General features: G+C 39.0%; 7 protein-coding genes, 1 long non-coding RNA gene and 1 other non-coding gene across 35 annotated transcripts in view; 8 read left to right on the plus strand and 1 right to left on the minus strand.

The window, feature by feature from the left end:
- LOC127440767 (gastrula zinc finger protein XlCGF57.1-like) overlaps window positions 1-56,552 on the plus strand; it is a 75,224-nt gene extending 18,672 nt beyond the window's left edge. Inside the window, exons 1-3 of one of the 2 annotated variants that reach the window (XM_051697620.1) lie at window positions 10,084-10,311; window positions 13,242-13,376; window positions 21,652-37,770. In XM_051697620.1, coding sequence (XP_051553580.1) covers window positions 10,227-10,311; window positions 13,242-13,376; window positions 21,652-23,018 — 1,587 coding nt within the window. In that variant the 5' untranslated portion in view covers window positions 10,084-10,226 and the 3' untranslated portion in view covers window positions 23,019-37,770. Of the gene's footprint in view, window positions 1-10,083; window positions 10,312-13,241; window positions 13,377-21,651; window positions 37,771-55,269 lie in introns of those variants that run through there. The other variant, XM_051697621.1, reaches the window with a different exon arrangement.
- Window positions 38,242-52,592, plus strand: LOC127440846 (gastrula zinc finger protein XlCGF8.2DB-like). Its single transcript, XM_051697825.1, has 2 exons — window positions 38,242-38,493; window positions 45,097-52,592. The coding sequence occupies exons 1-2, from the start codon at window positions 38,409-38,411 to the stop codon at window positions 46,041-46,043; spliced, it is 1,032 nt and encodes a 343-aa protein (XP_051553785.1). The 5' UTR covers window positions 38,242-38,408; the 3' UTR covers window positions 46,044-52,592.
- A 1,694-nt stretch (window positions 56,553-58,246) lies between the features above and the next one.
- LOC127440898 (gastrula zinc finger protein XlCGF49.1-like) lies at window positions 58,247-71,425 on the plus strand. Of its 5 annotated transcripts, none has more exons than XM_051697990.1 (5): window positions 58,247-58,401; window positions 58,854-59,191; window positions 59,394-59,566; window positions 59,929-60,183; window positions 70,510-71,425. In XM_051697990.1, the coding sequence occupies exons 4-5, from the start codon at window positions 60,099-60,101 to the stop codon at window positions 71,193-71,195; spliced, it is 771 nt and encodes a 256-aa protein (XP_051553950.1). In that variant the 5' UTR covers window positions 58,247-58,401; window positions 58,854-59,191; window positions 59,394-59,566; window positions 59,929-60,098; the 3' UTR covers window positions 71,196-71,425. The 5 variants fall into 5 exon arrangements, with proteins under 5 accessions (XP_051553950.1, XP_051553953.1, XP_051553954.1 ...); XM_051697993.1 differs by having other exon boundaries at window positions 58,854-58,994; XM_051697992.1 differs by having other exon boundaries at window positions 58,259-58,301.
- A 4,056-nt stretch (window positions 71,426-75,481) lies between these two features.
- LOC127440881 (gastrula zinc finger protein XlCGF7.1-like) lies at window positions 75,482-184,162 on the plus strand. Of its 17 annotated transcripts, none has more exons than XM_051697947.1 (4): window positions 75,499-75,526; window positions 77,657-77,787; window positions 86,386-86,631; window positions 179,348-184,162. In XM_051697947.1, exons 3-4 carry the CDS (start codon window positions 86,547-86,549, stop codon window positions 180,130-180,132), a joined length of 870 nt encoding a protein of 289 aa, XP_051553907.1. In that variant the 5' UTR covers window positions 75,499-75,526; window positions 77,657-77,787; window positions 86,386-86,546; the 3' UTR covers window positions 180,133-184,162. The 17 variants fall into 17 exon arrangements, 16 of the variants coding, with proteins under 16 accessions (XP_051553910.1, XP_051553907.1, XP_051553916.1 ...); XM_051697956.1 differs by lacking the exon at window positions 179,348-184,162 and adding an exon at window positions 132,890-137,557; XM_051697953.1 differs by lacking the exons at window positions 86,386-86,631; window positions 179,348-184,162 and adding exons at window positions 120,426-120,671; window positions 132,890-137,557.
- LOC127440927 (uncharacterized) lies at window positions 139,285-140,753 on the plus strand. The gene is made up of 3 exons (XR_007897237.1): window positions 139,285-139,607; window positions 139,807-140,453; window positions 140,558-140,753. It is a non-coding gene; the product is annotated as an uncharacterized LOC127440927 (long non-coding RNA).
- LOC127440796 (gastrula zinc finger protein XlCGF52.1-like) lies at window positions 156,216-167,576 on the minus strand. Its single transcript, XM_051697705.1, has 2 exons — window positions 167,397-167,576; window positions 156,216-162,123 (listed from the first exon to the last, which is right to left on the minus strand). Exons 1-2 carry the CDS (start codon window positions 167,443-167,445, stop codon window positions 160,850-160,852), a joined length of 1,323 nt encoding a protein of 440 aa, XP_051553665.1. The 5' UTR covers window positions 167,446-167,576; the 3' UTR covers window positions 156,216-160,849.
- A 5,654-nt stretch (window positions 184,163-189,816) lies between the features above and the next one.
- On the plus strand, window positions 189,817-202,687 carry LOC127440862 (oocyte zinc finger protein XlCOF26-like). Of its 6 annotated transcripts, none has more exons than XM_051697890.1 (5): window positions 189,820-189,883; window positions 198,560-198,602; window positions 199,158-199,219; window positions 201,158-201,356; window positions 201,642-202,687. In XM_051697890.1, exons 4-5 carry the CDS (start codon window positions 201,272-201,274, stop codon window positions 202,547-202,549), a joined length of 993 nt encoding a protein of 330 aa, XP_051553850.1. In that variant the 5' UTR covers window positions 189,820-189,883; window positions 198,560-198,602; window positions 199,158-199,219; window positions 201,158-201,271; the 3' UTR covers window positions 202,550-202,687. The 6 variants fall into 6 exon arrangements, with proteins under 6 accessions (XP_051553849.1, XP_051553850.1, XP_051553852.1 ...); XM_051697892.1 differs by lacking the exon at window positions 198,560-198,602 and adding an exon at window positions 193,930-193,973 and having other exon boundaries at window positions 189,844-189,883; XM_051697891.1 differs by lacking the exon at window positions 189,820-189,883 and adding an exon at window positions 193,955-193,973.
- Window positions 202,688-212,046: 9,359 nt separating this feature from the next.
- LOC127441720 (U5 spliceosomal RNA) lies at window positions 212,047-212,160 on the plus strand. The gene has a single exon (XR_007897384.1). It is a non-coding gene; the product is annotated as a U5 spliceosomal RNA (small nuclear RNA).
- Window positions 212,161-228,157: 15,997 nt separating this feature from the next.
- On the plus strand, window positions 228,158-229,923 carry LOC127440913 (zinc finger protein 134-like). Its single transcript, XM_051698013.1, has 2 exons — window positions 228,158-228,340; window positions 228,501-229,923. Exons 1-2 carry the CDS (start codon window positions 228,235-228,237, stop codon window positions 228,827-228,829), a joined length of 435 nt encoding a protein of 144 aa, XP_051553973.1. The 5' UTR covers window positions 228,158-228,234; the 3' UTR covers window positions 228,830-229,923.
- Window positions 229,924-231,852: the final 1,929 nt, after the last annotated feature.

Consider the following 231,852-nt stretch of genomic DNA (forward strand, 5'->3'; position numbering starts at 1 on the left):
TAACACAAGTAAACACAAAATGCAGTTTTTAAATGAAGGTTGTTATTATTAAGGGAAAACAAAATCCAAACCTGGCCCTGTGTGAAAAAGTGTTTGCCCCACCTGTTAAAACATAACTGTGGTTTATCACACCTGAGTTCAGTTTCTCTAGCCACACCCAGGCCTGATTACTGCCACATCTGTTCTCAATCAAGAAATCACTGAAATAGGACCTGCCTGACAAAGTGAAGTAGACCAAAAGATCTTCAAAAGCTAGACATTATGCCGAGATCCAAAGAAATTCAGGAACAAATGAGAAAGAAAGTAATTGAGATCTGTCAGTCTGGAAAAGGTTATAAAGCCATTTCTAAAGCTTTGGGACTCCAGAGAACCACAGTGAGAGCCATTACCCACAAATGGCGAAAACATGGAACAGTGGTGAACCTTCCCAGGAGTGGCCGGCTGACCAAAATTACCCCAAGAGCGCAGCAACGACTCATCCAAGAGGTCACAAAAGACCCCACAACAACATCCAAAGAACTGCAGGCCTCACTTGCCTCAGTTAAGGTCAGTGTTCATGACTCCACCATAAGAAAGAGCCCGGGCAAAAATGGCCTGCATGGCAGAGTTCCAAGACGAAAACCACTGCTGAGCAAAAAGAACATTAAGGCTTGTCTCATTTTTGCCAGAAAACATCTTGATGATCCCCAAGACTTTTGGGAAAATACTCTGTGGACTGACGAGACAAAAGTTGAACTTTTTGGAAGGTGTGTGTACCAACAGTAAAATATGGTGGTGGTAGTGTGATGGTCTGGGGCTGTTTTGCTGCTTCAGGACCTGGAAGACTTGCTTTGATAAATGGAACCATGAATTCTGCTGTCTACCAAAAAATCCTGAAGGAGAATGTCCGGCCATCTGTTCGTGACCTCAAGCTGAAGCGAACTTGGGTTTTGCAGCAGGACAATGATCCAAAACACACCAGCGAGTCCACCTCTGAATGGCAGAAGAAAAACAAAATGAAGACTTTGGAGTGGCCTAGTCAAAGTCCTGACCTGAATCCTATTGAGATGCTGTGGCATGACCTTAAAAAGGCAGTTCATGCTCGAAAACCCTCCAATGTGGCTGAATTACAACAATTCTGCAAAGATAAGTGGGCCAAAATTCCTCCACAGCGCTGTAAAAGACTCATTGCAAGTTATCGCAAACGCTTGATTGCAGTTGTTGCTGCTAAGGGTGGCCCAACCTTTTTCACACAGGGCCATGTAGGTTTGGATTTTGTTTTCCCTTAATAATAACAACCTTCATTTAAAAACTGCATTTTGTGTTTACTTGTGTTATCTTTGTCTAATATTTAAACTTGTTTGATCTGAAACATTTAAGTGTGACAAACATGCAAAAAAATAAGAAATCAGGAGGGGGCAAACACTTTTTCACACCACTGTGTGTGTGTGTGTGTGTGTGTGTGTGTGTGTGTGTGTGTGTGTGTGTGTGTGTGTGTGTGTATTTTTACACTACAGTCTTCAAAGACAAAGGACAACTGGCTCTAACAAGGACAGAAAGAGATGTGGAAGGCTAGATGTACAACTAAACAAGAGGATAAGTACATCAGAGAACTCTTTGTAGTAGTGTAAGAAGTTCTGAATTTAAAAAAAAAAATTGTAATAATTTTTTTCATGTTATTAATGACTTGACTATACACTGTAATCAGTTTCAAAAACTGCAATTAATCGTGATTAACTATGAAAAATCATGCAATTAACCGAGATTAAATATTTTAATCATTTTGTGCAGAACATTTTATACTTTACACAATCACTGCTTCATTCACCAGGTGTGAATTTAATTAGAAATTTTTCTATGGGTCTGTAAAAAATCCTCCGAATGACAAGCATGTATGAATATAACAAGGTTCACTGTGTTACCAGTATTGTGGAGTGCAAAATAAGGAGACCTCAACTGCACTCAACTTGGACAGTTCCCAATTAAGTGCAGGTCTGCTCTGCTCCCAAAATTGATCAGCCTGTTCACACAGTAAAATCGGAAAGATTAGGTCGAAATTTCTTTAGCAAAAGTCGGTATATGCTTATCGAAATTTAAAACACTGCCCCCAGTGACCAAAGCGTTAAGTGTTGTAGGGCGTATAGCCATTTATGTCCTGGAGAGGTCACCAAAAGCTAGTCCCCAACTTAAACCTAACCATCAGTGGAGTAAAAATTAAATGTTAGGGGGAAAAGTGCAACCTTTGAATCATGCTCGTTACTGTTTGAGTGAACGCAATTACTTCCTGGTTTCAACCTGGATATGAACCCCCCTAGGTCTCTCATGCTGCTGACGCATCGTGCTGCTGGTTGAGCCACGTGGGAAGGTAAACACTCTGAAACCAATGCAAAAATGTCTGGTGGGAAATGCTGCATCTCAGTGAGTCGGCATACTTTTGGAAACAGCATGCCGACTTCCTGTGTGATCATGCTGAATTGATAATGGTGACAGCAATGCCACACAACGTGGTGCAGCCGTGACTGCCTTGGGTATTAGTGAGGAAAAGGAAACCTGGATGGCGAGACAATAAATTGACAGTTTTCATGCATGGCAGCAAGTCATTGCTGCATTTGTTTTTTTCTTCACTCCCTCTGATTTTAATTTATACAGTTGTCTGCACAATCATGCCACCACTTTTTGCATAAGTCTGTCTCCTTAATGCTCTTAGCGCTCTACAATTTCTCCAGAGCACTCGTAAATTTACAGCCATTTATTATTATGTTATTTTTCAGTCTACTTAGGTTTACGATGCTTTTGGGAAAAGTATTCCAGACCTTCAAATCGTGATAATTCCTCTCTAGCTAATTTGGTTCTTCAAATGCATGCGTAGATTTGGTAGCTATGGATTGAGTTGTCTCAGATAATTGCACATTCTAGTGTTTTTTGAAAAGAGTAAATTAATTGATACTTGAAACCATGATTAGCAATGCAGCGATTTGTTGCCGACACAACAGACCAAATGTCATGATGTCATAAACTTTAGTAAAAATATGGCTATAATATAAATAATATGCATTTGTATATTTCTGTATAAATTAACTTGTACAGATATTTAGCAAGAGCCAACAACATTAAAAGCCCAGACTAAAGTAATTTTAAAGGAAACACCACCAAAGTGGGCAAAATAAAGAGAAAAGTTGTGAATAAATTACTGTATATTAGGGCTGGATAATAGGAGGATGTCATCGGATATTGATGATGTCTTACAAAGATCCCGATGCTGATTGCGAACAGACGATGATTGACAATATTGGGAAATATTGGCAAAACCATGGATCTGGTAAGTCGGCAAATATATTAAACAGTGGCCAGAGTGTGAAACTAGCACCCGGCATACGCAAAATGCGACAAGGCTGAATCCAGTTCGCAAGCTCCTCATCCAAATACAGGTATTTCATGCGCTGGTAATTTTTCTCATCTACCCACAACAGGCGACTTCTCAGAGTGACACATGATAAAAAAATGCTTTTAGTCACAAAGATGCACTTGAAGAAACACACTTTATTTTATTTTTAAGAACAGAAAAAAAAAAAAAAAAGCCGTCACTGCTCGTGTCTAATTCGCTGTTTGTGCAGAGGCATGCAGCACAAGCCTGTCATGTGGAATACACGCATGTTGGCATGCAGCGCAAGCCTGTCTTGTGGAACAAGCGCATGTAAAGAGTTTTCACTCTTTTTTCTCTGCTTCATTCGTTTGAAAACTGTTTGCAAGAATAGTTCCATCTATGAGAATGCTGCAAATTATCTCTGATCATCTCGGGAGGTGCTGTGAGTTTAGTTCGCTTTATTTCCACATGGTTGGGATGCATTGTGAAAGCAACTCTGCAGGTTCAGTAATATATATCTTTGTATTAAAGAAATAATGACATTCTGTATTATTTTCTTTAGGCAGCATTAACTGTATTACCAAAACGCAATACAAACACAAATTCGATAAGAACACATATTTGGCAGCATTATTTTGGGAACACAAGGAAATTTATTAGGCTTATTTAATTTGATTATTATTATCTTTACATTTATGATTGTCTTTAGTTCTTAATCTGTAGGCTATTTGTAATTTTCCACCTGGTGTCATTGACGTATGCTTGTGTGATTGCAAATGGAGCTGTTGTAGACAGTAAATGTTTAAATAAGGTGGTTAAATAAGATTTTTTGATCACTCGTTATTCGTTATTTAAAGTGCAATTTGAATTTAGAAATGTCTTTTGTTTATGTTTTTCATGTTTCAATAAATAAATACATTTTTTAAGGCAAAATCAATAAAGCAAAAAAAATTCACCAACCGTCGGCAGGGGAGTTGACGATGTTATCAGATATCGCAATGTTTTTTTATTGATTAAAAAAAAAAAAAAAGATTATTGATAAAATAATTTGCACATATCGCCCAGCCCTACTGTATATGCGTAACTGCTAACATTTTTTAAATCGCATTATGCCTTTGTATTGATATGTGCTTATGCATACTGTTGACACCATTAGAGGGCAGTATAATATAACAGGCAGAGCTAGTAACCAGTCAGGTGATAAGATGACTGGTGGAAATAAAGACATTCTGACCAGAGTACTTGGTTTTTGAGCTTTGTCAATACATGGTACCAAGAGAAATCACAATAGAAAAAGAAAAGGAAAGAAAAGAAAAACGAAGATGAATTACGTCCGTGCACCAGACGAGTTAAAGTTGATGGGTAATGTCAATGAGAACTGGAAAGCTTTCAAACAAAGATTCAAGCTTTATGTACTCACTATCGGGCTGGAAGACAATGACCGACGGAAAATAGCATTGCTGCTAACAGTGGCAGGTCGCAGCGCACTGGATGTATATACCATGTTTGTCTTCACAGAAGAAGAAAAAGACAAGTATGAGGCAGTGATAGCAAAGTTTGAACAATACTGCACACCAAGGAAAATTAGACCTACGAAAGGAATAGACTTCGGAAAGAGTCAGAATCGATTGAACAAAATGTCACAGATTTAAGATTGAAAAGTCAGTCGTGCAACTTTGGGACACTATGTGATTCCCTGATTCGAAATCAAATAGTAATTGGAGTACAAGACAAAAGAGTGAGGATGCAATTATTGAAAGAGACTGACCTCATACTAGAAAAGGCAGTTAAAATTTGCCAAGTGTCAGAAAGCACAAAGGCACAATTAAAGACTCTTAGTGATGAGAAAGAGACCACAGAGGTGGACGCAGTGCGGCGTGCCAAAGAGTGGGCGACATCAAGGATGAAAAAGCCGAAGCCAAGTCAAGTGAGCTGGGGCTGCGGAAGGTGTGGCCACACGCACGCACCAAAACAGTGCCCAGCTTTTGGAAAAGACTGCAGGAAATGTGGAGGAAAGAATCATTTTGCTAAATGCTGTTTCTCCAAGAAAAAAGCTAGTGCAGCTAGTGGAAAAGCTAAGCGACAGCGAGGATGAAGAGGCACCAATCTTTGTGGACTCAGTTGAAGAAAGACAGAGCGTTCCAGAGGACAAGTGGATAGCACGCATGGATGTGAACGGCACAGATGTCTCACTAAAACTGGACACAGGGGCGCAGGTAAACATCCTGCCCATGAAAGACTTTCAAAGACTAAGAAGAAAGCTCAAGGTACGTGACAAAAAGTTAATTCTGAGGACATATGATAACAAGCCCATACCCACAAAGGAAGTGTGTAGAGTTGGCCTGTCTTGTAATGGAAAAGTTGGATGATCTTTTTGTACTTGTTGAGGGAAATAAACAAACTATACTGGGGCTGAAAACCTGCTTACGGCTAGGTCTAATAAAAAGAGTCCATGTCATTAATAAAGAGAAAGTGATATCTCATGGAAAAATAAAAGAGAATAAGGAGGCCACTCCAAAGGGAGCTACACATAGTGACTGGGTTAAAGAATACAAGGAGGTGTTCAGAGGAATAGGCCGCTTACCAGGCGAATATAAGATAAAGCTGAAGGAAAATGCAGAACCAGTCATTCACTTGGCAAGAAAGGTGCCAGTTGCAATAAAAAAGAGATTGAGAGAGAAACTAGATTCTGTAATAAAGGAAGGAGTCATCAGGAAGATAGTAGAGCCTACAGAATGTGTCTCCCTGGTCATATTAGAGAAACCCGTTGGAGATCTGAGACTGGTATAGATCCAAAAGACTTAAACAAAGGGATCCTATGCGAGCACTATAGACTACAGCTGTCAGTGTTAGATTGAGTTCTGCTAAAAGGCACAAAGATTGTCATACCTACCTCCATGTTGTGGCTAGAGCATGAGGGACACTTGGGGATAGAAAAATATGAAATACGTACATGAGATGTACTATACTGGCCGTGCATGTACAGAGACATTGTGTCATTGGTGCAGCGTTGTGAGATTTGCCAACGCCACAGATACCAGCAACCCAAAGAGCCAATGAAACCATATGACAAACCAAAGGAACCATGGAGGAAGGTTGGAATGGACCTGTTTCAGCTGAAAGACAAAGACTACTTGTGACTCATGGACTATCATTCCAATTACCCAGAATTTGTGCTGTTGTCAGGCACAACAACAGAACAAGTAATCGCACACACAAAAGCAATATTCGCACGTCATGGGATTCCAATGACTGTAATAAGCGACAATGGACCGCAATTCAGAAGTCAGTGCTTTAAAGACTTTTCAAAAAATTATGGGTTTGAGCATATAACATCAAGTCCTCTTTACCCACAAACCAATGGATTAGCGTGAAAAGGAGTGCAAATCATGAAACGCCTTCTGAAGAAAGCCACAGAAACCGGGGAAGATCCATACCTGGGTATTCTCAACTACAGGGCATCGCCAATGGAGAATGAGTCTTTCACCAGTGGAAATGCTCATGAATCGGAAACTACGGACAAGACAATGGCAATTCCTAAGCAAAGTGAACAACCAGAAATGACAGACATACATACGTTACCAGAGACTGTTAAAGACAAGGATGATGGCGTAGCACAGGTAGAACGTACTAAGAGACAAATAGTGAGACCAAAAATACTGACTGAAGAAATGTGAAAGTGTATAGGGGTATACAGACTTAAGATGGAGAATGATTTTAGTTAAAGTTGGAAATATCTGTGGAAATCATTACTTTGGAAAGATAAAGAGGAAATTTATTTTGAATTACCTTATAAGAAAGGGCCGATACTTAAGTTATTATGTAACAACAACTTTAAGTTCAGAATTTTGGCAAGCAGTTTCTTTATTTAAAAACAAAACAAAAGGGAGATGTAATGATATGTGCTTATGCATACTGTTGACACCACTAGAGGGCAGTATAATATAACAGGACAGAGTTAGTAACCAGTCATGTGATAAGATGACAGGTGGAAATAAAAACATTCTGACCAGAGTACTTGGTGTGTGAGCTTCATCAATACAAGCTTGAATTTTCATTTTCAACTGTTTATTTTTTCATAGATGTTAATCCTGCTTAGATGATTGTGAGAGGGTTAATGTTTTCTTTAAATGTCTGTGTTGTTATGTGGTTGAGAAACAATGAAAATATTTCTATTTATGTAAGGGGGCTATGTGTGTGTGTGTGTGTGTGTGTGTGTTTTGGCATTTCTTGAGCTGTAAAGGGCGCAAAGAACCATAGCCAATGCAGACTTTCGGCATTGTAGTTAATACACAGATAAAAAATGTATCAAATACGAGACTCATACAAATGTATAAGGTACATTTCTCGATATCTAAAATTTGAATTATTATGTTTATTATTTTAATTGTGTATTATTTATATCAAATTATCTTTATTTGGGAGCCTTTTTTCAGCAAATATTGATGTGTGATTAATTGAGAATAATTTGATTAACTGATCATCACGCACGTTATGTAATTAATTCGATCAAAAACTTTAAGTGATTGACAACCCTTGTATTTATTATTTGCCATGACAAAGTAGATGAAACATGCGAACTGCCAGACACATTATCGGAGGTGAGCTTCCCTCCTTCCAGGAAATATATACAAGGCGGTGTGTGAAAAAAGCTCGGAGGATCATCAGAGACTCCAGCCACCCGAGCCATGGGCTGTTCTCACTGCTACCATCAGGTAGGCGGTATCGCAGCATCAGGACCCGCACCAGCCGACTCCATGACAGCTTCTTCCCTCAAGCAATCAGACTTTTGAACTCTTGATCTCCCACGATCAAATACATCAGCACTGCACTTTATTACCCTTACTCTTATATCTCATACCTTTCTGTCATAAATTATATTATTATTATGTTATATTCTCTCTTAACAACTGACTATCAACCGACAGCCTGAATGTCAATACAGTACAATACTGTACATTCTATATATATATATATATATATATATATATATATATATATATATATATATATATTTTTAAATATTTTTATTTTTTATTTTTATTGAATAATGTGTATCTATATAGTGCGTATTGTATACTGTACAGTGTATGTTATTATTTGTATATTGTTGAGTGTAATTATGTGTACAACAGATGTTTAAATTGTGTTGTGTTAATTTGATGTTATTGTAAATTGGTATATGTCTCATCACTGTCACGACTGCTATGTTGATCGGAACTGCACCCAAGAATTTCACACACCATTACACTTGTGTATATGGCTGTGTGACAATAAAGTGATTTGATTTGATTTTGAAAAAAAAAAAAATATTCTATAAGTTGTCAAATTTAGTTATAGTGAGTGTAAATGCTGGTATCAGGCTGAAATAAATACTAATTAAGCTGATTATGGTCCACTATTTATATTAATTTATTTCCTTATTTGCCATTCTGTATTTTGTGCAATGAGAGCTACTTTTACCTGTGATCAGTGTTGGTGTTCCAAACAGTGGACACACAAAAGATACACTATTAGCCATGCAATGTATGTCACAAAAACAGATTGAATAGTTAAAATGATATAATTCACTCCTGTTATCAGCTGTTTAATCTCTTCATCTTTTATTTTTATTATTTTTTTAAATGTAATTAACTTTTTTTTTTTTTTGACAGCCCAAGCATATAAAAAAATAAATAAATGACAATATATTAATGTATAGTTTGCTATAAGAATCCTTTGTTTAAGGAACGTTGGGCAGACAGCACCGATGTTCTAAACCGCACTAGCAAGGGACAGTTCACCCAAAAATGTCAATTAACTCATCATTTGCTCACCCTCATGCCATCCCAGACTTTCTTTCATCTGCTGAACTCAAATGAAGATTTTTAGAAGATTATTTCAGCTCTGTTTCATACAATGCAAATCAATGGTGACCAGAGCTTTGAAGCTTCAAAAATCACATAAACGTAACCCATAAGACTCCAGTGGTTTGAAGCGATCCAATCGATTTTGTATGAGAACAGACTAAAAAGTAACTCCTTTTTCACTATAAATCTTGATCTATACTCAAGCTTGAAATCATGATTGTGCCTAGAGACTGCAATGGCAAGATGGACACCATAAAATGACTTAAATATTGATCTGTTTCTCACCCACACCTATCATATCACTTCTGAAGACATGGATTAAACCACTGGAGTTGTCTGGATTACTTTTATGATGCATTTATGTGCTTTTTGGAGCTTAGAAGTGCTGATCACCATTAATTTGCATTTTATGGACCTACAGAGCTGAAATATTTTTCTAAAAACCTTTATTTGTGTTCTGCAGAAGAAAGAAAGTCATACACATCTGGGATGGCATGAGGGTGAGTAAATGATGAGAGAATTTTCATTTTTGGGCGAACTGTCCCTTTAAATGGATATTTTAACATAATTAAATTATTCATATTAAAACATACATATACTCTATAATGGTAATGAGAAGTCTGCATCATTTTTATTACATCAATTGCCGTTAGCAGCACATTCTTAACTTACTAAAACTACAGGAACATTCTGGTACATTTCTAGTTGTTTCTGTAAGGGGTATATTTAATAGTCTCATGCTCTTGTTTACTTTTATTAAAAATGATTTCAAAGATGTAAGTACCTCACACACTGAATTGATCATGAAGTAACTATTTTCACTCTTGTCCAGTAAGTGGCGGTAATGCACTAAAAGGTGGTTTGCCAACCGTCATTAAACTTCAGAAGAAGGAAAAGCTTTGAACGCATTGTGCTTGTTTTCTTGCTTATTACAAACTGCACGAACTTCGTATTAAAGTAAACGAAAATGCCGCAGCTGTTCTCCTCATCATAAACGCGTTTCCAAACAATCAGTGTGACACATTGTTGTAAAGATGGAGTTTATTAAAGAAGAGAATGAAGACATCAGTATTACACAATCATGCAGAATAAAAAGTGAAGAGACGGAGGAACAAATAGGTTGGTGTTTGTTTTTGAATCTTCATAAAGACTGCTGAGGAACATGAAGTTTAAAGGAATATTCTGGGTTCAGTTCAAGTTAAACTCAATCAACAGCATTTGTAGCATAATGTTCATTACCACAAACATTTTATTAGACTCTTCCCTCCTTTTAAAAAAAATTAATAAAAATAAAGTATAAATCTGGGTAACACTTACAATGGAAGTGAATGCGGCCAATTTTTGGAGGGTTTAAACAGAAATGTGAAGTTAATAATTTTATAAAAGTTCTTACATTAATTCTTCTGTTAAAACTCATGTATTATTTGAGCTGTAAAGTTGTTTAAATCGTTATTTTTACAGTCGTTTTAGGATTTTAGCTTTTGTTGACATTACATTGTCATGGCAATGAAGATGTAAAATTGGCTATAACTTTACACAGAAAAGGTTAGTAAATTATTTTATCACACTAAAATCATGTTAACACACATGTTGTCAATGTTTAGTGGCTACTTTTAAAACAATAGTATTTTAACATTCAAAAATTGTCCCCATTCACTTCCACTGTAACCTCAATTTTTGATTTTTTTAAAGAAAAAGATCAAAAATAAATTTTGGTGGTAATGAACATCACGCCAGAATTGCTGTTGATTGAGTTTAACTTGTATTGAACCTGGAATATTCCTTTAAGTACTTAATTTGTGCAATCATAAACAATTTAAAGCAGGGCTACAATTCATTGTGGGTCATTGAAAAATAAGGTTTTCCGAGTCATAAAAAATTTGAAAGGAAGGCTAAAAAATATATATGAATGTGTGTGCAAGTATATATATATATACAATGGCGGCCAAAAGTTTGGAATAATGTACAGGTTTTGCTTTTTCGGAAGGAAATTGGTACTTTAAGGGTGTGTTCACACTTTGTAGTTCGGTTCTCTTGGTTCACGTGGTCCGGACCAAAAAAGAAAATGATACATTTAGTCCTGGTTCGCTTAGCGTTCACACTGGCATTTTTAAATCCGAACCTAAAGATACAAAACAAAAGGCATAAGGATAATATCACAACCTGATTGGACAGCTTTTATGATGTAATATTTTGTGACAGAACTTGCCGAACATCCAAAACAATGCTGACTGCTGGGCTAAATGCGCTCGTTGATATGGTGGTGTTTTTACCAGCTGAGAACAAGCAAAGAGCAAATAAAATGTGTAAAGGAGTCAAAACAGCGCCAGGAATTCCTCCGTTGCACACACAAACGAAGATATGCTGCAAGGAGACGGCGGTTCCGATGCCTGTACCGAACTGTAATGGGTAACATAGCTCCTATGATGAGAAGAGTCAGGTATGCTTAAGGTCAGTATTAAAGGCAAATTACTATCTGTTTTTGGTCCGTTTAGACGTCTTTGGTCCATGCTGCTTTCATATATCAATCGAACCGCACCAGAGTTCATTTGGAAGCAGACCGAGACCCACTTTTCAGGGGGTCTCTGTCCGCTTGTTTGGTGCGCACCAAGGTTCGGATGGCAGCGTTCACACTTGTTTAAATGAACCGCACTTACAGAGCAATCGCACTAGAGGTTGTTTTAATCTAACCAAACCTGCCAAGTGTGAACACACCCTAATTCACCAAAGTGGCATTCAACTGATCACAAAGTATAGTCAGGACATTACTGATGTAAAAAAACAGCACCATCACTATTTGAAAAAAGTCATTTTTGATCAAATCTAGACAGGCCCCATTTCTTCAACACCTTAATCTTGAGTAATCATGCTAAATTGCTAATTTGGTACTAGAAAATCACTTGCCATTATATCAAAGTTGAAAACTATTTGGTTCATTAAATGAAGTTTAAAGGTGCTATATGTAAGATTGACAACAAGCGTTTGAAATGGGTACTGCAGTCCAAATTCAAAATATTGGAGAGTTGTATGCCCCGCCCCAGACTCGAAGCTCATGCGGGTTGCCAGAATGTTGACACTTAAATTAGCCAACTCAGCATCCGTTTTAAGCTGTCTCCATCTTACAAAGGCATCTCCAATAGGGTGACCATATGTCCACTGTTTCGGACCTTAAAAAAGCGCCCCGGCCGGGATTTCTAAATTTGCGAAAATGTCTGGGATTCGGCTTTAGTTGCATTATGATGTGCATCTGGCCTAATACTTCATTGTGTATGCCCGCGTATTTGCATTGCTTTAACCCCTCTTTGTAAGTCCCGCCTTCTCGCACACCAATTGGTCGATTTATAAGAGGCTTGCAGCAATTATTGGCCAAATTCCTGCCTGTCAATCTCTCCGCGAACGCGCGAAGCGCTGTTGTGTTCGGCATCAAACAGTTGCTTGACAGTAGAAGCAAATGACAGCTGAGTGGAAACAATGTCCAAACGAAAGTGCAAATGTACAGAAGATTTGCACAAAAAATCCCCATGCTTTCATCCAGGTCGAGATCCGTGGGAAGCAGAATGTATGACATGTAAAGCTGGCACTTATGTGTCAGTTGCTAATAAAGATGCAAGTGATTTAGAAGCACACATTAGCTCTGTGAAGCAAAAAGGGTCAGCAAAAGGTGAAAGTTCATCAGGTAAATTATCAGACTACTTTTTGCGACCAGGTAAATTTGTTATCACATTGCTTCATTTTGCATGGCCATTCAAAATAATAGTAATAGTAAATGAAGGTACACTCATGGCATCAAATATTTTATTTTAGTACATGGACATTCAAAAGAATGTTGGAAATTTGTATTTATTTATATACATGTATGTTATGCTAATAGAGTGTCTTTTTCACTGTATTAATGTTTGCATTCATAGTAACACTGTTTTGAACGCTATTATTCCACCCCACCCCGGCGAAAAAAAAGGTGTCCTCTTTTTGGAAAACCAGAATATGGTCACCCTAATCTCCAATATTTATCCTTGTTTTACTACGCCTCTGGTCATGGTGGTTTTTAGATGGATGGCGAGGCTTTTTATGTCGGGTGGAATCTGTTATCTCTGATCCAGTTCGTTTGCTGTCTTCCATGGCTGCAGCACGCAGTGTTGTTTACCTGCAAAATCTGGCAACCCGGTGGTGTCGAAATACTATTGGTGAGTGGGCAGTGGGCTGGATCACACAGGCCAAAACATAAACAGAAATTCTGGCCTGGAATGGAAACTTTAATGTAGAATACAGGTGCATCTCAATAAATTAGAATGTCGTGGAAAAGTTCATTTATTTCAGTAATTCAACTCAAATTGTGAAACTTGTGTATTAAATAAATTCAATGCACACAGACTGAAGTAGTTTAAGTCTTTTGTTCTTTTAATTGTGATGATTTTGGTTCACATTTAACAAAAACCCACCAATTCACTATCTCAAAAAATTAGAATATGGTGACATGCCAATCAGCTAATCAACTCAAAACACCTGCAAAGGTTTCCTGAGCCTTCAAAATGGTCTCTCAGTTTGGTTCACTAGGCTACACAATCATGGGGAAGACTGCTGATCTGACAGTTGTCCAGAAGACAATCATTGACACCCTTCACAAGGAGGGTAAGCCACAAACATTCATTGCCAAATAAGCTGGCTGTTCACAGAGTGCTGTATCCAAGCATGTTAACAGAAAGTTGAGTGGAAGGAAAAAGTGTGGAAGAAAAAGATGCACAACCAACCGAGAGAACCGCAGCCTTATGATTGTCAAGCAAAATCGATTCAAGAATTTGGGTGAACTTCACAAGGAATGGACCGAGGCTGGGGTCAAGGCATCAAGAGCCACCACACACAGACGTGTCAAGGAATTTGGCTACAGTTGTCGTATTCCTCTTGTTAAGCCACTCCTGAACCACAGACAACGTCAGAGGCGTCTTACCTGGGCTAAGGAGAAGAAGAACTGGACTGTTGCCCAGTGTTCCAAAGTCCTCTTTTCAGATGAGAGCAAGTTTTGTATTTCATTTGGAAACCAAGGTCCTAGAGTCTGGAGGAAGGGTGGAGAAGCTCATAGCCCAAGTTGCTTGAAGTCCAGTGTTAAGTTTCCACAGTCTGTGATGATTTGGGGTGCAATGTCATCTGCTGGTGTTGGTCCATTGTGTTTTTTGAAAACCAAAGTCACTGCACCCATTTACCAAGAAATTTTGGAGCACTTCATGCTTCCTTCTGCTGACCAGCTTTTTAAAGATGCTGATTTCATTTTCCAGCAGGATTTGGCACCTGCCCACACTGCCAAAAGCACCAAAAGTTGGTTAAATGACCATGGTGTTGGTGTGCTTGACTGGCCAGCAAACTCGCCAGACCTGAACCCCATAGAGAATCTATGGGGTATTGTCAAGAGGAAAATGAGAAACAAGAGACCAAAAAATGCAGATGAGCTGAAGGCCACTGTCAAAGAAACCTGGGCTTCCATACCACCTCAGCAGTGCCACAAACTGATCACCTCCATGCCACGCTGAATTGAGGCAGTAATTAAAGCAAAAGGAGCCCCTACCAAGTACTGAGTACATATACAGTAAATGAACATACTTTCCAGAAGACCAACAATTCACTAAAAATGTTTTTTTTTATTGGTCTTATGATGTATTCTAATTTTTTGAGATAGTGAATTGCTGGGTTTTTGTTAAATGTGAGCCAAAATCATCACAATTAAAAGAATCAAAGACTTAAACTACTTCAGTCTGTGTGCTTTGAATTTATTTAATACACGAGTTTCACAATTTGAGTTGAATTACTGAAATAAATGAACTTTTCCACGACATTCTAATTTATTGAGATGCACCTGTATACTGGCCGTAGCATTGTTATCGGAGATGCCAGTATTTTAACTTTGCATGTTTCCTAATTTTCTAAGGACATATTATGGTCATTTTATGATTTTGTACAGTAAAAAAATATTACATATAGCACCATTAACAATGTCTTTGTGTTTGTTTTTGAGCTGCCACAGTATGCAATAGACTGGCATGTCTTAAGGTCAATATTAGGTCAAAAATGGCAAAAAAGAAACAGCTTTCTCTAGAAACTCATCAGTCAATAATTGTTTTGAGGAAGGAAGCTATACAATGCTTTAAATTGCCAAAAAGAAAAAAAGATTTCATACAAAGGTGTACACTACAGTCTTCAAAGACAAAGGACAACTGGCTCTAACAAGGACAGAAAGAGATGTGGAAGGCCAGATGTACAACTAAACAAGAGGATAAGTACATCAGAGTCTCTAGTTTGAGAAATAGAAACACCTCACATGTCCTCAGCTGATAGCTTCATTGAATTCTACCTGCTCAATACCAGTTTCATGTACAACCGTTAAGAGAAGACTCGGGGGTGCAGGCCTTATGGGAAGAATTGCAAAGAAAAAGCCACTTTTGAAACAGAAAAACAAAAAGAAAATGTTAGAGTGGGCAAAGCAACACAGACATTGGACAACAGATAATTGGAAAAGGTGTTATGGATCTTAACCCCATTGAGCTTTTGTGGGATCAGCTAGACTGTAAGGTGAGTGAGAAGTGCCCATCAAGACAGCCACATCTATGGCAAGTGCTATAGGAAGCGTGGGATGAAATGTATCTAGTAAATGTATCTGGACAAACTGACAGCTAGAATGCCAAGGATCTGCAAAGCTGTCATTGCTGCACGTGGAGTGAGAACTCTTTGAAGTAGTTTAAGAAGATCTGAATGTTTTTTTTTTTTCAAATTGTAATAGTAATTGTTCATGTTATTAATGACCTGACTATACATAGTGATCAGTTGAATGCCACTTTGGTGAATAAAAGTACCAATTTATTTCCATAAGAGCAAAATCTGTACATTATTCCAAACTTTTGGCTGCCAGTGTATATACAGTTGTGCTCAAAAGTTTGCATACTCTTGGAGAATTGGTCATGTATACCATTTTTAAAGAAAACATGAGTGAGCAGGCAAAACACATTTATTTCTTATGGGATTCATATTCAACTGTAGGTTATAACAGAATGGCACAATCATAAAAGAAAACATGGCAACAAAGGAAAAAAATTAGTCTGCATACCCTTAGTTCTTAATACTGTGTATTGCCCCCTTTAGCATCAATGACAGCATGCAGTCTTTTGTAATAGTTGTCTATGAAGTCCCAAATTCTTGCAGGTGGTATAGCTGCCAATTCGTCTTGGCAAAATGCCTCCAGGTCATGCAAAGTCTTTGGTCTTCTTGCATGAACCACACGTTTGAGATCTCCCCAGAGTGGCTCAATGATATTAAGATCAGGAGACTGTGATGGCCACTCCAGAACCTTCACCTTTTTCTGCTGTAACCACTGGAGGGTTAACTTGGCCTTGTGCTTAGGGTCATTGTTGTGCTGGAAAGTCCAAGAGCGTCCCATGCGCAGCTTTCATGCAGAAGAATGCAAATTGTCTGCCAGTGTTATGCTGCATTCATCTTGCCATCAATTTTCACAAGATTCCCCGTGCCTTTAGAGCTCACACCCCCCCCCAAAACATCAGTGAGCCACCACCATGCTTCACAGTGGGGATGGTATTCTTTTCACTATAGGCTGTGACCATAAAGCTCTATTTTGGTCTCGTCACTCCAAATTACAGTGTGCCAGAAGCTGTGAGGCATGTCATGGTGTTGTCGGGCATATTGTAACAGGGCTTTTTTGTGGCATTGGCGCAGTAAAGGCTTCTTTCTGGCAACTCGACCATGCAGCTAATTTTTGTTCAAGTGTCGTCGTATTGTGCTCCTTGAAACAACCACACCATCTTTTTCCAGAGCAGCCTGTATTTCTCCTGAGGTTACCTGAGGGTTTTTCTTTGTATCCCGAAAAATTCTTCTGGCAGTTGTGGCTGAAATCTTTCTTGGTCTACCTGACCTTGGCTTGGTATCAAGAGATCCCTGAATTTTCCACTTCTTAATAAGTGATTGAACAGTAATGACTGGCATTTACAAGGCTTTGGACATCTTTTTATATCCTTTTCCATCTTTATAAAGTTCCATTACCTTGTTACGCAGGTCTTTTGACAGTTCTTTTCTGCTCCCCATGGATCAGTATCTAGCCTGCTCAGTGCATCCATGTGAGAGCTAACAAACTCATTGACTATTTATACACAGAGACTAATTGCAATTTAAAAAGCCACAGGTGTGGGAAATTAACCTTTAATTGCCCTTTAAACCTGTGTGTGTCACCTTGTGTGTCTGTAACAAGGCCAAACATTCAAGGGTATGTAAACTTTTGATCAGGGCCATTTGGGTGATTTCTGTTATCATTATGATTTAAAAAGGAGCCAAACAACTATGTGATGATAAATGGCTTCATATGATCACTATCTTAAATAAAAGAGTTTTTTTTTGCATGATCAGTCATATTTTCAAAATCAATGCCAAAATTTCACAATTTCTGCCAGGGTATGCAAACTTTTGAGCACAACTGTGTGTGTGTGTGTATATATATATATATATAGCTCTGGAAAAAAAATAAGATTTATTAAGTTTCTCTGGATTTACTATTTATAGGTATGTGTTTGAATAAAATGAACATTTTTGTTTTATTCTATAAAGTAAAGTCATGTAGAGCATTTATTTGCAGAAAATGACAACTGGTCAAAATAACAAAAAAGAAGCAGTGTTTTCAGACCTCGAGTAATGCAAAGAAAACAAGTTCATATTCATTTTTAAACAACACAATACTAATGTTTTTACTTAGGAAGAGTTCAGAAATCAATATTTGATTATCAATAACCTGATTTTCAATCACAGCTTTCATGCATCTTGTCATGCTCTCCACCAGTCTTTCACATTGTTGTTGGGTGACTTTATGCCACTCCTGGCACACAAATTCAAGCAGCTCGGCTTTGTTGAATGGCTTGTGGTCATCCATCTTCCTCTTGATCACATTCCAGAGGTTTTCAATGGGGTTCAGGTCTGGAGATTGGGCTGGCCATGACAGGGTCTTGATCCCATGGTCCTCTTTCCACACCTTGATTGACCTGGACCTCTGCTGCTTCCTCTCTGACCTCATCATCCTCTTCAAGAACTGACACTTTCTAAATACTTCAGATGAATATGATGTTATTTAATATATTCTGTGATTAATATTTAGGACCTTACAGCAGTAATGTGGCCGAACCATGGTTCAATGATGGGGTCAAGATAGCAATACCATGGTTCTGAATAGTTACCATGGAAGCCTACATCTCCAAAAACTGGTAATACCATGGTACTTTTTGAAAGTGATTCATCTAAAGCAGGGGGGGTCCCTAAACTTTTGCTGCCAAAGCCAGATCACTCTGTTGTGTTTTCAAGGGGTGCCAGAGTAAGCCTATGGCATTTTTGTCACAGAGATTATTCTTCTGCTTTTATTACATGGATTAATTTTACAATTAAAATCCATTCACAGATTTTAATATGATATTTTCATGTTAATCCAAGGTACTGCAAAAAATACAATAGTTTTACTATGGCACGTCAAAAACATAGCATTACCATTGAGCACCATTGATATTCAAGCGGCTCAACTTCCCTGGGGCTGCGGCATACGATGGGAATGGCTCCAGCCCGTCGCCCGTGATGCACACTCCAATCCCCAGCATCGCATCACGCTATGTTCCTGGACCTCCGATGATGACCATGTGCACGCAAGGAGATAGAAGCCGGCTCTCTGAGGACAATTGCAACATTTTTATGGAAGCAGCAATGAGGCTATACTCAGATCATGTGTGCCCCATCATGCGTTGCCCAAGCGAGACTTATTAAATTGTGCCTCTGCTTTGTCCTGCCCACTCCCGTTGTGAGCCTGGCTGAAGGACAGCCCACAGACGCGGGGCGACGATGACAATAGGGAGGAGTGGGTCGTTCTGCCACACATGGTACTACTATTTGTAAGAAAGATAACAGAATAGGTTATTTGTGATGAAGGAAATAATGTAAATTAGGATGTTTATATAATAAATCAAAACGCTTAATGTTAAAGCAAAGAAATTAGATGTTTGTTTCATTAAAGCATGAAAACCAGTATAAGCGTCACTCCATGTCAAGTTTTCTCAGGTATATTGTCTTATTCTCTGGTGTTAACTCATCATTATGTTTCTGCTGTAACTGCTGTTGTGATGATATGATGATCCATTTATTCTTGAATCCGATCTGATGTTTCTCAACTACTCTAAACCACGCTTCCAGCATATGGTCAACTGCAGCCACAGCGCTCTCCTGTGGGCTTCTATTTTTGTGGACTGGCAGGTGGTAAAAATTAAGTTTTTGGTTTTTTGAGTTTGTCTGAAGTGGTAAAGTCTACACAACAACTTTATGTAATGTTTTTCGTTGTTAACTAGCCAAATATATGGGTCATTTATACTCTTTTGCATCATAGGAATGATTAACTGTAGTAGCAGAGCTTCACATTCCCTCATGCTAAACCATGTCCAGATTGCATGACGCGCTGCCAACTGTACCATTATTGCCCATGTTAAAAAATGATTGCCCCCTTTAACTTAATAGCTGTTTTTGCCACAAAATTGGAAGAAATCAGGATGGGGCAAAGACTTTATTTAAAAAAAACTCTTTTTTTAAAACTAAGAAAAACACATCTCAATATCCCTGCTTTCGGAATTACGCTCTGTCCAGGTGTGTTTGATCGCAAGAACGCATTCTCATCTAGTGTCAAGCAAGCATGTGTGGTTTGTTGTCTGTACAGCTGCGCGCTGCCTATACAGCTGGAAATTCACTTACTAACCCCTGCTGAAAACGCTGAAATGTCCTGGGATTAATTGTGTAATTGTTATTAATCACTTTGAATTAATGCGTAATATCGATAGCCCTACTTATAACTAGATTACCTTTTACTTGAACTTTGCTCCAAAAGAGTTTTTAAAAACATGGCAACATAAGTAAAACACATAAGTATTAAATTATGTGCTTGCCTTGGTCACTTCCTGTGTATTCCTCACAGCCAATTTGGAATGCCCAATTCCCAATGTACTCTAAGTCCTCGTGGTGGCGTAGCACTCAATCTGTGTGGTGGAGGATGAATCTGAGATTGTCAATCTGTGTGTCTTATCATGTGGCTTGTTGAGCGCGTTACCGCGGAGACGTAGGACGTGTGGAGGCTTCACGCTATTCTCCATGGCATCCACGGACTACTCACCATGTGCCCCTCCGAGAGTGGATTCGAACTCGTGACTCCAGGGGTGGTAGTCAGCGTCTTTACTCGCTGAGCTACCCAGGCCCCCTAAAAGCAGACTTCAGACCTGTTTACATTTGTCCTGTGGTGTTGCATAAATCAAAAGCATTTTTATTTTATTTTTTATTCATACAGTTTCACAGTTGTTTCTCCATTGATCTCCATTGTTGTCATAAATGTGGCCAGTGTGAGGAAAAAAATGGCAATATGTTGCAGTACCAGACATAAATTTGTAATTTTCTATATTTTAAAGTTTTGTATTTGTTATTTTGGGATAATTTACAAAGGGTTTAATTTATATTCCATGTTTACTGAAGCACCCCCACCACATACAACACTGTTCCCCATACCTACTCGTTAAAGTTTAAAGGTAATCTAATAATTTGTAAAAATAAATAAATTGTAAAACAGGAAAAAGTACTCATCTATAATGGATCTTGCTTTGCTGTACACCTGCTATACCAGACTGATCTCACAGTGAAACTGGAAACAGTAGGTTGATTTTCTTTAGCTAAAATTGGTCTTTGCTAACCGAAATTTGAATCACTGTCCCCTCTTGCATTGTTGGGCGTATGGGCACGTGTGAGCTCCAGTTTCTGGGTAAAATGTCCACTGGGGGCGCCAAATGCGAGTTGTTTTCAGCTGTACAGGCTATATTACAGTGAAAAGGATTACATAGTTTAGAAACTGTACCTCCCAACCCAAACCTAAACCTAACCATCAGTGGGGTAAAAATGAAATGTAAACGAGGGAAATGCAACCTCTGAATCACGCTTATCACTGTTTATGGGAACACAATTACTTCCTGGTTTTGCTACCGGTCGTGGCACTGGGGAAGGTAAACACGCTGGAGCCGATGCAAATATGTCTGATAGGAGATGCCATTGTCAGTAAGTTGGCATAATGTGGCCGTTCCTAGGCTACTGGAAGTATCAGAAACAACATGCCGACCTCCCGTGTGAACAGGTTTGCTATAAAGTCTTTGCTTTCTGCAAGTACACTGAGGAAAGAACACTGTTGCATAAATCTTCTTCTGTTTGTCTTTATAGCCAAATGTGCACATGTATTTTATTAACAAGTATATTCCAAAAAGAAATGTTGAACCCAGTCCTTTCTTCTTTTTTTCTTAAAAGGGAACTGAACTGTATGTGTTAACAACAATAAAACATCATGATACATTAATATCCATTCATTTCATGCTTGTCACTCTTGAAATTAATTTTGACAATTTGTTGTTTTCACTTTAGACCTGAAGGTGAAAGAGGAAAGTCAAGAACTGAATGAAGAGGACATGAAATGTAACGCAGAATCAACTGAACGAAAAAAAGTCAAAAAGCCCTTCACCTGCTCTCAATGTGGAAACTGTTTCATAGCCAAAAAAAGTCTTAAGTGTCACATGAGAATTCACACCGGAGAGAGGCCCTACACGTGCCAAGAGTGTGGGAAGAGTTTTGTTTATAGTGGAAGCTTTGCTGTGCACAAGCGAATTCACAAAAAAGAGAAGCTTTTCACATGCCATCAGTGTGGAAGGGGTTTCACAGTGAAAGAAAATCTTAAAATGCACATGAGAATTCACACTGGAGAAAAGCCTTTTACATGCCAAGAGTGTGGAAAGAGTTTTGCACTAAAAACAGGTCTTAAGGTTCACTTGAGAATGCACACTGGAGAGAACCCTTTTACATGCCAAGAGTGTGGGAAGAGTTTTACACAAAAAATAAACCTACAGACTCACATGAGATTTCACACTGGAGAGAGGCCATACACGTGCCAAGAGTGTGGGAAGAGTTTTGTTTATAGTGGAAGCCTTGATGTGCACAAGCGAATTCACACTAAAGACAAGCTTTTCACGTGCCGTCAGTGTGGAAGGGGGTTCACAGTGAAAGGAAACCTTAATATTCACATGAGAATTCACACTGGAGAGAAGCCTTTCACATGCCAACAATGTGGAAAGAGTTTTGTACAAAAAACCGGTCTTAAGACACACATGAGAAAGCACACTGGAGAGAACCCTTTTACATGCCAAGAGTGTGGGAAGAGTTTCACACGAAAAATAAACCTACAGACTCACATGAGAATTCACACTGGAGAGAGGCCCTATGTATGCCAAGAGTGTGGAAAGAGTTTTAATAATAATGGAAGCTTTTTTGCACACAAGCGAATTCACGCTAAAGAGACACTTTTCACATGCCATCAGTGTGGAAAAAGATTCACATATAAAGGAAACCTTAAAATGCACATGAGAATTCACACTGGAGAGAGGCCTTTCACATGCCAAGAGTGTGGAAAGAGTTTTATTTGTAATGGAAGCCTTATTGTGCACAAGCGGGTTCACACTAAAGAGAAGCTCTTCACGTGCCATCGGTGTGGAAGGGCTTTTGCAAGGAAAGGAACCCTTAAAATGCACATGAGAATTCACACTGGAGAGAAGCCTTTCACATGCCAAGAATGTGGAAAGAGTTTTGCACGTAGAGAAGCACATCGTTTGCACATGCGAATTCACACTGGTGAGAGACCGTTTACATGCCATCAGTGTGGAAAGGGTTTCATACAGGCAAAGAGACTCAAAATTCATCTGTGCTCACACCTGAAAATTCATGCAAAAGGGAAGCCTTAAGCTGTGCCTGTGGCGTGCACAGAAGGGGGGCAGCAGGGGCGCGAGTCCCTTTCATTCACAAATCTAAAGGTGCACTTTCGGTCGTTCAGAAAAAGGGGAGAATTTTTAATAATTAAATTAAAATAGTTAAAACAAAATTAAAATCTCATAATAATATCACAATAACAGTAATAATGTGTTATTATGAGATTTCTTTGTTAAAGAAAATGAAGCGGAGGTGCCTTTAACAGCGCACGCAACAACAGATCGGAGGTGGATTCCAATCATAAGTGATCCTCTTTATGCCCTACTCTCTCCAAAGTGCAGAGCCTTTGCAGTGGGTGCTTTTGCTAACATGGAAGGGCCCTTCGAGAAAAGACTAATTTTCTCTCATTCGTTTTGAATGAGCTTTCGAGAGGCGTCCCCTCCCGCAGCATTGCCCTTCAAGGGAGTAATAACGCAGTTTGGAATTCGCCCAGAACATCAAAGTGCTGTTACCTCAGATGAGTAACAGGTCAGATAAAAAGCCCACTCCATGTATTGTGTTGTAAGTTCATCAAAATAATAAAACATGATTGCTACCGCATTTTCGACATCGCACACTTGCAGTGTATACAGATATATTAATTATAATAGGAGTATAGAACACAATCATAAACTGAAGATGCTGTCTGGTTCAGCCAAAGCTAGTTTGGTTTTTGTTTAAACTAATAAATCATAAGACTAATCACTTAATAAAATACCATGGTATTCCCATTTTTTGGACATGTAGTCTATCATGATAACCATTCAAAACCATAGTACCATCTTGACATCATTTTACCATGGTTCTGCCATATTATTGCTGTAAGGTCCTATATATTTATAAATATTAATGATAGAATACAGTAAAATAACATGAATATTAAAACTAATGAAGAGAAAGTAATATAAGAAGTGTCAGTTACAAAAAGAAGATGATGAGGTCCGAGTGGAAGCAGCAGAGACGAGAGAAAGTGAAAAGAGTTATTAGACAAGAAAAACATGAGAGCCCTAACCAAAAAGCTCTGTGCCATTACCAGGGTAATAACATGATACTGAATGATTATTACATTCATATGTCATGATACTGTCATGGTACTCCAAGCAAGGTACCTTAAAAAATACCATGGTTTTACTATGACACATGTCAAAAACATGGGGTTCCTTTTCGATTCAGTTCACTTGACATTGGGAGAAATTGCTTTGGGGATTCCTTCTCCGACTACCTAGTTGAAGCCATTGTACAATAATGCCAATTGTGTGATTGCCAATGGTGTTTGAACCCAGCCCCTTTAGGTGCTCAGTTGGCCTATAATAGCGGGTACAAAACCTTCATTTCTTCAAGATTTGTCTTCCTTCAAGACAGCGACATTATCTCTCGTCTTGGAAGCCCTCTCTGCTTCACCGTCGAGATACACTTCTTCAGCGGACAGGAAGACTCATCACCTGTACTACTCAGCACCTGCAGCAAGAAGACTCACTGCTCCCCTGAAGTGTTCCAGCGAAGATTCTCTCCGCCTCGCCGCCAAAGACGCCTCTTTGTGAACAGGTTCTTTGCTTCAGACGCTCGCCTTTAAACAACACAGCACTTCAGCGAGACACCACCTGCTTCCTGCAGTGTTCCGGCAGGAGATATTGTATCCTTTATACTGTGTATGTATGTATATATATATATACAGTTGTGCTCAAAAGTTTGCATACCCTGGTAGAAATTGTGAAATTTTGGCATTGATTTTGAAAATATGACTGATCATGCAAAAAACTTGAAACAACCAGACCATCTTTTTCCAGAGCAGCCTGTATTTCTCCTGAGGTTACCTGTTGGTTTTTCTTTGTATCCCGAACAATTCTTCTGGCAGTTGTGGCTGAAATCTTTCTTGGTCTGCCTGACCTTGGCTTGGTATCAAGAGACACTTCTTAATAAGTGATTGAACAGTACTGACTGGCATTTTCAAGGCTTTGGATATCTTTTTATATCCTTTTCCATCTTTATAAAGTTCCATTACCTTGTTATGCAGGTCTTTTGACAGTTCTTTTCTGCTCCCCATGGCTCAGTATCTAAATTTCACAATTTCTGCCAGGGTATGCAAACTTTTGAGCACAACTGTATATGTATGTATATATGTAATATATATATATATATATATATATATATATATATATATATATATATATATATATATATGTGTGTGTGTGTGTGTGTGTGTGTGTTAATATATCATAAAAAGAGCTGCTTGTGTGCATCGCGTTTTGAGGGATGATCCTACCCTCCCACCCGCCTCCTCTGTGTTAGATCCTGAGGGACCACACGAGGACGACGGCGGGGCCGCGAGGTAGAGATGGATGAATTCGAGGAGGATCTCATACCAGCACAAGCCCTGCGAGCCCCCCCGATCATCCGATGTAGTGTCCTCGCCAGTACAGTATATACGTGATGAGCTCCAGCCCTCTATCAGAGTGCATGACCTTATTACATTTGGCTGTTCTGACATTGGGGATGTTACCATGTCCTTGCAGCATTAGAAATGGGTGAGTGGGCGGAGGTTGTTGCTGTCCCTTCCCCCAGTGAGGGTGTGGAGCATGCACATGCCACTGAGGTTGTGGCAAGAGTTTAAAGAGCTCGGTTTACAGTAGTCCCCTCCAGTCTCGCTTAAACGAATGGTTCCTGAAGGCTGAGCCTTCGGTGAAGCCAGGCACACATAAATTCACGCTGTTCATTTCCCCTCCCCTCCAGAGTTGCCGGGAGGCTACACATATATGTTGTTTCTGTGTGTTGTGTCCATAGAAACAATGTTCACTCTCCTTTCCCACCAGAGTTTGCCAGGAGGTTACACAAGTTGTTTCTGTGTGCTGTGTTTACATAGATAGTTTTCTCACAAAAAAAAAAACAGAAATGTGCTCGCCACACCTGCTCGAGACGCACAAACACATTCACATGCTGCTCACTCCCCGCCGCAGTTCGCCGGGAGGTTGCACATATATTGCTTCTGTGTGTTGTGTTCACATAATATTCTCACAGACAGAAAGCAGGAATGCGTTTTAGATGCACACTCATTTATAGGCTGTTCACTCCTACGTCCCCGCCGGGAGATTATTCATACTGTATGTGTTTCTGTGTGTTGTGTTCACATAAACGATAAAAAGGTGCTGAGACGCACACACAAATTCACACACTGCTCATACCCTGCCAGAGCTCGCCGAGGTGTTACACAAATATGTTCCTGTGTGTTGTGTTCACATAAAGAATGATTCTCACAAAAAAGAGTAAAGAGAAAATGTTTTCGTGTGCAGTTTTCAAATGATGTTCTCTCACACACTCTCGAAGGACTCTTCTCCCCTTCATGCTTCTCTTTCTCCACACTCTGTTCAGACCATTCTTCAGTGTCTGTCTCAGTTCAAACGTTCCACTGAAGTCATTTAAAAAATGCTGGGGTTTATAGTGGCAGCATCCGCCATCATGCCGTAAGGTCTTTTACACACAAGGCCTCTCCAAAGTGGAAGTCGACCTATTTGCCTCTGCAGAAAATGCCCACCGTCCTCTCTGGTACTCCATGTCCCAAGCCCCACTGGGGGTGGACACCTTGGCACACAGATAGCCTGTGAAACGCAAGTAAGCTCTTCCCCCGGTACGCCTCTTCCATTCTGTCATCTGCAGAGTCCGAGAGAACAAGAAACCGGTTCTGTTGGTTGCGCCGAATTGGCCCAATCAGTCCTGGTTTCAGTAGATTATGGAGATACTGGACGGTCCTCTGAGGAGGGACCTCTCTCAAGCACAGGGCACGATCTGGCATCCCCAGCCAGAGCTGTGGAATCTACACGTGTGGCCCCTGAACTGAGCACGTCGAACGAGCCAGAATCAGCTCAGTCGGTAATTAACACCATCTTGCAGGCTAGAGCTTTAGCCACGAGATGCCTCTATGCACTGAAATGGCATATATTTGCAAATTGGTGCTCTTTGAGTGGCAAAGACCCAGTGAATTGCTCCATAGCTAAGATCCTTACATTCCTTCAAGAGCAGTTGGTCATAGGTCGTACCCCGTCAACACTTAAGATTTATGTAGCGACTATGTCGGCATATCACGCCCCAGATGCTGGCTCCTCTATAGGCAGACATGACCTAGTCATAAAGTTTCTTAGGGGAGCGAAACGCTTAACACCACTCACCCTGCTACAGGCCTAATTTGGGATTTAAATCTGGTGCTGAATACACTCACGAGCCCCCCGTTCGAAACATAAGAATCTGTTGAGTTGCATGTCCTTTCTCTAAAGACCGCACTCTTGTTGGCTCTGGCCTCAGTTAAACGGGTGGGTGATACTATATGTAGGCGCTGTTGGTTGACAGCTCCTGACTGGAATTTGGGCTGGGTCTTTCAAAAGCCACCATCAAACCCGGAAAAGGCTATGCGCCTAAGGTTCGATCCATACCCTTCAGAGCTCAGGTGGTCCGCCTACAAGCCTTCTTTCCCCCACCGTTTAATTCGGATGAGGTGCAGTCAATGTATTTGCTATGCCCTGTGCGGGCAGTACACACATACGTGGAGTGCACCCGCTAGTTTAGGCTGTCGGATCAGCTCTTTGGTTGTTATGGAGGATGCTCAAAATGCATGTCTGTTTCCAAGCAAAGGCTCTCTCACTGGCTCATTTATGCAATCGCCCTCGCTTATGAATCACATGGCGTGAGAAGCCCTATTGGTGTGCATTCAACTAGTGGTATGGCCACTTCATGGGCATGGACAAACCGTGTGTCCTCGCAGGACATCTGTTTTGCAGCAGGTTGGTCTTCACAAAGCACGTTCGCTAGGTTTTACAACCTAGACGTGGCTCCATCTCTTCACAAGTCCTCTCTGTCTAGAGTGCTTAATGTTCCAACACTCAGCAGGTGAGCCCAAACCCTTTTATTATGGGCAGGCTACCTGATATATGTACAGCTCTGGGGAAAATTAAGAGACCACTCTAAAATTATCAGTTTCTCTGGATTTACTACTTATAGGTGTTTGAGTAAAATTTAAAAAATTTTGTTTTTTTGTTTTATAAAGTACTAACAACATTTCTCCCAAATTCCAAATAAAAACATTTATTTGCAGAATATGACAACTGGTCAAAATAACAAAAAAGATGCAGTGTTTTCAGATCTCGAATAATGCAAAGAAAACAAATACATATTCATTTTTAAACAACACAATACTAATGTTTTAACTTAGGAAGAGTTCAGAAATCAGTATTTAGGGGAATAACCCTGATGTTCAATCACAGCTTTCATGCATCTTGGCATGCTCTCTACCAGTCTTTCACAGAGCTGTTGGGTGACTTTATGCCACTCCTGGTGCAAAAATTCAAGCAGCTCGGCTTTGTTTGATGGCTTGGAGATGGAGTGAACTGAATCGAAAGGGAACGTCTCTGGTTACACATTTAACCTCGGTTCCCTATGATTAAGGGAACGAGACATTGCGAAAGCTAGCCGCACTACTACTTCAGAGTTTCAAGGTACGAGCGATGATGCACTGTTGTCCCTCGGTCAGAAAATTCTGAAGAAATGGTGATTTTGCGCCCGCTTATATAGACCAACTGCGTGCCTAAAGGGCCTGAGCTCAAACACCATTGCCAATCACAGGATTGGCATTATTGTACAAGGGCTTCAACTAGGTAGTCGGAGAAGGAATCCCCAAAGCGATTTCTCGCAATGTCTCATTCCCTTCTTCTCAGGGAAACGAGATTACATGTGCAACCGGAGACGTTATCTGACCATGTCTGAAAATAAATAAATAAACAAGTGTAATACCATGGTGCTTTTTTGAGAAATGTAACAGAATTGGCTGTTATTTATGGTAAAAAAATAAATAAAATAAAATAAAAAAAAAAATTATACATTATTTACTACAATAAAAATGCTTCAATACTCAAAAAGCAAAGAAATTTGTCAAGAATATATAATTGCTACACGTACAAAAAAAACAAAAAACAAATCAGTGCCCATTTTCATTCTTCCGCCCCTGTCCCTGCTATGGTCTGTGCACGTTACTGAGCCGTGCCCTCACTACATGACTGTCAGACTACCAGAAACTCTGCACTGCTTACATTACACAAGATTTCTTGTTTTACTTCTGACAATGGGATAGCCCTAACTACTTCCATGGTTATCAATATTATTAAAAGATAATATAATTATTGAACTTGTATATTCACTTTGAATGTAATTAGGATGAAGTTGATTAAACAAAGAAACTTAGACATTAAGCTCATTTAACGACTTGTATTGGTTTAAGTTATGAACCTTAAACAACTTTTCCTTTTAAGTTGACTCAACTTAAAATTGTAAGGCATGAAAAACACTTAGTTTTCTATGTTGAAACAACACGATTTTTAAACACATCTGTACAAATTTGAAGAGAAGTCTGAAGTTGTGTAGTTGGGACTGGAACATTCTTTGATCCAGGTGAAAGGCCAACATCTCATGTTTTCATGTCCTCACGAACTGGAGCTCCTGCAATAAAACCAAAACAATTCAAGCATCAGCAATGATTATTATATACAGTAAATATAACGTGAGGCTAAAAACACTCACTGTGCAGAACATGCTGCATATTTGAAATTTATTTGGGGCTATGTCCACACTAATACGTTTTCGTTTGAAAACGCATCTTTTTCTCTACGTTTTGGCCTTCCGTCCACACTGGGTTTTTTTTGACAGCAGAAATGGAGCTTGTAGAGAACGCTCTCCGAAGTCGATAAATTTGAAAATGCTGTCTTTGCGTTGTATTGTGGACAGGGAAAAGAGAACAATCTGAAAACAGTTTTTAAATGTATCTGGATTAATGTGGACGTAGCCTGAGAATGTCTCTGTGGTGCATTCATCTTCCACAGGTTCAAGTGAGTGTCATAGATCAAGCGCGAGCGGCAGTCAACGTCTAAAATGAACAAACACTTCATTACAGTTTAAGTTTATAAAATATGAAAGTGATTATTGTGAAGGTGGTTGTGTTTAAATACTCAAACAATATAATGAATAATCACCATTTATTTAAGTAAATGTCTGGCAGGTGTTAAATGGCCCTTTTGCTGGCAGAGATTTACCACATTTGACATAGAGGCTAGTGACATGGTATCCAAATGGAACATGTCTCAAAGATAGTAAAATTATCACACAAGTTATCTGGAAAGCAGGGTATTACGTTGCCACAATGTTTTCCATGGGATTTATTAGTGACAGTTTTTGAGACATGGCCACAATGTTTCTGGAACGTTAGCCAAGATAAAAAAAAAAAATTGGAACTATACCAAGACGTCGTCACAACATTGTCATAAAGTAATGTCACACTGACAAAAGGATGACTAACTGGCGACGTCATCAGAACGTACTGTGTTTGCTGGGAATAGCCTAAAAGCACTATTAAAAGATCATATTCAGAATGACTCGTGCTGCATTCAAAGTCCTCCGCAGTCACACAATAGCTCCGTGTGAGGAACAAAATCAAATTTAAGGTTTTAGTCACTCAAAATCTTTGTAAAGGCATTTAAATCTCATTTAAAATGTACATCCAAACAAACATTTATTCTTAGAATAAGTTGTAGTTGCCCAAAGGTTGTTGGGTGGGGCATCCAGGGAGCATCCAGCCACCGAACAACATGATCTACATTTGAATAATGGCGTTTTATGACAATCATGTTAACGTTATTAATGTTAATCATGTTAAAGTCACTATGAATGAAGCGCCTCCCACTGTTGTTTTGAATGAGGATGAAAACTAGCAGAAAATGTTCAAGAGACAAAGACGTCACTTCCTTAAACTGACGAACAGTCTTTGAAATGGTATGTAGAGTTACAACCTAATTTTACTCCCAAGGTGTCAAATACTGATGCTTGTGAAAGACTCTCCTGCGTCAATAAGTGGACGCAAAATCAGCATTCTGTGTCTGTTTCCGACACATCCGGTAAGCACGTTGCTTTCAATGAGAAACCTTCGCAAAGAGCATTCGAATTTTATCATCGTGAAATTAGATGTTTGGGTACAATTTTGTCATTGTGACATGATATGTTGGGCTTTGGTTTTACTTTCATTTATAGTGGTTAAAGTTTATTCAGCAACATTTATTAGTTCATAGTGGTTAATGTTTAATCCGTTGTTTTCTGTATGCATTCTGCTCTGCTGAAGTGACCTGTTTCGTTCTGTGTGTTCCTAGACTTCTGTTCACTTTACGTAAAGAACAGATCCAAATGTAAGTCATTATTAAACAATCACAGTCGTTTTAAGATGCAAAAATTGCCCCGTCAAGACGCATTACGTCACAGGTTTGACTGATGTCATTGGTGCCATTGATGTGCATGTCTCGATTTCGGCAAACTCAAGTTCAGGGGCTGGTCGCATAAATCTGCTTTAGACTAGTCTTACAAGTTAGTTGTCTAAAACGTTTATTTAAGACTAGTCTTAACTTTTATAGTCAGTTGCAAAAAAACTTAAATCGGCCTAATTTAAGGCCAGAATGTAACACTGCTTACCCCTAGGCTAACCCAGTCCCTAACAGCAAGGAGGACACCATTGAAGAAGAGCTGCGCTGGTCTGCCACCACTGCTTTAGTGTAGAGTTAGTATGGTGTTGTCAGCTGAGTTTATAATGAGAAGAAATGATCCTCACTAAATAGAAAAATAAAACAATGGTTCATTCAGACTTTTAACATGTTCTTTTTTTTCTCTCTCTCTCTCTCTGTGCCCCCGTTCAGTATCTTTCCTCAACCACAAGGCCTCTAATGCCCCATACATTATTGAAATGTTGAATTACAGGATAGTGTCTGAATAATATCTTTAAATGTACTTATGTGCTCAATCAGCTTCAAAACCAACAGATGATCTTTTAATATTTGTATCAAAGCAGAATTCATTAATAAACTCAAATGACTCCACTACTTTGACTGTGTCTGTGGTCCCCCAGTGTCCTCTCATAGTTAAGGCCCTTCTTAATGGTATAAATACTGGACAAGCAGTTTTGAAGAGACAATTGTGACTATTAAGGATTTTATTATTTCTATGTTTTGCAAAGTTTCATTTAACAGCCATACAAGCCGTATTGACTAATGAATCTATGTACCGGTAGGTTCTGAAAGAAACTTTAATTGAAAATATCTGGTATATATTTTGCTACTGAATAATTCATGTACCATGGTATTTACATTGTACTCCAAGATGCTTTAAAGAATACTATGGTATGGTGTGTAAAACAACAGGCTAATATCATGGTCGTATATACTATATGACCCACCTTAAATCTTTGATCAGGTGCCAGGCCTGACGTGCATCACTTTATTCTGGGGTTACCAACTCACGCACATACTTCCAGAGTACTGAAAGTATTCAACAGACAGGTTGGATTGCCATCTTGTTCCCATAATACATTTCAATTTACAATTTCCACCACAACAAACAATTTTGCCACTAATAAAGTTCTGCATTTTCTAACTCCTTCATTGTGAATAGATTGTTATCCCTGTCTGACCATGAAAGTAAACTTTGCTTGTTGTAATTGATTGATTTGTCTACTTAAAAGTAACATTATAAGATGCTAGATCAATAAAGAAATACAAAACATATATCAAGAAAAATCAGGCACTACGCATGCAAGATGGTCAACGGGGAATTATTGTTACAATGTGTTACAACTCTACCAGAATAAGAAACATGGTAGTGCGTGCAAATTGCATTCAGCACAGATTTTGAGGGCGCAGATCTTTTAGTGAATCAGTCGCTAAATCAGCAGCATTTACCAGCCGCAATTAATTCGTAGTGAATTCCGCCCTGTAGGTCCCTCCTTGAAAGTCCATTACTGTTGGAACTTATTTTTATTTTGTTGGAACTCAACATTTTTCACCATTTACAGAATTTCAGAAACATTGATGGATAATTCTAAATGCAATGCTCATGCATCAGTACTTGCCATTAGTCTTTACTTTCCCTGTTATGGACCAATTTTTAAAGCACTTTTAAGTTGATTTTATGTTTTGTCATGTTTTTTTAAAGGAATATTCTGGGTTCAATACAAGTTAAGCTCAGTTGACAGCATTTGAGGTATAATGTTGATTACCACAAAAATTTATTTCGACTCATTCCTCCTTTAAAACAAAAGGCCAAATTCTGGGTTACATTGAGACAATACAAGTTAAGTAAATGGGGCCAATCCATAAACGTTAAAGTACTCAGTTTCACAAGTATAGCCATTAACCACAAGATGTAAACAATATGAGTGTTAACATGATTTTAGTGTGATAAAATCAATTACTAATATTTTCTGTGTAAAGCTATAGCCAATTTACCAATACACACTCGGAGAAAGATTTTAAACGTGAGAAAAGACTTGTTCAGTGGTAAACCCTTTTGTTTTTTGTGTTAGTTTATTAGAGAGTATGTTAATATTCTGGGTTTAATTGACATTATATTAATGTCTGAATGTTTGTACTCATTTAAAGATGAAACAACCCGGAGGCGTGTGGAGCGTGGGTGATGCGGCCTAATTGTAAAAAAAAAAAAAAAAAAAAATGGGTGATCACTTTAGACCTGATGAAAAGCACAATAAAGCCCATGTCTAATGGAAATTGAAGCTGCACTATGTAAGATTGTTTTTGTTAGAAATGAACAAAATGTAATTAATGAGCAAGTACACCAACAATCCGTCTTCCAAACCATGTTTTTGCCTTACCCTGATTCACTATGGTAAGCCTAAAATAATGATTTATATTTTAGAACTGTCGGACGGATTTGGGGGGAAATTGCATACTCCCGTCAGTCGTCCTTGCGTGTTTACGTAATATCCATAAATAAAGAAAAGAAGGTCCGGCTAATACAGCGTGTGTATGGCCAAGTACACGCTACAAAGTTTTGGACATGACAGCCGTATTTAAATGCGGGTGTGAATCCCCTAAATCATCGTTCCATGTGTGTACGGAATACAGGACTGACTCCCGCAATTGCGATGATTGACGAGTGTAGTCATAGCAAAGCTGCAGCGTCCCGCGCCTGTGAAACATGAATGCTACCAGTTTAACTTGCTTTGTGCTCGCTGTTTTTAAGCAAATAGATTATCCACCACAGATGTTTTATCATCCGACAATGTTTAGTTAGCTGCCGTTGACAGAATCGCTGTGTTTTGTTTATGCGTGTATAAATGGCAGTTGTTTAACAGCACGTGTGCTCTGGACTGTAATGTATGGGTTATCCTGAGACTGCAGGGCTGAGAGAAACTACAGCAGAGAGAAAAAGACTGGAATATACTGTATAAATAAATGAAGACATACCTCTATAAGTGTGATTTACACCAGGTTGTCATCTGAATTTTTCGGGCGTTAATTCGGTTGTAGAAAGCGATTGTCGCTTCCATATTTTAAAGACTTGTGTGTGTACAGAACAGGATTAAGCACTAAATGTTGAACTGACAACCAAATTAAGACACTCAGAGTCACATAGCAGTGGAGTCCGACACCAAGCAGGAACGGAGCTGGATCTGGCCGGCTCTGGTAGTAGTTTGAAGCTGAAAGCTTGTAGCCACAACAAATGAGCAACATTGACGATGGATCATTCAAAAATGTAACCCTCTGGGGAATCTCCCGTTTTCAAAATAAAGAAACCTTAAACCGAAAAGAATCTGCAAGCAAACAGGGAAAGCGACAGAGCCCATAATAAAACACGAAACAACATCGGCCAAACCCCAACTGACGTAATTACCAAAACAATGTTCTTCCACGTGTAACTTGCAGTTCTATGCTTCAACCGCTAGAGGGCCAAAAGTTATGTAGTGTAGCTTTAAAATGAAATACTCTTTTCATTTAGTTGTTTTAAATTTTTTTGACAGCCCAAGAATTTAAAACAAAATAAATTACAATATAGTAGTGTATTCTGTAACTTTAAATGGGTATTTTGACATAATTAAATTATTCATATTGAAACATACAGTATACTGTATAACGGTAATAAGAAGTCTGCTTAATTTTATTATATCAATTGCAGTTTTAGCTATAGACTAATTGTGTTTAAGCTACTGTCTTTTTTCTTCAATAAAAAATACAGAGCTTGACAGGCCATCCATAGTCTTAATGTTTTTATTACTGCTATTATATTATTACGTATCTGGCATAGGGTACAACAGGGCTAAAGGCACCCCTTATGGAAATTATGCTTTTAGGTTAAAATATATATATTTATTTATTGAATATTGATGGAGCAACAAAAGTTTTGTGAAAATAAATAATAATGGAAGGTTGTTTAATTTAAAATTCAGTTTTTAAATAAAGGTGGTGAGGGAACCTTTTACCCCACACCTGGGGTAAAAGTTATAGTGCAAATTGGTTAACTAATGCAAACAATTTTGTAGACACCAAAAAGTAAGATGGTGCTTACTCAAAATAACTACTTCAGAAAAAGTCAACCATTTCCTGTTTATTTCAAACACATTTGGCATTTTTTTACATCTCAAGTATTCTATAAACAAACTAATATCTATTATGATTGGAACTAAGCTCTTAAAAGAGGTATTCCATTTAATCTCAGAACCTCCTCTTAATACTAACTCCTCGCTATCCTTAGGACATGTCCCAAGAAACTTTAAAATGGCAGTTATCAAACCACTTATTAAGAAGCCACAGCTTGATCCTGGAGAATTGGCTAATTATAGACCGATTTCAAATCTCCCATTTATGTAGAAATTACTAGATAAGGTTGTGTTCTCCTAACCACGTTGATTTCTACAGAGAAATGGTATATATATATTTCAGTCAGGATTTAGGCCCCATCACAGTACAGAAACTGCACTTATCAGTGTTACAAATGACTTGCTGATTTGTAAGATTGGTATTAATTTTAAAATTCTGTTAACTATGTACAAAGCTTTGAATGGTCTAGATCTGCAGTACTTAAGTGACCTTCTATTACGCTATATTCCATCACGTTCATTACGATCGCAAAATTCTGGCCTGTTAATAGTTCTTAGAATATCAAAATCCACAAAAGGAGGTACATCCTTTTCCCTTTTGGCTCCTAAACTATGGAATAGTCTTCCTAACACTGTTTGGAACTCAGACACACTCTCTCAGTTTAAGTCTAGACTAAAGACTCATCTATTTAGCCAGGCATACACCTAATTTATCATTCAGCTCACAGTTAGGCTGCATTAGTTAGGTCTGCCGGAACCAGACACATTTCTCATAATCTATAACTCTATAATAAATTGAATGGCATCTACGCTAATATTATTCTATTTGTTTCCCTGTCTCAACCTTGGGATTCATATCATATCCCGAGCCGGCCAGATCCAGCTCCGTTCCTGCTTGGTGTCGGACTCCACTGCTATGTGTCTCTGAGTGATGATGACTAAATGCAGCCGGTGCCAGCCAGACCTGACTTCAGTCTATTACGATGGACTTCAAGAGATGAACTGATGCCAACTCCAACCATAAGACATTGGATACTTCATATGCCACTGCATGAACCTTGGACTTAGGATAGACCTCACCGAAATGACCTGCCGGTTGAACTGCGATGCACCTCACTGATCTCTGCCTGCATCATCTCGGTCTAATGATGGACTACACTCTTAAAATGGAATACATAGACTGTCAATTAATTGCCAGCAAAAGCTTTCATCAGCCAACCAACACAGGACAATGCATCTATGTGAACTTCTGCAGTTAATCCAGGATGGACTTCAAAGACATTAGTCATTAATGTTACAGTTCTTACAAAATCTTTGTATAAACACTGACCCTTTACACTTACTTAATTTAAACATTTTAACCATGGCTTGCACTGCACATAAATAAGTAATCTTGGCATTATATTCATGCTGTTTAGCCAGAGGTAAACTGACCCCCACAGTGAGCCTGTTACCTCCCAAGGTTTTTTTTCTGCATTAACCAACATCTTATGGAGTTTTGTGTTCCTTGCCACAGTCGCCTTCGGTTTTCTCACAGGGGTTCTAAATACAATTATTATTTAATTTTTATACACAATTTACAATGATATTTAATCAAACTACACAATGATGACTCTAAAGGCCCAAACATACTCTACACAAGTACGCAAACGCAGATGCACCTTACTAGGCAAGCTCGATTTCACGAGTTGTTGCATTGTGAAATGTGTCAGTGCTCAGTTCATAACACAACGCAAGTACGCTCTGCATTCTCAGCATTGCCACAAGGGGCGCTAGAGCAGATTTTCTGTCATGGCAGACTCGGGCAGCAATTTAAGTTGAATCTTTACGAAAAATATATATATGACTTTTTGTCCCCAGTCCATTCAAACGAACTTGTTTTTTCTCCGTGTCTCTCCCCACTCCTCAACAATCGACTCATCTACCACATCCGGGCTGCATCTGAAAACGTAGGCAGCTGTTCTGCTGCTTAATCAGGTAATGGCTTAACTGACAGCTGATTTAAATGAATGAAACTCTTAAGGAAACTGGTCTCCGAACCGTTTGAAAAGCACCTTATTTTCATCCTGCCTCTGTATACAGCCTCCGAAGGCAGCATTTTCCTGGTTTCGGAAGCATTGCCCTCTTGTGGCTTGAGGTTTGTAACCGCCAGAGCAACGCAAAAGCGCACGTAATGTATGTACAACGGGACCACGCGTTGGCCAAGCATTCGCATCTGTGTTTGGGTACTTGTGTGAAGACTTTATAGATATTGCAGTTTCATTTTCTGTTAAAGCATGATTAGCTGCTTTGAAATGATGTGTGTTGGGAAAAGTGCTATACAAATAAAAAAATGACTTGACAAACAGGTGTTTAGGAAAGTCCTGTGGTAGTTTTTGTTGCTATGTAGAGTTTTGGGAGAAAATAAAATCAATGGAGCCTTTTACCCTGTGGAGCCTTTAGCCCCGTTGCACCCTATATTACTAAAAGACACGGAAAACATAAAATCAAGGGCTGTGCCATGTGGTTTATTTTTCAAATATTCCAAGAGATGATCTGAATCATTAACAGCCCGACAAAAGGAAAACAATATCTGTTATAAGAAAACAAACATTTCCATTAGCAGCACATTTTCAACTTATTAAAACTACAGGAACATTCTGGTACATTTCTAGTTGTTTCTGTAAGGGGTATATTTAATAGTCTCATGCTCTTGTTTACTTTTATTAAAAATGATTTCAAAGATGTAAGTACCTCACACACCGAATTGATCATGAAGTAACTATTTTCACTCTTGTCCAGTAAGTGGCGGTAATGCACTAAAAGGTGGTTTGCCAACCGTCATTAAACTTCAGAAGAAGGAAAAGCTTTGAACGCATTGTGCTTGTTTTCTTGTTTATTACAAACTGCACGAACTTCGTATTAAAGTAAACGAAAATGCCGCAGCTGTTCTCCTCATTATAAACGCGTTTCCAAACAATCAGTGTGACACATTGTTGTAAAGATGGAGTTTATTAAAGAAGAGAATGAAGACATCAGTATTACACAATCATGCAGAATAAAAAGTGAAGAGACGGAGGAACAAATAGGTTGGTGTTTGTTTTTGAATCTTCATAAAGACTGCTGAGGAACATGAAGTTTAAAGGAATATTCTGGGTTCAGTTCAAGTTAAACTCAATCAACAGCATTTGTAGCATAATGTTCATTACCACAAACATTTTATTTGACTCTTCCCTCCTTTTAAAAAAAATTAATAAAAATAAAGTATAAATCTGGGTAACACTTACAATGGAAGTGAATGCGGCCACTTTTTGGAGGGTTTAAACAGAAATGTGAAGTTAATAATTTTATAAAAGTTCTTACATTAATTCTTCTGTTAAAACTCATGTATTATTTGAGCTGTAAAGTTGTTTAAATCGTTATTTTTACAGTCGTTTTAGGATTTTAGCTTTTGTTGACATTACATTGTCATGGCAATGAAGATGTAAAATTGGCTATAACTTTACACAGAAAAGGTTAGTAAATTATTTTATCACACTAAAATCATGTTAACACACATATTGTTTACATGTTGTGGCTATACTTTTGAAACAGTATTTAAAAAAAAATAAAAAATTGGCACCCATTCACTTCCATTATCAGTGCTTCACTGACTGGAACTTCGATATTTGCTTCTTTTTTTTTTTAATTTAAAGAAAAAGAGGGGTGAGTCCAAATAATTTTTTGTGGTAATCGATATTATGCTACAAATGCTGTCAATTGAGCTTAACTTGTATTGAACCCGGAATATTCCTTTAAGTACTAAATTTCTGCAATCATAAACAATTTAAAGCAGGGCTACAATATAATATATGTAATTTCTTTGCTTTAGCATTATTTAAGTGTTTTTCTATTATTATTTAAATATCCATATTTTTGCATAATTTCCTTCATCACAAATAATAACCAATTCTATTATCTTTCTTACAAAACATACAGTATTACAATGATTTTAGACATGATCAATTGTAATGCCATGTTTTGGACATGTGGCATAGTAAAACTTTTTTTTTATTTTTTTTATTTATTTTTTTTAAGTATAGTACTGTGCAAAAGTTTTAGGCACTTAAGATGTTTCACAAAAACATTTGTCTTAAAATGGTTATGTCTTCAGCTTTAGTGTGTCAATAGGAAAAATACATTTTAGACTCCCAAACATTACTTTTGCAAATAGAAAAATTAGTATAGAAGAACAGGGAGCTCTGCAAGAGATGTCATGGCCCCCACAATGCCTCCCACTGAACATCGTATCAGTCTGAGATTACATAAAGAGACAGAAGCAACTGAGACAGCCGAAATAGATAGAAGAACTGTGGTGAATTCTCCAAGAAGCTTGGAACATCCTATCTGCCAACAACCAAGAAAAACTGTGTCCAGGTGTGCCTAGGAGAATTGGTGCTGTTTTGAAGGCAAAGGTGGTCACACCGAATATTGATTGAGCTTTTTTATGTTTACTGGACTTTGTATGACATTAAGTAATAAATGAAAAATATTTATGTCATTATTTTTGAAGACATCCTCACTATGCAACATTTTTGTGTGACTAAAACTTTTGCACAGTACTTTACCTTAAAATATTATGAAATATGAATCATTTAGTACTATGGTATGGTAACTTTTCTTGTCTCATCACTCCTCACTTTCTTTCATCTCTGCTGCTTCCTCTCTGACCTCATCGTCCTCTTCAAGAACTGACACTTTCTAAATACTTCAGATGAATATGATGTTATTTAATATATTCCGTGATTAATATTTAGGACCTTACAGCAGTAATGTGGCCGAACCATGGTTCAATGATGGGGTCAAGATAGCAATACCATGGTTCTGAATAGTTACCATGGAAGCCTACATGTCCAAAAACAGGTAATACCATGGTACTTTTTGAAAGTGATTCATCTAAAGCAGGGGGGGTCCCTAAACTTTTGCTGCCAAAGCCAGATCACTCTGTTGTGTTTTCAAGGGGTGCCAGAGTAAGCCTATGGCATTTTTGTCACAGAGATTATTCTTCTGCTTTTATTACATGGATTAATTTTACAATTAAAATCCATTCACAGAACATGATTTTAATATTGATACATGATTTTAATAATAACTTTATTTTATGTATACATTTCTTAGCAACTTGCTTTAAGTTAGGCCTACTTTGTCATTACATTCATGCTATCTCTGTTCACTGACGTGTGCATGTCAAGACATGAAGATGGGGTAAGGTCCAGTCATTTCAACAGAACTTTCATTATGTTTTTCTATTGTAGGCTAACAAGAAAAAAAAATCTGTTAATTCCTACTTCATTTTACATCAGTGGATCCATCCATTGGCTCAAAGAACTTGTAATAAGTACTCTATCCAGTACTGGTAATGATTCATCTCAGTGACTCCAGTCTTTTGAATCTGTTCACCAAAAATATTCTTTCAGATTAGTTTATTGATTTGTTCATTGACCATTTCTGAAAAGTACGCTTTTGTGCCAGTAGATAGTGCCAAATGACCATCTTTTATGCTTTGAACGAGGAAATTGCACATTTATTCACAATCGGAACAAGTCTAATTATCATTTCTACAAAGAGACTTCAGCACTGCAGTGTTTAAGCATCATAAGCGTTTCTTCACAAATGACAACAAAGCACATCTATCATACTGTGAACTGCAGAGCATGACTTTTTATCAAGCTGTACAAAAAAAGACAACAATACTTATATAAAAATAATAATAAAAAAATAATTATGAGTTTCAATAAAGTCCGGAAGTAATACTAATAATGATATACTCCTTAACAGCCCGAACTCGAATGCTATTGGCTCACGCTATAGTCAGTCTTACGGTCTAAATGTGTGACAGGCATGGTGCCACGGGTCGGTCAAAACATTTAAGAGGGCCGTATTCGGCCCACAGGCTGTAGTTTGGGGACCCCTGGTCTAAAGCCCAAAGTATACTTCGGTCAGATGTGAATGCCTGGCATATGCGTACAGGATGCATGGTGCAAATTTCATCATCAGCAGAGTGCTCGAGCACTGAACGTGTGCAGCCCTATTATTCTAAAGGCCGGGTATACTTCTATTTTCTCCTTATTTATTTGCGTTCCGGATCGTACCCAGTCGGCCGCCTTTCAAAAGTATACTTTTCTGACCGCGAGTGTTACGAACGCGTTTGACGCATGCCCACTACAACTGCTTTGTGATACTCTTTTAATACAGTCACTTAATGAATTGACCACCTTTCCACTAATCTTCAACATGTTTTACACAAAACAATCGTTCTGGAATTAACTATGTGTGGAGTTTACAATATTTGCTGTTTTATCAGAGAAGTCATGGACATTTTTGCGACAGGTAGGTGTCAGATTACGGCTCTCCCCATTCATTTGTATAGTATCCGCAAATGGTGACTTACTGTTGTAAAATGCTAGTTAACCGTTACGCTATAGACAGAAAAATCCACTCTATGGATTGTACTGTAAGTTCATTAAAAAATTTTAACCCGATTACTACCACATTTGCACGCATGCAGTTTTACACATTTACACAGCTTTATTCATTATAATGGGAGTGGCCGTGTTGCTTTACATGTAGAAAGAAATTACATGTCTTTTATAGAATACTGTCAAAAACTTAAGGAGCTGTCTGATTCAGCCAAAGCCAATTTACTTTTTGTTTAAACTAATTAGGCATAAGACTTAAAATAATAATAATACTGCTAAATGTTCCAGTTTATTGACAACGAATGACTAGTGTGTTTTAACCTGACAAAGACCATGAATGAGCGCAGTCATATGGAGTATACGTTCAAAATCGAAGTATACTTTGGGCTTAGAACAACAACACATGCTTTGTCTATACACATAATTAGGCATTAAGACCATCTGAGCTTGATAGAAAGAAAAACACTCTTGAAGTAACAGAACTGAAATATAAGAAACTTTACAGAATACAAATGCCAAATACCAAGAACCATTTCATAGACAAGACCAAAAAAAAGTTAAACTTACATTAAAGAAAACAAGCAAGGTCCAGCTCTTCATTCATCCCCCTAGCTAAAGATTTCAACTCAAATAATATCTCTGTAATAATCTTTTGTCTCGTTCCCCCCCTCTCCTGTGAGTTAAGATCCTCTCAATGCCCAGGAACTGGAAATCTGAAGTAAATGATTGGCTGAAACACGTAAAATGCAGAAACAAAGGAGATATGTCATTTTGTCTCCTAACAGCAATCTTGTGTTCAATGACTCATGTGCGTAATGTTAAAATTATATGAATATGAAGTACTATAGAAAGTGTTTGCTCTATAAAGAGGATGATTGTGTAAGTGTGAAAGTAGCAGAGATGACAGGATGAAGTGAGGGAGCAGAGATTAGAGTAAGTGAAAAGTTTCAAGTTTATTTTATTTATAAAGCATATTTAAAACAACAGTCGTTGGCCAAAGTGCTGTACAGTAAAACATATAGAAACAAAAACACACACAAGGAAATCAAAGTAGGAGAATCAAAGTAGGAGCCTGCCTAACATGCAGAGGAAGGCTATTCCAGAGCCTCAGGGCTGCAACGGCAAAAGCACGGTACCCCCTATGCTTCAACCTAGCCCTGGGAACAACCATCAACATATGGTCAGCGGACCTGAGTGGCCTTGATGGAACGTGAGGTTGGATGAGATCTGAAAGATAGGTAGGAGCTAAACGATTTAATGATTTGTAGGTGAGCATCACGATTTTAAAATCAATCCTCAGACGAACCAGGAGCAGTGAAGAGAAGCCAGCACAGGCAAAACATGCTCCCGTTTGCATGTCCCTGTCAAGAGGCGAGCTGCAGCATTTTGTAACAACTGCAGATGCGAGAGGGAAGCTTGATTAACACCAACATAGAGGGCATTACAGTAGTCAAACCGGGAAGAAATAAAAACAAAGACAACTCACCAGTGGTTCTATGGAATTTGCGTCCTTACGCTTCAGAGGTAAATAAAGTTGGGTGTCATCAGCATAGCAGTGGAACGAGATGCCATATTTCCTGACAATAGATCCTAAAGGGAGCATATATAGGGAGAACAGAATCGGTCAAAGAATAGAACCCTGTGGGACCCCACAAGGAAGGGGTGCTGACGAGGTTATACATCTGCCAGAGTAGACTGAAAAGCATCTATCGGACAGATAAGATCGAGACCATTCCAGAGCAATGCCTTTAACACCAACACAACACTCTAAGCGAGAAATTAGAATATTATATATAGCCGTATCAAAGGCTGCTGTAAGGTCCAAAAGCATGAGTATAACAGTGTCATCTGAATCAGTGATTCAAAGGAGATCATTAAAGACTTTTAAAAGGGCAGTTTCAGTGCTATGATGAGCTTTAAAACCAGACTGAAGAGAATATATTTCCAGAAAATATTGTAGCTGATAAAGCACCACATTCTCCAATATTTTAGATATGTTTGGTAATGTTTGGTTTGGTTGTTAGAAGTTTGGAAATAGGTCTAAAATTGGAAAGGTCGGAAATGTCCAAATTGGGTTTTTTAATCAATGGTTGCACTTGAGCATTTTTAAACTCTGAAGGCACAACACCTGTAGCAAGACTGCTATTTATAATTAATTAGATCATCGGTCCAGTAGTTTCAAAAGTCTTTTTAAAAAAGCGAGGAGGAATAACATCATTTGGGCAGCCTGAGGGTTTCATATGATCGACATTTTCTTTCAAGTTGGAGACAGACACCGGCTCAAACTGGTCAAAAACAGCAGAACAAGATGTAGTAACCGAAGGGTCATAAGAAGAGGGAGAAATTTGTGCTCTGATAGAGGCAATCTTCTCTGCAAAAAAGTGTAAAAACTTATCACAGGTTTCTAATGAAAAAACATTAGTTTGAGGAGCATTAAGAACAGCATCAATGGTATTAAAAAGAACACAAGGTTTATGTGAATTTCTTAAAATTATATCAGTCAAATTCTTTGTCTTTTCTGCTTTGACAGTCTTTTTGGTACATATACCAGTTTTCTTTTAGAATGTCAAAAGATACCTGTAGCTTATCCTTTTTCCACTTGCGTTCTGCTTTCCTGCACACTCGTCTGACAGCGCGAGTAGTGTCATTTAACCAAGGTTCATTTTTGGACTTCACACGCATCATTTTAAAAGGAGCAAAAGTATCTAAAATGCTACTGCAGTTGGAATAAAAATGTGATAGTAACTCCTCAGTATTAGAACAGGGGAGGGACAAAGAGTGCATGTGGACAGTATTTTGGTAAGCAGCAGCAAAATGTATAGCAGTGGAGGGATTAAAAGCTCGACAACGATGAGCAGGAACACCCGATGCCGACACATGATATGGCAGAGAAATATCAAATAAAACAGGCATGTGATCGGAAAACACTACATCATATAAAACAAAATTAAATACAGATAGTCCACAAGAAAAAATAAGATCCAATGTGTGCCCACCTTCATGCGTGGGACCTGTTACAGACTGTACCAGGTTAAAAGAGAATATACAGGGCTTCAGCTGTACGTATATTCCAAAATGATTTGTCAAACTCAATCCTTTCTTCTTTTTTTCCTAGAAGGGAACTGAACTGTATGTGTTAAGAATAAAACATCATGATACATTACTTTAATATCCATTCATTTCATGCTTGTCACTCTTGAAATTAATTTTGACAATTTGTTGTTTTCACTTTAGACCTGAAGGTGAAAGAGGAAAGTCAAGTACTAAATGAAGAGGACATGAAATGTAACGCAGAATCAACTGAACGAAAAAAAGTCAAAAAGCCCTTCACCTGCTCTCAATGTGGAAACTGTTTCATAGCCAAAAAAAGTCTTAAGTGTCACATGAGAATTCACACCGGAGAGAGGCCCTACACGTGCCAAGAGTGTGGGAAGAGTTTTGTTTATAGTGGAAGCTTTGCTGTGCACAAGCGAATTCACAAAAAAGAGAAGCTTTTCACGTGCCATCAGTGTGGAAGGGGTTTCACAGTGAAAGAAAATCTTAAAATGCACATGAGAATTCACACTGGAGAAAAGCCTTTTACATGCCAAGAGTGTGGAAAGAGTTTTGCACTAAAAACAGGTCTTAAGGTTCACTTGAGAATGCACACTGGAGAGAACCCTTTTACATGCCAAGAGTGTGGGAAGAGTTTTACACAAAAAATAAACCTACAGACTCACATGAGATTTCACACTGGAGAGAGGCCATACACGTGCCAAGAGTGTGGGAAGAGTTTTGTTTATAGTAGAAGCCTTGATGTGCACAAGCGAATTCACACTGGAGAGAGGCCTTTCACATGCCAAGAGTGTGGAAAGAGTTTTATTTGTAATGGAAGCCTTATTGTGCACAAGCGGGTTCACACTAAAGAGAAGCTCTTCACGTGCCATCAGTGTGGAAGGGCTTTTGCACGGAAAGGAACCCTTAAAATGCACATGAGAATTCACACTGGAGAGAAGCCTTTCACATGCCAAGAATGTGGAAAGAGTTTTGCACGTAGAGAAGCACATCGTTTGCACATGCGAATTCACACTGGTGAGAGACCGTTTACATGCCATCAGTGTGGAAAGGGTTTCATACAGGCAAAGAGACTCAAAATTCATCTGTGCTCACACCTGAAAATTCATGCAAAAGGGAAGCCTTAAGCTGTGCCTGTGGCGTGCACAGAAGGGGGGCAGCAGGGGCGCGAGTCCCTTTCATTCACAAATCTAAAGGTGCACTTTCGGTCGTTCAGAAAAAGGGGAGAATTTTTAATAATTAAATTAAAATAGTTAAAACAAAATTAAAATCTCATAATAATATCACAATAACAGTAATAATGTGTTATTGTGAGATTTCTTTGTTAAAGAAAATGAAGCGGAGGTGCCTTTAACAGCGCATGCAACAGCAGATCGGAGGTGGATTCCAGTCGTAAGTGATCCTCTTTATGCCCTACTCTCTCCAAAGTGCAGAGCCCTTGAAGTGGGTACTCTGGAGGAAACATGGCATTACTGTGTGAATTTGCCCTTCGCTAATGTGGAAGGACCCTTCGAGAAAAGACTAATTTTCTCACGTTCGTTTTGAATGAGCTTTCGAGAGGCGTCCCCTCCCGCAGCATTGCCCTTCAAGGGAGTAATAACGCAGTTTGGAATTCGCCCGGAACATCGAAGTGCCGTTACCTCAGATGAGTAACAGGTCAGATAAAAAGCCCACTCCATGTATTGTGTTGTAAGTTCATCAAAAGAATAAAACATGATTGCTACCGCATTTTTGACATCTCACACTTGCAGTGAACACGGATATATTAATTATAATAGGAGTATAGAACACAATCATAAACTGAAGATGCTGTCTGGTTCAGCCAAAGCTCGTTTGGTTTTTGTTTAAACTAATAAATCATAAGACTAATCACTTTAAAAAAAAAAAAAGAAAATACCATGGTATTACCATTTTCTGGACATGTAGTCTACCATGATAACCATTCAAAACCATAGTACCATCTTGACATCATTTTACCATGGTTCTGCCATATTATTGCTGTAAGGTCCTATATATTTATAAATATTAATGATAGAATACAGTAAAATAACATGAATATTAAAACTAATGAAGAGAAAGTAATATAAGAAGTGTCAGTTACATAAAGAGGATGATGAGGGACGAGTGGAAGCAGCAGAGACGAGAGAAAGTGAAAAGAGTTATTAGACAAGAAAAACATGAGAGCCCTAACCAAAAAGCTCTGTGCTGTTACCAGGGTAATAACATGGTACTGAATGATTATTACATTCATATGTCATGATACTGTCATGGTACTCCAAGCAAGGTACTTTAAAAAATACCATGGTTTTACTATGACACGTGTCAAAAACATGGGGTTCCTTTTCGATTACGTTCACTCAACACTGGGAGAAATCGCTTTGGGGATTCCTTCTCCGACTACCTAGTTGAAGCCCTTGTACAATAATGGCAATCGTGTGATTGGCAATGGTGTTTGAGCACCGGCCCTTTAGGCGCTCAGTTGGCCTATATTAGCGGCGCAAAAATCATAATTTTTTTCAGAATTTCTTCCTTCAAGACAGCGACATTATCTCTTGTCTTGGAAGCCCTCTCTGCTTCGCCATCGAGATACACTTCTTCAGCGGATGGGATCTTCTCTGCAGAAGCGGACAGGAGGACTCATCGCCTGTACAACTCAGTGCCTGCGGCAATAAGACTCACTGCCTATCCTGCAGTGTTCCAGTGAAGATTCTCTCCGCCTCGCCATCAAAGATGCTTCTGGGTGAACGGGTTCTTTGCTTCAGATGCTCGCCATTAAACAACGCGGCGCTTCAGCGAGACACCACCCTCTTCCTGCAGTGTTCCGGCAGGAGATATTATATCCTTTATACTGAGTGTATATATATATATATATATATATATATATATATATATATATATATATATATATATATATATATATATACACAGTTGTGCTCAAAAGTTTGCATACCCTTGGAGAATTGGTAATATATGTACCATTTTTAAAGAAAACATGAGTGAGCAGGCAAAACACATTTATTTTATTTCTTATGGGATTCATATTCAACTGTAGGTTATAACAGAATGGCACAATCATAAAACAAAACATGGCAACAGTGAAAAAAATGAAATGACCCCTGTTCAAAAGTCTGCTTACCCTTAGTTCTTAATACTGTGTATTGCTCCCTTTAGCATCAATGACAGCATGCAGTCTTTTGTAATAGTTGTCTATGAGGCCCCAAATTCTTGCAGGTGGTATAGCTGCAAAATGCCTCCAGGTCATGCAAAGTCTTTGGTCGTCTTGCATGAACCGCACGTTTGAGATCTCCCCAGAGTGGCTCGATGATATTAAGGTCATGAGACTGTGATGGCCACTCCAGAACCTTCACCTTTTTCTGCTGTAACCACTGGAGGGTTAACTTGGCCTTGTGCTTAGGGTCATTGTCATGCTGGAAAGTCCAAGAGCGTCCCATGCGCAGCTTTCGTGCAGAAGAATGTAAATTGTCTGCCAGTATTTTCTGTTAACATGCTGCATTCATCTTGCCATCAATTTTCACAAGATTCCCCGTGCCTTTAGAGCTCACACACCCCCAAAACATCAGTGAGCCACCACCGTGCTTCACAGTGAGGATGGTATTCTTTGCACTATAGGCCTTGTTGACCCCTCTCCAAACATAGCGCTTACGGTTGTGACCATAAAGCTCTATTTTGGTCTCGTCACTCCAAATGACAGTGTGCCAGAAGCTGTGAGGCATGTCAAGGTGTTGTTGGGTATATTGTAACCGGGATTTTTTTGTGGCATTGGTGCAGTAAAGGCTTCTTTCTGGCAACTCGACCATGCTCGACTCATTTTTGTTCAAGTATCGTCATATTGTGCTCCTTGAAACAACCACACCGTCTTTTTCCAGAGCAGCCTGTATTTCTCCTGAGGTTGTAGGTTTTTCTTTGTATCCCGAACAATTCTTCTGGCAGGTGTGGCTGAAATCTTTGTTGGTCTACCTGACCTTGGCTTGGTATCAAGGGATCCCTGAATTTTCCACTTCTTAATAAGTGATTGAACAGTAATGACTGGCATTTTTAAGGCTTTGGATATCTTTTTTATATCCTATTTATACACAGGCACTAATTGCAATTTAAAAAGACACAGGTGTGGGAAATTAAACTTTAATTGCCATTTAAACCTGTGTGTGTCACCTTGTGTGTCTGTAACAAGGCCAAACATTCAAGGGTATGTAAACTTTTGATCAGGGCCATTTGGGTGATTTCTGTTATCATTATGATTTAAAAAGGAGCCAAACAACTATGTGATAATAAATGGCTTCATATGATCACTATCCTTAAATAAAAGACAGTTTTTTTTGTATTATCAGTCATATTTTCAAAATCAATGCCAAAATTTCACAATTTCTGGTTATGCAAACTTTTGAGCACAACAGTGTATATATATATATACATGTATGTATGTATGTGTTACTATACCATAAAAAGAGCCACGTGTATGCATCGCGTTTTGAGGGACGATGCCACCCTCCCGTGCCCTCCCACCCGCCGCTTTTGTGTTAAATCCTGAGGGACCACATGAGGAGACACGGTGGGGCCGCAAGGTTGAGATGGATGAATTCGAGGAAGATCTCGCACCAGCGCAACCCCTTCGGGCCCCCCCGATCATCTTTTGTAGCATCCTCACCAGTACAGTATACACGTGATGATCTCCGGCCCTCTATCGGAGTGCATGGCCTTATTACGTTTGGCTGATCTGACATCGGGGGTGATGCCATGTCCTTGCAGCTGCTCTGACTTCGCCATAGACAGCTGAGCCTTCGGTGAAGCCAGACACACATAAATTCACGCTGTTCATTTCCCCTCCCTACCAGAGTTCGCCGGGAGGCTACACATATATGTTGTTTCTGTGTGTTGTGTCCATAGAAACAATGTTCACTCTCCCTCCCCACCGGAGTTCGCCAGGAGGTTACACAAGTTGTTTCTGTGTGCTGTGTTTACATAGACAATTTTCTCACCAAAAAAAAACAAAAACGAAATGACTCCCTAGGCTTGAAGGCTTTTCATTCCAACATAGTGAATCACCACGTTCTGATTCGTTCTGACAATATGACAGTAGTGGCGTGCATAAATCGCCAGGGTGGAACTCGTTCGCTCCCAATGATGAGCCTGGCACAGCATCTTCTCCTGTGGAGCGGGCACCATCTCTTCCTGCGAGCGACATTAATCGGGCTGCCTGAACTGCGGAGCGGATATGCAGCTGCACCAAGGAGCGATGTCAGGGGAATGGAGACTTCATCCTCATATGGTCCTGAGGTTTTGATAAGTATCTGGCAAAGTGGAAGTCGACCTATTTGCCTCTGTGGAAAATGCTGTCCCCTCTGGTACTCATGTTCCAAGCCCCATTGGGGGTGGACGCCTTGGCACACAAATGTCCTGTGAAACGCAAGTAACCTTTCCCCGGTACACCTCCTCCATTCTGTTATCTGCAGAGTCCGAGAGAACAAGGAAATGGTTCTGTTGGTTGTGCCGAAATGGCCCAATCAATCCTGGTTTCAGTAGATGATGGAGATACTGGACAGCCCTCTGAGGAAGGACCTCCTCTCTCAAGCATAGGGCATCCCCAGCCGGAACTGTGGAACATACACGTGTGGCCCCTGAACAGAGCACGTTGAACGTACCAGAATCAGCTCAGTCGGTAATTAACACCATCTTGCAGGCTAGAGCTCTGTCCACGAGACACCTCTATGCACTGAAAAGGCGTGTATTTGCAAATTGGTGCTCTTCGAGTGGCAAAGACCCAGTGAATTGCTCCATAGCTGAGATCCTTACATTCTTTCAAGAGCAGCTGATCATAGGTCTTACCCCGTCAACACTTAAGATTTATGTAGCGACTATGTCGGCATATCACACCCAGATGCTGGCTCCTCTATAGGCAGACATGACCTAGTCATAAAGTTTCTTAGGGGAGCAAAGCGCTTAAACACCCCTCACCCTGCTACAGGCCTAATTTGGGATTTAAATCTGGTGCTGAATGCACTCACGAGCCCCCCGTTCGAAACATAAGAATCTGTTGAGTTGCGTGTGCTTTCTCTAAAGACCGCACTCTTGTTGGCTCTGGCCTCAGTTAAACGGGTGGGTGATACTATATGTAGGCGCTGTTGGTTGACAGCTCCTGACTGGAATTTGGGCTGGGTCTTTCAAAAGCCACCATCAAACCCGGAAAAGGCTATGCGCCTAAGGTTCGATCCACACCCTTCAGAGCTCAGGTGGTCCGCCTACAAGCCTTCTTTCCCCCACCGTTTAATTCGGATGAGGTGCAGTCGATGTATTTGCTATGCCCTGTGCGGGCAGTACACACATACGTGGAGTGCACCCTCTAGTTTAGGCTGTCGGATCAGCTCTTTGTGGATGCTCAAAATGCATGTCTGTTTCCAAGCAAAGGCTCTCTCACTGGCTCATTTATGCAATCGCCCTCGCTTATGAATCACATGGCGAGAGATGCCCTATTGGTGTGAAAACACATTTACCTAGTGGTATGGCCTCTTCATGGGCATGGACAAATGGTGTGTCCTCGCAGGACATCTGTTTTGCAGCAGGTTGGTCTTCACAAAGCATGTTCGCTAGGTTTTACAACCTAGATGTGGTGTCCATCTCTTCACAAGTCCTCTCTGTTTAGAGCGCTTAATGTTCCAACACTCAGCAGGTGAGCCCAAGCCCTTTTATTATGGACAGGCTACCTGATATATGTACAACTCTGGAAAAAATTAAGAGACCACTGCAAAATTATCAGTTTCTACTTGTAGGTATGTGTTTGAGTAAAATTAACATTTTTGTTTTATTCTATAAAGTGCTGACTTTCCTCCCAAATTCCAAATAAAAACATTGTCATTTAGAGACTTTATTTGCAGAAAATGACAACTGGTCAAAATAATAAAAAAGATGCAGTGCTTTCAGATCTCGAATAATGCAAAGAAAGCTAATTCATATTCATTTTTAAACAACACAATACTAATGTTTTAACTTAGGAAGAGTTCAGAAATCAGTATTTAGGGGAATAACCCTGATTTTCAATCACAGCTTTCTACCAGTCTTTCACAGTGCTGTTGGGTGACTTTATGCCACTCCTGGCGCAAAAATTCAAGCAGCTGCCCGATTCCAGCCCCTGCAACGAATCTGCCTGATTCCAGCCTTGCTGAAGCACCCCAAGATCATCACCAGTCTTCCACCAAATTTCACAGTGGGTGCGAGACAATGTGGCTTGAAGTCCTCTCCAGGTCTCTGTCTAACCATTAGCCAACCAGGTGGAGGATCGATGATGATGCACTCTCGTCCCTCAGTCAGAAAATTCTGAAGAAATGGTGATTTTGTGCCTGCTTACGTAGGCCAACTGCGCGCCTAATGGGCCTGGGCTCAAACAGCATTGCCAATCACAGGATTGATGTTATTGTACAAGGGCTTCAACTAGGTCCTCGGAGGAGGAATCACCAAAGCGATTTCTCGCAATGTCTCATTCCCTTCATCTCAGGGAACCGAGGTTACATGTGTAACCGGAGACGTTATCAGACCATGTCTGAAAATAAATAAACAAGTGTAATACCATGGTGCTTTTTGTGAGAAATGTAACAGAATTGGCTGTTATTTATGGTAAAGGAGAAAAATGAAAAAAAAAATAAAATAAAATTATACATTATTTACTACAATAAAAATGCTTAAATACTCAAAAAGCAAAGAAATTACTCAAGTATATATAATTACTACTTGTTAAAAATTAAATAAATCAGTGCCCGTTTTCATTCTTCCGCCCCTGTCCCTGCTATGGTCTGTGCACGTCACTGAGCCGTGCCCTCACTACATGACTGACAGACTACCAGAAACTCTGCACTGCTTACATTACACAAGATTTCTTGCCATCTGTCTTCTTGTTGTTGTAATAGCTGAAGGGTTGGGTTTACCCCTGTCTCTTTGGCTAATTAATGTTGCATACATTCACTTGTAAGTGTTATAATCAAAAGGTATTTGCAGTCTTCTTAATTATGTTCATTTATTCTTGTTGTAATCATTAGGATGCTATGATATGTAATTTCTGGACCAATACTGATAACCAGTAATTCACAGCTCATTGTGACCAATAATAAAAATAAAAATAAATATTTCTTGATGTGTTAGATTGTCACCGTAATTGTGATTTGCGTGTGAGAAAAGCTTAAGTCTGAATATGATAGAGGGATCAGATGTTGGTCTCTGACCATCAACTGGCCATTTACCACCAAATGGCAGTTTGTTTTACTTCTGACAATGGGATAGCCCTAACTACTTCCATGGTTATCAATAATATTAAAAGATAATATAAGTATTGAACTTGTATATTCACTTTGAATGTAATTAGGATGAAGTTGATTAAACAAAGAAACTAAGATATTAAGCTCATTTAACGACTTGTATTGGTTTAAATTATGAAACTTAAACAACTTTTCCTTTTAAGTTGACTCAACTTAAAATTGTAAGGCATGAAAAACACTTCATTTTTTTATGTTGAAACAAGATTTTTAAACACATCTGTACAAATTTGAAGAGAAGTCTGATGTTGTGTAGTTGGGACTGGAACATTCTTTGATCCAGGTGAAAGGACAACATCTCATGTTTTCATGTCCTCACGAACTGAAGCTCCTGCAATAAAACCAAAACAATTCAAGCATCAGCAATGATTATTATATACAGTAAATATAACGTGAGACTAAAAACACTCACTGTGCAGAACATGCTGCATATTTGAAATTTATTTGGGGCTATGTCCACACTAATACGTTTTCGTTTGAAAACGCATCTTTTTCTCTACGTTTTGGCCTTCCGTCCACACTGGGACGTTGTTTTTGACGGCAGAAATGGAGCTTGTAGAGAACGCTCTCCGAAGTCGATAAATTTGAAAATGCTGTCTTTGCGTTGTATTGTGGACAGGGAAAAGAGAACAATCTGAAAACAGTTTTTAAATGTATCTGGATTAATGTGGACGTAGCCTGAGAATGTCTCTGTGGTGCATTCATCTTCCACAGGTTCAAGTGAGTGTCATAGATCAAGCGCGAGCGGCAGTCAACGTCTAAAATGAACAAACACTTCATTACAGTTTAAGTTTATAAAATATGAAAGTGATTATTGTGAAGGTGGTTGTGTTTAAATACTCAAACAATATAATGAATAATCACCATTTATTTAAGTAAATGTCTGGCAGGTGTTAAATGGTCCTTTTGCTGGCAGAGATTTACCACATTTGACATAGAGGCTAGTGACATGGTATCCAAATGGAACATGTCTCAACAAAGATAGTAAAATTATCGCACAAGTTATCTGGAAAGCAGGGTATTACGTTGCCACAATGTTTTCCATGGGATTTATTAGTGACAGTTTTTGAGACATGGCCACAATGTTTCTGGAACGTTAGCCAAGATAAAAAAAAAAAAATTGGAACTATACCAAGACGTCGTCACAACATTGTCATAAAGTAATGTCACGCTGACAAAAGGATGACTAACTGGCGACGTCATCAGAACGTACTGTGTTTGCTGGGAATAGCCTAAAAGCACTATTAAAAGATCATATTCAGAATGACTTGCGCTGCATTCAAAGTCCTCCGCAGTCACACAATAGCTCCGTGTGAGGAACAGAATCAAATTTAAGGTTTTAGTCACTCAAAATCTTTGTAAAGGCATTTAAATCTCATTTAAAATGTACATCCAAACAAACATTTATTCTTAGAATAAGTTGTAGTTGCCCAAAGGTTGTTGGGTGGGGCATCCAGGGAGCATCCAGCCACCGAACAACATGATCTACATTTGAATAATGGCGTTTTATGACAATCATGTTAACGTTATTAATGTTAATCATGTTAAAGTCACTATGAATGAAGCGCCTCCCACTGTTGTTTTGAATGAGGATGAAAACTAGCAGAAAATGTTCAAGAGACAAAGACGTCACTTCCTTAAACTGATGAACAGTCTTTGAAATGGTATGTAGAGTTACAACCTAATTTTACTCCCAAGGTGTCAAATACTGATGCTTGTGAAAGACTCTCCTGCGTCAATAAGTGGATGCAAAATCAGCATTCTGTGTCTGTTTCCGACGCATCCGGCAAGCACGTTGCTTTCAATGAGAAACCTTCGCAAAGAGCATTCGAATTTTATCATCGTGAAATTAGATGTTTGGGTACAATTTTGTCATTGTGACATGATATGTTGGGCTTTGGTTTTACTTTCATTTATAGTGGTTAAAGTTTATTCAGCAACATTTATTAGTTCATAGTGGTTAATGTTTAATCCGTTGTTTTCTGTATGCATTCTGCTCTGCTGGAGTGACCTGTTTCGTTCTGTGTGTTCCTAGACTTCTGTTCACTTTACGTAAAGAACAGATCCAAATGTAAGTCATTATTAAACAATCACAGTCGTTTTAAGATGCAAAAATTGCCCCGTCAAGAAGCATTATGTCACAGGTTTGACTGATGTCATTGGTGCCATTGATGTGCATGTCTCGATTTCGACAAACTCAAGTTCAGGTGCTAGTCGCATAAATCTGTTTTAGACTAGTCTTACAAGTTAGTTGTCTAAAACGTTTATTTAAGACTAGTCTTAACTTTTTCAATCAGTTGCAAAAAAACTTAAATCGGTCTAATTTAAGGCCAGAATGTAACACTGCTTACCCCTAGGCTAACCCAGTCCCTAACAGCAAGGAGGACACCATTGAAGAAGAGCTGCGCTGGTCTGCCACCACTGCTTTAGTGTAGAGTTAGTATGGTGTTGTCAGCTGAGTTTATAATGTGAAGAAATGGTCCTCACTAAATTCATTCAGACTTTTAACATGTTCTTTTTTTTCTCTCTCTCTCTCTCTGTGCCCCCGTTCAGTATCTTTCCTCAACCACAAGGCCTCTTATGCCCCATACATTATTGAAATGTTGAATTACAGGATAGTGTCTGAATAATATCTTTAAATGTACTTATGTGCTCAATCAGCTTCAAAACCAACAGATGATCTTTTAATATTTGTATCAAAGCAGAATTCATTAATAAACTCAAATGACTCCACTACTTTGACTGTGTCTGTGGTCCCCCAGTGTCCTTTCATAGTTAAGGCCCTTCTTAATGGTATAAATACTGGACAAGCAGTTTTGAAGAGACAATTGTGACTATTAAGGATTTTATTATTTCTATGTTTTGCAAAGTTTCATTTAACAGCCATACAAGCCGTATTGACTAATGAAACTATGTACCGGTAGGTTCTGAAAGAAACTTTAATTGAAAATATCTGGTATATATTTTGCTACTGAATAATTCATGTACCATGGTATTTACATTGTACTCCAAGATGCTTTAAAGAATACTATGGTATGGTGTGTAAAACAACAGGCTAATATCATGGTCGTATATACTATATGACCCACCTTAAATCTTTGATCAGGTGCCAGGCCTGACGTGCATCACTTTATTCTGGGGTTACCAACTCACGCACATACTTCCAGAGTACTGAAAGTATTCAACAGACAGGTTGGATTGCCATCTTGTTCCCATAATACATTTCAATTTACAATTTCCACCACAACAAACAATTTTGCCACTAGTAAAGTTCTGCATTTTCTAACTCCTTCATTGTGAATAGATTGTTATCCCTGTCTGACCATGAAAGTAAACTTTGCTTGTTGTAATTGATTGATTTGTCTACTTAAAAGTAACATATTCATATCCTGATCTGCATAATTTCTTCAGTGAATCGGACGCTAAACCAGCAATGACAGCGTGTGCGAATAACCGCTGCTTTTACCGGCCACAATTAATTCGTAGTGAATTCCGCCCTGTAGGTCCCTCCTTGAAAGTCCATTACTGTTGGAACTTTTTTTTTACATTTACAGAATTTCAGAAACATTGTTGGATAATTCTAAATGCAATGCTCTACCATTCAGTACTTGCCATTAGTCTTTACTTTCCCTGTTATGGACCAATTTTTAAAGCACTTTTAAGTTGATTTGATATGTTTTTATTAAAGGCTTATTCCGGGTTCAATACAAGTTACACCGATCAGCCACAACATTAAAACCACCTGCCTAATATCCTTTAGGTCCCCCTAATGCCGCCAAAACAGCGCCAACCCGCAGATGCTATTCTTCTCACCAAAATTGTACAAAAAAAAAAGCGGTTATCTGAGTTTCCGTAGACTTTGTCAGTTTGAACCAGTCTGGCCATTCTCTGTTGATCTCTCTCATCAACAAGGCATTTGTTGAACTGCTGCTCACTGGATGTTTTTTGTTTTTGGCATCATTCTGAGTAAATTCTAGAGACTGTTGTGTGTGAAAATCCCAGGAGATCAGCAGTTACAGAAATACTCAATCCAGCCCATCTGGCACCGACAATCATCCATGTGATTATCTAATCAGCCAATCATGTGGCAGCAGTGCGGTGCATAAAATCATACAGATACGGGTCAGGAGCTTCAGTTAATGTTCACATTCAACCATCAGAATGGGGAAAAATGTGATCTCAGTGATTTGGACCGTGGCATGATTGTTAGTGCCAGATTTGCTGGTTTGAGTATTTCGTATTTCTATAACTTCTGATCTCTGACGATGTAATGTCAACAAACCCTTAAACGACTGTAAAAATGAGGATTTAAACAGCTCAAATAATACACGAGTTATAACAGTAGAATGAATGTAAGTACTTTTATAAAATTATAAGTTTCACATTTCTGCCTTTAAACCCTCCAAAAAATGGCCTCATTCACTTCCATTGTAAGTGCCTCACTGTAACCTCGATTTTAGAGGGGTACGAGTCTAAATTAATTTTTGTGGTAATCAACATTATGCCACAAATGTTGCCGATTGAGCTTAACTTGTACTGAACCCGGAACATTCCTTCATTTGTATTTTTCAGAATTTCCTGCGAGGTGGTAATGTCATGCCAAAAAAAAAAAAAAAAAAACAAACAAACAAAAAAAAAGTTGAAGGCTATAAATACAGATTTTTATATATATATATTTTTTTTATATTGTGAGCAACTATAAAGGCTACTATATTGTTGAACTGTTCCCTGGAAATAAATTTGCTGTCAAAATATTCTAGCTCGACCAACATGCCCCGATTTCTGTTTATTTATTTTGTTTTATTATATATGTATCTATATTTTGTTAGTTTTTGTGTGTGTAATAGTATTTTATTATTATTATTATTATTATTATTATTATTATTATTATTATTATCCCCATTTGGACCAGTTGTTGGTGAAGATATGCAGTAGAGATAAAAAAGATCCATAATCCAGTTCATTTGGTGGCGGTAATGCACCAAACTCAAGTACACTCAAGAAGAAGAAGAAGAAGAAGAAACAGCGCCGAAAGCTTGATCACATGAGTCAAAAGCGGACATTGCGGTAGTTTACACTGAAAACAACAAACATCCAACGAAATAAAACAAAGAGTTATTGGTATTTTAGCGAGCGCGTCATCAGCTGGATTATTTATAACGCCTCGGTATGAAACTTCAATAAAACTGAGATTTTAAACATGAGAAAAGATTTGTTCAGTGGGACGCCTTTTTGTTTTCTGTATCGTAGTGTATGTTAATATTCTGGGTTTAATTGAAATTATATTATGTCTGAACGTTTGTACTCATTTAGAGATGAAACAACCCGGAGGCGTGTGGGTGATCACTTTAGATCTGATGAAAAGCACAATAAAGCTCATGTCTAATGGAAATTAAACACAAAGTATCTAATGACCGGATAAAAGCTTGAACTTAGAAGTTAAAATTCAAATTAAGCACGTGTTTCACGTAGAGAATCTGCTCGTTGAAGGTTAGAGTTCAACACAAAATGTGAACATTTAGTTTAGGCTATTTTATTTATTTTTTCATTTTTACTTGTACATTTAGCCTTCATATTCTGTCTTTTAATTCATTTTTATTTCTGTATTTTGTCTTATAGACCATTTCAAGGACTGTTCATCGGTTTAAGGAAGTGACGTCTTTGTTCCTTGAACATTTCCTGCTAGATGTCCAACTCATTCAAAACGACAGCAGGAGGCGCTTCATTCATAGTGACTTTAACACGATTAACATCACTAACGTTAACACGATTGTCATAGAATGTCATTATTAAAATGTAGATCATGTTGTTCGGTGGCTGGCTGCCTGGAACTAACGGAAATTAAAGTGTTTAGATCTCCTAAAAAGCAACGGAAAATGGACGAATGATCCACTTAAGTGAAGCGATATATGGCTGAATAGGTGCTGTACTAACAACTGTAGCACATCTTATCTCTGGTAGGTGAACAAACTTTATGCCAACTAATTGTACGTTTGATAGGTCGAGCTCTAAACGTGACTACATATCACTCCCATTATAATGAATGAAGCACTGCAAAGTCATTAACTATTACATTTAGTCATTTAGCAGACGCTTTTATCCTAAACGACTTACAAATTAGGAATACAAAAAAATAAAAAATCCTTACCTTGTCCGCAGGTCATGCAGACCCGCTTCATTGAACGACTTCATTGTTCTTAACTGGAGCGATCCAATATTCCCGATCTCTCCGCTGAGGAAATAATTGTGAGCGTCTAAACTACGATACAGTTTCATCGCCTCTCTCGCATACAGGTTCAGTATCATCAACACGTCTGGATAAGTCACTTCAGGTAAATGTTTGATGTTCTTTAAGAATATATGTTAACTCAGGGCCTTCATTTAAAAGATCTGTTAATGAACGGAAGTGCTCCCAGGCCAGTAATGTTCTTATTCCTTTGTTATTGTTTACATCCTTGAAATGGTCTGTAATGAGGGGCACCAACCAAAATATGTTCTTAAATTTAAGAAGGAAAAAAAGTACATAAATAAATGTGCATGGGGCAATGCATATGTATAGGAGTAGACGCATAAAGATGTTATCCCCTTGATCGACCCAAATAAAATTGGGGAATGTAATTGAATATAGAAGAGTAAGCAATGGCCTAAAGACAGAGATATATAATGTATGATTTTTTTAAATATTTTTTTTTAGATCTTTACCACACATGAGGATTCACATCTTCACTGACACCACTCCCACCGCTATCCACCAATAAAAGCTGTGATTATTTCCATCATCCTACTAGTGAAGAAGCCTATCCAGTCAAGCAGAAATAATTCAAGGTGTGACTTCTGAACTCTGCATGACATAATCTTGTACAGATGGAGGTTGTTGAAAAGGATAGTAAAGACATGAGTGATCCAGAACCATGCAGAATAGAAAATGAAGATCCTGAAGAACAAAGAGGTTTGTGTCCATTCTTGATTCTTCATTAGGCTGAATGATATGAAGGAAAAATGTGATGTGCAATAAACTTGTTGGATAATGTGATGGCGATATACAATGCGATAAAGATAAGAGTAATGTGTCAATACATTTTTCAGTAAATGTATAATTTCTAAGAAAATTTAAAGACAGTCTGTCAAGATAGATAGATCTGTAGTTCTGTAAAGTTCTTGTGCAAGTACATGTACATTATGCACTACTAAAATCTCCCATCGGATGGTTATTTCCTTTTAAATCTTAAACTCTTGTTTTAGCACATTGGTTGATTGTAGGGCTGCAACTAACGATTATTTTGATAATCGATACATGTTTGATTATTTCTTCGATTTATCGATTAATTAGGAAAAAAGAAATGTTATTTCCTGTATTTTATTAAAATACTTTTTTAAATACCGAAATGATAAAGGGCGCAAGGATTTGGTTCGATTTACATTACTGAATTCACGATTCTATACTCTCACAAAACGTCAAACAAAGCCTGAATCATGATAAGTTAAGTTAGAATTTATTATTATTATTATTACTTTCAGTACATATGCAAAACAGTTCCTTTCTTTACTTGTAAAACTTTGTAGAACAAAAAGTACTGTTCACTAAAGAGTAAAATGATTCATCGGGGATGGAGTGGGACAAACCATCAGCCCAGCAGAGGACTATGGTGACACCTGAAGAGGAGTATTAATAATTCTGCTCAGCTGAAAAATACATAATCATGTTAGATACATATGCTTGTACACTGTCACTGATTACATACATGAAGTCTCATTCTGGTACTCCCTGTATTACATGCGCTGACAGGGTGGGGAGAAATCATCTGAAACACTTTAAAAACCGACACAATTGGACCTCCGAGACATCAGTGTAACATTCGTGAAAGCTGCACGATTGATTACATTGAAACTGAAATCGAGGTATGATGTTGCATGAGTTTAATCAAAGTGATTGCGCTCCCTTTCTCCATCGCGATCGGTTTGATTGAAGTGGATGCGCACGCCCGCTCGCTTAGTGAAGTTCAACAGAGACTCACTTGTGGTAAAAACGAACAGTTTTGCGAAATACGCACCTGATTTTGAATTCATAACATGTACATTGTAAAACAGAAAATAGCGGTAAAATGTAAGTGAAGTGCTGGAGAGAAACAACTCTTAAAAGCGCATCAAACGGCACAAGCACTCTGTCAACACACCTGATGCAGCAACCGCTCCACATTAAACCGTGTGCTTATTATGATCTTCTTTGAAGTGTTTATAAAGTGTTCTTGTGCGCTGGGCAACTTGGTCATGTTTTTCCCACTTCAGCTTGTCTCCGTTGTTTTTCAAATAAGTTCTCATGCAACACATTTTTCACCGGGCTGTAAAGTGACATCACTGACGGAGCTTCTCTGTGCTCGTCGCATATATCCAACTAATTGATAATGAAATTCGTTGTCCATGATTTCCATTATCGATAATAATCAATTTTAGCGATTAGTTGTTTCATCCCTAGTTGATTGACAGGTGAGTAGGCGGCAATTCACTGCATTCAAACAGATGAGCGTTTACACTATGAGCCTAGTGTGGCCACATGCATTTTTGACCACATTTCGAACACCTTCAAATGTGGTCAAAGTGGACAAATCTCAAAAGTTTTGGACCCCGTTTACACCTGTCTTTAATGTTGTCCGTTTTCCAGCAGATCATACAAAAAGCATCTTAATACCAGGTGTAAGCGTGTCCATAGATAGACAGACAGGCCTATTTAAACATTCCGTCCATGTTAGTCTTTAGGATTTTTTTGAATATTTAATCGCCAGCAACAGGAAAACCTTAAGTCAGATCAGTTTGAAAAGACAGAGCACACAAGTCAGAACAGTCTGAAGGTCTGTGCCAAATTTGGTGGATGTAGCTTGAAAACTGTAAGTCTAATGTGTAGAACAGTGTATTGGCTTTTTCAAGCCAACATAATCATGGTCTGTTCATCATACAAAGTGACTGTATAACTTCAGAAGATTTGATTTATGTTGCACAAGCTGCATGGACTACTTTTATGACACTTTTTGGTTCTTTATAAAATGTATAAAGCAACTAACTATGTACTGGCATTGTAATGAATAAAAAATTCACATTTTGGCTTTTAAAAATGAACAAATCCATGTATTAAATCAATAAATAAGATATTATACTTCATATATTATTTTTTGTTACATGTTTGTTTAATTGCATAATTTGTACTGTTTACAAGTAGGGATGGGCATGAGTACTGGGACGTGGCAGCAATGACTGATCATGAAAACGATGATCGATGGTGATCATGCATGATGTGACTTCACTTAATTCGATATGCAGTGACAATTACGTGAAAACTAAACACAAACATGTCAAAGAGGGAGCTTATTTTTAATTTTGAGATTGATTATGTTGTGGTTTTAAGGGGTACATTGATTGTCAGAGACTGATATACAACACTGCAATGCTATCATTACGATCATCAAAAGAGTGTAATTAACCATGTTTTGAACACCTGTCTCTGCAAAACGCTTGCCAAAAACATTTATTATCATTTAATGTAAGAACTTCGACTCGTTAATGGATATTATTTAACAAAAGTGAATGTTTGTCACTGACTGTAAACCTCCCTGCCCTGGGTGCCGACATGTTTGCATGATGTAACACACACCTGCATCTCGACGAAATGGGAGTTGAAGATTTCCACATGAGTTTCCAAGTTAGAAGTCCATCATAAAGTGTCATTCCGTTGCACTTTCCCCAATTGAAAGGTGGAAATTCTCTGAGTTGAATGGAACGCTTCATGAATCATCACAGCAATAACAAGACGTAGCATTTCGGCTTTCCCCACAGGAGCTAACACTTGGAGAGAGACACACACACACCAGGCATGTGGCAGTGGACTCAACGTGCTGCGAGTGTTTCAAACAGCTAGACAGAGCGCAGCTAAATGGAATAGAATGCAGCATCTTCAAAACTGAACTTCAATTTGACACGCTTAATAAAAATGCAATGGTTACGGTGTCTCCTGTTTAGCCAACCGTGATTTGAAAATAGACGGTTCAGACAGTTGCTAAAAAAACTGGTGCACGCTTACTAAGATTACTACGGTAACCTGAAGAATGAACAGACAGACGCACATTGTGCACATTCTTTCATTGAGTTGGGCAGCAAATCTTCACATAATGACAAAATATGATGCATTATACACTGCTCAAACAAATTAAGGGAACACTTAAATCATACATCGGATCTCAATAAACGAAATACATTGAAGATCAAAATCTTTACTGTACATTGTGTAATTCGTTGAGAACAAAATGAAGTAACAACGGTCAATGGAAACCAAAATCACCAACCGATTGAGGGCTGGATTCAAACTCACACCGAAAATCGAAGTAAACAATTGAAATCACAGGCTGTTCTAACTTGCATGGATTTCATCACGGCAACTCATAATGTGACTCAGTAGTGTGTATGGCCCCCACGTGCCTGTATGCACTCCCGACAATGTCTGGGCATGCTCCTGATGAGACGGCGGATGGTGTCCTGGGGGATCTCCTCCAAGACCTGGATCAGGGCATCAGTGAGCTCCTGGACAGTCTGTGGCGCTATTTGGCAGAGTTGGATGCACCGATACATAATGTCCCAAAGGTTCTCAATTGGATTCAGGTCTGGGGAACCTGAGGGCCAGTCAATGGCATCAATGCCTTCGTCATCCAGGAACTGCCTACACACTCTGGCCACATGAGGCTGGGCATTGTCCTGCACCACGAGGAACCCAGGGCCCACTGCACCAGCGTAGGGTCTGACGATGGGTCTGAGGATTTCATCCCGGTACCTAACAGCAGTCAGGGTATCGTTGGCTAGCACGTGGAGGTCTGTGCGACCCTCCAAGGATAGGCCTCTGCAGACCATCGCTGACCCACTGCCAAACCGGTCATGCTGGATGATGTTGCAGGCAGCAAAACGTTCACCACGGCGTCTCCAGACTTGTCACATGTGCTTAGTGTGAACCTGCTCTCGTCTGTGAAGAGAACGGGACGCCTGCCAATTCTGGTGTTCTCTGGCGAATGCCATTCGAGCAGCACAGTGCTGGGCTGTGAGCACAGGTCCCACTAGAGGACGTCGGGCCCTCATGCCACCCTCATGGAGTCTGTTTCTGACAGTCTGGTCAGAAACATGCACACCAGTAGCCCGCTGGAGGTCATTTTGTAGGGTTTGGCAGTGCTCCTCCTGTTCCTCCTCACACAAAGGAGCAGATACCGGTCCTGCTGCTGGGTTGATCCCCTTCTACGACCCTGTCCAGCTCTCCTCGTGTAACGGCCCATCTCTTGGTATCTCCTCCATGCTCTTGAGACTGTACTGGGAGACACAGCAAACCTTCTTGCGACTGCACATCCTGGAGGAGCTGGACTACCTGTGCAACCTGAATGGGCTGCAGGAACCGCCTCATGCTACCAGTAGTGACAAGGACACTAGCAAAATGCAAAACTAGAGAAGAATCAGTCAGGAAGGATAAGGAGACACCAATTGTCTGTGGCCACCACCTGCAAAACCATTCCCTTTTTGGGGGTTGTCTTGCTATTGCCTCTCCAGTGCACCTGTTGTCACTTTAATTTGCACAAAAACAGGTGACACTGATTCACAATCGCTTAGGCTTCCTAACTAGACAGATTGATATCCCTGAAGTTTAATTGACTTGGTGTTATACTGTGATGATTACGTGTTCCCTTAATTTTTTTGAGCAGTGTATTTTGATTATGCAATCTTTTGTACAATTTGTAACAGATTATTTTATAACAGCCTATAATAATAAATAGATGAGACACTGGAACAACAAGATGCAATGCAGCAGCCAAAGATGTTTGTCAGACATGTTATTACATATACAGTTATGTACATGTCATTGCCCCATGAGTACTCGACGAATACACAAGTAATTAGAGTACTTGAGTAGACAAAATGACCAAAATGCCTATCCCTATTTACAAGTATTTACGTGCTAAAACCGGTACTGTCTCTTTAAGAAAACCGGCATTTCTGTAAAGATCGTCTGAAATGCTGCCTTTAAGTGGGCCTGGGAATCTCGTACCTCTGAGTTGGGCATTCATTACAATGACATGTCATGCATTAAAGTGTGAAACAATATACAGAAGAAGCCAAACTTAAACAAATACACAATGAATGACGGCAAATGCTCTTTTTCTGTTGTAAAAGTGAATAAACATTAATTAATACACTTGCATTACTTATTCATGACATATATGATTTATAAATGCATGGGATCTACGAAATTATTCATTAATTTGCTCAAAACAAACCGCGAAAGGTGAGTCATTAGTTGACTGTAATACATAAAACATTAATAGTATTAAAATAAAGTACAGAAGTTGAAAAATGTTTCCTGTGTCGACAGGAAATTCTTTCCTGTCGACACGCCCCTTCCAACATCCCATCTCGGCAACTCGTGTATCATCTAGAATACCAAGTTTCCCACTTGTAAGTACGAGTTTGCTTAGTAGTTCATGTGCTCGGAACTCATAATTACGATATTTCCGACTCCAATTGAAGGGCACACAGGCTCTAATGGCTTTATATCATCTCTGCTTTGTGTAATTAGAATTAAATGTTTATTTTTGTTGTTTTTGATCAAAAACAGACTGTAGTGGACAGAAAGGATATTAAAAGAGACTAGGGCAGTGCGATTTGGACAAAAAGTCATTATTTTGAAAAGAAATTTGATTGCGATTTTAACTGCGATATGATAAACAGAAAAACTTGTAAGTGATTCCTTTTGACCAAAATTTGTTAATGTTTTGCCCATGTTCTACTGGCAATAAAAAGACTTGTAAAAGAAAATTAAAAAGAAACAAACTCAGACCAAATTCACTTGTGAATTCACTGTTTCAACAGTGAAACAAAGAGTAAAAAACACTGTTCACCTGTTCAATATGTACCTGTTTTTGTCTACTTTGTGATACTGTCTTGGCCCAGTATTCATCATCATTATTTTTTGGAACCCAGTCAACTTGAATATTATGTTATTGTAATATATTATATTAATTTATTATTATTATAAAAAAATGATATATTTTGCTATGCGTTGCTGCTATGCATTCCAGTTAAACCAAAGAGTTCTCAACTGTTGAGCTTTTATTTTTGCTGACAACTGCAAAAATAGTTTCTGTGTGTAGCTGAATTCACAACCGTTGTTTAACGTGCTCCTCATTTTAACATCTTCTCCCTGCACCATGGAGTGTATTATTTGTATATTAATATGAAACAGCCAAACATATTTGAAATTATGCAAAGTGAAATTAAAGTGAATCTGGAGCGCTTAAAACTTATGGAATGAGATGTGCTTTTTTTTCATAATGTTATTATAGCAAGATCTGCCATGCTTGATATATATGTAATCAGTGTTGTATACCAAACTTTCAGTAGTTGGCAGTGAAATTTGATGATTCTCGATACCAATTTCGATACTACAACATATACTAATACTAATAACTATTTCAAGTTCTCAAGTAATTATTCAAGACAAGTAAACAGTATATATTAAAATAAATATATTATAAAATAAGAACGAAGGCACAAAATAAAAGCAATGAACAGCAGGACAAAAAATACAATTTAAGAGAACTTTTAACAGCTTTAAAAAAAAAATACCAGCAATATCAAGTATACAAATAAACGTTCAGAATGAAATGAATTGTGACGTAAAACTACTACTGGTCTTCACTTATAACACATTAATACTTTTAAAAGCTACTAAAGTTATTCAGTCAGGAGCAGTGAGTGGTTGTATCGTTTCCTCATTTCCTATATTGTTTGATTAGTGTTATAACGATAGCACCAGGTCTATTATGTTACATTTATACTTCCAAGTCCAACATTTTGATACAAACCATCTTTTTTGTTCCACTGTTTACATTAATACCTCGCCAAGACGAGCATTTTGGCAGAATTTTGAAGTGTATTTATTTGACTGTTCACACACGTATTTGCATTATCGTGAGTGCTCTCAAAGCACACGTGCATGAAAGCGTGCACACATGCAGCCTGTCAGTCAAACAGCGCATGTCTGCAGAAACAAAGAAATAAAAAGTCAGTCATTACGATTTTCTTTATTTTGTCATTTCTGTCTCTCTGTTCTCTTTCCCTTTTGTTATAAAGTTCGACCAGTGTCAGTATTGTGATCAATATAATGAGCACACCTGGCTTAAAATATCATGCGCTCAGCACACATAAGCAGGAGATGGAGTTGTGACGCACAGAACAGCTCCAGCATAATACAGACACGACAGCACATCGCACATAAACTTTGAAGTGAGCAGCACGAGCAGACAGTTTATTTATTTAAATTGAAGCCCTTTGTGGTTTAATAATCGCACAAGGTCATATCGTGATTTTGATTTTATTTCGATTAAGCGTGCAGCCATTATTCAATGACAAATGGGTCGCGTGGATCTCATCTTTGGACACACATTACACGGAACAACTTTTGCACTTAACACGCTGCATAAGGATCTCGCTGCTGAATACTCCACCATTAAACTACACAATTACTTGAGAGTGAAATATGAAAATTTACCAGCCAGTTGACAATATATAAATGTTAGTCGCATAGTGCAAAATTTGGTTGCAAATGCGAGTGATTTTCTCTCATTTTAGTGGAGGGTTGCGCATAGACTAAAAGATTCTTGGGATTTAAGAATCAATATTGAGATCGTTCAAATGAAGATCGCGATGCATCTGAAAATCGATGTTTTTACCCAGTCCCGTTAATGGGGGAGGAAATGCATCCCACATGTTTGTTAGACCTCAAGAATGAATGCAGACATAACTTGTTTGTTTATAAGCTACCTTTTAATTTAAAGTTCAAGAAGTAGAATCAGTTCAGGATTTAAACCTACATCTTTTTGATTACATTTCTGCAGTGGACGTTTGACTCCATTGAAAGACTTTGTGATGCTCCACACTCCAGCTCAGTAGGTGGCGGTAATGCACCATAAGCTGGATTGCCAACTGCCAATAAACAGCACATGAAGAAAAAGAAAGACTTGCCTGTGTCAACAAGTTAGCGAACGTGACAGCGCTTTGTATCGTGAAAAAACTAAATAGTACATAAATAAACAGCAATGGTGTTGATGTCAGTTGCTGTTGTGCTGTTGCATTGTTAGTCCTGTCTTGTTCGGTACACAATGATATATTATCTGGATAGCTAGCTAGTGGCTACCTAGCCTCATTGCTTGTTTCCACGTCAGCAGGTCTTACAGTTAAAGTCAGAAGTTTACATACACCTTAGCCAAATACATTTAAACTCAGTTTTTCACAGTTCCTGATATTTAATCGTAGAAAACATTCCCCGTCTTAGGTCAGTTAGGATCGCTATTTTAAGAATGTGAAATCTCAGAATAATAGTAGAGAATGAGAATAAGAATGATTTATTTCAGCTTTTATTTCTTTCATCACATTCCCAGTGGGTCAGAGGTTTATATACACTTTGTTAGTATTTGGTAGCATTGCCTTTAAATTGTTTAACTTGGGTCAAACATTTTGGGTAGCCTTCCACAAGCTTCTCACAATAAGTTGCTGGAATTTTGGCCCATTCCTCCAGACTGAACTGAGTCAGGTTTGTAGGCCTCCTTGCTCGCACACGCTTTTTCAGTTTTGCCCACGAGTTTTCTATCGGATTGAGGTCAGGTCTTTATGATGGCCACTCCAATACCTTGACTTTATTGTCCTTAAGCCATTTTGCCACAACTTTGGAGGTATGCTTGGGGTCATTGTCCATTTGGAAGACACGTTTGCGACTGTGCTTTAACTTCCTGGCTGATGTCTTGAGATGTTGCTTGAATTTATCCACATCATTTTCCTTCCTCATGATGCCGTCTGTTTTGTGAGGTGCACCAGTCCCTCCTGCAGCAAAGCACCCCCACAACATGATGCTGCCACCCCCATGCTTCACGGTTGGGATGGTGTTCTTCAGCTGGCAAGCCTCACCCTTTTTCCTCCAAACATAACAATGGTCATTATGGCCAAAAAGTTCAATTTTTATTTCATCGGACCAGAGAACATTTCTCCAAAAAGTAAGATCTTTGTCCCCTTGTGCACTTTTTATGGTGGTTTTGGAGCGGTGGCTTCTTTCTTGCTGAGCAGCCTTTCAGGTTATTTCGATATAGGACTTGTTTTACTGTGGATATAGATACTTGTCTACCTGTTTCCTCCAGCATCTTCACAAGGTCCTTTGATGTTGTTCTGGGATTGATTTGCACTTTTTGCACCAAACTACATTCATCTCTAGGAAACAGAATGTGTCTCCTTCCTGAGCATTATGATGGCTGCGTGGTCCCATCGTGTTTATACTTGCATACTGTTGTTTTGTACAGTTGAACATGGTACCTTCAGGTGTTTGGAAATTGCTCCCAAGGATGAACCAGACTTGTGGAGGTCCACAATTTTTTTTTTTCTGAGGTCTTGGCTGATTTCTTTTGATGCTCCCATGATGTCAAGCAAAGAGGCACTGAGTTTCAACAGGTACACCTCCAGTTGACTCCAATTAGCCTATCAGAAGCTAATTGTCTAAAGGCTTGACATCATTTTCTGGAATTTTCCTAGCTGCTTAAAGGCACAGTTAACTTAATGTATGTAAACTTCTGACCCACTGGAATTGTGATAGTCAATTAAAAGTTTGTATACAATTGTTGTAAAAATGACTCATGTCATGCACAAAGTAGATGTCCTAAACAACTTGCCAAAACTATAGTTTGCTAATATTAAATCTGTGGAGTGGTTAAAAATGAGTTTTAATGACTTAAACCTAAGTGTATGTAAACTTCTAACTTCAACTGTATGTAGCCGCTAGCCAGCTCATACTTCCTAACCGGCTGATTTCATGACTGTGATTCAGTTGGCTAGTTATGTGTATATCTTTGCTGAACTGTTCACATTTTTAGCAACGCGCACCTGATCCGATCGTCTAGAAAATTACTGGGGATATGACATTGTTTCTGTTAGAATTTTAAAAGGATGCAATGAGTTTGACCATTAGGGGCAAAGCAAAAGGGCCAGGAAAAGTTTATTCCTTTCTATTCTTCTCAAAGTTTGCCAGAATTCTTCACATATGTTTAAAAAAAAACATTGAACAACATTTATTTTATTGATTAAAAAGCACTGATATTAGAATACAGTACATTTTAGTATTGCTTGCCCAGCCCCCTTTTTCTTCCAACAAGGATTCACTTTCACATTTATCCCTCTTAAACTGAATTTTGACAATTGCATTTGTTCACTTTAGACATGATGGAAGTAAAAGAAGAAAATGAAGAGCTGAATGAAGTGGAGTGGAATCATAAACTGGACCATCAGTATCAGAAACCTCGCCATTTAATAAGTGGAGAAAAATCTACTAGTTGCTCACAGACTAAAAAGAATCTGAAGAACCAAGAAGGAACTAAGAAAACAGAAGCCAGGCCATTCACATGCCTTCAGTGTGGGAAGACTTTTAAACGGGCATCAGATGTCAAAGGTCATCTGCGCTATCACTCCGGCGAAAGGCCATTTAACTGTGATCAGTGCGGGAAAAAATTTATATTGGCATCACACTTAAAGACACACCTGACAGTTCATACAAACGAGAAGCCGTACTTGTGTTCCATTTGTGGAAAGAGCTTTTCACGGTTCAGCATTTTTAAAGATCATGAAAATATTCATACTGGTGTGAGAGATCATGTATGCTCCGAGTGTGGGAATGCCTTTATCACAGCCAACGCCTTGAAAATGCACCAAAGAACTCATACTGGAGAAAAACCCTACAAGTGCTCACACTGTGGAAGGAGTTTCTCTCATTCAGGAGCCCTGAGAAGACACGAGAGAGTGCATACTGGAGAGAGGCCTTACCACTGCCCTCTATGTGGGAGAAAATTTACCCAATCCAGTAATCTACTGACGCATGTAAAAAAGCATTGTCCAAAGTCACATTAATCATCTTCAGTTGCAATGTAAATCATGTGAAATTTGGAAAGCGAATAAGTAATACTCAGTGATAATAATTCAGTGATATCCTGTCATTGCTTTTACATTTCTGATGTTCTTGATTATATCTGACAAATATCAAATATAACATGAGTATGCATACTGATTAATTTTGATAAACTTTTGAAATAAAGTCCATATAAACAGTTGGGGTTGCACGTTAATCCACCACTTTAGTCCACAGAATGTAAATATGCTGTTTGTGTCTTTTATGTGCTTGCATATATTTGTGTCTGGGCCACTGATCTATATCTATATATATATATATATATATATATATAGATAGATAGATATATAGATAGATATAGATCAGTGGTCTGGACACATAGAAAAGTAACTACATACCTATAAAGGGCAAAAAGTGTCAGCAGAATTGAAATGATCGATGGGCAGGGGGAGAACAGTAGTGTGAGCTTTTAATTATGATTCATAGGAATCTTTTTATGTATAATTAAATTTCCCCTGAAGTCCACTTAGAATGTTAGGTTAGGGAAGGTTTTTTTTTTTTTTTTTCACTGAAAGAAGTGAAAAGTCAGAATTTGGTTTGTGTTAAACTTTCTTGAAGTCATGGTTTATTTTTCAGTTATTATTGTTATGTGCATTTACAGTTGCATTTATGATCTAATTTATATTGGTATTTTTCCACCAGTGGTTTACGGAAGCCGTGGAGTGCCAATTAAAAAGGAATGAAGAAATAAATGATCAATCTATTCATTTGAAATTAAAAATGTGAATAAATAAACCAATTTATAAATGGACAAATAAATAGACATTTAAATGTGCTTATATAATTCACGTTTAAAAAATGTCATTATATTTAACAATCGTGCATTAATGAAACATGCATTTAATTCAGGTTTAAATGCAATTAAATGTAACAATAAAGTAGCACATTAAAAAGTAATTTTAAATGCACCTTTTAAATTGCGTTTTAAAAAAGCATTTGCCAGTTGCTTTTCTTCATCCATTTGCCAGTGGCTTTTCTTTATCATTTTACTTTGGCTTTTCTTTTTCCATTTGCCAATTGCTCTTCTTTCTCATTTCACAATCCAGTTTAAAAATGTCATTGGACAGTAGACTCATGGGAGCAACCAATTAAGTTTTGACTCAGATTTAAGAAACACCCCCTCTCCCATGTGCCACTTGAAGTAGATTTAAGATGGATTAAGACCTTATTAACGCTAGCACCATCTTTGATTTTAAATTGTAATGATAATGAGGCTGTGAGGGATAGATTTACCATCTCTTCAATGGCACGAACGGTATAAAGCTGTGTAAAGCTCCTAGATACCATCTGATTTTCCACAACTCATGTTGTCTGGAGTTCTTTGTATACTGAATGTTCTTGGACAGATATTTAATCAATGTTTTGTCCGCGGAACGATCCAAAAACACTTTAAACTGCAGTACAGATCATTGAAGAGACTAAGTTTATCCCTTACAGCCTCGTTCCCATTAAAAATCAAAGATGGCGCTAGTGTGAATAAGGTCTATTGGATGGTTATTGATAGAGGTATGAGCAGTTTACGTGCACTATGAAGCCCGCATAAAAGAAATGTAAAATGGACGGGAGCCATTAACTGTGATACAGTTAACAGAACGAGCCCATGACTCTAACTGAAAACACGTGCCGCGGCTGACATTTGCTTCCCTCTTCATCGGCGCTTGAGGTACCGAGCCTCTGGAGAAAGACGCCGGACCTAAGGTCTGCGAACATATATCGGAGAAACAATAAACGTGAAAACAATCTAATCTGGCTTTGTGAAACAAGTACAATTCAACCACAAAGAACAACTTTATTGGTACATATAGCTCTTACAGCTGTATTTTTTTAAATTCAGTGCTTTGTAGGCTACGTGACGTCTCCTCAACACCCGTGGCTTTATGGAACGGTACAGTGTGCAGTGTATGTGCATTTTAGAAACTCGCAGGATGTTGTAGGTCATCTGGGAATTTCTCATCTACTTTTTTATGAGGATTTGTACACCCTGGATGATCTTTTCATCTGGAAAGCATCACAATCTATTTAACATCTGCTAAACATCTTAAAAAGATCATATTTACAAACAATATAAATCATAAATATCTCAAAGACATCTGCTGAATGTCTTATTGACATCTGAGAGGAAATGTCTTTTAGATGTATTGCAGATGAGCAAACAACGTAAAAAATACATCTTCCAGATGTAAACACACATCAAATAGATGTCTGGGTGACTTATGTGTGCTATCAGGGTTGTGTTTCACCTCTGAGCTGGCTGGTTTGGTTTATGTCTTACAACTTTATGAATTAAATCACTTATAAAATCCCTATGGGAAAATAAATGGGAAAAATACTTGCAGAACCAAGGTAGCTGAAAAAGGAGGCGGGCACTATTGTGCTTTATTGTAGGCTACTGCACTGTCATTTATTTTATCCAATATTACTGTCTTAAGACTCAATTGTGTGATTTTAAAAGTGACAATATGGATGGGCCGAGCTCTATAAGATGAATAGATTAGCATTTGCAGAAGTAAATAGTAGCCTACCTGGTACTTTAGTATTTTAATGGATGACTTGTACTTTTACTTAAGTAATAAGCCTATAAGATAAGAGTCGTCTTTAACCCCTAAAATATAATGCCAGCTACCTGTTCTATTTAAAAATAATAATAATTGATCATTTATTATAGTCTTATTTGCTATCTAAAACAAGGGGAATAATATTGGAAGCCATATTTTCATATTTCCCTCAAAACCACATGATGCAATTGAGTCATAATGATAAAGTATATATATACTGTATATCTTTTATTGACAAACAATTTTGACCATTTACATGACAATGACCACTTACATGTAAATACAGTTGAAGTCAGAAGTTAACACACTTAGGTCATTAAAACTCATTTTTTAACCACTCCACAGATTTCATATTTGCAAACTATAGTTTTGGCAAGTCGTTTAGGACATCTACTTTGCAGCAATTGTTTACAGACAGATTGTTTCACTTTTAATTGAGTATATCACAATTCCAGTGGGTCAGACGTTTACATACACTAAGTTAACTGTGCCTTTAAACAGCTTGGAAAATTCCATAAAATGATGTCAAGCCTTTAGACAATTAGCCAATTAGCTTCTGATAAGAGGTGTACTGATGTGGATGTATTTTAAGGCCTACCTTCAAACTCAGTGCCTCTTTGCTTGACATTATGGGAAAATCAAAAGAAATGAGCCAAGACCTCAGAAAAAAAAAAAATTGTGGACCTCCACAAGTCTGGTTCATCCATGGGACCATGCAGCCATCATACTGCTCAGGAAAGAGATGCATTCTGTCTCCTATAGATGAATGTAGTTTGGTGCGAAAAGTGCAAATCAATCCCAGAACAACACCAAAGGACCTTGTGAAGATGCTGGAGAAAACAGGTAGACAAGTATCTATATCCACAGTAAAACAAACCCTATATCGACATAACCTGAAAGGCTGCTCAGCAAGGAAGAAGCCAATGCTCCAAAACCACGATAAAAAAGCCAAACTACAGTTTGCAAGTGCACATGAGAACAAATAACTTACTTTTTGGAGATGGGGAAATTTTTGGCCACAGTGGAGAAATTTTTGGCCGTAATGACCATCATTATGTTTGGAGGAATAAGGTTAAGGCCAACCCTGAAGCATGGGGGTGGCAACATCATGTTGTTGGGTGCTTTGCTGCAGGAGGGACTGGTGCACTTTACAAAATAGATGGAATCATGAGGAAGGAAAGTGATGTGGATATATTCAAGCAAAATCTCAAAATATCAGCCATGAAGTTAAAGCTCAGTCGCAAATGGGTCTTCCAAATGGACACTGACCCCAAGCATACCTCCAAAGTTGTGGCAAAATGACTTATGGACAACAAAGTCAAGGTATTGGAGTGGCCATCACAAAGACCTGACCTCAATCAGATAGAAAAATTGTGGGCAGAACTGAAAAAGAGTGTGCGAGCAAGGAGGCCTACAAACTTGACTCAGTTACATCAGTTCTGTCTGGAGAAATGGCCAAAATTCCAGCAACTTATTGTGAGAAGCTTGTGGAAGGCTACCCAAAATGTTCGACCCAAGTTCTAACCAAGAAATAACTTAAAAAAGAATTCTTGATTTCCATCTTGAATGACAAAATATTGTGATCTCCTTTAGCCCATTTTTTCTTATGTATTTACTGTATTAGTATTTGCCCATTAGGACTTTTATTTGACTTAGAACCGTTGCGTTGTTGTGACGTCATAAGGCTGCACCGCGACTCATCATTCTTCTGTTTGCAGGTTTGTTTTTGAGCGCTTCCGCATTTTAGGCGAATAAAACTATTCAAAACTGATTTAAAGCTTTATATACGCGTCATAACACCGTGGCAATGTCATTGAAACCATTCTGCGTTGGTTTATGAAGTGCAGTTTTCATAAATGTGTTTTGTTTGTGTGAAGCGCAATTACAGATTTTTCTTTGTTTTTACTTTCCGTCAGTAAATGTTGCGATTACTTGAATTGATGTGTTCAGAGTGTCAGTTTAGCAGAGATCTGGTTACACATACAGAGTTACATGAACACAATTTCTCATTATATTTTATGTATGTTGTTTATCAGACTGCTGGAGGTTCATGTGAGTATAAATGACACTCGTATTTTTGTGGTAGATATTCAAACGTACAGTGTTATGAAAGATAAATGACATAAACGAAGAAATACAAATAAAAAGGAGTGTACTTAAATATTTAAAAGATTGTGAGCATTTTATGCACATGGATGAAAGATGTTACAAACAGCAGCTCTTTTGAAGAGTCAGTTATAACACTCAAGCAGCATAAAGTACAGCTCCTAACTACTTGAATGAGGAAAGAACAAAATCTTAAAAACAGTTGGTCAAGATATTGATCAAAGAACATCTTAAAAATCTGACAATGATAGCGTCATATAGAGGTCAACCGATTTTGCCGATACGATAGCTAAGGTGGAGGAAAAGGCAGATAACCGATTAGCCCTTGTGCGAAATTCGGGGCGTTTTTGTTTTCAGTTTAGTTCTTTTCAATCATTTTGGCTGTGTTAATGCCAATGGCATACATTTGGCCAAAGGTGTGTATTTTGGGGGGAATTTTGATATTTCAACATCAGTTCCTGTAATACATCTATAATACACTGTGGACACAAAATAGTTACACTCAGAACCTTCAGGACAAAAATGTTGAAACCCATTAAAACTGCAATATTTCATACCAGTGCCATTAAAGCATAACATCATGAATTCTAATATATTAGGCTTTCATTCTGGAGCCCTGGCTTCAAAATGTTAATTTTTAATATTTGCCACCTGATGGCTCCATTTTTCTCATGTTTAGCCTATGGAGCAAATACATGCTTTTTTCCTATTTTCTGTTTGCTGTATTATAGAGCACTGCAGGCCAACTGAATAAATGATGCAGCTAAAATTGTGTGGGTGTGTTGGTATGGATGTCAGAGTGTGTTTTGTATGTGTGTATTGATAAATTTGTGTGGGTGTGTAAAAAACAACAGTGGCATTATATAAACAAACTGGCATTTAAAGGGTTAAAATCCTAAAAATGAATGAATATTTGGTAGTTATGAGGAAAATAATATTAATATATAATATTTTTATGGCAGTTTTTTGGCATGGACATTTTTGGCATATAGACTGTGATAATCCCCCCCCCCAAAAAAAATCCCCTTAGCATTTAATAAATGAAAAAAAAATATATATATATATATATTTTTTTTTTTTTTTTTTTAAAAGGGTTCAAATCCAGAAAATTAATGAATATTTGGTTGTTATGATCAGGACTGATGTTGGTTAAAAAAATTAACTCACTGAAAATAATATTAATATATAATGTTATAATGGCAGTTTTTTGACGCAGACATTTTTGTCCTCTAAAGACCTCTGAGTAGCTTTTTTTAAATTGACACATGGGTTAATTGGACGATAGTTTTTAAAATTGATTTATAGAATTTAAAGAATGTTTAAAAAAATTGAAGTATTTCCATACCATGATGGGCACAGACATTGAGGCTACAAGAGTCCAAAATTAATGAAATCCCAGCTGTTCATTGTGCAACCGAAATCCCAATAATAAACAAAAAAAAAATTAAAATTTGGTGCATAACACTGGACTTTTAACTCTAAACAAGCCTGGAATTATTTTGAAATGAGGCAGACTTGGCTTCGTTACAATCCTCTATATTTAAGTATTTATCAAATTAAACTGTTTATAGTCTACATTCACTAGATTAAAACTGTTGGCAACTATCGGCATAGATTTTTGCAGATTACCGATTGATTGGTAAAACCTATGTATTGGTCTTCCTCTGGTATTTTAAATTATGCTTCATTAGCTCAGATCATGCTAAAAGATCGCTAGTTTTCAACACAGTTTTCTTTTCAAGCAAGCCCAGGCACCAAACTCCTCTCCTGAGAGTGAAGCCCAGACGAACCTCCTGAGACACAGGCAGATACCGAAGAATCCTCCTCCACATGTACTGGGCACCAACTGGTGAGAGCGACTACAAGCAGGCAGGTAACTGCACCTCTATAGACGGGCAACCAACAGATACACAAACATGCTCCAACTACACAAGAGAGAAACGTTAGATATGACAGTGAACAGTAACAATGATCCGACATCGAACATGACACACAAGGGGGTTAAAATAAGAGGAACAAACAAGGGTCAGGTGTCGCTCTCAGCTGAAGGTTGTAATGATTAGCGTTCCCATGGAAACACTGTTTCAGCACTCCAGCGGCACCTGAAACACATAAGGGCAAAACGAAAACACGCTTTGACAACAACAGACAGGGAACAATGATGCCATGGTCTTCAGGCAAAACACACAACCTGGCAAGGTGCCAGGACCATAACATAACCAGAGAGAGCAAGGTGGTCCCAAACAACCAGATCCGTGCACTCACAAAAAAGGGGTGCACAAAACACTAAGGCAGGTCGATACTGCCACGGTCCCATCAGGCAGAACCCCAACCTGACAAAGTGACCGGACCATGACAGCTATTTTTCAGGCTGGTTCAGGTAATGCACCTTCTCGAGTTGACTGACAGGCAGTGTGTGTATCTATAAGGTGATTGGCTCTTTTACCTGTAAGGCGGGACTTCCTTTCTACATCTGTTGGGTGTTCCAGTTTCTCCCATTAATTTTAATACCAGTGGTCCGCCTCTGTTAAATAGTCTTGATAGTGAGCAATGATGCTACCTTTTACGGTGCGTTGTGGGAATGTTTCAAAACCGAACACAAGTGGTCAAAAGAGATGAATAGGTTTACTTGTGATCGGAATAACCAAAACACATCTGTACGTATGGCTTCAGTCAGAGATGAATGTTCGTGTAGTCGATACTCCCAGTCGTTTAGTGTGTGCACCACCACGACCGATAACAAAAGACTGCATTTCATGTAGTGTAGCAGTCGACAATAGTGGAATTTCCAGGTATGAATAACTAAGGCAGTGGAAAATGCAGATAATTTGTTATCTATTTATATAATGATAAAAATTTCTTTGTCTTTCCTTACTGTGAAGGACACAGACAATGAAGCTACAAGAGTCTAAAATGAATAAAATCCCAAAAGCAGTTTATTGTGCAACCAAAAATCCCAATAATAACCAGAAAAATTCAGATTTGGTGCATAACATGGGACTTTGAAGTAAGGGTGGCCAATGTGCCTAAAATGTTATCACAATATGAATCACTTTACATCACGATAACGATATATATCACAATATAGTTAATTAAAAGAAAAAATGGTATATATATTAAGTAACCATATTGTAATGCCTATTTTTATTAAGAACTTTATAAATGAAACGACTTCCTCTTGTATAATTATCTCATTATTTGGAACTCGACAAACATAGTCATAAAAAAAAAAAAAAAAACTCTATTTGGTTTTAAATCAACCTTACCATAATGCTAAATTTCACTTTATGCCACATTTCAGTCTGATGTTGACCAGTATTATTATTTTTCTTATAAACTTTCCTTAAAAAACTTGACATCTTCTGAAAGCAATACAAGAAAGGGAATAATTCATAGGCAATATATATATATATATATATATATATATATATATATATATATATATATATATACAGGTGCATCTCAATAAATTAGAATGTCATGGAAAAGTTCATTTATTTCAGTAATTCAACTCAAATTGTGAAACTCGTGTATTAAATAAATTCAATGCACACAGACTGAAGTAGTTTAAGCCTTTGGTTCTTTTAATTGTGATGATTTTGGCTTACATTTAACAAAAACCCGCCAATTCACTATCTCAACAAATTAGAATACATCATAAGACTAATAAAAAAAACATTTTTAGTGAATTGTTGGCCTTCTGGAAAGTATGTTCATTTACTGTATATGTACTCAATACTTGGTAGGGGCTCCTTTTTTCTTTAATTACTGCCTCAATTCGGCGTGGCATGGAGGTGATCAGTTTGTGGCACTGCTGAGGTGGTATGGAAGCCCAGGTTTCTTTGACAGTGGCCTTCAGCTCATCTGCATTTTTTGGTCTCTTGTTTCTCATTTTCCTCTTGACAATACCCCATAGATTCTCTATGGGGTTCAGGTCTGGTGAGTTTGCTGGCCAGTCAAGCACACCAACACCATGGTCATTTAACCAACTTTTGGTGCTTTTGGCAGTGTGGGCAGGTGCCAAATCCTGCTGGAAAATGAAATCAGCATCTTTAAAAAGCTGGTCAGCAGAAGGAAGCATGAAGTGCTCCAAAATTTCTTGGTAAACGGGTGCAGTGACTTTGGTTTTCAAAAAACACAATGGACCAACACCAGCAGATGACATTGCACCCCAAATCATCACAGACTGTGGAAACTTAACACTGGACTTCAAGCAACTTGGGCTATGAGCTTCTCCACCCTTCCTCCAGACTCTAGGACCTTGGTTTCCAAATGAAATACAAAACTTGCTCTCATCTGAAAAGAGGACTTTGGAACACTGGGCAACAGTCCAGTTCTTCTTCTCCTTAGCCCAGGTAAGACGCCTCTGACGTTGTCTGTGGTTCAGGAGTGGCTTAACAAGAGGAATACGACAACTGTAGTGTCTGTGTGTGGTGGCTCTTGATGCCTTGACCCCAGCCTCAGTCCATTCCTTGTGAAGTTCACCCAAATTCTTGAATCGATTTTGCTTGACAATCATAAGGCAGAGGTTCTCTTGGTTGGTTATGCATCTTTTTCTTCCACATTTTTTCCTTCCACTCAACTTTCTGTTAACATGCTTGGATACAGCACTCTGTGAACAGCCAGCTTCTTTGGCAATGAATGTTTGTGGCTTAACCTCCTTGTGAAGGGTGTCAATGATTGTCTTCTGGACAACTGTCAGATCAGCAGTCTTCCCCATGATTGTGTAGCCTAGTGAACCAAACTGAGAGACCATTTTGAAGGCTCAGGAAACCTTTGCAGGTGTTTTGAGTTGATTAGCTGATTGGCATGTCACCATATTCTAATTTGTTGAGATAGTGAATTGTTGGGTTTTTGTTAAATGTGAGCCAAAATCATCACAATTAAAAGAACCAAATTCTTAAACTACTTCAGTCTGTGTGCATTGAATTTATTTAATACACGAGTTTCACAATTTGAGTTGAATTACTGAAATAAATGAACTTTTCCACAACATTCTAATTTATTGAGATGCACCTGTATATATATATATGAGTACTGTGCAAAAGTCTTAGGCACATAAGATGTTTCACAAAAGCATTTGTCTTAAGATGGTTATTTATGTCTTCAGCTTTAGTGTGTCAAAAGGAAATATAAATGTTAGACTCCCAAACATTATTTTGCAAATAGAAAAGATTTGAATAGAAGAACAGGGAGCTCTGCAACAGATGTCATGTCCCCCACAGAGCCCCCCACTGAACATTTAGTCAGTCTGAGATTATATAAAGAGACAGAAGCAACTGAGACAGCCGAAATAGATAGAAGAACTGTGGCGAATTCTCCAAGAAGCTTGGAACATCCTATCTGCCAACAACCAAGAAAAACTGTGTCCAGGTGTGCCTAGGAGAATTGGTGATGTTTTAAAGGCAAAGGTGGTCACACCGAATATTGATTTAGTTTTTTTTTTTAATGTTTACTGGAATTTGTATGACATTAAGTGATAAATAAAAAATATTTGTCATTATTTTTGAAGACATCCTCATTATGCACCATTTTTCACAAGTGCCTAAAACTTTTGCACAGTACTGTATGTGTATGTATATATATATATATATAAAACACTTAATTATTTAAGTTATCACTGTAAAGAATATTTGAATATCTGAAAGCAAACATGTCCAGTTTGTTTCCTAATATCTAACATCATTCGAACTGAATTTTATTAAGGGTGATGATGTGTAGTTTAAAAAATCTGCATGACAGTTGACACATAATTGTTGGCGCATGAAACATTTGCTGTTTTCCTCGTCAGTGTTGGTTAGAATTTCAGACTCTCTCTCCATTTGAGATGTTTGAATTCCTCCATAGCGCTTTAAGGTAAAAAACTCAAAACTCAGTAGAATTCAAAAGGTCACGCAAGTTTTGAACTTTGTGCCACGATAGAGAGAAACCGGATTGAGTAGCATGATCCCATTTCAGCTCTCCTGTCTGTGGAGCACAAATGGTGAAGCCTGGACTCGCTCGCACTTTCATGCTTCAGAAATAGTGTGCGCGACAATCACGTAAAACACAGCTGCGTGTGTCAGATGAGAAGCATATTTAATTAGAATGCGAGATGAATGTCATTGAATTGTCAGTAGAGCCCGACCGATATGGGATTTTTGAGACCGATACCGATTTTAGAGAGGGAAAATTCACCAATTACCGATATGGTGCCTGATATAGCTAATTTTTGAGCTGGAATGAAAACAGACCTTTTCTATGTGGATTTTGCACTGATATGACTATGCAAAGTACTCAGAAGGCTGCTTTCTTAAATATTTTTTATCAAAGAACATTTGACATTATTATTCTACATTGTCAACAAATTCTAGAAATGAACACTGAGAAAATAAAGAATAAATAAAAATACAATAAATAGCTTAATAAACATCAGTACTGTTAGTCAATTGCTGACTATTTAAATAAAGAATAAATAAAATATAAATCAGTACTGTATGTTTAGTATAAGTCAATTGCTGACCATTTAAATAAAGAATAAATAAAATATAAATCAGTACTGTATGTTTAGTATAAGTCAATTGCTGACCATTTAAATAAAGAATAAATAAAATATAAATCAGTACTGTGTGTTTAGTATCAGACAAATGCTGACCGTTTAAATAAAGAATAAAAATACAATAAATATCTTAATAAACATCAGTACTGTATGTTTAGTATCAGTCAATTGCTGACTGTTTAAATAAAGAATAAATTAAAATAAAATAAATAGCTAAATAAATATCGGGGCCGGTTGCACCAGCTATACGTACGTTACAACTTAGCCTAGTTGTGGCATAAATGGGCACTAAGTCACAATTTACACTCTACAAAATATTTGAGCGTTGCACCGTTAAATTTATGTAGGATGTAACCCTACGTATAAACTAAATATATATGAAAGCCTTCGACCAGGAGTAACTGATGGAATAAAAAAGCAGACTGATATTTAATGACATCAATGAGCTCATGTTTTGCATGACAGGCATCAGTCCTTTCGACATATATGATGGTGTTGGCATTTACACTCATTTACATTTACGAGAGAGAAAAAAAAACACTTTTATGCGGCTCTTCAGCATGAATCCGTTCTAATGGTGCTGTTTTTAGGGTGCGTCGCCCGGTGTCAAGTTTCAACACATTCAAAATATATACAGGTGCATCTCAATAAATTAGAATGTCGTGGAAAAGTTCATTTATTTCAGTAATTCAACTCAAATTGTGAAACTCGTGTATTAAATAAATTCAGTGCACACAGACTGAAGTAGTTTAAGTCTTTGGTTCTTTTAATTGTGATGATTTTGGCTCACATTTAACAAAAACCCACCAATTCACTATCTCAAAAAATTAGAATACATCATAAGACCAATAAAAAAAACATTTTTAGTGAATTGTTGGCCTTCTGGAAAGTATGTTCATTTACTGTATATGTACTCAATACTTGGTAGGTGCTCCTTTTGCTTTAATTACTGCCTCAATTCTGCGTGGCATGGAGGTGATCAGTTTGTGGCACTGCTGAGGTGGTATGGAAGCCCAGGTTTCTTTGACAGTGGCCTTCAGCTCATCTGCATTTTTTGGTCTCTTGTTTCTCATTTTCCTCTTGACAATACCCCATAGATTCTCTATGGGGTTCAGGTCTGGTGAGTTTGTTGGCCAGTCAAGCACACCAACACCATGGTCATTTAACCAGCTCTTGGTGCTTTTGGCAGTGTGGGCAAGTGCCAAATCCTGCTGGAAAATGAAATCAGCATCTTTAAAAAGCTGGTCAGCAGAAGGAAGCATGAAGTGCTTCAAAATTTCTTGGTAAACAGGTGCAGTGACTTTGGTTTTCAAAAAACACAATGGACCAACACCAGCAGATGACATTGCACCCCAAATCATCACAGACTGTGGAAACTTAACACTGGACTTCAAGCAACTTGGGCTATGAGCTTCTCCACCCTTCCTCCAGATTCTAGGACCTTGGTTTCCAAATGAAATACAAAACTTGCTCTCATCTGAAAAGAGGACTTTGGAACACTGGGCAACAGTCCAGTTCTTCTTCTCCTTAGCCCAGGTAAGACGCCTCTGACGTTGTCTGTGGTTCAGGAGTGGCTTAACAAGAGGAATACGACAACTGTAGCCAAATTCCTTGACACGTCTGTGTGTGGTGGCTCTTGATGCCTTGACCCCAGCCTCAGTCCATTCCTTGTGAAGTTCACCCAAATTCTTGAATCGATTTTGCTTGACAATCATAAGGCTGTGGTTCTCTCGGTTGGTTGTGCATCTTTTTCTTCCAAACTTTTTCCTTCCACTCAACTTTCTGTTAACATGCTTGGATACAGCACTCTGTGAACAGCCAGCTTCTTTGGCAATGAATGTTTGTGGCTTACCCTCCTTGTGAAGGGTGTCAATGATTGTCTTCTGGACAACTGTCAGATCAGCAGTCTTCCCCATGATTGTGTAGCCTAGTGAACCAAACTGAGAGACCATTTTGAAGGCTCAGGAAACCTTTGCAGGTGTTTTGAGTTGATTAGCTGATTGGCATGTCACCATATTCTAATTTTTTGAGATAGTGAATTGGCGGGTTTCTGTTAAATGTGAGCCAAAATCATCACAATTAAAAGAACCAAAGACTTAAACTTCTTCAGTCTGTGTGCACTGAATTTATTTAATACACGAGTTTCACAATTTGAGTTGAATTACTGAAATAAATGAACTTTTCCACGACATTCTAATTTATTGAGATGCACCTGTATAGGATATTAAAATGAATAGATGTCTATTTTTCCAGCCTGTTGTATTAGTATTTATCACCCCTCATTTATTTTAGATACAGTTCCTATATATTTTTATTTACACAGGGCAAATATACTATTTATTAAATCTACTTTTATTACGCATCCTATTTTAATGTCTGGAAAACCAGACTTTTAAATATTACATTTTATAAATGCAGTGACTGGAATTGTTTGGTTGAAGGGGGTACCAAACTGTGAATACATGTTTACTCATTAGCTTCTACTCAGCTGACAAGCAATGAAAGTAATAGTAAGTACGTGATTAGCTAGTTAGCTATAAGCTCGTTGTCACAGAGAGTAAAAGATGGACATTATTTACTTTCCAGCATTGTGTCTCACCAACTAGGCAACAGTGAAGCGTGAAATCAACACTCACCACACACAATCCACCACCGCACCATTGTCTGTTGAGCTGCAAAAAGATGCTCTGATGTTTACCTTTCAATCTGCAACATTACTGACTGCATTGACAAACTATAGCCGGCTAACAGCAAACAGATGTGATAAACATGAATGACATGGTTGTCAGGGACAGGGTTAATGTTATATTAGTTTTTTTAAATGATGGGGTCATTTTTTAATAACTTTCCATTATGTATTTCACAAACTAGTTAGCAATTTAACGAGAAGAGATGGCTCAAATCTGCACCGTTTAACTCCGCTCTGTCTGCAGAGCCACCCACAGCACAGCTCTGTAAACAATGGAGTCGGAGCTCACTCTGCTGGACAAACTACGCAATGACAACAATTCTAAAGCATTGTTTTCTGCATTATGTTCTGAAAAAAAAGTTTTCATATCGGCGCATATTGGTAAAATATACGCCGATACCGATATATCGGTGAAAGGCTAATATCGGCTGATAATATCGGCCGGGTGCTAATTGTCAGTAACCTGCCTGAAAAACCCTGTTTCTTCAATTCTCTCAGTCTCAGCTGAAGCTGCTCCATCTTCTTCCTCCATTTCTCAGACAGAATGTGTACCGGGTACATGTGACATGAATAGAATGAGGTGAGCATTTCTTGTCACGCGGTGCTTTTGCGTTACCGCGATACAAACGATAATCCAAAATGTCTACCGGTTTATAATGTATACCGGTATATCGCCCACCCCTAATTTGAACTATAAAAAAGCTTGAAATACACTAGGGACTTATAGTCCCTAAAAAAAGATGGAGACTTGGCTGTGTTACAATACTGCATATAAAAATACATTATTAAAGAAAAACACTATCGACATCTATCGGCATAGATTTTTTCTGATAACCGATAGTTCCAAAAAGCAATTATTAGCACCGATTAATTGGTAAAACCGATATATCTGTCTACCTCTAGTGTAGTGTGTACTTGGTTTTAGGGATAGGGACCAATAAGGTGATGGGGAGTCAGATTTCGGCACAACAAATCTTATGACGATGTGTTGACGACAAATGGAAAATTCTTTTAATATGTTACTTCCTGTGTTTTTCTCACTTATTTCTTCTTTATTTGCGATTCATAATTTCTTAAACGTATGATAATGAGGCAGCTGTCAAAGCATGTTCTCAAATGTAAAGATACAAAATACACTAGTAAATGTGACTATAAATACAGAAATGTAAAAAATAAAGCAGAAAAGCTTAAAGGTGTTAATACAGAAATGTTTAAATTCTGACATTTATTTTTAATGTTGACAGGTCTGGTCATCACTACCACACAGTGATTGTGAATCCACTCCCAAAGCAATTCACCAATAAATGCTTTGAATATTCCTGTCATCTTTGAATTGAAGAAGAGTTTCCAGAAGAGCAGGACAAACTTCAAGTGTGTCAACAGTTTCTGACATACTGCTGCAAAGATGGATTGTATTAAAGAGGAGAGAGAGGACATGGGTTATCCAGAACCACACAAAGTGAAAAATGAAGATACCGAGGAACAAATAGGTTTGTGTCCATTCTTGATTATTTATTAATAACTGATGATGTGTGATTTATCTCAGAAACATCTGGGATTTTCACTCATAAGTCTTAAGCAGCATCTTAAAATAACGACCTCTCAATTTGTATTACTTTATGCTTCATTCCTGCCCAAAAATACATTTTCACTTTCTACATTAGCTTTGACTTTTAATGTTATCATGTAGTTCTCTTCAAGGATCTGTCTACTGTAGGATCTGAGTGGGCTGGAGTTGTACACGCTACACAAAACACTAGAAGTTGACGGAGAAGTCAACGGACGCCCGTTTTCTAGTTTGATGTTCTTTACAGCTGCTCATCATCAGTAACTGTATATAACAGTGTTTCCAGCACCACTATTCACCGGCAGTGCTCCATCTACAGAACCAAGCTCAAATATTACCCGAGTTGTGCGCTTGAAGTCTGTTATTAGTTTAAAGGGCCGTGTTCTACTAAATAAAACAAAGACAACAAGCCTTTATGTTGTGTTTTGTTCGCTGGCTGCACGCAAAAACAAACATGCATCGCGGCCAGTGTTGTCTAATTCATGAGCAAATGACTCTTACTAGGGATGCACCGATATGGAATTTCTGAGCCGATAACCGATAACTCACAGTTCATTGTGTCCGATACCGATATTTATAAAAAAATAAAAAGTTTAAATTTGTCATCCTTCAACCTGGAACTGCTTGCTAATTTATTAAAAGCTTCTCATTTTAAAATAGGTGTCATTTAAAAGCTTGGAATTTGGACTGCTGTTTAAGGTTTGACGGATGTAACGTGAACTGTAAATGTGCCTATATTATAGATGTATGATGATTTAAATGAGAAATAAATAATAATTCACTTGCAAAAATTATGGTGCCCATTTATATAGGTGTTTATGGTAATCCTGATGATTCGCTCACAGAGAGAGAATAATGAACTTCCAACAGCTGTAATAATGCATTAAACCAAAATGAGACGATAAACTGCATGTAACGAATATTAAACAACAAACCACACAAAACAAAGCTAATTTCTGTATACATAGTGTATTATTAGTGCCAGCAGCCAGACTGCGAGTGCAGCGGTGGTTTGTGTGTGTTATGAACGTGCGTGCTTGTGCTTATGCGTGTTTCATTCACAGACGCTTGCTATGGCGCTTTAGAGACAGTTCCACAGTATAACTATTTGAATGTGCCATTTTAGGTTGTGCTTGGACTTGTTTTAATCACAATGCTGTGATGTAAGTAATGATGTGCTATTTCCCACATTCTGTTTATGTTTCATGAAGTAATAAGTGAAAATGATAGCCTCCAAGTAACATATGTACATGTTTGTCGCGTTTCGTTTATTGCCTCATGAAACAAACAGAATATGGGAAATGCCATCAGTACTTACAGCAGATGACTACAACCAGCCACAAAACAACGTAACAAGGTGCAGAGATGTTGAAATAATCCTCACAGAGCAACATAAGTTTGGCTCTGACTCACACAGACACGCTGCGTATGCGCACGCACACTGTGGCTTGAGAGTGCCCAAGTATCTGCCTGAAGGAAAGAAGCCGCAGGCAGTCCAAGAATTTCAGCCGCAAGTATATAAACCATAACAAATTATCGGCGAAAATATTGGCAGCAATTCAATTATTGGCGTTATAATATTTAGATTTTCCCAGTTATCGGCCAGTAATATATCGGCCGCCTAACTCTTATGCCTGTTTCACATTGCAAGCGTGAGCAGCGCATATGCGAAGCTACAGTGCAACTGCAGCGTAACTACAGCAGGAGACTTGCAAGGGCTTTCACACTGGAAGTGCTTATTTACAATGTTACAGCCGTGGCTCTATACAGAAAATAAAGTAATTTGTATCTACCTACTTTAAATATTTCCTTTGTTAATGACCACAATGTATAAACTGGTTATAAGGAGTGGAAGATTAAGAAGTATTACAAACATCATTGTCATGAAATCTAATTAACATGATGCTGATGTAACCTAATGTGCTATGTTAGAATTCTTTCATCTAGTGGCAGCAATAAGCTCTGATCCTTACAAACATCATCATTAGTAAGAAACTAGTTTTGTGCATAAGAGGGAGGGGGAGGGCGACGAGCAATAGGATGGTGATCACTCGGTTTGGCTCGACTACTCTTTATAATATAGTCAGAAATAAGTAATTATGTACAACCATTAAACAGCAGTATCTCTTTGTTCAAAGATCAGCCAAAGCTTTTAAGTGTTGAATACTTTCTTCTTTTGAATAAGGACGCACTCCCAAAAAAAAGTTAAGTTACCATCTCTACCAAAAGACGAAGCAGCTTCTATGCGTTTTTCTTTGTTATTTAGTCCTTACACAGTATGTTTTGGGTCATAGTGCACTTTGTTTCCTCACACTCTTGTGTCTTGTGTTATCCGTCATCAATACAAGAATGAGTTAAAGGTGCTTTAGGCGATTTTATCTGTTTTGGAATTTCCACCAGGCTAACTGTTAAATTAGCCATGCCACAGATGAACTTGGTGACTGTTGTATTGGAGCGATTCAGGGGCATGGGTTCCCTTGAAGCCTTGTCTATACTTTCGCCTGGCACCGCAGCACATCCTGATCGCAAAGCTCTCGGCGGCCCGAGGCATTTATACTCGACATGCACGACAGTTGCACTCTTCTCCAAACGACAGAGGGCAGTGCAGAGAATATATTAGCTAATCCAGCAAGAAACAGCAGTGAAAAAGCACTTTGCTGATCTTTGTATTTACCTAGCTAGGTATTATAATTATAATTTATGTTCACGAGGTGAACACATATGCAAGAGGTGAACAAAACGAAGAACCAGCAGTAGGATAGTCTGTCTGTGGCTAAACTCAAGCACTCAAGTTTACCATTAAGATACTAGTTTTATATTTTAGAGACTAGACAAGAATTTGACTTTTACATTTGAAATATTTGTATGAACTTTACATGTTTTTTATTTTACTTAACACAGTATAAAATAAACAAAAGGTGTTCAGTTATATATTAATGAAACCAAATGTTGGTGTATTGTTTAGACCTTGTGCACAAAAGGTAGTGGATAAATAAGCATACTTGTCTTTCTGAACAAAAACAACTGAAAGCTGCAACAGGTAATTTCACAGTGAAAACATTGCCCTTAATATATACTCTGCCTCAAAAGTACAGTTATATCTCCCCTGGATTACCCTGCTCCAATTCGTGCAATCGGACCAATGTATTACGTGCGCACCGCTCGGAAAGTTAAAAAAATTGCCATGTACACGACCGTGCGAAACGAAGCCTTGGCGACAGCCACGATGATGTCACTTTATGCACTCGAACCCTCGCGAACAAGCAGCTGCATCGAGTATAAAGCAGGCTTGAGCCATCGCCGTCTGACCAGGAGCATTTCGCGATAGCAGGATACCGTACTGGTACTTAAAAAAAGCATATAAGGGCTGCCCTTCAAACCTGCACAATGATTGACAGGCAGAAAGTCTTTTGATTTGCTAACAAACAATCTGACAGTGACCCGCTCCTGATGGAGATTGCCAAATGGATGGCTTGTTTGAGGTCCCTGGTTTAGAGTTTATAAAAAATAGTGTAAAAGACAAAAATCCAGTGAGTGGCAACACCATAATATCATAATGTTAGTAAGAAAAGTCAGAAGAGAATGGACAGACTGATTCAAGCTGACAGGAGGGCAACAGTCATTAAAATACCCATGCTACAACTGTGTAATACAGAAGAGCTTCTCTGAAGGCACAACACTGTATACCTTGAAGTAGATGAGCTACAGCAGCAGAAGACCACATTGACTTGAATAATATTGGGACAGATAAAGGAAAGATACTTAAAAAGAATTGCGCTTGTATCATCATAACCTTAAATTTATCCAACAGATTTTATGCCATCAACATGAGAATGATAGAATTACCTTTTAACCCTGATGGGCATTATCAAGTAATTTTGAAGTCGAGCAACCCATAAAAAAATTAGTAATCCACTACTCAAAAATTAAAATTTAAGTAAAAAATATCAAATATGGCATGTACGTGAAATTTATATTTTGTTTTTATTCACACATTGTACCAAGAACGGTTTCAAAATAAGCTAAATTCACGTCTCGGCTACGACTGTAACCTTGGTTCCCTGAAATGAGGGAATGAGACGTTGCATCAGTAGTTGATGCTGTGGGAACTCCTAGGAGTGACCATCTCTAACTTGTAAATTCTCTGTATCTACTGATTCACATGCACAACCACTAGGGTAGTTGAAAGGCATTGACAGTCTCCCCTTCATATTGAAAAATGCAAAGGAAAAGAGAGAACTAAATGATCACGTATGGTTTGGAAATATAAAAGTGACACTCCATACAGGAATATATACGGAAGCCTCCAACCATGGAATAAAAAAGCAGACTCATTTAATGACATCAATGAGCTCATGTTTTGCATGACAGGCATCAGTCCTTTCGACATATATGATGGTGTTGGCATTTACACTCATTTACATTTACGAGAGAGAAAATAAAACTTACTTTTAAGCGGCTCTTCAGCATGAAACCATTCTAACGTTTCCGTTTTTAGGGTGCGTCGCCCGGTGTCAAGTTTCAACACATTCAAAATATATATATAAAGGATATTAAAATGAATAAATGTCTATTTTTCCAGCCTGTTGTATTAGTATGTATCGCCCCTCATTTATTTTAGATACAGTTCCTATGTATTTTTATTTACACTGGGCAAATATACTATTTATTAAATCTACTTTTATTACTCATCCTATTTTAATGTCTGGAAAACCAGACACTGGGGTAGTTGAAAGGCATTGACAGTCTCCCCTTCATATTGAAAATGCAAAGGAAAAGAGAGAACTAAGTGATCATGTATGGTTTGTAAATATAAAAGTGACACTCCATACAGGATAGTGAAACATTGTACAGTAATACCGAGGTGGGATAAGAGTTCAGAATGGTCAGTAAACAACAGATTTATTAAAATTTTACTCTTCATATCTAGAAGAGTCAAGGAACGGCAGGTCATGAGACCAACGGCCAATTCAAAATGACATCAGACCTCAAGGCAATAGACATACAGAAATCAATTCTCCTTTAACCTGGGAAGAGAGTTAAAAACATCCAAGTTATAAAATCTGGCAAAGGTATTAGGGGAAGCCCAGCCTGCAGCCAGACAGATGTACTCTGAGGACACACCCTTTGCTGAAGTCCAATGGGAAGCAGTGCTCTTGTTCCAATAGGCCTTAATCCCCATGTGACACCTCACGCCCTGCGGATCATAGACGAGTGCAATGGCATCGACAACAATGAGAAAACCTTTGCTTGGAAACTGCCAAACCTTTATAATGGCCTCCAAAGCAGACAAAGAGCTGATCTGTAAGCCTAAATTGACTTGTACGATCAACGTACATGCATAACACTCTCACGGGACAAGGCATGTGTATTCTCTGCCCCTTGTCCGATTCAAATGGAGGAGAAGAGAAAGCTTAAAAGGTTACCACCTGAGCTCTGAAGGGAGTGGACATAACCTTGGGCACATAATCTTCTCTAGGCTCAAGAATGGCTTTTGACAAGCCGAGTCCGAATTCCAAGCAAGAATTATGGACCGACAGGGCTTGAAGTTTCCAAACACGTTTGACCAAAGCCAAAGCAAGTAACTGCGCAGTCTTCAAAGAGGGCATGGGCAAGCTTACAACGTAATTGTATGATGCACGCAGATCATCAGGGTCATACTGGACAGGCAAAGCTGCTTTAGACGGAGAAGAGGCGAGACTCAACGCCCAAGCCGGCAACAGATCATCCTCAAACTCTCCATGCTCTATATCCTGTCCTCTTGCCGTCCCTCGGGATCTGTAAAAGGAGTATGGCAGAAGGAGAGGGGAGCGGCTTCGGCTTTCAGAATGAATGCAAGCAAAGAGTGAAGTGTTTAAAGTTTCATGTGATAACGATGAACACAATCAATCTCAGCAAGCGCTGAGTCAGTGTGGGCTCAGCCCTGGCAATAACAGTGCTCGTAATGAACAAGTCAAGCTGCTTGATATAGAGGAGAGGAGGCACGCAAGGTTGGGCCAGCGACAAATCCTCAAATCTCCATGCTCTATTCCCGTCCTCACGGGAATGGTTGTGCCGTAGGAGGAGTATAGTGGAAGGATAGGTGAACGGCTTCGGCTTTCAGAATGAAAGGGAGCCAAGAGCAAAGCGTCTTGAGTTTCATGCATTCAACAAGCGCCACTTATAAGAAACAAGGCTCGTGCCCATCAGACAGGGATATTTCGCTCACAAGTTGGAAAACATTTGCGAAACAACATCTTGAAAGAGACGTCATTAAGCAAACAGCTCTTTTATGTGCTTTACACTCAATAAAACATACAAAGCACTCCTAGGATGAGTTCCTGTAGCGTCAGCTACTCACGCAGTGTCAAAGTAACCAATTTGAAAGGGGACTTTGCATTTCTGTGTAAAAATTGAAATGAACAATATGCATTAATTCAATTCTCAATGCATTAATGACTTAATTATAACTGCAAGGTTTGGTGAGGCATTCAGAAGGAATGATTCAGCGTTTAATCAACCTCTGCCATTTATACTGGGGTTTACTATAATTTTCTGTTATTTTCACATTTGTTGCTCTTTAACTTTTTTTTTTAATCTATTTAATGTGTTTCAGACTTGATGAAAGTGAAAAAGGAAAATGAAGAACTGAATGAAGTGGAGGAGAAACATCAGCATCAGAAATCTCCTAATGTCACACCTGGAGAGAGATCATTTAGTTGCTCACAGACTGAACAGAATTCCTCACAACAAACAAAGGATCATATAAGAATTAACAATGCTAAGAACGTTTACACATGCCCTCAGTGTGGAGAGAATTTCACTCGTAAAACATTTTTTACGAGTCACGCAAGGATTCACGCTAAAGATAAGCCTATCGCATGCCTCCAGTGTGGAATGAGATTCAAATTTGAAGTACACCTTAAAACTCACATGAGAATTCACAGTGGAGAGAGGCCTTTCATATGCCCTCACTGCGGAAAGGGTTTCTTTTTTTTTAAATTTCTTGAAAATCATATGCTCTGTGAGCATCCTGGAGCAAAGTCCTTAAACTGTGATGAGTGTGCTAAAAATGCTATCGTGCCATCAAATGAAAAGCCCCATTTGTGTTCCATATGCGGAAAAAGTTTTTTTTGCTTGCACCGTTTTAAAGAGCACCAGGAAATCCACAGTGGGAAAACTCATGTGTGCCCTGAGTGTGGCGATGCTTTTGCAAAAGCTGGCAATTTGAAGATGCACCAAAAAATCCATAATCCAGAAAAAACATACACCTGCTCACACTGTGGAAAGAGTTTCACTCATTCAGTAGCCCTAAAAATACATGAGAAAGAGCATACTGAAGAGAAGCCTTCAAGTGTGAAGAGTTACACCCTGTCGACTCATTTCAAAAAGCATTCTGGAAAAAAGTCACAGTGAGCAAAGGTCATCTTCAGGTCAAATGCTTTATCTAAGTCAGCGTTTCCCAACCACTGTGCCGCGGCACACTAGTGGAAAATTAGTGTGCCGTGGAAAATTATCAAATTCCACAAAATAAATAAATGCATGAAAAAAAAAATTATTTCAGGGATCCAAACTCCTCACCTTTCGGAGAAATTCGCCATTTTGAAACCATAATCGGTCACTTTTGTGATTGTGAAGAGCAATAATTAATGTGCAAAAGTGACTGATATTAAGGGTCTTTCACATGACTCGCATTAGAGCTGCAGAATACACTGAAGTCTATGAAGTGACGTCACTTTACACCAAAGTGTTTTTCACACACACGTTTTTGCTTCACCAATAATGTCTTTGAGAGTACTAAGCAACAAGAAATATTTAAAAACTGTCCAAATTTGTGAAGAGACATTGAATGTCATATAATTTCTTTTAATTAAATATTACCTTATCGTTTGCGAATATCAGAGACCCCAGATATTGAACTAATTTAAATTCACCAAGGAAACGCTTAGACCTAAACATAAACAAGTCCTTTTATTACTTTCTGCTATCAAAGCAACTGCAAGCTTTTTTCTTTCTTCCAAATACATGTTTTCAATGTTTATTGTGCACACCTCCCGCTTTTTTACATGGCAAACTCATAAAATTGCCCGTCTGTGACGTTTTCTGCAACTCTTGTCATGTGGAGGGCAATGCGCCGCTTGACACTGGCGTTGAACGGAGCGTTGACACCTCGACTCAACTCGTGAAATGTGCTTTACAATGATGAAAGAACATTATTGAAACTCAAAATGATTATTATTTGTCTATTATTGTGGTCTTTTCTGGTAAAAGCCATGCTCAGCAGTTTAAATAGGCTACTGTAGTAAAATGATACCGTAGATCTGCTTTGTGTTTATAATTCTTATACTGAAGTCAGTTGATTTGTAGCCATGCAAGTTTTAATATTGGAGAAGGTAAGGACGTTATTGAAACTCACTATTAGACTATTATTGTTGTCTTTTTGGATGAAAAATGCTCAGACTGAAGGAAGACTATAGATCTGCTTTGTTCTTTTAATGCTTAAACACTATAAAGTCTCTTGGTAAATTTCAGTCATGAACGACTCAAAATGATTCACTGACTCACTCATACTTGATGCTCATTTGTCGTCACCTAGTGACATTCCCAGAAGGGGTCACTCAACTAATCAGTTAATAAAATTGAACAAATTTGTGAAACAGAAGCAAGCCTCACCAAAATACTCTTTATTTTGCAGCTAATTCTGCACAATTGTAAACTTGAATAAACTTGAATCACTTAAATAGCTGGAATTGGTGCTTTTAGCTTATTCTTTAAAAACAATATCCCCAGAAATTTTTTTTGTGGACCAGTGATTGTCTTACCTTTTTCGCCCCTCATGAGTTTGCATCCCTGTCATTTGTTGTGGCATTGCAAGAACAAATCTACAAATTAGAAAAGAAGCAAATTTGTTGTTTTTTCAGTACCCATTTAGCGCTCTTGCCACCTGTGACCTCACACAGCGTAGCCTACCTATGTGACTTGTTTTTTTGCATAGCCGAATTTCAAACATTACAAGTAAACACGCTACTAAGATGGACAGAAAACATGGACAAGTTCTTGAAAAGGACAGATATTGACGATGGTTAGCCTATGTGGGATAGTGGTGTGCCGTAGAATTTTTTAGTCGTAAAAAGCGTGCCGTGGCAGAAAAAAGGTTGGGAAACACTGGTCTAAGTTTCTTCAAAGAGATGCTGTTCTAAAACATGATGAGTAGTAATAGTAATACAAATGTACTAATAGAAATGTCTTTTATCTGACAACTTTATAAGTTGTTATATACAGCGTTGTAAGTAATTGTCATGTATTGCTTCCAGGGTTTTCACGATCTTGGAAAATCTGAAATTAGGTTATTTAAAAATTTGTGATTTACAGGCCTGCAAAGGAAGTACAGCAAATTATTAGTCATGTTAATTTCTACATTGAGCTGCATCCAGATCGCATGCAGTTTTTTTTTTTTTTTTTTGTTTTGTCTTTTTGGAGACTTTTGTGCTCAAATACACACAGTATGTGTTTAATGTTTTTTTTTTTTTTTTTTTTTTTTTCAGTTTTGATCGTTCTGAGCAATGTTATTAGGATTTTTGACCCATATTTGTGCCCCGGTGTCAATAATAGTTACCCCACCAGTGGCCCCCCTAAATAAAACGTCAATGCATAATGAATGCATATTTTTTTGCTTTAAGTTTGATATTTGTTGAATATTTCCTACCTTTGGTGAACGATGCTGATATTTTAGCATTTATGGATTTGGCAGACACAAAATACTTTTTGAAAGTTGGCATGTGGTGTGCCATGCCATACTCCAGCTATTGCTTTTTAAATAGCGTTTTCTAATTTTTGTATAATTATTATGTATGCAGCTTTTATGTCCTCATAGTTATTGAGATGCAACACGGAATACTATTTGTATTTTTTAATATAATTTGTTACACTGCAGGACCATTTAAAATCAATATATTTAATGTTTAAAGATAAAAAGTGTACAAGACCTGTACACATCCCTTGTACTGCACACTGCATTAAATTTACTTAATCATTTAATCTCGGTTGTTATTCTAAAGAACATGGCAACATGGCTTAAAGTTTGTGGGCAAACCTCAAATGTTATGGTGTATTAACTCACCATAAAACACTTGTCATTTTCATCATTGTTACTCAATTTTGGTTGGTAAACCCCCTACAAGCACCCCCCATTTAAAAGGGTCTAGAATCGCCACTGATCTCGGCACCTTTAAAGTGAACAGCACCAAAACCATCTCAAGAGCTGGTCTGAGAACATTTCGCTTTCACCTTGGGGTCTTGTTTGCTAATATCGTGCTTTGCGAACACAAAGTGCTTCAGGCTAACTTTATTTTTTCCATTGCCAAGCATGTTTGGCCCTGACAGGTTACCGTACACAGGAAATGATAAGGTGCAGAGGAAAGATCCACTTATACTGTTTCTATGGAGATGACAGAGCGAGGAGCATATGAAAACTATGTAAACTTCACACAAAACAATCTCAAGGGTCTTTCTTTAGTGTTATGTGCAAACAAAGACTCGAGGGTTTTGCCTTGAAATGCTGCATGAAAGTTACAAAATTATGACTGAAATATACTGGATTATTGTATTCTATGAATTGATGTAGCCCAAGGCTGTCTATATATAATAAATATTAATCCTGATCAACCTTATTTTTGTTGTTAATATGCTCTTTATTCATTTTAAGGTCATTAAATGTATTTTAGAATTATTCTCATATGTTAATATGTAGAGTTTATTGCACTCTTAACATTAAATATAGCCCTAATAAGAATGAGTATCATCAATTTTATGTTTTAAAAATTGGGCCTGGGTTTCATAAAAACAACACAGTGTGAATGTAAAATGGTCTGAAACCCTGTTACAAGTAAAGTGGGTCAAATAGAGATCTGAGTCCACTTTCAAAGCCACAGACAATGTGAATGCAAAGAGAACTGGGTCCTTTTTCACTCAGTTCCCTTAAAGAGGCCTGAGTTTGGTTCTTTTAAAGAGGACAGAGGTAAAGATAGTTTAAAGTTGGATATTCAATGCATATTCATGCTGTCAAACCTCAATAGCTTTCAAGCCAGTTGAGCCACAGACTCAATTGGCAAATAAGTGTCATGATGAAAAAATTGTGCACAATGTTGCACAGGTCTTATTTTCAGGAGTCCGACATTAATTCGCTTTCCAAAGCTAATAAACGTGAAAATGTAAGCAGCATTCCATATACCTAGTTGAATTAGTTAGGGAGCGTAAACAAAGTACTAACTTTTTTACATTTGAATTTCATTAGCTCCTTGGTCATGTGATCTTCTGACGTCAACCAAGCTTCAAAATGTACACTGAATTCCCTTCTATATTGCACACCCTTTAGTTTGTCCATTTCCATCTCACATGATTTTAAATGAAAACATTTTAACTTTCCAATTTCAGTTGCTCTTTGGTCATGTGACCTTCAACCATCAAATCAGGTACAAAATGTTCTCTGACTACCCTTCTATATTGCACACCCTTGAGTTTGTCCAATTTCATCTTACACTATTTGAACTTTCAATGTTTTTCATTGTTTCAGTTTCAAAAGCTCTCTGGTCATGTGACTTACCACCCTGAAACAAGCTATAGATGGTCCACTTACTATGCTTTCATATCGCACACTCTTGTTTGTCTACTTTCATCACACTATTAGACTTAAATCCGCAAGCATGAGACACAGTAGGTGTGGACATTGCACAGTGGACACCCACACTCAGAAGTAATTTTGGGGGGGAAGTAAACTGACTGACTGTTAACTGTAACTGCAGCTATGTTTCCATCAACATTTTTTATGCACATTTTGTGATATCGCATAAAAACTGCTGGATGGAAACACCAAGATGCGGAAAAAAATTCCAAAATACGCATAAAAAATGTATACGCTCGCTTGAGGTGGATACATTTTTTTATTCCATAAGAAGAAATGCACATAAACCATGATGGAAACACCTTTACTGAATAAACTCCTATTGAATTTATTAGGAATAAAAATAAAAATAATCAAAAGGTCATGTGACTGAATAACTCGTTCATAACTGGACTAACCAGTGGGCCAATCATCGCATCTGAAATAATGCTCTGGTCATCCTGAAATAACGTGTCTAGAAAATCCAAAGCCTACAAAGAGTTTGCAGAGCAAATAAGTCGAAAACAAACTTGAACTGTACGGAAGAGAAGGTTTATTGACCCTTTTGTATAAAATATCATATAGATCTGCACAGTCATAAGGATGGATGAACGCACGTATACAGTCCTTCTACAATTTGTCTACACTCCAAGAACCATGACAGCCCTCTATCTGTAGACGCCCCAGATCCATGGCAACCAAAATTCCCATATACATAGCCTTCTTCCCAAAGACACCCGTCAGGAAGGATGGCAAAGACCCCAAGGTAGAGACCCCTGCAGAAATACTGTAATATTCCCCCCGGACATCCCCCCCCCCCCCCCCCCCCCCCACCCGACACAAACACGCATTACAGTGGTCTCTTACAATTATAGCAAAAAATTAGAAACAAACTAAAAAAAAATACTTTCAAAAAGCAAGAGTGCACATACACATCAAACTAAAAATCAAAAATCCCTCTCCACTGCCCCTCCCCAAGAACCCTCCAAAAAATCCAAATATCCACCCCACTTCCTATTAAACAAATCCCACTTTCCTAACCTTCTGAAGATTGCCTCCTCAAATGCCGCAACCTCGCTCATCTCCCCGCACCACTCCCGAAACGAGGGTGCCCCAGCCGTCTTCCACCCCCTGAGTATTATTCGCCTGGCCACCATAACTCTGGCTAGGACCCAACCTCTCAAGTGGCTATCCCCAAAATGTATGACTTCCCCATCACCCAAAATGTAGAGTCTGGGGCAAAATGAAAACCTTGTGTCCAACACATCACACATAAATCCCTGAATATTTAACCAAAATTCCTGTATTTTAACACATCCCCAAAACACGTGGGTTGTGTCCCTGTCTTCTGATTGGCATCGCCAGCAGGTGGGTGTGTCTTTAAGACCAAGTCTATACAATCTAGAGGGGGTCCAATATAATCGATTAAAAATCTTAAATTGCATCAGACGCACCCTCGAATCTCTAGATGTAGACTTGACGTTTTTTTTAATCTTAGCCCACACTCCCTCCTCCAATACCAAATTTAAATCTCTCTCCCATAATCTCTTGAGAGAAGTTGAAGCTCCATCCTCCAGACTCTGAATTAACAGGGAGTAATATACTGATGCTTCATGACCTTTTCCAAAAGCAGTAATCACCACTTCTAGAGTATCTGCCCTTTTAGGGGGGGTGTATGTTACTCCCAAAAATAGTATAAAGCAGGTAGCGCAGCTGTAAGTAACTGAAGAACTGAGATCTAGGAATCCTGAAATGTTGGACCAAATTTTCAAACGATCTCAACCCACCACTCTCATATAGGTCACCGAGTGTATTAACACCCCTCTCAATCCACTCCGACCAACAGAAAGGGGACTCACCAATACGCAACTTTGGGTTTAGCCATATGCTTGAGGTAACATTTAAATAAATGTCTGAATTAAACACTTTGGACACTTTTGTCCATAGCGCGTGCAGATGTGAGATAATGGGGTGCGACTTAACTTCTCCAATTAGTTTAATAGAAAGGCTTTGTAATAGTAAAATAGGGGCAATAACTTTCTGTTCAATTCCAAACCAGGGAGGGGCTCTCTCAGGTGGAAGTGACCAATGAGCTAAATGTCTGAGACCGAACGCATAATAATAAAACAAAATCTTGGGTAGACCTAGCCCACCTTTGTCAATCGGCCTATGTAACTTGTTGCAATGTAAACTGGGACGCTTTCCATTCCAAATGAAGGACTTCGCTATACTATCAAATTGCTTAAAATAAGAGAGGGGGAAATCTACAGGAAGAGATTGTAGTAGGTAGTTGAATTTTGGAACACAATTCATTTTAATAACATTAACCTTCCCAATCATCGATAAATGTAATGAAGCCCACCTGTCCACATCATTCGAAAAACTTTTTATTAAAGGGTCAAAATGAACTCGAACTAAATCAGACAAATTTGCTGGGAATAAAATTCCCAAATACTTAATTCCCTGTTTGGCCACTGGAAGGGGCCCGGCTGGAAAGCCGTTACTGGACAGTAGGCTGTCAAAGCCAAAGCTTCGGATTTAGACCAATTGATTCTGTATCCTGAGTACTTGGAAAATGAATTCATAATTCTGTGGAGGCAAGGCATAGATCTAGTAGGGTCAGAGACGAATAATAAAATATCATCTGCGTAAAGCAAAAGCTTATGCGCCATACCTCTCGCAATCACCCCTGGAAAATCCTCCTCCTTTCTTATCACGGCTGCTAATGGTTCCAGGGCAAGACAGAACAATAATGGGGAAAGAGGGCAACCCTGCCAGGTGCCCCTATTCAGAGTAAAATAATATGAAATTAGTCCATTTGTTTATACCGCAGCTACAGGGTGTCTATAAAGTAGCTTAATCCAACCAATAAAAGAGCCCATACATTTCCAAAATCTTAAAAAGATAATCCCATTCTACCATATCAAAGACCTTTTCAGCGTCAGGTGAGATGGCAGCGACCGGAGATTGTTCATTCGCTACTGACAACATGATATTGATGAAACGCCTAATGTTATCAGAAGAGCTACGGCCTCGAATAAATCCCACCTGATCTATATGTATAAGAGATGTCATAACTTAATCAATTAGCCAGAATTTCTGACAACATTTTTACATCTAACTGGATCAGACGGTAACTTTTACACTTGCTTGGATCTTCGTCCTTTTTAAGAATCAGACTGATCCGGGCTTGTGTCATGGTTGGTGGGAGCTTTCCATTCTTTAATGATTCAGTATAAACTTCTAACAAAAGTGGAGCCAGTTCTGTAGCATAAGATTTGAAAAACTCAGCCCCGGAGCCTTGCCTGTAGGCAGGGCCTTAATAACCTCGCCAACCTCCTCCAAGTTTATCTCAGAATCAAGATAATTTTTTTGCTCAGTTGTCAGTTTAGGGAGATCTAATGGTTCCACAAAGTTTCTAATATCTTCATCAGTAGACCAAGATGTGGAACTATAGAGATCAGAGTAGAATTCTTTAAAAGCATTATTAATATCAATGGCTGAGGTAAATATTTCACCACCAGCAGATTTCACTGAGGGAATGGAAGAAAAAGACTCTCTCTGCTTTATATATCTAGCCAAAAGTTTTCCTGCTTTGTCCCCCGACTCAAAGTATGACTGTCTTGCCCTGAATAGCCAAAACTCCACTTTCCGCCACAAAATAGTATTATATCTGTATTTCAATCGGGTCAATTCTCTGAGGCCATCAGATGACAAACGATGCTTCAGCTCTGCCTCTGCATTTTTAATATTTCCTTCCAACTCCACAAGTTCTCGTGCTTTGGATTTTTTGGTGAATGAGGAATACTGTATGATCCGACCCCTAAGAACCGCCTTAAGTGCCTCCCAAGCCACGCCCACAGAGGATACTGAGGACCAGTTGGTCTCCATATAAACATTGATTTCTGTCTTTAACATTTGTTGGAAATCAGAATTTTGCAAAAGGGACACATTAAGGCGCCAACTATATGATTTATTTTTATCTGTATATGGCAACACCTCTAAACTCACCAGGGCATGACCTGTAACTTAGATATTTCCAATTGAGCAATCAACAACAGATGAAATGAGGGATTTGGATATTTAAAAAAAATCTTTTCTAGAATAAATCTTATGGACTGATGAAAAAAATGTATAGTCCTTACCAGATGGGTTCAAAAGTCTCCAAGTATTTTACACATCCTGTGAAGCATCAGTGTTGCTCTAGGGGGTTTACACACTTTTGCTTCAATGTGATCAAGGACTGAGTCCATCAAAAGATTAAAGTCTCCTCCCAATATTATATCATGAGGGGTGCCAGCGGTTTGCAGCATCCCTTCAAGATCTATAAAAAAGCCCTGATCATCAGCGTTAGGTGCGTAAATATTAGCCAAAACAAACCTTTGCCCTTGAATTTCAGCTAAAACAATAATGACTCTCCCTAATTTATCTTTAGTCTGTTTGAGGCATTTTAATTGTAAATGTTTATTAATCAATATAATGACTCCCTTGCTCTTACTTGAGCCAGCACTAAAAAAAACATGTCCACCCCGTATCTTCCCAAATTTATCAGCTTCCTGCGGGGAGAGATGTGTTTACTGAAGCAACACTATATCATATTTCTTACGTTTAAGAAAAGTAATAATCTTCCTTCTTTTTATGGGGTGCCCCAACCCATTTACATTCCATGTGGAGAGAGATAGTACACTCATATTAACATTTGACATTTTGATATAGTAGAAAAAATAAATTGTGTGTCAAAAACAAAATTATACAGACCACATTCCCATTAGTGACACAATCAAACCCCGAACTTCCCCCCGAACAAAACAAACAGAAAAAAGAAAAACGTGCACATTAACCCCACACATGAAAGCGCCAACTGGCGACAATCCCTCTAAACTCAAAAGGTCCATAAACGCCCACGAGCCCCAAACAAATTTGTGAGGCAAAATTACATAACAGAAAATACTTTGTAAAATAAACCCCAGCCAATAGAAAGAATGAACACAAAGAATGTGTAGATTCATTCACTGAAATGTCTCAAAGGTGTGATCCTCCACCAAACAAATTCCAGCCGATATAAAACCATTCAGGTTCCTTGGACAGACAAACGAATGTTCAGTGAGCCGGTTGTTATGAGTTCAGCGGATGACGTAATCATTCCAATGTCCCGTAAAAATATTCAACAAAACAAACTCCAGCCATTAGGAGGAATAAGTACGAGGAACGAACAGATTAATCCACAGCTGTTCCAAAGGAGTGTTATTCAATAGAACAAGCTCCAGCCGCTAGGCGGAACCAATACAAAAAGAAACAAAACCGGCATCCCGGTTCCCCAGATGGTTGAGTCAATTCACTCGGAGGCCGCGTAAAAGTATATACCATGACTTACACAATCCGTCAACTTTATAAAAGGCATCCTTTGTGTGAGCATGTAGATATGTCCACTCTCACACTGGCCGGGAACTTCAGTGCAAAAGTAATCTTTCATCAATGCAAAGGTTTCTTTAAGGTAAAATGTTATTCACAAAACAAACTCCAGCCGCTCGGCAGAGCCAACGCAAAAAGAAAAAAGAAACCAAAATGATGCCCAGCTTCCTCAAAAGCCAGAGTAAGTACAGCGAGTTGACCCACTCACATGAGAAACACCCAATGGTTTACTCACCCATTGATTCAATAAAAGACATTGTCTGATTGGGACATGTAAATACTTTGCGACCATCCTTAGTTTCTATTCTCAGTTTGGCCAGAAACATCAGATCAAAAGTGACCTTTCGCTGATGTAAGTGTCGCTTACATTCCTTGAACCGATCGCATTTCTCTCTTGTCGAACTCGCAAAGTCCGTGAACAAGAAATATTATGATTCTTCCAAGAAAGCTTTCCTTTTCTCCTTGCCTGGCGCAACACAATATCTTTATCGGATGATCTCAGAAATCTGGCCAGAATCGATTGGGGCCTATCTCCCTCAGCAAATCTGTGAGCTGGGACTCTGTGAGCTCGCTCGATTTCCAGCTTGTGGCCTGTTATGTCGAGCAGACTCGGGAAAAGCTTGTCTAGGAATTTCACCATATCTCTGCCCTCCTCATGCTCAGGAATTCCAACAATTCGAATGTTAGTCCTGCGGCTTCTATTCTCAAGATCTTCAAGCTTTTCAAGGAGATGTTCCAAATCAACTTTGGTCGCAGGAAGATTACCGGTTAATTCCCTCTCCGAAAATTCCAGACAATCAATTTGTCTCTCAACATCAGTCACTCTTGTAACTAACTCAGAGAATTTCCATCGCCGTAATCGATCGACGTATTACAGCGAGATCCTCCAAGTCAGCAAGAACCTTCATCAACATCACCGACATGTTGGACAACTGACGCTGGATCACCTCTCCCGCCGCACCATCCAAATCGAGTCCCCGGTCTGTAGGCCTGTCAGGGCTTTCATCCTGAGCACATAAGTGTCTTTTAATGTCTCCAGAGCCCGAGGATTTTGACTTCTTTGCCATGTTTTGCCTCAAAGAGCAAATGTGTAACTGGGTGTATTAAATTTCACCAAATTATAACATGAAAATAATAAAAAATTTAGCAAAGTGCACAGAGCTCATCGCTCACATGTCTGCTTCTTGCATGGCGTCACGTGACCTTGCTCACTCATTTATTAATAAATTCAGTGTGTCAAAGTTTCAGATTTGCATCACTAAAAATAAAAAAATCATGTCGGCGCGCATTGGCACACGGGAGCATAAGCACAAAAATGTTTGTCCGCATGCTTGTCAGTTGACGTACGCATAAGAACATTTTCATGTCAGTTTCTGCCTTTATAGGATCAGTGATTATCTGGGGGTGCTTCAGCAAGGCTGGAATAGGGCAGATTTGTCTTTGTGAAGGACGCATGAATCAAATACAAGGTTATCCTGAAAGAAACTTGCTTCTTTCTGCTCTGACAATGTTCCCCAACTTTGAGGATTGTTTTTTCCAGCAGGACAATGCTCCATGCCACACAGCCAGGTCAGTCAAGGTGTGGATGGAGGACCACCAGATCAAGACCCTGTCATGGCAAACCCAATCTGCAGACCTGAACCCCATTGAAAACCTCTGGAATGTGATTAAGTGGAAGATGAGGAAGAAGAAGCCATCAAACAAAGCTGAGCTGATTGATATTTTTGCGTGAGGAGTGATAAAGTCACCCAAGAGCAATGTGAAAGACTGGTAGAGGGCATGCCAAGACACATGAAAGCAGTGATTGAAAATCAGCCAAATATTGATTTCTGAACTCTTCCTAAGTTAAAACATTAGTATTGTGTTGTTTAAAAATGAATATGAACTTGTTTTCTTTGCATTATTCGAGGTCTGAAAACACTGTATTTTTGTTATTTCGACCAGTTGTCATATTCTACAAATAAATGCTCTAAATGGAAAAAAAATTGTATTTGAAATTTGGGAGAAATATTGTCAGTACTTTATAGAATAAAATTTTTTATTTTATTTTACTCAAACACATATATACACCTATAAATAGTAAATCCAGAGAAACTGATAATTTTGCATTGGTCTCTTAATTTTTTCCAGAGCTGTGTGTGTGTGTGTGTGTGTGTGTGTGTGTATATATATATATATATATATATATATATATATATATATATAACCCACATCTCAGAATAGCATTCTGAGATGATATTCTTTTCACCAAAATTGTACAGAGCGTTTATCTGAGTTACCGTAGACTTTGTCAGTTCAAACCAGTCTGGTCATTCTCTGTTGACCTCTCTCATCAACAAGTCATTTCCATCAGCTGAACTGCCGCTCACTGGATGTTTTTTGTTTTTGGCACCATTCTGAGTAAATTCTAGAGACAGTTGTGTGTGAAAATCCCAGGAGATCAGCAGTTACAGAAATACTCAAACCAGCCCATCAGGCACCAACAATCATCCATGCGATTATCTAATCAGCCAATCATGTGGCAGCAGTGCAGTGCATAATATCAGGCAGATATGGGTCAGGAGCTTCAGTTAATGTTCACATCAACCATCAGAATGGGGGAAAAAATGTGATCTCAGTGATTTGGACCGTGGCATAATTGATAATTCTCTCATCATTTACTCACCTTTATGCTGTCTTTAACTTGCATATTTTTTTCTTCTGTTGAACACAAACACAGATATTTTTATAGATGTATGATAAGTTTGTCAATACAATGTAAGTCAATGAGGTCCAAAATTTTCAAGCTCTAACAAGGACATAAAGGCAGCATAAAGGTAAACCATATGACTCCAGTTGTTTAATCCATGTATTCTTAAGCCATACAATTGTTTTTTGTGAGAATCAGACACTCTGCATCAAACGCAAAGAAGTGTAATCGAGCTTCTCTCATGAATGCGGCATGTGCAAAGGTGAATGCTGATGTCAAGATTTATAATGACAAAGGAGTTACATTTTGGTCTGTTTCTCACCCAAAACTGAATCGCTTCAGAAGTCGTGGATTAAACCACTCGAGTATGGATTACCTTTATGCTGCCTTTATGTCCTATTTGGAGCTTTTGAGTGTTGGACCCCTTTGACTTGCACTGTATGCACACATTATACATCTATGAAAATACTTTAATTTGTGTTCTGTAGAAGAAAGTCATATGAGTTAGAGACGGCATAATAACATGTCCTAACCAGATGCAACGCAAAAAGATTCCAGCGACAAGCATTCTGTCTGTCCACACCAGATGCGAAACGACACTGCGATATTAATACATTTAAATTATGATAAATTAAAATTAAATCAGAAAAGTCAGGTGGAACAATCTATTTATTGAACGCAACTCGTTTTTTTCACTGTAACCACGTATGGAATAAAGTCATGAGCACTGCTTTTATAGTCCATTATAACTGAATGGAAAAGAGTAGCTTGAATATTCTGCAAAAACTATTTTTTTGTGCTCCATAGAAGAAAGTCATGAGTATTGTAAGTAACATGTGGGTGAGTAGATTGTGACTGATATGTGAAAAACTGATATCTGTAAAAGGTTTATAAATGTATAATAAACAGACTTAAAATTAATCTATCGACAAGACTGAGTAACTGCCACTCTATAAGCTTTCCACTCACAAATGCATCCATATGTTGTTCTAACTAGACATTTCGAGACATTTTAAATACACTATACTTATCTAAACTTTATTGTATGTAAAGTCTTTGGACAAACACAAAAGCACACATGCACATCAAACAAAATAGGTTTACAGTCTTGAGAAATCCAACTCATTTCCGGGAATTTCTTTGTTTGAACAGTTCGTTTGAATAAACTAGTGACTCGGTTTCTTTGAACCAGTTCGTCAGTTCTTTAACATCATCACATGTTCAGACTTAAAGTCCCGCAACGTTTCACATACTTTAAATGCATTTAATGTCAGTGTGGACAAATAGCTGTTTTTAACATTTGAGCTCCAAGGATTGTAATACTCACTGGTTTTTGACTCATTTGAGTCAGAACCAAAAGACCAAATCAGTGAATTGTTGACTCGAGAAGTGCTCTGACCAGATCAGTCCAATTCTTGTTTCAATGAAACATCTTCAGAGCTCTCGAGAGAGCCTCTCCAAACAACCCAATATTGTGACCCAGCAAGTTTAACCTAACAACTGGAAAACTGAATCTACCCAACAGTATTACAAATGTGTTAAAATAACCCAAAACAATGACCCAACAGACTCAACCCAGCATTCTGGGTTCAATAATAACCCAGCTAAATTTAGAGTGTAGCATCACTTTTATATACATTAAGACAAACCCTTCTACTGTATTTGCACACAGTTTATATTACCTGCAAATGACAATGGGCTGCCTGCACCCTTCCTCATTGGCTTGATATTAGAGTGCATTCACAACAAGCCCCCCACAGACTACTTACAAAATGCAACAATACATTATAGGGTAACTTTTTCTGTTGAAAATAGTTATTTGATGCATTAACTACTATTTATAACTTAACATAAAAATTCCAACGTCTTTTGTGTTACACCAAAATGTAGAACATTCATACCACAACTGCACGTTGATACTGTATATATTTTTCTATGCAATGTTAAACTTACATTTTGATAGCATTTTGTATTTCTAAGTGATGTAAAAGGTATTGAAATAGTGATTAATTAACTTTAATGTCATTACAGAAAACATGCAAACTATTAAGTTTATCACACATTAGAAACAGAGCATGTCATGAAACTGACAATGGGAAGGAAAATATTGATGATGGCCAAAGATTCATTCAACACTATAACAAACTTCACACAGGGAGGTAAGGAGGACACAGGAAACTTGGAACTTGAACTCAAAGGAAGGACTTTTTCTTCAGAGCACACTAGCACTTACAGCTTCATATTAATCAATAGCTGTTCAGCTTCACAATAAACTGGTAATCATTCAGCTTCACAGACGTCATTTTAGACCCAGACTGACTCTCTGTCGGTGGCGTGGTCTCCTATATCCTGCTCTCCCCAAGCTCACTGCAATTAGAAACAGGTGTTAATCATAATCTGGCTCAGGTGTATGCACCCTTACCGCTTTCTCTCCAGGCATACGCTCGACCATGCCCCCGCTGCCACAAACACCAACTCTATGATTACTCTGGAGACAGAGGGACCGAAGGTGAGGCAGAGACTCAGGACAGGAAAAATGACAGACAAGCACAAAGTGATGAAGAGTACTCCAGTGACAGAGGGACCAAAGCTCAGGCAGAGACTCAGGACAGGAAAGATGTCAGACAAGCACAAAGTGATGAAGAGTACTCTGGAGACAGAGGGACTGAAGGTGAAGCAGAGACTCAGGACAGGAAAGATGTCAGACAAGCACAAAGTGATGAAAAGTACTCTGGAGACAGAGGGACCGAAAGTGAGGCAGAGACTCAGGACAGGAAAGATGTCAGACAAGCAAAAAGTGATGAAGAGTACACAGGAAACAGAGAGACAGTGAGTGCAGCTAAAAGAATGACCAGACCAGGGGCAAAGTCATTTTCCATTTCTATTAAGATGGACAGGTGGAAAAAAAAATAAAGCCCTTACCAGGTACCTCAAATCTACAGCAACCATGGACAGATGTGCTTTATTCAGAATTTAATAAGGTAAATCCATGCTGCACCTTGGCATTCAAATATCAGCATATCAAAGCTAGTCACAGCTGGAAAAAGCCTCACCTTACTTCTGTGCCTTGGCCACCTGCACCTTTCAGTCGTGTAAAACAAAATACGTGTTTAGACGACAAAAAAGGCCTAGCAAATACAGCAAATTTGTCAATATCATGGTATTCAGATTTGGTGAGGTAACACACCAACAAAGTGAGAGAAGATGTAGGCCTGTAAGTTATAATCTCAGAGGTGCAGTAGCAAAGGCATTTCAAAAAGGTGTCCACAATTACCACTACAGACAGTTAAAAAAACACACATAATGAGGAGATTTGATGCTAGAGCTCATGCTTGAACAAAAGGGTTTGAAGGAGTGTGCCACAACTTCAGCTACTACATCGGCACACATGAAGCACCTCCAAATCGAGGCGTTTGGTGTTCACTTGTACACAGAAGAGGGTTTGAAGATTCTCTGAAAGTACAGTCTAGTGACTCTTCATCTTGATGCCACTGGTGGGGTTGTGTCTAAGATTAGCAATCTAAGTAAAAGGGTTCTGTACTATGCTCTGGTTCTGCCCAGAATGTGCAAGGATAAGCCACCCCTCACCATATCAGAGATAAGTTCTCAGCACTCCATCCCAAGCATAACCTTTTGGTTAATGGAGCAGTCCACAAGGTTTCACAAATGACAAGCTGCAAGGTGAGACAGGTGGAGACTGATTTCAGCTGGGTGCTGATTGGAAGTGTATTGTTGTCATTTAACAAAGAGAGCATCACTTCTTATCTAAACAGAGCCCACAGCATAGTTTTCTTGGAGGAAAAAGAAGATTGTGAAGACTTCACAGTGCTCCATCTGTGCTCTGCCCACATCCTTAAAGCTGTCACCCAGGAATTTGGGAAGAAAACAAATGACAAAAGGCTCAAAGAGCATGCAACATTTTACTTTGCCTTGTTGCACAACAGCACTTCTTTCTTAGAGGCACTCGATGTCTTTAGACAAATGTGTGTGCTTTTCAAATCACAACATAAAAGTCATCTTGTGGTTGATTCACAAAAGTGATCAACCACTTTTGTGGTTAGGTTAGGTGAGAGCTGAAACATTTGCAGTGTCATCTGTAGGAGACACAGAAAGGGCCTGAAAATAAGTTTTTCTGCCCTGGGATAATCAATGTTTTAATGGACACTTACATGGCCATTTTCCCCCTATGGAGTGGGATACTGCTGGGTGACCTTTTAAGATATTGTAATGAGGCTAACACAACATTGCAACCAGTGAAATCACGGGACACCAACTGCTATGTGGAACAGTGATTCTGGATCCTGAAGCATTCAATTTAGCAGAAGTAGTAGTTCTTCTGTCCAGCTGAATTCATTATGGAAATGCAGATGATGGATGGGTGGACATAAAGTGGAAAGGAGGGGAAATAACTTACACCATGCAGCAGGACACCTTCAGCTGCAGGGTCTTTGTAATGCAGGTTTGACAATTATATTTTCATTAATGAATGGTTAGCTGTTATGTGACAATTAGGTCAAGAACTCTATTTTCTTTTTTTGGTGCAGATGACCAAGGACGTCAGGTAGGTATAGCTGGAGGCTGGAGACCTCCAAATGGGGGCAGAATCTCCAAAAGAGGGCGGGTTACTCCAAAAGGGGTTGAGGTTAGGAAAAGGGTTATGTAAGGGGCTCCCTATATCTTCAATGGCATTTTGGAGCAACTGCCCCTTTTTGGAGCAATGCCTGCACCTATACCCTTCTCAAGGATGTTGCACAGAACTTCCCTAACATCCCTTCTTAAATGGATATAGAAACTTCCCAAAAACACATGGAGAAACTGTGAAAGAAATGGCTGAGGATATATACTCACAATGTCTGGTATGTAATGAAATTTCATTCAAAGTAAATGTATTTTATTTATTTTTATGTAGTTGTGTGGGACAACCATATATTCAGTTAATGCCTATGATTTCAGAGTTCAACAAAGCCAACAACTGCTCCAGGTGTGCCTCTGAAAGAACCTGGATGTGGCCCAAAGACTGACAGAGTTAGTACCTTCATTTAACATGTTTGTAATCTTTTGACAACAGTGACAGGCCGGCATGTAAGAAAATTCAGGATATAACACAATGGATGGCTAACTCGTCATACTGCATTGATATTTGTATTAATATTTACAATGTGTTACGCTTTGTTCTGTTTTAGATTGAATGTTTTGCACAGGCACTAGAAACGGTTTGAGGAATGAAAACCGAAAACAAACAGAACATTTTAGCTGAACGTAACCCAAAACCGGAACAAAGTGATTTTCAGTTGTTCCAGAGTGAAACAATTATTTTGTAATGCTGGTAACCGGTTATAACTGGTTAATTTCATTCCCATAATTTTTTCATGAAACCAAAGGCCAAAGGGTTTATCACAGTAAATTTTTGGAACTACACTTTGTGTTGACTTCGTGTTGATGTGCTTTGATCCTGAAGGACACTGCTGCATCACAAATTTCTTTGCCTAATTGCTCGTTGTGAATGTCGCATTCTGTGAATGAAGACATTTTTAATAACTATGTATAATTAGTACATACTGTATACATGCACAGATAATCCAGGTACATGGGAAACTTTATTAGAGGTAAAAAGTACTTTTCTCAGTTATTTCCAAGTCTTCACTGTATTATTGTTATATACAGTATGGTGCATTAATACTACAGATTTGATGCTGCCAAGTTTTGACTTAGAAGCAGATCTGTAATTAAAATTATACTTAATTGTTAATTAACTGCTTGTTATGATTTCTATGCTGACAAATCCACCACACAGAAAAAAACTTAATTGCTTATTTTCACTTATTTTTGGTGAGGCAAGAGGCTTATTTTGGGCTTGTTTTACTAGACCAGGTTACTTGTTCTCTTGCGAGATCTGGCAACACTGCGATGGGAAGCGCAGCTTGCGGCCAAACAGCTCCCCGCAGCCAACCTCCCCGTTTATGCTGACTTGAAGAGAGCCATTCTGCAGTGCAGGGAGGCCGGACCCCCGAACAGAGCCGACAGCACATCCACGCCCTGAAGCTTGGCAAACACCGCCACACATTCACCTTTGCACAGCAGCTCCGGGACACCTGCCGGAATTGATTGCTGGTGGGGGAACCCTGCGGCACCCAGTTCATCGTGGACATGGTGGTACTGGAGCAGTTCATCACCCAGATGCCCCGTGGGATGGCCGAGTGGGTCCAGTGCCACCGTCCGGCATTGCTGGTGGAAGCAATCCAGCTGGCCGAGGACTACATAATGCCGTTTCCGTGAAGCAGTGATCCGTAGTCTCGGTTTTATTCTCTCTCTCTCTCTCTTCCCTACCCCCAAACCTCTGCTTCCGCCCCTCCTCTTTCCGTTCTGTGCCCAGGTTTCCTCCCTGCTTAGGGGGGTCTCCCCCCTGTCTCCCCTGCTAACTCTGCCTCTCTCCGCTATCCCTCCCAGGTTGGCGAGTCCGGTCCCACAGGTGTAGGAGGGGGGCCTGAGCTGGTCTATTGGACCTGCGGAGATCCAGGGCATTTCCAGGACCGTTGCCCCATATTGGAGGTGGGTACACTGGTCCGGATTCCCGACGCTCCACTGGCCACCCCTGATCGAGCTGGGGCGTATCAGATACCGGTGAGTACACAGGGGGATACATATCAAGCTTTGGTGGATTCTGGCTGTTCTCAAACCTCCATCCACCAACGTTTGGTACAAGACGGGGCATTGGGCACAAATAGTCGGGTGAAGGTGCGGTGTGTGCATGGGGATATTCAAAGTATCTGGTGGTTACAATTGAGATAATATTCAGGGGAATAAAGCATAGAGTGGAGGCTGTGGTTAATTCCCGCCTCACCTATCTGCCAATTTTGGGGACGAATTGGCCTGATTTCAAGAATTTGTTAAGGGAAATATGTGTGGATGGGTGCTGTGAAATAATGCCTCGGTGTATGAAGTGCAATGCTATGGCTGGGGAGGAGGTGCCAGGGCCATCTACGTCTGCTCCGTGTCAAAATTACGCAAGGGAGGGAGTCCCCGCCCTCAGGGAGTTCCCTGAAGGGGATTTCCCTCTAGAGCAGTCACGTGATGAGTCCCTCAAACACGCATTTGACCAAGTGAGAGTAATCAATGGTCAACAGCTCCAACCTAACATCGCGCTCACATACCCATATTTTTAAATTATCAAAGATAGGTTGTATCGAGTGACGCAGGACACTTAATAAAAGAAAATACAACCCAGTTATTAGTCCCAAAGAGCCGTCGGGAAGCTCTCTTCCTGATGGCCCACCATAATCCAATGGCTGGCCATTTAGGACAGGAAGGTTTTTTTTGGCCGGGCATTCACGGGGCCATGAATGTCAGTTGGGGAATCCACTGGCCACCACAAAAACGCCATTGCGCCCTCTACTGTTAATCGAGGTACCCTTTGAAAGAATTGGTATGGACCTCATTGGGCCATTAGAAAGGACCACTTGCGGACATCGCTTTGCATTAGTTCTGGTGGACTATGCAACACAATATCCGGAAGCAGTACCCCTGTGCAACATCTCAGCACGTAGTGTTGTGGAGGCACTCTTCAGCATAATCTCCCAAGTGGGGATTCCAAAAAGAATCCTCACTGATCAAGGCACTACATTTATGTCACAAACACTACGCGAACTATACAAATTATTAGGATTCGCACAAGTGTTTACCACCCACAAACAGATGGGTTGCTGGAACGATTTAATAAAACCCTGAAAAATATTATTTGTAAGTTTGTACACGAGGATGCTAGAAATTGGGGTAAATTGCTTGAACCCCTGTTATTTGCAGTTCGAGAGGTCCCACAAGACTCCACAGGGTTTTCTCTATTCAAGCTGCTGTATGGGCGTTGGCCACGAGGCGTGCTTGATGTCATAAAGGAAGCTTGGGAGGAGGGGCCTTCAAACAGCAAAAGTGAAATTCAGTACATTCTTGATATTAGAGCAAAACTCCACACTTTGTGTAAACTAACACAGGGGAATTTGCTCCAAGCTCAGGAATGTCGAAGCTGACAGGAGCACTCGAATTCGCACCGGGAGATAAAGTGCTTGTATTACTGCCCACCTCAAGCTCTAAATTACTCTGCAAATGGCAAGGGCCCTTTCAGGTCAACTGCAGGTCAGAGATCTCAATTATGAGGTTAAGCGAACGGTTAGGGGCAGAGCACATCAAGTTCACCACCTCAATCTCCTAAAATCGTGGAAGGAGGCAGTGCCTGTGGTCTTAGCGACGGCAGTCCCTGAAAGGGCGAAGCTCGGGCTGGAGGTGACTCTCAAACCAAATTCATTCATCCTGGTCCCATGTGGAGACCACCTCTCACTGTCCAAGCTCACAGAAGTGGGCAAGTTGTAAGCGGAATTTGCGAACGTTTTCTCACCTCTCCCCGGTCGCACAAACCTCACAGAGCACCATATCGAGACCACCCTGGGGGTGGTGGTTCGTAGCCGCCCCATCGCCTTCCTGAACACAAAAAAAAGGGGTAGTTAAGGAAGAATTAGAGGTGATGCTTGATATGAGCGTAATAGAAGAGTTGCACAGCGATTGGGCCTGCCCAGTGGTTCTGGTACCTAAGAGAGACGGGACGGTCCGGTTATGTGTAGACTATCGAAAAGTGAACGCGGTGTCCAAATTTGATGCGTACCCAATACCCCGGATTGACGAATTTCTCGATCAGTTGGGCACGGCTCAATTTTATTCAACACTGGATTTAACGAAGGGTTATTGGCAGATCTCCTTAACTCCAATGTCCCGAGAAAAAATGGCTTTTTCCACACCATTCGTCTTACACCAATTTGTGACTCTTCCGTTCGGTTTGTCCGGGGCCCCAGCCACATTTCAGCATCTCATGGACAAAATTCCCAGTCCACATACAGGATATGCAACATCCGAGAGCTGTCCTGAGGTCGTTGCGATGGGCAGAGCTCATGGTCAACCCGAATAAGTGCGCAATTGGGCGGGTGGAAGTTCGGTATCTGGGGTCCACTTGGGTCATGGGCAAGTGCGTCCCCAAGTTAACAAAACCGCAGCGATCGCGGCCTGCCCAAGACCAAAAAGGAGGCGAGACAGTTTCTGGGGCTGGCTGGCTACTACCAAAGGTTTGTGCCTAGTTACTCTGATGTCACCAGCCCGCTGACTGATCTTACTAGAAAGGGGGCTCCCGATCCGGTCCAGTGGACGGAGCCGTGCCAACAGGCTTTTCTAAAAATAAAATCTGCACTTTGTGGGGGACCACGCTTACATGCTCCAAATTTCTCTCTCCCCTTTATTTTGCAGACGAATGCATCTGACAGAGGGCTGGGGGCAGTGCTTTCGCAGGAGGTGGAGGGGGAGGAGCGACGAGTGCTGTACATTAATCGTAAACACTCGCTGAGGGAAACTGAGTACAGCCGTGGGGAAGGAGTGTCTAGCGATCAAGTGGGCCGTCCTCACTCTCCGCTACTACCTGCTGGGGTGGGCCTTCACCCTCTGTTCAGATCACACCGCACTCCAGTGGCTCCACCACATGAAGGATACCAATGCGCGGATCACTCATTGGTACCTGGCAATTCAGCCATTCAAATTTGAGGTGATCCAAAGACCAGGGGCGCGGATGGCAGGCCGAATGTTACCCTGGCCTGAGTCAGACGGCGGGGGTATGTGGTGATGGGGGCGTGGTCGTGTGTCTGTTTGCGGGAGAGAGGGAGTGGTGTGGCTCGTCAAGCTGGTTGACATGATTTCTAAGAGCTGTTTCTCATTATAGTGATAGTGGAGAGAGCCCTTAAAACAGCTGAACACACCAGAGAAGAGAGAGAGAGAATGAATGAGTTTGCAGCGTTGCCATCAGTTTACATTGAGTGCTGAAGCTATTGAGTGTTTGTGAAGAAGTTTTTGTTTATTTTGAGAGTGTGGATTACTGAACTGAGTGAAAACATTGAAAAGAGTGCATACAATGCAAACGAAGGCCAAGAAAATAAAAGCCTTACCTGAACCATGTCACTGCTCCCCATCTCCTCATTTCCACACACGAACCCTGATGTGGTGTCACACCGTTCTTTTATTTTATTCTTACCGGTAACCTTTTGGAAAGGAGGCTGCGGAACTTCTTAACCTGAACAAAAAAATACCGGATTTGCTCAGAATTAACCGAAACCGTTGAACCGTTTTTAGTCCCTGGTTTTGCATGCCAATGGTGGTTCCATGTGCTGTGCCTAGGGATGAATGAAAAAGACTTCAACAGAGTGAAGAACACAAACTGGATTAATTACATGCTATAGCCCATCCACACTAAAGATGCTCTGAAATTTACAGTACATCAACCAGGGATAAAGAGAAGGTTAACTGTGTAATGTTTTGTAGTGATTTGAAGTAAAGTGTCTGCTGTTTTTTATGTCTAATTTGTCAATATTAAATTTTAATTATTATTAATTTATTATCTGGCCACCATTTTTGTGGTTACAAGTTCAGTATATGTTTTGCCCAGCAAACCCACTGCTGCCTACTTTACTGGCCATGCAGTTCACTCTCCAGCCCTGCTTTGGACCGTTGTTTGAGGTCAGTAGGTCACATGACCAAGGAGCTATTGAAATTAGAAAGCTTAAAAAAATAATGTAAAATAGTGTGAGTTGAAAATGGACAAACTAAAGGATATGCAATATAGAAGGGATGTCAGAGGATATTCTGACAGCAGTTTGAGGTAGGGTGACCAGATGTTTTTGGTGGCCTGTCCCTGACTGGATCTGTCCCCGGAAATGAGCCCGTTTTGCCTGAGCATTCAAGACAGTGTTCATAGTGAAAAATATTACATTGCAAGAAAGCCCGAGCAGCAAAGCCTACCGTGTGTTGTTTATTTTTACCAGCAGAGGGGGCTGCTCGCTATATCAGCTTCAATTAATTCGTCTTCCTTTACTGATTACTTGGTCACGCCAGTTTTGATATTAAGAACTGGACCAGGTAATTGAAGTGAATTATCATCATTGCTATAAGCTTCAAAGTAATGCACATACTAGCTATCTATGTTATAAAGTTATATTGTTATGTATTTTATAACAGGTTCTGAATTTGCCGTGGTATTGTATCGCACAGTGTAAAGCGTTCCAAAAGGTTTGGCCTTCATAATGCGGGAATTCCTGCACAGACCACACAAACTACAACATGCTGGTGAAAAGAAGTCAAAATAATCCCTGCAGATGAACAAATAAAATCAATAATTTTATCTTTAATCAGTGTGTGTTGTGTATATCAGCGCTTTCGGCCCACCATCCCCTCTCCCTCCATCCCGCAATATCACACACTGACTAAAGAAAGCGCCAACTCACATATTTGCTCATTTGTTGTTTTAACATATACCTGAAATAAATTAAAAATATGACATTAATAACATGGAAAATTAAATAAAAATGAATAATAAAATATCTGCAAAGAAATGTACAGTTAGTCAGTACATCACAGCATAGATTACATTGCAACTTGCAGGGAAACAAGTGACTGAAAAGGAGCACCATAATACATCTACCGTATATATAATACATAAGACTTCATCATCAAAATAAAGTTATCAAAATAAAAGGTAGTAATTAAGAAAAACTGGTCCATATGAGATACGCAAACATTTAGGTAAAACAGTATTAGAATAATAATTATTATCATTATTATACAATATTAAATATCTTTGTGTCATATGATAAAATATGTTTTAGATGCTAAATGTTTAAATTCTTCACTCTATTCCATGAAATGATGAAGATGCTCAAAGGGCAGGACCCTTATGCTCTGGAGTCAGCTGCAATAGTTCCTCATTGTTTATACATGTTTGTTTAGTTCACTTTTATGCCAAAATGTCATCTGTACAGCATAGAAAAGAATGAACTCATTAAAGATGAAACAGAAGAGCTCTAAAAATGATCAACTTTACCTCCATGTTTGAATTTCATTGAGACATAGGCTACAGTATTCAATAGCATGATATACCACACTGTAAAAAAAATATTTCCATGATTTGTTAACTTTTTATTTTTACCAGATCAACTTAGATTTACTAATTTGTTCAGATAACATAAGAATCTGTTTTTTTAATGAGTAAACTAATGACACAATGGCAATGCACTGATACAATGTAAAAAAAAAAAAAAATGTTAAGTCCACTAATTGTTAGTTTACTAGACCTTTTTATTCAAATTATTATTTATTTATTTTTTATTTTATTATAAAAAAATTTATTTTAAATGAACTCAGAATTTTAAGGCAACAGATTACTTACTTTTTTATGTTTAAACAAAATAATTTCTTATAGTGCATAGTTCAGCACATTACCACATTCACCACGGTCAAAATACATAAAATCCGATTTGTCCCCCTTTTTAATAAGTAACATGAAATTTCAATGACCTATTGACCACTGAACTAGAAATGTCCACGTTTTTCATTTCAGAAATCTGGACACCTTAGTTTGAGGTCAGTAGGTCACTTGCCCAGAGAGCTATAGAAATGCGAAACAATGAAAAATTCATGTAAAATCACCTGAGATGAAAATGTACAAACTACAGGGAGAGGATGTTCTTAAAATAGTTTGAGGGTTATAGGTCACATGACCAAGGAACTATTGACATTTTTAACATTTAAAAATTCACGTAGAATCGCACGAGATGCAGACTGACAAATAAAAGAGTGTGCAATGTGTAGGCCCACTGAGTGTACATCATGAACCTTGTTTGTGGTTTGTTGGTCACATGGCCAAGGCGCTGTTGAATTTCAACATTTTAATAAATAATTTAAAATAGAGAAAGATGTAAATCTACAAAAACAATGCGTTTGCAATATTTGTCTCTTCCATCGGGCCAGCTAGAACCAGTTTTGAAAGTTTTGGGAGCAATGGGTAAGGGGCTATTGAAATTTGAAACATTTTATTTGTCACTATGTTGATGGTCCCTAACTGCTGTAAGGAAACCTGCAGGTGAATATCTGTCGAATAACTGTACAAAAACACCCTAAATCTCATGTTAGGGAAGGCTACGCGACGTACAAATGGGAATCATGCCCAACAATCTCTATAACATGATTTTTAAAACAATTATGAAGTAATCTTTAATGACTGATGTCATGGAAGTTAATTGATCAAAACTGTGGGAACCCTGAATGTCTTATTTCCAAGTCCTCTACAGTGTAGTTGATAGTGTGCAGATTGTACATTACACTCCTTTTCGTGATGATTTCATATTCCTGTAGAAAGTTAGTCTGAGCTTTTATTCTCATTCTTCGTTATAAAATCCCATTTTTTTTTATGAAGTATTAAACCATTCCAGGTCATCAAAATATTTTAAATAACTTAAATATATATTACATTTCATAATTTATCTCTCCTAAATTCCACTTTAATATTTTGTACATTGTTTTATTATCCGTAATGCATTTTGTGATTTAAGAAATAGAGGGTGTAAAAGAGCTTTTATTTTGATTCAAACCTTTGTTGTGACGTCATAAGGCTGCACCGCGACTCATCAGTCTTCTGTTTACAGGTTTGTTTTTGAGCGCAACATTTTAGGTAAATAAAACGATTCAAACTGATTTAAAACTTTACATGCGAATCCTAACAACACGGTAATTTTATCGAAATAAATTTGTGGTAGTTTATGAAGTGCTGATTTTTTTGTGTTGTTGAAGCCCGCAGTAAACATCGTTTGCGGTGTGAAATTCAGACTTAATTTGGATATAAATCCGCTGGGCGCTGTTGTAGACAAGTAAATGGTGTTTCATGTTATTCTTCAAGATTTGTGAATTCAGGTGACATCATTCTCCGCTCCTCAATTGATGCGGAAAATATATTTAAATGTTTTAAAATTGTATAAAATTAACATGGATAAAAAAAAAAATCAGTAAAGTATAAAAAGAAAATAAGCAAATATGAGTATAAATACAGAAATGTAAAAAGTAGAAAAGCTTAAATGTGTAAATACAGAAATGTTTAAATTCTGACATTTATTTTTAATGTTGACAGGTCTGGTCATCACTACCACACAGTGATTGTGAATCCACTCCCAAAGCAATTCACCAATAAATGCTTTGAATATTCCTGTCATCTTTGAATTGAAGAAGAGTTTCCAGAAGAGCAGGACAAACTTCAAGTGTGTCAACAGTTTCTGACATACTGCTGCAAAGATGGATTTTATTAAAGAGGAGAGAGAGGACATGGGTTATCCAGAACCACACAAAGTGAAAAATGAAGATACTGAGGAGCAAATAGGTTTGTGGCGCCCTGTGATCGATATTCCGATATTATGTGCCTATTTTACACAATCAATTCAAAAAACATTCTCGCATTTTGAGGAGCGCCCGGTTGACATGTTCACACTGATCATGTCACTGGAGCTTAGGTTTTTCGGGAAGCCCGGTAGTCGCGTGCACGGATAGCAGAGCGCAATTTGGCTTCACAGACACTGCGCACATCCTTGTCCCACATGAAAAGTGTATTTAGCGCTCATAAAGTTAAATGAATTACCTGACGGAAATGCGTATGGACATGGCTGTATTTTTTATTTTATTTTTTTCCTTTTTCTCCCAATTTGGAATGCCCAATTCCCAATGTGCTCTAAGTCCTCGTGATGGTTTAGTGACTCGCCTTAATCCGGGTGGCGGAGGACGAATCTCAGCTGCCTCCGCCTCTGAGACCGTCAACCCGCGCATCTTATCACGTGGTTTGTTGAGCGCTACCGCGGAGATATAGCGCATGTGGAGGCTTCATGCCCCACCGAAAGCGAACCACATTATAGCCATTTCGTGCCCCACCGAAAGCGAACCGCATTATAGCGATCGCGAGGAGGTTACCCCGTGTGACTCTACCCTCCCTAGCAACCGGGCCAATATGGTTGCTTAGGAGACCTGGCTGGAGTCACTCAGCACGCCCTGGGATTCAAACTAGTGAACTCCAGGGGTGGTAGCCAGTGTCTCTACCACGGAGCTACCCAGGTCCCCTGAGACATGAGAGTATTAAAATAAAGGTGCATGTTAAAAAAAGTCTATATCGATATTTACGCATTGTATCGATAACATTGCATTGTTGGTTACTGGATCGATGAATCGTTAGACCCCCTCCCCCCCAAAAAATGATAGAGCAATTATTTCTTCCTAAAAATTTATGTCTACACAGCGGGACTTAGTTGTGAAACTTTAAGTGATACCAAGCTATATTTTTTGATGTGTCCAGGAGTGTTGGTTATTCATGTTTTTGAAACAATTGTAGCAAATTAGCTTAAAAGGGAATTATTTATAATTAATTATAACTGGTTATAATTAATAATAAATATTTAGATTAGATCTTAGAATTAACTGTAGCAGAATCGATATTACAATTACTTGATCTGTCCGTCCAGCGAGCAGACAATATAATTATTTATCAATTCTAGGAAAATTACTTTCCTGGCCAAGGAACAATAGCCTTCCTACTTATACAGTGCTAGCAGTAGTTTAGCATGTAGCAAGGAGCAACATTCAGTGACTTTGAATTGTGAGCGGAACACAGAGACAATCAATCGTGAATATAAGGGATTTAATAAATGAAACTATAACTAACATACAAACAAACTAAGCCAAACATACATATATAGAATGAAGGAAAGTAAGGAAAAGAGAGAGAGAAGAGCAGAGAATGGCAGTATTTCAAGGTTTTTAAAACTCTCAGTTAACCACAACCTAAATGAGAATCATCAGAGGCACAACACACCTTAAAAGGGGTTCAAACTTAAATGCGCATCTAATCAGTTGTAAATGGTTACTTAATTAATAATAATTTTCTTTATTTATCACACATTATACATTTGCACATATACAGTGAAATTCTTCTTTTTCACATATCCCAGCTAGGCAGGGGTCAGAGTGCAGGGTCAGCCATGATACGGCGCCCCTGGAGCAGATAGGGTTAATGGCCTTGCTCAAGGGCCCAACAGTGGCATCTTGGCGGTGCTGGGGCTTGAACCCCCAACCTTCTGATCAGTAACCCAGAGCCTTAACCGCTGAGCCACCACTGCCCTTGAATAAGAGTCTTGATGCGGTAGACGAGGTTCTCGACGATTTCTTTAGGAGTGAGTTGAAGAAGTCCACAGGAAATCCACAAAGTTACTTGAAGGTAAACACTGCCAGAAGGTTAAACTCAAGAGAGAGTTTTGGAGTGTGTTGGTCTCAAGAAGAAGAGTTTTGAGCGATGATTAGTCTGCGCTCTGGAGTTTTGATAGTTCATTGCCACACCCATTTTGTGGGTGGAGTGGCCAATCAGAGGCATGCATTTTGAGCGGGAGAAACATCCTTTGTCTCCATTTATGGCCCATTCGCATTTTATTGCTGATCTGGACCGCTAGTGCAGCTTTTAATTCAAAACATAGTAAGAATTGTTCGATGCATTTCACGATCACATGGTGTACATTATTGTGTGAGAAATAAAGGGAAGATCATTTTGATACCAAGAAGGTAACCTCCAGACGATATGAAAGCAGAGATACACTCATACACTTGAATATATGCGTTTAACGTCTAACTAATACAAGTAAAGGGTTTTAACCAAGTTAATATAATAGGGGAATATACATACAACACATGCATATAGCAGATACATTTATAACTGCTTACTATGGCCTAAATAGAGAAAATGTCTTTAGGTGTGTGTGTGACGTGTATTGGAATTACTGGAGACAGACAACTGCTCTGGTGCCTGGCATGGGGGTCACCCATTATGGTGTGAGAAATAAAGAGAAGATCATTTTGATACCAACAAGGTAACCTCCAGACGATATTAAAGCAGAGATACACTCATACACTTGAATATATGCGTTTAACGTCTAACTAATACAAGTAAAGGGTTTTAACCAAGTTAATATAATAGGGGAATATACATACAACACATGCACATAGCAGATACATTTATAACTGCTTACTATGGCCTAAATAGAGAAAATGTCTTTAGGTGTGTGTGTGACGTGTATTGGAATTACTGGAGACAGACAACTGCTCTGGTGCCTGGCACGGGGGGGTCACCCCCCTTTCTGTGGAATGTGTTTGAAGCTTGATGGAGACACTTCAGAGGAGACCTGTTTTAGCATCCTTTTGATAGTGATAAAGACCATCTGCAATTTAGCACCCATATAAATGTAAACGCGGAGGCCAGGTCAGTAATTTATATGCAAATGTCATAAGGCTAAAAGGTTTTTTTTTTCAAACAAAGTGTAATTAGCCATCACTGATCTTACACAGACGTTACAGACTATAGACATTACGGCTGATTTTCTATAAAGCGGAATTAATAATCTTATTAAAAGTAATGGCCAGCATCATCAAATCACGATGATTGTTTTAACATGCCAACCATGTTAAAACAAAATTTTACATTATAAAATTCTGAGTCTATGTACAGATTATAATTGTCCCATGTCTGCCAAACACATTGAGTGGTCCAAACATCATCTGTAGCCTGAAACTGAACTTCTGGTTGGATTTTAGGAGTGAATGCACTTGGCTGCATAGAAAGCCATAGGGTGCATCCTTGCTCCCTATTTAGTGAATGACTTGATCTCCAGTGTACTGTCTGTCTGCACTGGTCTGAAAACAGTTAGAATGCACCTAATTTGAATCCTAAAAGCCTTTTCACACCAAAGGCAACGTGATTGTGAGAGGCGAATGGCCCTTGCACATTGAAAGCAATGCGAATGATCGCCGTTATCACATTCACACCTTTACAATAGGTGGCACTAATTGACAAGCAGTTTTACCTTGGTACGGTAGGTGGCGCAAAGCACCTTTCAGCTGGACTACCCTCCGCCCATGACAGGTACTTGACTAGCAGATTGATAAAAGAAAACTGATATCGCTACAAGCTGCAGCAGTGAAATTGTGGTGAAGGTTCGCGTTTGGTGTGAAAAGCCCATAACTCCATATAAAGCCTCTGAAAGCAAAAATGTTCAGCTTTTGGATGAATACATTAATTCTCAATGTGAAATTGCATAGTAAATATATAGGAATGCTTTTACTAATGTTAATGAATAGACCCATATTGTACAGTGATGATAAAATAAAATATAAAATGTATATTAAAATGAAGTTAACTGACCCACAGACGTGATAATGTTGAAAAATATTCAAAATAACTAACTTTTTTTTATTTTATTTTTTTTACTTTTGATGGAATAAGGTCCCATTTTCGACATATGTGGACTTCATTTTTATCTGCACACTGACTTGCGAAAAATTAATGGATTTTTTAAAAGCAGCATATAAAAAAAACTAGAGACGCTACTCTTTAAACCCAAACAGGTTTTAATAAAAAAACGTAATAACTTACGACTTTACCAGAGGCACTTACACCAATCAGCCACAAAATTAAAACCACCTGCCTAATATCATGTAGGTCCCCCTTGTGCTGCCAAAATAGCTCTGACCCGTCGAGGCATGGACTCCACAAGACCTCTGAAGGTGTCCTGTTGTAGCTGGCACTAAGATGTTAGCAGCAGATCCTTTAAGTCCTGTAAGTTGCGAGGTGGGGCCTCCATGGATCGGATTTGTTGGTCCAGCACATCCCATAGATGCACCGTCGGATTGAGATCTGGGGGATCTGGAGGCCAAGTCAACACATTGAACTCTTTGTCATGTTCCTCAAACCATTCCTGAACAATTTTTGCAGTGTGGCAGGGCGCATTATCCTGCTGGAAAAGGCAAATGACATTAGGGGTGTACAGTTGAAGTCAGAAGTTTACATGCACTTAGGTTGAAGTCATTAAAAATCTTTTTTTTTTCTCTCTCTCTCTCTTTCTCCCCTTTTCTCCCCAATTTGGAATGTCCAATTCCCAATGCGCTCTAAGTCCTCGTGGTGGCGTAGTGACTCACCTCAATCCGGGAATCTCAGTTGCCTCCGCATCTGAGACTGTCAATCCACGCATCTTATCACGTGGCTTGTTGAGCGCGCTACCGTGGATACATAGCACATGTGGAGGCTTCAAGCTGTTCTCCGCGGCATCCACGCACAACTCACCACGCGCCCCACCGAGAGCGAGAACCATATTATAGTGACCACGAGGAGGTTACCCCATGTGACTCTACCCTCCCTAGCAACCGGGCCAGTTTGGTTGCTTAGGACACCTGGCTGGAGTCACTCAGCACGCCCTGGATTCAAACTTGTGACTCCAGGGGTGGTAGTCAGTGTCTTTACACTGAGCTACCCAGTCCCCCAAAACTAATTTTTTTAATCACTCCACAGATTTCATATTAGCAAACTATCGTTTTGGCAAGTCGTTTAGGACATCTACTTTGTGCATGACACAAGTAATGTTTTCAACAACTGTTTACAGACAGATTGTTTCACTTTTAATTGACTATTACAGTTCCAGTGGGTCAGAAGTTTACATACACTAAGTTAACTGTGCCTTTAAGCAGCTTGGAAAATTCCAGAAAACTATGTCAAGCCTTTAGGCAATTAGCCAATTAGCTTCTAATAAGCTAATTCGAGTCAACTGTAGATGTACCTGTGGATGTATTTTAAGGCCTTCAAACTCAGTACCTCTTTGCTTGACATCATGGGAAAAAAAAAAGAAATCAGCCAAGACCTCAGAAAAAATTTGTGGACCTCCACAAGTCTGGTGCATCCTTGGGAACAATTTCTAAATGCCTGAAGGTACCATGTTCATCTGTACAAACAGTAGCACACAAGTATAAACATCATGGGACCACACAGACATCATACTGCTCAGGAAGGAGACTCATCCTGTCTCCTAGAAATTAACGTAGTTTGGTGTGAAAAATGCAAATCAATCCCAGAACAACAGCAAAGGACCTTTTGAAGATGCTGGAGGAAACAGATTGACAAGTATCTATATCCACAGTAAAACGAGTCTTATAGGCTGCTCAGCAAGGAAGAAGCCACTGCTCCAAAACTGCCATAAATAAGCCAGACTACAGTTCGCAAGTGCACATGGAGACAAAGATCTTACTTTTTGGAGAAATGTCCTCTGGTCTGATGAAACAAAATGGCCATAATGACCATTGTTATATTTTGAGAAAAAAGGGTGTGGCTTGCAAGCCGAAGAACACCATCCCAACCGTAAAGCATGGGGGTGGCAGCATCATGTTGGGGGGGATTGCTTTGTTGCAGGAGGGACTGGTGCACTTCACAAAATAGATGGCATCACAAGGAAGGAAAATTATGTGGATATACTGAAGCAACATCTCAAGACATCTTGCCAGGAAGTTAAAGCTCGGTCGCAAATGGGTCTTCCAAATGGACAATGACCCCAAGCATACCTCCAAAGTTGTGGCAAAATGGCTTAAGGACAACAAAGTCAAGGTATTGGAGTGCTATCACAAATCCCTGACCTCAATCCGATAGAAAATTTGTGGGCAGAACTGAAAAAGCGTGTGCGAGCAAGGAGGCCTACAAACCTGACTCAGTTACACCAGTTCTGTCTGGAAATTCATGGAAATCGACGTCACGCTGTTGTCACATGACGCATTGCACCAGAAGTTTAACTCTTAAATGGCAGTGTAGAGTCTTGTGAACAGTATTCAGTCCGTTTTAATTCATTTAAATTATGCTTTGCATGTAGTGAAGCCAAAATACAGTGTCCACACATGTGGATGCGGGGTCGCACGAGGTTATGCAGGATTTCAAAATAAGGCCTGTGGGCTGGAGATAGTTTCAAATGACCGTATAAAAAGTAAGTTTTACTAGTTTATTCTGACCCACAAATCAATTTTCTTTTTCTGCATTAGCTTTGACTTTTGTGTTCGCTGGCTGCACGCAAAAAGAAACCTACATCATGGCCAGTGTAGTGTAATTTATGAATAAACGACTCTTTTGAGTTGGTTCTTTTGAATCGGTTAATTAAATTAGCAACGTTTTTATTATTTTGTTTGTGTTGAGTTCGTTAAATTTGTTAGTACAAGCAGTCGGTGCACGTACATTTTAAGATGGAACTAAACTGCTTAATATCAGAGATAAATGTCAATACAAAACTTCAGAAAACTGGGACTTCATTCCACTGGAGATCCAACACGCTGAGGGGACCACTGGAGTTGGCACTATCCCAACTGGAAGGCGATGTAGGTGGCATAAGGAAAAGAAACAAAAGCGGGGCAAAAGAGCCAGCCTTCAAGCAAGGCTAAAGACTAACCCACACAGACCAGCTCTGCCAAGTCTCTTCCTAACAAACTCCTGTTCACTCGTCAACAAGATGGACGAAATCACGCTAAGGATTACTTCGCACAACATACATAGCTGTATGATGATCATCACAGAGATTTGGCTCAACAGCACTGTTCTCGACGCAGCTATCGAGCTAGCAGTCTGCTCTGTATACAGAGCAGACAGGACATTAGACGTCGAAAAGAACAGAGGGGGGTTGGAGTATGTATATATGTAAACAATGACTGGTGCACAGCTACGGATATCATTGAGACACATTGCTCCCCAGACCTTGAATATTTGATGGTGAAGTGCAGACCGTTTATCATACCCAGGGAGTTTACCGTCATTATAATCACGGCTGTGTACATACCTCCACAAGCTAATGCTAAGTTAGCACTGGAAAAACTACATGATGCTATTAGCAACCAGCTTACTGTACACCCAGAGGGGGTCATGATTGTGGCAGGAGACTTAATCAAACCGATCTGAAGACAGTACTGACTAAATTACACAAAAACTACAATTTCCAACTAGAGAAAGGAACATCCTGGATCAAGTTTACACAAGCGTCCTAGGAGCGTACAAAGCCACTCCATCCCCACACCTGGGCCTATCAGATCATATTTCACTGGTGTTGACCCCATCAAGATCTGGAGCGAGGAAGCCACCTCACGATTGCAAGACTGTTTTGAGCTTACAGACTGGGCTGTATTTGCAAGGGGAGCTGACCTTGAGGAATATAGCACATCAGTCCTGGCCTACATAGACTTTTGCACTGAGACCGTTCTAACTTCTAAAACCATCAAAGTGTTCCCAAACCAGAAGCCATGGCTGGACGGGAATGTACGGTCTCTGCTCAAGGAACAGGATGCGGCTTTTAAATCAGGCAACTCGCTGGCATACAGTAATGCCAGGAGAGAGCTGAAAAAGGGCATCAGGAAGGCCAAGCACAAGTACAAGCAGCGCATTGAGGGTTATTTTGAGAACAACCTGTGCAGCATGTGAAATGGAATTAAAGCTATCACTGACTACAAAGACTGTTCTACACATATCAGTAATAACCCCTTCACTCCCTGACACCCTGAACTAGTTCTTTGCTCACTTTGATGATCAAAATAGCAAAAAGTTGGAGCTCACCCTCTACCATTTAGGGGTGAGCAGGCACTTGTCCTACAGAACCACCAGGTGAGAGCCACTCTGAGGAAAATTGACATCAGCAAAGCAGCAGGAACTGACAGGGTCTGAGGGCATGTGCTGACCAGCTAGCGGGGGTGTTCACTACCATTTTCAACCTTTCATTTCAACTCGCCACTGTCCCCACCTGTCTTAAGACCACCACCATCGTCCCTGTGCCCAAAAAGTCTACAGTGAAATGCCTCAACAACTACCACCCAGTTGCTTTAACCCCTGTCATTATGAAGTGCTTTGAGAGACTCATATTATCACACATCAAGACCATCATCCCCAAGGATCTAGACAGCCACCAGTTTGCTTAACGAGCAAACAGATCTACTGATGATGCTGTCTCATTTGCACATCACACAGCCATACACCTATGTTAGGATTCTATTAATTGATTTCAGTTCCGCCTTCAACACCATTATCCCCCACAAACTCATACAGAAAATGGGCAACCTGGGCCTAGCCACTTAACTCTGCTCATGGATTATGAACTTTCTCACCAACAGACCACAACATGCCAGCCCTGTTTACCCTTTTCACTTATGACTACACCCCAATTCACCTCTCCAATGCTATAATAAAGTTTGTTGATGACACCACCATTGTGGGCTTCATATCAGAAAATGAGGAAACGGCCTACAGAGAGGAGGTTCAACATCTTGTTGAGTGGCGTATGGACAACAACCTGGCCCTGAACAACACAAAAACCAAAGAGATGACTGTAGAAACAGTTCCTTTACTTGTAAAACTTAACAAAAAAGTGCTCATCATTCAAGAGTAAAATGATCCATAGGGCATGGATTGGGACAAAAAATCAGCCCAGCATAGGGCAATAGTGACACAAGAATAGAAATATTAATAATTCTGCCCAGCTGAAAAATACACAATCATGTTAGGTACATATGCTTGTGCAATGTCACTGATTACATACATTTTAAGTATTTTAATATTATAGTTTTTAAAATAGTATTTTCACTGATTACATGTTTCTAAACTATTCTTTTAAAAAAGAATTGTATGGCTTATCCAGTAAAATAATGTTTGCCATAGTATAAATTTACTTGTGAAATCATTACTAGACATTACATGTGGCATTATCAGGAGGATTTTCAAATATCAGGACATTGTCGATGATTTTCATTATAGATAATTATCGATTTTATTGATTAGTTGTTGCAACCCTAATATCTATCTCTCTCTCTCTCTCTCTCTCTCTCTCTCTCTCTATATATATATATATATATATACACACAGTTGTGCTCAAAAGTTTGCATACCCTGGCAGAAATTGTGAAATTTTGGCATTGATTTTGAAAATATGACTGATCATGCAAAAAAAACTCTTTTAGTTATTAAGTGATCATATGAAGCCATTTATCATCACATAGTTGTTTGGCTTCTTTTTAAATCATAATGATAATAGAAATCACCCAAATAGACCTGATCAAAAGTTTACATACGCTTGAATGTTTGGCCTTGTTACAGACACACAAGGTGACACACACAGGTTTAAATGGCAATTAAAGGTTAATTTCCCACACCTGTGGCTTTTTAAATTGCAATTAGTGTCTGTGTATAAATAGTCAATGAGTTTGTTAGCTCTCACATGGATGCACTGAGCAGGCTAGATACTGAACCATGGGGAGCAGAAAAGAACTGTCAAAAGACCTGTGTAACAAGGTAATGGAACTTTATAAAGATGGATGAAGATATCCAAAGCCTTGAAAATGCCAGTCATTACTGTTCAATCACTTATTAAGAAGTGGAAAATTTGGGGATCTCTTGATACCAAGCCAAGGTCAGGTAGACCAAGAAAGATTTCAGCCACAACTGCCAGAAGAATTGTTCGGGATACAAAGAAAAACCCACAGGTAACCTCAGGAGAAATACAGGCTGCTCAGCAAAAAGACGGTGTGGTTGTTTCAAGGAGCACAATACGACGATACTTGAACAAAAATGAGCTGCATGGTCAAGTTGCCAGAAAGAAGCCTTTACTGCGCCAATGCCACAAAAAAGCCCAGTTACAATATGCCCGACAACACCTTGACACGCCTCACAGCTTCTGGCACACTGTCATTTGGATTGACGAGACCAAAATAGAGCTTTATGGTCACAACCATTAGCGCTATGTTTGGAGAGGGGTCAACAAGGCCTATAGTGAAAAGAATACCATCCCCACTGTGAAGCATGGTGGTGGCTCACTGATGTTTTGGGGGTGTGTGAGCTCTAAAGGCACGGAGAATCTTGGGGAAATTGATGGCAAGATGAATGCAGCATGTTATCAGAAAATACTGGCAGACAATTTACATTCTTCTGCATGAAGGCTGCGCATGGGACACTCTTGGACAGCAGAAAAAGGTGAAGGTTCTGGAGTGGCCATCACAGTCTCCTGACCTTAATATCATCGAGCCACTCTGGGGAGATCTCAAACGTGTGGTTCATGCAAAACGACCAAAGACTTTGCATGACCTGGAGGCATTTTGCCAAGACAAATGGGCGGCTATACCACCTGCAAGAATTTGGGGCCTCATAGACAACTATTACAAAAGACTACATGCTGTCATTGATGCTAAAGGGGGCAATACACAGTATTAAGAACTAAGGGTATGCAGACTTTTGAACAGGGGTCATTTCATTTTTTTCATTGTTGCCATGTTTTGTTTTATGATTGTGCCATTCTGTTATAACCTACAGTTGAATATGAATCCCATAAGAAATAAAAGAAATGTGTTTTGCCTGCTCACTCATGTTTTCTTTAAAAATGGTACATATATTACCAATTCTCCAAGGGTATGCAAACTTTTGAGCACAACTGTGTGTATATATATATATATATATATATATATATATATATATATATATATATATATATATACACACACTGTATGTGTGTGTATGTATGTGTATTTATATGTATATACAGTTGAAGTCAGAAGTTTACATACACAAGGAGGCCTACAAACCTGACTCAGTTACACCAGTTCTACCTGGAGGAATCGGCCAAAATTCCAGCAACGTATTGTGAGAACCTTGTGGAAGGCTACCCGAAACGTTTTACCCAAGTTGGCAGTGCTACCAAATACTAACAAAGTGTATGTAAACTTCTGACCCACTGGGAATATGATGGAAGAAATAAAAGCTGAAATAAATAATTTTCTCTACTATTATTCTGACATTTCACATTCTTAAAATCAAGTAGTGATCCTAACTGACCTAAGACAGGGAATGTTTTCTAATATTAAATGTCAAGAATTGTGAAAAACTGAGTTTAAATGTATTTGGCTAAGGTGTATGTAAACTTCTGACTTCAACTGTATATATATTCTGAATATTAAAATATTTAAACACAAAAGCTGCACTGCTGTCATTCAGCTTCAAAACGAACTGTTGATCTTATCTTTTAATAGTCATATCCAAGTGCCCTCGACTGATGAAGTCTTGATGAAATATTTTAATCTTTTGGTAGAAGATCCCTCAGACCCCACTACTTTGCCTGTCTCTGGGCCCCCAATGTCCTCATCTCTGCCCAGTTTTGAAGAGACTATTTTGACTGTTTAGGATTTACTTTTTTTTCAAAGTACTATTGCTGCCAATATGGCAAGTTATAAAAACTATTCAAAAATATACATTATTTTTAGCCAAATGACACCGTGTAAGCTACGTATTATTATACGGACCCTTGCTGGAAAGGAAATGTAGAGACCGGACCTCTTGGAACTTTAATTGAGTACCCCTGTCGTAGACGGATACTTGCGTGATGGCAAATGGGAGGAAGTTGGAGACAGTAAATGTTTGGATTTGAAGAGGTGGTTATATAAAAAATTTTGACCACTTCGTTATTTTAATGCCATTTTTGCTTCGTTTTAATTGCAAATTCAATTTAGAAATATCTTTGATTTAAGTTTTTTGTGTTTCATTAAATGAATTAAAGTTTTAAAGCAAAATCGACTGGTGCAAGAAGTGTTCAATAATCGGCGCAGTGGGGATGATGATGTAATCGGATATTGCACTTTTTTTAATTTTTTTTTATTATGGTGAAAATATTTCTTCCATATCGCCCAGCTCTACTTCACATTTATTACTCTTTAAATGATTTTTGACTATTTAATGTGTTTGTTTTAGACCTGATGGAATCGAAAGAAGGAAATGAAGAACTGAATGAAGTGGAGGAGAAACATCAGCATCAGAAATCTCCTAATGTCACACCTGGAGAGAGATTATTTAGTTGCTCACAGACTGAACAGAATTCCTCACAACAAACAAAGGCTCGTAAAAGAAATCACACTGCTAAGAAGATTTACACATGCCCTCGGTGTGGAGAGAATTTCACTCGTAAAACTGTTTTTAAGAGACACGTAAGGAATTACACTGAAGATAAGCCCATTGCATGCCTCCAGTGTGGAAAGAGATTCAAAAATTCAGTGTACCTTAAGTCTCACATGAGAATTCACACTGGAGAGAGGCCTTTCATGTGCCCTCACTGCGGAAAGGATTTCGCATATTTAAAATGTCTTGAAAATCATGTGGACTTTCAGCACCCTGATGCAAAGTCCTTAAACTGTGTTGAGTGCGATAAAAACGTTACCGTGGCATCAAATGAAAAGCCCCATTTGTGTTCCTTATGCGGAAAAAGCTTTTCATGCTTGCACCTTTTTAAGGAGCACCAGGAAATTCATACCAGTGTGAAAACTCATGTGTGCCCTGAGTGTGGCGATGCCTTTACAAAAGCTGGCAACTTGAAGATGCACCAAAGAATCCACATTAAAGATAAACCGTACAAGTGCTCACAGTGTGGAAAGAGTTTCACTCATTCAGTAGCCCTGAAAACACATGAGAAAGTGCATACTGAAGAGAAGCCTTCAAGTGGGATGACTTGCACCTAATCAACTAATTTCCAAAAATGTCAGAGTGAGCAAAGTTTATCTTCAGGTCCAATGTTTTATCTTAGTTTCATCTAAGTTTTTCTTTTTTAGAGATGCTGTTCTGAAACACAAGTAGTAATAGTAATACAAATATACTTAGGGTGACCAAATGACCATGAAAATTGTCACAGTAAGCAGTAAATTACAAAATGATATTAAAGATGCATGATAAAATGTATTTAACTATAGCTAACAATATTAGCTTACTTTAGTTTTCAGGACATATTTCATAGTATTTATTACTAGGGACGTCTGTGATGTTTAGCTTCAGTTCACATGAGATAAGCATTGTCTGTAAAAATTGTCACATTGGGTGCATCACATTATTGATCTATCTGAAAATGTATTTAGCTGTGCTGATTAATTTAAAATATTAAACTTGAGTATATACTGGGATTATTAGTAGGCTGGGTATTGATACAGATTTCCTGATTCGATTCAGATGCACAAGCTCTCAATTCCGATATTGATTCGATAACGATTCATATGGGTTTATTTTAGTTATAATGCCCCTTTTGAATACATATAAAATAAATGATCTCCCAGCTAATGTTGTTAATTATACAGGGGACCTATTAACTAGGTTCTTTCGGAAAATATAAATTTTACTAATTATATTTTATTATTTTTCATCATTTTGGTCACATCTTGGCTTTTTAAAAATGAACAAATAAATGTGTTCAATCAAAAAATAAGATATTATATTTCATATATAAGTTGGATAAGTTTCTCTTAATTAGGTGAAAACCTTATTTCTAATTAAACAAATAACACTTTATTTGCAAGATATTTGATACACAAGTTACGTAATCTAAAGAACATTCGAAAATCATAAACTGATAGTATACAGTGCACTAATGCGAAGGTTTCTGGAGAGAAGATTGGATAGTGATGTATTTAACCTCTTCTTGATCGATCAGTGAGTTCAGTGATGGCGACGTCTTCCACTGGGGCTCAGAGCCACATTACAGTGGGGAAGGAGCTGGATTCCATTTCAACAACCTTGGACACGAAGGAGCTGTGGAATGCTGATTTCCTGGAAGCACCTAAAGGGTTTTTGCAATCTGGAACACACAGATATGCAGCCCTTATGTCAGCGCAAGCTTCTATATCTGGAATATGCAGATGCATGAAACTTGAAGAGAAGGTTTGCTCACCAGAGCTAAACCTTGTTGCTGTAGTTATCTCCATGGTATAGGGATTCCGAACTTGCCGTTGCTACAGTCTCTTGAGGTGAGACTGGGTACTTGGTCGATCTACTGTCTCTCGGACGGAGACTAAGAACGTTGGATTATCTGTTATCCTTTCTCTCATAGAGTGAGACCAGAATAGAGAAATGTTATAGAAGTGCATCCTGTTAACGACCTTCTGGACTGGGACTCAGGACCAAGGTGTTGTATTCTGTTACATCTTCTACCACTCAGTCTGGAGATTCAGAATGTTGATTATTATTCTGATATTGCTCTGAACAGCCGGAAACACAGAACAAAGGTGTCACTGATAAGGATGCTTTAAACCTTCCTGATGAGGAGGAGATTTCAGTTTTGCACTTCTTGTTTCAGGGTTGTGATTGGCTGCTGACATCGGAGGGGGCCCACACAGTGTGGCTCACTCTCTGTTCTCTGTGTGGAACATAGTTAAAACAATGTCTTTAAAGTTTCATCTATGCATTGCTCCTTTTCCAAACCTCTTCAAAAATACTATTGGCATTTTTCTGAAGATATAGAAACCAAACATGATATTGATAGTTTAAATATTACGTGCGTGCGTGCGTGTGCGTGTACCACCCTGTAGCTCAGGACTGGTTGCCTACTGAAGCTAAGCAGGGCTGAGCCTTGTCAGTACCTGGATGGGAGACCTCCTGGGGAAACTAAGGTTGCTGCTGGAAGAGGTATTAGGGAGTCCAGCAGGGGGTGGTCACCCTACAGACTGTGTAGGCCCTAATGCCCCAGTATAGTGATGGGGACACTGTACTGTAAAAAGCACCGTCCTTCGGATGAGATGTTAAACCAAGGTCCTGACACTCTGTGGTCATTAAAAATCCCAGGACACTTCTCGAAAAGAGTAGGGGTGAAACCACGGTGTCTTGGCCAAATGCCCCCATTGGCCCTTATCAATCATGGCTTCCTAATAATCACCATTCATTAATTGGCTCTATCACTCCACTCTCTCCTCTCCACCAATAGCTGGTGTGTGGTGAACGTACTGGCGTATGGCTGCCGTCGCATCATCCAGGTGGATACTGCACACTGGTGGTGGTTGAGGAGAGCCCCCTGTTCACTGTGTAAAGCGCTTTGAGTGTAGTGTCAGAAAAGTGCTATATAAATGTAACGTTCATTCATTCATTACACATGCATTAAATTATACCACCATAGTTCAGTTTGTGTGAACCATTGTGCTAATTGAACAACAGCAATTTACATAAACAGTTCTGTGAACAAACATGGAGTGGATGTGTTGCATTTGGTGTCCATGTTAGGAGTAAAGTTTGTGTGTAAAGATTTGTTTTTGTGGCTTCTTTGTTTCAGCGTTTGCCACATGATAAGTTAATGCTGCTTCGAGAGGTCTTGAAGAATTTTTATGGTCCTTCTCACCTCTGGTCGACCGGGCAAACCTTAGGATGGGGGGTTTGATAGGTTGCTAAGAAACCACTCATGGACCAATGAGAAGTCTTTCAACATGTTGGAAGGTCCGGGGCCATACTTTCTGAAGTATCTGGTAGTTGTCCAAGCAGCTTATCTGATGGCTGTGCTTGGCATTTGTTTGTGTTGGTCCTGCCACGATCCAATAAAAATGGAGCCACCCTTCTTTGCACTGACAGTTAGGGAGGGGCTCTGCCATAAACTGGCTCCTGGAATGTCATTTGGTCCGACTGTTCACCACAACCTAATACAATTTAGTATGAAAAATACACAAAAATGGAAGAAATCAGGAAGGGGGTAAAATCTTTTTCAAAGCACTGTACATTTGATTATATTATGAAGAACAGACTAAAGAAAAGCGGTCTGTGTCTGACTTGCTGTGTGTTGAGATTATCAGTGGCACTCTCCCTCTCATGAAGGCAGCATGAGCGCTTATCACAGAATGTGCATATGAGGTTTTTTCCCCTTCTCTAGGTCAGTGGCTTGAAAATAGTCCATTTTTTTTCATAACACTTATTATTAAGCACTTACTGCCCGGATTACAAGTGCATGACTGTGTAAGCAGAGAGTGTGGGTCCTAGATTGGCCTGCCTGCAGTGCTGACCTGTCTCCAATTGTGAATGTGTGGAACATTTGCTCAACTGAAAACCTGCATAATGAATGAATTGGGGAAAATGTTGCTTGCTAAATTTAACATACTTGTGTCTTCAGTGCCCAAATGCAGATAAAATTATGATGTTTTACAGTGGTAAACACTCGACTGTCCCAACTTTTTTGGAGCGTGTTGCAATCATCTGATTTGAAATTAGTGTAAATTTTCAAAAATAAATTCACAAGTTAAAACATCAAATAAAGTGTTTTCGTAGTGCTTTCAGTAAAGCACAGGGTGAATAAAACTTACAAATCACTCCTATTTGTTTTTATTAGCATTTTCCACACTGTCCCAACTTTTTCAGAATTGGGGTTGTACATGCGGACAGAGCAAGGAGCATATGAAAATTATTTAAACTTCACACAAAACAAACTGGAGGGTATTCCTTTTGTGTTCTGTGCAAATGAAGATTTGGCCACTGAATACAATCATATATTATATTAGTACACTATTAGTACATTGCACTCCGTTTAAATGCATTACTTTTCTCTTTTAATGTAAAAACAATGTATAATATGTATATATAATACTGATGTTTTATTGATGTTGAAATGAATAAAATATATTTTACTGACACCTGCACTCATGCTGTTTATTCTTTTTTAATAGCATTAAACGTATAAATTATTCTCATAAGTTAATATGTAGTGCTAATTGTAATCTACATTAAATATAGTCCTAATAATAATAATAATCACCAATATTATGTTATAAAAAGTGGGCAAAAACAACAGTGTGAATGTAAAAGACACTGTAACGGGTAAAGTGCTGCAAAAAGTGATCTGAGTCCACTTTCAAAGACATGGACAGTGTGAATGCAAAGAGAACTGGGTCCCTTTTCACTAGGTTTCCTTAAAGGGATAGTTCACCCAAAAATGAACATTCTCTCATAATATACTCACCCTCATGCCATCCCAGATGTGTATGACTTTCTTTCTTCTGCAGAACACAAATTATATTTTTAAAAGTATATCTCTGCTCTGCAAGTGAAGGGTGATCAGATGTTTGTAGATCCAAAAACTACATGAAGGCGGCATAAAAGTAATGCATATGACTCCAGTGGTTCAGTCCATATCATCAGAAGTGATAAGATAGGTTTGTGAAAACCGATCAATATTTAATTCCTTTTTGGCTACAAATTCATCTCCCTGCCCATTAGGGGGCGATATGCATGAAGAATGTGAATCACCAAAAACACAAGAAGAATGTGAAAGTTAAAGTGGAGGTTGACTGAGCAGGGAGAATTTATAGTAAAAAAAAAAAAAAAAAAAAAAAAAGTATATCATATTTCTTCTGAAGACTGATTTAACCACTGGAGTCTTATGGATTACTTTTATGCTGACTTATGTGATTTTTGGAGCTTCACAATTTTGGCACCAATTCACTTGTATTGTATGGACCTACAGAGCTGAAAAATTCTTCTAAAAATCTTTGAGTTCAGCAGATGAAAGAAAGTCACACATCTGGAATGGCGTAAGGGTGGGTAAATGATGAATTTTCATTTTTGGGTGAACTATCCCTTTAAAGAGGTCTAAGTTTGGTTCTTTTAAAGAGGACTCATGTGACAACACCCTAAATCTCTTCTTAGGGAAGGCTACATGATGTACAAATGGGAATCCTGCCCAACAATCTCTATAACATGATTTTTAAAACAATTATGAAGTAATCTTTAATGACTGATGTCATGGAAGTTAATTGATCAAAACTGTGGGAACCCTGAATGTCTTATTTCCAAGTCCTCTACAGTGTAGTTGATAGTGTGCAGATTGTACATTACATTCCTTTTCGTGATGATTTCATATTCCTGTAGAAAGTTAGTCTGAGCTGTTTAAAGGTGATGGTTTTGTGGGTTTTGGAACAGGCCCAAAGTGTCCGGCTTAATGGCTCTCTTTTCAACTCTGACCGCAACCGGCAAATCTCGCTGATCAGTAAGTTGAACACATCTTTTATCCTCATTCTTCGTCATAAAATCCCAGGTGTATTATGAAATATTAAACCACTCAAGGTCATCAAAATATTTTAAATAACACTGTATTAAATATATATTACATTGAATTATTATTAATATTTTGTACATTGTTTTGTTATTTGTTATGTATTTTGTGATTTAAGAAATAGCAAGTGTAATGGACTTTTATTTTGATTCAAACAGTTGAGTTGGGGTGCTTCTCATTTCTGAAATTGTGCATCCTCATTTCCTTTCCTTGCTCCACCCTCTTAGGAAATGAGGAAAGGATGGAAGGAAAGGAAACGAGGACAGAGAAATCAAAGCAAGACGGATTTGTAAAATGAACCCTGCGTTCCAAACGGGATAAATCTGCCTCCAAAGGGCATGGCCGCCATGTTGAAGGGTTGTTCCAATCCGAATGGGCCCATAAAATAGCTTTGAAGGGCACTTCAAAAGGGACGTTTCTGAAGGGTTCAACTGATGGACACTTCACTGCCAAGCAGACCAGAACCAGTGTTACAATATATTCAGTTCCTGAGATATTTGGTTCCAGTGGGCGGAGCATACATGAATATTCAGGAATTATCCTGACCTGCGTGTTGAAGTGGAACTGAAAAAGTAAGCACACCACCGTCATGACTCAAGTTCAACATGCCTGAAGGATTATTTCAAAAAGGTAATAAGCATTGACAAAGTTAGACTAAACTACAACAGTTTACATTTCTGTAATAGTTGATCATTTGTCAAAAGTGCTTTTGATTAGTCTGTGCGCTTTGCATTCTTGCATGAATGATTACAGCCACATTAGGATACAGGAGAGCAAGCTTAATCAACTAAACCATCCCATATCTTTTTAAATTCTAAACTGTGTGTAGAGCCGAGGAGGGAGGGGCCGGGCTGGAATGACGCACGCCTGGTCCCCAATCAGCCTGATGGGGCGGGCGAGGGATAAAGGCGGCCGGGGACAACATTTGGAGAGAGAGAGAATTACAGGCAGCTGCCCTGCATGTGTTTATGTTTGTGTGTTTTTGTTTAAGTTTATTATTAAACTATTATTTAAGTTGTCAAGCCGGTTCTGGCCTCCTCCTGTCGGGAGGGATGCCCGTCGCAGAGTCCTCGATGCTGCCATCCACCGGGGGACGGAGTAGCCCGACCACCCGGACGTGGGGAACGGCCGCCGTCCGCGAGGCGAGTGGGGACTGGACTCCCCGACCGCCTGGAACGATGGAGCTGCTGCCAGGGGCGGAGGAGTGCCCTGCCGTCCCCCAGAAACGCAGAGGGGTCGAGAGAAGACCGCCGTCCGCGAGGGGAGGAGGGAAGCGACTCCCCGACCGCCTGGAGCACTAGGGCCACTGCCAGGGGCGGAGGAGTATCCCCACGGGTTAGCCGGGAACGCGGAGGGGCGTTCTGTCCGCTGGGGGTCGGAGATCAGACTCCGGTCCGCCCGGGGAGGAGCGGCTGCCATCCGCCTGAGAGGGTGGAGAAGTGATCGAGGACCACGCGACAGCGCATCAGAGAACCGGTGAGTTTTTTTCTCTCTCTCCTCTCTCTCTCTCTCTGTCGCTATGTGTTGGCCTTTCCATCGCCAATTTTTTTTTAATTTTTTTTCCTCCTGTCTCCTCCCAGGTCGAGGAAGGCGGGGATGACCCGCCAGCAGTCGGGGCGCAAGGCACCCCCCCCCGGAGAGGAAGGGGGGATGTACGTCATGCCGGGGGCTCCCCAGCTGGGGGCTCCCCAGCCTGAGGCAACACCAGGTGGAGTGTAGAGCCGAGGAGGGCGGAAAAGTTTATTATTAAACTATTATTTAAGTTGTCAAGCCGGTTCTCGCCTCCTTCTTTCCCTCTAACTCCCTTACACTGTGTTCTTCTGTTGTACATTATTAGGTAATGTTTGCAACAATTCATAGGTTGTGTAATATTTTTTCACAAAGATGTGTTTTATTAACAATTAAGGTTTCAGTGTTACTGTAATGTTGTAAAGCTGTAAAAAGCAGTGTACTGCTGTTAGAAATCAAGAAATACAAATAAAACAAGTAATACTTCAGTGAGTCTTAACATTTAATGGAAAATTTGCTTTACAAAGGATGTTTAAATATTTATACTGGAAACATGAAACAAGTTTCTGCCTTTATCACAGTTAACAACCTGATTGCAATTCATGTGGGTCACTTATCAATATATGCCATAATATAATGTTGCAACATAAAATGTTGATTTAAGCTTTGTTCTTGTGGCACGTTTATTATTATTACTGTAGCGTGCAGAGGCATCGGTTCTCATGGGAATTGATGCCAAAAAAAAAAAAAAACAGCCCAGCAGCTACCACAAGAATATAGAGTTTAAGTCAGAAGTTTACATACACTTAGGTTGAAATCATTAAAACTCATTTTTGAACCACTCCACAGATTTAATATTATCAAACTATAGTTTTGGCAAGTTGTTTAGGACATCTACTTTGTGCATGACACGAGTAATTTCTCCAAAAATTGTTTACAGACAGATTTTTCCACTTTTAATTGACTATACCACAATTCCAGTGGGTCAGAAGTTTACATAGACTAAGTTAACTGTGCCTTTAAGCAGCTTGGAAAATTCCAGAAAATGATGTCAAGCCTTTAGGCAATTAGCCAATTTATCTTCTGTGGATGTATTTTAAGGCCTAACTTCAATCTCAGTGCCTCTTTGCTTGTGTAAGGCTGGCACCAGAATGTCTACAACCAAAAGGCGCCATTTCTGGTAAAAGTCAAAGAACTCTGCGAGAATCAACGTCATAGAACTCTCTCACAAAAGCTGAAATCAACACCTGAATATCACCACGTGTGATTAAGTGCAAATCACCTTGCTGCCCCCCCTTCTCTCCTTCAACAGCTCTGGACCAACACAAAGACATAAGATTTATATGTAAAAAATATAACAAATAACATGAAAACAAAGAATGCAACTGTATGTGTTTGATATCATTTAAGAGGTCTCTGTGCGACTGGTATAGTGGTCTCTTTCCCATGTTGATAAAACTAATGGTAACAAAGTTATAAGGTCTTTGCCAAAAACTGCATAATTCTGGAGGTGGCTCCCCCTCCTTGACCTACAGTTGAAATTATCTCCTGTATGTTAACAAGGTTAAACCCCAGGAAGTCAAGAACCCATTCACCCCCAAATCCTCATTGTTCAAAGGATAACACCATTTGGTACACAATGTTTATTCTGTCTGGATATTTAAGGAAAGTTGGCATGAAGTTCTGGGAATCTGTATACAGATCTCCCATGCTGTACCGCTGAATGTAGTTTTGTCAGGTATGTTTCTTTGACTTGTCTTTTATTTTTAGTAATGCTTGTTTATTCTGATCATGTGAAATTGGCTTTGATTTGAATTTCTGCAACAATGTTTTATATCCTACCTGACAAATAAATTGTTATTATTTGATTTATTCTGAATTCCTCTGAAATCATTACTGGAGCTTTAATATAGGAGGAAGCCATTTAAAGACTCTCAGTTTGAATTTAAACCACTCAGGACAACCAGGTAGGACAACCACCTAGGACAACCAGGTAGGACAACCACCTAGGACAGCCGGGTAGGATTTGAATTTCAATAGACCAGGGTAGACCATACTGGAGCTTTAATATAGGAGAAACCACTCAGGACAACCGGGTAAGAGAAAGCCATTTAAAGACTCTGTCACTGCTCACCGCCCGTCTTTGCAAATTGTATGTACGTGACTAAGCGGCAATATCGTCTGGTTATGAGAAAAGCCAAACCAGACGATATTAGTTAACCCTACAACCGCTGACTAAGAACGGAACTGGCTATCCATTTTCGGGAGGTTTACGTAATTTAATAACGGCCGGCGTAAGTCTCCAAAGATCAAAAGGACAATGAATAGAAGAGGATTTAGAGTAATCAATAACCTAAAAATGTTAAATTAAAAGAATGATCAGAAATTAATTAGAGCTTAAATATAAATTAGAGGTCAACTTAAAATTGGAGTCAGATTAATATAAAATTGGAGTCAGATAAAATGAATAACGGAATTAAATGTGTGAATTAACAATAATTGATTTACTTCAGCGCTCAGAAAAGACAGAACAACGCAGAGACCTTCAAGGGCAATTTATTGAAGTTCCGCTCTGGAACGGATATGAAAATTATTATTATCCAGATTCCCTTATTTTCTCTTTTTTACACTTGACATCATGGGAAAATCAAAAGAAATCAGCCAAGACCTCAGAAAAAAAAACTGTAGACCTCCACAAGTCTGGTTCATCCTTGGGAGCAATTTCCAAATGCCTGAAGGTACCATGTTCATCTGTACAAACAATAGTACGCAAGTATAAACAACATGGGACCACGCAGCCGTCATACCGCTCAAGAAGGAGACGCATTCTGTCTCCTAGAGATGAACGTAGTTTAGTGCGAAAAGTGCAAATCAATCCCAGAACAACAGCAAAGGACCTTGTGACAAGTAGACGGGTAGACAAGTATCTATATCCACAGTAAAACGAGTCCTATATCGACATAACCTGAAAGGTTGCTCAGCAAGGAAGAAGCCACTGCTCCAAAACTGCCATAAAAAAGCTAGACTACAGTTCGCAAGTGCACATGGGGACAGATCTTTCTTTTTGGAGAAATTTCCTCTGGTCTGATGAAACAAAAATTTAACTTTTTGGCCATAATGACCATCGTTATGTTTTTTAGGAAATAGGGTGAGGCTTGCAAGCCAAAGAACACCATCCAGACTTGAAGCATGGGTGTGGCGGCATCATGTTGTGGGGGTGCTTTGCTGCAGGAGGGACTGGTGCACTTCACAATATACAGGTGCATCTCAATAAATTAGAATGTCGTGGAAAAGTTCATTTATTTCAGTAATTCAACTCAAATTGTGAAACTCGTGTATTAAATAAATTCAGTGCACACAGACTGAAGTAGTTTAAGTCTTTGGTTCTTTTAATTGTGATGATTTTGGCTCACATTTAACAAAAACCCACCAATTCACTATCTCAAAAAATTAGAATATGGTGACATGCCGATCAGCTAATCAACTCAAAACACCTGCAAAGGTTTCCTGAGCCTTCAAAATGGTCTCTCAGTTTGGTTCACTAGGCTACACAATCTGCTGATCTGACAGTTGTCCAGAAGACAATCATTGACACCCTTCACAAGGAGGGTAAGCCACAAACATTCATTGCCAAAGAAGCTGGCTGTTCACAGAGTGCTGTATCCAAGCATGTTAACAGAAAGTTGAGTGGAAGGGAAAAGTGTGGAAGAAAAAGATGCACAACCAACCGAGAAAACTGAGCCTTATGATTGTCAAGCAAAATCGGTTCAAGAATTTGGGTGAACTTCACAAGGAATGGACTGAGGCTGGGGTCAAGGCATCAAGAGCCACCACACACAGACGTGTCAAGGAATTTGGCTACAGTTGTCATATTCCTCTTGTTAAGCCACTCCTGAACCACAGAGAATGTCAGAGGCGTCTTACCTGGGCTAAGGAGAAGAAGAACTGGACTGTTGCCCAGTGGTCCAAAGTCCTCTTTTCAGATGAGAGCAAGTTTTGTATTTCATTTGGAAACCAAGGTCCTAGAGTCTGGAGGAAGGGTGGAGAAGCTCATAACCCAAGTTGCTTGAAGTCCAGTGTTAAGTTTCCACAGTCTGTGATGATTTGGGGTGCAATGTCATCTGCTGGTGTTGGTCCATTGTGTTTTTTGAAAACCAAAGTCACTGCACCCGTTTACCAAGAAATTTTGGAGCACTTCATGCTTCCTTCTGCTGACCAGCTTTTTAAAAATGCTGATTTCATTTTCCAGCAGGATTTGGCACCTGCCCACACTGCCAAAAGCACCAAAAGTTGGTTAAATGACCATGGTGTTGGTGTGCTTGACTGGCCAGCAAACTCACCAGACCTGAACCCCATAGAGAATCTATGGGGTATTGTCAAGAGGAAAATGAGAAACAAGAGACCAAAAAATGCAGATGAGCTGAAGGCCACTGTCAAAGAAACCTGGGCTTCCATACCACCTCAGCAGTGCCACAAACTGATCACCTCCATGCCACGCCGAATTGAGGCAGTAATTAAAGCAAAAGGAGCCCCTACCAAGTATTGAGTACATATACAGTAAATGAACATACTTTCCAGAAGGCCAACAATTCACTAAAAATGTTTTTTTTATTGGTCTTATGATGTATTCTAATTTTTTGAGATAGTGAATTGGTGGGTTTTTGTTAAATGTGAGCCAAAATCATCACAATTAAAAGAACCAAAGACTTAAACTACTTCAGTCTGTGTGCACTGAATTTATTTAATACACGAGTTTCACAATTTGAGTTGAATTACTGAAATAAATGAACTTTTCTACGACATTCTAATTTATTGAGATGCACCTGTAGATGGCATCATGAGGATGGAAAATTATATGGATATATTGAAGCAACATCTCAAGACATCAGCCAGGAAGTTAAAGCTCGGTCGCAAATGCGTCTTCCAAATTGACAATAACCCCAAGCATACCACCAAAGTTGTTGCAAAATGGCTTAAGGACAACAAAGTTAAGGTATGGGAGTGGCCATCACAAAGCCCTGACCTCAATCCGATAGAAATTTGTGGACAGAACTGAAAAAGTGTGTGCGAGCAAGGAGGCCTACAAACCTGACTCAGTTACACCAGTTCTGTGAGTAGGAATGGGCCAAAATTCCAGCAACTTATTGTGAGAAGCTTGTGGAAGGCTACCCAAAACGTTTGATTCAAGTTAAACAATTTAAAGGCAATGCTACCAAATACTAACAAAGTGTATGTAAACTTCTGACCTACTGGGAATGTGATGAAAGAAATAAAAGCTGAAATAAATCATTCTCTCTACTATTATTCTGACATTTCACATTCTTAAAATCAAGTAGTGATCCTACGATTAATTGTCAGGAATTGTGAAAAACTGAGTTTAAATGTATTTGGCTAAGATGTATGTAAGCTTCTGACTTCAACTGTATATATATATATATACAGTTGTGCTCAAAAGTTTGCATACCCTTGGAGAATTGGTAATATATGTACCATTTTTAAAGAAAACATGAGTGAGCAGGCAAAACACATTTCTTTTATTTCTTATGGGATTCATATTCAACTGTAGGTTATAACAGAATGGCACAATCATAAAACAAAACATGGCAACAAAGAAAAAAATTAGTCTGCATACCCTTAGTTCTTAATACTGTGTATTGCCCCCTTTAGCATCAATGACAGCATGCAGTCTTTTGTAATAGTTGTTTATGAGGCCCCAAATTCTTGCAGGTGGTATAGCTGCCCATTCGTCTTGGCAAAATGCCTCCAGGTCATGCAAAGTTTTTGGTCGTCTTGCATGAACTGCACGTTTGAGATCTCCCCAGAGTGGCTCGATGATATTAAGGCCAGGAGACTGTGATGGCCACTCCAGAACCTTCACCTTTTTCTGCTGTAACCACTGAAGGGTCAACTTGGCCTTGTGCTTAGGGTCATTGTCCTGCTGGAAAGTCCAAGAGCGTCCCGTGTGCAGCCAAACAACTGTGTGATAATAAATGGCTTCATATGATCACTATCCTTAAATTAAAGACCTTTTTTTTTGCATGATCAGTCATATTTTCATAATCAACGCCAAAATTTCACAATTTCTGCCAGGGTATGCAAACCTTTGAGCACAACTGTGTGTATATATATATATATATATATATATATATATATATATATATATATATATATATATATATTATTATATATATATTATTATATATATTATTATTTTTAAATATATATTAATTGGGATGAAATAGGAAACAGTACATATGTTATCATCGCCAATATTATGAATGTTATGATTTAGTTTTGCATTTGTGATGCACTTGTTTCTACAAAAGACATAACAGATTTGTGTTTAGTATTTTGGTACAAATATCATTTCACAGAAGACACCGTGAGTGGACATTTGAGTGTGTTAGTATGAAAACTAATTTGGTATTTCAGTTTGCTTTACAAAATTCAAATGTCTATAAGCCTAACATGCTCTTGTAATAATAAATTCATACTCATGTGATGTCAATGTCATTGTCTCTTTCAGATTGAATGTGAGAGCTGCAGTGGCTGGCACCACTGGCAATATCTGAACCAGGCAAATATGGAGGCTGTTTTAATTGTCCAGTGTGCCAAGGCCATGTTTTAATAAACTATTTTCTGCACTCGCTAATCTTGTGTTTTATTTCATATAATGTTTTTGAAGCTTTCCTTATCTTTCCAAGAAGAGCCCTGCTCATTGTGACTGCTTCCTCAATTTATTAGGCTTTGGTAACATTGTTTCATGTGACTAATATTTATATAATATAAAATACAGAAGATCGGAATTGGTGCAACATGCCTTTACTGTGTCCAGCAGATGATTTTGTCATTGTACATATAGTAGGCTATACTTGAAAAATAAGAAATGAGAAGAACACCTGTGAATGAGTATTGTTCAGGATCATGTATTGAATCATTTATTTAATGCTTTATTGCTTACTAGTCGCTATCAATTCTACATCTAGTCATGCAGTCTTTTAAATGGTTGCCAGCCAACATTCTGATACAGTTTTATTCAGTAAAGTGCAGTGCTTAAATTACTATCACAGCTAGACTACTGAAGCCATTCTTTCTGTGATCACTTGTAGAAAGCATTGCCTGTAAGTGTTTCTGATCATTGCTGTATTTATTGTTTATATAGCTATATGTAATGAAATATTTAAACCCTTTAAAGGACAAAACAACAAACTTATGTTGGAGCTGTGTTGTTGGAGATTCAAGTAGGTGTATTATATTTTCAACCTTTTACTGCAGTTTCACTCTTTTTCAGCATATTCATTGTGATGTTGAATAAAATGAACATTCACCCACAAGCCTATGTGTGAAGGAGTTTACCTATTTGTCTAATTGAGGTTGTGTATATTGTCCACAGTGCAACACATTGTCAAAAGAACAGACAATAGGGACTATTTATACATACACTATATTGCCAAAAGTATTCGCTCATCTGCCTTTAGACGCATATGAACTTAAGTGACATCCCATTCTTAATCCATAGGGTTTAATATGACGTCGGCCCACCCTTTGCAGCTATAACAGCTTCAACTCTTCTGGGAAGGCTTTCCACAAGGTTTAGGAGTGTGTTTATGAGAATTTTTGACCATTCTTCCAGAAGCGCATTTGTGAGGTCAGACACTGATGTTGGACGAGAAGGCCTGGCTTGCAGTCTTTGCTCTAATTCATCCCAAAGGTGCTCTAATGGGTTGAGGTCAGGACTCTGTGCAGGCCAGTCAAGTTCTTCCACACCAAACTCGCTCATCCATGTCTTTATAGACCTTGCTTTGTGCACTGGTGCGCAGTCATGTTGGAACAGGAAGGGGCCATCCCCAAACTGTTCCCACAAAGTTGGGAGCATGGAATTGTCCAAAATCTCTTGGTATGCTGAAGCATTCAGAGTTCCTTTCACTGGAACTAAGGGGCCAAGCCCAGCTCCTGAAAAACAACCCCACATCATAATCCCCCCTCCACCAAACTTCACAGTAGGCACAATGTAGTCAGACAAGTACCGTTCTCCTGGCAACCGCCAAACCCAGACTCATCCATCAGATTGCCAGATGGAGAAGCGTGATTCGTCACTCCAGAGAACGCGTCTCCACTGCTCTAGAGTCCAGTGGCAGTGTGCTTTACACCACTGCATCCGACGCTTTGCATTGCACTTGGTGACGTATGGCTTGGATGCAGCTGCTCGGCCATGGAAACCCATTCCATGAAGCTCTCTATACACTGTTCTTGAGCTAATCTGAAGGCCACATGAACTTTGGAGGTCTGTAGCGATTGACTCTGCAGAAAGTTGGCGACCTCTGCGCATTATGCGCCTCAGCATCCACTGACCCCGCTCTGTCATTTTATGTGGCCTACCACTTCGTGGCTGAGTTGCTGTCATTCCCAATCGCTTCCACTTTGTTATAATACCACTGACAGTTGACTGTGGAATATTTAGTAGCGAGGAAATTTCACGACTGGACTTGTTGCACTGATGGCATCCTATCACAGTACCACGCTGGAATTCACTGAGCTCCTGAGAGCGGCCCATTCTTTCACAAATGTTTGTAGAAGCAGTCTGCATGCCAAGGTGCTTCATTTTATACACATGTGGCCATGGAAGTGATTGGAACACCTGAATTCAATTATTTGAATGGGTGAGCGAATATTTTTGGCAATATAGTGTAGTTGAGATCCACGCAATCCATTCTCATTGATTTAAGTCTCTTTTTATACTCTTTCTGTTATTTACAGTCAGATTAATTCTAATCACACATAGGGCAGATGTGGTAAAAAAAAAACGCTCAACTGAAACATGTTTGCCGAACAGGCGCTGTTCCTAAAGAGACAGTATACCATGTTAGCACTTGTTACACATATCAATATAAACTCAATGTAAATACTGCAAATTATGAATACGAAAAGAAAAAAAAAGCATGTAACAAAATGTGTGATAAATGTGTAAACTTGCATATAAAGGGACAATAATACATTATGAAATATTTTTACTTCATCAAAGATTTTAAATATTGAAGAATTTAACAAATAGGTTCCTACAGCATCTATGGATGGGCAGAGCCCTGCTCCATAAACCTAATGTTAACCTAGTAATAGTATTAGTATAAAATAGTAATCATCATTTTTTGACGCCCACCTGAGGTCAATCATGAAGGTCACAATGGACAGCTAAGGCTTTTTTTTTTTCATAGTACAATTTAAATGTGAGATGTATAATTCTATTTTCATTTTTAGGTTCCAATCTTGTGAATATTTTTTTGTTGAAAATCTGTAGCTGACATGAAATTTTACACAGCAAAATACCATTTGCAATTTCCTGACATCATATTAATGCTAGAAAAAAGAATTTGTACATTTTTAAAAAGCTCAAATGTGATTAAAATGATCTCCAATCATGTATCTGTAGAGGGTTGCAGTGCAGAGTACACAAAAATTTGATCATAAATGTAACAGCACCAAATAATTTAAAAATACCTGTCATAACCACTAAAATCTGATTTTATTAGATTGTATCAAAATAATTATTTTTTTAAAACTACTAATCACATTCTTTCAAATATTCACACTGCTTTCTTGCTTATGTTTAAAGGCTAGTTGATGGAACTGTATAGTACTAACTTTTTTAAGCAACATCCAACAAACTCGGCAAAGAGTTCAGGCAGTTCTGGTTCGTGCTGCTATATCTGTTCTTACTCATCTGAATTATGGGGTGTGTTCTATTCAGGAGTGATCATCCCTATACCCTTTTCCCTTCAAAGACTTCACCCTCTGGGCCTGGGTAGCTCTGTGAGTAAAGACGCTGACTACCACCACTGGAGTTGCGAGTCTGAATCCAGGGCGTGCTGAGTCACTCCAGCCAGGTCTCTTAAGCAACCGAATTGGCCCGGTTGCTAGGGAGGGTAGAGTCACATGGGGTAACCTCCTTGTGGTCGCTATAATGTGGTTCTCACTCTCCACCCTCCACCGTGAGAGCTTTGGAGAGCTAAAAGGTGTGGGGGCCAGTGTTGGGTAATTTACTCAAAAAAAGTAATTAATTACTAATTACATCATCTACAGTGTAATTAGATGAATGTACTAATTACTCTGTCTGAAAAGTAATTGCATTACTTATTACTAATTACTTTCTAAAACCTTATCAACCTCGACCAGATGAAAAATACAAGGATAGACATGTTCTTTTTATTCTTTCAAATAAATCATATAAAATCAAATAAATTATTCATGAACTGGCCAAAGAATTTAAGGGGGCAGCGTTAAATTAGAAAACGTATATTTTAACATTAGACGTTAAATTTAGATTTTAAATTTACTGTTGTTTTATATAGAATTGTTCTATAGTCTATACAATATTTAACACAATTACATTACTCTTCACTAAATTTCATGAAAAATTAAGAGTAATTCCTTATTTTACTTTTTTCAATGAAAAAGTAATTTTATTACAGTAATTACACCCAACACTGGTGGGGGCTCAAAAATAATGCTTATTTTATTTGATTAGAAAATTCTGTTTGGAACGACCCTACATTTTGGCTACTACCAAACAAGTGCCCTGCGAAGGCACAATTTTTGCTTTCAAAGTGGCCATAAATCCCTGAGACTACATTACATTGACAGAATGTTCAAATGAGTTTGTTTTGGATTTTCGTCATGCTTTTTTTCTGACAGTAAAACCTGTAAAAACAATTCTAACTTCAAGCGTTTGAAACTATTTCAGACAATGTTTTGTCAAACCAAGATTATAGTTTGTCTCAACAAACCTTACATATCTAGTTTAATCAATACATCTCCACACACTTTTGTGTGTGAAAATAAAATATTTTATTTTCCCCAACCACCTTAGCCAAGTTATTTGTTTGTTATGTAGGGCAAACATGCAGATATAGCATGTTTAGAGAACACCCTGGGACAGGGGCGGACTGGCCATCGGGAGAATCGGGACTTTTCCCGATGGGTCGGCCGTGAAACGGGGCTGAACTGGTGGAGATAAGCTGTAACGGGCTGCTGCGTTATGCCAAATGGGATGCAACTGGCTGAAGAGGGCTGTGTAAAAAAGAGGAAAAAGTCTGGAATCTGGATAATAATTTTCATATCCGTTCCGGAGCGGAACTCCAATAAATTGCCCTTGAAGGTCTCTGCGTTGTTCTGTCTTTTCTGAGCGCTGAAGTAAATCAGTTATTGTTAATTCACACATTTAATTCCGTTATTCATTTTATCTGACTCCAATTTTAAGTTGACCTCTAATTTATATTTACGCTCTAATTAATTTCTGATCATTCTTTTAATTTAACATTTTTAGGTTATTGATTACTCTAAATCCTCTTCTATTCATTGTCCTTTTGATCTTTGGAGACTTACGCCGGCCGTTATTAAATTACGTAAACCTCCCGAAAATGGATAGCCAGTTCCGTTCTTAGTCAGCGGTTGTAGGGTTAACTAATATCATCTGGTTTGGCTTTTCTCATAACCAGACGATATTGCCGCTTAGTCACGTACATACAACTTGCAAAGACGGGCGGTGAGCAGTGACAGAGTCTTTAAATGGCTTTCTCCTACCCGGTTGTCCTGAGTGGTTTCTCCTATATTAAAGCTCCAGTATGGTCTACCCTGGTCTATTGAAATTCAAATCCTACCCGGCTGTCCTAGGTGGTTGTCCTACCTGGTTGTCCTAGGTGGTTGTCCTGAGTGGTTTAAATTCAAACTGAGAGTCTTTAAATGGCTTCCTCCTATATTAAAGCTCCAGTAATTATTTCAGAGGAATTCAGAATAAATCAAATAATAACAATTTATTTGTCAGGTAGGATATAAAACATTGTTGCAGAAATTCAAATCAAAGCCAATTTCACATGATCAGAATAAACAAGCATTACTAAAAATAAAAGACAAGTCAAAGAAACATACCTGACAAAACTACATGCAGCGGTACAGCATGGGAGATCTGCATACAGATTCCCAGAGCTTCGTGCCAACTTTCCTTAAATATCTAGACAGAATAAACATTGTGTACCAAATGGTGTTATCCTTTGAACAATGAGGATTTGGGGGTGAATGGGTTCTTGACTTCCTGGGGTTTAACCTTGTTAACATACAGGAGATAATTTCAACTGTAGGTCAAGGAGGGGGAGCCACCTCCAGAATTATGCAGTATTTGGCAAAGACCTTATAACTTTGTTACCATTAGTTTTATCAACATGGGAAAGAGACCACTATACCAGTCGCACAGAGACCTCTTAAATGATATCAAACACATACAGTTGCATTCTTTGTTTTCATGTTATTTGTTATATTTTTTACATATAAATCTTATGTCTTTGTGTTGGTCCAGAGCTGTTGAAGGGGAGAAGGGGAGAGAGAAGGGGGGGCAGCAAGGTGATTTGCAATTTATCACACTGTGGTGATATTCAGGTGTAGATTTCAGCAAAAGGCGATTTGCACTTAATCACACGTGGTGATATTCAGGTGTAGATTTCAGCTTTTGTGAGAGAGTTCTATGACGTTGATTCTCGCAGAGTTCTTTGACTTTTAGATGGAAATGGCGCCTTTTGGTTGTAGACATTCTGGTGCCAGCCTTACAGCTGCAAAACGTCGTTGCAATATGCCGAAGGGGGCCGCGATATGCAGAAAAGGACAGCGACAAGTACGTTACTTCAATTCAGTAAATACTCAATTCAAAATATCAGTAGCAATTTAAACGTTATTGTTACTTTTACTCTATCAAAATCAGAAAAGATCTCACATCAAAAAGATTAGTGCATCACAACACGAAGGCAGCCATTTTGGAAATGAAATAAAGTTTTCTACTTCCAGAAGAGCATGGAAACTTTCACCAGGAGCCAGTAGACATCTAGTGCACTGCCTAAAACAGGTTTTTCAGCAAAGATTTGATCATGTTGATGATGCAGAGGCTTTATAAGTCATGTATCAAATATGATACGAGCTGCGTTAAAAAGAGATCCATATCTTCAGAATCGATATAAAAGGTGTGGGTGAGAAACAGGACAATATTTAAGTCCTTTTTTACTATAAATCTCCACATTTGACAATCCCTGACCAGTAGGTGGCTGAATGTGAAAGTGCAGATATTCAATAAAAAGGGACTTAAATATTGACCTGAAATGTTTCTCAGCCACACCAACAGTATCCCAGATAGCACACGTACATCTCCAAGATGTCTGTTTTAGATCTTTTCATCTGGAAAGCATCACATTCTAAATAACATCTTTAGTATTTTAATAGTAATATCCGTAATAAGAGCACAAATTAATTAAAACACTTTACAATAAGATTCCATATGTTATCATTAGTTAACAATATTAGTTATCATGAACTAACAATGAACACAAATTTAACAGAATTTATTAATATTAGTTCATGTTAATTTCAATATATACTAATGCAATTTTAACTTATTTCTCCACATATTTGCATTTAGATGCACGTGGAGTACTGAGATAGTGTCAACAGGATCCAACTTGACCAAAGGGGACACAGATCACTCCGATGGTGACATCACCCAAAAAAAAACAAACAAAAAAACAAAACAAAAAACTAACTATTTGCAACAAAACAACATGAATAACACTACAAAACAGCTAAAACTTCTATAAATTCTTTTTTTGGCATTGTGGGTATTCCCCATAGCCTCAGTTTGGTACTCAATCGTTAGAGTTATTACCACTTAAAGTCTTTGGTTTTTACAGAAAATATATTCAAGGAACTTAGCGATTTATGAGCCCAAAACTTGACATTTTAAGTCATGTTTAATTAAGGCCACTTTTGTCAGTAATGTCAACAGTAGGGTTTATAATGTAAATTTAACAGAAACTACTCCAACATCTCCGCTGCCTGGACCGAAACAAAGTTCACACAAGTCTTGTGTCAGATGTCCCGCACCGGCTTATTTACCAAAGTTTCAGAAGTTCATGGAAATATATTCAGAAGTTTTGTTTAACTAAATAAGGCTCTAATTTCTTTCGTGCTGTCTTTGCGATATGTATTCAGAGAGTGAAATATATAAAAATGGCCACGATGAGGAGCTCTCACTCCAGAAATACTCACGAAATTAAGTGATAAAATGTATCTTATTAATCATACAGTGATTAATAGCATTGATAATATTGTAGTACCATAATGAACATGAAACTTTCCAGCATTTTTTACATGTTCTGCCAAGAAGTTTAAATGTGGTTGGATCTTCCAGCAGGGCACCGATCCAAAAGCACACCTCAAAATCAATACAGAAATTGTTCACTGACCACAGAATCAAGGTTTGGCCATGGCCATCCCAGTCCTCTGACATAAACCCCACAAAATACCTGTGAGTTGAGCTGAAGAGAAGAGAGAACCTCAGAATCTGGAGAGATTCTGTATAAAGGAATGATCTCTAGCTATGTGCTCTCCAACCTCGTTACACATTATGAGAGCTGTTTATTTGCAAAGCGAGGATGCACAAAGTATTAAATGAAGGGGTGCCAGTAAAAAAAAATCTGTTTGATGATGACTTTATTTTTTCTTTCAGTGATTTTGCATAACTATTTTACATCCGATTATTCAAGATTAGACTTTAGTGAACATTTTGAATGAAAGACCAAGAGGATGAAAAATAGAAGATTTTTTTCCCCCACAGCCAGTTTTGCTTATATTTACCAAAGATGACACTGTAAATGCAAAATAAATTATACTTTTATACATTTATAAATTAACAAATATTCTTGTTGGCAAATGTCATATAAAAAATTTTAAATATGAAAAAACACTAAAAGAAAATGTGAGTCCCAGGATTGTGTTAAAAAGTAATGGGATGCAATTCACAATGCTAGCCTGTCTTCAGAGTCAGTTTTGACTTCCTCCCCTTAAATTGTCCATTTGTTTAAATCATGAGTTCCCTAAGTGTGGTGTCATGGGGCAGATGGCCACAAAGTCCTGCTTTGTTCTGTGGCAGTTGAAGTTATGCAGATGCAGATTAGATAATGTTAAGTTAGACATTTTGTCACCATCTCACCAGAATCTCTAGTTTATGACCTAAAAGTCCCATTGTGCGGCCTCAAGGGTCTCTTTGCACAATCCGGTTGCATTTCTCTGCCTGTAGTGTACATACCACATGAAACACATTTTTAGATTTTAAATTTTTTTTCTTCTGTTTTTGAGCATCATAGCATCTTTGTGCACAATACCATATAAATGTGGTAATCATTCAGTACTATGGTAATAGTGTCTGATAGCATATATTTATATCATAAATGAAAAAAATGCTGAAATACTGTAAAAGTAAATGTATTAATGTAATATTTTTAGTGCCTGTTTGTTATCGTTCCACCCCTGCCCCATGCTGATGTCTGTGCACGCCAATGATCTGCAGAATACAAGAACAAAACTCAAACAAATTGTAACTCAGACTTGTGTAGATAGCAGATTAATGCACCACGACATGAAAGTGGAGAGATAGGGTGATCTAACAGTACATTTTAAAACTCCTAATCATTAAATAAAAGCATCCAAGCAAACATATATACTTCACAGTGATGCATGAAGAATCAGCAGACTAAAATAAATGACTAAGAGGCAGTAAGTTTTGATAAAAGGAACGACAAATTTTAATACAAGTACTGTATAAGTGTCACATTATAAAGTATACAATTTCAAAGTAGAGTTGATTAATAAATTAAAGATAATTTTGAGACCAAAACCGAGCAAAAGAGCAGCATTGTTTGTAGCCTCAATGATCCACCTCAAATACAACACTATGAGAACGAGCAAAATGATTGACAATGAAAAGCTTCAATATCCACGGACACATTTTTGTTTGCCGTTTACAAAGTCTACAGCTGTCACAGAGACCGGTGAGATATCTCAGGACACTTATTTCCTTAATATCTTTAAGGGAGTAGGCAATTTTTTTTTTTTGCATACTTTTCCATGAAAAAAATGGCTTACAGCACCTTTAACTAAGAAAAAAAGGTTGCAGACAATCTGTCCTTAATCAAAGTCATGTAGACGTGATCTGGGTACACTTCAAACCTTGTGGTTGACCGTTATATCAGTTTTACTGATTAATCTGCGCTAAAAATCAACACAGATGGTTGATTAAAAAAATTATTTTTCTACAGAATAACAGAGGCCTCTACAGAGTACAATTACAATCACTGACTTGCCGTTTGTTGTGTCACGTGACTATGCTATTCACAGAGAGACTTAAGGACCAGGTATTCTCACAGCAAAGTTCTTTTTCGGCTGTGGTGGCTCAGCAGTTAAGGCTCTGGGTTACTGATCAGAAGGTCGGGGGTTCAAGCCCCAGCACCGCCAAGATGCCACTGTTGGGCCCTTGACCCTAACTGCTCGAGGGGCACTGTATCATGACTGACCCTGCACTCTGACCCCAGCTTAACTGGGATATGTGAAAAAAAATAATTTCACTGTATATGTACAAATGTATAATGTGGGATAAATAAATATAATAAAATAAAAATTAAACACCGTACTTGTTGCATTGTAAACTAAAACTAAATGTAAAAATTTGAAAACCTGGAAAAAAATGAAGCTAAACTAAAATAAAAAATCCATGGCTCTGAAACTAACTGGAATAAAAATAATCTTGAATAAGATTTTGTTTTCGTTGCAGTGTTTTTTAACCTTTAAACCCACCATCAGGCCTACCATCACATGAAGAGTCCAACAGACTGCGATAATAGACGGCCTAATACCGCATTGCATCAGAAACAGAGCAAGAATCACTACCATTGTAAAGAGGCAAAGCAGGTAGATAACAGTCATCACTCATTCCATTTTACCCTGTCAATCTGTGATTTTATTTAGATTTAATTTGGAACTGGTAAAGAGTTTGGTTTGAAGTTCAGCAGGGTTCGACATTAACGCTTGTCCGGGACAAGTGGATTTTTGAAGGCTCAAGTAAAAGAGAAAAGTAGCCTGAATGACAATAAGGAAAAAATAACCTGCTATTTTTGTGATAGAGCCAAGGCCTTATTACATAGTTCTTATTCTGCTGTTGAAAATAATACAGGATGCACAAATGTATTAATTTTTTTGATTTTCTCCCCAATTTGGAATGCCCAATTCCCAATGCGCTCGAAGTCCTCGTGGTGGCGTAGTGACTCGCCTAAATCCTGGTGGCGGAGGATGAATCTCAGTTGCCTCCCCGCGTCTGAGATCGTCAATCCGTGCATCTTATCACGTGACTTGTTGAGCACGTTACCGTGGAGACATAGCACATGTGGAACTCGCCACGCGCCCAACCGAGAGAGAACCACATTATAGTGACCACGAGGATGTTACCCCATGTGACTCTACCCACCCTAGCAACCGGGCCAATTTGGTTGCTTAGGAGACCTGGTTGGAGTCACTCAGCATGCCCTGGATTCGAACTGGGTACGTAATTGTATATTTCGCAAGTGATCTAGGAATAGATGCACGCTTTGACTGGACAGACGGCTTTTTGAGCGCTCACATGCACGTGTGCTCCAAGAATGCTCTAAATGCAGATACGCGCCTGAACAATCTAATATATTTAAAGATTTTGCCAAAATGCCTGTCTTGGTGAGGTATTCATGTAAACTAAGAGAGTGATGTCTAAAGTGAACGTAAACTGTGGGGAGGAAGCAGATTTGTATCAAAGTATCGGACTTGTGTGTGTTAATGTAACCTAACCGGCCTGCTGTTGTTGTTAATATTAATCAAAGAACCATAAGAAAATGAGAAAAACACACCATTCTTGACTGGATAACTTTATTAGCTTTAAAAAGTATTAATGTATTATACATTATACAGTGAAGACCAGCAGTAATTAGGCTCTATGTAGCATTTCATTCTGATCTTTACTTGAATACTTGATACTGCTGTATCAAAAAAAGAAATTGAATTATTTCTATTCATTGCTGTATTTTTATTTTATTACTGACTGTTCAGTAGTCTTGAATAATTACTTGAGTACAATTCTTACATAAATGAATTGGTGTGATTTTTTGTTGTTGTGATAAGCTAGTATCAAGTATTGTCAAATTTCACTAACAACTACAGAAATGTTGGTATTGTGACAATATACAGTGCATTCAGAAAGTATTCAGACCCCCTAATTTTTTCACATTTTATGTTGCAGCCTTATGCTAAAATGCTTTAATTTTTTTTTCACATCAATCTTCACTCCATACACCATAATGACAAAGCAAAAACCAGATTTTTGATAACTTAAATTTAATAAAAAGAAAAAAACTGAAATATCACATTGACATTAGTATTCAGACCCTTTGCCATGACACTTGAAATTTAGCTCAGGTACATCCCATTTCTCTGGATCACCTTTGAGATGTTTCTACACTTTGACTGGAGTCAACCTGTGGCTAACTCAATTGATTGGACATGATTTGGAAAGGCACACATCTGTCTATATAAGGTCTCACAGCTGAAAATGTATATCAGAGCAAAAACCAAGCCATGAGGTCAAAAGGAACTGCCTGCAGAGCTCAGAGACAGGACTGTGTCGAGGCACAGATCTGAGGAAGGCTTTAAAAATGTTTAATAAAATTAATTAGGTCTTAAATTAAAGGTTCCCAAGAGCACAGTGGCCTCCATAATTCTTAAATAGAAGTTTGGAACAACCAAGACTCTTCCGAGAGCTGGCCGCCCAGCCAAACTGAGCAATCGAGGGAGAAGGGCCTTGGTAAGAGAGGTGACCAAGAACCTGATGGTCACTCTGGTTGAGCTCCAGAGATCATGAAGAAACTTGCAGAAGGAAAACCACCCATCAATGCAACACTCCACTGATCTGGGCTTTATGGCAGAGTGGCCAGATCGAAGCCTCTCCTCAGTCCAAGACAAATGAAAGCCAGCTTGGAATTTGCAAAAAAGCACCTAAAGAACTCTCAAACTGTGAGAAACAAGATAGTCTCTGGTCTGATGAAACGTTTGAACTGTTTGGCCTCAATTCTGAGTCTTGAGGAAACCAGGCACCGCTCATCACCTTCACAATACTATCCAAAGGTGAAGCATGGTGGTGCTAGCATCATGTTTTTAGGGTGTTTTTCAACGGCAGGGACTGGGGGACTGGTCAGGGTTGAAGGAAAGCTGAACGCAGCAAAATAAAGAGATATCCTTAATGAAAACCTGTTCCAGAGCACTCAGGACCTCAGAATGGGACGAAGGTTCACCTTCCAACAGGACAATGACCCTAAGCACACAGCCAAGACAACGCAAGAGGGGCTCAATTTATTATCTCTGGAGAGACCTTAAAATGGCTGTCCACTGATGGTCCCCATCCAACCTGACAGAGCTTGAGAGGATCTGAAGAGAAGAATAGCAGAAAATCCCCAAATCCAGGTGTGCAAACTGCAAAGCTAGTCACAACATACCCCAAAAGACTTGAGGCTGTAATCGCTACGGAGTACTGAGTCAAGGGTCTGAATACTTATGTCAATGTGATATTTCAGGGTTTTTTTTCCTCTCTCCCCATTTTCTCCCCAATTTGGAATGCCCAACTATATGACCCACATTAGCCTACACAAATACCAGTTTTCCCCATTCTCCATTATCCCTTAATATAAATACTAAAACTAAAATAAAACTAAATATACTGAAAAACTAACAAATATCTAACGAACAAAAACTAAACTAAATTGGAGTGAAGCATTGAAAATGAAATAAAAAACTAAATTAAAAATGAAAAACTATTATAACCTTGGGGGAACGAAACAAACATGATGTGTTTAGCCTTGTCACTGCTGCCAAATAAACGTAGAGCGAGCCTCTTCTCGGGAAGCCGACTTCTATTCTCCATGTGCACACACTGGCGTCCTTGCTTATCCAGGAGCAGAGCAGGGAGAGTACTGGTCGAATTAGATGCGTGCCGGACCCGCACCCTCGGCCACCGGCGTGAACTAGATGCGATAACGGGGAAATGGGAGCATGCGTCGCAGCTGACGGGCATGAGTGCCGGGACCCCTCCCCTCTGCGCCTGGGAAGACAGGCTCCACAGAAGCCGCTGCCTCTTACGCCATGGACCACGGAGGGGAGTGCATGCGGCCGTCGGACCCCGCCTACGTCCTGGACCATACCGGTGGACACTACCCAGTCACAAAGCCCCCTTCACCGCAAGGACGCCAGATTCCCCTTTATTTTGAACACATCCCCCCCAACGGACACATTATTTTCCCCATTTTTTACATTTGTTTATCATATCCAATAAACGCCTCTCTGAGGCCTGACGCCATACCCACTGTATCAGTCTCTTACCCCGCCACACTCTTTAACATAAGATCATATGCTTATCCAATTCAAAATCCAACTTTTGTAAGAGAAAACAACAAAGAAAAACCAACCTTAAACATTCTCATTCATCACACAGCAATAAACCCTTTATTTCTCTTGTCAAAATGAAATCCATTTTTGGGGTTTATCTGAATTGGACCAGAAGATGAACTTTGCTCACTGTGATGAATCATGTGTTTCTTTAGAGAACTTAATGAAATGTAACTCATCTCACATAAAGAGCAGTGGTATGGCTTCTCTCCAGTGTGCAATCTTTCATGTGCTTTCAGGGTTCCTGAGTGAGTGAAACTATTTCCACAATGTGAACACTTGTAAGGTTTTTCTCCAGTGTGCACTCTTTCATGTTCTTTCAGGGTTCCTGAGTGAGTGAAACTATTTCCACAATGTGAACACTTGTAAGGTTTTTCGCCAGTATGGATTCTTTGGTGCTGTTTCAAGTGATTGGATCTATTAAAGGTTTTTCCACATTCAAAGCACATATAAACTTTTTCATGTTCATATTTAAGTGGCTTTACTCCTGAGTGAGTGCGCTGGTGAATTTGGAGATTGGCTGCCTGTGTAAAACTCTTTCCACACTGATGACATGTGAAAGGCCTTTCTCCAGTGTGAATCCTCATGTGATTCTTAAGGTATTCTTCACGAGCAAAACTCTTCCCACACAGATAGCATGTGAATGGCTTATCTCCAGAGTGAATTCTTGCGTGCCTCTGAAGGTGCTCATTACGTGTAAAACTCTTTCCACACTGAAGGCATGTGAATGGCTTCTCACCAGTGTGAATTCTCATGTGAATATGTAGGCTCTTTTTATATGTAAAACTCTTTCCACACTGATGGCATGTCAAGGTCTCCCTAGTGTGAATTCTCATGTGAACCTTTAGGCTCTTTTTATATGTAAAACTCTTTCCACACTGAAGGCATGTAAAAGGCTTCTCGCCAGTGTGAATTCTCATATGCATTTTTAGGCTTTTATTTTGTGTGAAACTCTTTCCACACTGAAGACATGTGAACGGGCTCTCTCCAGAGTGAGTTATTAAATGCCTCTGAAGGTCTTTTTTACATTTGTAACTCTTTTCACGCTGTGGGCATGTGAAAGGCCTCTCTCCAGAGTGAGTTATTAAGTGATCGTTAAGATTTCCTTGTTGTTTGAAACTCTTTCCACACTGTGGGCAGGTTAAATATGTCTTGGCTCTTGTTTTTTGTGTTGTTCTTTGTAATAAATTCCTTTCAATCTTTGGACAACATTTTTTTTTTTTTCCAGTTATGAATTTTTCTGGTTTCTGATCCTGATGTTTCTCCCCCACATAATTCATTTCTTGACTTTCTTCTTCCACTTCCATCAGGTCTAAAATTAACATAGAAATAAATCAAAGAGTGACACATTTTTGAACAAGAAATTTAAGTGAACCACAATTTAAATGAAAAAGAACAACAAAGGTGAAGTACAGGGACATGCAAAATAGGGGTTTAACAATGAACCGGTCTGGATTGATGCACTGATCAAAAACCCAACAATGCGATGTCATTGATGCATCACAAAAACTTTCTTCCTTGTCTGCCTTTAAATCTCAACTCAAAACTCACCCTTTTTGCTATGTTATGATAACCTGGGTTATTAATTGATTGTTTTTTGTTGTTGTTGATTGGCTGTTTGTTTTGCGTTATATTTTTGTTTTGTTTTTTTGTTATATGACTTCTTTTTTTTATTCTAACCCTAGGCCTGCATCACATTGGTCTAATGATGGACTACACTCATAAAATGGAATACACAGACTATCAATAAATTGCCAACAAAAGCCTTCTTCAGCCAACTAACAAATGCATCTATATGAACTTCTGCAGTTAATCCAGGACGAACTTCAAAACATTAGTCATTAATCTTACAGTTCTTTTTTTTTTCTCCCCAATTTGGAATGCCCAATTCCCAATGAGCTTTTAAGTCCTCATGGTGGCATAGTGACTCGCCTCAATCCGGGTGGCGGAGGACGAATCTCAGTTGCCTCCACGTCTGAGACAGTCAATCTGCGCATCTTATCACGTGGCTTGTTGAGCATGTTACCACGGAGACCTAGCATGTGTGGAAGCTTAACTCACCACACGCCCCACCGAGAGTGAGAACCACATTATGGCGACCACGAGGAGGTTAACCCAAAATGACACTACCCACCCTAGCAACCGAGCCAACTGATTGCTTAGGAAGCCTGACTGGAGTCACTCAGCACACCCTGGATTCAAAAATCTTAGTTCTTACAAAATCTTTGTAACACTTACTTAGTTTAATCATTTTAAACCACGACATGCACTGCACATAAATAACTAATATTGGCATTATATTCATGATGTTAGTCAGAGGGGAACTGGCCCCCACAGTGAGCCTGGTTTCTCGCAAGGTTATTTTTCTCCATCAACCAACATCTTATGGAGTTTTTTGTTCCTTGCCACAGTTGCCTTCGGCTTGCTCAATTGGTTTCTAAATACAATTATTTAATTACTTATTTTTATACACAATTCATAATCATATTTAATCAAACTACACAATGATGACTAAGACTTTGTAGATATTACGGTTTAATTTTCGGTTAATGCATGATTTTCTGTAAAGCTGCTTTGAAATAATGTGTGTCGTGAAAGGCGCTATACAAATAAAAATGACGACTTTGTAAAGTGACCTTGAGTATTGTGAAAGGCGCTATATAAATACAAATTATTATTATTATTATTGTGCTCAAGTCCGAAGAGACAGTATTTAAGTGCTTTAATGTTGTTGTTTTCACTGTTGTAAATACAGTTGTAGACACAGAGACATTTTTAACTAGTTTTATTTACATTGCATTCGGTCGCGACTCGCGAGTGGAGGCTTCCCCAGTCATCATACTCAATCCACAAGGATACAACTCCACGTTAACAACGATTAAACCAGTTATTTTCTGTAATGTGACTATGTGATGGAAAGTTTTCTTTATTTTAAAATTTTTAAATGGATCTTATGTCTACACAGAGATTATAATAAGTACATGAAAGCAATGTGATCATTAATCGCAAATACACTGTATCTTTACTCGGAATATATGTTTGGTTTTTTTGTGACTTACTGCATACCCATCTTATTTTAATGCTCTTTAATATGTAAAGGTACTCTTGTTTGTATACATTCTTGCATTCAATAAAAAAACGTATTTATACTCTGTGAGATGCATTGTACATAATATAGTGCATAATAATTCCGCACTGTAGGCACTGCTGTTGAAACGGACTCCACCCAAAGTTGTTTTACACTACTAAGCGAACGCGGAAGTGTGATAAAGGCCTATAGTTTTCAGTTACTGATGTCATTGTAGAAAATCACTAAATCACAGACCGGCAGGATTAATTTAATTCATGAATGAAAGTGTCCAATAACAGGGCAGTTACGGAGAAAATGCGAGTAACAGTCGGCTGGTCATGTGATTCTAGCATGGCAGCCCCCATTAGGGGACACTCTGGTGTAGAATAAAAAAGCTTTTATAAGGTTACTGATTTGACTGAAGTCTTCATCTCATGTGAGTGTTCATGCTTTTATACATACAGTTGAAGTCAGAAGTTTACATACACTTAGGCTGAAGTCATTAAAACACATTTTTACCACTCCACAGATTTCATATTAGCAAACTATAGATTTGGCAAGTCGTTTAATACATCTACTTTGTGCATGACACAAGTCATTTTTCCAACAATTGTTTACAGACAGACTGTTTCACTTTTCACAGTTCCAGTGGGTCAGAAGTTTACATACACTAAGTTAATTGTGCCTTTAAACAGCTTGGAAAATTCCAGAAAATGATGTCAAGCCTTTAGAAAAACAGCCAATTAACTTCTGATAGGAGGTGTACCTCTGGATGTATTTTAAGGCCTACCTTCAATCTCAGTGCCTCTTAGCTTGACATCATGGGAAACAAAAGAAATCAGCCAAGACCTCAGAAAAAAAAATTGTGGACCTCCACAAGTCTGGTTCATCCTTGGGAGCAATTTCCAAAAGCCTGAAGGTACTACATTCATCTGTACAAACAATAGTACTCAAGTATAAACACCATGGTACCACGCAGCCATCATACCGCTCAGGAAGGTGATGCATTCTGTCTCCTAGAGATGAATGCAGTTTGGTTTTAAAAGTGCAAATCAATCCCACAACAACAGCAAAGGACCTTGTGAAGATGCTGGAGGAAACAGGTAGACAAGTATCTTTATCCACAGTAAAACAAGTCCTGTATCAACATAACCTGGAAAGCTGCTCAGCAAGGAAGAAGCCAATGCTCCAAAACTGCCATAAAAATGCCAGACTACAGTTTGCAAGTGCACACTGGAACAATTATCTTACTTTTTGGAGAAATGTCCTCTGGTCTAATGAAACAAAACTTGAACTGTTTGGCCATAATGACCATTGTTATGTATGGAGGAAATAGGGTGAGGCTTGCAAGACAAAGAACATCCCAACCATAAAGTGTGGGGGTGGCAGCATCATGTTGTGGGGGTGCTTTGCTGCAGGAGGGGCATGGTGCACATAACAAAATAAATGGCATCATGAAGGAACGAAAATGTTGTGGATATATTGAAGCAACATCTCAAGACATCAGCCAGGAAGTTAAAGCTCGGTCGCAAATGGGTCCTCCAAATGGACAATGACCCCAAGCATACCTCCAAAGTTGTGGCAAAATGGCTTAAGGACAACAAAGTCAAGGTGTTGGAGTGGCCATCACAAAGCCCTGGCCTCAATCTGATAGAAGATTTGTGGGCAGAACTGAAAAAGCATGTGCGAGCAAGGAGGCCTTCAAACCTGACTCAGTTACACCAGGGGCACGTTCAGCCCTGAAAAAACGTAGCAAACGTTTATTTAAATGGAGGTGCGTTGAATATCCTGTCGTGTTATGCAAGCGTTGAAACTATGGCAGCTGAGAAGGCCATTCTTTGCGTTCTTTTCGAAGAATTTTCGGAGCCCGATGAAATCGGTTTAAATACGTGTTTAATACTAAAAAATACGCTCAATGTTACAGTCACTGCCTTTGCCGTCCAGAATAGCAGAGAAAATCCCAATCGAAAGGGATATGTGGAAACTGTGGTACCTAATTATGGTGATCCAACATTTGCCTCGCATTTCAGGATGACAAGGCAAACATTTCTTCTAATGTCTTCAATTGTTGCATACACCAAGCTGCAGTGGACACATTTGTAAAGGACTTTAGTTGGATCCATTGTGCTCACTGCCTTTTTAATACAGCAGGGTTTATATACACGTTGCTGCTGATTGGATAACTCCTCTGACACACCCACCAAACGACAGAAAACGTACCTCAAAGCCCGTTGCACACCGTTTCCAGGAAACATGTCTTTCAAACCGGAAACCATAGCAAAACGGTGCACACTGTTTTGAGATTGAACGTGCCCCAGTTCTGTCTGGAGGAATGGGCCAAAATTCCAACAACTTCATGTGAGAAGCTTGTGGAAGACTACCCAAAACCAAGTTTAACCCAAGTTAAACAATTTAAAGGTAATGTTACCAAATACTAACAACATGTATGTAAGCTTCTGACCCACTGGGAATGTGATGAAAGAAAATAATAAAAGCTGAAATAAATAATTCTCTCTACTATTATTGTGACATTTCACATTCTTAAAATAAAGTAGTGATCCTAACTGACCTAAGACAGGGAATATTTTCTACGATTAAATGTCAGGAATTGTGAAAAGTTTAAATGTATTTGGCTAAGGTGTATGTAAGCGTCTGACTTCAACTGTGTGTTTCAAAATTACATTGAACTTCTTTGGATGTAAAACTTTTTAAATAAGGGAAAAATTACTGAGTGCACCTTTAAACAAATGCACAATGAACGACGGCAAACACTCTTTGTTGTACCGGTGAATAAACATGTGAATATACCAGCATCACTTTTACACGACCTATAATTTATTAATGCGTGGTATCCAAAATGATTAGTTAATTTGTTTAAAACATAAAGCGAAGTCGTTAGCTGACTAAAGTAGAAATAATTCATGTAGACATGCCCGTTCCCAACTCGGAAACTCGGGTATCATCTAGAATTCAACTTTCCCACTCGTTAATACGACTTTGCTGGGTCATTTAAATAATTAAGTGCTCGGAACTCGTAATTACGATATTTTCGACTCCACTTGAATGGCACATTTCTCGAGAAACATGTTGAATTCAGTGTTTCTGTGTGAAAAGCTTACCATCTTTAAGCTCGTTCTCGATAAGTCCTGCATTGATACTAATAGACTTGCTGAGTAATATCTGAACTGAATAATATCTCGTGTTTTAATTGATCGCCTCTTGTATTTAGTGCGTGTGCAGATGTAACATTATCTCGATTATAAAAACGTGTTCATGAATGCACTAAAGTTTGAACACTCGAGATCTCGCGAAAGCAAAGTAGAAATCAGACTCGTTTAACATGTTCTTTGTTGCAACGCTGTTAATAAGTGTCATTTGATGATTTTTCAGAATCTAAACTTATTGCACACGTGAGAATGGGTTAAAATATCTATTTGCACATTATCATTTTAATCAGATTCACTGTGCAGCCCTGTTCAACAGTCATTTATGAAGAATCAGGAATGGATACTGACCTCTTAGTTCCTCAGTGTCTTCAGTTCTCTTCTCTTCAGCAAACTCCATCTTAACAATAGTGTCGTGTAGATTTCAGTTGATACGCCTGGATTGATTCCTCTCTCTTCACTTGTAGGTTAATCCTTCTTCTGAGATTTTACAGAGACTGTTCATCCCGAGACGAACAACTGGTATTAAAATGAATGGGAGAAACTGGAACGCCCAACGTATATAGAAACAGAAGTCCCGCCTTACAGGTAAAACAGCCAATCACCTTATAGTCACAGACATCGCCTGTCAGTCAACTCAAGAACGCGCATGCGCATTAGCTGAACCAGCCTGAAAATGAGATATCTTTTAGCGTGTTTTGAGCTGAGGAGCACAAGAAACAGTTTTCCACCCTCTTTGGAACGCGGAAGTAAACTTTTGCAGGGTAAACTTCGACAGCAGAGAATGGGAGTGAATGGGACATCATAGCAAATATTATTTTCACTTACCCATTTGCTCCAAGAACGAAAGAAAAATATCCACCATTACGTTTGAATGACTTTCCAGAAGAGGAAATAAATAGAGAGCGGTGGGTTAAGACAGTCAGATGGGAGAAGATGACAAATTTACTGTCACTCTCTCAGCAGCTGAATGTCCCTCGCAGCTGTAGTAATTCGTTTTTTAAAAACTGATTCCAGGGTAATATAACACAAAGCATAATGTAATAAACGTACACTCAGTAAAAAAAAAATTGCAAGATTTACGCTGCTAAATAAGGCGGAAGCGTGTCATCACATTCTGTGAAAAAAAGGTGATACAATTGTTGTCAGATTAAAAAGCAGATTTTAAATGTTTTATTTTTTATTTTTTTATTTTTATCCCCTTTTCTCCCAATTTGGAATGCCCAATTCCCACTACTTAGTAGGTCCTCGTGGTGGCGTGGTTACTCACCTCAATCCGGGTGGTGGAGGACAAGTCTCAGTTGCCTCCTCTTCTGAGATAGTCAATCCACGCATCTGAACACGTGGCTCGTTGCGCATGACACCGCGGAGACTCACAGCATGTGGAGGCTCATGCCACTCTCCGCGATCCACGCGCAACTTACCATGCGCCCCATTGAGAGCGAGAACCACTAATCGCGACCACAAGGAGGTTACCCCATGTGACTCTACCCTCCCTAACAACCGGGCCAATTTGGTTGCTTAGGAGACCTGGTTGGAGTCCCTCAGCACGCCCTGGATTTGAACTCGCGACTCCAGGGGTGGTAGTCAGCGTCAATACTCGCTGAGTTACCCAGTCCCCCTTAAATATGTTCTTTGATCTCAATCTTGACCAACCGTTTTAGAGATTTTGGTCTTTCTTGATTCAAGTAGATAGGAGCTGTACTTTTGTGCCACTTGTTAACATAGAAAATAGCTGCCCGGGAGCGTTCTGGCCGCCGAGTGAACTGACTTGACATGAAAGGGACTTTAGCTCTGTCTGAAAACACTCACTTGTTCACTTATTTGCTATTTCAGGCAAGCAGCAAACTTGTTATTCTTATAAAATGGTATTTACGATAAATCTTCATTCTGTTTGTCATGTTTAATATATTTTGATAATGATTAAAATATTAATAGCCTACCACTAAAAATTGGCAACAAGACTAAAAACATTTGTACAAAGCGTACATTATTGTATTTATTTTTATTATTGTTCTACCATCTTGACACACTTGAGAAGACATGTGCGCATAGCAACCTCATGTGACTGTAATACAGTACTAAAGTTATTAATAATAACATCCATTGATTATTAGATGGGTCCCAAAGAAACCCAAAATCACAGGACTCAATGACTACAGACCCACTGGTGTGCAGTCAAAACAACCTGTAGCTGAACACGCACAAAACGGTGGAGATTATTGTGGACTTTAGGAGAAACACCCCAACACTGAACCCCCTCACCATTCTAAACAGCACTGTGGCAGCAGTGGAGTCATCCAGGTCCCTGGGCACTACCATCTCACAGGACCTGAAGTGGGAGACCCACATTGACTCCATTGCAAAAAAGGCCCAGCAGAGGTTGTACTTCCTTCGCCAGTTGAGGAAGTTCAACCTGCCACAGGCGCTGCTGATACAGTTTTACTCAGCAGTCATTGAGTCTGTCCTCTGCACTTCAGTAACTGTCTGGTTTGGTTCAGCAACGAAATCGGATATCAGAAGACTACAAAGGACAATTCAGACTGCTGAGAGGATTATTGGTTGCCCCCTGCCCTCTCTTCAAGAACTATACATATAAAAATCACTCTGGACCCCACTCACCCTGCCCACTACTTTTTTGAACTGTTGCCTACTGGCCGACGCTTCAGAGCACTGAGCACCAGAACCGTCAGGCACAGGAACAGTTTTTTCATGAACAGTTAAAACTGCCCCATTGAGCAATAAGTATGTGTAATATACAGCTTAATCTATTTATATTTTTCCAACATACCATACCTCTTCTGCCATACATTCCCTTGCATCTGCATATAACAGATTTGTATTATATATATATATATATATATATATATATATATATAACACACACACACACACACACACACACACACACATATTGTCTTATTGTGTATTTCTATATATACTTTATACTACTTGTATTTATACTTTTTATTCTATTTTTTTTATTATCTTTGTCTTGTTGTTGTATTGTTTGTGCACTGGAAGCTTCTGTCACCAAGACAAATTCCTTGTGTGTGTAAGCATACTTGGCAATACAACTCATTCTGATTCTGATGAATAATTATAATGAAATAAATTATAATTTGAATAATTTATGTGTGCAATCTTCTCACTTAACAATAATATCACCTCAGTTAATTATTGAAGAAAGAAATCACTTAGCGTTTTAATGGCAAAAATAAAATAAAAATAAAATATTTAATCAATTCAAATAAATAATAAATTCGGACACTACTACAAAATGGCCGACACCGAAAATAGTGCACTATATAGTGGATAGGAGGCTATTTCGGACACACCCTTGTTGTGACGTCATAAGGCTGCACCGCGACTCATCATTCTTCTGTTTGCAGGTTTGTTTTTGAGCGCTTCTGCATTTTAGGCGAATAAAACGATTCAAAACTGATTTAAAGCTTTACATACGAATCCTGACAACACGGTAATGTTTTTAAAATAATTTTGTGGTAGTTTATGAAGTGCTGGTAGTTGATTTTTCATAAATGTGGTTTTGTGTTTGTGTGAAGCGCAGATTTACAGATTTAGCATTTCTTTTATATTCCGTTCAATTATGTTGAGATTACTTAAATTAATGTGTTCAGTGATCTGGTCACTCAGAGTTTAATATTGTTAATTTCTTTTATTTTTTACATTGATGTTTTTGCAGTTTGTAAGTTATTCAACATACAATAATAAGCAGCTGTCAAAGTATGTTCTTAAATGTAAAGAAATGTAAACATATTTAAATTCTGACATTTATTTTTAATGTTGACAGGTCTGGTCATCACTACCACACAGTGATTGTGAATCCACTCCCAAAGCAATTCACCAATAAATGCTCTGAATATTCCTGTCATCTTTGAATTGAAGAAGAGTTTCTAGAAGAGCAGGACAAACTTCAAGTGTGTCAACAGTTTCTGATATACTGCTGCAAAGATGGATTTTATTAAAGAGGAGAGAGAGGACATGGGTTATCCAGAACCACACAAAGTGAAAAATGAAGATACCGAGGAACAAATAGGTTTGTGTCCATTCTTGATTATTTATTAATAACTGCTGTAGGGCTTTACTGGCTGTTTAGATCAGTGTTACTATCAGAAATAATTAATAATTATTTCTGTAGTTATTAATTAATATTTAAATTAATCAGTTGAATTTAACTCATTAAAACATCATATGGGACTCCAGTAAATGTAGTGTGCTACGTTTAGGAGTAAGTTTGGTTATTAGCAATAATTAATAATTATCAAAGATAATTATTAATTATTAAAATCAATAGAACATTGATGAGAATCAATGTTAGCTTTTTAAAATCCTTTAAATCAACAATTATCAAAGATAATCGTAAATTGTTAACATCGATGAAACATTAATTAAAATTAACACTAGCTTATTGATCATTCAAATTCAATCAAAGATAATTATCAATTATCAAAAATCAATAGAATATTAATAAGGATTAACATTGACGTTGCACCACCCTGGAATCAGGGACTAATAACCAAATAGTAAAACAGTCTCAATATTAGATTGTCGATTTTCCTAAGAAAACATTCGAAGAATATTGATTTTCCGGAAAAAAAACAATGAATGAAGGTTTGAATCCGAGCACTGACATCCCGTCAGCATGACACAGGCGTATGCAAAACAAACCAAAACACTTCTCTTTGTAATATAAACAAAGTTTATTTATGCAGTAATATCAATTAATACAATGCAGTCAATAAACTTCCGACTTAACTACAAACTAAACAGTGATATGATTAGATATGGAAATAAAATAATCCTATAACACATAAGGTGTGTGTGTGTGTGTGTGTGTGTGTGTGTGTGTGTGGTTAGTAGAGAGAGAGAGATGATTAAGTGACAGCCCTAAAGCCGATTTCGCGATAGTGGGAGAGAAAGCAGCTGTGTTTATCACCCAGAGACGCGGTGGACGGCTCGTAAAAGTCCCGCGTTATTTGACTCTTTAATGGATGAACTCAGTTGCTGTCTCACCCGCGATGGCGAAATTGCACAACAATCCAATTTGGTTGGACCACAATACAGCAAAACAAATTTGTGATAATTAATACCCTGAGTATTAATAATGAGCGGATATGGCGATCCGTAAACTGTACAAGCAAAAACCTTGAAACACAAGAATAACACACTATAATATTCTATCTCTGCCCAGACGTAAACCTCTTACTTGAATCGCATGAAGACACAGGTAGAATGTGTTTTCCTCCGTCCTTTAACTCTGACCCGGTTCCTTGAGGCTCGGGTGATGACGGGAGGCCGTTTCCTCGCTCTGTCGGCGGGCGGTACGGTTGTTGATTCTCGGCGGGCTGGCGGAGAACTCCGAAATGTCGACTTGATTGAAGATGGAAGAGAAATCTTTAATCTCTTCACTTCTGTAGGCAAACGGATGAAGATGCGAATTGCTTGGCGGTCTCCTTCAGATCCATTAGAGTGTTCGGTTGAATATTGTATGGCTACAGTTTCAAATCGGACGTTACTTCCTTGTGCCACGAGGTTGCACCTGAGAGCAGCGAAGAGCTGCGTCCATACTCGGTAAACAAAGTCGCTGGAAGCAACTCACGAAACATTTCAGAGGTATTTCAACTCCTGATGATGTCATGTTTGAGGGACGTTCTGTTGTGTGCCTCATCCAATAGGAGTTGAGTGTTCGATCCTTTAGTGAGCAAGGCTTCATGGATTTGTAGTCTGTTTTGGACTCCTTTTGTTTGATTTTGGTGCGATTTTTATCAGTAAGATTTACGACATGGAATGTGGGGGCTGAGTTAGGTTTTACGACTTGTGTTAGGCCCACATGAGGCCCAACACTGCTGATGTGTGATTTATCTCAGAAACATCTGGGATTTTCACTCATAAGTCTTCAGAAGCATCTTAAAATAACAGTCCCTCTATTGTAGAGGTCTGCACGGGCCTTAAAATGAAACTCATACCTGGGACCGTGTGGCCTGACCCTACATGGCCCGAAATAATATCGTCAGATTTTAAGCCAGAACCCGGAAATATAATAATTTCTTCTCCTAGCAAGTACTGTTGCAATAGGCTGTATTTTATGTAAGCATATAGGCAACATTTGTAACACTACTGAAACAGTAAATATACACAGTTTTAACAAGGCACGACAGCCCCTCAGTACACTAGAGCAGAAGGAGAAAAAAAAATGCATTGCTTTGCCATTTATTTGCAGAAACTTCTTGGTGCAGATCAATCTGGAATAATATGAAACACTGCAACAGTCCCCTCTATGGGGGCCTGGGAAGCTCAGCGAGTATTGACGCTGTCTACCACCCCTGGAGTCGACTCCAGCCAGGTGTCCTAAGCAACCAAATTGGCCCGTGTGCTAGGGAGGGTAGAGTCACATGGGGCAACCTCTTTGTGGGTGGATTAGGGGTTCTCGCTCTCAGTGGGGCACGTGAAGAGTAGCATGAACCTCCACATGCTGTGTGTCTCCACTGTGTCATACACAGCGAGCCACATGATAAGATGCGTGGATTGACAGTCTCAGAAGCAGAGGCAACTGAGACTTGTCCTCTTCCACACGGATTGAGGCGAGTAACCGCGCCACCACAAGGACCTACTAAGTAGTGGAAATTGGGCATTCCAAATTGGGAGAAAAGGGGATAAAAATAAAAAAAAAAAACAGTCCCCTCTATGCAGCCTGGACTTGTTTAGAATGTTGAATCTTTGTGACAACTGCGCTTAAAACAACCTAGACGCAGCGCAAAGAGTGAAACTGAGCGCAGGTGTCTCAACATGCATTTTTGACAATTTTATGTACTTTTTAACTTGCCACGGTATCTAAAATGTGCTGGTCCTTCGTGAGACGCGGTGCATATGTCAAAGACATTCATCCAGCATGTGTTTAAATAATGGGAAAACAGAACAGATGCGTGCAAAAACACATTCGGTGTGAACGGCCCCTAACTCGTCCGTGCGCGAAACAAGTTTAGTAAGCCTGTTTATTTTTTTTATTAATTACGAACCTGACCCGAAACCAGTCTACTCTATTGTTAATAGTTTAAAACTTAAAGGAGTATTCCAGGTTCAGTACAAGTTGAGCTCAATCGGCAGCATTTGTGGCATAATGTTTAAAAAAAAAAAAAAAAAAAGAGGTTACAGTGAGACACTTACAATGGAAGTGAATGGGGCCAATATTTGGAGGGTTTAAAGGCAGAAATGTGAAGCTTATAATTGTATAAAAGCACTTGAATGAATTTTTCTGTTTAGGGATGCATCGATCCGATATGTGGATCGGTATCGGCTCCGATTCTGACATTTTAGATGGATCGGGTATCAGTCCGACAAACCCGATCCAAATCCGATATTATGAGTTAGTCAGGGTCGTTATTGTCAAGCTCAAAACTGACATAAAAGCACCATTGCATTTGTCCATATGACTTGTGCATTTTATTCAAAGCCATTTGAAGACATGCAATAGCTCTGTAATTCGCAAAAGGCTGTGTTTAAGTAGACATATAGTATGTAGCCTATGTGCAGTGAGTGAATGGTGCGGCTCTGTTGACACGCATACATAGCACGCACAGGATGGTGATGCTTTCAAGCTCATAGAGCGGTGCAATATGTGAGCGCTCCACACGAACAAAATCTCATAGAAGCTTAATAGTTTGTTTTGCTTATAACTTGCATTGAGAACGGCATCGAGGGAGCATTTGACCAGATTTTGAATAAGTTAATTAAACTACTGTGAAGTAGCCCACAAACAGACACTTACAGGACTTCCTGGAGTGTTCCAGCTGTCAAAATAAAAGCCAGAGGGTTTTAAAGTTAAAGGTGCATGAGTGAAATATATAACTATTGTATTATACAATTCTGAGAGTCAGCAATAATAGTAATTTATTATTGTTATTATTATTTGTTTGAAAATTACAACAATATTTAAGTTGGCTGTGTTCTAAATAATTGTGAGCAGATTGGCCCCATTCCACTGTAAGTGCCTCACTCGGACTCAGTTTTTTGCTTATTTAAAGAAAAGGAGGGACAAGTCAAAATAAATTGTTTAACAACATTATGCCACAAATGCTGTCGAATTGAGCTTAACTTGTATTGAACCTGGAATATTCCTTCAATTCTGGCCTTCAATTTTCAAATTATATTAGAACCTTAAAGACAGTGGTCTCATGCGGGGGCCTGGGTAGCTTAGTGAATACTGACACTGACTACCACACCTGGAGTCGCGAGTTCGAATCCAGGGCGTGCTGAGTGACTCCAGCCAGGTCTCCTAAGCAACCAAATTGGCCCGGTTGCTAGGGAGGGTAGAGTCACATGGGGTAACCTCCTCGTGGTCATGATTAGTGGTTCTCGCTCTCAATGGGGCGCATGGTAAGTTGTGCGTTGATCGTGGGTAGCATGAGCCTCCACATGCTGTGATTCTCCGTGGTGTCATGCACAACGAGCCACGTGATAAGATGCGTGGATTGACTATCTCGGAAGGGAAGGCAACTGAGACTTGTCCTCCGCCACCTGGATTGAGCAGAGTAACCACGCCACCATGAGGACCTACTAAGTAGTGGGAAATGGGCATTCCAAATTGGGAGAAAAGGGGATAAAAATGAATAAATAAAAAAAGACAGGGGTCTCATTCACTGAGAATTGCATGGATTTTGCGTATTTATGTGCACAGAAAAAGTTCTCACGCAACATTTTATGCTTACTGTAGTGAATCAGGTTAAGGTAAGGACATTGTTTTTAACACTGTTTTTTATGTACTCAGTCAGTAATGGCATGTTGTTCATTTTTAACCTGAAGATCTTCTGTAATGCAGCTTTACATGGCATTTATCGACCAGATTTGATGCCATTTTTGTGAGACTAATAGAATGAGCTTTTAACACATCAAACATAGCTTAAAAAAGATAATTGACCTGTGGCACACTCTTCCATTTAAACTGGGGTTCACTCTAATTTGTAGTAGGGATGCACCGATCTGATACCTGGATCGGTATAGTCTCCGATACTGACGTTTTTAAACGGATCGGGTATCGGTCCGACGAGCCCGATCCAAATCCGATACTGTGTGTTAGTCATGTTCGTTACTGTCAAGCTCAAAAAATTACATAAAAGAACCATAAAAACACAATTAAAGTAGTTCATATGACTCGTGCATTTTATTCAAAGCCACTTGAAGACATGCGATAGCTCTGTGAATCACAAAAGGCTGTGTTTTATAAGTAAATATATAAAATGCACGCGCAGCTCCAGCGCGTTATTGAATGGCACTGCTCTGTTTACACACACTCGTAGCTATTTTTAGCCTTCACAGCGGTGTGCAATATTTGAGCGCTACTCATGACCAATAGTTTGGTTCACTTATATGTATTTAGAACGGCACCGGAGGTGCATTTTTACAAAAATTTGATAAAACGACTGTGAACTTGCCTACAAACAGACACATACAGGACTTCCTGGAGAGTTCAGAATTTCAAAATAAAAGCGTGAGGGTTTTAAAAGTTAAAGGTGTCACGAAGGCAGAGATATGAACTCAGTAGCAGGGTTTATTGAACAGATGATTGAAACAGTGATGTAAACATTGTGAGTAAATCCAGTTGAGCAGAGTGGCAAACAGCAGGTGAGTAATATCAAGACAGGGTAAAGACATGATGAACAGATAACTCACAACAGTCTTATGATACTTGCAGGCAATAATGAAGACACAGGTATGTTTGACATAGTAGAAAGGTCTGGAGTCTCAGAGATACTATCGATGAGAACAGACAAAGTGTGTGTGTGTGCAGTCCTTGATTAGCCACTAATGATATGCAGGTGCGTGTAATCAGAACTCAGGGGAGAGTGAGCACTGGGCAGTGAGGAAGAAAGAGAGAGAGAGAGAGAGACCGGTGGATCTGTGACAAAAGGTGCACGATTGAGATATATTACTATTATAATATTATTATCGTCATCATTTGTTTACAAATTATAATAATATTTAAGTTGAATGGGTTCCAAAAAATAACTGTGTGAATGAAAAGTGAGCTGATATCTTACAACTAAATTGAACAAAAAAAGAGATCTGAATCCTTTAAAGTCCAGATACAACAACAAAAAAAAAAAAAAAACGGCTTCTTTTCTACTGATGACTTATACTGGAATTACGTGTTGTTGAGGTGCTGAATACATTGTTGCCAATTTAGCGACTTTGTTGCTAGACTTTTGTAGTCTGCTTTAGAGACATTCTTCCACATCTGGCAACACAAAAAACATCAGCTCTACTGTGAATAATGTCTCATTATTCTCGGTGTTCTAGCGCTCTTCCCTGTGTTTCAAGTAATATTACTGACCTGCATGCCATCAGGAGTTGGATTTGTGCTTGCGTATGTTCTATAAATCGAATGACTGATGAGCTTGTGTGTTGTTGGTATTTGTCGCAACAATCTCAACCTCAATTCACATGCATGCTCTCCGTTTAGAAAAGTCAAGTCAGCCTACAGTGATAGAGCATTGAGAAATTATCTAGCAGGGTGAGAGAGAGAGAATGGATATGAACCCCTGATCTATAATAAAGTGTAGAGATAAGTGATATGATGAGGTGTCACTGTCAAAAACTCATTGCTGCACAGGAACACTAGCACAAGTAATGCACACTGATGGTTCAGCAGCACACAACAGATATGTAAAAAAAAAACAAAAAACAGAGAGATACAGTTGAAGTCAGAAGTTTACTTACACTTTGGTTGAAGTCATTAAAAGTAATTTTTGAACCACTCCACAGATTTAATATTAGCAAATTATACTTTTGGCAAGTTTTTTAGGACATCTACTTTGTGCATACATTTTTCCAACAATTGTTTACAGACAGATAGTCAATTAAAAGTGAAACTATCACAATTCCAGTGCGTCAGAAGTTTACATACACTAAGTTAACTGTGCCTTTAAGCAGCTTGGAAAATTCCAGAAAATGATGTCAAGCCTTTAGACAATTAGCCAGTTAACTTCTGATTGGCATATTGGAGTCAATTGGAGGTGTACCAGTGGATGTATTTTAAGACCTGCCTTCAAACTCAGTGCCTCTTTGTTTGACATCATGGGAAAATTAAAAGAAATCAGCCAAGACCTCAGAAAAAAAATTGTGGGCCTCCAGAAATCTGGTTCATCCTTGGGAGCAATTTCCAAATGCCTGAAGGTACCACGTTCATCTGTACAAACAATAGTACGCAAGTATAAACACCATGGGACCACGCAGCCATCATACAGCTCAGGAAGGAGTCGATTTTGTCTCCTAGAGATGAACGTAGTTTGGTGCAAAAAGTGCAAATTAAGACCAGAACAACAGCACCCTTTGAAGATGCTGGAGGAAACAGGTAGACAAGTATCTATATCCACAGTAAAACGAGTCCTATATCGACATAACCTGAAAGGATGCTCAGCAAGGAAGAAGCCAATGCTCCAAAACTGCCATAAAAAAGCCAGACTACAGTTTGCAAGTGCACATGGTGACAAAGATCTTGTCCTCTGGTCTGATGAAACAAAAATTGAACTGTTTGGCCATAATGACCATCGTTATGTTTCATTAGTTCAATTAAAGAAAAAATGGTTCTACACCTTTAAAGAATTGCTGTAGCTCTTTACGCCAATTCATTTGCCTATGTAAATTTGACGTCTTATGTAATAAATGACATCATGTGATTTAGCTGTTTTTAGCGACATTTCAGCGAGCCTTTGGTGACTTCCCATGAGAAATAGTTGGCAAAACTGGCTGAATGAGAGATGAAGATATAACATGGCATCTGTGCTTCTAAAGCAAAGTCAATACTTGTAATATTTTGATACACATTGAATTCTGCTCTCTTTGTATTCAGTTCTTATTTATGGATTCGCTTTTATGGTGGAAAAAATGCAAAGCGAACTCGTAGGCTGATCAGACCAGTATATATCTGTGCATCACCCACATGCCATCAGTACTGGTTTCTATGTAAGCTCCGGGTGAGAGCAAATGTTTTTTACTGCTTAATCTTTTTTGTTTTCCATTGTTATTAATGCATATTGTTCATATATTTACCCCCCAAAAGAAAAGCATAACTTCAGCAAACTATCTTATTTTGAAACCTAACATTTGAGAAAAAAACAAAATATAATTTTCAACTAGGTGTCGTTTAAAAAACAAGTACCCGATTACTCATAAATTAGAGTACTCGACTACAAAATGACTCAAATGCCCATCCCTAATAATTTTCTGTTCATTTCACATTTGTTGCTCTTTAATTGATTTTTGACTGTTGAATGTGTTTGTTTTAGACCTGATGGAAGTGAAAAAGGAAAATGAAGAACTGAATGAAGTGGAGGAGAAACAACAGCATCAGAAATCTCCTAATGTCACACCTGGAGAGAGATTATTTAGTTGCTCACAGACTGAACAGAATTCCTCACAACAAACAAAGGATCATATAAGAATTAACAATGCTAAGAACGTTTACACATGCCCTCAGTGTGGAGAGAATTTCACACGTAAAGATCATCTAAAGAATCACGCAACAATTCACGCTAAAGATAAGCCTCTCGCATGCCTCCAGTGTGGAATGAGATTCAAATATCAAGTAAACCTTGATAGGCACGTGACAGTTCACACTGGAGAGAGACCTTTCGTGTGCCCTCACTGCAGAAAGGGTTTCTCATATTTAAAATGTCTTGAAAATCATCTGTACTATCAGCACCCTGAAGCAAACTGTGATGAGTGTGATAAAAATGTTATTGCGGCTTCAAATGAAAAGCCCCATTTGTGTTCCATATGCGGAAAAAGCTTTTCATGCTTGCACCGTTTTAAAGAGCACCAGGAAATTCATAGTGGGAAAGCTTTTGTGTGCCCTGAGTGTGGCGATGCCTTTACAGGATCCGGCAACTTGAAGATGCACCAAAGAATCCACATTAAAGATAAACCGTACAAGTGCTCACGGTGTGGAAAGAGTTTCACTCATTTAGCAGCCCTGAAAACACACGAGAAAGAGCATACTGAAGAGAAGCCTTCAAGTGGGATGAGTTACACCCGATTGACTCATTTCAAAAAACATTCTGGAAAGATGTGAGCGAAGTTTATTTTTAGGTCCAATGTTTGAAACCGTGTGAATTTCAGAAAAACCCAAATAGACATTTTTCTCTTAAAGGGATAGTTCACCTGAAAATGAATTAAATGAATCATTTAGTCACCCTTTTGCTGTCTCAGATTCGTATGACTTTCTTCTGCGGAACACAAAGATAATTTGTTGGAGAAACAGTGTAAATATATATCCATACAATGTAAATCAATGTGATCCGAAACTTTTCAAGCTCCAAAAAGTACATAAAGGTAATCCATAAGACTCATCCATGTCTTTTGAAGTGATACGATGTTTTGGGTGAGAAATGTAGCTCCTTTTTCACTATAAATCCTGCTATCTGCTGTCTCCTTGACACAATTGTTACAGTTCATGCTTGTGTTCCACAGAAGAAAGTAGAGTTTAATGATTGAATAAGTGATTAGAGAATTATAATTTTTGGTGAACTATTGAGCAATTTCATCTTTTTTTAAAAATTTTTTTTAAAGAGATTCTGTTCTGAAACGGGCTGCTCAGTGGGTAGCACTGTTGCCTCACAGCAAGAAGGTCCTGGGTTCAATTCCTGGCTCAACTGGGCCTTTCTGTGTGGAGTTTGGATGTTCTCCCCGTGTTCGTGTGGGTTTCCTCTGGGTGCTCTGGTTTCCCCCACAGTCGAAAAAAAAAAGACTTGCAGGTTAAGTTATTTGGAGACCCTAAATTGGCTGTAGGCAATTGCATGACCCGCAACCCTATATAGGACAAGCAGCTATAAGATGTAAAAATTATTCAAAAGAATGGATACACAATTACTCTCAATCACATTTCAGACCATCCATCCAGCTTCTGGATGGATGTTCTGAAATGTGATGGAGAGTAATTGTTATACCAACATATTAATTGAAATGTCTATTATAGTTTTGTATCCATTCAACTGAATATTTTTTTACATTTTGTTAGCTGTTGACAAATTCTCAATACTTCACTTTTCAACTAAACCGCCTTTCTTGCTGCAAAATTATTCAACAGATTATTCTACATTGTTCGAGGCTTAAACAGTCAACTATATTTACTGTGTGGATGAAAATATTTCTAAGGAAAGCTTTTTGGTTATTTCAGTATTATTTACTTGCTTTGTAGAATCAAGTCTAGCTTTAGCATTGTTATAGGTAAATAATTACCAATTATTTTATCCAGGGTTCCCACAATCATGGAAAATCTGAAAATAGGGAATATAAAAATGTGTGATTTCCAGGCCTGCAAAGTCACGGAAGTACAACAAATAGTTTGTCATATAAATTCTATTGTAAATGTAATTTTGCTCTACCTGGAGACTCAAAGTCGAATCATCGTTTGAGCCGCATTCAGATCTGAGGCCGTTTGTGTGTGTGTGTGACTTTTGCGTTTAATTGAATATTCCAGGTTCAATACAAGTTAAGCTCAGTCGACAGCATTTGTGGCATAATGTTGATTACCATAAAAATGTATAGAGACTCGCCCCTCCTTTTTTTTTTTTTTTTTTTTTTTTTTAAGAAAAGCAAAAGTCTGAGTTAAAGTGAGGCACTTAAAATGGAAGTGAATGGGACCAATCCTAATAAAATCACTTACTAACCTTTTCTGTGTAAAGTTATAGCCAATTTTACAACTTTGTTAGCATGACAATGTTACATCAACAAACCCTAAAACGACTGTGAAAAATAAATATTTAAACAACTTTACAGCTCAAATAATACATGAGTTATAACAGAAGAATTAATGTAAGTGCTTTTATAAAATTATAAGTTCCACATTTCTGTGTTTAAACCCTCCAAAAATTGGCCTCATTCTCTTCCATTGTAAGTGCCTTACTGTCACCTGGATATTTACTTTTTTGGACGAGTCGAAAATCATTTTTGGGGTATCAACATTATGCCACAAATGCTGGCGATTTGAGCTTAACCTGTATTGAACCCAGAATATTCCTTTAAATAGGTGTTTAAATCTCTCTGTTCCAAGGATCGGTAGACTACCTGATGCACACATGGAAGTACCACCTAACAATCTCTATAAAATGAGTTTTAAAACAATTATGCTGTAATCATTCACGACTAAAGACATCGAAGTTAATTGGTCAAAAACTGTGGGAACCCTGTATATCTTACTTCAAAGTCTTGTACATTGTGCACATTTTCTGATCATTTCATATTCCTGTACAGTTTTTCTGAGCTGATTAAAGGTGATGCATCGAGAAATAAAAAGACTATTGGACTGAAGTCACTCCGAGACTACCGTCTATGATTATCCATTAACCAGTCAAATGTCTTTCAGTTTGAAAAAAATAAATATATATTTTTTCTATAATAGTGTTATTTGCCAGATCAGTCTAGCTTAGACATGGGGTAGTATGTTTGGAGCTGTAGGAGACATTAATAATTTATTGTATCATTTAACCGAGGTCGCTAATGTGTAGCGTTAATGTGTAGTGTGCCAATTGTATATGAAATTACCAGAAATGAAAAGGAGCAATTTCTTGTACTGAGTGGCCTATTTAATAATCCTATTTTTGCAACTACATTTTACTCTCATCTCTTTACTAAGGTGTGGAATAGGGATACGCAAATTACATTGCTTAGGAGCCTCTTTAACTCAAGGTAGATACATATATAATCAGAAAGACAGAGAGATACAGTTGAAGTCAGAAGTTTACATACACTTAGGTTGAAGTCATTAAAACTATTTTTTTCTTTTTTTTAACCACTCCACAGATTTAATATTAGCAAACTATAGTTTTGGCAAGTCATTAAGGACATCTACTTTGTGCATGACATGAGTAATTTTTCCAACAACTGTTTACAGATAGACTGTTTTACTTTTAATTGACTATATCACAATTCCATTTGGTCAGAAATTTACATACACTAAGTTAATTGTGCCTTTAAGCAGCTTGGAAAATTCCAAAAAATGACAATTAGCCAATTAGCTTCTGATAGGAGGTGTACTGAATTGGAGGTGTACCTATGGAAGTATTTTAAGGCCTACCTTCAAACTCAAAAGAAAATCAAAAGAAATCAGCCAAGACCTCAGAAAAAACTAAATTGTGGACCTCGACAAGTCTGGTTCATCCTTGGGAGCAATTTCCAAACGCCTGAAGGTATTACATTCATCTGTACAAACAATAGTACGCAAGTATAAACACCATGGGACCACGCAGCCATCATACAGCTCAGGAAGGAGATGTATTCTGTCTCCTAGAGATGAATGTAGTTTGGTGCGAAAACAACAGAACAACAGCAAAAGAACTTATGAAGATGCTGGAGAAAACAGGTAGACAAGTATCTATATCCACAGTAAAACCAGTCATATATATAGACATAACCTGAAAGGCTGCTTAGCAAGGAAGAAGCCAATGCCCCAAAACCACTATAAAAAAGCACATCGGGACGAAGATCTTTTTGGAGAAATTTCCTCTGGTCTGATGAAACAAAAAAACTGCCCTTTTTGGCCATAATGACCATCGTTTTGTTTGGAGGAAAAAGGGTGAGGCTTGCAAGCCGAAGAACACCATCCCAACCGTGAAGCATGGGGGTGGCAGCATAATGTTGTGGGAGTGCTTTGCTGCAGGAGGGACTGGTGCACTTCTCAAAATAGATGGCATCATGAGGAAGGAAAATTATGTGGATATATTGAAGCAACATCTCAAGACATCAACCATGAAGTAAAAGCTTGGTTGCAAATGGGTCTTCCAAATGGACAATGACCACAAGCATACCTCCAAAGTCCAAAGGACATCAAAGTCAAGGTATTGGAGTGGCCATCACAAAGCCCTGAACTCAATCCAATAGAAAATTTGTGGGCAGAACTGAAAAAGCATGTGGGAGCAAGGAGGCCTACAAACCTGACTCAGTTACACCAGTTCTGTCAGTAGGAATGGGCCAAAATTCCAGCAACTTATTGTGAGAAACTTGTGGAAGGCTACTCAAAACGTCTGACCCAAGTTAAACAATTTAAAGGCAATGCTACCAAATACTAACAAATTGTATGTAACTTCTGACCCACTGGGAATGTGATGTAAGGTATAAATGCTGAAATAAATAATTTTCTCTACTATTATTCTGACATTTCACATTCTTAAAATAGTGATCCTAACTGACCAAGTGACACGATTAAATGTCAGGAATTGTGAAAAACTGAGTTTAAATGTATTTGGATGTATTTAAATGTAAAAAATCTGGTCTCAGAAGAAGAAGAAAAAAATTATAATCTTATATAGTATAACAGTATGTGTCTTTGTCAGTTAGTCACTGGATGGCTCGTTCATACCATGCCTCCAAGGACATCTGTTGAGCCAGTGGTACAGTTCCTAAGCATTGCTCTTAAAAGTTAAAAGTTTCTTGCAATTAATTTCTTGCCAGTTTTTTTGGCAACATATTCATCCACTGTAGGTTTTTACAGCTGAAATAGCCGCACTGACCTCACTTTTGAAAGCCATCAGCTCCCCCCGATAGAGACCGCGAGCTGTTCATCTGTTGTAAAGCACACAATACTTGCACATGGCAAATCCGGGAGTACCCTGAGAGTTGGATAAGTTAAGGTCACACTCACCCATTTAATCATGGGCGCTACATATTTCTACCTGTGGGAATACCCTGCTGCTATTTTATCCCTTGGTAGTTGAACGCACTGGTGTGACTGGCACTGCTGAAGTGGTGGCGATTCTTGTGTGTCTTTCACTCAACCCTTTTTTCTTTCAGACTGCAGTGAACCTTTTGTGACAAGTTGATTGCAGTGACATTTTTATTTGCTGTATCTAAACAACTGACACCTTTACTAATACACTAATCATATATTTAATTTAGGGCCTTTCAGGCTCCATTTGGTTTGGGATAGTGTGGGGGTGGTGTTAGGGCATCTGCTACCTGCCAGGAATAAACCCAGGCACCTTTGTACAATGGGCGAAACTTCACTAATGTTTTTCCCCACTTTGTTGTGGTTTAAATTGTCAAATATACATTTTGGTTCACGCTCGACTCAGCTGCATATCCTAGCACAGATACGTATTGTGTGGAGCAGTGCATGCTTATTCATTACGTGCGACGCATGTCCTGGGCATAATAAGGCCGGGCAGTCTTTTATTTCTGCCACTGTTCCTGTAGATTTAGAAACTGCTGCTGTCACACCAGTTCTTAAAAAATTTGGTTTATATCCTTCTGAACTCACCAACTACAGGCCCATATCAAATCTTCCTTTTGTAGCTAAACTTATGGAAAGAGTAGTTGCCACACAAATACAGTCCCTCCTACTTTCTAATAAGCTTTACAATACCTTTCAGTCTGGTTTCCGTTATTTTCACAGTTCAGAAACAGCTCTCGTTGGAGTCCTCAGTGACCTTCCTCTTGCTGGTGACTCTGGGGCCCTAAGTATCTTGGTTCTCTTGGACCTCACATCTGCATTTGATACAGTTTGTCAGTCTTTACTCTTATCTAGACTTTCTGCTATTGGTATCACTGGCACAGCTCTCTCTTGGTTAGAATCTTACTTATCAGGCAGACGGTACTTTATTTCCATACAAACCACAAATCCTCTACTGCTTCTCTCACACAAGGTGTCCCTCAGGGATCTGTCCTTGGCCCTCTGCTGTTCATAATTTACATGCTTCCTCTTGGTCACATTATTCGGCGCCATGGTCTCCATTATCATTGTTGTGCTGATTACACACTGATTTACATCACTTCAAGTTTTGACTCATTATCGCCACCTCCTTCAGTAATAGCATGTATATCTGACATAAAACACTGGATGACCCTAAATTTTCTCAAGCTAAATTCTGCTGAATCTGAATGAATGCTTACTGGCTCCCAATCATCTGTTTCTAATAAGTCTGATTTCTGCATTAAGATTTATGGAGAAATTGTTACATCCTCCAAAACAGTACGCAACCTTGGTGTTATTTTTGATCCAGCTCTTACATTTGAAGCACACATCAGTTCAATTGTTAAAGTTGCATTCTACCATCTGCGTAACACAGCACGCCTCTGTCACATCATTAATCATAAGTATGCTGAGACTTTAGTACATGTGTTCATTACCACACGTATTGACTACTACAATGCCCTTTTAATCGGTTTACCATCCAAAATGATCAGTAGACTTCAATACATTCAAAACTCACTCACACTTCAAGGACTTCACGCATTACCCCCATTTTATATAAGCTACACTGGCTACCCGTATCATCGCGTATACATTGCAAAATCCTCCTTCTGACCTATAAAGCCCTTAATTGTCTTGCCACTTCATATCTGTCTAAACTTCTCCATCTCCTTCTCCATCCTGAGATTGTAAAGTGTCCTTGAGCTCTGGAAAGGCGCTATATACATTAAATGTATTATTAATATAATAAACATGGTAGCGGATTTACTGTATGGAGATGGAGACTTCACCCGCAAGCGGTGAACCAGGCGTGCGAGAGAGAGATGCAAGCTTCTGCATCTCTTTGCATCACCTGTAAGCACACAGCTACTGTCATCTGAACCACTGTCAAAAACAAAACCACAAAAGAGAGACCCAGCGTGTGCGCGTTAAATACTGAGAAGGAAGGATCCGCCCATTCAACAAGCTGTAGCCAGGTATTATTTTAGAGACTGAACAGCATACAGAGAAATGATAGTTTGAGATTTTAAACTTTTAAAATTGAGTTTCTCTTGCCAATAAAGTTTGATATAAATTGAATCTGCCCATTTGATCCGATTATTAAAAAAAAAAAAGTCCACCATCAAACGCAGAAGATTTTGCCCAAAATGTATTTACAACTTGTCCACTGATTTTATGGCATGTATACATAGAGTATACTGCATCAAAGATTAATACCTGTAAAAATGTGTCTAATTAAATGAACTAAAAAAACAAAAAAACAAAAGAAAAATATATTTAAAAAAATATATAATAAATGCTGACTAACCAATTTCTTGCAAGTTTTTTTGAGACAAAGTATAAAGTAAATATATTTATGATGATTTTTAAAATGTTTTTTGTAATGTATCATGTACCATAACTGAATCACAATTAATCTGGATTAATCACAGAAAACTTTTTATCGATTCACAGCACTAACTGAATTGATTTTTTAAAAAAGTAAATGAATTTCAATAAATTCATGACATTAAAGTTTTCATTTAATCTGGAATTTGTTGGTATTTGGATTTAATTAGATTTTTTTTTAAATATTAAATTATATAAAAATACATACAATAAACATATTTTATGTTAATTTCACTTTTGCAAAATCAAATTAAGAAAATTTCAGATTTTGTAAGGCTTTTGGAGCATTTGATGCCATCTGGTGTAAAAAAAAAAGAAATGACATGACATAATACTTAAAGCAGCAGGCGGCTACAGTGATGCACTGATTTAGATCATGGGCCTAGTCTCTGTAAACCAATGTTGAAACAAACTTATTTTTCGAGATGCATTTAATAAGTTATGAATTTGGATATACAGTATACTTAGACATCATCAAAGACTATTACTTGTCAAAGTTTAGCTTTTTTTTTTTTTTAAGCCACTTGTTTTAAAGTGTCAGTTCTTGCAAAAATGCTACATTATTCTTACAGTAAAACCTGAGGTATTGTAAAGAGAAGACATAAAGCATTTTATTACCTATTATTTATTTCAGACATCAACATTTATTAACTCAAATAAATGAAAAAAAATGTCAATATAACAAACAGCAATAAACTGATATGAACAGCAATGAACAGTGATTATACAATTTGTGTACACACAGAAGACTTTGCAATGGCAAATGTACAATTTTTAGCAAACATCCAAATTCAAATCAGTGACGTGAACAGCAATAATGTGGGGTCAGACTCTGACTTTGATCTGTATGTGTGCGTGTGTGCTGCATTGTGGTTGATTGATTTTTATTTGACAAAATAAGAAAAATGCTCCGCATTGTAGTCTCTCAAATTAATTTATGTGTGTGCGTGTGTGTGTTTTTTGCATTGTGGATGTGCTAGAGTTTCACTCCATCATTTATGTGTGAGTCTGTTCCGTATTGTGGCTGATTGATTTATTTATTTGATAAATTAATAATAAAATGCTCCAAGTTACAGTCCCACCCGTTCATTTCCTATGGCGGGTCAAAATTTACCTGGAAATGTAAGAGTGTCACACTTTTTTTGCAACCACTTAGAGGGTTAAAGGCTACTTAAATGTAGATTTCTTTGTAACTGCAATCACTTATGTTCACATAAAGCATTTAACTTGTGTGAGGTAAAATGCATGATCGCCACTGTTGATATCTATTTTAATAACTTGAAATTAGAAAAGTGGTAAGTTTGAAAACAGCTAAAAAAAAATAAAAAAATAAAAATAGTGACATGCCGAGTTAAACGCTTAAATTAAATGTTAAAATTTGATTAATTATTTAACACTTGTGTGACATTCGGGACATTTTTGTCTTTTTCATTTATTTTATTTCAATCATTTTGGCTGTGTTAATGCCAACGGCATGTATTTTGCCAAAGTTGTGTATTTTTGGGGAATTTTAATATTTCAACATCAGTTCCTGTAATACATCTATAATACACTGTGTACACAAAATAGTTACACTCAGGACCTTAAGGACAAAAATGTTGAAACCCATTAAAACTGCAATATTTGATCCCAGTGCCATTAAAGCATAATATCATGAATTCTATGATATTATGCTTTCATTCTGGAGCCCTGGCTTCAAAATTATTTATTTTTTTAAATATTTTCCACCAGATGGCACCATTTTTCTCATACTTAGCCTATGGAGCAAATACATGCTTTTTTCCTATTTTCTGTTTGCTGTATTATAGAGCACTGAAGGCCAGTTGAATAAATGATGCAGCTAAAATTGTGTGGGTGTGTTGGTATGGATGTCAGTGTGTGTTTTGTATGTGTGTATTGAGAAATTTGTGTGTGTGAGTGTGTGTAAAAAACAACAGTGGCACTATGTAAAGAAACTGGCATTTAAAGGGTTAAAATCCTGAAAATGAATGAATATTTGGTAGTTATGATCAGGACTGATGTTGGTTAAAAAAGTTTAGAAGTCAGTGAAAGTGGAAAATAATATTAATATATAATATTTTATGGCAGTTAAAATATTATGACATTTTTAATCCTCTAATGACCTCTGAGTAACTTTTTAAAATTGACGCACAAAGGTTAAAAACTTGAAATTAGAAAAGTGGTAAGTTTGAAAACAGCTAAAAAAAAAAAAAAAAATTGTAACATGACAAGTTAAACATTAAGTTAAATGTTAAAGTTTAATTAACTGTTTAAAGCAGCAGAATGTTACATTTTGGGTGGATCAAATGAGCAAATAAGTAGAACATTAGAATGTCTGAAACAGATGGCCATACTAGTATTCATAGATTTGTTGTGTTGATTTATTACAATGATGGCAATATAAAAAAATTAAAAAAACTTTGCATTACCTAAGCATAAGGAACATCCATACAACCATACACATATATACATGATTCTAAAAATATAAAAATATTCTTTATTTTCTTTCTTTCTTTTTTTCATTGTAATGTTTTATTTATTTTTATTTTTATTATTATATACGTTAAAAAGTGATGTTTATCATTTATGATAATTTATTTATGAAGAATAATTGGGTAAATGCACATTTGCGTGAAGGACTTTTATTATGACATGTACGCAGCGTGACATTACTGCGCATGTCTCATAAACACAGAGCAGTTGAGAAGATCGAGTCTGGTTTCTCTTGGTTTTCTTTCCTGGCTTACAGGTATGCATCTCACAAATAATTTGCAAAACACATTCATATTGTCTGATTCTTTAACTAAATTATTTGATTGTGTAAATGTTTTATTTGTGACCCAAAGTGGAAATATTTATTGAAGACTTCAGTTGAAAAAAAAAAAAAATTCGTAACACTATATTTTTAATGTGATAATCGTTTTATTGTCATTGCTGAAGTGTAACAAGTTTTAAGAGTTGCAGCCTTAGTTAATGTTCTCAGTTTGGCGCTCCTCAGGTAACGTGATGCTGTGTTTACAAAGTGAATGTAGAATAATACAGAAATGTTCTGTCATGTGAAATGTGAAAGTGTTTCAGACACATTTAGGTATTCAGACATTTCACCATGTTTATTGATTAAACTACTTATTGTCAACATGTTGTATTTTTAATTCAAATAAGCTACTATTGGGTTTAAGTCATGTCAGTATAAGAAAAGAAAATGCTGAATATGTGTCGAGATGAGTAAATGTCATGACGCCTTCTTATTTTATCCGTCTGCATTTTTACTACTTTAAAAATTATTTAAAATGTTTTTAAAAGTACCATGTATATGTATTACCTACCACTAAAATACATGCAACAACCTTTACCTTTTCCAGGCTTTTTAGGTATAGGTCATTTTTTCACATTATAATTAATAAAACATCATGCTGTGCGACCCATAACTTCTCCTTTAAAAAAAGAATAATTTAAAATAGTTTCAACTTAATTTTTTTCAGATTCGGTATGATTCCCTAACTGTTATGTATGACTAAACAAAACTCTAATGCATTTGCATTGTTATTTCCATCATAATACACAAAATAATGTTGCTTAATGGTTTTATATCATGTGGTGTGACCGACAACAAAAGACCATTTTGAGACTTTAGTTTTGAAAAGTGTTCAAGGACCAGATGTGACATCATACAGCAGCATTCAAAAGACCCCTGAATACATGTTGAAAGTCATAGCCACTCACTAAAGGGGTAGTTCACCCAAAAATGAAAATTCTCTCAACATTTACACACCCTCATGCTATCCCAGATGTGTTTGACTTTCCTTCTTCAGCAGAACACAAACAAATATTTTTAGAAGAATATCTCAGCTCTGTAGGTCCATACAATGCAAGTGAATGGTGATCAGGCCTTTGTAGCTCCACAAATCACATAAAGGAAACATAAAAGTAATTAATAAGATTAATAAAGGTTAAATCCATTTCCTCAGAAGCGATATAATAGGTGTGGGTGAGAAACAGATCAATAGTTAAGTCCTTTTTTACTATAAGTCTCCACTTTCACATCTGAAATTTGATTATAAATTTCGTTATGAACTTGTTTTTTGGACCAATAAAGAAACCGTTTCAATTCACTTGTGTTTTTATTCCAACTTCAGTCCACGCATGACAACTGAAAACAACTTATCGGCTGTCTAGGCTAGTGCCTCCCTATTTTTGAGCTCCTTGGTACCTCCAGCTTATAGTTGAATATGCTGCCACTGACATCTAGTGCTCAGACTAGAAATATATCATGACATCACCTTTTCTTTATTTGTGAACAATTAAGTTAATCCAACTACAACCTCAATGCCAAAAAAGTTGGGACAGTGTGGAACATGCTAATAAAAACAGAAAGGATGGATTTGTAAGTTCTAATCACCCTGTGCCATATTGAAAGCACCACAACAACACATTATTTGATGTTTTACCATGTGAATTTTATTGTTTATATTTATACCGATCAGCCACAACATTAAAACCACCTGCCTAATATTGTGTAGGTCCCCCTCGTGCCGCCAAAACAGTGCCAACCCGCATATCAGAATAACATTCTGAGATTATATTCTTCTCACCACAATTGTACAGAGCGGTTATCTGAGTTACCTTAGACTTTCAACAAGGCGTTTCCGTTCACAGAACTGCCGCTCACTGGATGTTTTTTGTTTTTGGCACCATTCTGAGTAAATCCTAGAGACTGTTGTGTGTGAAAATCCCAGGAGATCAGCAGTTACAGAAATACTCAATCCAGCCTGTCTGGCACCAACAATCATGCCACGGTCCAAATCACTGCGATCATATTTTTTTCCCCATTCTGATGGTTGATGTGAACATTAACTGAAGCTCCTGACCCGTATCTTCATGATTTTATGCACTGCTGCAACATGATTGGCTGATTAGATAATTGCATGGATGATTGTTGGTGCCAGATGGGCTGGTTTGAGTATTTCTGTCCTGATGTCCTGGGATTTTCACACACAACAGTCTGTAGAATTTACTCAGAATGGTGCCAAAAACAAAAAACATCCAGTGAGCGGCAATTCTGTGGACAGAAATGCCTTGTTGATGAGAGAGGCCAACAGAGAATGACCAGATTGGTTCAAACTAACAAAGTCTACGGTAACTCAGAAAACCGCTGTGTACAATTGTGGTGAGAAGAAGAATAACATCTCAGAATACTATTCTGAGATGTGGGTTGGAGGCACGAGGGGGACCTACACAATATCAGGCAGGTGGTTTTAATGTTGTGGCTGATGTGTGTGTGTGTGTGTACACACACACACACATCACACACACACACACACGCTGGCAGCCAAAAGTTTGGAATAATGTACAGATTCTGCTGTTTCGGAAGGTAATTGGTACTTTAATTCACCAAAGTGGCATTCAACTGATCATAAAGTATAGTCAAGACATTACTGATGTAAAAAAAAAAACAGCACCATCACTATTTGAAAAAAGTTATTTTTGATCAAATCTAGACAGGCCCCATTTCCAGCAGCCATCGCTGCAACACCTTATCCTTGAGTAATCATGCTAAATTGCTAATTTTGTACTAGAAAATCACTTGCCATTATATCAAACACAGCTGAACGCTATTTGGTTTGTTAAATGAAGCTTAACATTGTCTTTGTGTTTGTTTTTGAGTTGCCACAGTATGCAATAGACTGGCATGTCTTAAGGTCAATATTAGGCCATAAAGGTCATAAAAATGCAAAAAAGAAACATTCAATCATTGTTTTGAGGAATGAAGGCTATACAATGCTTGAAATTGAAAAAAAGATTTCATTGGTGTACACTACAGTCTTCAAAGACAAAGCACAACTGGCTCTAACAAGAACAGAAAGAGATGTGGAAGGCCAGATGTACAACTAAGTCTCTGGTTTGAGAAATAGATGCCTCACATGTCCTCAGCTGAAAGCTTCATTGAATTCTGCCAGCTCAACCCCAGTTTCATGTACAACAGTAAAGAGAAGACTCAGGGGTGCAGGCCTTATGGGTTGAATAATTTCGATTGCAACTGTAAATAAAAAAAAAAACTATTTTATCTCTTATATTTGTATAAATTATGAAAGGGCTGTAAACATTTATGAGACAAAAGGGAATGCAAACTTATCTTCTCCACTATGTGTACTGTTTATTAAACCTCCTGTTAATGGGTTATCAGCTGTCTTCCTTTTCTTAGGCTTTCTATCTTGTTTCTGAACAGCAATCTAAATCGAGCAATTCTGTGATTTGGTGACTAAAACAGCCATTTGGCTCCTTAATGTTTCAGTTTAGGATTCAGTGTCTCCAAAGTAATTTGTTTAGTCTGGAGCCCTGCTTTATATACTGAGATTTGACTGGATTCCTTGAATGTTTTAATTAAATTGTGCACTGTAGAGGGTGAAACGCTCAAAATCTATCCAATTTGTCTTTAGGGAACATTGTTCTCAAAGCGCTGGATTATTTGTTGAAGCATCTGTTGGCAAATTGGTGAGCCTCGACCCATCCTTGCTCTTGAAGAACAAGGCTTTTTTGGAGGCTCCTTAAACACTATAACACGATTGCATCACCTTTTAATACAAAATTAATTTACAAGGTAAAACATCAAATAATGTGTTGTTGTAGTGCTTTCAATATAGCACTGGATGAATAGAATTTACGAATCCCTCCTAATTGTTTCCATACTGTCCCAACTTTCTCGGAATTGGGGTTGTAATTATGCAAAATTGCAATACAATTAAATGTAATACTATAAAATACTATAAAAACCACAGTGATCTGTTTTATCTGCAGATGTTTCTACTGGCACTGTCTCTTGTGTGGTCTTCCTGTTTCAGGTGTTGTAATCATCAAGTCTAAACATGTCATTACTAGAAAGTGTTTTCAGGCTTCTGTATATCTTGTCACAGTTTGCTTTTTGTCTCCTTTTCAGATGCTTTTGTTTTTGTTTCAGGTCTCTGTTGTTGTTTGGTTTTGTTGAGTAAGGCAGGGTAGTGTGTAATATACATCCAATCAATATCTTTCCAGGAGACAAGCCATGCTCGAGTGGAGAAGCTCGGTAGTTCAGCAGTGCTAAATAGAGATCTGATGCACTGTCGGCTGCTTTCTTGAGTTGTTTGACAATGTGTACTTCCCTTCTCTGCTTTCCCATTTGACTGGGGATACATTGGGCTGGACGACACATGTTGGAAATCATAATCCTCTGTAAAGTTCTGGAATTCTTTGCAACTGCAGCACAGTCCATTGTCACAGCAGACAACATGTGGGATTCTATGTCTTGCAAAGACTGATTGAATGTGTTTATTCACACAGTAAGCAGATGCATTGGGGAGCAGTGCCATCTCTGGATAGTTTGAGTAATCTATCATGAGCTTATAATTCTTTCTATCCAGGAGGAACAGATCAGTCCCAACTTTCTGTCATGGTTCATCTGGTGGGTCTGTGATAATCATGGGTTCCTTTGGCTGCTTAGCATGATGCTTTAAACAAGTCTCACAGGTTGACACTGTCCTGTCAATTTCTGAATTTATTCCTGGTCAACAGATAGCAGTTCTGGTCCTTTTTTTTTTTTTTTTTTACATTTTTCTGCTCCAAGGTGTAGGCCTGTTACGATAACTACTTTTGTTGGACGATATATTTTCCCAGAAATTATTGTTATAAACGATATTATTGTCATTTTAAGACCATTTTATACCACTGATATAATGATAATATAATAGCATAATAATGCAAGTACACCCTTTCAAAGAGCAAAGAACTTTTAATTCTTAAGAATATTCAGACATTGGAATTGGAATGTCAAAAAAAAAAAAAAAAAAATTTTTTAAATATCCTAAATAAATAAAACATAAATAAAGTAAAACCACACAACCAAAACAATAAATAAAATGGACTCTTGGGCTCCGTTAATAAAATTGCACTAAATATTAAACATTTGGCACAGGGGTATAGAGAATCATTCATTCCTTAGCAGGCAATATACTGCCAATCCAGTTTCTCAATGGTTAGGAGCTTTGTTAACAAAAAGTGCAAAGTAACAACATATTAGCTATAAGTTAGATATAATTTAACAAGTAGAACAGGATGGGATGGTTATGTTTTAGATGAGCTTTTAGGTAGTTGTATTGCCACTTTTCTTGCCACTGTTTTTAAACAAAGTAGACGTACTGGCTAATTCACATTAATGGGCTCTCATCTCTCATTTGGCTTAAAGCCAAAATGTTCCCACACCGGAGCTGTGGAATGCGGCTTTGAAACCAAGCCCATTTGGACTTATTCTTCAAAATTTCTGACCAGAATTATGCAGTCGTCAGGAAAAACACTTAATAAAACACGTATTAGCCTCGAGTAACAGGTTATCTTCACCTGTTGCTGTCCACTCTGTGTGTGTGGAGAAGTTGCGTGAGCCCCGCCTCTAACACAGATAGCAGGCGAGAGGACAGAAGCAGTGCGACTGGCTAAAATGTTAGTGACATCCATTCTTTTTTTTTTTTTCTCCATCAATTTGGAATGCCCAGTTCCCAATGTGCTCTAAGTCCTTGTAGTGGCATAGTGACTCACCTCAATCTGGGTGGCGGAGGACGAATCTCAGTTGACTCCGCGTCTGAGACGTCAATCCGCATATCTTTTCATGTGGCTTGTTGAGCGCATTACTGTGGAGACATAGCACGTGTGGAGGCTTCACACTATTCTCCGCGGCATCCATGCAAAACTCACCACATGCCCCACCAAGAGCGAGAACCGAATTATAGCGCCCTCAAAGAGGTTACCCCATGTGACTCTACCCTCCCTAGCATCTGAGCCAATTTGGTTGCTTAGGAGACCTGGCTGGAGTCACTCAGCATGTCCTGGATTCGAACTCGCGACTCCAGGGCTTGTAGTCAGCGTCTTTACTCGCTGAGCTACCCAGGCCCCCAGTGACATTCATTGTTATGTAAATAAACACACATGTAAACACAATGGGCAATATCAAGGTCAGCAAAAATGATCGAGATCATGTCCATACATCGTACGATAAGTCGATAACGTAATTATCGTGACAGGCCTACCAAGGTGCCCCTCATGCAGTTTTTTCAGCATATCCTGTTGCAGTGATTGAGGGATATTAATTCTGTTCTGCCTCAGTAGAAGTCCATTGACAACACTTAAATCTGCTCTTATGTTGTAGTACTGCTGACATAGCCCTCTAGGCCTATCCTCATTCAGATGTGTGATGACCATTTGTAGACTTTTGTCTTGTGCTGTTTCAGCTGCAATCTGCTTGGACTTCATGTTTGTGACTGGAAGAGCTGCAGCAACCATGTTCACATGGAGATTCACATCAGCCTCAGTGGAGCTGTCATTGTGTGCTTCACTCTGTTTTGTAGCCCTGGATAGGGCATCTGCCAGCACTTGTACTTGTGTAATGTACTTTCCTGGTGTATAAATCATTTTGCGATCACATCGATGAATTTTCATCATCAGCTGTTGAATTCTTGGAGTCATCGTTCTCGAGGCATATGTGAGTGGCGTCCAATTCTCTCTCTATCAGATGAAGTGATCATTCTTAAGGCGTATGCGACTGGCCTCCAATTCTCTCCCTCCCCCTGTAGTAGTCAGTATTCTTTGGGCACGTCTGTGGATATTTTAGTCTTTCTGGAAGGGTCAAAGAATGTCAGAACAAGCTCTGTAGTCAGAAGAGTCTTCAGTCGTCCCCATTCTTTTTCATGGTTGTCAGTCCACTTGAACTCGCATTGGTCACGCAACACCTCTCACAACACTTCTCTCCCTCTCAGATGGAGTGATCGTTCTTGAGGCGTATACGACTGGCCTCCAATTCTCTCCCTCTCAGATGGAGTGATCTTTCTCGTGGCGTATGCAACTTGCCTCCGATTCACTCCCTCTCAGATGGAGTCATCGTTCTTGAGGCATAAGCGACAGGCCTCCAATTCTCTCTCTAACAGATGGAGTGATCATTCTTGAGGTGTGTGCGACTGGCCTCCGATTCTCCCCCTCTCAGATGGAGTCATCGTTCTTGAGGTGTATGCAACTGGCCTCCAATTCTCTCCCTACTCCTGTAGTAGTACTGCACCCAATCACTCTTTGGATATGTATGTGGATATCTTAGTCTTTCTGGATGGGTCAAAGAATGTCAGAACAAGTTCTGTAGTCAGAAGAGTCTTCAGTCGTCCCCATTCTTTTTCATGGTTGTCAGTCCACTTGAAACTCACATTGGTCACGCAACACCTCACAGGCATACCGTTTTTGAAATTTGGTACGAGCTTTCCGATTAAATGTATCATTCCCTTCACTCTCAGTATAGCCTTTGTGTCTGTGGGTCTGGACATTTTGAGTATTGCTTGTATCTTACTCTTGTCTGGTTCCCCCCTCTTTCAGACAGTTTATTTCCAAGGAATGTAATTTCCTTCACTTCGAACTGACTCCTTATTAAACTTCAGTCCATATTTTGGAACCCTCTGTAACACTTTAGTGAGCCTTTTATTGCACTGATATATTGTGCATTGCCATAGCACAATATCATTCACATAAACATGCACTGCTTCTATGGCTTCAATGATGTGCTCCATGGCTCTGTGGAACACTTTAGGAAATGAAGAAATTAAGGGCATCCTCAAGAAGGGATATCAGCCTAAAGTTGTGTTAAACATACTGTTCTATGAGCTATCCTCGTTTAGTTTCAGCTGAATTTCTTCTCTTGTTGGAATCTGATAATGTTCCCTCTAGAAATGTGCATTTAAGTATTTTGGGTCCACGCACACAAAGTATACCATTTGGTTTTTCACGCTCACCATGGAATTCACCCACTCTGTAGGATTTTCCACTTTCTCTATGACTCCCAATGATGTCATTCTTTCTAGCTCTTGCTTCAGTTTGTCATGAAGTAGTGCTGGAAACCTCCTGGGAGTGTGGACTACTGGCTGTGTGTCTTCTTTCATCTGTATCTTGTAGGTGAACACCAATCCCTTTAAAGATGTCAGGGAACTGCTTCAGTATATCATCTACACTGCTCTATGCCTTGGGTGGTATTAATTATATACACCCTTTTAACAAACCCAGGTCTTCACAAGCCTTTTAACCCAACACTGAGTAATGGCCACCAGGAACTACTACAAACAGAAGGCAAAGTTCTCTGTTTTTCATTTTTACTTTGTGATGACATTTCTTTTTTATTTTAATGTGCTGCTCATTGTAGGCTTTGAGCAGGACAGTTCTTTGATTAATATGTGGCTTTATTTTCATTGCTTCAAGCTCACAGATCAAATTGGCTTTTTGTCCAGCTTGAGTGAGATTATTGCTGCATTCATTTGTAGAGCTGCCATCTACTTGTTCTGTGCAACACTATTTACATTAGACCATTCAGTCTTACCTTGATTGAACTCCTTTTGATCTTTGTGCTCTCATTGAATGTCTTGGCATGCTGAAGAGCCAACTCACTGGCGTGGAATATCCTCACCTCTTCAGTTAAGGTAAGCTCTGTCTCTCACAGTAACCTCTCCCTCACTTTCTATGTCATAGATTCAAAACACGATTTGGTCTCAGACCATGGATTCAAAAGTTGAATGTTCTAGCTTTCAGCTTTAAGTCCATTAAGAAACTGTCAAAAGACTCTCCCTGTTGCTGCCAGCTAGAATGAAAAACATACCTCTCGAAGGTCTTGTTCTATTTTGGCAAACAGTGTGCATCAAACTTTTCAATTACCACTTCATATTTATCCTTGTCTTCTGTTTGGTCAGATACGAATGTGTTAAACACCTCTATTGCCTGCGATCCTGCGACAGTGAGTTGCAATGCTATCTTCTGTGCTTCTGACTGAAGTCCAACTGCTCACAGATACATCGTGAATCGCTGTTTAAATGTTCGCCACTCACAGTCAATATTACCAGTCCAGTTCACACTGTCAGGCGGTTTTACACTTTCCATGATGGCAATTAGTGATCATTACCACTCCTGATAGCACATACTTTTTCTTGGAATTATAAAGAAAACAGTTTTAATTCACTTGTGTTTTTATTCCAATTTAGGTCTCCACATGACAACTGACAACCACTCTTCTTTGTCTGTCTAGAGTACCTCCAGCTTATTGGTGAGTATGTTGCCACTGACATCTAGGCTGTGTTTACACTGCAAGGCTTAATGCACAGACCCAGTCTTTTTTTGTGATTAACATTTTTTTATTGATTCTTCAAAGACAAAGAAAAACAAAACAAATATACAATGAATCAACATTTAACTCCCACTACTACCCCTCCCCAATCAAGAACCCCACCCAACCCCAAACAAACATCCCAGTGGTCTTACATAAGTGCACACACACACACACACACACAGAATAAAATAAAAAAATTAATAATAAAAAAAATATATAATTAAAAAATAAATATATATATATATATATATATATATATATATATATATATACATACACATATATATATATATATATATATACATACACATATAATAAACACACAACTCTAAAACTATGCATTTCTCTCCACAGTCCCACTCCGATAGCCCCTCAAAAATATCAAATATCTACCCCATTTCCCATTAAAAAATCCCATATCCCCAGCCTTCTACCTGTTACCTCTTCGAAGGCTGCCACCCTTCCCATTTCCTCACACCACTCCTGAATTGAGGGTGCTCCCACCGACTTCCAACCCCTTAAAACAATGCACAGATCCAATCTTTTGACAGTATCTGATTTTTTTGTTCCGCCTGTTTACATTCACTGAAGACACAACTCATATCTGATATCTGTATTTACATTTATCTCCCACCCAAACTCGAATGATTCCATTGCCAAAGCACTATTCAAACAAGATTAGTTTTCCTGACATAATGTATGTCCGTAAAGTAATTACTGCGGACATCTGTAATATTTAGTCAATTTCCATGCACGGGATAAGCGATGACTTTAAAAATCACATACAATAGATGGATGTGTTTACAGCATTTACACACTGCTGTCACACGTAGCTGACCTATACTGTGCTAATTAATTATGCAGGACATATTAAACATGATCATATACTGTGTCTGTGATTATAAAAAGAAATTGATTGGAATATCTGGCTAAATACAACAGAACTGGTGACATTAACAAGCCTGTAATCTTGTATTACACTCTTGAAATAAAAATATGGACAATCCCTTCACGTTATGTAATTTTATGTTCCGAAATGCTGGGCTCAACACAATTTCCCGCACTGTATCTGCTCAAATCATTATTAAAAAAACTGCTTGTTTCTCTTTTACATGGGTAAATAATTAACATTTAATGTGCTGGAAATTGCAGATTTACTGGCTTTATGAATTCGCACTGGATTAATATAGGGGTTATTTTAACAGGCCGTTTTATTGTTGGGAATCACGCTGTAAATTTTACCGGCACGAGAACGCGCAGTCTGGAAAAAGTCCGGAAAAATGTGACGTGACCGATTCACACGGGATTAAAATTACTGAGAAGCTCTGGTAATTATTACATTACCCCATGACCCCATATAAAACTAATCCCATCCGAATAGGGCTAGAAGTCAGGAGTGGTGGGACCAAGTTCACACGTTTGACGACGGGTAGTGAGACATCGGATATGTATCTGACTTAAAACCACATTTGGAAGTGGATCAGATCGGAAAAAATCCGATCTTGTGCAGATTTTTGCATTTACACGTGTGCAACCATATCCAATCTGTGTCAGATGTGAGTAAAAAAATCAGATTTTTTGTGACAGTGTAAACACAGCCCTAGTGGTCAGACTATAAATAGACTCAGTGTTTTGCTGAGGTGGCCAATTCATTTGCCTGTACATTTGACTAAATTCTAAAAACATCATGTGGTGTGACCAAATGTCATGTGGTGTGACCATTGTCGATGAAAATGAAATATGGTCTGGTTTTTACTAGCTTCTTGGTTGGGCATTGTTGTTCTCAGTTAGAGTGTGATTTAAGTGTGCTCTGATAGTGGGGTTAATGGGCTGAATGTAAATGGATTTCTAACATCTCAATTGACATCCTTGCAGCAATCACAAACCACACCTTCATTGAAGCCCCTCCCACAGCAATTCACCAGTTACACACCTGTTCAAATGCTGGCACTGTTCCGGCAGAGCTCTGCCTGACATACTATTGTAAAGATGGATTGTATTGAAGAGGAGAGCGAGCACATGAATGATCCAGAACCATGTGGAATGACAAATGAAGATACTGAGGAACAAAGGGGTAGGTAAAATACACTCATGGGTGACTTTATTATTTACACCTGCTCATAAATTTAAATATCTAATTAGCCAGGGCTGCATGATTTGTTAAAAAATAATAACCATGATATAAAAACACTGAGCATTTCATGTTGCTGCTGTTATCAGCCAATTAAATGGAAGCAACGCGATCAAAAGCCTTGACATCTGTTTCTTTCTACCATTTAAACTGGGGTTCATTTTAACTTGCTTTCCATTTCACGTCTGTTGCCCTTTAATTGATTTAGACAATTTATGTTTATTTTAGAGCTGATGGAAGTGAAAGAGGAAAGTCAAGAACTGAATGAATTGGAGGAGAAAGATCAGTATCAGAAGCCTCATACTAGCTCACAGACTGAAAAGGATCAATTGCGAAAAAGAACTGGAGGCCAAAAAAAATTTTCCTGCCTTGAGTGTGGAAAGAGTTTTACAAATAAATCACATTTTAATAATCATGTGAGAATTCACTCTGGAGAGAAGCCTTTCACATGCACTCAGTGTGGAATGAGTTTCACCGATAAAGGAAACCTTAACTGCCACATGAGAATTCATACAGGAGAGAGGCCTTTCACATGCACTCAGTGTGGAAAGAGTTTCAGACATTCAAGCAATCTCACAATTCATCTGCGTTCTCACTCTGGATTTAAGCCCTTTAACTGTGATAAGTGTGGCAAAAAATTTACATTGGCAACAAATCTAAAGATGCACCTGAAAACTCATGCAAATGAAAAGCCTTACCTGTGTTCTATTTGTGGAAAATGTTTTTCACAACTGAACAATTTTAAAGATCACCAGGTATCACATACTGGTGTGAAAGCTCATGTTTGCTCAGAGTGTGGTAAAGCCTTTACGAGAGTCGGTGAATTAAAAAGGCACCAAAGAACCCATGATGGAGAAAAACCTTACAATTGTTCACATTGTGGAAAGAGTTTTGCTCAGTCAGGGCAAATGAAATCACATGAAAGAATCCATACTGGAGAAAAACCTTACAAGTGTTCCCATTGTGAAAAGAGTTTCGCTCGCTCAGGAATCCTGAAAGCACATGAGCGAGTGCATACTGGAGAGAAACCATTCCACTGCACTTCATGTGGGAAGAGTTTTGCCCAATCCATTAATCTACAAACTCATGTTAAAAAGCATTGTAAAATGTTAACACAGTGCAACACACTCTCATAATGATTTGTCCCTATAGCAAATTTTGTCTGCGCCACAAAAACCTCCCTCTGATGCTGGACTCAATTATTTTTAAATTTCAAATGACTATTTCAATACTACATTTTAAAATAAAATGAATTGAAAATTTGTCATCATTTACTCATTGCATTATTATTATATTATTATTAATGCACCATAAAAATAATCATAAAAGTAATCCGCGGTATTCATGCACTGTATTCTGGATCTTCTGATGCTGTATGATGGTTTTGTGTGAGGAAGAGTTGTCAGTGATGTCAAATGTCATTGGCTCTCGCTTGTCTTGTGACTGATTGTGACAGTCCACTGTTTGGATGTATCTTTTCGAATGAGATGTGACTGCTTTCAGAGAGAAGAAGGTTTTCAGTGATTAAATCACTGACACAAAGCTACCGTATAGCTTTAGAAAACTGAATGCAGAGTCCTTTGAAATACTCTAATTTTTTATTTTTTTTATTTATTTATTTATTTTTTTTTGAGTAAATAATTGTGACTGTACATTTATCTGCCTGTTACATCTTTTATATTTTTGAAAGGTTATAAGTTTTAGTTTCAGGGGTGAGGTTACGTGCTCAAAAATATCTAAATGCGTTAAAAGTTTAATGTAACTAATTGTGACTGTTTTACATTGTTTAAATATGGTGAGGTTTAGGGGTGGGGATGGGTTAGAGCAGTGGTTCAAAACCCTGTTCTTGGAGGCCCCCCAACACTGCACATGTGGTATATCTCCCTTTTCTGACACACCCAATTCAGGTCTTGCAGTCTCCACTAACGAGCTGATGAGTTGAATCAGGTGTGTTTGACTAGGGAGATAACCAAAATGTGTAGTGTTGGGGGCAATCCAGGAACAGGGTTGGGAGCCACTGGGTTAGAGGATCTAAAATATCTGTGATCATATAATGTAATAAAACTAATATATTTCTATGTATAATAAGACATATTGCGATTAAACACAAATGAAAATATCTGAAGATTACCAAGCATATGACGTCATCCACCGAAACTCTCTGTTAAGTTAAATGTTTTAGTTAAATTTTAAAGTTAGTCGATTAACTCCTATGGTTTGATCATTTGTTTAAATTAAGTCCTAAACCTAAGTTCGGGAGGAGCTAGTCCATCTAATCCTGTCAATCATCATTTCATAGAGTATATAAACCACTGCTTACCTTGCTCCTGCGACAATCCTTCCGGCATTTGGTCCCACCTAGGGGTGGGCAATATGACTGATAATGATATCTATAACGATATAGTTACATTTTTCCAAAAGAAATGGTTTATATATTAAATAAACATATTGTAATGCCTATTTTTGAAATATCCAGTCATTCAATTAAATATTTCATAAAAGAAAACTACTTCCTCTTATATAATATTCTCTTTATTTGGAACTTGACAAACATAGTCAGAGGGGAAAAAAATTATGGTGGTATTCAAAAAGTGGTAATCAACCTCACCACAATGCTAAATTTCACATTTCAGTCCGATATTGTTGATTAGTATTATTATTATAAAACACTTCATTAGGCTCTTAATGTTTTAAGTCAGCTCTGTACTCAGTATTTGAATATCTGAAAGCAAAGCTGGTTTGTTTTCTAATATCTAACATCATTCAAACTGAATTTTATTAAGGGTGATGATGTATAGTTTAATAAATCAGCATGACAAAATCCATCTCCCCACTCGACATCCCAGGCTCCTTTCTTTTCTCTCTATTCAGCAAGCCATTACATCCTTCCCATATCCAAGTAGATCGTTAACGGCTTGCGTCACACCCTAGCAGCCATGGACATTCCATTCTTGTGCAGATCCAGCAAAGCCTAGCTGTACAACTTGTATGTTTCAGCTAAACGCAGCCCCGACCATGACAAGTTGAGCTCAAACCCTGCAGGCTCCAAACCACAGCCTCCAAAGTTTTGGATACATCTCCTATCCAAGACGCCACCCATGCTCCTACTGCGCCTTCTCTCCAAGCCACTGCCACGGATCAGTGCCACGTACCTTCAACTCAGGCTGCCAGCACCTCGTCAGCTGACATTCATCCCTCTATACTTCCAAATCAAAACATCCAAAACTACAGTTTCATCAATGCTACCCACCCTACACATCTTCCCATTCCTCTTTCCTCCTTCCCTCCTATATCTTTAGCTCATGGAGCAGACCAAAGCGCAAGGCTGCCTCAGCTTTCCATCTCCACTTCCACCACTTTCCCCTCAAGCTCTTTTCCCCCTGGACTTTTCTATCCTTACGAAGTAAAATCCAGCGTTAGGTTGCCTTTGCTGCCGATTTCGGCTCCAGCCCCCCTCCCCTTTCACAATCCCTCCCTCCCCGCTCCAACATGACCACCTTCATTCTCTCTTGCTTCCGCTACTCCCATTACCCCCCACTCCCATGCTCTAGCCATGGAGCAGCCGCCAGTTTCTGCAAATCTCCACACACAAATAATGGCAGGTAAGGACATAGATCTCGCATCCCTCCTTTCATCCATTCCACAACAAGAAACACATCGTTCCTTGGACTACGGATCTTTCTCAGTTACTTTAATAAACCCTAGACCCTCATCCATCGAGTGCTCACCTTGGCCGAATTCTGCATCGCTTTTTCCAGATATACCGAAGTAATATGCTCCACATTTCCACATAGACGTAAAGAGCTCAACGACTATCTGTCTGTCATCGCAGAGCTCTCTGTCATACGGGGGCTAGTTTATTCTACACCTACAACAAATAATTTTCCACTAAATCTGCAGCAAGAGTATCACAATGGAATCAGTGTCCTTACTGGGGAGCACTCAATTTGGAGCTTCATATTAGAATCTTCCTTGGATGCCGAAATGTTGCCTGCACCATTTGCATATCCGCCAACCACCAAACATCTAAATGCCCTTTAACTATCCAAACTCCAACAAGCCCCAGCCTCCAAAGCACTCCGAAATCAACTGCTTACATTTCGTAGTCCAGGAACGATGTCAAAGGAAGAGTCATTATGTATAATTCTGGCAGATAAGTGTGCAACAACTTTAACGATTTTGGCTGCTCCAAACATCCTTGCCGTTTTTTTACACATTTGTAATTTTTGTGGCGGTGCGCATGCCTGCTCCATTTGCCCTGTATATCTTTCTTCTGCAAAAAACAATGTACAGGTGCATCTCAATAAATTAGAATGTCGTGGAAAAGTTCATTTATTTCAGTAATTCAACTCAAATTGTGAAACTCGTGTATTAAATAAATTCAATGCACACAGACTGAAGTAGTTTAAGTCTTTGGTTCTTTTAATTGTGACAATTTTGGCTCACATTTAACAAAAACCCACCAATTCACTATCTCAAAAAATTAGAATACATCATAAGACCAATAAAAAAAAACATTTTTAGTGAATTGTTGGCCTTCTGGAAAGTATGTTCATTTACTGGATATGTACTCAATACTTGGTAGGGGCTCCTTTTGCTTTAATTACTGCCTCAATTCGGCGTGGCATGGAGGTGATCAGTTTGTGGCACTGCTGAGGTGGTATGGAAGCCCAGGTTTCTTTGACAGTGGCCTTCAGCTCATCTGCACTTTTTGGTCTCTTGTTTCTCATTTTCCTCTTGACAATACCCCATAGATTCTCTATGGGGTTCAGGTCTGGTGAGTGTGCTGGCCAGTCAAGCACACCAACACCATGGTCATTTAACCAACTTTTGGTGCTTTTGGCAGTATGGGCAGGTGCCAAATCCTGCTGGAAAATGAAATCAGCATCTTTAAAAAGCTGGTCAGCAGAAGGAAGCATGAAGTGCTCCAAAATTTCTTGGTAAATGGGTGCAGTGACTTTGGTTTTCAAAAAACACAATGGACCAACACCAGCAGATGACATTGCAACCCAAATCATCACAGACTGTGGAAACTTAACACTGGACTTCAAGCAACTTGGGCTATGAGCTTCTCCACCCTTCCTCCAGACTCTAGGACCTTGGTTTCCAAATGAAATACAAAACTTGCTCTCATCTGAAAAGAGGACTTTGGACCACTGGGCAACAGTCCAGTTCTTCTTCTCCTTAGCCCAGGTAAGACGCCTCTGACGTTGTCTGTGGTTCAGGAGTAGCTTAACAAGAGGAATACGACAACTGTAGCCAATTCCTTGACACGTCTGTGTGTGGTGGCTCTTGATGCCTTGACCCCAGCCTCAGTCCATTCCTTGTGAAGTTCACCCAAATTCTTGAATCGATTTTGCTGGACAATCATAAGGCTGCGGTTCTCTCGGTTGGTTGTGCATCTTTTTCTTCCACACTTTTTCCTTCCACTCAACTTTCTGTTAACATGCTTGGATACAGCACTCTGTGAACAGCCAGCTTCTTTGGCAATGAATGTTTGTGGCTTACCCTCCTTGTGAAGGGTGTCAATGATTGTCTTCTGGACAACTGTCAGATCAGCAGTCTTCCCCACGATTGTGTAGCCTAGTGAACCAAACTGAGAGACCATTTTGAAGGCTCAGGAAACCTTTGCAGGTGTTTTGAGTTGATTAGCTGATTGGCATGTCACCATATTCTAATTTTTTGAGATAGTGAATTGGTGGGTTTTTGTTAAATGTGAGCCAAAATCATCACAATTAAAAGAACCAAAGACTTAAACTACTTCAGTCTGTGTGCATTGAATTTATTTAATACACGAGTTTCACAATTTGAGTTGAATTACTGAAATAAATGAACTTTTCCACGACATTCTAATTTATTGAGATGCACCTGTAAGTTTGAAAAAGTATCTCTCTACTCCCATCTATGTATCAGCTCTAGCCACAGAACTCACAAACTATCCAGAGCAAAAGTTCAAAGACTACTTAATATCTGGTTTAAAACACGGCTTCAACCCTGGTCTTGAGTTTACTTGAGACCAGTTTCATATGTTGTAACTTCCAGTCTGCAATATCAGAGCCAGAGATGGTCGACTTCCTCATATCAAAAGAATTTGAGTCAGGCTTCATAATCAGTCGTTTCGATTCACCCCATTCAGCCCCATCGGTATAGCCACTCAAAACTCAAGGGAAAAAGAGACTTGTTATTTATGTTTTTTCTCCATACGACTCTTCCTATCCTAGCATTAATAGTCAGATTCCTATCGACAAATTTTCCCTGCATTATCACAATGTTGATCACACGATTAGCATGATCAAATCAGTAAGGAAAGGAGATTGGCTAGCTAAACTCAACATCATGTCTGCCTTCAAAGTCATGCCGATTCATCCTGACTTCTAGCGTCTTTTCGGAATTAGATGACAAGACAAATTTTACTTTGCAGTCCGTCTCACCTTCAGTTGCAAAAGTAGTCCAAAAACTTTCGATTTGCTGTCAGAAGCCCTCTGCTGGATTTTATCAAATAACCACACAATCCCTTACCTCGTTCATCTCCTTGATGATTTTGTCTGTGTCTCTCCGAACAATTCCCTCGTTGCTGCCCATCTCTCCACCATCCTGGAGGTGTTCTCGAATTTGGGAGTTCCCATTTCCAATGAGAAAACTTCAGGACACGAACATAGAATTTTTAGGAATCCACCTGGATTCCTCCTAATTCCAAGCCTCTTGGGGGAAGGGGGATTCTTCTTTCCAACCACGAGACCCGTGGGAGTTTCATTACGTATCAGGCACTCATATTCCCACAGGTTTGCCATCTGCTATATAGCTCTGCACAACTTTCACAGGGGTCCCTAGCCCAGCGGCATATAGCCCGGGGGATTCACTCCCATGGTCTCGTCTTCAGCTGGCGCCGCTGCAGCTCTATCCAGTCCCGCTCCCACCAGAGGCCCTAGAAGACCCCTCTGCCCACTGATACTGCTGTAGCAGTCCCTTTCTGTGCTCCTACACAAGCTCTTTTTCTACTCGGTCCTATCAGCCACCATCATGGCAACAGCATGTCCCGACTTGCAACTGCAAGTCCACATCAGCGCAACTGTTCCATGGCACCACAATGTGGTTACAGCTGTGATTCCCCTTCGCCTCCCCTAAATTTCTCTGACCCTGGCTGGACCCTTGTGCAAGGCTGCCTTCACAAGTGGCAACCGCCCAGTCTACTTTCGGCTCCCTCACCTTGTATCGATGTCCGAGGTGGTCCACCATCCTTCACTTTGGGGGGAGAGAGATAAATGATACCTCAAGACCAAACAAAATCCTCGCAGCTTGCCAAATATGTTTTACCATTATTCCAAGGATTATATGACCAAGCAAACTTGTGAAAGCAGCAGAATTTTGGATTACTTGGGGAACAAATAAAGTAGAACATTAGAAAATCTGGAACAGATGGCAGGCCAGTTCGCACTGCCCCAACAAACTCCAAAAAACACCAACAAACACGTTTATTGGATCAGTGTTATCACCATATTGGCATTTATTGGGCCAGTTTGATAATGTCATTTATGCTTCTCAACATTCTAAATCCAACTGCATCCAACTGCCAACTTTAGAACATGAAAGATTGTTGGGGCAGCGTAAATCGATTCATTACAATGATGGCATGATAAAAAAAGCTTTTCATTATGCATTAGGAACATTATTCAAATGTACACATATATACATGATTTTAAAAACGTATATACATGATTCTTTTTTGTTGCATGTGTGACAAAGTATGTGCACATTGGTTAAATGTTTATTTTTATTTTTTTTTGTGATATTCATATTTTTTATGATATTCAAAGATATTTATGTGTATTTATTTATGAATCATAATTTGGTAAATTGGTTAAATGCACAAAAGACTCCAGTTCTTTGAGTGAGGGGCTTTTATTTTGACATTTTCTTGTCTTTGGGGGGATTTTGTGAGATCTAGGGTAGAATGTATTATGTTGCATTCCATTTAACTTGGGAAGTCAGAATTCTGAAAAAATGCAACGGAACGCCACTTGAAGTCACACTTCCAACTTGGAAACTCGTGGAAATCCTCAACTCTGATTTTGGGTGAGATGCAGGTGCATGACATCAAAAAACATAAACATTCACTTTTAGGCAAAGTTCCTACATTACATGATAATACAATTGTATAGCAAACGTTTGCAGAGACAGCCATAAAATGTGGTAAACTACACTCTCTTGATAATCGTATGCATGTAGAACAAATGCTAGCATTGCATAGCATCGTTTATTCTCTACAGTTCATTTACTATAAGACATCTTCTTTGACAATCAAACATCACTAAGATAACAGGAGCATCACATTTTTATTTCCTTATACGTCATCTTCCGAACATATGGCAATGGAATGCCTTTATTATCGAAGATATCAAGTAGGAATATCCCACATCCAACTTTGAATGAAACGGCATTAGAACTGCCCACTACACTATTCTTCAGGTGTACACTGATTGCTCAAGGATATAGGAGGGGACAGGTGCAGTTTTTATGTCCTGGAATTTAAAAAACATGGGAGAATAACTGATCTGTGTACACTGCTGAGATGGTAGCAATAAAAATAGCTTGGATGGGTTGAAGAAGTTATGCCGCATAAAGTGGTAATCTGCACAGGTTAAATGGCATAATTTCTGAGCCCACAAACATTTCAGACATGTCATAGTAATATTTTAACAAAAACTGGTTACTGGTGGGCCTGGGTAGCTCAGTGAGTAAAGACACTGACTACCATCCTTGGAGTTCACAAGTTCAAATCCCAGGGCATGCTGAGTGACTCCAGCCTGGTCTCCTAATCAACCAAATTGGCCCAGTTGCTAGGGGGAGTAGAGTCACATGGGGTAACCTCCTCATGGTCACTATAATGTGGTTTGCTCTCAGTTGGGCATGTGGTGAGTTGTGCATGGATGCTGTGGTGGATGGCATGAAGCCTCCACGTGTGCTATGTCTCCATGGTAACATGCTCAACAAGCCATGTGATAAGATGAGTGGGTTGAAGGTTACAGAGCCAACTGAGATTCATCCTCCACCACCCAAATTGAGGTGAGTCACTACACCACCACAAGGACTTAGAGCACATTGGGAATTGGGGGAAAAAACTGGTTACTGGGGGGTAGAACAATTTAGTTCATTCAGGCTTGTCCCCTGTTATTGTATCATTGAGCAGTTTGTAAAACATGGGGTACAGTCCCCATTTGCCTGCATTGGTGGTATAGTGGTGAGCAAAGCTGCCTTCCAAACAGCTGACCTGGGTTCTGTTCCCAACCAATGCATGCATTTGGATCAGGCTGTTGTTATAATGAAATGCAACTGGGTGGCTAATTTCATCAGCAGCTTGAAATTAGACTTCTACCTTGTTTATGTGATCCAAGTTGTTTAGCAACCCTAAACAAGAGACTCCCCATAGGGGAATCAAACCCCTGTCTTCCACATGACAGTTAGAGATACTGTCCACTATACCAACAAGGATATGCCATTGATGCATAGCCCTGAGCCATTTGCCAACTTGTTCAAACAGCTTGCCTGTTGGCAAGAATACTATTGCTTACATAAGAGAAACACTTTACAGAAACAATCACTTCTGCAAAGTGTTAGGAATCCAGGGGACACATCTTTAAAGACATTTGAAGGTGCACCCACAGCTCATTTAAGTGGTGCAAGCTTTTGTTCAGAAGCCCTAAACAAGTCAACCTTTCAGTTGGGGAATCAAACCCCAGTCTTCCATATGACAGGAAGAGATACTGTCCACTATACTAACTAGGACTGGCTGAGGTAGGGCACTCCCAGGCATAGTGACAAGCTATGCAAACATCCTATCCATATCCAAGAATATTTTTGTTTGTTGTAATCACTTTACAAAAATGAATTACAGACAGTTCAAGGAATGTGATGCATTTTGACCAGTTCAACAAAGAATTAAAAGAATGACATGCACTATTTTCATGTGTGCTAAATGTCTTGGCTGTTAATAAGAGCAGGGTTAAAAACTGGGCTTTGGTTAATAATATTGGATCACCTAAAATGGTGTATTGACACAACTATATTCTATTTGTTCCTGAATACTACTGTGCAGAGTTTTTCACATTGTCACATGTTACTAGCCTGTGCCTGACAACACTAAGTGGAAACAACACTGTTTCTTACTGCTGAGAGATGCCTATGGAAGAAATCCACATGATGGATCTCAGTGTAAATGATGTTTTGGTTCTGTGCTGTGTGGGCCATGTCCTTTTCAATATAGTTTTTGGATTTCTTACTCTTAAGAACAAGTGGCAATGAAATGAATGTGTTACAATATGCTTGCACAAAACACAGCTGTCTTGTGCTGCCTCACCCCCTTACTCCAGAAGTACCCTATCAAACTTTGTGCTGAAGTCACCTAATATTTGCTATGCTTTCCTTTAGGAGCATTATTACTTAACCTCAGCTTCAGTGACATCCCCTCAGATTGGGATTGTTTTAATTTTTAGAGGGGATTTTATTACATTAACTCCTCCCAGTTGGAATGGTCCACTGAGAAAAAGATAACCGGGAGGAGCCTGCACCAGAGATTACCCTTGTTGAGCATTATGGCACAGTAGTGAGAAAGTACTGGCCCAAAGGATCAGGGTTACAGTTCAAGTTTCTCTTCATTACATATAAATCTTTCACCTTTTATTAAAGATTTTAATGTAGGGGAGCTTTTGTGAGTTTTCTGTATTTTGGGGGCTCTGCTTAAAGCAGAGCTGCACATGTTTGTTAAAAACAGCATAAGTTTAAATGTGGGCTTGCAAGGGGCCTGGGTAGCTCAGCAAATAAAGACGCTGACTACCACACCTGGAGTCACAAGTTTGAATCCAGGGCATGCTGAGTGACTCCAGCCAGGTCTCCTAAACAACCAAATTGTCCCGGTTGCTAGGGAGGATAGAGTCACATGGGGTAGCCTCCTCGTGGTCGCCATAATGTGGTTCTCGCTCTCGGTGGGGTGCATGGTGAGTTGTACGTGGATGCCGCAGAGAATAGCGTGAAGCCTCCATACATGCTATGTCTCCGCAGTAACAAGCCATGTGAAAAGATGCGTGGATTGATGGTCTCAGATGCAGAGGCAACTGAGATTTGTCCTCTACCACCCGGATTGAGGCAAGTCACTATGCCACCACAAGGACGCATTGAGAATTGGGCATTCCAAATTGGGGAGCAAAAAAAATACATAAAAAAAATGTGGGCTTGCAAGGCAGTGTGCTCTGATGTCATGCAGGACATCAGAATAACATGTGGAATTGCCATATGTTTGTATTGTTAGCTTGATAATACAAATATCAAAGTCACATTTGGCAGTGCAGATGGAAGGTGTTTAATTCCAGAAGCTTGTAATAACTAATAACAGACAGGGCAATATTTTCATGATTGGATACAAAGGAACATAAAACAAAGTAAAAACACTCATTACATCAGTAGAGAGGTCATTTTCACACGTCTAAGAATGGGGCATTCAAAACTTAGCGCAGCTCTTCATGTTATGGGGAAGCATAAAACAGGTTTATGTGAGGCATGTCAAGAAATAGATATGCATTAATAACATTCCCCAGATACGATTTAGGATGTCATGAATTCACAAAGCTCATACATCTTAAATATATTCCATGAGCAGTTCTTGCAGCCATTAACTCATCAGGGAGTCCTGATGGTCAAGTGCTTAACATCTGCTGCTATGAGATGCTAATGAGCGCTTTGTCTACCTCTGCCTGACCGGCAATAATCAAATCTGGAAGTACATTTACATTTATTCATTTGGCAGACACTTTTATCCAAAGCGACTTACAAAAGAGGAATAATACAACATAACAATCATCTAAAGGAAACAGTAGTACGAAAAGTGCTGTATTGCAATAAGATTCATATATATCAACTGTTTTCTGATGACAGAAAGGGAATCAGCTTCACAGATGGAGTTGGGATGGTCGTTCCACCACCGCGGTACAGTGAAGCCGAAAGTCCGGGGAAGTGATTTGATGCCTCTTTGTTGTTGATACAACAATACACCGCTCATTAGCTGACTGCAGGCTTCTGGTAGGAACATAGCTTTGCAGGAAAGATTTTAGGTAAGCTGGAGCAGATCCAGTGACTGTTCGGTTTGCCAGCATAAGAGCCTTGAACTTGATATGTGCAGCAAACGGCAGCCAGTGTAGAGACAAGGAGTCAAGTCAAGTCATTTTTATTTGTATAGCGCCTTTCACAACACACATCGTTTCAAAGCAGCTTTACAGAAAATCATGCATTAACATAAAATGAAACTTTAATATCTATAATGTCTTAGAGTCATCATTGTGTAGTTTGATAAAATACAATTGTGAATTGTGTTTAAAAATAAGTCATTAAATAATAATTGTATCTAGAAACCCAGTGAGCAAGCCGAAGGCGACTGTTGCAAGGAACACAAAACTCCATAAGATGTTGGTTAATGGAGAAAAATAGCCTTGAGAGAAACCAGGCTCACTGTGGGGGCCAGTTCCCCTCTGGTTAACATCATGAATATAATGCCAATGTTACTTATGTATAGTCATGGTTTAAAATGATTAAACTAAGTAAGTGTTAAGGGTCAGTGTTTAAACAAAGATTTTGTATGAACGTCATGGTTACTGGTGTAACCTCTGTTCCCTGATGGAGGGAACGAGACGTTGTGTCAATGTAGTGACACTAGGGGTCACTCTTGGGAGCCCGAGACACCTCTGGTCTTTGATAAAAGGCCAATGAAAATTGGCGAGTGGTATTTGCATGCCACTCCCCCGGACATACGGGTATAAAAGGAGCTGGTATGCAACAACTCATTCAGGTTTTATGCTGAGGAGCCGATATAAGGTCTGGCCATTTCAGCGGGTAGTTCAGCGTTGTGGCAGGAGGGACACAACGTCTCGTTCCCTCCATCAGGGAACGGAGGTTACACCAGTAACCATGACGTTCCCTATCTGTCACTCACTCGATGTTGTGTCGATGTAGTGACACTAGGGGTCCCTATACGAAATGCCACAACTGGCTGAACTGTGTTACATGAACTGGCGGTGTGTGGTGGGCAGACTGCTGTGTGCCTCATAGCCAGCACACCAGGTCGACACGTAACCTCCCCCAACATAGTTATGAGTGTCAAACGACAAGTCGACTACCCAAAGATAGAGACAGGCTTAACCCAGTTAAGGTAGTTGATGTGCCAATGCAGTCGCGGACCTGTCCAGAGGCCAGCGGCTGTGTACCCGTTGCAAACAGCACCCCAGCCCGTTTTGTAGGTGTCTGTCATGACCACGACGTGCCTGGGGACCAGTTCTAGAGGAACACCTGCCCATAGAAACGAGAGGTCGGTCCAAGGGCTGAAAAGACGGTGACAGACCAGCGTGATGACCACACGACGTGTCCCGTGGCGCCATGCCCATCTCGGGACTTGAGTCTGGAGCCAGTGCTGAAGCGGCCTCATATGCATCAACCTGAGCGGGGTGGCCACCGCCGAGGATGCCATATGCCCCAGGAGCCTCTGAAAAAGTTTCAGTGGAACCGCTGTTTTCTGTTTGAATGCTTTCAAACAGGCCAGCACAGACTGGGCGCGCTTGTTCGTAAGGTGCGCCATCAAGGAGACTGAGTCCAACTCCAAACTGAGAAAAGAGATGCTCTGAACCGGGAAGAGCTTGCTCTTTTCCCAGTTGACCCGAAGCCCTAGTCGGCTGAGGTGTGAGAGCACCAGGTCCCTGTGTGCGCACAACATGTCTCGAGAATGAGCTAGGATTAGCCAGTCATCGAGATAGTTGAGAATGCAAATGCCCACTTCCCTTAACGGGGCAAGGGCAGCCTCTGCGACCTTCATAAAGATGGGAGGAGACAGGGACAGGCCGAAAGGGAGGACTTTGTTCTGATACGCCTGACTCTCGGACGCAAACCGCAGGAAGGGTCTGTGTCGAGGAAGGATCGAAACGTGGAAGTACGCATCCTTCAGGTCTACCGCTGCAAACCAATCTTGATGCCGGATGCTCACCAGAATGCGTTTTTGTGTCAGCATCTTGAATGGGAGTCTGTGTAAAGCCTAGTTCAGAACTCACAGGTCCAAGATTGGCCTCAACCCACCACCTTTTTTTCGGTACAATGAAGTAGGGGCTGAAAAACCCCTTCTTCATCTCGGCTGGAGGGACAGGTTCTATCGCGCCCTTCCATAGGAGGATAGCGATCTCCACGCAAGGTAGCAGCGTTTTCGTTTTCACCAAGGTGAAGTGGACACCGCTGAACCTGGGCGGATGCCCGGCGAAGTGAATCGTGCAGCCGAGTCGGACGGTCCGGACCAGCCCTTGCGACAGATTGGAAAGCGCAGGCCATGCGTCCAAGTTCCGCGCAAGGGGGACCAAAGGGACAACGCATTCGGACGTGCCGGCAGGTGGGGCCTCGTGGCGGGGCGGAGCTCAAGGTGTCAGTTCAGCCATGCTGAGTCTAAGGACATCGAAGCACTTACCTGGCTCCTTGTGACCACCCCTGGAACAGCCTGGGACAGGGGAGGAAGAGGCCTGTCCTCGTGACCCGTAGAGACTGTCACATCGGGGGCGGATTTGTGCCACAGCTGGGCGCTCAGGGGCAGGAGACCGCCCCTGGAGCACCAAACCTGCCAAATAGAGTGGTGGACGGTGGTCGTGATGACGGCCGTGCACACCGGGTACATGACACACGGAACAAGGAAACCGCTCTTGCTGAGCTCTTGAGTACTGCAACCACTTGGGCATGCAGCGCAATTAAATGCAAAAGGTAACAAAAAGATGAAGATCTGCTTACCAGCTCCAGAGCAGCGGGTTTCGTTGTCCCTGGGTCGCCCGTCTCAAGGGCGCTTTGAAGCCTTTCACGGGTTCTGGGCAGCCGCGAGACGGCTGGCATCTGCTTCCTGTGGTGGGCTCCACGCCGGGCCCGGGTCGAAGGGGCGGGCTGCGGCGGAGCCAGTGCAGTCACCGCAGGGGGACGCCCTTGGCGATGAGTAGAAGGGGTGCGGGATCTTGAGCCGTGCCGGGGCAGGATATGCCTGCTAGCATCCATCTACTGCTCTACCATCGAAAACTGCTGGGCAAAGTCCTTGACGGTGTCGCTGAATAGGCCCGCCTGGGAAATGGGGGCAGCAAGGAATCATGTCTTGTCGGCCTCACCCATCTCGACCAGGTTGAGCCAAAGTTGGCGCTCCTGGACCACTAGTGTGGCCATCGTCCGCCCGAGAGACTGCGCCGTGACCTCCGTCACTCAGAGAGCGAGGTCGGTAGCCGAGCACAGTTTCTGCATCATTCCCGGGGCAGAACTACCCTCGTGCAGTTCCTTTAGCACCTTGGCGGACTTGCAGGAGAGCCATGGTGTGCAGGGTGGAGGCGGCTTGTCCAGCGGCACCGTAGGCCTTGGCTGTCAGAGACGACATAAACCTACAGGCCTTGGACGGGGGCTTTGGACACCCGCGCCAGGTGGCGGTGCTCTGCGGGCATAGGTGCACCGCGAGCGCCTTTATCCACCGGGGGATTGCCGAATAGCCCTTGGCCGCCCCACCATCGAGAGTAGTGAGGGCGGGGAAGCTAAAAAGATCGGGACCGGGCAGTAAAAAGTGCATCCCGTGACCTTGTCAGCTCTTCATGCACTTCCGGGAAGAAAGGGACGGGGTGGGGCGTGGCTTTGAGGGGCGCCGCGAGCCCAGGAACCAATCACCGAGCCGCGAGGGTTCAGGGAAGAGCAGTGAGTTCCACTCTAGCCGACGCTCGCGGCTGCCCGGGAAAGCATGTCGCCATCTCCGCGTCAGCCTGTGACTGGGCAATCGACCCCGAAGGGAGGAGCCCAGCTGAGGCTTCCAACTGGACGAGCCCGCTCTCCAGTGCTGCGCTCGAGAGCTCATCACTTTCGCGGGCTCTGAATAAGAGGTCGAACTCGCTGTGAGACGAGCCGGCGGACTCATCCGGAAGCAGGGCAGACAAGCGTGCTGGGGAATGGGAGGTCCGCGGGGGGATACCCGGCGGGGGCAGTCCCATTGGGTCCCCAAATCGCCCCCAGTGCTAGCCACGCTGGCCTCATACCCGTGGGTAAAAGGACCGAGGCGGGAGCCTCTGGGGTGGCTCGCTTTCTTACGAAGGTGAGCCGCGATCGCAACGTTGCCATGGACATATTCTCGTAATGAGGAGAACATGACCATCCACGAACGCTGTCTCCGCGTGAGCAGTGCCCAGACACAAAAGACAGTGATCTTGACCGTCAGAAGGCTAGAGATAACGAGCGCAACCAGGAATAACACACAATCGGAAAAGCATCTTTAAAAAGATGTGTTTTTAAAAAGACGTTCCGTGTGTGCCGCTCTTTTAGAGAATTCTCTGCAGTGCACCAGTGCAGAGGGGGGAGAAGCCACTGAAATGTGCCGTCAGATCCAGCAGAGGTGAATGAACAGCTGTGAGAATTCAGCTCAATGAGCATCGACCGTTCGGCTCCGAAGAGAAAATCTGAATGAGTGGTTGCATACCAGCTCCTTTTATACCCGTATGTCCGGGGGAGTGGCATGCAAATACCACTCGCCAATTTTCATTGGCCTTTTATCAAAGACCAGAGGTGTCTCGGGCTCCCAAGAGTGACCACTAGTGTCACTACATCGACACAACGTCGAGTGAGTGACAGATAGGGAACTGTAAGATTAATGACTAATGTCTTTAATTAATTAATTTGATGATTTGATGACATTCAAATGATTAATGTCCATCCTGGATTGACTGCAGAAGTTCATATAGATGCATTGTCCTTGTTAGTTGGCTGATGAAGGATTTTGTTGTCAATTAATTGATAGTCTATGTATTCCATTATACGTGTGTAGTCCATCATTAGACCGAGGTGATGCAGGCAGAGATCAGTGAGGTGCATCGCAGTTCAACCGGCCAGTAATTTTGGTGAGGTCTATCCTAAGTCCAAGGTTCAGGCAATGGCATATGATGTATCCCATGTCTTATGGTTGGAGTTGGCATCAGTTCATCCTCTGAAGTCCATCGTAATAGACTGAAGTGATGTTTAGCTGGCACCGGCTGCTATTAGTCGTCATCACTCAGAGACACATAGCAGTGGAGTCCAACACGAAGCAGGAATGGAGCTGGATCCAGATGGTTCTGGTGACCTCAGGATAGGAGTCCCGAGGTTGAGACGGGGAAACAAATAGAATAATATTAGCATAGACGCCATTCAATTTATTGCAGAGTTATAGATCATGAACAATGTTTCTGGTTCTGGCAGACCTAACTAAAGCAGCCTAATTGTGAGTTGAAGGATAAATTAGGTGTATGCCCAGCTAAATAGATGAGTCTTTAGTCTAGACTTAAACTGAGTGAGTGTGTCTGCATTTCGAACAGTATTAGGGAGACTATTCCATAGTTTAGGAGCCAAATAGGAAAAGGATCTACCTCCTTTTGTGGATTTTGATATTCTAGGAACTATTAACTGGCCAGAATTTTGCGATTGTAATGAATGTGATGGAATATAGTGTGGCAGAAGGTCACTTAAGTACTGCGGAGCTAGACCATTCAAAGCTTTGTACGTAGTTAACAAAATTTTAAAATTAATATGAAATTTAACAGGTAGCCAATGTAATGATGATAAAATGAGGCTAATATGATCATATTTCTCGGTTCTAGTCAGCACTCTGTATGCTGCATTTTGAACCAATTTAAGTTTATTTATTGATTTTGCTGGACATCCTCCCAGTAATGCATTACAATAATCTAGTCTTGAGGTCATGAACGCATGAATTAGTAACAGCATCAGCAACAGAGAGCATGTGTCGTAATTTAGCAATATTTCTTAGGTGGAAGAATGCTGTTCTACAAACACTGGTAATTTGATTTTCAAAGGACAGATTGGTATCAACTATAACATGTAAATTCTTTGCTGTTGAAGACATCAAGAGTCAAATTATATTTTAGTGGCTTATTTTTAGAGGTTTTTGGTCCAATAATTAGTATCTCTGTTTTGTCGGAATTGAGCAGAAGGAAATTTCTGGCCATCCAATCTTTTATTTCATTGATACACTCAATTGATAAATGTAAAATTGGGTATCGTCAGCATAACAGTGGAAACTTATTCCACAATTCCTGATAATATCTCCCAGGGGAAGCATATAAAAGGAGAAAAGCAGAGGCCCTAAAACTGATCCCTGTGGCACTCCATACTTTACTTTTGTTTGGTTTGACAATTCCTCATTTACATAGACAAAGTGGTAGTGGTCTGCTAAATAGGACCTAAACCATGCTAATGCAAGTCCACAAATGCCAACATAATTCTCTAGCCTATTCAAGAGAATGTTGTGATCTATTGTTTCGAATGCAGCACTAAGATCAAAAAGCACTAGAAGTGAAATGCAGCTACGATCAGATGATAAGAGCAAGTCATTTGTAACTCTGATAAGTGCAGTCTCTGTACTGTGATGGGGCCTAAATCATAACTGAAATTGTTCATATATACTATTTCTTTGTAGAAATGAACATAGTTGGGAGGATACTACCTTTTCTAGTATTTTTGACATAAATGGGAGATTTGAAATTGGTCTATAATTAGCCAGTTCTCCAGGACCAAGTTGTGGCTTCTTAATAAGATAACTGCCATTTTAAAGTTTTTTGAGACATGTCCTAAGGATAGCAAGGAGTTAATAATATTAAGAAGAGGTTCTGAGATTACAGGGAATACCTCTTTTAAGAGCTTAGTTGGTATTGGATCTAATATACATGTTGTGGCTTTTGATGTTTCGATAAGTTTTGTTGCACGTGAGGAAAATTATGAGACTGTTTTCTGAGGTACTGTGACAGATGATTGCATAATTCCAATATTATTTCTGATTATTTCAATTTGATCAGTAAAGAAATTCATAAAGTCATTACTCTTGTGCTGCGACGGAATTTCTGGTTCAGTTGAGGCTTTATTCCTAACCAATTTAACCACACTACTGAATAAACACCTAAGATCGTTGTGGTTATTTTCTATGAGTTTGCTCAAATATGCTGACCTGGCAGCTTTTAGTGCCTGTCTGTAGCTACAGACACTATCCTTCCATGCACTGCGAAATACCTCTAATTATGTATTCCTCCACTTGCACTCCATTTTCGAAGCTGCTCTCTTGAGAGCATGAGTGTGATCATTGTACCATGGTTCAGGGCTTTTTTCTTTAATTTTCTTTAATTGAACTGTGGCAACACTATCAATAGTGCTAGCGAAGACTGTATATATATTTTCTGTTATTCATCAAGTTCTTCTAGGCTTTGGGGCTTACTGAGTGTATGAGATAGATCTGGAAGATTATTAGTGAAGCTATCTTTATTGGTTGAAAGAGTAGTTTGACCTGAACAATAGTGTGGTGTAGACTGAGTAACATTAGCTGATACGAGGTAATGATCGGTTATGTCATCACTCTGCAGTAGAATTTCTATAGTATCAACATCAACTCCATATGACAGAATTAAATCTAGTGTATGATTATGGCGATGAACAATCAAAGCTCTATCTACAGTAACGAAAAGATAAAAAAATAAAAAATAAATTTTTTTAAATGAGCAAATTCACCAAGGAACTCAGAATAAGGCCCGGATGATCTATAAACAGTAGCAAGGGCAAAAGACGACAGAGTTTTTTTATTTATATCTGATGGTGTCACATTAAGCATTATTAGTTAAAAAGACTCAAACTTATACTTCAAACTTGTCCTCTGAGTAACACCAAAACATCACTGTAAATTGTAGCAACACCTCCTCCTCGACCCTTCAGATGAGGCTCATGTTTATAACAATAAGCTGGGGGAATAGATTCATTTAAACTAATATATTCATCCGGTTTAAGCCAGGCTTCAGTCAAACAGAGCGCATCCAAACTATGATCTGTAATAATTTAATTTACAATTAGTGCTTTGGTAGAAAGAGATCTAATGTTTAGTAGTCCTACCTTCATATGATATTTATCTTTATTTTTATTTTTTTTGTTCAAGTTTGACCGTAATCAAATTTTTTCTGAATGATTTATTGAGAGTTTTGTGTTTGGTAGTTTGGGGAACAGACACAGTCACTGTGTGAAATCTAGGTGATACAGTCTCTATGTGTTGTAGTTTATGTGACCTGTGTGATGTCTCAAAGCAGCTAGCAGATGTTCGGATTAATCAGTTTGTCTGCTTCCTGACCTGGGCCCCAGTTAGTCAAATTCTATCATTAAGACTAAGAGCCAAATTACTAGAGAGAAGAGCCGCACCTTCCCTGGAGGGATGGAGTCTGTCTCTCTTTAGCAGGTCAGGTCTACCCCAAAAACTCTTCCAATTGTCTATAAATCCTATGCTATTCTCCAGACATTCAGTGACACTAATCTACTATAAACCTCGCCACCACGATGAGCAGGGAGGGGGCCAGAGCATATTACAGTGTCTGACATCATTTTTGCAAGTTCACACATCTCCTTAACATTATCTCTAGTGATCTCCAACTGGTGAAGCCAGACATCATTAGTGCTGACATGAATAACAATTTTAAAAATCTACGTTTAGCATCAGCACTTGTAAACTTGATCTGATGTCAGACACTCTGGCACCCGAAATGCATTTAATAATAGTGGCTGGAGTCTCTTTTTCCACGTTCCTTACAATAGAATCACCAATTATTAGGGCTCTTTCAACATGATTCTCAGTGGGTGCATCACTGAGTGGGGAGAATCGATTGGAAACCCTAACAGGAATGGGAGAGTGGTGTTGCTTTGCTGAGCGAGTATGCCGCCGAGACATCACCCAAATGCCCTGTTCTACCCGCATGCGAAACAGTATCTACCGGCGTCTCTTTCTCCCTGACCTCCACTAGCGTTCGGATGCGTGTCTCTAACTCATTAACCTTCTCTGTCAGCCTGACTAATTCCTTGCATTTATAACATGTGAATCCCTCACTGCTGATGGAAGAAGATATTGTAAACATGTGACATGCAATGCAGGAAGAAATAACATGAGCGGATGCCATGACTTACCACAGTTGTTTGTTGTTGTTGTTGTTGGTTGTTCCTGAGCAGCGAGGGTTTGAGATCGATGTGAATCCCTCATGCAGTTGATTGTTGTTATGGTTGTTCTTGATAAATGGTGCTTTGAGATCGATGCAATAATCTGTGTAATACGGCAGAGAAAAACGGGTGCGCACTGTAAAATGCGCGCAGTTTAATCGCAATGAAAATAGAAAGCGGATGCAACCGGAAAATGCACGCAGTTGAATCGTGATAAGAGAATAATGCGGGGGGAAACGCGATGCGTGCTGAAAATGGCAGATGTTAAGGATTAAAAGCTGAAAACAGATATATAAGCGATGCTAAACAAGCTAGCAGGCTACAAACACAGACTCGAGCTAGGCACCAGCAGCAACAGGTAAAATACACAAAGATGAAACAGTAGAAAAGCGGAAAAACCCGAAACGCGGTAAAATGACAAAGGATAAAACGATGAACGTATGAGAATAAGAATAAGCAATGCTAAGCAGGCTAGCAGCCAACTTTGTAGTTGCACCAATGTGACCTCTTGCAAAGTTTAATCGCACTGTTAGGAAAAATGGTTGAAAAATTAGTCTCAGTCCGGAGCCCTGATTTATTTTGTGGAATCTGATAATTTTCCATGGCATACCTGACAATCTTTCACGGCACAGTGGTTGGAAAACACTGGTATATATGAACAATTTCAGTCAGGATTTAGGCCCCACCACAGTACAGAGACTTAACTTATCAGAGTTGATAATGACTTGCTCCTATCATCTGATCGCAGCTGCATTTCTCTTCTAGTGCTGTTATTATTTACTGTGCTGCCTTCAACATGATAGATCACGATATTCTTTTGAATAGGCTAGAATGATGTTGGCATATGTGGACTTGCATTAGCATGGTTTAGGACCTGTTTAGCAGACCACTACCACTTTGTCTATGTAAACGAGGAATTGTCAAATCAAACAAAAGTTACGTATGGAGTGCCACAGTGATCAGTTTTAGTGCCTCTGCTTTTCTCCTTATATATGCTTCCCCTGGGAGATATTATCAGGAATCATGGAATAAGTTTCCACTGTTATGCCGATAATACCCAACTTTATTTTTCTACGAAACCCAATGAAATTTCACAATTCTCCAAATTAACAGTGTATCAATTAAATCAAAGATTGGATGGCAAGAAATGTCCTTCTACTCAGTTCTGACAAAACAGAGGTAATAATTATTGGACCAAAAACCTCTAAAATAAGCCGCTAAAGTATAATTTGACTCTCGATGGATGTACTGTTACATCTTCTTCTACAGCAAATAATTTTTTTTTGATATTTGAACTATATTTGATACCAATCTGTCCTTTGAAAATCAAATTTCCAATGTTAGTAGAACAGCATTCTTCCACCTAAGAAATATTGCTAAGTTACAACACATGCTCTCTGTTGCTGATGCTGAAAAACTAATCCATGCGTTCATGACCTCAAGACTAGATTATTGTAATGCATTACTGGGAGGATGTCCAGCAAAATCAATAAATAAACTTAAATTGGTTCAAAATGCAGTAGCCAGAGTGCTGACTAGAACCAAGAAATCTGATCATATTAACCCCATTTTATTATCGTTACATTGGCTACCTGTTAAATTTTTTATTAATTTTAAAATTCTGTTAACTACAAACAAAGCTTTGAATGGTCTAGCTCCACGGTACTTAAGTAACCTTCTACCACGCTATAGTCCATCACATTCTTTACGATCGAAAAATTCTGGCCTGTTAATAGTTCCTAGAATATCAAAATCCACAAAAGGAGGTAGATCCTTTTCCTATTTGGCTCCTAAACTATGGAATAGACTCTCTAACACTGTACAGGACACAGACACACTCTTAGTCTAGACTAAAGACTCATCTATTTAGAAAGGCATACACCTAATTTATTCTTCACCACACAATTAGGCTGCTTTGGTTAGATCTACCGGAACCAGAAACACTGATCATGATCTATAACTCTGCAAAAAAATTGAATGGTATCTACACTAATATTATTCTATTTGTTTCCAATAGAATAACTCCTATCCCGAGGTCACCAGAACCGGCCAGATCCAGCTCCATTCCTGCTTGGGTTTGGACTCCACTGCTACATCTCTCTGAGTGATGATGACTAAATGCAGCCGGTGCCAGCCAGACATCACTTCAGTCTATTATGATGGACTTCAGAGGATGAACTGATGCCAACTCCAACCATAAGACATGGGATACTTCATATGCCATTGCCTGAACCTTGGATTTAGGATAGATCTAACCGAAATTACCGGCCGGTTGAACTGCGAAGCACCTCACTGGTCTCGGCCTGCATCACCTTGGTCTAATGATGGACTATTCTCTTAAAATGGAATACATAGTCTATCAATAAAATGCCAACAAAAGCCTTCATCAGCAAACTAACACAGGACAATGCATATATATGAACTTCTGCAGTTAATCCAGGATGAACTTCAAAGACATTAGTCATTAATCTTACAGTTCTTACAAAATCTTTGTTTAAACACTGGCCCTTAACACTTACTTAGTTTAATCATTTTAAACCATGACTTGCACTGCACATACATAATTAGTATTGGCATTATATTCATGCTGTTAGCCAGAGGGGAACTGGCCCCCACAGTGAGCCTGGTTTCTCCCAAAGTTATTTTTCTCCATTAACCAACATCTTATGGAGTTCTGTGTTCCTTGTCACAGTCGCCTTCGGCATGCTCACTGGGTTTCTAAATACAATTATTATTTAATTACTTATTTTTATGCACAATTCACAATTGTATTTAATCAAACTACACAATGATGACTCTAAGGCTTTATAGATACTACGGTTTCATTTTCTGTTAATGCATGATTTTCTGTAAAGCTTCTTTGAAACGATGTGTGTTGTCAAAGGTGCTATACAAATTAAAATTACTTGACTTGAATTGCCAGAGGACGAACAATGTCGCATTTGGACCCTGCAATATGGATGACGCTGTTGTGCAAATCACTTTGCCGAAAGTTAAACAATGTATGCATTTGAGCCTAATGATAAGTGTGTATATTATTTGTGCAATATCCTTGCCAAAGGATAACGTAATGTGTGAGCCCTACAATAAGGGTCACATTGTTGTGCAATACCCTTTGTCAAAAGATAAACAACATATGCATTTGAGCCCTTCGATAAGGGCAAACATTATTTGTACAATATCCTTGCCAAAGGATAATATCGTATCATAACGTTTGATTGTGAGCCCTCCGATGAGGGCGGATGTTGTTTGTGCAATATCTTTGCCAAAAGAATGCCAACGTGATAAAGACGACGTTGTTGTGCAATACTTTTTGCCAAAATTTCCAGCCTATTGATAGAACCTAGAATATAAAAATCCACAAAATGAGGTTTATCCTTTTCCTTTTTGGCTCCTAAACTATGGAATAGCCTTCCTAGTATTGTTACACTGTCTCAGTGTAAGTCTAGACTAAAGACTCATCTTTTTAGCCAAGCATGCACTTAAGTTATCCTTCAACTTGTAGTTGTGTTGCATTAGTCATGTCTATAACTTTAAAGTCTACATCTCAGCTTTAAAGTGAATGGCATCTTAGGTAATATTGTTCTATTTGTTTCCCTGACTCATCCTTGGGATACATATCCTGAGATTACCAGAGACTGCCAGATCCAGCCACGGTCCAGCCAGATCTCCCACTCCCACCGCTATGTGTCACTGAGCGATGACTCCTAACTGCACCTTGTTCCATCTAGATAGCTTGGGGCGCTTCTATGATCACTGTCTGCATTACGTCTGTCATGTATGATGGACTTCATAGAGGATGAACTTCTATCAGCTCCAACCATAAGACAGGCCACTACCTGAACCTCAGAGTTAGGATGGCCTTCACCAAAATGAACTGCCACAAGCTTCCAACCAGACTCTGATGCACCTCACGGACCAAGCATCATCTTAATCATAGAATGGACTACACTCTCTTAAAATGAATACATAACCAATAAATCAATGTCAACAAAAGCCTTCATCAGCCACATCATATGTGCACATCTGGAGTCAAATCGAGACAGTCTTTAAAGACACTAAATAGTTAATCTTAGTTTATAGAAAATCCTTTAATTTTAAAAATTGCCCACCAAACTTCTACTTAGTTTACTCAAATAAAACATGACCTGTACTACAAATTGATAAATAAATATTGGCATTATATTCATGCTGTTTAGCCAGAGGGGAACTGGATTCCCCAGCTGAGCCTGGTTTCTCCCAAGGTTTTTTTCCCCCTCTATGAAAAAACATCTGATGGACATTTGGGTTCCTTGCCACAGTCGCCTTTGTGTAATTCTCACAGCAAATATTTATGTTGACTTTACTTTAATAATGTCAAACCTGTGATGATTATCTTGAAAGGTATCATTTGTATTTGAAATAACAGGAATGATTAAATAAAGAGGCTTTTCAGTGGGAGATAGTTACTGCAAATAGTGTTGTTGAAAAAGCCCCTTTATTTCACACTAATTGTTCCCAGCTTTCACCTAGTTCATTATGGTGATGTCTTAAGCTCTCATGTGAACTGTTACATATATAAAGCACATTATATAAAGCAGAAAGAAATAAAAATAAAAAAATATGTATTGTCAGGGTTTTTTTCTGTCAAAATGGTATATGGTACAGGCTAACTTGAATTTTACTGCCTTATTGTATATTTTTATTGAGATTTTATTGGTCTCAGCAAACTAAGAAAAACAACAGAGTCACTATTCAATAGAGTCATTTAAAATCTAAAATATGTTTTCTCTGTCTTCCAACAAACACTTATTTTCCATTTATTCACTCAGATTAAAGTCAGGTATCTTGTGATTGTATTGAAAGGCTTCATTATTGTGAAGAGTATGAAATGTCAGATGGCATGGCAGACTTTCCACCTAAAACATAATGAGAAAATGCAGAAGTAGGGGGATCTCAGGGTAGCATTAGGAGAGGTTTGCTGATACATTGCTAAAGATTTATCCATATACATTTTCTAACCAGAGAAGTTGCTATACTCATCAAACTAAAAAATTACTAAAAGAACAGTAACAACAGATGTCTGTCATGTTTCAGATATAACAAAACACCATGAGCATTTAGGATATATGGTGCTCCTCAGCTCCTATTTTAAAACCACATATGGTGTTGTTTGTTCTTACAGTTTTGGTCATGGTTATTGTAACTATTGGAAACAATAGTGGTGAGCAGAAAACCTGTAACAATTGAAAATGTACTGGATGATAGTCCATGGTAATGACCTCTGCCATAAGTTTGGAATAAAACAGTTCAATCAGATCAATTAATTGTGTGCTCAGTCCAACCTTCAGTTCAGCAATAAAAGGGGGCTAGTCTACCCTGTCAAATGCATATTCTTTATCTAGGGATGAAATAATGTTGGAATCCTTTTCCCTTGGAATCCATATCCCTTTTCAGTTATCTGTTTTAAGCAGATAAATGGCTATGAGGAACACATTAATAGAACACTGAGAAAAAAACAACAAATACATCTCCAATTCACACTTTCTGCACAGCAGTAAACACAATTTACACCTTTAAGAAGCCACTCCAACAGCAATTCTCTGGTTACAGTTTAAAAGCTGGGAATGTTTCCATCAACCTACAAATTAGAAGTTTCACACTCCTGTCCAGTTGGTGGTGTTAATGCACCTAAAGCCTTTGCAAACCTATAAACCTCAGAAGATGAAGAATTAACAAGTGAAGAGGAAAACAACAGTACATGAATGAGGAATAAAAGTGTACCAACTAATGTCTACACAACATACAGATGGAGTACGTTAAGATGGAGATTGCATTTGTTAAAGAGGAGTGTAAAGACATGAGTGATCCTGAACCATGTAGAATGACAAATGAAGATACTGAGGAACTAAGAGGTTAGTATCCATTTCTGATTCTATTTTATTGACTGCTGAGGAACTATTTAAGTAATAAAGCCAGTTTTCAGAACCTTTTAGATTTGATAGTGATAGTTTAACTTTTATTTCTTGTTCAAAATCTGTCACTCTTTTTGACTAATTAATATGTTCATTTTAGACCTGGTAGAAGTGGAAGAAGAAAGTCAAAAATTGAATAAAGTGGATGAGAAAACTCAGTATCAGAAACCAGATGACTTCATAACTGAAGAAAAAAATTTCAGTTGCTCAAAGATTGAGAAGAATTTCTTACAAAGAAGAGCACAAAAAACAAAAGCTAAGAAATACATAACCTGCCCTCAGTGTGGAAAGAGTTTCACAAAAAAAGATACTCTGAACAATCACATGCAAATTCACTCTGGAGAGAAGCCTTTCACATGCCTCCAATGTGGAAAGAGTTTTACACGTAAAGAAAGCCTTAATATTCACATGAGAATTCACACCGGGTAGACCTTGACATGCCTTCAGTGTGGAAATTAAAAAGCTGGGAATGTTTTACACAAAAAGGACACCTTACCAGTCACATGATAATTCACACTGGAGAAAGCCCTTTCACATGTCTTCAGTGTGGTAAGAGTTTTACACGTAATGAGCACCTTCAGAGGCACGCAAGAATTCACACAGGAGATAAGCCATTCACATGCTATCTGTGTGGGAATAGTTTAGCTCGTGAAGAACAGCTTAAGAATCACATGAGGATTCACACTGGAGAGAAGCCTTTCATGTGTTATCAGTGTGGAAATAGTTTTACACAGGCAAACAATCTCCAAATTCACCAGCGCTCTCACTCAGGAGTAAAGCCACCTAACTGTGATCGGTGTGGTAAAAAATGTATCTTGCCATCAGTTAGCGGGTCAAACACAATGAGAATTAATGCAGATGAGATGCCTGCCTTGTGTTCTTCTTGTAGAAAGAGTTTTTCACAGCCGAGCTGTTTTAAAGATCACAACAAACTACAAACAAATGTAAATTTGTATATGTGCTTTGAATGTAGAAAAACCTTTAATAGAGCCATCTGCTTGAGACAACACCAAAGAATCCATACTGGAGAAAAACCTTACAAGTGTTCACATTGCAAAAAAAGTTTTGCTCACTCAGGAACCCTGAAAGCACATGAAAAAGTGCATATGGCATAAGCCATACACTGCTTTATATGTGAGATGAGTTTCAGCTCATGAAGTTCTCTAAAGAAACAAATGATTCATCACAGTAAGAAACTGAGAAAAGTGTATCTTCTGGTTCATTTAAACAAATAGTGAGAAATTCAGATAAACCCCAACATTACATTTCAGCTAAGAGGGTAATGTTAAAATTCACTTTAAGATAAGCTGAATCGCTGTCTCTTCCATTTCATGTCATGAAGTTGAATTGTTCAAGAACTGTGCTTTCAAGAATATCATAATTATTTTAACCAGTTTTTCCAGTTAAATGCTTCTGTCTGTTTCTTTGATAATTGTGATTGTTTTATTTGAGTGCATTAATCTGTTTTATTAACAAGTCTGATTTTCCTCCTAAATTAAAATAAAAGCTGCATGTAAAATACATTTTCTCATGCTAACAAGTTCTGTCATCTTTTGTCTGTGGTGGTTCTTCAGTTGAGTTAAGTGTGAATGCAATGCCATAGGGTTGGTCCTTTGTCTCCGTGATAATCAAGCTATTTGGGTGTTGTGGTTATGTTCAGGGCCGTAGCTAGTGGGGAGAAAGGTGGTAATGATTCTTGGGGCCCACAGTTCCAGGGGGGCCCCACAACAAATTATAAACGTCCTTTTTAAAAAAAAAAAAAAAAATTTGATTCCCTTTTCTCCCAAATTGTAATGCCCAATTCCCACTACTTAGTAGGTCCTCGTGGTGGCGTGGTTACTCACCTCAGTTGCCTCCGCTTCTGAGACTGTCAATCCGCACATCTTATCACATGGCTCGTTGTGCATGACACTGCAGAGACTCACGGCATGTGGAGGCTCATGCTACCCTCCGCGATCCATGCACAACTTACCATGCGCCCCATTGAGAGCGAGAACCCCTAATTGCGACCACGAGGAGGATACCCCATGTGACTCTACCCTCCCTAGCAACTGGGCCAATTTGGTTGCTTAGGAGACCTGGCTGGAGTCACTCAGCACGCCCTGGATTCGAATTCGTGACTCCAGGGGTGGTAGTCAGCGTCAATAATAAACATTATTTTTTAATAGGGCCCAGAGCAATATACAGTCAGGGGGCCCAGAATACCATGCTACGTCCCTGGTTATGTTAATTAGTTTAAAAGGTCTAGAGGCACTCCCATTCAGGAGTAGTGTCCTGTTAATTAAAACAAACGTTTTCCAAAAAAAAACTGCATCATGCATTGCTTCAAAACGAACAAAAACGAAATAGAAATTATCATAAAATATTTCAGTTTTCGTTTTTTTTATATTTTGACTTGTGCACGTCACAAAATCATTTTTGTTTCTTTTAACGTCTCCATCTGTTGTATCGCAAACATGCTTTCTACTGGATATGAGTTTCCTGTGTGTGTGACCACATTCGGCTAAGAGCTCAATGTTTCAAGATTAGTTTCGATTAGTTTGTTTAATCACATCATCCATTGCTGTTCAAAAATAAAGGGATACATATCTCCACATTTGTAAGTCAATCTTGGTTGTTTTTACCATGTTGTATGTCAGCCTAGCTATACTATAAAAAACTATAGCTAAATAAAAATGACAAATAAATTAAAAACCTAAAACTATAACAACCTTGGGCCAACATTTCTTTTTCTCCTTTCCTTACTCCAAAAGAGCTAGACAACAAATCCACACTTGCACATTGTTCACCCACTCCACATTACCATGGGTAATCTTTGCATGAGTAATAGAGGACATTATTTACAAAAGGTTTGTGATTATAATACTATGTGCAAACTTGATAGCACATGCAAAAATGTCAAAGCTTATCTACTAACATAGTCTACTAAGTATTGCAGGCTCTATTTATGTGGCCGTGCTAGGCGTAGCACTTTGTGCTCTGCGTCTTATCCAAGTTTCGTTGAACGCTAGACTCCAGCCAGGTCTCCTAAACAACCAAATTGGCCCGGTTTCTAGGGAGGGTAGAGTCACACGGGGTAACCTCCTGTGGTAGCTATAATGTGGTTCGGTCTCGGTGGGGTGCGTGGTGAGTTGAGCGCGGATGCCGCGGTGGATGGCGTGAAGCCTGCACACGCGCTATGTCTCCGTGGCAACGCGCTCAACAAGCCACGTGATAAGATGCGCGGGTTGATGGTCTCAGACGTGGAGGCAACTGGGATTCGTCCTCCGCCACCCGGATTGAGGCGAATCACTACACCACCACGAGGACTTAAAAGAGCACTGGGAATTGGGCATTTCAAATTGGGTGAAAAAGGGGGAAAAAATCCAAAAAACAAAACAAAGAAACAGACAGACAGACAGACAGACAGACAGACAGATAGGTAGATATAATTATGGTGACTAGAAATGCAT

This window comes from Myxocyprinus asiaticus, chromosome 5, assembly GCF_019703515.2.
Source record: "Myxocyprinus asiaticus isolate MX2 ecotype Aquarium Trade chromosome 5, UBuf_Myxa_2, whole genome shotgun sequence".
Classification (NCBI taxonomy): domain Eukaryota; kingdom Metazoa; phylum Chordata; class Actinopteri; order Cypriniformes; family Catostomidae; genus Myxocyprinus; species Myxocyprinus asiaticus.

Coding starts and splice junctions, on each gene's coding strand:
- LOC127440846 (XM_051697825.1), top strand. CDS start 38,409: ATGGAGTTTATTAAAGAAGAGAATGAAGACATCAGTATTACACAATCA. Junction 38,494..45,096: donor AGAGACGGAGGAACAAATAG/GTTGGTGTTTGT, acceptor TTTTCACTTTAG/ACCTGAAGGTGAAAGAGGAA.
- LOC127440898 (XM_051697990.1), top strand. CDS start 60,099: ATGGAGGTTGTTGAAAAGGATAGTAAAGACATGAGTGATCCAGAACCA. Junction 60,184..70,509: donor AGATCCTGAAGAACAAAGAG/GTTTGTGTCCAT, acceptor TGTTCACTTTAG/ACATGATGGAAGTAAAAGAA.
- LOC127440881 (XM_051697940.1), top strand. CDS start 86,547: ATGGATTGTATTAAAGAGGAGAGAGAGGACATGGGTTATCCAGAACCA. Junction 86,632..93,303: donor AGATACCGAGGAACAAATAG/GTTTGTGTCCAT, acceptor AATGTGTTTCAG/ACTTGATGAAAGTGAAAAAG.
- LOC127440796 (XM_051697705.1), bottom strand. CDS start 167,445: ATGGAGTTTGCTGAAGAGAAGAGAACTGAAGACACTGAGGAACTAAGA. Junction 162,124..167,396: donor AGACACTGAGGAACTAAGAG/GTCAGTATCCAT, acceptor TGTTAATTTTAG/ACCTGATGGAAGTGGAAGAA.
- LOC127440862 (XM_051697889.1), top strand. CDS start 201,272: ATGGATTGTATTGAAGAGGAGAGCGAGCACATGAATGATCCAGAACCA. Junction 201,357..201,641: donor AGATACTGAGGAACAAAGGG/GTAGGTAAAATA, acceptor TGTTTATTTTAG/AGCTGATGGAAGTGAAAGAG.
- LOC127440913 (XM_051698013.1), top strand. CDS start 228,235: ATGGAGTACGTTAAGATGGAGATTGCATTTGTTAAAGAGGAGTGTAAA. Junction 228,341..228,500: donor AGATACTGAGGAACTAAGAG/GTTAGTATCCAT, acceptor TGTTCATTTTAG/ACCTGGTAGAAGTGGAAGAA.